General features: G+C 31.8%; 18 protein-coding genes, 1 non-coding gene and 5 pseudogenes across 21 annotated transcripts in view; 12 read left to right on the top strand and 12 right to left on the bottom strand.

Annotated features, from left to right (window-relative positions):
- LOC125837025 (probable pectate lyase 13) overlaps nt 1-6,593 on the bottom strand; it is a 7,238-nt gene extending 645 nt beyond the window's left edge. Inside the window, exons 1-4 of the mRNA XM_049516161.1 lie at nt 6,293-6,593; nt 4,874-5,588; nt 4,009-4,200; nt 2,968-3,176 (exon numbers count right to left, since the gene is read on the bottom strand). Of these exons, the coding sequence (XP_049372118.1) occupies nt 2,968-3,176; nt 4,009-4,200; nt 4,874-5,588; nt 6,293-6,423 (1,247 nt within the window). The 5' untranslated portion in view covers nt 6,424-6,593. The remainder of the gene's footprint in view (nt 1-2,967; nt 3,177-4,008; nt 4,201-4,873; nt 5,589-6,292) is intronic.
- Nucleotides 6,594-19,787: 13,194 nt separating this feature from the next.
- On the top strand, nt 19,788-24,200 carry LOC125837040 (SHUGOSHIN 2). 2 transcript variants are annotated; one of them, XM_049516175.1, is made up of 11 exons: nt 19,788-19,930; nt 20,468-20,668; nt 20,763-20,800; nt 20,937-21,045; nt 21,159-21,182; nt 21,269-21,337; nt 21,715-21,756; nt 21,835-21,931; nt 22,025-22,076; nt 22,183-22,525; nt 23,892-24,200. In XM_049516175.1, the coding sequence occupies exons 2-10, from the start codon at nt 20,525-20,527 to the stop codon at nt 22,472-22,474; spliced, it is 867 nt and encodes a 288-aa protein (XP_049372132.1). In that variant the 5' UTR covers nt 19,788-19,930; nt 20,468-20,524; the 3' UTR covers nt 22,475-22,525; nt 23,892-24,200. The 2 variants fall into 2 exon arrangements, with proteins under 2 accessions (XP_049372132.1, XP_049372133.1); XM_049516176.1 differs by lacking the exon at nt 21,715-21,756 and having other exon boundaries at nt 19,800-19,930.
- Nucleotides 24,201-35,125: 10,925 nt separating this feature from the next.
- LOC125837041 (uncharacterized) lies at nt 35,126-36,416 on the top strand. The gene is made up of 2 exons (XM_049516177.1): nt 35,126-35,257; nt 35,566-36,416. Exons 1-2 carry the CDS (start codon nt 35,204-35,206, stop codon nt 36,373-36,375), a joined length of 864 nt encoding a protein of 287 aa, XP_049372134.1. The 5' UTR covers nt 35,126-35,203; the 3' UTR covers nt 36,376-36,416.
- Nucleotides 36,417-49,991: 13,575 nt separating this feature from the next.
- LOC125837036 (uncharacterized) lies at nt 49,992-51,020 on the top strand. The gene has a single exon (XM_049516171.1). The coding sequence runs from the start codon at nt 49,994-49,996 to the stop codon at nt 51,014-51,016; it is 1,023 nt and encodes a 340-aa protein (XP_049372128.1). The 5' UTR covers nt 49,992-49,993; the 3' UTR covers nt 51,017-51,020.
- Nucleotides 51,021-53,780: 2,760 nt separating this feature from the next.
- Nucleotides 53,781-70,291, top strand: LOC125837012 (pullulanase 1, chloroplastic). The gene is made up of 28 exons (XM_049516145.1): nt 53,781-54,053; nt 54,815-54,950; nt 55,033-55,085; nt 55,209-55,317; nt 55,851-55,987; nt 56,130-56,329; nt 56,467-56,616; nt 56,969-57,029; nt 58,254-58,374; nt 58,740-58,830; nt 58,927-59,020; nt 59,172-59,267; nt 59,370-59,510; nt 61,468-61,518; nt 64,174-64,244; nt 64,456-64,548; nt 64,784-64,874; nt 65,008-65,079; nt 65,161-65,217; nt 66,438-66,506; nt 66,674-66,730; nt 66,894-66,968; nt 68,306-68,394; nt 68,599-68,676; nt 68,892-69,030; nt 69,279-69,388; nt 69,496-69,595; nt 69,864-70,291. Exons 1-28 carry the CDS (start codon nt 53,841-53,843, stop codon nt 69,963-69,965), a joined length of 2,856 nt encoding a protein of 951 aa, XP_049372102.1. The 5' UTR covers nt 53,781-53,840; the 3' UTR covers nt 69,966-70,291.
- On the bottom strand, nt 69,858-73,462 carry LOC125837034 (zinc finger protein ZAT5-like). Of its 2 annotated transcripts, none has more exons than XM_049516169.1 (2): nt 72,088-73,462; nt 69,858-69,996 (listed from the first exon to the last, which is right to left on the bottom strand). In XM_049516169.1, the coding sequence occupies exon 1, from the start codon at nt 73,197-73,199 to the stop codon at nt 72,099-72,101; it is 1,101 nt and encodes a 366-aa protein (XP_049372126.1). In that variant the 5' UTR covers nt 73,200-73,462; the 3' UTR covers nt 69,858-69,996; nt 72,088-72,098. The 2 variants fall into 2 exon arrangements, with proteins under 2 accessions (XP_049372126.1, XP_049372127.1); XM_049516170.1 differs by having other exon boundaries at nt 69,858-69,976.
- A 1,635-nt stretch (nt 73,463-75,097) lies between these two features.
- On the bottom strand, nt 75,098-78,182 carry LOC125837032 (monocopper oxidase-like protein SKU5). The gene is made up of 7 exons (XM_049516166.1): nt 78,107-78,182; nt 77,504-77,864; nt 76,414-76,782; nt 75,834-75,912; nt 75,536-75,713; nt 75,271-75,403; nt 75,098-75,146 (listed from the first exon to the last, which is right to left on the bottom strand). The coding sequence occupies exons 1-7, from the start codon at nt 78,180-78,182 to the stop codon at nt 75,104-75,106; spliced, it is 1,239 nt and encodes a 412-aa protein (XP_049372123.1). The 3' UTR covers nt 75,098-75,103.
- A 4,085-nt stretch (nt 78,183-82,267) lies between these two features.
- LOC125837055 (ras-related protein RABC2a-like) lies at nt 82,268-85,828 on the bottom strand. The gene is made up of 6 exons (XM_049516194.1): nt 85,594-85,828; nt 84,365-84,433; nt 84,090-84,155; nt 83,823-83,947; nt 83,319-83,447; nt 82,268-82,717 (listed from the first exon to the last, which is right to left on the bottom strand). The coding sequence occupies exons 1-6, from the start codon at nt 85,748-85,750 to the stop codon at nt 82,607-82,609; spliced, it is 657 nt and encodes a 218-aa protein (XP_049372151.1). The 5' UTR covers nt 85,751-85,828; the 3' UTR covers nt 82,268-82,606.
- Nucleotides 85,829-107,736: 21,908 nt separating this feature from the next.
- Nucleotides 107,737-113,006, top strand: LOC125837030 (NAC domain containing protein 52-like). Its single transcript, XM_049516164.1, has 5 exons — nt 107,737-108,118; nt 108,224-108,461; nt 109,915-110,192; nt 110,287-110,472; nt 112,362-113,006. The coding sequence occupies exons 2-5, from the start codon at nt 108,233-108,235 to the stop codon at nt 112,869-112,871; spliced, it is 1,203 nt and encodes a 400-aa protein (XP_049372121.1). The 5' UTR covers nt 107,737-108,118; nt 108,224-108,232; the 3' UTR covers nt 112,872-113,006.
- A 1,770-nt stretch (nt 113,007-114,776) lies between these two features.
- On the top strand, nt 114,777-119,036 carry LOC125837017 (NAC domain-containing protein 53-like). The gene is made up of 6 exons (XM_049516155.1): nt 114,777-115,107; nt 116,333-116,613; nt 116,972-117,160; nt 117,577-118,050; nt 118,138-118,246; nt 118,384-119,036. Exons 1-6 carry the CDS (start codon nt 114,939-114,941, stop codon nt 118,791-118,793), a joined length of 1,632 nt encoding a protein of 543 aa, XP_049372112.1. The 5' UTR covers nt 114,777-114,938; the 3' UTR covers nt 118,794-119,036.
- A 308-nt stretch (nt 119,037-119,344) lies between these two features.
- Nucleotides 119,345-125,450, bottom strand: LOC125837028 (malate dehydrogenase [NADP], chloroplastic-like). The gene is made up of 14 exons (XM_049516163.1): nt 125,102-125,450; nt 124,455-124,548; nt 123,979-124,065; nt 123,274-123,358; nt 122,479-122,660; nt 121,709-121,779; nt 121,539-121,629; nt 120,989-121,063; nt 120,543-120,644; nt 120,246-120,368; nt 119,964-120,032; nt 119,805-119,873; nt 119,640-119,693; nt 119,345-119,554 (listed from the first exon to the last, which is right to left on the bottom strand). Exons 1-14 carry the CDS (start codon nt 125,266-125,268, stop codon nt 119,501-119,503), a joined length of 1,323 nt encoding a protein of 440 aa, XP_049372120.1. The 5' UTR covers nt 125,269-125,450; the 3' UTR covers nt 119,345-119,500.
- Nucleotides 125,451-129,242: 3,792 nt separating this feature from the next.
- TRNAN-GUU (transfer RNA asparagine (anticodon GUU)) lies at nt 129,243-129,316 on the bottom strand. The gene has a single exon. It is a non-coding gene; the product is annotated as a tRNA-Asn (tRNA).
- A 10,773-nt stretch (nt 129,317-140,089) lies between these two features.
- LOC125837020 (vetispiradiene synthase 3-like) lies at nt 140,090-142,485 on the top strand. Its single transcript, XM_049516156.1, has 6 exons — nt 140,090-140,194; nt 140,281-140,557; nt 140,661-141,255; nt 141,330-141,468; nt 141,575-141,820; nt 142,064-142,485. The coding sequence occupies exons 1-6, from the start codon at nt 140,090-140,092 to the stop codon at nt 142,358-142,360; spliced, it is 1,659 nt and encodes a 552-aa protein (XP_049372113.1). The 3' UTR covers nt 142,361-142,485.
- An 894-nt stretch (nt 142,486-143,379) lies between these two features.
- LOC125837053 (premnaspirodiene oxygenase-like) lies at nt 143,380-144,964 on the bottom strand (annotated as a pseudogene).
- A 9,219-nt stretch (nt 144,965-154,183) lies between these two features.
- Nucleotides 154,184-157,647, top strand: LOC125836972 (uncharacterized). Its single transcript, XM_049516114.1, has 4 exons — nt 154,184-155,156; nt 155,273-156,737; nt 156,828-157,220; nt 157,281-157,647. Exons 1-4 carry the CDS (start codon nt 154,184-154,186, stop codon nt 157,645-157,647), a joined length of 3,198 nt encoding a protein of 1,065 aa, XP_049372071.1.
- A 15,574-nt stretch (nt 157,648-173,221) lies between these two features.
- LOC125837035 (vetispiradiene synthase 3-like) lies at nt 173,222-175,547 on the top strand (annotated as a pseudogene).
- Nucleotides 175,548-175,948: 401 nt separating this feature from the next.
- On the bottom strand, nt 175,949-180,637 carry LOC125837027 (cytochrome P450 71D7-like). Its single transcript, XM_049516162.1, has 4 exons — nt 180,271-180,637; nt 179,330-179,868; nt 179,073-179,167; nt 175,949-176,465 (listed from the first exon to the last, which is right to left on the bottom strand). Exons 1-4 carry the CDS (start codon nt 180,635-180,637, stop codon nt 175,949-175,951), a joined length of 1,518 nt encoding a protein of 505 aa, XP_049372119.1.
- A 9,461-nt stretch (nt 180,638-190,098) lies between these two features.
- On the top strand, nt 190,099-192,436 carry LOC125837021 (vetispiradiene synthase 3-like). Its single transcript, XM_049516157.1, has 6 exons — nt 190,099-190,203; nt 190,290-190,566; nt 190,670-191,264; nt 191,340-191,478; nt 191,585-191,830; nt 192,084-192,436. The coding sequence occupies exons 1-6, from the start codon at nt 190,099-190,101 to the stop codon at nt 192,378-192,380; spliced, it is 1,659 nt and encodes a 552-aa protein (XP_049372114.1). The 3' UTR covers nt 192,381-192,436.
- Nucleotides 192,437-192,761: 325 nt separating this feature from the next.
- Nucleotides 192,762-194,815, bottom strand: LOC125837026 (cytochrome P450 71D7-like; annotated as a pseudogene).
- A 10,318-nt stretch (nt 194,816-205,133) lies between these two features.
- On the top strand, nt 205,134-207,398 carry LOC125837019 (vetispiradiene synthase 3-like; annotated as a pseudogene).
- A 386-nt stretch (nt 207,399-207,784) lies between these two features.
- On the bottom strand, nt 207,785-209,960 carry LOC125837024 (cytochrome P450 71D7-like; annotated as a pseudogene).
- Nucleotides 209,961-212,356: 2,396 nt separating this feature from the next.
- Nucleotides 212,357-215,282, top strand: LOC125837016 (probable CoA ligase CCL5). Its single transcript, XM_049516154.1, has 5 exons — nt 212,357-213,391; nt 213,935-214,321; nt 214,548-214,615; nt 214,699-214,801; nt 215,157-215,282. The coding sequence occupies exons 1-5, from the start codon at nt 212,357-212,359 to the stop codon at nt 215,280-215,282; spliced, it is 1,719 nt and encodes a 572-aa protein (XP_049372111.1).
- A 4,274-nt stretch (nt 215,283-219,556) lies between these two features.
- LOC125836971 (vetispiradiene synthase 2-like) lies at nt 219,557-221,795 on the bottom strand. Its single transcript, XM_049516113.1, has 5 exons — nt 221,679-221,795; nt 221,100-221,376; nt 220,399-220,999; nt 220,178-220,316; nt 219,557-220,102 (listed from the first exon to the last, which is right to left on the bottom strand). Exons 1-5 carry the CDS (start codon nt 221,793-221,795, stop codon nt 219,557-219,559), a joined length of 1,680 nt encoding a protein of 559 aa, XP_049372070.1.
- Nucleotides 221,796-251,688: 29,893 nt separating this feature from the next.
- LOC125837023 (acyl-CoA-binding domain-containing protein 4) lies at nt 251,689-258,811 on the bottom strand. Its single transcript, XM_049516160.1, has 14 exons — nt 258,664-258,811; nt 255,990-256,117; nt 255,707-255,784; nt 255,488-255,568; nt 255,315-255,381; nt 255,168-255,229; nt 254,828-254,967; nt 254,634-254,760; nt 254,295-254,409; nt 254,084-254,172; nt 253,319-253,402; nt 252,605-252,925; nt 252,463-252,522; nt 251,689-252,128 (listed from the first exon to the last, which is right to left on the bottom strand). Exons 2-14 carry the CDS (start codon nt 256,083-256,085, stop codon nt 251,964-251,966), a joined length of 1,485 nt encoding a protein of 494 aa, XP_049372117.1. The 5' UTR covers nt 256,086-256,117; nt 258,664-258,811; the 3' UTR covers nt 251,689-251,963.
- Between the last annotated feature and the right edge of the window lie 253 nt (nt 258,812-259,064).

Raw genomic sequence — 259,064 nt, 5'->3', positions numbered from 1 at the left:
CTTCTCCACCTAAATACCGTGCTTAATTTGCATGATGCAAGATTCAAATATGTGACCTAAATCACGAGTCTCTCGATCATTGCCACTTGAACTAAGCTCCACCAATTTAAGAATAAATTCATAATTTCAAAAGCACAATATCTTTCGTATTAAATATTGAATAAATTTAAATTTTCAATTCCCCCACCCCTTTACTTTTTATTTTCTAATACCGTTCAATAATTTTGTTATACAAAGAGACTAAGAGAGACATATACCTAAAATGATGGCTTTTTTTTTTAAAAAAAAATTGCAATAAAAACTATAATAGTTTGTTGGAGAAAAACATGTGGGCAAATAGTAGATGTCCCATTATGGGTCTAATTTTTCTTGATAATGACACATTTAAAATTTATTTCAAGAAATATGAGAGGGTGAGTAATTTTTTGTTTATTCTTTTTTTTTTTTTGGTTTTTGTTTATTCAAATATATTAATTAAACGATTCTAATAGGTTAGAGAACGGAAAAGGTCTTTTTGATATGCCATTTTCTAAGAGTCTAATACATCCAAAAAAAGAAGGGGAAATTGTTTATTTACAAAAGAACATATTTATTTATATTGGTGCAAGTACAACAACAACATTCCTAACCTAATTTCATAAGTGAGGTTCGAAAAAAATAACGTACACAGATTTTATCAGCATTTGACTATAGATTTTGAATCAAATTTTAAAAAATTGTCTTAAAAAATATGTTTTCACATAGATTTTGCATGATACTTTAAAAAGTTGTCTTTAAAAAAAGTTCAAGTTTCAAAAATTGGTCCAGATCAACTTTTGGGACTTCCACAAATAAAATTTCACGATCAACACAACTTTAAATTTTAAAAATCATAACTTCAAAAATTAATGTTTATAGTTTTAAACATTAAAATCTATCACTAAACGAGAATTTTATCCCTTTCTTTATGAGGTAAAGAGACTGTTTTCAACGTACACAACGCAAGAGGTGTGAGTCTAACATGTACTAGTACTTGCATTTTTTCCACTAAATCTTTAATACCAAATTGAGCAACTAGGCCATATGGGCCCTACCTTTATCTTTAGTCCAATAGGCCCAATTAATATCAAGTGTGGGGTCCAAATTCTTTAATAAAAAAGTGCATTTTGGGCCCACTTTTTTGCATGGGCTGGAATGCATGAACCCAAAGAATCTAACTTCATATCTCTCACACACTCTTATTAAATAACCTCACCTGACCTAATCTTCCCTTTTTGCCCTTCACTAAATTTAATTATAATTATTAGTACTATACTATATAGATAGATACATATATAAAATATAAAGATTCTAGACTTGACCTCTTTATGTTGTTAGAAATTTGTTAGTATAATAGTGATTAATGACGTGATTGAGAATTATGAGATTTTAAGTTGAAGTAAAAATACTAAATAATTTTCATATCATCTGTCTAAGTCAAGATAGACAAAGTTACCAATGGGACATACTAAACACCTATAAATTTAATTGAGTTGAATGAAAATTGATTCGAAAACCACAATTAAAACGAACAAAAGAAAAATACTAGATTCATAACACTTTATTTATGTAAGGTTTGGTGACGTTAAAAGTGACTAGGTCCACGAGTTGATCAAATACAAGAAAAAATGGACCCCTTTCTTGAGCAGTGACATCTCCATCACCTTTTAAATTCTCAAATATTATGCATAATATAATATTACTAAAGGTAACTTTACTTATCAATAAATTATAATAGAGAGATAAATATTATAATTCTTAATAAAAGGTTTTCACAAGTTCAAGTCTTTTGAATGGAGTTTTCTTTTTTTTAACTAGAGATCTCATTTATATCTACTAAATAAAGATACTTAATATAAACTTCTTTATGTGATTTCAGATTTAATCGATTTCAATATGAGATAACTGAATACTAAATAGAAAAAATAAAGTAACGTTACTTAAATCTATGTGGACTCGACTATAGAAAAAGACAATTCAAAGAGTACATAAGGCTCTATTAAGATTCTCAATGTACGTATTCTCACGTGGATCCACGTATCATATATATCTTTCTACTTATTCTAACCTTTCTACTATCATATATATCTTTCTACTTATTTTAACCTTTCTACTAAACTAAAATAAATAAAATATACTTTCTCCGTTTCGATTTGTTTTTCAAAATTAATTTAACATGAATTTTTTTTAAAAAAAGAACTTTCAAAACTTTGTAATATAAACTAACATACGTAAAATGTATCAAAATATTTTAATCCTATGATCTAACATTGCATGTAAAAAGTTAAACCTAAAAAATTGTCAAAAGAAGAAACGCTTATTTTTTAAACGGATGAAAGAAAAAAGTAAAGCAAAAAAATTGAAACGGAGATAGTATATTCTTTAGCCTTTAACGAATCCACACTATCTTCTATTCGATCAACACCCTCACTGCGAAATAAGAAAGAAACAAGAAAATGTATTTTTCGAGATTTAAAAAATATAGTAAACAAAAAATTAAAACAAGAAATAGTGGGTTCCTTAATTTTATTCCACTATCGTCACACAATCATATAATCTAGTGATATTATTCCCTTTGGTCTTAGGTCTGCACAATAATAAAATACGTTAAGTGTCTAAATTTTATTTTCTTAATACAAAATTTAGATATTTAAAAAATTTGTCGATGTTAGATTTGTTCAGAGAATCACGATAAGATATCAGACAACTTTATCCTCTATAACTTAAACAAATAAGAAAAAATTACCTACCGTATTTTTTAGTGTTTACTTATATTAAGTCATAATCTCCTCTAATTTTTTTCATCTATTTCATTAACCGTTAGACCATTTAGTCTATTTTTTTCATGTAATTTCCAATTATCAAGTTTTAAGTATTTTAAAATTAAGAAATTATTTAGACACTAGGGGTAAAAATGTCAATATATTAGAAATGTTGGGTTGTGTGTACCTTGGGGCACCAAAAACACCGGCATTAAGTGTAAGTTGATCAATAATAGCAGCGGATTTGGGCTCCACGCTCGAGGCTTTCGCGTATTGGTTGCCAAGTCCTTCTTCACCTGATGGCACAAAAAATGCTCCATTTACCATTACGTCTCCATCTGTTCTCCAGTTCCACCCACTCCATTCCCCCTCGTCTGTCTCCACGCGCTTTGTCACCTATTAAACAGACGAAACATTCTTGTTAACAATATTTAAATCAAGTACTTACAACTAATTATGGTTAATTTTTTGCAATTTGCAAAACATTCTTGTTAAAATTAACTAAAAAGGAACTATATTATGTCTTGTGGTAACGATTCCTCTGACATTATGACTTTTATTGAAATAATGTTGTTCATGGATTGAATTTTGTTTGACTATTTACGATTTTATTGTGTGTGGTCGAGGTAGAAATAGACAACCAAATATTAAGGGAGTGTTCGACAATGATTATATTTTTTTACGTTTTTCAAAGTTAAACTTCAGAAAACTCGTTTGTGGCCATGAGAAGAAGATTTTATCACTCCTTTAGAGTCCAAATTACTCGCAAAAAGTCAAAAACAATTTCAACTTGTATTCGTTGTCAACCACAACGACAATTTTCAAATATCATTATAAATATTTTTTAAAAAAAATTCATAATAAAACATGGCTGAACGCCTCGGAATTTTTGAATGATGAGAGTATGAGGGTGTTTTTCTTATATAGGAATTTGGGAAATTGAAACTATGGTCCCTACAAACAATGTCAATATTTTCCCCAATAAACCATGCAGTAAAACAAAAAAGCATATGTTCTAGGGGAGGTCTTTTCTCAAGTTGAAAAAAAAGATATGAATGTGACATTTAAGCTTTATATAAAAAAATTTAAAAAAGAAAAAGATAAGCCCTATATAATTTGCGTGCATTTTGAATAATTTTATGAAATATCTATTCTTTTATAAATATATATATCGGATAACTCTGTCCAGTAAAATTTAAACAAACGAAAAAAAAAGAGTGAAAAATACCTCTTTTGCATTTGCATCGAGTGGGGCAGTATATCGGTTGCCTTGACTATTAATAGTAGGATTAGCACTTCCTCCAATTGCATACATTTGCCATTCAGTAAAATCATTATTGACAACATGTATATATCCTCTTCTACATCTTGGCATTCTTTGTACTAGCCCTACTCCAAAATGATTGAATGCTATTGTCACCTATTTTATTCACAAAATTACACATTAAAACCCGAAAATTTAATATGAGGACAAAAAACTATATTATATGAAATATCTTAATTTTATTCTAAGCTATAGAGCTCCAATATGAACCCTAATTGAAGTATAAAGAATGGTAAATTCAAATCATAGTCAAAAGCATATGGATAAATAAATTCAAAGGTGAGTAAAAAGTACGAATTTCGACTGTAATTGTCTTAAAAAAATCATTTTGATATGTATAAGCTACTTCTTCTGTTTGAAAAAAAATGACTAAATTTAATATATAGAGTTTAAGAAAAAATAAAGAAGATTTTTCAATTTTATGATCAGAAAGTAAATATACCAAACTTAAACATGTCAGGTGGAAAACTGAAATTAAAGTGTTGTAAAAAAAAAAAAAAAGAGGTCAGAAGATAGGTCATTCTTTTTGAAAGTTTAGAACCGAAATAACTCACAATCACTAAAATCCAGCATGGTTAAACTTCAAATTCTTAATTTGTCTTTAGATAAATCCGAACCTTTTTCCAGAAGTAATTTTGACACGTGAAGTTCACTCATTTTATTTTGAAACTTCATTACAAGAACATTATGAAGGTTCCGACATGCATCAATCGATATTTTTTTGAAAAGTTTGAACAACATTTACGGAGGTATTGAAAATTCATCTAACCTGCATTCCAGCATCAGGCAAGTACTTATCATCATGTCCCAGCAGCATCACTTCATCATGGTGACTGAAATAGCTATTAGAGATCGTTATACCAGTGGACCCCATAATAGCATCAATTAAGCCATCAGTACAATGCGATAAAGCACAATGATCAATCCATATATTCCGTGACGCAAATATCGAGATCCCGTCGCCGTCCGATCTACCCCGGTGGCCGACGTGCGTCGGCGTCGACCGTATATTAGTATTCCCCGACGGTAAACAATTGTAAATATGAATATTGTGTATAATCACATTGCTAATATACTGTAACGTTATACATCCGTTACCGGTGATGTGAACTTTCGCTCCCCGGCCGTCGATTGTTTTGTAACTGTTAACGATGAGTTCGTGTTTCAATTTTATGAACATATCGCCGGAGAAGATGATCCAGAGTGGTTCTTCCTGGATTACGGCGTACCGGAGTGTTCCCGGAGTTGGATTTACGGTGTCGAGATCGGAGGAATCGGAAACGACGTAGTATTTGCCGTTTTTACCTCCTATTGCGTTCTGGCCGAAGCCGATGGCGCAATCGGCTAAGCGCTGCCGGTTTTTCGACCAATTTGGATCGCAGCGCCAGCAATCGTCTATTGGATTTCCGGTTTCACATTGGGTAGTTATGGCATTCATGGTGGTGTTCCATAGTTGCCTCCTCGAAATCGATTCGTTCACCTTCCTGTAAACAAAGAAAAAATATATATTTAGCATATAATTGTACTAGCACTAACACATCGGATTTCATCAGAACAGTCAAATTTAGTACTAGAATCGATATGAATATGTGACAATTTTGAGCTCAACCAACATATGCCGTGTGGGGAGCAAGATGAGTCATACATTTGGCGAGCGCTGGTGAAGAATGCAAGCAAAATTGGAGCTCGGGTATAGAGAAGCTGATATTTGTGGTGATTTTTAACCTTGAAGACATTGTAGCAGGGAAGAATCAAAACTCAAGATGGAGTTATCGTTAATGTGGTAAGTACTCTTTCATTCTTAATCAGAAATTTCGAATTCAAGTTCTGATTGTTGAGCTATCTTTGGTACACTATGTTTTACCTCCAATGTGAGACTTCCTGATACAAAGTCGGATTAGTTTGTCCTAAAACGGACATCGAACACCTCAAGAGAAACCAAAAGAAAAGCTCAAATTGGATTTTGTGGATTTTCTTGTAGAAAAACAGAGATAGTCAAACAACAATAATATATTCAGTGTAATTCAACCGTGAGGTCAATAAGATGTACTTAGACCTTACTTCTACCTATGTGGAGTAGAAAAGTTATTTCTGATAGACTCTCGATTCAAGTAAAGACACAAAGATGCTTATATGAGCAAAAAATACTAAGAATATGAAGTAATGTTAAGCATAAAGCTAGAATCACCTTTGTACTTCTTGAACCACAGCTTCAGGGTAAGGATGTTGATGAGGAAGTGTGAGATTAAAGGAAACTATAATTTGTGGGAAAAAAGAGATTAACAAACAAAACAAGAGAATGCATATAACAGAAAACATCTTTGTAAGTATCACAAAAATTGATTGAATGAGTTTATATATTCTTTGTATTTGTTGTTCTGTTTCTTGTGTAAAAGGAACTCTCTCAATGGAGGGAAGAGATTTCTTGCTCTTGAAATATTTTAGAAAACATAAATGTTTTATATATAACAATATAGTTGAGCACTAGTAACAAAAAAAATTATAATAATAGTGTTTTTGGACTTTGTAGTAGTATATTTTTGTGTGTATATGCAAAGCCAAAACCCAATACCCACACAAGGAAAGTTTAGTTTTTTTGTGTGTGAGAAAAGAGAGGAAGAAACCTCTTGTTGTTTTTCTCTCTTTTTGCCGCCTTCTTTTGCCACTTCCATAAATATGTCCTTTTTAATCGGCTCAGTGTATGAGTAAACATTTAAATTTATATGAAATTAAACAAGTAGGTAAATATGTTTTGCGTGACATAATGCATAGGATGTCGCGTAGGTCACAAAATTATCATATAGGATGTTACGTAGGATGAATGAATCTATTCGTTTAATTTTATATAAGTTTAAGTGTCTACGTGTGGACATTCAAAATTAGATGGTATAAATGTAAGTCAAGGTCAAGTTAAATGAAATGTTTATGTACTATGTCGAATTATTTTATATTATATAATATTCATATACTCTGTTCTTCTGTCTTAATTTAAGTGTCTTATTTTATATTTTAATCAATTTTAAAAAGAGAGTGGTTTTTTATATTTAGTAAAGCTTTTTAATTTCTATATTTTAAGTAACTAGTTTATATGAGAACTATACATATTTTTTATTTAAGAAATTTAAGACCATTAGATTAAAAGTTTTTATTTTTTACTTAAATTAAGATGAAAATAATTCATACTTGCACTGTCCTAATTCATATTGACATGATTCTTTGAGAGTCGTAATTTGACTCTCGATATTTAAACTATGTCATATAAATTGAGATCGAAAAAAATTAGAAAGTGGCGTATCCAAAAATGTATCAGCAGCTTCTTGTGGGGACAGAAGAGTTGGGATTTTTCTACTTAAGGGGCCGGAGATTCTTTTATTGAAAGGGAGAAAGATATTTATTTTTTTCTCTTTTATTTTTTCATAATATTATATGCTAGTTTATGGTATTATTATTATATTCTGCAAAATCTTTTTACTTTCCAGATCTGGTAAAACCTTTTTTAAAACACGTAATTATGGTTAAAAAGGTTGTGATTTGTGAATGTTAAGATTTGTCCTAAACTAAATTAACTATGTAACCTTTTTAAGATCATAATGCCCTACCAAAAATAAAAACAAACCATAATTGCAATAATAAGATAGTAGGTCTCTTCCATTATTTTTTTTGAAGAAAATTATTTTCTATTTTTTAATTATATTACCAAAAATGAAAACAAGCCTTAATGTTTGTGCATATATTTCTCAACCTTACACATAAATCGTTAGACGGTCATTTAATATTTGTAATTACTTTAAAATATTTAGATCATAATCTAATATTTTCTCATAATTTCTCAGTTAGTCAAAAAAATTCAATCAGTATGATCTAAATTTAATCGGTAAAATTTACACCAATAAAAATTTCAATCGGTAATAATTAAACCTGATAAAATCCATCTTAGCAACATGCTTGTTAGAAAAAATCATTAAAATTAACATCTGAAAAACATGAATAATGATTTTAAAATTGTGCACTATTTATTTCCTACAAACACTACAATTATCGATGTTTCCATTATGAATAAGCAAAACAAGTCAAGTTCCCAAACAAAGCAAACATCATGAAATTAAAAACCTTTGAATTCTTATAAATACTTTAATTGCAAATATATTATATGATGTTATTGAATTAGATAAGTTTTATATAAATATTTTTTGTTTGGCTAAATCAATCTAAAAAATACTCTTAACATGATGTGATATTAATTATTTTAGGCTATACTCGTATGATTTTTTCAAATGACCTATATTAGTCCCTACTGACGAGTGACAACTTTCCGAATCTGTTTTGAAAAATAACCTCTTCCAAATTTCACAATTAAAGCTCCATAACAATGTTATGAAATTTCAGATGTAGAATTTTGAATTGCAAATATATGATGTTATTGAATTAGAAAAATATAATTAATTAAAAAAATTATTTCCCAAAAATATTTATATCCTCAAAATATCCAAATATGTTTGTTTTTTTCATGTATAAACATAATGATTTTTAGATAGGATTTCCTAGGACATTTTTCACAAGATTAGTTGACTGAATGTGGTAGGTGCAATGTCATAATTTTTTGGGTATCAAATTTTTAAAAATCAATCATGTTAATTATAATATAATATAAAAATCATCCCACCAATCTAATTATTGAGCAAAATATAATAGATCGAAGTGGTTATTATGTTAATTATATAATTATCATATAGTGAATTCCATGTCATTTATTTATCCCTTCCAAAATGGTTCATGTCATATTAGTACTTAGATTCTGGATGCCACATTAAAAATAAAAAAGTATTAAGTTGCATAAGCTCCAAATATTACTAGGTTAATAGCTGAGGAAAGCACACCAAACTAAAAAGTATATTTTATAGAAATTAAGTTAAGTTAAATAATTTGACAAAGATATAAGATTTTAGTGTGTGAGAGAGAGAGAGCATATTTCTTCTTTTTTTTTTAAAATATTCCTCCCGGTGTTCGGAGACTGTACTGGAGTTTTGGCAAAATTCAGATTGCACACTGTAGGATTCATTTGAGATGGCGCTTGCAACATGATTCTCTTCGTACCCAAGATCCAAACCTAAGACTTCTGGTTAAGAATGAAGCAGTTTCACCGCTGCACCACGGTATCTTTTAGTAGAGGTAGCATATTTCTATATATAGCATGACTTTAAACATTGCATCATCAAAATGGCATGTCTGCTCATTTACTATTACAAGAGATTTAATATATATATATATATATATATATAAATTATGTTGATCACTATGGATATTGATGAAAGAAGAAGGATTGATGTGGTAATCGACATGTCATTTTGATTAAAATGAAGAGGGAAAATTCGCGATACTTTTATAACATCAACGGGTTGTCACATATGATTAATAGTTCGTTAGGAGGTACATTAAAAATAAATATAGCATCTAATTTATAATTTGAAATTCGAATAACTAATATGTGTATAAGTTAAATTATATATTATTTTATGAAATAAAAGGTGGAATAATTGACATATAAATTCTCACACAACTAAAAAGGAGAAGAACAATTAGGAAAAAAAAGATTAAAAAATTGTAAATGAAGTTCAAATAATACAAACAAAATATTATAATAGTTAGATTTAGGAATTAGGAGTGGGGTTATAGGAAAATGAGTACACTAATTGTCCATGGACTTTAATTAGGTAAGTGGATCTATATCATTGCATTTTGAAACTTCAAAAACTAGTTCTAGGCTTAATTATTGGAATGCAAAATCTATTAATATGTATCTTTTTAAAGATTACCCACAACCAATTTAATTTGTTGGTCCAATAGTATACTATAAAAAAAAACGAACAAATCTTGTAGGATTTTCGAAAAAAATATATTCTTTCAAAAAATAAATCGATAATTAATCATTTACTTCTCACTTCGTGAATAGCGAGGACATTGTGGAATATCTAAAAGGGGGATTTTGTAATTGAAATATTTTCTCAAAGGTATTATATTCCATTAATTAAGTAATTAACTCCTCGTGGAGTAGTCTAATGATGCTTTCTTCAAAAATAAGTTAAAGATAATACTATAAAAAATAATTATATTGACGGGAAATATTGCAAATAAAATAAAATAAACTTTAATTGAGTCAAAAACACATCAATGTCATGAAGTTGAAACAAAGAATATAAACATTAATGATGAGTCAGTATTGTGTAATTCTCCACCGCCCTATTTTTGTTTCTATTGGAGTTATTACTTTTTCTAAAAGAAGATATATTTAAATATGAATTCTAAATTTTATATATTTATATAAATTTTGAGTAATTTTCATACACATTTCATATGAAATTATTGAATTCAGTTAAATTTATTAAATATAAGATACAATAGCCTATTTGGCTAAATTTATAAATTAATTAAACTAATTAGCTTATAATCATTTTTTGGTTTTATTCGTCAAATCAAAATCAGTCATAAGTTGATTACTCCAACTCATGATTTTATAGTTACAATTTTAATCCTATTATCTTTTGTAATCTTCAAAATACTCTTCATATAATATACTAACATTTAATATCTCTTTATTTTATTTCCATCCTTTGTTTTTCTTAATGTAAAATTATACGTTTAAATTTATATGTTTAGTAAATATCTTTAAAGATATTATTATAATAGAATAAGTATTTATTAAAATACTTTTACGTCACGACCCAAAAATGAATGTGATGACACTCGTTTTATCCCACCAAGACAAGTCAGCCTAAAACTTAGTCATATGCGGAAATTTTTATAATCAACTCAAAAATGCCCCCAAAATCTGGGTGTCACGTGTACAAACCTCTAATGTGTTATAACAAAATTGAAAAAAAAGATAAGTTTCAAATGATATTGTTTCTAGAATAGAACAAGATCATAATTAAGGAAAAAGAAGGTCCACTGAAATGAAAAGTAGCTACCTCACAAACCTCCACAAGAAGCCTCAGACAAGGAGAAGAGAAAATATCACAAAGGTCCGGGCTAGAAACCTACAAAAAAAATGTAGTAGCAAGGGGTGAGTACCAAACCACACGGTACTCAACAAGTAAACCTCTAGACACAAGCTAAGGGGATAGAATACGGGTACTCTTTACACCCCAACCGAACCTCCACAACTACAACCTGCATAAAACCAACTCAACCTAACAGTTCACAATTTACAAGCGCATATCTCAACAACAACATTCTAACAATCACATATTCTCAACAACAAGCTCAATATTCATCAATTACAACTTTCACAAAAAAGGCACTCACAAATATCAGCAACACACAAGATCAAGTTCATCAAATAGAGGTAATCAAATATCCAGTACTTTCCAACCACCAATAAAACACATAATCATCAAGAATGAAGGATGTCATGGGATGCAATGCAATATGACACCATGAAATGATATGCCTCAGAATACCAAGTACTCTCTTAACCGTATATACATGATACTCCTCGAAAATACATCGAGAGTTCATGACCCATGGGGGACTTGCGAGGTCCATATACCGACACGGGCGATCTCCACGTGCCTGTGCGGACGATCTCAACGCACTATCATAAATCAAACAAATTTTGCACGGACGATCTCTACGTGCCCAAATTATAATTTTAACATCTTATCATCCCCAGCAAGGACGATCTCCATGTGCCCAACTTATACTCAATCTCATGTCAATGCATGTGCACAATATGATTTCAATAAAAGGGATGATGCATCTCAATCAAATATCAATATGATATATAATTACCTCAACTATCACCAGTATACGGGTTCAATAAAGAACACAATCACACATAATAAATCAAGTCAATAATATATCAGCTAATGCCAATATGCTTTGGCATTCTCGGATTACAATTTGCATTCTATAGTAATAAACTTTCCCTTTACGACACTGGTACTCATACCAATGCCCGTCACAAACAATTCTCAACACATCACACACAAACAACTAATCACATTGCCTTTTATTACCCCTTTTTCATCATTAGAATTAATCAATGTGGACAAGTTAACCCATCACCCGTCTCATTACCCCCAAACACATATTACAAGAAAATACACGAATTTCATACACTTAACAAGGGTTTAGAAATCCACTTGCCTCAATTAATCAACAATTCACTCCGGGACTTGAGCCTTCCCTTTTCGTTGAGCTTCCAAACCAATGCAATCTATCCAAATACATAATCATGATAAGATTTCAAAACTAACAACATCCATATTACTATATATAGGTTTAGTCTAGACCCAAAAACTCACCCAATTCTATAATCAAGTTCTTAGTCTTGATCCCAACAAATATGTCAAGTTCATATTCTCAAATTTCAAGCCTAGGGTTAAGTTTTGATTTCCTCAAATGGCATAATTTAATGATATTCATATACTACAATACACCTAATATTTAATTAAGTATCTCAATATATTAAAACCCGGATTACAATATGCTAACCAAAAATAAAAATAGAAATCAACTTGTTACGGATGATACTAAGCAGAACCTAAGCTATCTAAAAAAATTGTTTCCACTCATTACTATCGCATCATTAATTTCCTCATCATTACTCATCATGAAACATCACTCCACTGCCATAAGTAAATACACCCAAAATCAAAGATAGTTTACATTACTATATCTCCAACATTCTGTAAATATTCGACTCTTCCAACCTATCAATTTAGTAATTATTTAAACTCTTACTCCTAAAACTAGTACATACGAATTAGAGATGAAGATTAGGCGAATTTTTGTTTTACCTGGAGCGACCCCTTGTTCAATTAAATTAAAAGAAATTATTTAATAAATATCTGTCAATTAAATAACCAAAGTTATCGAGTAATTCAAAATTCCCACACCAACTTCATCGACTAATAAAAATTACTCGGGGCAACTATCAAGATAGGTAACACGGTAATTTTATAAAATATCTAAAAATAACTTTCCGGGTCATTACATTTTATCAAACACACGAGTCATGACTAACTTATTATAAAGTTTAACAATTTCATGTAATTATATAATTATTTATTTATAAAATTATTTTAACCTCTTAAATATTTATCTATTATTTTTAATCAGCTAACTCGAACGGTCATTTAATAAGTCGTAGTCAAAAGACATTTTAGTTAATTGTAGCTATCAAGAAAATGAAAAACATGTGTAATGTTGGATTGTGAAAAATTATTAAAAGAGACTTTGACTATGACGTGGTGATTAATGCTATCCCAATATTTTGGCATTAAAATTAATTTATTCAAGGGGGGGAAAATGAAATAAACATCTTTATGCATGTATGAAAGAAAAAAAATAATAATCAAAGATTAAGTGCTTTACGTGATTTGCATTAAGTGGATTATTAGGACTTTTCGTGAAAGGAAAAGTATAACTTTGCTTCTAAAATCAAACAAGATGATTAATCTTTCATTATCTTCTTATTAATAATATATATGTTCAATGGTGGCTTGACTTGTTTTTGCTTGTTTTTCTTTTTTCCTTTCTTTTATGTTTCACGCACATAATTAATATTTTCTTTGTCTCAAATTATTTGTCGTGATCTCTAAAAATAGTTACCTTAAATTATTTTATCGTATTATAAGTTACAAAACTAAGTAATTGTTTTCTTTCCATATTACCCTAAGTAATAATTGTTCCTGATCAAGACTGGTAATAATTGTTCCTGGAGACTACATACACCTTAATTATGAAGAGAGGAGACATAGGTCGTGTAAATATTTAACGAAAAGAGAAAGGGTAAAATAGTTAAAAATCAATCCCAATTATAAAGATAGTTTAAAAGAGAAATATGATAAATAATTTAAGACAAAAGGTAGTAGCTTACTTAAGTTTTATTATTGGTTTTGGAATGCTTTTTTCGCTAAGTTGCAAAAGACATGCACTTTGTTATGTATACAAGCGTATCTTTGGCACAGATATAAATTATTTTTAAATATATATAGAGAGATAAAATATATATAATGTGTAGTATATGTATTATATAAAATAGATAGATACTGTTTGAAAATAATGCAAACAAATACGAATAGACACACCAAAGAAGAAAATACTCATAATTTCTATAGCTTCCATATCCAAATTCACTTAAAATAAAAATATGGATCATATCCAAATTCATATACAATAAAAATATGGATATGTAATATGATAGGCGGATTTAATTAAGATTTCAGAAGATAGATGCGATAAGTGAAATTAACAGTCAAATTTGACGGATTCAATCTTTATATTAATTCATTAAATCCTCCTCCACCTTACCAGTGGCGTAGGTACATGTACGTCGGAAAAAAATACCGCATATACAAGTAAAATAACATACGAAGTGATTAAAGAACATATTTTGGACATCCTTGACATAATAGGTTGTTATAGCCTAGTGGTTTAAGATGTCTTGAATGTGTGTTTAGACATCTTTAATGAGTCAGTGCTTGTGTGTTCAAATCTCACTTGGAACAATTTTTTTTCCTTTTTAAAAAGAACTTTTGTTGTTTAATTTTTGAACCCTCTTCGTAAAATTTCTGGCTCCGCCACTTCACCCTACCCCATCCCAACACATATATCAGTATATTTTAAAAGGTGTTTATAGGGCGAGTCATGAAACGCGTAGTATGTTGAATTACTTTGTAAAACAAACTTTTTGTTGTTATATAGCCAATTAAGGGTATGGGATCCATGTCAGCTAAGTATGGATTTTTTTTGTTTATAGAAAAAACATATATACATGTTACCACATGACTAAAGGAAAAAGTAAAATGTTTATTTTTGCAGCTTTTGTTATAAAGGAAGTACTATTGAAGAAAAATGCATAGTAAATCTTTAAAAAGTTTATATTCGATTCAATATTTATCCTCAAAACAACTCATGTTATGTCGAATTAAAGTTTAAATGTCTTTGCTATAATATGCTAAGGTGAAATTGCATGTGATGAATAAAGTTGTGCCTCTCTAATCTTAATTAGGGCCGGGGTTGTTTGATCATCAGGAATAATAAAATTATTTTAAGTATTTAATTGATCGTACATACTAATTAGGAAAATTGTGTTTTATTTGTGCAAAGTGAATCTACAGTAGCTGGTTACCGAGAGTCTTTACGAAGCGAATGAATTATCTTTGCCTTTATAATAAAGTGCAACTCTAATCGACTAACCGTCTAACTGTCATATTATATGATTTAAAATATAATATTTATGTTTTTCAACACTCATAATGATATATTTAAATGTTATATGTAGAATTAGAGAGCAGGACAATTAATTAGCACCCTTATACTCCATCCAATAGCTATTTTCAAAATTATAGCTTATACCATATTGAGTTGTATCATGTAACGGGGATTTGTGTCATGTCTATACAATTTTGTTTTTCTATTTCTCTGTGATGATATTTGTCGAAGCTGTGATATGCACGATCATCCTTAGAAACCTGTCAACCTAGAATTCGATTGATTCCAGATCAAGAAAAATCCAAAATTTTAAAATTATAACTTATAATATTTAGATTCTTAGCATTAGAGCCATTATATATTTTTTAAAAAAAAAAAAATTGGTTCATGTATACTACTATTTGTTGTAATTTTCATTAAAAAAAATTACGTATAAATTAAATTTATGATTCACTATTGAGAAAAGAATGATTCACTACTGAAAGTATTAAATTCAAACAAATTCGATAACACAAAAAATTATCCACTTCTAACTAGTTCAGCTTAATCTGTCCATCAATCCGCCCTTGGGGAAGACACCACAATATATTCCATTCAGTGTTAAACGAAAATTATCAGTAAATAAAAGAATCTGGACATGCAGTGCATGAAAATAAAGTATATTATAGTATTATAGTATGCAGTATATTAAAATTTCATCTTTTAGCATAATATATAATAGAGATTCTTTTTGTCATTGTGTTGCTTATAGGTCTAAGTTTGCAAATGATCCACGGTCATCCTTTTTGTCTGCCCAACCAGTTTTTTTTCATTATTTCATTATTAATAATTTAATTCTTTTTAAAAAAAAAAAAAAAATGAAGTAAAGGGCACTCTTTAAAAAAAAAAAACAATTTGTTCACGCGTTTTTGTCTTTTGGGTGACGGTGGGGGGTTGGGATGAGTTGTGAGTAATATTAGTCTGTAAAATTTCTTTTTTTTTTGTGTAATATGTTCGATATATTTTACATTGTACGTATCAATGACTTAACTAATTTGAATTTGTATATAAGGTTCATGCGCTTCTTATAATGAATTTCTTTGTTCATAAAATTCGAATATAAAAACTTTGATTAAGAATCGTGCGACCACAAATTATCACTATCCCATTACCTTCATTAATGGTGATTAGTCCATAATCTCTAAATATGAGATGTTTAACATATCTAGACCTCAATAGAATATGATATGAGATCAGATTTATTTGAAATTAAATTTTATTTGTATATTTAATTTATATTTCTTATATTGTATATTTTTTTCTTCTTCTCATAAACATGAAAATTTCAAAAGTTATGAAAATTATTAAAATTTCTTCAATTCTTATACGATCTTATCAAATGAGCATATCATATATAATTTATAAACAAGATATTGAAATATTCAAATACACCGTATGTCCGTATTGATCAAAACGCAAGAGTGGTTGAATGAAACGGTAGGTACAATGATTCATATTTTTTGGGATGTGATAATTAAATATTAGCAATATATAATCGAGAACGATCGTCATATAGAATAAAGAAGGAAATATAATATTTCATTGTAACCAATTTAATTATTTATATGGTATTAGGCAATTTCCATTATTAACTTAAAGTTTATACAATTTGTTTAGTCGTACCTAATTGGTTTGCCATTTTAAAATAATTAGAGGTTGGTTTATAATCGAGCCCCTGACCTAAATTTTTGATTAATTAAAACTAAATAAACCAACAAGCTAGAGCTACCTCCATGATAACTAAAGTGAATTAATCGAAAACGATTTATTTCAGAATAATATATTACTACTCATGTTATTTGCCAAGACTCGAAATATATCGGAATTGAGAATATTAACATGAGTAATTTTTTTATATGAAATACACAATTATCTATCCGTGAAAGATTTTCTACATTCAGTCAATCTACGCAGAGTGAATTGGTATCTAAGAAATGCCCGGAAAGATTAACGTCTAATGGGTGCACAATTGTTAGTTGAAGGGAATCTCAATGGTCCAATGACATGTAATCAAATCTAGTGGAATGTCGTAAAGCACAAATAGTACTTCTTCTCTCCAAACTTCGGTTATAGAATTTTCTTGCTAATTAGAGCTAGGTATGGGTCTTTCACACAAAGATGTAACGCCTAATTAGTCTATTTCAAATTGACTGAAAAATCTGAAGTAAAAGGCTTGATGACAAGTGATAAGGTGAAGAAAAGTGAAGTCAAGCCAATTTATAGGCATGGTAGTGTTGCTCTTTCATCATTTCATACACGACACTAATGACGGGCAATAATTAATTTAACTATTTATTCACTTCTCAAATGTCAACACTGCTAGTCAAAATATAATGAATAGTGGGCTCGTTCCTTTATGATTCTCCGCTTAAATCGAATTTGAGATCTCTGGTTAAGAATGAAAAATTACTTACCACTCAACTACGACCGTCGTTGGTTGTATTGCAGTCATACCATTAAATCAAAATGACTAGGCAACATATAATCAACAAATTGTAGCTCCACGTTGATAAAACTGGCTAAAAGTTAAATACTTCCCCTAAAACTTGCCAGCCCATGCCATTTCTACATATTCCAAATATATGGGCCTGAAATTGAGCAAAATGCACAAATAATCATTTAAGTGGTTTTTAATCTGAGGAAACAATACAAAAAGAGCAACTTTCACATATAAGCAAATATAAAAATTATATTTGTATGTTATAGTTATAGATTGCATAATTGCGCTTCATAGCAAATTTTATGTTTGCTATGGAGTTTTTGATTTGTATAATTCGCTAGATACATCCAATTTATATACAAATTGTTTAGTTTTGTATAAATTCATTTATACAATTGGACAATTTGTATATAAAACGTTTCAGTTTTTTCTATATGTGTATATATATACAGTCATGTTCGTCTTTAATTATGATGATTGTGTTTGTATATTAGATGTTATTTGTATATGTATACGTGTTTTTTGTTAGGCTTGTCCCTTGTATATGTACATATAGTTGTAATTTGTATATGCATGTGTTCTCTGTGTAAGTATATATGTTAAATCCATATGCAGATCTCTCTATCTCTCGCTTTATACAACACAAATTATACATTGTAATTTGTATAATATGTGTTTGTAGAAAGTGATAAAGAGAAAGACAAAAGAGAACTGGGCATGTAAAGATCCGTATTTGTATAATTATAAGTGTATAGGATGAAAATATATGTATTTGTATTTGTATATACATTTTTCTCTCGATTTATACAAACACAAACACATTTTATACATTTGTATATCAAATGGGTTTGTATACCGAATGAGTAATTGTATACCGAACCAGATGACAAAAAAAATGGGATATTTGTTGTGAATTACAAATAAAATAAACTATGGTTATAACCTTTAATTTGAATTCATAGTTTGTTATTTCATACAATTTTCCGATAAAAAAACACATTATTATTGGTGTTTATTACCCGTTGAAAAAAATATTTTTCCTGATCACATTTTTTGCTAGAAAAACATTATTTCGGATATATGTATCTGACGGACCAAATATATGTATCTCAAATACATGCAAGTCAAATTAGGTGTAATTTATTTCAAATATATTTTATTCAAAGCGTGATTCACATGGAATACACCGACAGTCTCGCTCGCCTCTCTTCCTTACTCGCCGACCTCTCTATCTCTCGTTTTTCTCCGTATATATCTATATTTTATAATGTATATGTGTTTCACAAATTTTATATATCTGTGTATCCAATATAAATTGCATGTATTTGTGTATCTGATATTAATTTTATCTCGTGTATTGGATATTAGTTTTATTAGTGTATTTGGTGTCAAATATTTCGTGTATTCATACATAAATACATGTATCTGGTATTAAAAAAATATGTGTATCAAGTATCAAAATTTACACTGATATATTCATCAATGTATATAGCGAAAAAAGACAAATATACCCCAAACTAGCGTAAATGGTATGCAGATACCCTCCGTCATACTTTTGGGATATTGGTGCCCCTACCGTCTAAAAACTAGAGCATATATACCCTTCACTCTAACGAAAGACTAAATAGGGACATTTGGCGCAATCTTATCCATCAATCTGATATTTAATAAATGTCGGGTCGGTGGATAAGATTATGACACGTGTATGTCCGTTAGTATCGATGGTATATATGCTCTAGTTTTTTGGATGACAGGCATACCAATGTCTCAAAAGTATGACGGAGGGTATATGCGTACCATTTACGATAATTTGGGGGATATATTTATTCTTTTTTCCATGTATATATATGTCTAGTGTCAAAATATAAACTATACGTTTATCAGTTGCGTCTAAGTATCATCGAGAGAAAAAAAAAGAAAAAAAGGGAGATAGGGAGCGGGGAGCAAAAAGAAGGGGTTGGGGGTTATTTTTAAAAATCAAATATGTAGCCAAATGGATCGTGAATAAGGACTCAAAGTTCGACTGACATTCGGCCCCAAATTTCAAATTGCATTTCGGCGGCGAAGTTTACAGCCAATCGACGGTGACGTTTACAGCCCTTGGCGGCGAGGTTCCGGCGAAATCGAGTTGTAAGTTCCTTCATCCTCTTCTCAATTTGACGAAAGCCCTAATTTGCATTCCTATTTTGTGCATTTTTTGTTTGAATTTTTATTGCTGATTATCTGAAAGTACGACGGAAAGATTGAGTAGAGAATATTAAGATTATAAGCAATGAAGTGACTATCATATGTTGTGAATTTCAGTACAGATTCCGTTTTTAGTTATAATTATTGATTTAATCTTAGTTGTTATATTGTCTGTTGCTAAAGAGTTGAATTTTACCGCTACTGCATTCTCACCTCTTGGCTAGGTATTGGGTGGTCTCTATTGCTCGTATTTATTCGTTAGCTGATGGTTTAGCCAATTTGGCCTTTAGTCAGGAGTCCCGCATTGAATGACATTTACACGTGCCTTTTAGCATTTCTTCGCGTGTTGCAGGAGATGTTGTTGGTGTCTCATTCCCTAGCTTAGTTTAGGACTAGTTACTTGATGTTTTAGTTCTCTTTTACGAAAAAAATAGTTGAATTTTATTTGTTAAACTAAAGGAAAATTTGTTTCGTGCCAAGAAATCAAGGTCTAGAGAAGGGGAAAATCTGGTGAATGAAACAAAAATAGGGAAAGCAATGGAGGCTAATACCAGGAATAGTCCAAGGAAAAAGCTTGCTGATATCAGTAACTTACCGTTGCGAAAGAGATTGTCTAGACAAGATAAGATTCCAGAACATATCCCAGCTGCTTCGAAAGAGTATCTAGAAAGGATCCAGAAGGTACACTTTGTGTTTGTTTAGTGGTTTATTGTGTTAAATATATGAACTTAGCTTTAGTTTAGCTTAATTTGCTTTATTGGAAATTTTGATCCAGGAAAATATGGCGTTGATGAAGATGTTAGCAGAAAGGAAGTATCCTTTAATTGCAGATGAATGACACTTACTTTCCAGTTGTCAAATAGTTTTGGGTCACTTTTGTACTTTATAATGGTACTGGTGCCTCTTTTCTTGCGATTTGTTGTCCGGTTCCTTGATTCTTTCTCTATAGCAAGATCATTGAAATAACTGGGGTAGAGATGCAGAAACTGAGAATTAATGTGCGGAAAATGCAACAACAAAATCAGCTGCTTGCTCAAGCAAACACTAAAATGCTTGCGGTTTGTTATCTCTTCCATTTCTGAGCCCGTCAAAGTTTTCATTTGTTATCTGAACATTTGATCTCCTTTCATGGTGCTAAAACTATTTTTTTTTCCCTTTTGTTTCCCGCCAGGAATTAAATTCAAATAAAGATAGGGTAAGCATCGGATGCTTTTATTTGATATTCTTTTGATGTTAGATTTCCCCATAAGCTTATCTAAATGGTATTTTGGCTGATATTAGGTCAAAACATTACAACATGAGCTTGGATGCATAAAGGGCGTACTTAATGTTAGAAAGTCTGAAGCAGAAGTGAGTACAGTTTAGAGATAGCCAAATTAGTTCTGCATAATTGTCTAATTATTGATTGTTGGCATCTCTAATATGTTAATCACACTATTTTGTTGTAGTTATTGTTTCTCTTGTCAGAATGCTTTGTCATGCTTTCTATTAGTATTTTGCCATGATGTCTTCACTTCCCTTTTATTTTTTTCAATCTGCTTTGATATGTTTTTCCTTGAGCCTAGGGTCTATTGGAAACAGTCTCTCTATCTCTCAAGGTAGAGGTAAGGTCTGTGTACACTCTACTATCCCCAGACTCCACTTGTGGGAATACACTGGGTATACTGTTGTTGTAGAAAACTGTCAATTCTTTCTGTTTGTCTGAGGAAGTTTTCTTGTTCAATTAGGAGCAACTGAGAACAAATATGTGCCAAGATCTGAATGATGAGGTACATAAGCCGATTTTGGTAATCTCATAATGTCGTAGAGTTGGTTTTAATATACTCTTTTGCTGTCAATATTCAAAGGTGAAACCCATGAAGTGTGAGGAGGCAGGAGATCTATCATTAAGAAAAGGAGACGCCGAGAAAGCCAGAAATCTCAAAAAGAGACCCCAGTCAAAGAGTGAGTGTAACCTCTTGGTGTGATATGGTATTTATTGTCAATAAGTACTTAGGGACTATTGTTTTTATATTATTCCCTATCTCTGATGCATAGGCATGAGCTCTTCTGAGCAAGTTCAATGTGAGGATAAGACGGCAAATAAAAGGTTAGGCTGTGCATGTTAACTTAGAGAGTATAGTTGTGGTTTATCTAAAGTTCTGATTCTAAACATTGATAAGAGAATTTTCCTAACAAATTTGTTGTCTTTACAGATCCTGCGTAAGGAGGCAGTCTGCTAGGTTTAAACCTGAGGCGTTGAAACTCAGTGAAGATTCTTTCGAGGTACAAGATAATTGTGCTGTGCATTCATCAACAAGTGATCCAGTGCAAGAAAATGGTTCGACATCCATATGCATGTCATCCGATGATGTACACCCTTCTTCGAGGTTTGAACCTATATCCTTCGGAAGAGCATCTCTAGGCAGGCCATCAAGGGAGGCAGCTAAGAGAGTTCAGTCGTACAAGGAAATTCCTGTGAATATAAAAATGCGAAGACCGCAATGAACAACCTGCACTTTATGTATACCTTTTTGATATTGGAGCAAGTGTTGAATGGTAAGATCCTCCGTTGTACTTTTTGTCAGGTTTAGGTTTATAATTTTTTGTTGAAATTTGTATGACTAATTCTATCTCTGCTCCTTCAAAGTTTTATTCCCCATCCACCAAAAATTGCATCACCTATGTGTTTCCGGAGTAAATGTTTTTTTTTTAATTTCTGCCTGTACAATCTTGATTAGATGCTTCTTTCATGGTGATTGATGATTTAATGCTTTTGGACTGATGACTGCATCCGGCGTACTTGCCACAGTAATCTAATGTCATTTATACTGTCCATATGTTGGTTCAATAGAGGGATTTGCTCTTCATTTTATTTGATTGTAGAGTACAGAAGATTTAGAATTCAACATAGGAAGGAAGTTGGAAGTTTCTTTGGTAAAAGGTGATAATTTTGTTGAAGTTAAATGCATATAGAGTTGTGTTGACCATGTCTGCTATATACATTCAGGTAGATTCAATCATTAGTGATAACCTAAGTGTATGAATTGTAGGTGCATGCTTGGCGGGGGGATGAGTTTGCAGAAGTAAATGCAAATAAAAATCAAGCAGATATATATTATATGAACGATTTAGTGTAATGATACCTTGACAAGAAGAATTTAAGAAAAGTTATTACAAATATGTTCTTCCTTATTCCATTTCATGTTACAGGTTTCAGTATTTGATTTCGAATTTCATTATTTTTACCACTGAACTGTTGTTTTGCATATTCTGGACTATAATCAATCACTGAAGATATATTGTTTTATGTAATTTCTATGTTCTATCATCCTATTTTTTCTAAATTTCAATGCATTTGCCTTGTAAAATTAGTTTCTTTGACTTTAAACTACCATGAAAATGATAAATCTTATCACATTTTTTTGTATGTGGTGAAAATAGATACTTAAATCAACACTAATTAAATGACATTTCATATTTTTCACCTTTCTGAAGTATCCAGACCCCATGCAGTCATTGATAAAAGTAGAAACAACAAAAGATGGTCGTACATGATATAGCATCGAGTTTTCATTAATAGTCATCCTTGCTCCATGCTTTGCAAAGCCATCGACCACTCCATTTGCATTCTCTGAATGTGTGCTTGGTGAATGGTGCCTCAGTTTATGCATCAAGTACCTGCTGTCATCAATTAAATGAGAGTAGCAATCGTTTCCTTGCTGCAACGTGTTAATGATTTCCTTAGAATCTGTTTCTATTGCAAGTGGAACAAGGTTATAAAACCTGATTTGTCCAACATGAAAGGCTCTTAGTTCTACAAGCATGTTGTGTTTGTATAATCAGTTACCATTGTTCCCAATTTATGTATCTGATTGAATTTTTGCTGTATCCATTCTGAAATTTACTGATTGTATTGACACAGAATCCCAGATATCTCGAGTATGTTCAGTCTGAATCCATTGGCATGATAGGAGCTTACCTCGTTGTCAAGGAGGACATGGTTAGTTGTTACTTTCACCATTGCTCAGAATTATTTGGTAAGCTTAGATCGCAACCTAGGGATTGTGTTTGCAACTTTGAAAGGAGCTAGCTCACTATCAGGACTGACAGATATAAGCAATTAGTGATATGTTATGTAGTTTTTCAAAAAACTAGAATTGTACCGCTTTGAACAGTCTCCCTCTTGACAAGAAGTTGGGTCTAGGAACACAAAATTCATCAGAGTATGTTGAGGTAATCTTAGGCTATTGTGCAGTTTTTCGTTTTAGTTGTGCAAGTGGTGTTTCGACTATTTTCTGAAAACGGTCTTTGGAGAAATTTTTGCATCACGTAAGATGCTTATGTTACACCCGACCCTTTCGGAATGAGACCCTTTTCTTAACTATGTGAATGCAGGATGTATCGTGCATTAGACTATCCCTTTTTTATGTGGTGAGCATTGTGATGCTATAGATCCACAAGTTCAAGTTGTGGGATGAGCCACTAATGTTTGCATCATAAGATGCTTACGATACACCTTTTTAGAATGAGGATGCAACCCCTTTTTGAACTTTATGAACGCGATGCGGTGAGTGATGTGATGCTATAGAATACATGTTGAGTTGTGGAATCAACCATTAATGTTTGCATCGAAGTATGATGCTTACACTACACCCTTTTAGAAAGAGGATGCAACCCGTTTTTGAACTCTGAACATGGGATACATTGTGTACCAAATTGTCATTTTTTGTACGGTGAGTGTTTTACACAAATTGTCATTTTTTGTACGGTGAGTGTTTTGATGCTATAAAACATCACAGCTCCGAGTTGTGATAAGATGCTTACATTACACCCTTACAAGGATGCAACCCTTTTTTGAACTTTTTAAACATGGAATGTATTGTGCATCAGACTATTGTCTTTGTGTGCGGTGAGTATCGACGCTAGTCTAACCCCACACAAATCTTCAAAAGTTTTATTTAAATTTAATAATAAAATATAAATAAACGAATCTAGACGAGTTTGTATCACACAATAAAATAATGCAAACCAATACCTTTATCAAAATCCTTAGGTGTATAATTCTTCCTCTTGCTGACTTAAATAAATAAATAATATTTTTTCTTTAACAATTTAAATATTTAGATAGAAAATTCATAATATTCAACATGTTATCAGAGTAGGCAAGTGTTCTTTATATTCATCGTAGATTTGAGTCTCACCGTTATTCATAAGTAAATATACTTAGATATGATTAGCTTAACAAAAAATATCGGATGAACTTTTAACTTAATTAAATTAAAAGTATTTTACTTTTTAAATAGTTTAAGTTCTTAGATGAAACGATATACATGATTCAAACTCTTTTCAATTCCAATTTTATGTTAATGTATCACTAATCTTTCATCTACTGAGTTGATAGCGACAAATTAAAACAATTTAGCAAATTAATTAGAAGTCAGGGTCAGATAAAGACCACTAATTATGGCCAATATGGGAGTATTTAAAAACGGTGATATAGAACCTTCGATTTTTTTAAAAGATCACAAATCATAAGACGAAACTTATTCTACCTGAGTGAAAGGTCTTTCGGAAATAATTTCCCCATCTTCATAAGCAGGGACGAGAAAGTGTTCATCCAAACCTCACAACAAGAAATTACATTGTAATATAGAGTAATCTTTTTATGTTTTTATGTGCATATCTATATTTCGAATCTCCTAACACAAGATTATAGATTGACTCCGTTGTTTAGTTGATTCAAAATTCACCTATTTTTAGTTTTCGAATCTTCTTAATAAAATTTTTGACTTTGTTAATAAGATAAGAATAAAATCTGCGTACATCGTATTCTTCCAAGATATGATTTATGAGATTACATTAAATATAATATATTTCTTGTTGTTGTAAATCATAAGACAAAATTGACACGCAAAAAATAGGAAGAAAAAAAAAAGAACTTCTACTATTATAGGAAAATAACAAAAATTTCACATGCAACTCACAAATGTGAAGTTGAAAAAGGAAGAGAAAGACTTTTTATTTCTTTTAATTTCCATGCCTTTATCATCCATCATTTTCTTATACAGTTCACTAAAACCGTGTTTTTGCACGAACTTTAAAAAAATTATAATTAGTGAAAGGTGACTTTTTATTTTCTTCCCATTTGTTCAATAAAAAAATGAAGATAAAATCTTTGTGATATGAAAAAAAAGTCTTATCCAAAAAACGGTGCATGGATTTGTTAATTTATAGTAACGTGAAAATAGACTGGATATCACTATGGATATTACGACCCTAAAAAAAATAAATGAATCGTAGTGGGTTTTGGACCAATGACATCGGTTGAAATACGTATGATTTAACGGATTTAAATTTAGAATTTAAAATTTATGAAAAATTATAAGACATCTCAAGTTAATATATAATAATAATTTATTTATAAATATTTAATGAATTTGTATTCAGAATTTGATCCTATGAGTTTCAATTAATCTTGACTCCGTCTTTGTGAACATTAATTATTTCAACTCGAGCTATATATGCCAAAAAGTTAAAATATGAATGTATACATTGAATTCGAATATACGTACAGACTTTAAATCCTAAATTTACTTTTGTACGTAATTGTGATTAATACAAGCAAAGTATTTTATTGCAATTTTTTTGACATTATTATTGGAAATTCATAAATTTCAACCAAAATTCAAAGTGGTGGAAAAGTTGTGGTTAATTAAGCTTCCCGCCATTAAAACGAGAAAATGAACATTAGTGAGTCAAGTGGTGTCTTGTCAAGAATTGACATTTAAAAGTATACGTGGTTTGATTGTGGAATAATGATAACAATTTTGAAATAAAATGTGAGTTATTATAATCTACATTTGATTATAAATATTAAGTAGTTTTGAATTGTTTTATCCTGTTATTTGTACTAAAATAATGAAATTAACTATATGATCTAAAACATAGGATAATTAATCACATGAAATATCTTTGTGTATTCCATCCCACCAACAAAGTGGAGGTGCACGTGCACCTGTTAACTTCAGAAAAATATAATAATAATAATAATAATATATATATATAACAATTCAAATTATCATGTTACATTAAATATTTGTGTTTCTCTTAATAAAATTTGACTTCTCATTTGATTTATCGTCACGGGAATTACTTTTTTGAACTTCTCCGTGACACTTGATTATTCCGAATTTGATTCTAACAAAGCTCACAAACTTTCATTATATGACAATAAAATAATTTCATGACTTTTAAAGGATAAATTATAAAAGGACAGAAAAACAGAATAAGGAGAGACATCCATTATGACCCATCATTAACGATAGAGTAATAAGTATTCCTTCTATTTTTATCTGAGGTTTTGAATTCAAATCATAAGTATGGAGAAATACCTTTAGTAAGGAGCAGTTTATTCTTAAAGTAAAACTTTTGGCGTAAATTCAAATTAATCAAACTTTAAAAAAGATATAAACAGACATCGATACGATACGAAAAACCAAAAAGAATAGTATTCATTATGACTCAACTGAAATGGCCGTTAGTGGTTAGAAAAGGCCATTGAAGTATTATTTTTTTAAGGTTGTCACACTTTGTGTAAATGGATTAGTTCTCATAAACACACTTACAATTTTAACATCATATGTTTTGTAATTATTTTGTCTCACCCACTAGTTTTTATCCCATCAATTATATATCCATTTATTTAATTGAAATTAAAATTAGTTCTACTATGGATAAAATGGATTTTAAAAATAGTAATTTATATTAAGTGGAGTTAGTTAGTATATGGTTAGTGGAAGGCAAACAAATTGTTAATTATATGATTAGGTTTAAGTACTACATCATTTTCCCTCCATCCCATTAATTGAATTTTTTAGGGTTTTGTCTCATGTTTTGTAAAATATTCATTATTAGAAACAAAGGCAAATTCAGGACTATATAGTTTATGGTTTTTTACAACGATCATAAATTAATATACACAATAATTGAATTTCTAATCAAATTATGTATAAATATTTTACTTCCGCCATTTCAAATTATTTGTCATGATTTTTTTTCACGATCCATGAAAAAACATTAATCGTTAGAAGGGGGATTAACTATTTAATTTTATCCTTCATTTGTATTTAATTTCAATAATCATAACATCACGATTGAAGCTGATCTTTTCCTCTTGTGCCAAGATCCTTGCGGAATCTTTCCATCATGATCGACTACATAAGTTTCATTCAATCAGTAAGAAAAGAAATATGAAATAAAGAGTTCAACTTTTCAGCCTCCTACAGGTCCCTTCACTCCCTCCGCCTTACACGGACTTAAAAGAGTATCTAAGGCGGATTAGTGGTTTGTTTTCAAAAAGAATTTTATTTACTGTAGCTTTTAGATAGCTTACTTCATGTAGTGGTTAATCTCAAATCTCTTTTCTTGATCGGGTGGGCCTATGTCACTAGAATAGGTGATGTTTGAAGTGGCGAAGGCCTAAGTAAAAAAAAAGCAGGCTAAGGTTACGAAGTCACTTACTTGAACTAGAAAACTAAAGGAAAGACAGGCTAAAGTTACTCAGAATTGATACGTTTGTAGTCTTCAAGAACTTCAACTATTAAGACTTAAGGGTAAAATGCAAAAAGAATTAATTTTGTCTTGAACTTCTAAAACGATAAATAATTTGAGATATTTAATTTTAGAGATAATTTGAGACAAAGGAAGTAACAAATTTCTTATTATATACCTAACATGCGTAAAATTATTGAATTCATGTGAATCCATAAATCGTACTTTACATTCATGAGTGATTAGGAGAAGGTCAGAGCCAATAGGAAGTTGACACGTATGAGGGGTTAATGCATAATATCAATTATTGTGCGTGAGAGATAATGTTGTATAATTGTGATACAATTTATGGAGGAAAAAGAAAAATTGTAAAAATCATGCTGGCTTAGTGTGCAACTTCACCTTCATGTGTTTTTTTTGGGTGCATTTTATTTAATTATCTTCTGTAGATTCATGAGAAAATGAGTGAAATTTGACTTTCAAGACACTCCAAAATTACTTATTATTCCATTGAAAATGCATGCCATTTAAATAAACTGAATTTGAAGTGATCATTTCCTCCCTAAAGGTCAATTGATTATGTGATCCTTTACCAAATTATTTTTAGTTTTATTTCCTTTTTATTTATGAGAATCGAAGAGATTTTCATTTTTATACATAAGATCAATTTAGGGAAGAGATAGTTTAATCTAGTTAAATTATTTTTGATTAAAATTATTAAATGACTTCTTAATGGATGTAAAAAGAATTCTAGAAGGAGTATTCTTACCCAATTAGTAGGTGTTTACATCGAAATAAATAATTTAATATTAGTAGTTAATCATACTTTGAATGATAAATGTGTATATATTTATATATATTTTTTATATTTATTAATTTGACATAAATATTAAGTGCGACAAAAGATGAGTCTTATGTAATTACTTGTAACATCTGTAAAACAAAGGTGAATAATTAATAGATACAAAGACTATATAATGGAGTACTTTATGTGTAGATATAATTTTGAGACTTATGTAAATGTGTTGTGAAATGTCAAACTCTATTATTGTTATTTTTTAGTTGGTTAAAAATATTTTTCAAAATATATATTTTGACAATTTTGATCTTTTAAATTTGTTAAAAGTGAACAATTTTGGTACGTTCATCATATATATTAATTGAACTCTAATTTGTCAAATCTAACAAAAACTATGGAGATATAAAAAAAAGATTTGTCGGTTACTCAAATTTGGAGGGTTGTGTAGTTTTTGTATTTTGTGCGATTTATTTTTTTTGTTGTCTAGTTTTGGCATTTTGTCTAGCTTTTTGGATTTGAAATATTTTTTAAGTATTGTTTATTATTTTTTAAAATATATAATTCTCATCAAATCTAACCATTATAATGTGTTTATATATTTGACAAAGACCAAAAGTATTAATATTAGATTAAATTAAAGGATCAAAATTGCAAAAATATATGTTTAAGTGAAAAATTTAAACCTAAAGGACCAACTTTGTTATTTGTATCAAATGTGCTAGTATTTTATTTAAAAGCGAAGCAAATATTTGAAATTTATTGATATCAAATTTATAACTTGAATAGTTATTGGGTTCATATAAAATCTATTAAATTCGTTCAAATTCACTTATAATATGATAGATACATGCCTCCACCTCTTATTTGTTCCAAGTCGTTGTGTAGTCTAAGAATTTATTTGGATGAGCTTATAATTTCTAACTTATAAGTCAAAAGTCATAATTAAATTTTTTTAGGGCTTATTTTGTCTTTTTGACTTAAAAATAAGTGTTTAAAGATATTTTTAAATTTTACCTAAATACTTAAAATAGATCAATCCAAACAAGTTAGTGAGCAACATATTTCACGTAATAGCTTATTAATAATAATAATAATAATAATAATAATAATAATAATAATAATAATAATAATAATAATAATAATATATAATCACACTTTATTCTCAATCTAGTTGCATAACAACCTTTTCACTTATAATCATATTTTGAAAATACATATTTTATTTTATAAGTCAAGTGAATGTATATTATTTTTTACACAAAAAAATGGTTTAGTTGAATAGATAATCCAGCTGGAAGTCATAAATCCCAGGGCCTAATGTCTTTATTATTTCCATAATGTATTAATGTCTTTTTCCACACGAGGGGCATATAATCCGTGCAATATTGAGTTAGTATATAGTTTAATTTTCAAAAAAAAAAAAAAAAATTAAAAAAATTTGAAGAAACCATTACATTTTTTATTTTGAATAAATAGTTCTCATCATTAATGAATTTTAAGAAATAGAAAATTATAAAATTACATGGTAATTAAATATAATAAAAATGTTAAATAAATATTCAAAGGTGCATAAAGACATTAAAATCGTATTGATTACAATATTTAAAGTATTGTAAAGATGATTTCAACAAATTAATATAACGGACATAAACTATTAAAAGGATTATATGCATATTCCCTTTTTTTAGAATTTAATAAAATAAACATTATTTTTTCGATTATTATTATTTCTAAAGTTCCACTTCTCCTTTTTCTAAAATCTCCTATGTTTACTTCAATCTTTTTTCAGGTTTGGCAAGGAAGATTACTACTAATACAATACCAATAAAGTTTACGACAACAAAGTGACAAACACTCTTTCATTCTTAATCAGATGTTTTGAAATTGAGTTGAATATTAAAGTCATTTTATTAGGAAACACTTTATTTTCAATATGAGATTTTTCGACTTGAAATCATATATAGTCGCATCCTAATGAAAATATCAAACATCGGATAATTAAAAAAAACTGTCAAGGTCTTTCAATAAAAAAAGAAACAAAAAGGATTAGAAATATCGCTAACATATTGAAAATGGTTTAAATATAATCTCGTTGCACTCATTGAATTACCATTAACATTGTTCGTGTTAAAATGTCCCTCCTTTCAGCTATTGGCCCTAATTTTCCTTTACGGTTAAAAATGTTCATTATATAAATGTGAGTTATCTTTAATCGTAAAGGATAATTATTGTCTAATAGATGAATGGATGAATATTTTTTAACTCAAAAATTAACATCTTATAAGAGAAAAGAGGACAAACTTAAGCCATTTTCACCTTCTCAAAAATAATAATAAATCCTATCATAAAGAAAAAAGACAAAAGTAGAACATTGGGGTCGGAAAATTTCAATTGGTTAACTATCTGAACTTTCACTTATTGGTGATGACTTGTTTCTCCACCTTATAATCTCCTTTCTTATTTCCCCTTTCTGTATCCCGACGAGATAGAATTGCTTGGATGGTAACCCCCCTCCCGCCCCACTTCCACCTTTTTTGCTCCTTTGGTGACTCAAAATTACAACCTTGTAATGCGAACTTTTTATTTTATTATTTTTTTAAAAAAAAATGAACACATGGGCCCACTCAGTATTTTAGATAAGATGAGCCAATAAGAATACACATGAATGGGTCCCACAAAATGGACCCACACGCCAACGCGTGGTGGAACAGAACCCAAGAAAAAAAAAACAAAATTGTGAAAGAAATTGAGTCAAAATAGAAGCCGTTATTTTTTTTTTTCTCCAAATACCTACTTTGTTCTCTAAAAGGTTTTCATGTTGTCCCTACCATTAATCCCTCCTCCCTATAAATAATATATCTTCCCTCCAAAATCTTAAAAAGTTTACTCATATTGAGTGTTTATATCGATTTAAATTATATACATATTAGAGATTGTTTAAGTTATATAGAGGGTTTCATTATGTACTTATAAAAAAGAGAGTCAAATTTATCATTCTGTTACGCTTTTGATTAAATTTTTGATTTAATATTACTTCTATCATTAGAAAAAGTCTCGTTTTGCACGATTCCTTCAATTGAAGAGGTAAATATGAATGGTTCCTTCATGTTAGAGAATTTGGATAAGTGAATTAAGCTCATATCAATTTTAAGCTGAAGCTATGTTAATGATAAAATCGTATATAATACGATTTGCTAGCGATGAGAGTATAAACAAGGTTAAAACAAGCAATTTTGGATTGTATAAGAAAAAGATTTGGACTTCCTCTATATTTTATTACTTCACCTTAGTTTAAATATCAAATATGAGTAAGTATCTTTTATTAAATTTAATCCTGAATTTCACCAAGAAGAAAAAGATAATATAAAAGCCTTATTGATTCCTTTTCTTTGTGAAAGGATTAAAGAATTAAAAAAAAAGGAAATTTAAATTATTTGAGGAGATTTAAGATTTTCCTAAGTTAAATTATTAATAATGTTATTAAGTAAATGAAATCTTTCAATAAAAAATTATAACATTACAAATAATGTGTTAATGAGGCAATCTTAAGATAACTTTTCATAAAAATTGACACACATATTCTCAAAAATTAATTTAAATACAATAATATAACATATTTTGTATAATTTCATAAGTGCAGTCTGAAGATGATAGAATATATGTAGATTTTACACTTATATTATGAGATAGATAAATTATTTTCGATAAATCATCGATTCATTTTAAACAGAGTTCTTAAATTAAAAGCTCGGATTAATTTCTAAAAATCTAAACACAAATGCAAGGCACCACCTTTTAAGAATTTTTGGCTTACAATGAAAAGAGTATACGAGGTCGCTTTCACAGTGCGGCAAAAAAAGAAAGTGAGAAAAATAATTCAAAATTAATAATTAGACATAACCTATGATTCCTAGTCCATACAATTTTATCTTTATTAGAGTCAAAAAGGTTAACCATAAACATATACTATCAAAGCAAAAAATGAAAAATATATAAAAAAAAAAATCTTTAGATGGAATGTGTGTGTCATTCCCATCATTACTCAACTTTATCTTTTATTTTGACCAAATAGTTTATTACATTAAATATTCCACAACTTTCAATATTCATCATTATATATGGTACAAATCAGAATTTTTTAATTTATGAATTTTAAATTATATATCTTTTTATTTATGATAATACATTATAATTATAAGATTTAAATCAAAACTATTAAATTTATAGCTAAAGAGGTGGCTCCGCAGTCCGTTCTGTCTTCGTAGAAACGCATAATTCGAATATCCAAAGATATGATTTAGTGGTCAAATAAAATGCGTTGAAAATCATGAAGTTTCAAGCTCAAGTTCAAGTAGAAGCAAAAAAAACAAACAAAAAAAAATTAGGTGACTCATACTTTATACTTACATGTTCAAAGGTTGCTCAATATCTATGCTGCTAAAAGATAACACATTCTGTTGAATTAATCGAGATATTCACAAGTTGATCCAGATACATCGATCATCAAAAATATGATTCACATACTCATAACAAAGGCGTTTTATTTTTATATTTTTTCTTATTTTGTCTAAGTCCACTGTCCACATGCACAAGTCCTATAGTCCTAATTTATGGACCCCTTAAATTTCTTATAAAAAGTGTGAACCTAGGGAAAAAAATGTATTGTGGATAAATCAACATTTTCAGACTAGCTTGGATCCATTATATATTATTATTCCACTTGTTTTGGTATAAGAGTCCAAAACAAATCTTTATTCAAGATTTGCAAGCTAAATCCTATATATATTTCTTTAATTTGTTAGGGAACTTTTTTGCTTGAATTTAAACTATATTATTTATATGTATTAATTACAAATTCTTAATCTATATTATAATTAAACAAGTCTTGATTATGCAAATGGTGTAATCTGGATCTTGTGAATGAGTTGTTATTCTAGATGATCTTGCCATGCTTTAAGTTGACTTGTATATTTAATTAAATAATTGTGTATTAATTGTGCCGACTAGCTTGTGTAACATTATATTTCAAACATTCCAAAAATTCACTAAAAAGCCAAAAAAAAGTTAAAATTACTACAATATATAAATAAAGTTCAATATTCAAATCCATCTAAGTTCAAACTTATCGATAATCTATCCAACGGATTTTTGGTCAGAAAATCCCTTACTAACGAGCCAGAGTCTGATGGAATGTCCTTTGAAAATTATTGATTTTCTAGTAGTAAAATTAATGGTTTATCATTTGATCAAAATATGTACTTAAAACACTAAATTACCATTTTTTTTTTCTTAAACAAGACTATGCAAAAAATAAAAAAAAACTTTTGAAACCCCATAAGATAGACAAAAAAATTTTTTGTCAAAAATGTGATACTGCTTTTAATTAATGTGTTCACTCATGTGTGTGTTTCTTTCTTCATTTATTTATTTTTTGCATAGGAAGGAGATTCATTGTAGCCCCCATTAGTCCCCAAATTGGATTCTTTAGTTCACATTCCCTCTTTACTTTTAAAAACAGTTAACAAATAAAAATAAAAAATGGCCCTCTTGTGTACTAAGAATCTTATAGTAACAAGTATAAGTAGCAAGATAATATTTGTGATTTATATCCACTATAACCCCTTTTTTCCTTCTCTTTTTCTTTTTTGGCCTTTTGTGTTTTTTCTCCACAAACATTTTGCCTCTCTTAGAGTGAGATAATAATAATAATAAAGATAAAGTAGCAATAGTACTACTATTACCACTATAGTAGCATCATAAAAAAAGCAAACTAAACTTAGTTTATATAAGTAAGTCTCAAAAACCCTCAACTTCTTTTTTATGTACCCTCTTTTGTTTTAACCTCTTTCAAGCCAAACACATTTACAAGAAAGAGAAAGAAAAAAATGGAAGATCAATGTAGCCCTCTTAGCTGGCCTTATAACTACTACCTAGAAGAGGTAATTTTTTAACTAACTTTCTTGTTTCTTGATTCTTTTAACTAACATTCTTAGTTTCTTGATTTTGTCAATAACTAACATTCTTGTTCCTGTTCATATTCATTGTTCATTGTTCAATTCCACCTTGCTCAGACTCTCCAAAAGTGATGTCGCATCAGTATTGGATCCTCCAAAATAATGTACTGTACTGTACTGCTTTTGAAGGATCTGACATGCATCTGTCACTATTTTTGAAGAGTTTTGAGCAATATAGCTTAAAACCCCTTAAAACAACCGTTTTTTTTATGTGGATTTGGAATTTTTGATAGGGGATAGAGGAATTGAAGCATTCATTGGTGTACACAACATTGGAATTGGAGAATACTGTGATTTCAGCCCATGAGGAACTTGCAAGAAAAGATGAGGAGATTTTGCAACTTAAGGATCTATTGACTAGAGTTATGAAAGAAAGAGATGAAGCACAAGGCAAATATCAAAGGATTGGAATGGAGAAAATTGTACTACAACAACAATTGCTCCAACAACAACAAGTACAAGTACAATTTCAATTTCAAAAACATAACCAAAATAATGTTGTTATAGAAAGTACACCTATTTCTAGTGGCACAACAATTAGTCATGATAATCAAGAACATGACCAAATTTTAAAAGGGGTAGTTGACTCTAACCACAACAACAACATTTGTGTACTTTCTAATTCCTCAGATTGTGATGAAAACAATGTTGTTTCACCACCATTATTAATCCAAGATTTAATCGAAAATGTTGTAATCAAGAAGCCATTGCCAGAGAAGGGGAAATTCTTGCAAGCTGTGATGGAAGCAGGGCCATTACTTCAAACACTTTTACTAGCAGGACCACTACCTCAATGGCAACATCCACCACCACAACTCAACTCAATCGACATTCCTCCGGTCACTATTACCTCCCCTACTCCGCGTTTGCTACATCAGGACTCTGCCCTGAGTAGTAGCACCGGGGGAATCTCCCCCGGTGCTAGAACATGTTTTGGGCAAAAAAGGGATGTTGTTGGTGCTGGTTTTAACATTGTTGAAGGCATTGATACTACTTCAAAGTATCAAAAAGTTGTTCACCAATCATCATTGACCAACATGTAGTGCTTTTCCTTCTTTTCCCACCTCTATAATTAGCTCACCTTAAGTAGTATAGTATTTTTTGTTTCCCTCTCTTCTGAAATTTACTGGCTCGACTAATTTAGATTCGAGCTGTGTAGGGCCTGTTACATGGAAAAGTAAGTGCTCCCATCAGGAGTTAAGTTACCTGAAGGTGGAGGAATTTCATCCATCTCGCCACAACCCTGGTTTGGTTAAGTTTAGATAGTAGGATATGCATTATCCATCCTTTTCATATGAAAAAGGAGGTAAAAATTACTAAGCATGAAAATGGATGGATATCATATGCATGCCATTTAATTCCATCCAATTAGGATCTTTGTAAAATTAGTTGGTTTGCCTTAGAAACTAAGCAATCCTCTTAATTATTAGCTAACCAAGATTTAGAGGATTTTGACAAAAGGTCTAATTATGAATGGCCTTTTACTTAGTTACATATTTGGGTTTTTTTTCAAGATCAATGTCTCACTATAAAAGTGTTGTATTCTTGATCATGACTTGGTGCTTTGTTTTTTAAGCCCTTTGATTTGGATGGAGAGAGGAGTTTGATCTTTTATTTTAATTATTTCCCTATGTAATATGAGTTATTGGGGATTTTTTAAAATTTTTTTTTTTACTATATGTATACTTTGCTATCTTTTTTCTCTTGGTCTAATTTTGCATAAAAATATTATGCAAGGTGTATCTTGAGAGATTATGATGTTGTAGACTTGTTTGTCATCATTGAGAAGATGATTTAGTTTAATGAAGGCTTTTGTTTTCCTTTTCTGCTTTTTTATGTCACATTCATTAATTTTCCAAGTTCTTTTGGATTATTATTATGATATACAATATTATAACTTAAAGAAGCAACAAGTAATTTAATTAAAAAGATTCCGAATGATTCTACTTTTCTATAAGGTGTACCTACCATACATGGTTTATGTCTGCCATTAAAATGACATCTATAGTTGAAGTAACTTTACTTTCACTTTCATACAAATATATAAAAAGGAAATTGAATTACTTTTATCTCATTGGCAAATTAAAAGAATCCTAGGTAAAAATATAAGAAATATCCATTTAAATTTCCCTCTTTTTTTTTTTTTCCATTCATTTTGGAGGGAAACTAACAAATAATTTTGTTACCAACATGGGTTGTGGTGCATTGGTGGGAGTGTTTCACCCTTAACCAAAGGTCTCAGGCTCGAGTCCTGGGTATGGAGAAAATCTTGTTGGGAGCGCCACCCTCAAATGGGCCCTGCAGAGCGCGATCCGGATTTAGTTGGAGCTCCCATGTCGATTCCGGACACCGGGTGGGAAACCAAAAAAAAAAATTGTTGCATGGACCAAAAGTAGAGTTAGTTGAACTAGTTTGTGAATATGGTAACAAAACCTTGAAATTTTTAATTATTGTGATGGTTACAACTTACATAAAGGTCATGCTTAATTTAAACCACCCAATTCAATGAAATTAGTCAATGGATAATGAAAAATCAAAGTAAAATTTTGATGTTGCTTTCATTGAAGCTGTTCATTCTCATGCTTAGCACATGATAATCTTCAATTTTATTGGTGATTGAGAAAGTTTTTTTGTCCTTTTTCCTTTTTCTTGTTCGTGTTTTGGGCCAAAGTAGAAGAACGTCAACTCTGCACCAATTCGATAAATACATTATACATATTTCGTAATAGTTATTTATTGCATAACAAATTTGAGTTAAGAACAAAAGCTCAAATCAAACTAAGATAAACTAAGGAATTAGGGATAATTTTATTCATAAGCTTCAAATTGATTACAAAACTGAATACAAAGAGATTGGAACCTTAACTAATATACAAGGATTTGAGTGAAATCAGTACAATAATAATGGGGTAAATTAAATATATAGTTAAAAAAGACTAAATCAGTACAATAATATTGCTGCTTTGAGAGGGCTTTGTACAGTTTGGTAGAAGTAGAAATGCTTGCTTTTTGCTTCTCTGCTTTATTCGAATGGCTTTTTCTCTTTTCTTCTCGGAGAAGACAAGTTTGTTTTTGCTCTATTTGTATTTGAGAGATTATTTGGTTTTGTTGTGTATAATGGTCATCTCAGTGTTCTTGGCTAAGTACCCTAAGAACACTCACAATCTTTATCATAGCTAACACATAAATCCTACATTATCTAACAAAATCAATCGAAAAGACCTGATATTTATCTCCGAATTGTTCGTTTGTTGAATATATAACGAGTATATTATTTTTGCTGGACAACATCCAGCCTTTATCTGTTGTGGGGTTCAGTGAAGAACAGGCCACAGAGCAAGTAAATGGGTTCAGTTTGCACATCATCATTCAATCAAATGAATAACACCATTTCTGAGATGAAGAAGATTGGAAATGGGTTAATTTGTTATGGGTTTTGTTTAATTTAGTGGGTTGGGTTCTGGTTCGGGTTAAAAAATAAATTGGATAATTTCAATTAAATCGGGTAATTTCAGTTGATTTGGGGGTTTCCATCCAAGGAAGGGTATATTTGTTAAGTTTATTGACGGCAGGGATAAAAATAACTTACTTTTAACGATAAAGGTAAAATCAACTAATAAAACAAAGTTAAGGGGTAATATTGACCCTTTTCCCTAAAATATATGCACAATAGAGTCAAGACTCAAATATGAATAGTGAAAAGATAGTTGGACCTTGTTTCAATGAGTGGAAAAATTTTATGGTGGGAGAGGCCCAAGTATGACTTGGTGTGTGAAGGATTATTTTTGAATTAAAAAATGTGTAGGTCCCATCTTTTCTATTCAATATTGTTATTTCTCTCTCCTGTCTTATTTAATTTTATGAATAAAAAAACTATGTGGGTCCTATTCTTTTATTTTACATTGTTATTTCTCTTTCTCATACATTTTACTCCACATCCGTTTACTTGTCCATTTCTTTTCTTTTCCCCTTTTTTAAAAAAGTTCTTCTTTAATTCTTCTTTCCTATAATATTTCAGATCAATTTTAACTTATTAATTTTATTTATTCATTTTTTTATAACATTCGTACATTTATCTTTTTTATATTTGATAATTATCACGTTGATTATTTAAAAAAAAATATATTCGAGAATACGAGAAAAAAAATATATAATATATTTTCCCTATTTGTGGCATTATGGTTGATAGTTTTTTTATATAACTGTTTACAATGAGTTATATTAAATAAATAATAATAGTACAAAATAAAATTCGTTTTAATAATTTTATTTCATAAAAATAAAATTCATTTTATTGTAAAATGTTTCAAATCAAGCTAAAAAAATAAAGAAAATTGAAAACCTATTTTTATTAATTTGGTACGGTTTATTAGTATAAAAATTGATGAAATAATTCAATTTGATAAAGTGAAAAATTGATCAATCATGCTTATATACATGTGCCAAATGAGGGATATTAATAGTTTAGTCGAATTACTATCTAGATTTTTATTTTGTAAACGAAGGTTTTGTTCTTCATTTTTTAATTTTCTCCACCATTTTTTCTTCTCATATTTTTATGTAATTTAAAAAATTAAAAAATGATATACTTGTTAATTATCAAATACGAAAAAAGTTAAATGTATGAATGATATAAAAAAAATGAATAAATAAAATTAATAAGTGAAAATTGATCTGAAATATTATAGGAAAGAAGAATTAAAGAAGAACTTTTTTAAAAAAGGAGAAAAGAAAAGAAATGGACAAGTAAACGGATTGTAATGACCCGTAAGGTCATTCTGAGAACTAGTCCTTTCTCTTTCACGAAATACCCTTTTCATAAATTTAAATAGAAATTTTAATTACTCTCTTTTAGTTACAATTATATAATTAATGGGATAATTTTTAAGTAATTTATTTAATTTGTGGTTAATGGGTCAAACCCGTGATTTAGTTAATATGTAAAAACTGAATTAAATTAAAGGGAGATTATTATTATTTTATCCCAATACAATTAGTTGCGGCTGAAACTATCGTGTGAGAGAACTCAACTTTGACGCCGACAGAATTGATAAAAAACTTCTCCAGGTAAAAAGCTTAATCAATCTTCAATATTACTTTTACATATACTAATTGATTGAGGGAGGAGAGAATTGATATTATTAATTTATAGTTGAATAGAGATTTGAAATTGGAAAAAAATGGGTTTCTGTGCAACAGGGGGTTATTGAATTGGGTATGTTAAATTGTTAAGTAATTATCTCTTGTAATAATTATAAAATAATGTAGATGTAGAAATTTATTATTATATGTTTGATTGAGGGTAATGGGATTACACCGGTTGCATAATTGTGAACGAGTACATTTTTGTCGTTTTCCCCTTCTTTTGCTATTGTTGATGTTATTAAAAAGTTGGAGACAAATTCCATGGTTGATGATCGAATAATTACTCTTAGGATTATAGGATAACGATTGGAAGAGCATGATGGGTGGTATTGGATTAATGACAAAAGATTTTACTTGTGCATAATATTCTATAGTTACGGGTCTAGATACATGATAGTTGGTATATATTCATCTTTCGTGGTTGAATTTTTATTATACAATATCATATCACGATTCAAGTTTTATATATATTGAGATAAGAAATTAAATATTAAGGACATTGTATCATATAAATATCATTAGAGTTGTGGAATTGGAGAATGGAAACTTAACCCTAGACTTGAAATTTGGAAGTATGAGGGTTGACATGATAATTGACATCAAAATTTAGGAACTTGATTTTAGGTTTATGTAAGTTTTTGGGTCTAGGCTAGACCTATAGTAATATGGTTGTTGTTAGTTTGAAAATTGATTGTGATTAATTATTTGAATAGATTGCACTGATTTGGAAGCCTAACGAAAAGGGAAGACTCAAGAGTCGGAGTAATTGTTCGATGATTCGAGGCAAGTGGATTTCTAAACCCTTGTTAAGTGTATGAAATTCATGTATTTCCTTGTAATATGTGTTTAGGGTAATGAGGCTTGGTGATGGATTTGTTGACACCCAATTTTGACCCTCCCCGATGTAAATTAATCATCGAGCTTCTTAAATTCCAAACGAGTTGAAATAATTGACTTTATAAAATTCAAAATATTTTTCAAGTCAGCTTAAAGTAATTTCGTCATTTTACAATTTTTTGAATAATATACTTGTTTTACATAATTATGTATATATCAATTAGTATATTTTATGAATATTTGAAAATAGTCTCAAAAAGATTTTGTTTTAATTAAATATTTGGTTAATCAATTTTGGTTATATAATGGTTTATATTTTAAATTATTAGTTTGTAACTAAGTTAATTATTTTATCTCGTTAAGATCAAGAAGCTCGTGAATTAATTATATTAATTCATCCTATTTAAACTCTAGTCGAATTTACTAAATTAACTCAAGTCGGCTAACTTCTTAATTTCCCTTGGCCATTATTGCAATTTATGTGGCCATTACAAATCTTACCAATTTTCTCTCCTCACCTTAAACCTTTTTTTTTTAGATCAATTTATGCCAAATTTTGGGCCCTCTTTCAGTAGCAGCGTTTCACCAGCCCAGTCTAATTCCCAGCCCACCTCAATTGTCCCTATCAGCATATCACAACAACAGTAACCTGACCCGGCCCACTCTTCTGTTCACAGAACAGAGAAAAGGATCAAAATGGTCCTTTATGTTTGAGTTAAGAATTAAAGTAGTCCTTCTCTTTTAACATGGAGCACTAATAGTCCTCCATGCTTCATGAATTGGTACATTTTTAGTATTCTTCCAAATATTTGTCTATTTTTTAACCCAACCTTTCCTTTGCACGTGACAAAGTCCCCCCCCCCCTCCCAAAAAAAAAAACTCAGTTTTTTTGTCCCTCTGTCGATTCATGGAAGCAACTATGTTGTTATGGAGCAACAATAAAATTTTGGGGGGGACTTTCTCACGTGCAAAAGAAAGACTCTATTAAAAAATAGACATATGTTTGGAAGAATACCAAAAGTGTACCAATTCTTGAAACATGGAGGACTATTAGTGCTCCATGTTAAAAGAGAAGGACTACTTTGATTCTTAACTCAAACATAAAGGACCATTTTGATCCTTTTCTCCACAGAACAAGACCAAGAAGCAACAATTCACAAGAGACAATCGCAACGTCAATTCCAAATAGACGGACGCAGCATCAATACATGTTAGAACGACAACAACGGCTCCAAACGACACCTTTTCCGTCAAGATACACAGCGTCAAATCCCGTTGTCGTCTTCCCCTGTGTCCCTCTCAAGTCGTACATCGCGAGCAGAGGAGCAGGGCATGCGTATGGCTCCCTTTCCTCTTCCGGAATGGGTCAAATTTCAAAGAAATGGTGTTTAGCCGGAAAGGTGAAAGGAATTTATGGGGTTTGAATTTCAAATGGCCCCTGGTCCTCACCCAAAAATCATCCGTTTTCCCTCCTAAAATCTGCCCCATTTTTGGTTTTAAATAGCCTTTGGTTCTTCATTGCAAAGGGGGATGATTTTTTTAGTTGAAAAATTTAGAGTCAGGAAAAGGGTGGTTTCATTTTCTTTAAAAATTTGGTCTTAGCCGGTTCTCTTCTTTTAATTCGAAGAAGCGAGAAGTCTTCTTGTTCAAAAGTTAGATCGAATTTCTTGGTTGGTGGTGCGAGCTTCGAATCTGGGTGGTGGAAGGGTCGCTGCTCGTCTGGTCGTTGTTGTCCAGTTCGCCGCACTTTAAAAGGTAAACCTCATCTTTCTCGTATCACTCATTTCCTAAGGCATAGACTGTTTACTGTTTGAAGGATACAAACCACATGAAATGTTGAAGTTTTGGAAGTAATCTTGGCTTGCTCTTGAGTTCAAATCGGTGGTGCATCATCGTTCGGTTTATCTGAACTTCCTAGTCCGCTTGGTTAGAAGTCTTACCGATTCTATGTGTTTCTAAGTTGCTTTTCCTTCAATTTTCTTATCATTTAGCTGTTAATCTTGTTGGTTGGCTGTAGCTTAGGGTGATTGTGTCTCTGAATTTAGAATGTCGTTTCTCTCAATCCAATGAACAGAGTTGTTTTTTTTATACATTTTTGGCTAGCATGTTGAGTGCTTTCTTCCTCTTATTTGGTATGGTGTTTGTTGTATCCATGTTCATTTAAGTAGTGTGTCTCGTATTCTAGTTACTTGCAGCTCCAAATCTCATTCATATTATTGTTAGTCATGCAGTCCCTAGTGCCTTGTATGTTGAGTCATTTCTTCTTAAGTCCGTCTTAACTCAATTAAGATAAGAGCTAAATTGATAAGTTGTTACAATACTTACTTGGGACAGCTTTGTTTTGTTTCGTTTACTCACAGTTCTAAAAGAGTTTTGATGTTTGTATTTCTTCCCCATTTTTTTTTATATACTGTGAAGCATGTTAAATTTTGAAGGGATAAGAGTTGCATGTCATTTGCAATGTCCTTTTTTTAGCTACTAGCATGATTTACCATTTTATTCATGCCATGGGGCATATGTGTTGTATTGCAGTAAGCCTGTAGGCCTGTTGCCAAGTCTTTTCATTTAAAAAAAAATGCATATCCACACTTCCTTCATTATTTGAGACCGCCAGGCAGTTAAAAAAGGGAATGCTAATACTTTCATTATATTATCTCATTCCCTCTTTTATAATAAAATGATTGTTCGACTATACAAGATTTTAATATATTAATTCGGTGTAATCCCTTTCTATGCTTTGGGTTACTTATTTGATTAAGTTGGTGCTAAAGTTCTTTAAATACGCTATTTTCTCAAGTCATTGGAAAAATTAAGTTCACTAACATGTTTTTCCCTTCTTTTTTTGTTGAATGTGAACCCCTCTCGAGTCCATGGGGACTCCGCTTCCTATCCTTGCATTTCGGGGATTTTGCTCCTCTTTATCGAGTCCAAATAGTCGGTGAACAGGTTACATGCATTACAGGCTGGAAGTTGAATTCTCATGTCCCGGAAACTCGAAAACAAGCTGAAATACAGCTTGTATACAGCTGTATACATGAATATATAGTCAAAAAATAACAATATACAGGGGAAAACGTGAGGACTACAGGCGGAAAAGGTGGAAATACAGAATTGAAACAAAATTACAAGTCCGGGAGTCTAAAAATTAGCGGTATACGTGGTGTATACCTCGAATATACACTTGGTGTATATCATGAGCAAGGAAGATGGGGCAGGGCCAAAAGCCCAATAAATTGTTATTATTTATTTTTGCAGATTTGAGAATTTGAGCCCAAGGCCCAAATTCAATTGTTTTCCCTTTGCTATTACTTATATGTTTATCATGTTGACTAACCACTTGTTTAATTATGGTTTAACTTAATTAAATTCCCGAAGATGGCCATTTCTTTATATATATATATATATATATATATATATATATTTATACATAAATTAAATATTTTATACTTAGCTCCATTTTTTATTTTTTTTTGTTTTTCTCATTAGTCTCGTCACTTTAAATTACTCCCCTTTAGGATGATCCCTCTTCAGTTTATTTCCCTTCAAAAAATAACGATTAATAATAATAATAATAATAATAATAATAATAAAGTAGTAGGATTTCTTATATTTATGTTCCATGCTTAGTTTTATTTTTAGTAGTCTCGTCAACACTTGAGGTTTTCCCTTTAAAAGTTTTCTTTTAGTTAGTCCCCTTGATGAAAAAATAATTAAAAAAATAATAAATAAATAAGTTCTTTTACTTAGTTAAAGTTTTTTCTTTTCAAAGGATTAGTTAATAATAAATGAATTCTTTTACTTAGGTTAAAATTTCAAAATTAGTCAATATCATTTTTGGTCAAATCGCCGGTCAACCGCGAGTTAGCGGGCATTCCGAGGGCCTAACACCTTCTCGGAATGTACATTGAACTTCGAACCCTTTTATTTTCAATTGATTTTATCTGTTTAAATCTTTTGAAAACCTTTAGTTTTTTCTTGATTTTTTACTAAAAATTAAGTGGCGACTCTAATATTTTGGAAATTCGATTTCTCTTAAACCATAAGTTTAATCGATTTTTTCGAAAACTCAGTCATTTTCCCTTTACATATATTCTTAAATAAAACAGGATTGACTTGTCCACATTGATTAATTCTAATGATAAAAAGGGGATAATAAAAGGCAATGTGATCAATTGTTTGTGTGATGTGTTGAGAATTGTTTGAAAGGCTTGTTGAACATTGTTGATGTTGTAGCCTGATTGTCTTGTTGTGAACTGTGCAATGTTATGAAAATGGTCATCTCCTCATTATTTGTGTGAACATGTCATTTGCATTGTTCTGAGACATGGTTGTGACAAGTGTTATGTGCATTGAGAAAGAATAAGAAAATAAAGAGGATGTGCCATTTCGAGGGACGTATCGCGCGCCGCGATGGATACTATATTTCGAGGGACGTGTCGCGCGCCGCGACGGATACTATATTTCGAGGGACGTATCGCGCGCCGCGATGGTTACTATTATCGAGGGTCGTATCGCGCGCCGCGATAGATGCATGGACAAATATGTCCCCCATGGGTCCCAGACTGAGAGACAGCGGGTGTGTATCATTAGGTCAGACATACATCATTATACTTGACATTGCATTTCATTGCATTGCACTTCTTTATTATTGGTGAACTTGATCTTGTGTGTTGCTGATCTTGTGAGTGCCTTCCTATGGAACTTGTGACTGATGAATATTGAGCTTGTTGTTGAAGATATGCAATTGTTAGAGTGTTGTTGTTGAGGATATGAAACTATTGTTGTTGTTGAGGATATGAAATTGTTAGAGTGTTGTGTTGAGCTATGTGCTTTGTAAACTGTGAACTGTTATGTTAGACTGGTACTAAGCAGGTTATAGTTGTGGAGGTGGTAATTGATGAACTTATTGTTGAGAATATATGATTGTTAGAATGTTGTTGTTGAGATATGTGCTTGTAAATTGTGAAATGTTAGGTTGGGTTGGTTTTTTTACAGATTGTAGTTGTGAAGGTTCGGTTGGGGTGTAAGGAGTACTTGTATTCTATCCCCTTAGCTCGTGTTTAGAGGTTTACTTGCTGAGTACCGTGTGGTTTGGTACTCACCCCTTGCTTCTACAAATTTTTGTAGGTTACGAGCCTGGATTTTTGTGGTACTTGTTATTCTCTTTTTTTTTCGAGGCTTCTGGGAGATTTGTGAGGTAGTTGTTTGTCTTCTCAGCGATCCTTCTTACTCCTGTTTATGATCTTGTTCTACTCTAGAAACAATGTCATATGAGACTTGTATTTTTCTTTTGATTCAATTGTAATACTTTAGAGGCTTGTACACGTGATAACCAGATTTTGGGGGTATATTTGAGTTTATTATAAAAATTTCCGCATTTAATTGTAATGGTTGAGTTTTAGGCTGACTTGTCTTGGTGGGTTAAGACGAGTGCCATCACGTCTATTTTTGGGTCGTGACACGGATGTGGAGTAAAATGTATGGGAAAGAAAAATAACAATGTAAAATAAAAGAATAGGATCCACATAATTTTTTTATTCATAAAATTAAATAAGACAGGAGAGAGAAACAACAATATTAAATAGAAAAGGTGAGATCTACACATTTTTTAATTCAAAAATAATCCTTCACACACCAAGTCATACTTGGGCCTCTCCCACCATAAAATTTTTCCAATGAGTGCATTATGGGTATCATTAGTCCATTTCTCTCACATTGGTGATTTACAATACCTTACTATCTAATTAATTGCCAAAAAGAATTTTTTTTTCTTTTTTCTTTTCCAATTAGGAATCTATTTTACTTTCCTAATTAAAAATATTTTCATACTTGGTAACTAGCAAAAATTACTAAAGAAGATACAATTCTTGATCTATTAGGTTAAATAAAATATTGCAAATAACTTATTCCTATATTTATTTCTTTTTGTTTCCATGTAAGTTTTTGTAGTTAAAATTCAGACTAATTTCACAATAGTCAATAACACCGTAGGTGTATTATTATCACACATAAAATATTATTTTCGGTCATCGAAAACCTTAAATATATGCATATACACACTAAAATTATAATTTCAAGTTGACTTCTTTTTTTTACATACTTAGTTTTATTAGTGCAATATTTTTAAAAGACATAAATTAGTCTAACTTCACATAGTAATATTGTAATTTAAATAATAAGAATTTAAGTTAGATGGCAGTTATATATTTACAATATATTACCTTTGATTATATCGTAAGAACTTTATTTATTAGTATGAAGATTTGAATAATTTAATTCAGAAATTCAAAATATTAATAAATATTTAACAAAGTAGAGTACTAGTATTTTAGGCTTGGATAATTAACAATTCACTCCTTGGTACTTCAAACCTTGCCCCTCCACTGTTTCTTTTTCTTGGGCTTCCTTATGTTTTGGACCTTCAAATCTTATATGAACTACATATACATATATACACATTTAATTACATAATTTTCCCTTTAATAAATGAGCTGATCTTTATTTTTAACTTTAAAAATTAAATGTGAAGTATAATTTTTGAAATATTATGATACAAAATTATAAACTTATGTCTTGCAAAAAAAATTACTTGACTTAAAAGGCAAAAATTAAAAATTTAACACAACATAGGGGCGGAAATGCAAGTGACTCATATACACCTCATAGATACATATATCACCATAGCATACTGAATATTTTGGGTGTGTTTCCCATGAAAAGAAAATGTTTTTCAGAAAAATAAATAAATTTCTTACTCTCTTTTTTTGCGTTTCATATGTACGTATATTATATTATATAAAATTGTTTGTGTATAATCTAAGACAAATCGTATAGGAGGTAGGGCCATACAGTGGTGGATCCAGGAATTAAGCTCAGGGGTTCGAAATTTAAAGAAGAAGCTCATGCGGTAATGTAAGTGCATGGTGAGCGTAGTAACTCCGACATGTTTTTTGTATAGGGTATCTCATTGGATGATAAAAGTTAACACCAAACTAATCGAAGTTATTGAGAACAAAGCTACGTTGATAAAAAAAATTAGTGGATCAGTTGTATTACATAAGTTAATTCCTAAAATACGTGAAAATTAAAGGATGAAAAAGGAAGTGAGACGGAGAAGAAAAATATTTACCTTAGCCCACTAAATTTATATTACCTTATCGTACTGCATTAAACATTTCTTCCTACTTTTACCCTGCTCCATTGAATATTCTTAAAATTTCTTGTACTTTTATACTTATATTTTGTAATGTTTTATTTTATTTTACATTTTAATTTTTTTAAAATTAGTATCCATTCAAACACATATTACTAGGAAAATTATCAAGATTCTCTAAAATGTGTAAGTATAGATTTACTAATATTATAATGCATATTCAGAAGATAAATAAATGGCATCGTCAATTTTTCAGTTCATGTAGTTTAATTTACTAGCTTAGTTATCACTTGTTGAAAAAAAAATGACGAGTAAATCAAATAAGTTTAGTTTCCATCTCTCTAAAATAGAATTGAAAAAATAGAAAAGAAGTTCCATGAATTCTATTAAATATATATTATTAAAAGGATATTGACGATTTTTAGTTTCTTCATTCAACTACATCTAATTTATCTTTATATATATAATTCATCATTTTTAAAGAGTTGTACATAAAATTATGTTGAAATAAAATGACAAATAGATATAAGAAGAATAAAAAAAAAATGTGTCTAATAAATTTAAACAAAAACAGATTAGAAAAAAAATGACATAAAAGAGAAAAAATAATGAAAAAGAGAAGATGATCCAAGCCCAAAAGTTGAGCCCAATTCCATGCATTAAAAAGGATAAAAAATAAGAGAAGATGAATTGTTGCGCATGAGATTCAAACCCATGACGTAAAAGCCACTGTTGAACCCCTTATCCATTGAGCCAAAGCTTCTCACTTGTTATTAAAAGGTTCATTTTAATATATGTACACATAAAATCATAATTTGATCCTATATATATAACGTAATTTTTCGATCGAGGGGGTTCGGGCGAACCCCCTAGACACAACCTAGATCCGCCCCTGGGGCCATAAGAATGTGGGGTGGATATAAAGTGTGTTGAAAGATAGACATAATACAATTAATATGAAATGCTCCTTGCATGTTTAGCTCCAATTTTTATTGGTTTTCTTGTTTTCGTAATGTAAGAAAAAGATCATCCTTAAAGTAAGTATATATAATCTCGAGAAATATTATGAGAGATGGAGATAAAAGATGAGGGGCAGAGATAAGGTGTATTAAAGACTAGGAGGACACAATCCTACAATCTTTTTGATCCAAACACATAATCCTAAATAGATGTATATGAACTCGAGACATAAAATTAGTAGATAATCAAACGTTGATTAATTTTCCTTACTTATATTCTTGTTATTATTATCGTATTATCATATTCTTCAATTTCATTGCAACTATCTCTTTTTCGTTATGTCAACATGATTGTTTTACTACGATATTTCCTTCCATACTTAATTTTATTATGATCTATCTAATTACCACATTCCTTTTAATTTCTAAACAAACTAATGCATTAAGATCCACTTTTCATTCCTTAATTTTCTCCAAACTACAAAAAAAAAATCCCTTAATCTCCATAATTACCTTCAATGATCAATTTCCCTCTAATTAACATTTTCCCCTTCCAATACAATATCAATGTCCGACGAAACCTCCACCACCGCCACCGCTCCCTCCGCCGTCACCACGGCTGCCGGCGACCAAGATACAGACTCCTCCACCACCCTAAACAAACCACACATCCGATGGTCCGATTCCTACACAAAAGCTCACGACGCAATCCAATCATTATCTTCCATCCTCCCTTCCGTCCCTCCTTCACTTTCTTCCTCCGAAACTCCGGCAGCCTGCCTCCTCCGTGACACCGAAACCGCCGCACAAATCTCTAAACTCCTCCGTCAACCCTATTCCGGCGCGGGCGACGACAATCTCTGCCGATGGCTTTACGATACATTCCAATCCAACGAACCCGAACTCCACCTCGTCGTCCTCCGATTCCTACCCGTAATCGCCGGTGTTTATCTCTCTAAAGTCAATCTCCATAAACCATTAGCCGGATTCGAAGCTGTTTTACTAGCATTATACGCACACGAAACCTCCAGTCGAAACTCCCAATCCATTACCGTCAACATCCCAGATCTATCACATTCCAGTATTTACCACGAAACAAACAAAGCAGCTAAAAACTCCGCTACAGAACTCAATCTCGCCGTAATTTCCCCAACCTTAGAACCATACGGAACCGTCAGATCAATGAAACGAGGTCGTATCGTTGGGGTAGCATTGGAGTTATATTACGCTAAAATCCCCCAAATTCCAGTTGAATCGAAACTAGAATTCTGCGAATTTTGCAGAATTTGGTCGTCGGGGCAAGTGGGGGAAGATAATGGTGATTTGAAAAGGAGGATTCATCTGCCATGGGAGCTGTTACAGCCAATTTTGAGGATTTTAGGGCATTGTTTAATGGGGCATAAAAAAGATGAGAAATTGTATGAAAGTGCAATTGGTGCAATTGGTTGTTTGTATGAAAGAGCTTTACATGATTTGAATACGAAAGCCATGTTAGCTACTGGTAGTCTTCTTCAGCTAGTGAAATTGGCGACGGAATGTGAAGATGTTGATTATACAGAGATTACAGAGACGAATACTATTACGCTTTGAATGGTGTATTTTGTTCATATTTTGCATGCAGCCAATGTGTGTGTACGTGTTTTTTTTTTTTGGAATCTTTTATTTGTAGTGGGAAAATTACGCTAAATGACAAACATCTAGAGTATAATTTTAATTTGTAGCTATGGTTTTTTGAAATTTTGTTCTTCGATTTCCTAATCGTATAAATACAGAATTTGTATAATTCAATTTCTGATTGTATAAATCTAGAATTTGTATATGCTTACCCTATCTATTTGTATACGATTTATGAAAAAATCATATATACAAACGGAGTACTGAAAAATTCTTAAATGTATGAATGCAAAATTTGTATATATTTATCTTGTTTGTGTATCCGCAAGCGAAATATACAAACAGACAAATGAAATATACAAATTGTAACCTCCAATTGTATATACTTACAAGCAAACAAAATATACAAACCGTAGCCTTCAATTGTATATACTTACCCTGTTTGTATATTTGCAAGTGAGATATTCAAATCACAACCTCCATAACAAACAAAATTATAGCTATGGAGCGCAATTAATGAAACTATAGCTATCGAGTCTTATTATGTCTATTATCTTTGCTATTTCTAAAATCCTCAATAGATTGTATTGTTCTATGTCGTTACACAATATCACGTATCCATAGTTTGAATGATAAACCTACAAAAAAAGTAAGATACGAGGTAGAACTACTATGAAAAGGTAAGACAAAATGAGAAGAAAATATTAAGGTAACAACACGATCGAGTTTTTAGCCAAAAACATCATTAAACTATACCTCAAACTTAAAATACATCCTTAAAGTATCATTCTTAACAGAAAACATTCTTCAAGTAAAGTGAACAATTTTCATCCTTCTATTAGATTTCGTCAAAAAATTAATGGATCCTACAAAAACATGTGCAGCTCACGTGACTATCAACAAAAGTTTTCCTGCATAATTTCATTACATGCTATAAGAAGTTCCTGAAAAAAAATATTAAAAATGTTAGACACTATTGCTTACTGAAACAAAAAAATGTTTGGAAGGTGTGAGGATACATGATCTGCTCTTTTTCTCATTTAGTAACGGAAAGAAGCTGAAGCTTAATTATCTTTACCTTTTTCATAGCCAAACTGTATTTAGATCAATAAATATTTGGGCCAATCTGATATAGAAGTGATCAAAATATTGATTATGTCTCGCATTTGAGTTTCATTCTACATTATTAGAAGAGGAAGTCTCCAACAAATGCCGCATCCAGCATATTCAATTGAGAAGAAACATATTTCAACTAATAATATTTTTAATATCAAATTACATGAAAAATAAATGGAAAAAAACTATCAATTTAAAAGATTTTGCATAATGCTAAATTCAATTACCGAAAAAGTTAACGATAGTATTTTTGGCGTATCTAAGAATAATAATTACGAAGGGATGACTTAATTTTTGTGGGATCTGTTAACTTTCTAATAAATTCAAGTAGAAGGTTGAAAATTGTTCACTTTTAAATACTTAAAGAATGTTTTCTGATAAGAATGATACTTTAAGTTTGGGGGTATAGTACTTGAAGGATGATTTTGGCCAAAAACTCCGACACGATCACACCAAATAAGTTATTACTGAGCTTTTCATCGTTACCTAACGATAAATTTAAACGATATGATACAATATAATTTACATAACAATCAAAACAAACATTTATTTAAACAAGGTGTAAGTGTCGTTTGAAAAGGAAATAAAGTTATAAAACAAAATTCTCGCGAGGAAAATATTGAAAAAAAATAATATATTAATCAATTTATTTGACAAAATTCAAATCCAAAGTTGAGTTTCTTAATTTTTTATGAGCTAAAAGAATGTTCTTCTATATATAAGCACAAAAAATATCTTATTTTTATCAAATGAGGGATAGATAAACTTGATTCCAATTCCATTTTTATTTAATAATCGAAGATTATCACAATATTAAAATATTATTTTGCACACCGTTATCAAAGAGGCAAAATTGACGTTCGACAAACAATATTTTATAGTATTGGATTTTTCCCTAAATAACTTGTCAGAAATTAACGGCCCAAATTAATTTGTGAAGATGCCCAAATTGATGTGAAAAGGGCACCCAGCTAGCCAAGTAAAATTTAGCCGTCGTTTAAAATATAATTAAGAAAGATGTATACCTTAATATTCCAATAAATAAATAAATATACAAAAATACTTTTAGCTAAAATATGAAAAACTCAAACACAATGTATTAGATTTTGAAATTTATACGAACGAAATTCAAGGACGTAATCATTGAGTTTTTAGTTATAAAATCACAAATCGATGATGTTATCTTGAATTTTTAATTATAGAATTCTAAGCACACATCAGTCCTTACAAGAAGTTTGCTTATTAAGCATTTGATTTAGAAATAGCTAATATAAAAGATTAAAACTATTCAGTATATATAACTAGATAGTTTGGTTCGCGAACTAAGTTATCTCACGATTATATTTTATAAACTGATTTATTTCATTTAAGATGTAGGATAAAATAATATTACCAAGTTAGATATAAAATGAGAATTGAGATATATCGATATTAAGTTCAAGCTAAATTTATATTTTATTTGATTAAAATTTAAAAATATAAATTTACACCTTAAATCAAAATTTAGACTTACCCCAAACATAAATAGTCCCTTTTTGGGGACCAAAATGGAACTATTTCCATAGTATTGGGTTGATAAAACCCCCAAAAATAACACAAAAAAAATCCCAATCTGAAAAGGGAGCGAACTCAACTACTACTGAGAACTGAACGGAGTCAGAAAATTTGAGTAACTGTAATTTAAATGTCTGCTTTACTTTCATCCACTCCATTTTCCGCCATTTTCGCACCTTCCGAGCTCACTCGCTTCCTTCTTCCAGCTCAATCGAGGCTTCAACTGAGTTCCTTGACTCGGTATCAATCCGGTTTCAAATCGGCAACTTCTCGTTCCTTAAATCTCCGGTGCTGCTCAACAATGCCGCTTCAGGACCAATCTGAAAACCCTTCGTGTTCTCAGGTTTTGCGACTTTTGGACATATTTTATTCTGCGTAAAATAATATATGAGTGTTTTATTAGCTATGTTGAATTGTATTATCAATATAATGTTTTAAACTTGAATCGAAAGGATATAATAGGGGAGTTAATAAACAAAATTGAGTGAGTTTCTGAGTTATAAAGCAAAGTTGAGATAATTGTTACTAATTGAGTGATTTTTGTGTTACAAAATAAAGTTGGGTGCGTTTCTGAGTTATAAAGCAAAATTGAGATAATTGTTACTGATTGAGTGATTTTTGTGTTACAAAATAAAGTTGAGTGAGTTTCTGAGTTATAAAACAAAATTGAGATAATTGTCATTAATTGAGCGATTTTTGTGTTACAAAATAAAGTTGAGTGACCTTCTGATATAAATTGTTAGTTGCATGATCGACTCTGAGAAATTAAATCTATAATAGTGATGATGAGTTTTGTGTGGGGACTATTATCATTACTCCCGTTCCCAATTTACGTGATAGTGTTTGACTGGGCACATAGTTTAAGCATGACATGAAGGCTTTTGAAATTCGTGGTTTAAAACAAGATATAGATATTTGTGCGGCTATAAATAATCCCATTAAGGTAAAATTATAATTTTTGAGTTAACTAAAATATAGAAATGTGTCATTCTTTTTGGAATTGAATGAAAAGAAAAGACTGTCGCATGAGTTGGGACGGAGGGAGTATTTTTTTTATATCTGAAACCACAAGCGTCCTTAGTGCTTAGTTTTTCATGGTTGCAGGATAGTCTTTTCTACAGCCGAGCATTTTGGGTTACCAAATCAATAATTGCTTGGAATGTGGGTGCTGGAGAGGGTGAATGTTACTTATATGCTAGTAGAAAGGCTGGATTATGTGTTGCTGATGATGGAATTCAAGGTGTGTACTCTAGGTGCATCTCGGGTACTCCGTTTGATGATGATAATCAGATCTGATCCTAAGCTTTTTCTATACATAACAGGCCATGATGTGAAAATCAAACTTGAACGGACAAATTATGGACTTCCACAGCAGGTGAGTCACTGAGTCCGTGATGGGATCTTTTAGTTGTTCGAAGGATTTCTTTTTCTGATTGATACAAAGATGGAGCAAATTTAGGTGTGTTCTTTTGTTTCCTTACATAATTTCCTGATTTAGGTAATTGAAAAATTTCCTCATATTCGAGATTATGCAGCATTTGAAGTCCCTGCAACTCTGGACTTCCAAAGTTTAGTCAAGTGCCAATTAGCTGTTGGCATCTTCAATTGTAAGTAGTTCCCCTGTTTTTGCCTTTCTATCACTTGAGGAAGTCTAAGACGGCACTTAGTAGGAACCACACCTCCACATTTCTCTTTACTTGAAAATGATACTTTTCCATCTAATGCATTATAGTGTATAGCTCTCCGTGCACCCTAGAGGTTCAGATTTTATTTGTAAAAGCATTTCTCAATCATGTACTTAAGAAAATGAATCATTCACATCTTTTGGTAGAAAGCATAGTTGATGAACTTGAGTTTCAGGTTCTGTAGTATGCTCATAATTCAGGGAAATCTAATTCATCTGGTGGTGATTATTGAAATATACTGCTATTCTATATTGTCAGTAGCAAACATAAACATTCGAGCAGTCCTTTGCTGCGTCAACACTTCGACGTTGTTCCTTCATTTGTTTGTCTTGATTTGAGACTTCAATACCTTTTTATTCTCTAGCTTATCTGATTCAACAGCCTCACTTTCTGTATTACACACTATGTGTAAGCATGTCTAATGTCTGGAAAAAATGGGTTTATGTTTTTTGTAGCTTATGGAAAATGTGCAAGTGCTACTGGATTGCAGTTACCTGGTATTCTCGATGAGTTATTCTCCTATACTGGGCCCCTTGGTGCTGTTTTTGCTACTGAAGCTGTCTCTCTCTACCTTTGGGCACCAACTGCTCAAGTGTGTTCTGTTCTTTTGTCTCATAGCTTTTCCTTCCAAGATAACGCTTTTGTTTGTAATGAATATTTTTTACTGACTAAAATTGAGGGATCAATGTGTTATTTCACTAATCTGCTGTTTCTGATTACGCCTACCAAACCAGGCAGTGCAAGCTCTCATTTATAAGAGTCCGTCAGAGGCTGACCCAGTAGAAATAGTTCAGCTCAAGGAGTTAGACGGTGTTTGGAGTGCTAAGGGGCCAAGGCATTGGGAGGGTTGCTACTATGTTTATGAAGTGTCTGTTTACCATCCTAGCACCTTGCGGATCGAGAAATGTGTGAGCAATGATCCATATGCGAGAGGGTATGTCGCTCTGTTTTCATCACTTGCTCTTAAAGAAATTGATTTTACTGATTGTAACTTGCTGCCTTCCGTAGTGCAATTATTACTGTGTCTAATATCTGTTCTCTACATTCATCTTGTTGCTTTTGCATGGGCAGTCTCTCTGCTGATGGCAAGCGGACATTATTAGTTAATCTTAATTCTGATGATGTAAAACCTGAAGGCTGGGATAATCTACAAGACGAGAAGCCAAATCTTCTTTCCTTTTCTGATGTCAGCATCTATGAGCTTCATGTTAGAGATTTCAGGTGATAAGTGATCTTGCTATGTTGAATTCTTATTGGAAACATCTTACTGAATATTTGTTAACAATTGTTCCTTGATGATACTAATGAGTTGTAACTGTATAATTATTGGTCAATATTCATTGAGATCCAGAAGCCCTGTGCATTGTATGTTCAAATTTTACTGCATCCCACCAGCATTACTTTTCTTTTTGCTCCTACAACATGGGTTTGACTATTTACTCATTTCCTTAGATTACATGTTTCAAGCAGTTCACTTTACAAGAGAAGACGCTTGTACTGCATATATAATCAAGATGCATTTTTAGCACTACTGTAAAACACTTATCTTTTCCTATGATTTTCACTTTGCCAGCGCCAATGACCCTACTGTGCCTCATGAATTTCAGGGCGGTTATCTCGCCTTCACGTCGCAGGTAGCTTTACTTTTCTATTTGATTTGTTTTATATGGGTGTATAGTTTTTGGGGCCAGAGTTCAAGCTTTTAATCAGTAGGAGTATTGAGCAATGGTATTTCATGTCTTCATTTGCTTCGTATCCTACTTAGTTTTGAGCTTTGTAGAAGGTAAACTTACACTGGACGACAACTCATAGGTGTACTAAGTGTGTTTATGGTATAAAATGCAATATGAAGTGACTGGAAAAAGACTGCTATGGTATTCTGCCTGATAACTTTGTAGTGTGTGATGGGTGATGCAACTAATGATGGACGGTGGCTGGAGAGGAATGTGATTTAGATTGGTACACCGATCTCATGGTGTGTTTGAGGTTTGAAGTGAGGACGCACACACGCACAGAAGCGCGCCCACGCACAGAGATACATTTCTCCAAAAGAAACGAATTCTCTCATTCTTGTTAATAACTTTCCTGTCGAATTTCCATGAGAAATGATTAAGTCCTCACTTTCACGGGAAAGCATATTAGCTTTCTCATTCTTTTATTGATCCCGAAGGTGTTAGTGAACGGGGTTCCCTAATATTATTATGAAGTTATCAGTAAGAAGTATTCAGAACTATTACTGTCTAATGTACTATTTGTGATAAGCCATTAATGACAATGTTACCCAATTCTAGCAAGAATTACAACAAAGGTTACTCCTTCACCAGAGACAACTAAATCTAAGGCAAAACCCGAAGAATCTGAACCTTGCAACCTGGGCTTGGTCATAAGTTGTTGTCAACACTTTTTAGGAAAGAAAACTTGGGGAGTTCTTTAAACCAACAGTACATATAAGTGTCTCATTTTAGGCTTTGTTACCTAGCTCATCACAAAAGTTCGGCCCAATTTGGTAGCCCATTGGTGCATTTTTTGAATTTTGACAACTAGTCTGGCATCAGTTTGCAAGTCAAACAAGTGTCACTCCTTCATTCTGTTCATTTATTTGTGCATTATGCTTTATAGCAGCACTTTTTTATCCCGTGTTGTTAGAGAGTATCCACCACCAGGTTTTAAGTGCTGTATTAGCTATCTGATTTTGTGTTAGTTATACAAGCTTTTGAATAATGGGTAATGGAAACATCTAAGCCAGCACCCACAGTTGACACAACGCATTAGAAAATTTTGTTGCACATAAGCGCTGAACTTAGGTGGCATTGAATATGTCCCATAAGCATGTGGCCCTGATCTCATTATGCTTGAAGGACTCAGCTGGTGTCCAACATTTGAAAAGATTATCAAGTGCTGGTATCACTCATGTCCATCTGCTGCCAACCTATCAATTTGCTGGTGTCGAAGATGAGAAACATAAATGGAAGTATACAGGTAAAGCTCTTTTATTTATTTTTTTCAGTTTGGAGAGGGGGTTCCCCATTAAAGATTTTAGTATTTCCCTTGTTCTCCTTTCTTTTCAGCACAAACTATAAATGGAGCTGAAGTTGGTAATTTGAAAATAACGCAATAAAAGACCAAAGCGAGGGATTTACTTCTCTCAAACCAGATTTGCTGTTTGTCACATGCTACCATGACAGAGTGGATAATTAGCTAAACATAGAAACATTTAGATTACTTTAGTGCCACGTCTGTTCTAGATTTTATGATGAGGTTGTTAATTGCCTTTTTGGGGTTTCCCTTGGAATCTCATCTCATTCATTTTTGTTTCCTGGTCTCTCATGTTATGTCTTTATCAGATATCGAGAAACTCAACTCTTTTCCACCAGATTCTGAGGAGCAGCAAGCTCTTATCACAGCCATCCAAGATGAAGATGGCTATAATTGGGGGTGAGATACTGTGCTTAGAGTTTCAACTTGTGTCTAAGCTGATTGTAGTTTCCTGGCCAGTGTGTGAAAATTGAATTGTTGGCTGCCTAAGAAAAGGTATAATCCTGTTCTCTGGGGAGTTCCAAAGGGAAGCTACGCTAGTAATGCAAATGGTCCTTGTCGTATCGTTGAGTTTCGGAAAATGGTGCAGGTAGATCCTCTTTTATCTAAAGATCCAACTTTGTTGTGCATTCTTATGTTTATACTAAATAAACCATCAACCTTTCTATTTATACTGAATAGACCATCGACCTATATTGTTCAATTCCTTGGTGCCACTCTAAGGCTTAATTGGTTTACAGGCACTTAATCGTATTGGTCTACGTGTTGTATTGGATGTTGTTTACAATCATTTACATGCAAGTGGTCCCTTTAGTGACTTCTCTGTTTTAGACAAGGTGACAAATTATTGTGTTCCACCTCATTAAACTTTATGGTTATAGCCTTATAATAAACTTGATCTCATTTTACGTATTTTGTATTGGGTTTGGTTTCAATAGATCGTTCCAGGTTACTTTCTAAGGAGAAATGCTGATGGTGGTATTGAAAATAGCACATGCGTAAACAATACCGCCAGTGAGCATTTCATGGTTGAGCGCTTAATTCTTGATGACCTGAAGTGCTGGGCAGTTCATTATAAGGTATGCTTCCCTCCACCCTCGAACGCAATTGCTACGATATGGGAATTGTAGAGCCTAAATTATTTTCTTCTGTTTTATGGTTTCTTCTTGTTTTATTTGGCTGAATATTCTGTTTAACGCTATGGCCTGCGTACTCATATTTTAGGGCATATTGAATGTATGTAGTTTATTAATAACCTCTACTTTGCTGTTTTAGTATTTTAATTTTTATAAGATCCATAATTGTTATGTTATCTTTCAAGATTGGCTTTTTAAAGATGAAGGAGATTGTCAAATGTAGTTGTTATCAAGGCTTTTTGAAATTAAAAGAGGACGGGATATGAATGTGGATTGATAGACCATAAGTTAGACAGCTTGATCTTCCAGCAAATGAAACCTCTGTAAGCTCCAGATCAATTTTATTTGTGGGAAGTCCGAAGCAAGGAACTCTTACATTGAATATCGTAATCCAACTGTAATGTTAAAAACTCTGAACTTCTTCGCCATTACAAGCATGAGAAATAGGAGCACCTTCAGATTTGTTTCTATAGGAGTTTATAATGATGAGAAGCTTTAGTTTTGAAGTCTGGCATTGAAATATTATACTGGATAGATGTCACGACTGATGGACTGAGTCTCCAAACCTGGTAACTCAACTTAGAGAATGTCTGACATGTGACTTCAGTTACTAATCTCGAGCATGCAAAAGTACTTGAAATGGAATTAAATTCAGAAACCGTGGAACCATAATCCCAGTAGAAACTGATGCTTTTAATGCTACCTATGAGTTCACGTACGACAGGAGGCTCTTAAAATGATATATTTTTCTGTGAAATGAAATGGGCTTCTGATAATGGATTGACTAAAGTATCTTATCTAGTCATTAATTAGCACAAGAAAACACTTGCTAGTGCTAAATGGAATAATGGTTCCTTGATTTTCTTGTGGTTGACTTAACTGCCTGTTAAGCAATATTTGTGTCATTTCCACTTTAATTGTTTAAACTATCAGAAACAACATGTATACCACCCCAAAGGCTCTGTTGAAGACCTAAACATATAAAAAGTGTCTCCATCTAACAGTTCAAACTTTTCAAAATGGCATCAGAGTGGAAAGAGCCTCAAAGGTCTTGAGTTCGAGTCTTAACGCTACCTAACAATAAACTATTTCACGCGGACATATGGAAGACCTAAAGTAAATCAATAAAAGTGTCCCCTCTCTAACAGTTTGATCTTTTAGATGGGGCAGTTCATAGATTTACCTAGATTTAACAGTCCCATAAACAGTTCTTATTGCTCAAATATCGCACCGAAACCATGCTTTATGTTCTTGATGTTGATGACTGAACATGGCAAATGCCTAAAACAGTTACTAAGTGATTTTCTCAAGAAATACAGAAATTAATATTTACTCAAACCAACTCATAACTAATAAAATCAGTTAACTTTTATCTTACTTAATTCCAGTGTTATCCAAGGCGAAAAGCGCAAAAAAGCTCTAAGGTCCGTGGGGGATTTAAGCACAAAACGTAAATAAAGCATGGGCTTTAATAAAAAAGGTGCAAAGGGAGAACAAAATACAAATGTATATTTTTAGTCCAAGACTAATAATTATAAACATGAATGACAAATATATGACCAAAGAAATTGAAAAAAAATCTATGATAAAGTGAAATATCAATTGTTTAGTGTCACTTCTTCATAAGAGGCTCGTTGGCAAGGAAAAGTTTGTCTTAGAACCTTGATGACAACACTGAAGCACACATAAAGCGAGGCGAAGCGAAGCGCTCAACATGTTTTGAGCCTCGCTTTAGGGCTTAAGCGCGCCTTTGATACACTGCTTAATTCACACAATTGATGTCACATATCCCATTTCGTGTTCTCTATGTGTGTACACGCTTATGCTTTTGTCCTTGAGTAAGAATTCCTATTCTTCTCTGAAAGAGAATATGTGTGTTAACCTTGTTCGTCTTCTGCAGATTGATGGATTTCGGTTTGACCTGATGGGTCACATAATGAAGCGTACAATGGTAAGTATTTAAAGCTTTTCCTTTTGTGGGTTGGAGAAAATTTGTCTTCATTTCGTCCGTTTAGGAAGTCAAAATGCTATGCAGTAGTTATTTCTTATTAGTTTTCCAGTTGTAGATGAAATTTTACAAGATAATGCTTCCTGTGGTTTTTGGTACAAGTTATATGCATGAGATTGAAAGATAAGTGAAGGCTAAAAAGTTGAGAAGCCAGTTCTCTATATTTTAGGCTGTTGCAAGTATCATACAGTCCTAGTAGTTACCAATGGATCTTCCTCTGAGAATTGGGATATCTCGTGTTGGCATACAGCTCATGGAGAAAAAGATCAAGATAAAATAAGCAGAGATTATTATCCCGTGGGGACCTAATATTTGAGTCCCAGTTCTAATTACTCCCTCTGTCCCAATTTGATAGGCCCATCTGACTTGACACGGAGATTTAGAAAACATTAAAATGATGAGTCCTGGCATATTTGCTTAGACACACGTTGGCCGTATATAACCCTTGGTGTTTTGGAAGAATAGCATAGAGGAAAAGATTGTGTTTCAAAGAGTAATAGTGGGTCCTATGAAAATGCAGTAAAATTTTATATTAACGACATGGATAATATATATATATATGTGTGTGTGTGTTTGTGGGATTACAGTGAGTATGTTGATGTTGATGATGTTAAATAATTAATGTTGTAAGTAATTTTCTAGGTCACTGTCTTGCATCTTTCAGGCGATCTGTGGTTTTATAGGCGGGAGATTATTGTTTTGCAGTGATCTTGTCTAACATAAGTAAGAGTGGATGGGCTTTTAAGCTGGTCAAACTGGCTTAAAAGCCTGTTTTTGACTTATTAGAGTGTTTGGCAATTATCAAAGTGACTTATTTTAAGTCAAAAATGACTTATTTTAAGCCAATAGCTAAAAGCTAGGGGGGGGAGCTTCTTTTTTTTTTAACTTAAAAGCCCTTTTATGTTGACCAAGTATATTACCTTTTTGCCCTTAATTCTTTTATACAATTTCTAAATTGCCCATATTGAATTATTATTATTATTATTATTATTATTATTATTATTATTATTATATTATTATTATTATTATTATTATATTATTATTATTATTATTATAATTATTATTATTATTATTATTATTATTATTATTTTTTTATATTATTATTATTATTATTATTATTATTATTATTTATTATTTTATTATTATTATTATTATTATTATTATTATTATTATTATTATTATTAATATTATTATTATTATTATTATTATTATTATTATTACTATTATATTATTATTATTATATTATTATTATTATATTATTATTATTATTATTTTATTATTATTATTATTATTAAATTATTATTATTATTATTATGTGTATTATTATTATAATAATTATTATTACTATTATATTACTATTATTATTATTATTATTATTATTATTATTATTATTATATTATTATTATTATTATTATTATGTTTATTATTATTATAATAATTATTATAATTATAATATAATAATATATTATTATATTATTATAATAATAAATATTATTATTATATATTACTATATTATTATTATTATTTTATTATTATTATTATATTATTATTATTATTATGTTTATTATTATTATAATAATATATTATATAATTATAAATATTATTATTATTTTTATATTATTATTATATTACTATTATATTATTATTATTATTATATTATTATTATTATTATATTATTATTATTATATTATTATATTATATTATATTATTATTATTATTTTATATTATTATTATTATTATATTATATTACTATTACTATTACTATTATTTTTTTATATTATTATTTTTAATATTTTATTATTATTATTATTATTATTATTTCTGAAATATGAATTTATATTCCTCTTATAAGGTGGTAAAGAAATATGTGAATGATAGAAAAATATTATTACTTATGGATGCAAAACATAAATTAATTTTGTTTTAAATTTTTTTTTTAAGTATAAAAACCTTAAATTAATGAACTTTTTATCATGTTAACAGCTTAAAGGGTATTTCAGACATTTTGATAAAAAAAAGTGTTTACCAGCACTTATTTGCCAAACACATCAACAACTTTTTTTTCAACTGCAGCACTTTTATCCAAACACATAACTACTTATTTTAAAAATAAGTTCCAGCACTTTAAAAAGTTACTTTTTTAAGTCAATCCAAACGGGCTCTAAGACAACCTGAGTGTATTGGGTTTAATTTTAGACAGGATTACAAGAGACTGTTTTCTTTAAAACTAAAAGAGGATATTCTTTTTTACTTCTTGTTTATGGTTTGATTTTTTAACCAAAATGTTTTACTTTATGCAGTTTTATGACTAACCAATTTCCAATTGACATCTTTATACGAAAATTATGATGTTGCATAACAATGTTGACATGCACAGGCTAACATGATTACTCGGGTTGTAGGCATGTCTACTTGCTGCCGATCGTCTGAGTAGGACAACACTTATTTGTGCATTTCAGTAGTTAGTAAAGCTATAAACAAGAGGATAGTAAATTATGCTCCTTGTGTATTCAAACTCTCGATTAATTGGTTCTTTAAAATTATTGTTGCTAAAAGCTAAGTGTGCTAACATTATGATCGCCGTGTCTTTGAATGTAGTTGAAGGCAAAGTCATTGCTGAATAGCTTGTCAACAGAAAAAAATGGTGTGGATGGATCAAGTATTTATATGTAAGGATTATTACCATCGATGATCAATCCTTATTATTAGATATGTAATGTTTTATAGTAGTCTTTTAGAGTCTATTAAATCTAAAAAAAGATGTCCTTATTGCATCTTCTATGCCTATGACTATTTACGTACTTTTAGTTGTTCTTGAACATTACATTGATTCTCTGTTTCCTTTTTATCAGTTGATTCTCAATGATATTTTCATTTCAGATATGGTGAAGGATGGGATTTCGGTGAAGTGGCAAACAACGGACGTGGAATAAATGCATCACAATTCAACCTTTTTGGAGCTGGAATTGGGAGGTGCTAATTCTGAGTTTATTCCGATTTGTCTGTCTAACAAAGATGATTTCCTATTCCTTGTGTGTCTGCATGTGAATTTCTCTTCTTATGAGACAATAATAAATTGCAAAGTGAAGCTCTAACAATAAAGAAGATGACATAATTCCAGCTACTGTGGGATACTGCTTTCAAGAGCTCTTAGGCTTAAATGGGAATATTTCCTTGTCCTCATTGTCTGTTCTTGATTCATTACTAGCTTCAATGATCGTATTCGGGATGCTTTACTGGGTGGATCACCTTTTGGTCATCCTCTACATCAAGGGTTTGTAACTGGCCTTTATTTGGAGGTAATGATAAACTTTTAGGCATTTGGAAATATAAAGTTGTGATAAATTCCTTCCATTTGTCTACATAATATGAATAATCATTGTATATACACATGAAGCACCGTCTCAATAACTTGTACATGCTGCTCTTCAGGCTAACGGTCATGAGCTTGGTGATAAAGCCAATGTAGAACGTATGCTTACTGTGTCGAAGGATCACATTCAGGTACTCAGCCCTACTCCAGTTGCATGGCAAAAATATTTCTTAAGTTCTTCTTTCTTCTCAAAGAGCATGTTTACTTTTCAGGTTGGCATGGCTGCAAACTTAAAGGATTTTGTGCTAACGAACTGTGATGGTCAAGAGGTATCCATAGATTCGATTGCTATTTACTTTGCATCATGTTCACATCACAATGACATTGCAACTGATTACAATTCAAGGCCGATTGCTACTTTCTTGCCTTGGGGCATCACATTCTGGATAACGTAATAAAATGTTTTTCTCTACTGTCTTCAGTCTGGTTTGCTTTAGAAGTAAGCAAGCAAAGACCAAGTTTTCCCACGTCTGTTAGACTTTCTTTCAAAAACCTTGACTAATAGAACAGTGAAATTAGAATAGGCTGAGAAAAGGGCTGAGAGAGAAGCTTAGGATATTACTTAAGTAAGGTTATAAGATACTAATTATTACTGTTCATTTCTGATGATAGTTACGATTGAAGTTATAAGATAATTATTACTATTCATTTCTAATCACCAAGGCAATTAAGAAAGTCGATACTCTTGTACCTATTGTTCCTTTGATAGGTTCATTAGCCAATAAGCCAAAGAAAACTTTTATAATGTATTAGGGCGTACTATTAAATAAGTAGGTTTGGTCCAATTTATCAAAATCTAATATTGTTGACCGATTTAATCATTTTTTTCATCTTATTAGCTTGATCTGCTATCCTTTTTGTCACATCCTTTTGATACCACAAAAACATATTAGAACTGATTTGGTTTGTTTGTGAGTCATACCAAGGGTTATATTTGTAGTTCTGTCAAAGCTGCATGCTTTTTGGTTTATGTTGACAGGCAGGGGCATAGAGTTTTTTTTTTCCATGTCCCAGATGCATTTTTCCCAGCCTTGATTCTACATTTGACTGCAAAGTTCATGAAATAATTTTGTCAATGACAACTTTACCATAAAGTGTGGTAAGTTTGCCCAGCTAAATAAATGCATGTATTAACTACTTCCTATGCCCCAAATAGATAATCATTTTTATCTTCCTAAGGGTCGATCTGACCATAAATCCAGGTGGAATTGCATTTGCATGCATCTTCTTTTGGAAATAAAACTTCAGAGTCTTAGAAAGTAGAAACTATGAAAAATACTACTAGCTGCAAAATGTTTTCAAGTGAAATATTCAAAAGATGCATTTATATTAAGACCGCCTTAACAGTTGATCCTAAACTCACCCTCACAGGCGTCCCTTTCTGATGTCGGATTTGCCCAAGGCAAGTTTCACAGAGGACCACATTTCTGAATGTACACATAACTTGACACTGGAGATATGTTGAATACTGTGTACTCTTCTTACCCAGGTGAAAGGATCTGAAGTGCTAATGCATGATGGGAAGCCAGTTGGATATGCTTCTTCTCCCGTTGAAACAGTAAGGAACTATATGTCTGTTGAATTTTATGATTGAACAACTTCATTTCAGTGAGAGCTATATTTACTGCATCATTAACGCTATCACAATCTTGTCAGACATTTTTCCCTGTTAATTCTACATGGAAATACAGTCCAAAACAATGTAATAGCTTTTGTTATATGCAGGTTAACTATGTGTCTGCTCATGACAATGAGACACTGTTCGACATCATTAGTCTTAAGGTTATTTTTTCTCTTGCAATATGCCACTTTTTTTTTCTTTTTTGATAACCAAGAAATACTTGAAGACCAATGCACACAGTCTGTAACTCGGTAATATGCAAGTATGCAACCTATACATCCATTGTTTCCGTTCCTGTATAATTTAGTTGCTTCACTTTGATAGACTCCAAACGACATTTCTGTGGAGGAGAGATGCAGGATGAACCACTTAGCGACAAGTGTAATAGCCCTTTCTCAGGTCAGATTCAGTTTGTTCCTTGGAAGAATTAACGTGCCTTATACTTAAACTTGTACCTACTTTCTATATGTTAATGTATATTTACGGGTATGCTGTTGCAAGTAAAATCTTGTTAAAGCTTCTTTGTTCTACGTTTACTTTTGGGTCATGTTGATAGGAAGATACTTGCTGAAGTAAAAAAGACAAGTTCTATAGAACAGTTTGAGACTAGCAAGATTATATGGGTGAGTGTTGGGCCTCCAAGGCATTACATGTCCACACAATGAGTGTCGTAGAAATACATATAACTAACTAGTATTTTTACCTATAATAAGATTAATCTGTTATATAAAATTAGAAATGATCACATATGACAGAATATACAAGTATCACAAATAGAGGATATGATGAGACATGGTCACCTGAGATGGTTTGGTCATGTCCCATGTAGACCTTCAAATGCACTAGCCTATTGGTGTGGCATTATGACAATTGAAAGTGTTAAAGAGGATTAGATAGATCTAATATCACATAGAACGGAAGTTGTACCATGACATCTACAATCTCTAGAAATCTATACAAACTTACGAAGAATTGAACATAATGGAAACTAATAGATCCAAATGTAGATATCAATTAGTTGGAATTAAAGTCTTAGTTGTATTGGTACACTTGCATTAAGTCTGGTGTTGAGCAGGATCTTTTTTAGTTTGCTTAGAGATATGCATGCCAGTGCAAGGACGCTACTGAGATAGAGGATCTCTAGTGTAAAAGAACCTAAATTGTCTTACATACAAATTATTGAGCATTGTAACGGAAAGGATCCAAATGGAGCTGAATGGATATAGAGGATTGATATAGCTGTTTTTATTAGTTTGGGATTAAGCCATTAGAGGTAATAGACTTGAACACATAATGTGGTCCAATCTTTTACATGAAAATGGACCACAAGTAGGCTAGAATCTAAACTGACTCTTCTGCTTGATCAGTTGTTAGGAATATCATAGCTAATGATATTATCTTAATGGCATAAATAATGTTGCTGTAACCCCTAAGCTGTAGATTCTATTTGTTTTGCCTTGTGTTGAGCCTCGGAAAGAGAATGTTATAGGTTTCCACAAAAAGAAAAAAGAAGTGAAGTTTTATTGTTTTTGAGTCATCTTTCAATTTGCTATAGAAAGATATGCAGGTATGATATGGTTGATGATAGGGTAACTAGACAGATTGAACTCAATGTTACTATTTTGATTTGCATGATAAATTTAGTAAAACACATACTTATCGTGCCAACTTTAAGTTAGTTTGATTGTGATATTTTTTCTTCATCTTGCAGTACTGATCTTGCTAACCTTTCACAGGGAATACCGTTTTTCCACGCTGGAGATGAAATGCTGCGCTCAAAATCGATAGACCGTGACTCCTACAACTCTGGTGATTGGTTCAACAGGTCCACCACCTCTCCCTGTTGCAAGTTACTTTCTTCAGTGACTGTGTTCTGATAATTTTGAATCTTAGATGACTTGTTTTTTACTGTTCATTTTCTGTTTTAGATAATGACGTCTTTTCTGGTCCTAAATCTTACTTTTCTTCTTTTACTTCTAGTTAATGCTTTCCTTTATAAAGTGGATGTTTGTATACTGTGATTTTTCAGGCTGGACTTTAGCTACAACTCTAACAACTGGGGTGTTGGCCTCCCTCCGAAAGAAAAGAATGAAAGAAACTGGCCACTGTTAGTGATTTCATTACTACCCATTACCTTTATATTTCCTCCATGAGAAAAAGAGAGAGTAGGGACTTTTCTCTTTGGGGCAGTAGGGTGGTTGGGTGGGGTGAGGTGCACGTGTTCTCTGGTTCTTTGGTGAAGTTCTGATACATACAATCAAGATGGTTTTCCTATTTGTAACCCGTCTAAAGTACTTCCATCTTTGAATTTTTTATTTTCAGAATCAAACCAAGATTAGCAGATCCATCCTACAAGCCTCAGAAGAGTCATATCCTTGCAGCTGTTGAAAACTTTTTGAATCTAATGCAAATACGATACTCCTCACCACTCTTCCGGTTAAAGACGGCCAATGCTATCCAGGTTAGAATTTAAATACATATCGATGAAGTCTAATGAAAATATTTTGACTACTTTTTCTTCAGTATTGTGCCGAGGGTCTACTCAAAACAGTCTCTCTATCTTCACAAGGTAGGGGTAAGGCTGCCTACACACCACCCTCCCCAGACCCTCATTTGTGGGATTACACTGGGTATGTTGTTGTTGTTGTTTCTTTAGTATTGTGCAATTACTTCTGTGTTTCAACGTCACAAATTGACATCTTTCACCAGGAAAGAGTACGATTTCATAATACTGGTCCTTCATGGATTCCTGGACTTATAGTAATGAGCATTGAAGATGGCCACCAGGGAGTTCCAGGGCTCTCTCAATTGGATCCAATGTGGGTAAATCTAATCCATCGTTAGGCTTCTGAACTGCTCCTTTTTTTCTGTTGATATATACCTGAACCATTAATTGAATGACGATATTTTTTTCTCATTTTACCAGTTATTCCTATATTGTTGTCATTATCAATCCTTGCCCAACTGATGTCTCATTTGCCAATCTTGCACTTAGAGCAAGATCTCTTCAGCTGCATCCAGTACAGGTATTTATTTGTTTTATGTTGCAATTCTTACATGCATATCCGAATATGACATACTATTTAATCTACTTCCGTAAAACACATGTTACAAGCCACTCTGCGGAGTTTATAAAGAGGGGGATTGTGTATGGAACTTAAACATCTTGGACATTGTTAGGTCGGATTTGGACCTTTACTGCAGTCTGCAGGTGTCTTAAGTATTAACACAATCTCATCTTCATGCATGACTAGCTACTGATATGATGTTCATTGTTCACTTTTGCATCTCCAGATGAACTCAACTGACGTTGTTAAGAACTCAACATATGATGCATCCTCGGGTTGCTTTAACGTGCCTGCCCGAACAACTTCTGTGTTTGTTGAGCCTCGGTAAAATTCCGTTTGCTCTTCATGAAAAGGGAAACCTGGATCGGTGAGTTATGCTCGTGCATTATCACTTTCACAGTTCAGCAACATTTACGCAAGGTACATGAACTGTAACTTGTTATGTTCAGTTCTAACAAAATGGCCCTGGAGAATCAATAAATAAATAAATACCACAAAAATAATCCCAGTTCTCTGTTTATTCAACAGGGAAGTTGCCAGAAAGATGATTTATGTTTTATTATTAAGTTGATAACAATCAGAGAGAATTAATATGTTAAATATTTGTGTAATACTAGTGTCTTAAATTCAAATATTTGTTATTCTAGTTGTTTAAGTTCTTAGTTTGTGTCAAATTTTAAGAGTCAACTTGTCAGATTTCCATGTCGGTCATTTTAGATAAGAGACTTTGGGTGTCGTTTGGAAGAGTGTAGAAGAATAGTACCTAGTAGATGATAATATATTCAGGTCTAATAAATTTTTCTTAGACGAAACATTTTTATTTTTATTTTTATTTGTCAATGATGACGGTGAGACGTGAATCTAGTATCTCTATTTGTTTTAATACTATATCGAATTGTGTGATTATTCATGTGTTATCAAATTAATGAAAGGATAAAGAAGGGGTAGGTTTAGGACATGAAGTGAACTTTGCCTGTCTCTTGCAACAACTTTCCTTACGTGCAATACACAAACCTAAATAATTCTTTCATGCAAGTTACTTGTCTTCCACAACCAAATCTCCACTTGGAATATGATATGCATGCCATTTCACAAATTACTTATTCCAATATTTTGAATCAAGAAAGGAAACTAAAAAGGGAGACTTGGCGTAATTGATAAAGTTGTTGTCATGTGATTAGAGGTTATGGGTTCGAGTTGTGTGAACAGCTTCTTGCAGAAATACTCCCTCCGTCCCTATTTACTTGTCCATATTTCCTCTTTTAGATGTCCCTATTTACTTGTCCATTTTGACAAATCAAGAAAGGATAAAAAAAAAAATTCCTATTATACCCTCATTTAAACTTCTTGAAAATTTAAACTTCCCCAACATTGATTAGTTATCTTGAATAAATTTATTTTGGAATCATAATTAATAAGGGCAAAATTGTAACTTCACTATGCTAATTATTGTTGTCTTAATATGTGTGTCATTTCTAAAGTGGACAACTAAATAGGGACGGAGGGAGTACATGGTAAGCTTAATACTTGATATTTGTGTTGGTGGGAGATAGTTGTTGGTATCTGGTGGAATAATCAAGGTACGCACAAGTTGACTCAAACACCATCGTACGTCATAAAAAGAACTAAATTGAAAATGGCTATAAATAATTAAATTGAATTACACATGCATGCATCTAAAAGGTCACTTGTTAAACAAAAGCTTCATTAGAAAGAAAATGGGAGGATCCTTTCTTTTTGTGTGTGTGTTGTCAATCTTGTGATAAGTGTATATAAGAAATTGCATGTGAGGATCCAAGATTTATAATAGAACTGTGAATACCACCAGGTGTTAATTTTATTTTAATAACATGACTTGTTAGGACTTTGCCTCCACTAAAAGACATTTGAAATTCTCATCACTATATTTATAAATAATATTGGTACGCTATATTATATTGTATATGTGGCTTACATGTCACACGTCTTCATCATAGTTCAATCAAATATTTTCACATAAAATGTAATGACGGGAATAAGAAAAAGGTGATGTACAATTCAAATTATAGACCTAACATAATTAAAAGGTCAATGCTAGCTAATCAACCAACTCTAATGGACCGCAGATCCTCAAAAGGATACGTATGCATGTTAATTAACAATAATAATATAGTCAGTGTAATTTTACAAATATGGAAAGAATAAGATATGCACAAACGTTAGCTCTATCTTTGTGGGGTAGAAATAATATTTCCGGTAGACCCTCAGTATGAATGTTGATTCATGTGACAAATTCATGTAGCATGAGAATTAACATGAAGCAAATAAAGCTGGCACCATAAAAAAAAATACTAAGTGACTTTTACTATAATACCCACTCAATTGATGTTAAAGAATAAAAATAATTTGTATTTAACAATGAGAGAAATATTTACTATATAGTTTATGGTTAAAAAGTAAAAAAAATAAACCTGCATTATTGTCAATAATGACAATCAACAAGTTGCCTTTGTGTTTGTTTTTGATCTTGTTGCTTTAAGGATACAACAGGATCATCTTGATGAACTGGAAGATTATTAAGGTCTAAAGACAACTCATGATCTCTTTGTTTCTTCATAATATTATTATTGTTACCAAATTCTTGATCTATAGAAGTTGCTGGACTTAAATTGCTCAAATGATAAGGTGAATTTACGTTAGTGCCCCCACGATGGCGTCTCATGTGACCACCTAATGCTTGTCCTGAGGCAAATTCTGCACCACAATATGAACATTCATGAATTCTAGGAGAAGAAGAAGAGTACTTGTTGTTGGAAGAATTTGGCAAGTTTTTGTTGATGTTGTTAGTATTCTTGTTTTTGTTGTACAATGTTGATGGTGAGTGTTGTAAATGATAATCATCTTCATCTGAGAAATCGAAATATGATTTCTTGTTAAACTCGGTGTTTAATGTCTTTGGCTTTTTATGACTTGCTCTGTGTCCACCTAGTGCTTGAAAAGACGAGAATGTACGATTGCATGTCTTGCATTCGTACACGTATATTCCTGCTTTTGTACCATCTATGGAGTTGGTGGATGTCTCAATGTACCTTTTACTATTGAATTTCGTTGGGTACAACCTTAAATCCTCGTTGAAAAAATCGACATTATTATTATTGATCAACCTACGAGGAGGGGGATGGTCATTGCGTCCTTTAGACAATAGGACAAGACACTTGGCGGTTTCCTCCTCCTCCTCGGTAAACGTGTTGATAAACACCTCAGACGAGGCTGCTGAAGACAGAGCTTCATTATTATTGTTGTTGTTGTTGTTGCTGATGTTGTTGTCGTTACATGCAATGCCTTCATCATTACAAGCAACATCATCTCTATTATCGTTATCAATATTGTTGATAATATTGTTATTGTTGTTGTTACTGCTATTTTCTATCGCGATATCACATGCGTTTAATGAATCATGTGATGTTGTGAGGGAGAAAGGGATATTTGGAGATTGAAGTCTAAGACGTTTGGTTCTTTTGCCCTTAACGATGTGGAAGAGGTCCTTAGAAGGACAAACTACCACTTCCTCAAGAGCCTCCATAATTTCCCTTTAACCAACATCAAATGTTTTACACATTAATTAACCCTAAAAACAAAAAGAAATATATGTGAAATGAAAGCAAATTTTTTTTTTTTTTGAAGGAATGAGAGAAAAGAAGGGAGAAAAAACACAAAAAGAGGAAGGTTTGATGGTAGAAGAGTTGATAATATGTAAATATAGTGAATGCGAGAAAAGTAGTCAATGGAGTGAGAAAAATTGCACCACTAGAAATTGATGTATATAGTAAGTGAGGTTAATTAGTATTTTATCTATCAATTATAGGGAGGTTTAAAAGAGTAGATAATTAATGATTAATGAGAGATAAATGGGGAGAATTGGATGGAGAGAACTCAAGGTAGGACAATGACCATTGTAATTCAAGATGTGTCCACAACTAAATTTCTTGATCACTTACGAAATGAACATAAGATAATGATCTTTTAGAAATTTACTAATTTTCGACAAGTATTTTTATATTCAAATAAGATTTTCCTATCAGAAAATAAAGTGTTGAAATTAATGACAAAAAATTGTCAAAATATTATTCCATCTGAAGTAAAAGGTAATTTCGAGTAGTGGATGATAGAGATTTAGCCTTTCAAAATCAAGTTCGAATTCATCAAAGTTTAAATGTTGAGCATATAAATTCATGTCTAGAAATTTTAAAATAATAATCATTTTAATGTTAAAAACCTTAAATATCAAACTTTCAAACTTTAAATTTTGAATTTTCTTGTCTGTTATAAAAATTCCATTAGTAGAAATTTTCATATATAAAAACTGAAAATCCATCTGTCACCCACAAAGGTTGGAGACTAATAAAAATTAATCGTCACGTAGCTTTGCTGGCTCATTTTTATATATAATTTTATAATAAGATAAGCAATAGTTGGATAATGAGTGTCAAATAATTAACATGAATTAGATGTGTAGTGAAGTATGGAAAGTCTTATATGTGTAACCACGTTTGTATTGCACATGACATATTGATATTACTCTAAAATATTCATCTTTTTTTCTTTTTTAAGAAAAATAATTATAATTAATTAAGGTGAAAACTAAGTCCTAAGACAAGTTCTAATCATGACTTTATTATATTCTTTGCATGTCTTACCATGATGGGTTGTGGTTTATGTGTTTGTATGTATGTATAGTTAGTGACTTAAAAATTAGGTGATATGTGATTAAAAAGTAATTGGATATATTTTTTCTGAGTTGAATGATTTTTTTGAGTGAAATTGCAAAAATACATGAACAAGAATTAGAAAAGTAATTCTGTTTAGATATTTCCAATAGTTCAGTAATCGTTTAAGTAATGAAATAGGAATACTAAAGCGCAATTTTTCCATTTTAACTTCAAATTTCTAAAATATTCTTAAAACAATAGAATTAAAATATTTGTACTATGATGCAAAACAAAACAAACAAAAAAATAGATAAAAAATCCGGTTGGAACGAAATTATGATTCATGTTCCCCATTCATATAAAATAAGGTCAGGAATTGATATGTTTATTAAATTCGTATAAATTGACAACACTCGAATGGACTACTTCCTCTTTAACCAAACGATACTCAATTAAACTAATATCCCAAAGATATAAGGAAGCAGATTTGGTAACCTAAGGAAGAAACTTTATAATCAAATATGACATATGAATGTAAAGTGTGTATACAAAAATCTTGGTTAAAATTGTAGTATTTGCTCAACCAATATATATTCTTATGGTTTTTAAACCCCAATTCTAATTAAATGGTACAACAATATAGATAACAACTTAGTATGTAAAGTATATAATAAGGATAATAAAAGGCAAAACAAAACATAAAATTAGAAGAAGAAAAAATACAAGAAAATAAACTGATTTGCATGTCATTATAAGCACCAAAACTTGAGCTCCCATCTCATATGATTAAAATCACAAAAATAGCCACAATAATATGAAACCTGTCAAAATAATTTAAAAAAACAACTCAAATTAAAGGAAATAAAAAATAAATGTGACAAATTAAATTAGAATAATAATTTTTAAAATTGTAAATATTTTTCAATAAATAAATAAATAAATCACCATTTTATTTTCGTAGTAGTTGTAGATGATGGTGCTGGAGGAGGCGGAGGTACTGGAGCAACGGGGCTTGGTACTGGCTCTGGCTTTGGACTTGGTGCTGGTGGTGGTGCTGGTGGAGGTGCCTGAACAATTCCTATAAATTTCGAAATCGAAAGTCAAATAAAATGACATTATATCTTCTGTACCAAAAAAAACTTTTTAAAAAATCTCTTTTTTTTTTTTTACATAAATAAATTTATTTAAAGAAGAAAAAAAAGTAACTAACCACAATAGAGTAGATTTTTAGGGGGAATGAGTTCTTTGGCTGGATTAGGATCAGAGTCATAAACTCTAATATAAAGTTCTTGTCCTAAGAACCAATTTTTCAATTTTTGTGACCTTAAATTCCACATCCCTGGATTGTCTAGATATACATATACAGCTGTCCATCCTTTTGGGTAAACCTATTTATATATATATAATAAAAAAAAATCATACAATTTTAGCATATAATATAAAGTTTCAGGGATTTGACTATAGGGTTTATCGAAAGAGAAAAATCAATAACATAATTAGTTAGTTACCTGAACAGTAGAACGAACAACTGGATCATGAAGATTATATGTAGATCGCGATTCAGGTTTCCAATTTCCAAAACCATACCTGAGATTTCAACAAATGAAATAACAAAATTATGATTACCAAACTTTATCTATTATAACAAAAAAAATGAAATAACAAATTTATCTTGTCATATTAAAGTAATAAAATGTTACCAATGGTAAATTACTCTAATGACAAAAACTTACCTATCAAGTAACTTTATTGTTATCGTGGATAAGTTACATAATTTTAATGTGTCAAAATATATATAGTTGTGATCATAAAAAATTCAAATACATTAATATGATTTAAAAAAATAGTTTTATGACTTTACTGCTATAGTGAAATTATAGTTCACGATCAAAGATTATTGTGGGATGATAATAAGTATGAGTACATCTTTAATCAAAAACCTCATGACCTTTGAAAACAAAGTCGCCTTCAATAGAGAACACTTCACCTCCCAAATAGTAAAACTTTTCAACACGAGTCTAAGTTAGTTAAGCCCAAAATGAATAAGCTACCGAACATTAGATAAATGAGTCATATATTTATACTTACCCAACAACAAAGAAGCCAAATCCATCCAAATGCCAAGAATCCATGACTTGTAACTCATTCTTAAATACAATTTCTAGCCAACCTTTGTGTTCTCCAGACACAACAAATGTTCCATAAACAACCTCCGGTAGGCTAACGTTAGCCGGAAATTTATCGAGCTCGTAAACTCCGGCGCCGTTAAGGTAATAATCAGCCAGTTTCAATGGTGTTTTTGGTGTTGCAAAAGACACATTGTTGATGGCATAATTTATCATACCATTCTTATAGTCCAATGAATTTTGGAGAAAAAAAGTTTGTGACAATGTCACATTGGATACATTAAATGTTCCTTGTGGATTAGGCCTTGCTGCACCTGTTGTCAATTTCCACCTGAAAAAATAAATTAATTAAAGTTTGACCTATCATGCAAAAATGGGGGAAAAAATCTAATATACCAAAAAGAAAAATAAATTGAACTTCGAAATCGAGGGTAAAATTCAAAAATAGTCATTTTCAGAACGTGTAATTGATAAATAGCTACATGTTCAAAAGTTGCTGAAAATAATCTTTGGTGAAACCAAACACTATTATGGATTTCAACTTTTAAAAATCTAAACTCTGTCATGTATCGAGGACACTATCATAGAGTTTCACCTCTTTTAAGTTCAGAATCAATGAAAATGTTGTGGATTTTAAAAATTGTGACAATATCCTAGATTTTTTCACTTGTTTAAGTTTGAAATCCACTATTGTATCTTGGTGTTTCCCATCAAAAGTGTCTACTTTTCAAAGAATTTTTTAAATATTGGCTATTTTTTAAAGTTGATCTTAAAAGTAGTTTTACCCAAGTGGATGGGATCATTTGCACTTTTACCTCTTATTTTGGTTGGTCTTTAATTTATGATTATCATAATCACAGGGTTATATTTTCGTATCATAATATCTCACAAGTTATATCTGAACATGACTTTAAGTTATGTCCACTAGGAATAAGTTTGATTCCAAAAAGGCAAAAATGAAAATCAGCTCATTTAAAGGACAAATTTTAAAGATCGACCCAAGGCAAAACGGGCAATTAATTGAATTGGATGTTGCAACTAAATGGGCCTACCTGATGGATCTAGCTTGACTGATAGAAAAGTTCACATCAAATGGATCAGGCCCATTTGGAATAGGCCCATTAGCAGGTTTGGTTGAGTTTTCATAGTGTAATACACCAATAACTTGAAGAGTTTTGAGTTGAGTTGAATTAACCATTTTTGCAGTTGCAACTATGTAATAATCAGCAGCATCTTGATCAGCTGTGACAAGAACAGAATATGATTGGCCCACGTGGACATCGAGAGAATTTAACGTGATTTGATTGGTGTACGAGCCTTCGGTTTCCACCAATAGCATGGTATGGTTTTCGATTCGAAAATTGAAACTCCATTCACTTCCCACGTTTGAAATCCTCAATCTATATGTTTTTCCTGAAAATCAATAATAAAAAATGTCAATATATATTTGTTTGTACAAAAATAAATTTGTGATTTCTTACTAGATGGTCATTGTGAGAAAACATTAGACCGCGATCTAAAAATTTATAGACGCCAGTCTAATGTTTTTTCAGTCCCAAGAGTTATATCTGCACAACTTTTAAAATAGGGACGACATTACGAGAATCTTTAAAATAAAAATAAAAAAGGAGGGGGGGGGGGATTGGGTTTATTACCTTGATTTATTGTGAAGGATTCATTGGATTTTGCTTTTGGATCTAAATATGAACCTTTCCCATTCATAAGCATCATGCTTGGAGTTTTATTGTAGCCTTCATGTGCCAACTTGTCTCCAATAACCTATTCATTTTTTTCAAAAATCTAAAATAATTTAGTTAAAGGAAATTTTAACTTTATTTATGCAAGGAAAAAAATAAATGTAAACAAATATAACTTTTTTGTTAGAAAGATGAAGCACGAAAATTTAGTATAACATAAATTATAGGATGACAACACTTTTGATCCCTAAGTTAATGATAAATTCAGCTTTGGTCCTTATGATATATGACTTGTCATAATTAACCGTCAATCTATTAAAATGTGTGTTTTAGATATCTTCATGTAGAAAATAAGTTATATTTGAATATTCGTAGAATTATATTATTATCAAATATGAAGTAACAATACAAAGGGATGGAACGTATGAATAAGATTATTTACCTTGAAGCTATTTTCATACCAATCACCGATGAGAAGATCGAAATCCCCTTCGGGCTCCGCGAATGGGGGTTGGATCGTGACCCGATTGTTAATTCGAATTGGGCCGAATGCTCCACCGGCCTTTTCGTAATGTAGGCTTGGGAAATAGAAGAAACTTCCAATTTGGTCTTTTAATTGAAAGTCGTAAGTCCAATTAGTATTGGGCCGGATCGCGCAATTGGTACCCGAAACACCGTCTTGCCACGAGTTATGCCTTTGTTGGATCCCATTCCTATAAGGCCCAATAAAGAAAAAGTTCCTTGTTATAGGGTGTATGTGGTACGAAGAAAAATATTTTCCACGAAAAAATATGTTGTAAAAGTATGTTTACATAATTTAGGTGAACACTATGGTATGGAAGTGGAGTTGATGGGGCCGGACGGGACAGGGAGGGGAAGGAGAAATTGGGGTGAGTTTGGAGGTAGGGTGGATTTGCAGGGGGAAGTGATCTTACACTATAACAAAAATAGCTTTTAGCAACAATAAATGTGCACATTAACAAAGAGCGCTAAATTTTTACCAATATCAGTTAATTGTCGTTGAATCTAATGTTGCTATAGGCTTTAGGGACATTTACAAAAGTGTTAATTACCACTAAACAATATATTTAACGATAAGTTAGCTCATAATGTTTTGACATTATTAAAAATATTCTTAGAATTTACCATGTAATAAGGACAGGATATTTATCCATATCATTGAACACATTGACATGAATATTATCATTGGTGGTTGCGTTCAGTAGAGGACCAGGAAATTTACCATTGATAGTTATCACCTGGAAAAAAAAAAGTCGGTGAGTTCTGAATGAGTATTTTTATTTTTTTGGCATATCTATATATAATTTGAGTGTAAAGTAACGAATTTGATTAACTTCCCCCTAGATCCACTTTTGCATTCACTAACATAAAAAAACATAGGTGGATGAGACATGAATAACGAGTTCACCAAAACCTAGTGACTTTGATTCAGATCGTGCAAATATTGTATCAAAAGAAAATATGTACTAAAGTTAATTGATGACCTCAATACCTAGCACTTGAAGTAAGTTACTCCTAAAATTATATCTATTGACTTCGCCCTAGATTCGTGTTTGCACTCACTAACATTAAAAAAAAATGAGGTGGATATAAAATTGAATAACGAGTTAAGCCAAATCTAGTGACTTGGATTCAGACATTGTATATTTGTCAAAAAATTCATGAATCATATATACAAAAGTTAAATTCATGATAATCTCAATTACTAGTACTTGAGACTATATCCTAGAATTTAGAAACTATAATCCAGACTCCGTCTCTACATTTAGAATCATTTACTAGCACTTAAGACCATATCCTAATTAAAATTTAAAAACTATAATCCTGACTCTGATTCTAACTTCAGAACTCATTCACTTACACTTGACACCGTGTCCTCAAATCCAAAAGCTATAGTCCTAACTTTGCCTTTAACTTTAGAATTCATTTACTATCATTTGAGGTCGTATCCTAGAATTCAGAAACTATAATCCTAACTTCGTCTCTAAATTCATAACTCATGAGATCGTATCCCAAACTTCAGAAACTATATATAGTCCCTCTAATTTTATAACTCATTTGCTAGCACTCGAGACCTTGTCCTAAAACCCAAAAACTATAATCTTCCTCCGCTTCTTAATTCAGAACCCATAAATTTAAATTCTAAATACGCCTCCGATAGAAAACAACTCTAAATAATAATAAAAAAAAAAAAAACTTGGAAGAGTTTTGAGATCATACTGGTTGATCCACAGATACTGGTTTGATATTATAATCTTCATCAACATGCCACTCAAGAAATATTTCTTCTCCATTAATAATAATAACTTGCATAGAAAAAAAACAAAATAAAACCAAGAAAAGAACTAGCCATATTGGTAATTCCCTCATTAATTCTCTCCTTAATAACTTATTAATCTCACTATAATGATGATTAATGAAGTTAAAGCTATGTTTTAGATAAGAAATTAGGCAAAATATGAAAATAATTAGATTCTTATAGTTTGTTTGTTTTCATAGCATTGTTTTTGTCTAAGAAAAATACAACTATACATTTGCTGGAGCCTGCTAATTATTTTAATTAGAGAGAGTCTTAAATAAGGTTAATTTAACTTATTTGTTATCGATAGGATATTAACTTTTGTGAATATTTTATTTTCTTAAGGGATTATTTAATTTAAAAATATTTAAACAAAAAAGACAAACTAGTAAATTACAAATGTTATAATACCATCCAATTTTTTCTCATTGTAATTCTCTCGTAATCGTCTATTCCACGTCTACGTGTACTCTCTACGTCTTAAAATATTAATCACGTTTCACTTTTGATAGACAAATTATTTTTAAAAAATTGATCGTATACGATACTTTTCGCAGTTTTTAAATATCTGATTTTAGTTTTATAATATTGAATTAATTTAATTTAATTTAACTTCAAAATTAATTAAATTGACTCTCAACAAGCGAAAACCTAAACGTGAGTGAAGCGTCAAAAACTGAATTGAAAAAATTAAATTAAAATAAAATGAAGAAGGTTAGAGTAGTTAATCTTCCACGGCCTTTTGGTACATCAATTTAGTTAAATTGGTAATGAATAAGTACTGTCACGTTAATCTACAAAATGTATTAAATTATAATTATCGATGTTACTTTAAAAATATTTACGTATGACATGTTAATTATCCAACTTTCAATTTATTACATCGTAAAATTAAGTTAGTAATTAAAACTAACTCAAATATGCCCATAGATCATTTCTAAATATTATCACGTGAATATTATGTAAAATGAATTGTTACTAATGTTACATCTTTTAGGGGCAAAAACTTGAGAAAAAACCCCAAAATATAGTAAAAGAGGCATCCTTTTGCTAGCTTTTCCAAACCTAGTTAATTATCCTTTTTGAATCGTCCATAATTTGTTTATTTATTAACTCAATTCTTTTCAACTCACTCGTTTAACACGCTTTCCTATCGTGCATCTCTTCTATCACATACCCGTGTACGATCCGCTTAACTAAGTCGAATTTGGAGGAACTTTATTACCAATTTAGATCCTAACTAATTCAAATTCACGTCAAAACACCCCACCAAAAGTCCCACTTTGGGAAAAGCACTCCACCAAAGAGGATTTTATTCGTGAGCTCAAATCATAAACCTTTAATTAATCCTGAAGAATCACTTACTATTCCACCAAAAAAGATTTTATTCGCGAGATCAAATCTTAAACCTTTAATTATAATAATGAAAAAGTACTTCCTACTCTATCAATAAAAAGAATTTTATTCCCGAGCTCAAATCATAAACCTGTAATTAATAATGGAGAAGTACTTACTACTCCGTACTTTTTTTCAATGTACAACTTTTTACAACCACCAACGCAAAAGGTGATGTGTACGTAGTCTTCCATCTGTACCTCAACCTTCACATCCTTATTTTTGATAAACTTTCGACTTATGTCTAGCATATCAAAGCAGGTAAGAGAGAAATCCAATAGAGAAAATACAATAACCGAAACAAAGGAAACAACAGGCGTAATAACAAATCGAAGAATAAGAAAGTAGGAGAAATATTACTTACAACAAAAAAAAAAATTGTTTTGATACAAAACTTGTACATCTCTCCACAAGATGATGATATATATATATATATATATATTGTACATGTTTATATTGAACAACTTTCTTTAAGCCACAAAATTCATTTGGTACAAGTCCTGTTACATCTCCCCATGAGATAAAAGAGGCTTTCTAGCACCATTCTTGTAAAAGATTTTAGCAAATGAAAAAAAATAAATCTTTACATCTAAGTACACGAACGTAAAGCGAAAAAAAGAACAGTACCTTCACTAGATTGAACGATGAGCTTGTCGTCTGACTGCACATCCTTGTAACGAGCATCACGCTCCGTTCAAGAGTTTTCCTCTGAACTTCAGTATAGTTTAGCACAAGTATATCAACTAGGAGCAACAGTTTCCGCTACGTTGAGACTTCTGCACTTCTTTCTGTTTCAAGATTGGTTTTTTCACTACTGCAGAACCTTTCTCCACTAGACTTGGTACATCTAGTATCTGTAAGGGAAATTTGAGCAGTTTTAGCAAACATCAAGTGTACGGAATCACACGCTGCAACAACTAGCTCACGAATTTGATGAAGCAGCCAGAAGAGATCACACAGAATAGTTCAAAGCTCGTCTCTCCTGGCCGCTTCATCAAGTCTTAAGATACTTTGAACTATATACTATCAGAGACGCATAATGCTTCGAAAGTGAAATATTTGGCATAAGAACCAAACTAACAAAAAGCATAGTATGGTGTTCGTAATATCTCATATTTCAAACTTTCAGCAATTAACACCAGCTCAGAAGGTATATAGCTGTACAAAGAGTTGTTTCCCTGCATGTCGAAATAACTAGATACAATTCTACATAATTGTAAGGGTTGAGAAAAGTTGAAAGGGTATTGTAGACGTGTGTATTTACGTCTGAAATCTTATTAAAATATTATTGTGTTTTGTTGTCTACGAACAATTAGGGAAATTTTTTTCACTATCCCCTTTTTGTTTACCTCTTCCTGTGTATTGGCAAACCAAATATCTATACACGTGGCTACAAGAAACTACGATCAACTATATCTTTAACCATAGTGGAGAAAAAGCGCCTTTGAGGAGTACCTTAAGTGTGAGATCTTTAAAACATAGCTGCACGTTTTCTCTTGTCCTAGCGCTACATTCGAGAAATAAACAATTGTGCTCCTTTGCAAATGCCAGGCCTTCTTCTCTAGTTACAGCTCTTTCACTATCCTGAAATAAGTTATGTCAGCAAAATGAGCAAATTCACCGTAATTGAGCTTGAGATGAGAATACTCGAGCATGATTGATGGGACGGAAATCATAAGACAATTAAAGTGGCTTTAGCAATGTTTTTCGTCAAAAGCAAAGTGTGAAACACTTCAACTTCAACAAAAAATGACTGATTTGTCTAAGTGAACTAGTGGAGCTGTAACATGCATTGATCAGGTTCACAGACCGTGACTCGAGAATATAATATTTCACTCTTTTAGTAATTTTTTGCCAAGTCGTAAATAGGACATTTTTTTCAAATACAAATGAACCACCAATTTTCACATTTTGTTTCTCATCCTAGGTGAATTCAAACAATAAAATGAATGGATTAACCCAACATTCGACGTCATCATGATACAAGGATAAGATACACTCGAGATTCGTGGAGTAAGACTTTATATCCTTCGCCCAAGTTTCAGATAAGTTTGTAAAGGTCTCTCGCCTTGTTACATCATACACTAAGATTAGAAAAGATCAATATTAGACAACGTTAAAAATAGCAACTAGCAGTTCACTCCGCAGCAATGACACAAATTAAGCTCATATCTATCAATCATAAACTAATTCAGAAGGCAAGAGCAGTTATCTCTGATGTCTTACCTAGAATTATTCCATGAGCCCCTCGATAATATGAGCTTGTTAATGCCCCAAACCTCTCTTGTCCAGCTGCACAGAGATAACGGATACTCAAAACCCTTACTTGAAATTGCATAAAAGGGGAAATTGGCGACTTTTACGAAGAATAAGTTGAGTAACATGAAATTTATGTCGGTGCATTTTTCCGAAGAAGGCACACGCCTACCAATACTGAACAGATTGTACTGTATACAATTTCCTATATAAAATAGCATAACAGCAAAATTATGTTTTATTACCTGTATCCCAAATTGTTAATTTCAACCTCTTGCCGCCAACAGTTAACATCCTGATTTTGAAGTCTACACCTATATTTGTATTAAGAAATTCAACAAATAAGCAAAAAGAGTGGCGATTAGAACTCATAAACTTAACATCCTAAATCCGTTTCTGCCTTGATTCTTTCCACGGAAAAAAGGTAGTCTTACTAGTCTATACTTCCACTCATCATAATCCTAATAAAGAAAGATATAAAAGGTAAAGAAATTAAGAGCATCACAAGTACAGCAAATACATATAATACTTATTCTATTTCCATAAACAAGCGCAATTCAATCAATTTCCAGAGATAATTGATCATTAGAATGTCAAATATTTCAAAACAAATCAAGTTTGCCAAAAGAACTACTCCCTTTGTCAAACAATTTATGTTTGACCGAAAATTTATATATTTGTAAACTACATAAAAAGTAGTATAAATCACAATAATTGATAATTCAAAATGTTCAAAAGATCTATGAAAAATTAACGATCAAAGACAGATTTGTTTGAATTTCGAAATTCGAAAAGTGTCACATAAAATAGGACGGGGAGTAATACAAGTCCCATTCCCCGATAAAGTAACCTGAAGAAAACCATAGTGGAAATCAGGTGCAGAGCTATAGCTAGCTCTGCCTATGGTTTGGCCAAACTGGTATGCTACCGCTTTGGCTCAAACTCTATATTTGTATTTAAAAATTCCACATAATAACATAGGTAACTTTATTAAGAACCAATAAACAACGTTTTTCTAAAATCTAGAATCCATTAACTCAAAATTCTAGTCAACTCAAAATCCTAGCTCTGCCTATGATTCAGAATCCATCAACTCAAAATCCTAGCTCCACGCCTCCGCCTATAATCCAAAATCTATCAACTCAAAATCCTAGCTCCGCCTATAATCCAAAATCCTAGCTCGACTTATAATCCAAAATCCATCAACTCAAAATCCTAATTCCGCCTATGACACGAAAAATGATTAAACTTCAAACTCAACCAACCAAACAACAACAACAAACCCAGTATTATCCCACAAGTGGGGTCCACAGAGCACAGTTTGTACGCAGACCTTACCTCTACCCCTACCTTGTTATTCCAATCAACTCAACCAAACAAAAAGCACAAACACAACATATATCTAACAAAGATCAAAACTTTAAGTGAAAACAACAACAAATTTATAAAAAGGGTGTTTGAATTTTTTACTTACCAACAGTTGGAGAAAGATCTTGAAAAAGATGATGTGAAATAAAAGTGAGAAGAAGACTACTTTTTCCAACCCCAGAATCTCCAACAAGCAGAATCTTGAATGAATAATCATAGCTACTACTAAATCCAATTTTGTGATTCTTCCTTGTACCCATCATCAAGAAAACCTTAAAAACACTAATTTTTAAGTACACATACTTGAACACTTGATAAAAAAAAATCTCTTTTTTTCCTAAAAATCTCACAGTCAAAGTTCGGTGAAAACAAGAAAGAAAAAACCCAAATTAAAAAAAATAAAAATGAACAGTGGGTATTGAAATTTTTTCAATTATTATAAAAAAAATTGAATTTTTGAAAAAGAAAAAGAAGAATGAAACAAAAAAAAAATTAGTGTTGGCGGGTGAAATAGTAGCAGAATATTTAGGAGGACAAATGTTGTCTATTCATAGAGACATTTGTCAGAACATTTGTACACGCGCCAGCACAAGGGAGAAGTTGATCTTATTTATGGGACCGAACGATTGATATTCGATTGATATTTTTAAATTTAATATTAAGTAATTAAAAGTAGATTTTTTTTTATTTTAATTTGTTTGTTTTAATTTTATTGTAAAATTAATTAGTCCATTAAGGGTCTGTTTGGAAAGTCACCTGGTAATTGGAATTGGTGTAATTACTAGGATAGTAATTACCGGCCTAGTAATTACACTGACATGTTTGGTTGCCACAGCGTAATTACAGTGTAATTACACATGTTCTGTTTGGATGCACAATTGCAATCATAAAATTATAATAAATTTTTAAAATAAAAATTAATTATTTAAAATTTAAACTAGACAAATAAGAAACTTTATAAATGACATTAAATTAAATATTTAAGATATATATTCTTTTTTGAAAATATATTAATTAATAAACATATTTTCTGTAACTAATATTATGAAAAAATAATTGATTTATATTTTTTCAAATTAATATATTTCAATTGAATTGATCGTAACAACTAAAAGTATGAAGTTTCTACGAACATCGTGAAATGCATGTTTGATAAAAAGAATAATATATAAATAAAATGTCATAAATTATTAAATGTTTGACAAAAATATAATTTATCAACTCTAATTAAAAAATGACGTGCAATGTAGATTCAATATTACTAAACAAATGAAACTGAAAATATAACATAAGTTATAAATTCAAAACAAAAATTTTAACATAATACTCTTATAACAAATTTCAACATAGCAATAAATACGATTTAGTTTTAGTTTTTCTTAATAAAGAAAACGTAAGTCTATAACTTACTTAACAATAAATTATATTGTAATTTAAAAATTAGAATATAATAAAATTATGCTAATGGAAAAATAAGCATGACATAAAGAAATAGATAATACGAAAAAATTACATAGAATCACGTAAGGTAAGGCTGAGAATAAGAAGAAAATGAAATATAATAATATAAAATAAAAATAAAAATTTACAATTTTTTAGAATAATAAAATTAAAAAAAGAACTTAAAATAATAGAAGTAAAAAAAATTAAAACAAAAAAAAAATAGAAATTAAAAAAATAAAATAAAAAGTAATCAGGTAGTAATTACACAATGTAATTACCAGCAATTTACAGCCTCTGCCTGTGAATTGTAGAGTGTAATTACCCGTGCCAATTACACCAATTACCTGTTGACCAAGTAATTACGTGTCGTTCCAAACAGGAGAAGACAGTGTAATTACACCAATTACACAAAATCCAATTATCAGGGTGTCCTTCCAAACAGGCCCTAAGAAAAAATGCTTCTTTCGTTTTTTTTTATAATTTTTAAATTTGAACTTTTCGTGTGTCATGTTTAAGAGTTAAGACAGTAAAATTAAATAATAATTTGATATAATTTACTTAACTTTAATTTGAAACTATAAAATTCAAAAGTCTTGTTATTTACTTTCTTAAATTTTTGTGTCAAATTAAAATCAGATAAATAAATTAAAATAACGTGTCACGACCCAAAAATGGACGTGATGGCACTCGTCTTATCCCACCAAGACAAGTCAGCCTAACACTCACCCATTACAATAAAATGCGGAAATTTCATAATTAACTTAAAAATACCCCCAAAATCTGGTTGTCACGTGCACAAGCCTCTAAAGTATTACAATTGAATCAAAAGGAAAATACAAGTCTCATATGACATTGTTTCTAGAGTAGAACAAGATCATAAACAGGAGTAAGAAGGATCGCTGAGAAGACAAACAGCTACCTCACAAATCTCCAGAAGCCTCGAAAAAGAAGAGAATAACAAATACCACAAAAATCCAGGCTCGTAACCTACAAAAATTTGTAGAAGCAAGGGGTGAGTACCAAACCACACGGTACTCAGCAAGTAAACCTCTAAACACGAGCTAAGGGGATAGAATACAAGTACTCCTTACACCCCAATCGAACCTTCACAAATACAATCTGTACAAAACCAGTCCAACCTAACAGTTCACAATTTACAAGCACATATCTCAACAACAACATTCTAACAATCATATATTCTTAACAACAAGCTCAATATTCATCAGTCATAAGTTCCATAGAAAGGCACTCACAAGATCAGCAACACACAAGATCAAGTTCACCAATAATAAAGAAGTGTAATGCAATGCCAAGTATAGTGATGCATGTCTGACTTAATGATACACACCCACTGTCTCTCAGTCCGGGACCCATGGGGGACATATCTGTCCATGCATCCATCGCGGCGCGCGATACGACCCTCGATAATAGTAACCATCGCGGCGTGCGATACGTCCCTCGAAATATAGTATCCATCGCGGCGCGCGATACGTCCCTCGAAATGGTACATCCTCTTTATTTTCTTATTCTTTCTCAATGCACATAACACTTGTCACAACCATGACTCAGAACAATGCAAATGACATGTTCGCACAAATAATGAAGAGATGACCATTTTCATAACATTGCATAATTCACAACAACACAATCAGGATACAACATCAACAATGATTCAACAAGCTTTTCAAACAATTCTCAACACATCACACAAACAATTGATCACATTGCCTTTTATTATCCCTTTCTCATCATTAGAATTAATCAATGTGGACAAGTCCACCCATCACCAAGCCTCATTACCCTAAACACATATTACAAGGAAATACATGAATTCCATACACTTAACAAGGGTTTAGAAATCCACTTGCCTTAATTAATTGAACAATCACTCTGGGTCTCGAGTCTTCCCATCTCGTTGAACTTCCAACTCAAAGCAATCTATTCAAATAAGTAACCACGATAAGATTCTGAATATATACTAACAACACTCATATTGCTATGTGTTTAGCCTGACCCAAAAATTCACCCAAGTTTATAATAAAATTTCTAAATCTTGATTCCAACCAATAGGTCAAATCTCATATTTCCTGAATTTCAAGTCTAGGGTTAAATCATAATTTCTCTAAACATAACAACCCTAATAGTTTTCATATAATATAATACACTCAATATTTAATAATAATAATAATAATAAATAATTAATTAAAATACATCCCAACGTCAAGTTACTATATCAGTAACTTAAGTCTAAGAAACTCAATTTGTAGATTGTGAATTCAATGTCAAAATACTTGTAATTATTAAATCATTAGTAAGTATAGGATCATCCAATCATTATCTAATGATTACATCCATATGGCAATGAAGGTATTTGTTCCTCCAAGTAAAATAAATACACATTAGAATAGGTATATCCATTCCCACTTGCAATTCAATTATACATACTTTCCACTTACGACCCCACTTTAATTCACAATAACAATGATATGTTCTTACCCATATATACAAATACAAAAAATTCAGGCAATGATGATGATTACATTACCTGAACAGAAGGTCACTTAATGTTCTCTTCGTCACCTTCGGTTACAGATTTTAGCCGCAACTGATTTTTTTTGCCCTTTCGTGCTCGACTAAAAATATAATATTAATTACCTTTAACTCTGATTTATTTAATTTTCTTACATGGGCTAAGTGGTATAGGATATTACTTATATTCTGGACTTGGCCCATTAATCACCCACTAATAAAACTTCATTATTTAATAAATACCACCAACTAAATAATCGAAATTATCGAATAGTATAAAATTCTCAAACCAACTTCACCAACAAGTCAAAAATAACTCGAGACAACTATCGAGAGGGGTAAAATGGTAATTTTGTGAAAATTTTCAAAAATGACCTTCCGGGTCATTACATAACGAGAGTGCTAAATGGTACCAAACTTTTTAGATTTTATATAATATAATAAAATTTCGATCAAGATTCGATTTTATAATTCAATAAAATAAGTTGCCCTCTATTTTTAAAATATATATATACATTTTGTTGTTATTTCTTGTTTGTCTTCTTTTGTTTGAAAGTTTTCCACGTTTCCGTGCATTCATATGCAATATTTTACGTATTAAAAAACATTTCCGTAATGGTAGTGTTTTTCCATATGATTTGACTAATCATGAAAGTTATAAATTTCCTTATAGATAAATGTAAATAATATTAAAAGAATAGTTGAAATTTAGTGTGTCCATATGGAGTAATGTTGAATTTCTTGTCATATTTCGAAATCTAAGTTATAAAATATTCTTGTAAATAGTAAATTTATTATCGTTTGAAACGTAAAATAAAAATATAATGTATGGACAACTAATTCCGACAATAAGGGGTGATAAAGATGAAAAATATAATAAACTCTTTTGCTGAAATTTTATTTATTTTGAAGATTTTTTTCTTAAAAAAAAGTAATTTGTATTTGATTAATCAATTCAAATGTTTGACACGGAGATTTATCAAAAATAATAAATCTACTTTTAAAGTAAGGATAATATTTATGTATATTTTATCCTCTTTCAAATTCAATTTTGTAAAACTACGTGTTTATATTATTGACGTTGTCACCTCAAATAGTACTTTTTAAAAAATTATAGACAAATATAAAAGCACAAATAAAGTCAAAAAAATTGAGGATGTCGATACTATAGATATAGTTAGCACTCCCTCCCTCTCATAATATTTGTCGCATGCTTTAGAAAAATATCAATTCAAAGGACTATTTAATTATTATTTTGTTGACTATTTTGCCATTATTTATATTTAAAGATATAATTTTTTTATTGAATATTTATTTTATTTATGTGTCAGAATCAAAATGTTTATAACTTTGAAAAACAATTATTGCATTAAGTGTAAAATGGCAATAGAATAAATAATTTTGTCTTAAGTTTTTTAAAATAGCAATTCATGTTTTAAAATAATTTTTTTAGCAAGGACCATAAATATTTCTACTATATTATAAAAGGCAGTTAACCTGCTCAAGCAAGCAGCTTGAGGGTGTTTTTGTAATTTTAATATTTTTAGCATTTTTCATTGGCTTGATTTGTACATCTGCTATCAAAATTAATTTGCTATTTTTAATTGTAAAGACAATTTTATCCTTTGTAGGTCAAGTCTATTTTTGTGATGAATCACTTTGTTGTCCGCATACATGATTGCCAAGTGTTGCTAGAATGGACTTTCTTCTCTAAATCAAATTAAAGTTAATTGAATAAAGATTTAACTTTAGTATTAGTTGAAATTTTCACTTAATTGTTTTAGTAAATTCAAATAAAAATCGCATTATATCATTTTGATGGTATTTTATTTGTCTTATTTTTTTTTTAAAAATGATCATATACTTAAAATTATATTTAAATTATCATAAAATACAATAACTAATAACTTAATATATCCACGTGTGTATTTAAATATATTATGTAAAAAGTACTATTTATCATAATAACTGACAATTTATATCATTTACAAAAAAAATATAAAAAAAATTGATCGATTCTCAAAATTCCATCATTGTTACATAAATTGCGACATAGGTTAACTGCCTATTATAACATAATTTATCTATGTTGACCTGCTGCTTGCTTGAGCAGGTTAATTGTCTTTTATAATATAGTAGAATAACATTTTATAATAACGTAAAAAGTAATATAAACTACAATAAATATTATTTGAAGTACTTAATTATATTAAAAAATTATTTAGCCTTTTAAATTACATAAGTGTCACATAAATTAAAACAAAAAAAAGTAATATATATTGGGCTCGTGCTAGCACGGACTCCTAATATCAAGTTTTAAGATAAGAGGTACAAGATCTCATTATGTTATCTCAATTAGAAACTAAGCCTAAGATCAATTATCATATTAGTTGCCAATTAAACCAAACCCAAGCTGTTGTTTATTCAGATGATCTCATTGAATATTTTTAGTTAACCAACAAAATTGTTAGTTGCCTCGTTGGTTGGGTGTGTGTGACTATATATATATATACTAGATATTGGGTGCCCGCACCAGCACGGGCTTTGCGTATATTTTTTTTGTCTCAATTTATGTAATACAAATGGAATTTGAAGAGTCAACTAAATTTTTTGTATGTGTTTTTTTTTAAAAATATTTTAAATTGTTAATTTATAGTGATTTATAGTACCTTTTATGACATTTTCAAATAATATATATTACTTCTTCTGTTCCATTTTACGCGACACAAGTGATTTTAGGAAAGTCGACTAAATTTCTTATATGATTCTCACATATTTTTAGTTGTTATTTTACTCTGATTCCTAGTACTTTTTACGTTAATTTCAAACAATATATGTTACTTTTTTTGTTTCGATATGGAATTAGAGAGTTAATCAAATTTTCTATATGGTTTTTAACTTCTTTTTTTTTTAAAAATAAATCTTAAATTGTTACTTTGTGATTTTAAGCTCTTTTTTTGGTAATAAATGCAATTGTCAAATATATAACAAATAAAAAAGAAGAAAAAAAAAAGTACTAAAGTTTTCAAATAATTATATTTCTATTAAAATGTTCAAATCTTTAAAAGTCCACTTATACGCACAAATTAATATAAGGAAGACAAAAGAATTTTTTAAAATATATTTGTGGAAGCTCTTTCTAACAATTGCATATATATATATATATATATATATATATATATATATATATATATATATATATATATATTTCATTTTTAAAATATGATCCCCTTCGTTTCGATTTATATGAACTTATTTTTATTTCATTTTAAAAAGATAATAACCTTTAAATTTTAATTCTTTTTGTATAGCATATTTAAGATCACAAAATTAAAAAATATTTTAATATATTTGATATATACCACAAAATTTAAATGTACATATAAATTTTAATTTTAATTGATTTCCACCAAATATTATACTTGATATATAATTATTAAGAGCTAAATGTAATTATAATTTATTTACTTTCACGTAAAAGAGATGTATCATTTTTGAACATATCCACTAGCTTAAGAGAAGAGTGAGACTCTAATTAATGGGGAGAGCGATTTTAAAAATTTAAATTTACAGAAAGAATAAATTAATTTGGAATTTCTTATGCAAATTATGTGGGTTATTAATATTTTGTATTGGTTGAGAGAGAGATTTTTTAAGTTCCTAATTATTGTAATTTATAGTATTTTTTATGTATATTTGAGGTTATTAGTTTTTTGTGATTTATAGTACTTTTTGCGCATCATTTTTAAATAATATATGTTATTCATGTTCTAATTCACGTTAATAATCATAAATATTTTCAGTTGTTAATTTATTGTGGATTCTAGAACTTTTGATGTCATTTTCAAATAATATATGATACTTATTTTATTTTAATTAGCCAACCAAATTTCCAATATGATTTAAAAATATTTTCGGTCGCTAATTATCATTCTAAATAAGTGAGAGTTATTTAGTCCGACGAAAACAATGAAAAATTCTATCATGTGACAATGATAGAATTTTAAGAATCAACTAAATCTTTTTAGAAAATTTAATTTCTTTCTACTATATTTTGTAGCTAAAATATAATAAATGAATTAATTAAATTTCAAAATGTTAAATTTTCAAGGAAGAAATAAAGTGGGAAAAAATAAAAAAGAAACTGTGAGGAACAAATAAAGAAGGAAATGAGAATTGTTAATGGGCAATTGGATAACAAAAAGAAAAATTGAAAAACGTGAAATAGGCAGAAACAAGGGCCCACATTTTTCGGCTTGAGGTAAAGCCAAAGGAAAAGATGGGTGGACTTTTAAGCTGACTTACGTGGCGATTTTTCATTGGACTTTTAAGTTGACCTACGTGGCGGTTTTTCATTGTTTTCGTCAGATATATATATATATATATATTATATTAGACTTGTACGATTAATCAATCAAGTTTCGAAAATTTACTTTATGAGAATTTTAAAATTTTGTAGGGAGGAACACTTGTCATGTGTGGTAAAAAAATCAAATAAATGTCTTGTCTTGTCACTCAATATGTCGAGTTACTTTAACATGGTTCTCTCACATGCCTTGGTAGATTCCACTTGTTCATTTTTGTCGATTTAGGGTACATTTAGTTCATCAGAAAATTGCCTAACTCTCAATTCGAAGTTTTTTTCCGAAAATTTCAATCTTATTGACTATAATAACAATCATGATTATAAACAACCTCATAACTATGTATAATAGGATAGTATACCTGCTCTCTCGCGATCCCTATGCCATTTTTGGTTAAAAATTCAAACAAATGTCTTGTTTTGTCACAGTAATCAAAATAATGGGGTCAATCATTAAGATGTTACCATGATTATAATATGTTTAATGGAAAATGGAGAACATATTAATAAAATCCTCTCCATCATTATTAGTGGAAAATTTCAAATTTATTGAAAGTTTTGTTGGCAATCTAATCAATAATATAATTGGCTGATATATTTGCATGGTCCATTTGGGGTGTCTATCAATTTGGATCCTAATAATAATAATTACACTTTAGCACTCCTGGTTTAATTATCAACCTGTTTTTTTCTAATTAAAAATATTAGGACTCTATGACTGCCACTTAAATGATAAATGAAATGCTAAATACCTAAACAATCTCTTAATTACAATGTTACCCTTTTGATACTTTGAGTTTTTAATAAATTTTGAATTTAGTCCTCGTGAATTATTGTGATATATGATTAAGCATATTTAACATTTAATTACTCGAAACATGTACTTATAATTCCTTTGCTTATGAATATTCATAAATTTACCATGATAATCAATCGTTTCATAACTTGATTACATGTGTTGCATTAAGTTTGAATTTTACTTCATATTTGATAGTAATAAAGTTCTAAAATAGTCTAATTATAACATGCTTAATTAGACTTTACGAGAACTAAAATCAAAATTTACCAATACTAAGGGACCAAATGTGCTATTAAAATTCATTCATTGTTAATCTAGCAATTATAATGTACTAATTCAAGGATTAAAATGTGTTTTATTTACTCTCTTTAAGAAAAAATTGTTTAATTCAAGAATCAAGAGTGTTCATTTTAGTTATTTCAGTCCATGTAAATTAATCCACAAATATATTTTATTTACCTTATATTTCATGATAAAAATGTTATAAATACTGATCCCTTCATAATGCACGTATATATTTCTTCTGCAGACAACAACAATGACAATCAAACGATTGTATTGCGAACGGTGAATATACTTCCTTCGTCCCAAAATACTTTATCGCTTTAATATGTAAAAAAAAAAAAGATGGGCAAATATAGTAAACTATTTCTAACTAAACTTTCATATTGAAGAACAACTTCTTTTTAGTAGTGTTAAGTAATAAATAAGTGTAACTTAATAAATAATATCTTATATTTATTATTTTTCTTAATGGACGTGAAATGAGCTAAATCGACACTTATTTTGAAACGAAAAAAGTATCTCAATATCAAAATACTAATCAAATATTATATTGCTAATGATGAATTTTATACTAATATTAATTTTAATACCTTATACTTCCGATCAAACGATTAACGATCCATTAATCATTTTCATTCCAATTGTTGATTCAAAGTTAAAAAGGTGGAATTTTACTTCAAATTTGAGGGTCCTATGTTCTTTTCTTTGACCTACTTTAATTTAAATTATCTTATTTGATTGATGTCACAATTGTCGTCCCTATATGGCCAACTACCTCCAGCCATTTATTGCCAAATAAATCACTACATTGACACAAATTTTAGTATCTTTAATCCAAATTAATTATAACCAATTATGATTCAACAGGATTTATTAGTGTCGTTTAAGTAACGGAATATAATACATAATGATAATGCCAAGTTACAAGATTATGGCATCTATTAATGGTAGGGATAGTTTATGAAGCGAGTTAAGATTTTGGATTTAAATTTTAGTTGATGATAAAACAAATCAATGATTTTTTTAATATCTATCCCTATTTTAATTTGATAACACAGTTATTCGATATTTATATTAATCAGAGGTATAGACGTACACCTCGTAAAAGTTAGTTGGGTTGATAATTTGATACCTATAATACATATTTTAATAGGAGGTAGCAAGTACCTCGTAAAATTAATAGCTTTTATCACAATTTTAGATGACAGTTTTTTTTTTTTTTTGGCAATAGTATCACCAATCTTCAAAGTCTACATCAACTAGTTTATTTGGATTGTTCAAACAAGATAGTTTGATTGAGAATTTCAACTTTATGAAACAAATAGCTATGAATTGATGGAGGGGTCCTAGTGAAAGGGTATGTGGAGGAAGATGAATTAGTTGTTAAAGAATTTGGAACATGATTTACGATACAAAACGTTAGAACTAAAACTTTGATACCATGAAAAAGATTATAAAACAATATTGATTGTGAAAATATAACTCTTTATATTTTTCAGGCTCCACACCAGAGAAGAGTCATTTCATATCAACAGTTATGATATCTCGAAAAGGATCGAAAGAACTTATATTCTCTTTCTTACCTCTATATGTGAGGCAATGACTTTATTATATAATCATATTTTCTCTATTTAAATTGAGATTGAACTCTACAATTCCTATCTTAGCAATATAACTAATCCTAGATTAATTAGGCGCTAAGTAAATGGAAGTAGTGAAATCAATTTGACATCAAGTTATCAACTTTTATAATCATGTATTTATGGCAAAATGAAACTGTAATCAATCAAAAGTGCAAGATTAATTGTGCACCTTGACACTAAGATAATAGTAAACATGTTACCAACACGGGTTGTGGTGCAGTGGTAGGACTGCTCCACCCTCAATCAGAGGTCTCGGGTTGGAACCCTGGGTATGGAGAAAAAAAATTTGGGAGCGTCATCCTTGAATGTAATCTATAGTGGGCGATCCAGATTTAGTCGATGCTCCAATATACTCCTGACACCCGATAGGAAATAAAAAATCATTTATCAACATATTTCAACTTAGCCGTAAGAAATTAAGAATTATTTTTAATCTATGAGATTATATGTGACATTTGGAGGACATTTCTTTAATTATCAGAACACTGAGATTTAATTAGAATCGTTTTTTTGCCTAGAGAAGTGAAAAATACTTCTAATGTAATGATGAAAAATGTTGAATTTTCACACTTTAGCTAACTTAAAAAGTCATCTTCAAATAATTAATTTGTCTAGCATTTAATGAAACTTTTTTAACATTGTAAAGTTTGTTTTATTCTTTAGGTAGTTTCATAGTAATATTTATCTAATCATGGTTAATGTTCCATCAAATGAACTTATTTAAATGTAACAAGCCAATTTTTTTTGAATTTTGTAACAGAAAAGTCACTCAACTGGTGAAAATAATGTATCAAAGTCATCATTTTTTTTTATCACACAAAATAAACTTTTAGCTCGAAAATGTACAAACGTAACATAAAATATTTAAAGTTAAAAGATAATTTTTTTAAAAATAAAATTTAATTATTTTAATCAATATAAAACGATCCGACCCGATATACCGCAACTGGCCCATTTGCAAACAATTGAACACTCACAGGCCCAGCCCACTTTTTGAGTCCATAAAATTTGGGCCTAATGAGAGCTTTTCTCGGGTTAAGGGCAAGCTTAATGGGTTCTAGTAAAAAGGGTCATTTTCAATTTTATCCCTGTTTTGTGTTGATCTTTAATTTATCATTCTCGTAATAAATAGAGTAAATTATTTGTGGGACATAAGATTATATTTTCATATCATAATATTCCATAAGTTATATTCAGGCATGACTTCAGTTTCTATTTAAAAGACAAAATTTAAAGACTAACACATTTGAAGAAACAAACGTGTAATTTTATGTAGCTTAAGTGAGTTAGAAAAAAAGTTATAAGTTTTTCCTTTTTTAGATTATCTGATATTTGAAACCTATTAACCCGATTCTTTAGATTTGTATGGTATAGTATTCATTGAAGTGTGAAAATGTTTCCTTAAGAATTTCATTCCATTCTCAAAAATCGAATCCAAAATCTTTTAAGAAAATTCATAGTAATTTACTCTATAATATGACTCACTTTTGGCACATCTTATCTTTCCTAAACAAATTGTTTAAACCCTAATAAAAAAATCCTAGATAAGTGTATGGAGTTTAGAGATCATTTTGTAGGGCGTACAAAAATAGTATAAAATAAATATATTTGTTATATATTAGAGTTAGTCAGGACCTTAATACGCACACCAATAATAATCAAATAAAATTATTTTCTTAGTCTATTTTAAGATGATGTTACTTGAGGGGCATGGCACCTCAATTTTGGACCAGTCAAAGGGTGGCAGTGTGGTGTGATTATTTAATGTGGCTCCACTAATTAATTAATTAAGTTCCACTTTGAGGGGCAAAATATTATTTTTATTTTTAAATAATAAAATCTAAAATATATACTACCTCTATTTGTTTGCTTGAGCAAGAAGAGAAGACGTGGACAAAAAAAAAGTTGTTTTTATCTAATATGCTCTTTACTTTATTGTTGACTAAACTTGTTGCCTAAAAAGTACCTATATATTTCTATTATGTTCATTCAAACCCTTTTTTATTTTCAAACCTTTTTTCCTTTTCCTCAACTTTCTCCTTTTCTACTTTTTCCTCCATATTTTATGTAAATATTCATGACCAAAGTGCTAACTTTGTCTTTTGGATGCAGTTGTAGAACTGCTCCATTTTTAATCTGAGGTTTCAGATTCAAATTTTAAGGAATGAAGAAAATTTTATTGAAAGCGTCGCTTCTAAATGAGTTCTGCAATGTGCAATCCGAATTTTGTCGGAGTTAGGTGGGAAATCAAACAAAAAAATCATGAAAAAAGAAAATTAAAAAGATTGGAGTATATATGAACGTTTATTATATTTAATTTTTGAGATAATTCTCAATTTAGGAACATTTAGTGCTAAAGTCAATGAAGATAGTTAATTTTTTATCTTATAGATTAAGGACGGATATTTTATTAGAGGTTTCTAGTCTATTTTTGTATGATTATTTTTTTGCACTAGCATTTGTTTACAACAATTAGTTATTATTTTTAGCAGATTACTAATTATAAATTAATATTCATGAATAATTTGATTGTGTGATATTTTTTACAAAATTAGATTTCTTTTCTTATAATGTTATACTTTTATTTATCAATAATATATATTTTTGGAGTATCTAGAATATAACGTTAATTTAGGCTTTGTTTGGTTTTTATTCTTTTTTGGTGCTTTTGATTTCTTCCTTTTTGTTGTTTTCCTTGTATTAGATTCTTTCTAACCTTTAAAAACTTGTTATTTTCATGGAAGATTTTTGCTAAGTGATGGGGATATTGTATTTTCGTGTTATCACCTTTCACTGAGAGCACTATTTTGGAAACTTGTCACACAATTTTTTTTATAAAAAAAATGAATTAATATTAGCCACTTGAAATTAAATACGTCTAGAAATTGAATTTCCTTTTTGAGATTTTAAGGATTTGGAATTATATTTTGTGTTTGACAAGTAACTTTTGTTGCTAATAAAATATTGAGTCCCCTAGTTATTTGTAGGTAAATAAAAACAAAAAAAATATTTATTTATTAGTTTAAATAGTGAAGTGATAAAAAGACATGGACTATAAGAGTCTATTATACGCAGGCTTACCCTACATTCTTGCAAGAAGTTATTTTCAAAGTTTGAAGACGTGACTTGGTGATCATATGACAATAACTTTACCAGTAACCGTTATATCAAAATTTCACTTTAAAATAGTGAAGTGAAAATGTAAAAAAAAAAAAGTATAATTACACTAATATTCCTATAACATCATTCAATTTTGGATCACTTCCTGTATTTTAATATCAAATACTTACGCCCCATTCCAAGTACTATGGAAATCTTATCCTTACCCCTAAACTATGTGTATTGAAATATAATTATCAAAAATAAATTAGAATTATATATTATCTATTTATTTATTTATTTATTTATTTAATAGGGGTGCTTAGTGCAATTAACTCCCAAGATTAAAAGAATCTTTAGGTGTATAATTTGGAGAGTTTTGATATTTGGTTCTGGCCAAGAAAGATTTAAATGATTGATATAATTAAACATGCAAATAAAATTAAATTAACGTGTTAAATATAAAACAAGTCAACTAATTGCAAGTTACGTATTTGTATTTTCATTCTCCTCTTCTAAAATCAGCTCAATTATCTTCTTAGCTTTTTTATATAAAATTTGGCTTTCTTACCATTTGTACAGTTTAAATGATTACAGTTTAAAAGACTTTTTAGATTGAACTTGTATTAAAATATGTCGTTATATTTGTATGGTCATATAACACTTTTGAAATTTGCATGTATCTCAACATAACACTTGTGTCACTAGTAAAACTTCTCATTAAAATAATAAAATGAGAAGTTTATAGTGTTGAAGAATCCTACTTTGGGCTCTTACACGATGAATGATCTCTTTATATGATTTGGATAATTTTCACCTCTTAAACGAATATAGGGATTGAATTAAGTTCAATGGCTAATTATGATCTTGTCCCCCTCTGCACCTCAACTACTCTTAAATTATCCACGATCCATCTTTTCGTCCTTAGAGGTATATATTTACGAAGATGGGTTACTGATTTCTTACAAGGTGAATATATATACGTATGTTCTATTTATATTATAGGAGCGATCCTTACATCTTAAATAGATTTTGTGATTTAGATAAATTTGGTATTCATTTTTTACCTAGAGTTAGATGTTTTCAAATGGGATAAGGGTCTGAAATATATCTGAATTTTGACTGAAATTGTTGTTACGATACCAAACTTTGGAAATGACCTTTTACCCCCTTGTACTATTAATAGTGTATTTTAAAGGTATATATGTGCCCACGTAGATATAAAAAATATTGCATAATTATAAATAGTAATGTGTCCACGTGGGCACATATACACCTTTAAAATACACTATTAAATAGTCCAGAGGGTAAAAAATACGGTATTAAAGTCTGGGGGTAATAGGTCCTCATTAAAGTTTGGTGTCGTAACAACAATTTCGGCTAAAGTTAAGATATTTTTCATATCCTTATCTCTTTTCAAATAAAATATTATATACTAATTAAAAAAAATCACCAAATAACGTCATATACAAGGAAATAACAAGGTTCTAAACTAAAAAGGACAAAAGTAAAATGAAATGAATAATATTTGTTAAAAATAATTAATAATTATAAATTTTATTCAACATGAAAGGCAAACAAAAAGCCGAAAAATATTTTTTCATCTTATCGTTCGATATTCATTTTAGGATTGATTTTTAAAAAGTACTATTAATCTTGTTTTAAGAAAAAAATAATATTTTTGGGAGTTTGGGATGTGTAACAATTAATGGAAGAAACACGAGGCATAAGAATGAGAGGTTTCTTAACGGATGGGCAAAAAGGGGTTTACTTTACTTGCACTTCTTTACTACTTGTATACTTTATTATTCTCTCACACACACACCAATGTCCTTCATTTTATTCATATTCACACTTTACTATATTATTGGTGGCGTAGCTGTGTTGATTCAAGAGTGATCACTCAAATATCTTACGTTAAAAATTATATTAAAATTTTGAATATTTTGAATATTATTTTTAATTTCATCAGCTTATACTATTACTTTCCTCATCTCAAATTATCTGTCGCAGTTTTTAAAAATAATGTCTGAATCATATGTAGTTTAGAAGCTTAAGGATAAGATTATTTTTTAATTTTATTTCTAATAGTAATTATTTTTAAAGATTATAAATACTTCAATAGAGTAAATATTTTATGAAGATAAATTTATCTTAATGTATAATAAGGTCATATGTAGTTTAGAAGCTTAAGGATAAGATTATTTTTTAATTTTATCTTTAGTAGTAATTATTCATAAAAATTATAAATACTTCAATAAATATTTTATGAAGATAAATTTATCTTAATGTATAATAAGGTCCTAATTAATATTTTTTTTATAAACGTATAAAAAAGAAAAAAATGATAGATAATTTAACATCGAGGGATTATCAATGATTGGGTTACATTGATTTTATTCCTTTCACCAAACATTTTAAAATTCACATCTTCATTTATTTATTAAAAATACTACTACTAAAGTTTTTGTATCTGTGGGTCCCTGTGTATTCTTGCAGAAGTCACTTTGACCAACAAATAAAAAACAATTGATCATGCAAATGTCACTTTCAGGAAAAATCCAAAAACTCTCTCTTAAATTATAAAGTTTATGTTTTGGTTATTTTTTAATTAAAAAAACTAATAAGGTATTGTTTGAGTGACAAGGAAATCATGAGTACAATAATCAATAATTTAGCGCCTAAAACTAGTAATCTTAATAATCTCATATAGTATATATATATATATATATATTGATTTTATACGATCCATCAAAGATTGTAATAGGATGTACATGATTTATTCATTTTTAACAAGAATTTTTAGGTTTAAGTTTAAGTATAAGAAAAATCACTACTCTCTTTTATACAAGCAAGCTTTCATTCATTTCTTTAATTAGATAATGTGATTTTGATATTAGTATTTTCATACAACGTTGACAATTAGTTATACAGACGCAAAAGGCTTATGCATGGTTGGTGGAAAACAATCATACGAAAGTTGGTTGTTATGCCTCACATCGTCCTTCTTGAACATCTCAGGAAAGGCGCGTCGTGTGCAAGACAAGTCATATGTTACATGCATTTTTTTTATTGATTTAGCTTGACCTAAGTATAACATACCAGAGAGATTTGCACAAAAATAATTTTTTTGAAAGAAACCATTAATTAAGCTTTAACTTAGTTAAATTTATTTATTTTGCGCAAATGGATTCATAACCAACATTAGGTAGTAAAATCTTGATAAACTATCAAAATCTCAAATTGATGGACACACCTTGTCTTGTAACATGAATCACTAGATATTTCTAACCAAATCTTAATAGATCATTATAATATGGCCACAAATCTTATTAGGTCTCAATTGATAGACAAAACTTGCCTTGCCATAAATCTTGGCTTCTTGAGGAATCACCATAATTTGTTTTTGTAGCCAAATTTTGATGAAGCGATAACGATAGACCTGATAAAGGACATACTAACATGAATGAATAAAGAAGAATGACTAACATACTTCTAGATCATTATGCTTTCGGAAAAAAATAAAACAAATGATACTTAAAGCAAATTACACATTAAAAAAAATCTTGTCTTTATATTGCAAAAATGGATTCGCAACCAACATTTGTAGCCACAAATCTTATTAGGTCTCAATTGATAGGCAAAACTTGTCATACCACAAATCCTGACTTCTAGAGGGATCACCATAATTTATATTTGCAGCCAACTTCTAATGAAGGACATACTAATAAGGATGTATAAAAGAAAATAACTGACATACTTTTAGATTATCATGCTTTCAAAAAAGTCAGATAAATGATAGTTAAAGGTAAATCACATATCGAAAAGAGAAAAAGGACTTGATAGATTGAAACATACTTTCTTATAATACATTAACATAATCTAGTAGACAAATTCATGAGTTCTATGGGGCAATAAACTATTTTTAAAAAAAAAGATTTTATCAATGTTAAATGTAAATTAAAAGTAGAAAAAAAAAAGTATAGTAGAAATGAATCATGATGCCAGCTGACTTAAAATGGACTATATGCACCAATTAATTGTGGCCGTATTTCTCACATGATTTTGAACTGAATTGGGCCCTCTAAACTATTTATTTTTAAAAAAATTATTTGAATTGTCTTCTTCTGGTAAATAGTTTTGTTTTTTTCTTTCTTTTTCTATTTGTTGAATAATACTTGGTTAACTTTTTAAAGCTTTAGAATAACTTGTCAAAATTTGACAAAACATGTCATTCCTTCAAAAGAAAAAAATAATTTTTTTTGGTAATTAGAAAATTTATTAATCACCAAAATAGTAGTTACAAGCTAAGCCAGCAACACTCTACTGGCTATCTCACTAAAGCAGTAAACAAAACAACATCATATTCTAAAAACTAGATTTATCGAGGAAGAGTAAAAGAAAAAGAAAGAAAGAAGAAAAAAATAATTGTCATAATGAAAGCCTGTATATACTCTGTGGAGTATTTATTAAATTAATGAAAGATAATATCAACCACAAAAAGAAAAAAAGTATAGTTGAAATGATTATTTTTATTATATACATTTTAATAACTTGCCATGCAAATCATATACAATCAATCAACTTTATCTAGGTGGGTAATGATTGAATTGTGTTGCTTCAAAAATCATACCTATAAAATTACAATAAATATCCTATGTAAATTTTATATGTAGGGTCTTGAAAAATAGAATATAAGAAGATTTTATCTTTATCTTTATTTTATCTTTTATGAGGAAGAAATTGACTTGAAAGAAAAGAGAAGAATTTGAAGCAACTTATAATTTTTTTTGTTATATAGTATAATATTTTCTGTTTAATTCTAAATAATTTTAAAACTTTGTCCCAATGTGTACTTTTTTTTTTTTTGAAAATTGATTGCCTAAACACCTCCCAATTTTCTACTTAATTTCTAGACCAAAGTTTTTTTTAGGGTTTAGTGACTAATGGTTGCAACGGGACTTCTTTAGAGAAAAAAGAACTTGCATTAGTTTGTTTTTTTGAAGGAGTTATTTTCTATTAGTATGTTATTATCAATTTTGGTGTATTTCATATGTTTGAAGGTCCTATTGATACAAAGTGATTTAGAAAGAGCCTTCTTTATCGATGATGATTGGTCATGATATCTATAGCTTTGATTTTTTTTAGCCAAATTCTGATTTTGTTTTGTTTATGCAGATCGTCGCGCCTAATTGACTTGACCCTTTTTCTACCCCATAAATTCTAACTTTGTTTTGTTTTGTACCATCGCTTGAATGAAGATACTCAATCCACATAGCCATGCATTAAGTGAATTAAATATTTATGAAGTTATATAACTTTTATGTTCCAACTCTAATAAATCATTCCTAATAACATAACTTTTTGTTAGAAAAAGAATCCATGGAAGGGAAAATAATAAGAGCTTGGTGCCATTCTCAAGAAACCTAGACAGTTTTAACACGCAAATACTTATACATAATTTTAATAATTAAAATAGGTGAAAATGCTTTTTAATTATAATTATATATAAAATGATACATGTCTATAAAAGATATTCCAAATGTATATGAAAGATCTGTTGGAATTTATGGGCTTTATATATATTGTGTAATTATTATAATACATAGGTATGTTATTAGTAATCATTGCTATCTTAAAAAGGTTGATTCAGAACAATAGTAAGGTTTAAAATTAAATGAATCTAAAGGATACTTCATAAAGTATGACGTCTTTTATATATTAGTTATGATGATTGTTAAATTAGAAATACATAAAATATGTGCATATATGTATAAATAGGGTTATGATCTCGAAATCACGTGATGTTTTTTTAGTTTTCTATCCTTGTAAATAACAATACTATTTGCATCTTTACTTGGAAGATCATTAATCTGTTTTCAATGAATTTAGAACGATTCTACTTTCAGTATTACTTTCTTGATGATTTGATATGACATATAAATGTTTTTAAAAAAATGACGTATTTCATCTTTTTAAGTTCTGGTTCTCTCTATATCGTATTTATTATAATTGTGCAATGGTAGATAAACATTTTACTTCCAAACCACACACAATTAATCTTTAAAACCTAAAAATCCCAACCAAACTCTTTTAACATATAGTAGGAAATAAAAAAGCTTAAACTGTCCCTCTCCCAACTAAAAAGGCTTTTGAAAAATGTCATTTTGTGAAACCACCTAGAGCCTTCTTCCAAAAGTAAACAAAAAAAAACAAAAATAGAAAAAGAAAAACAGACACAAAACAAAATAAAAAGTGAAGTTAACGTGAAGAACTTCACTTCTTTTATTTATTTCATTTCTTCTCATATATTTTATATTTACTTAATTAGTCATTTTTATGATAAAAATTAGTTAAACATAGAGTATGATAAGGTTAACATCGAGATTTATAGTTTAATAATTACTCGTATTTTATTTGTTTCAATTTATTTGACTTGATTCAGAATAAATTAATTAATATTTGATATAAATTCAAATATAATTTGTCTTCAATATATTTTGATTATAAGTGTTAACTAAGTGAGATGTTCTTTTGATTTTCCACAAGATATTTTATACTTTCTTTAGCACTCAACTAATCAAAATTTGTGTTGAAAAATATTACTTTAAACACAACTACATTGTATCTTTATTAGGAGAATGATAAGCAACAAAAATAGAATTCGGAGTGCTAGTTAAGAAATTTATTTTGAAAAAAGAGTATCTCAAGAACTACAAAAAAAGATTAAAAATGAAAATAAAAATACTTACAATCTAAATGATAATGGTTAACTAGACACGAAATTAAGTTATTTTTTTTAAAAAAAAACTTATAATATAAAACAAGTCATAAATATTAATCATCTCATTAATAGCATCAATCTAAAAGTTAAATTATTAGTCAATATAAAAAATGTTACTTTTTAATTTATTTTTTAATTACTATTTAGACAGTCAAATGATATTTTCTTTGATCATACTTTTTAAGTGTAACGTACATTTAAAACTTTAAATTATCACTTAATATAGAAAAATTGTTACTCCTTCCATTTCAATTTGTTTTTTTAGTTACTATCTAGACAATTAAAAGCTACATGCTTTGATCATAATGGTTAACTAGACACGGAAATTTTATTTTATTTTTTAAAAAAAACTTATAATATAAAACAAAGTCATAAATATTAATAATCCCATTAATAGCATCAATCTAATCCTTCCGTTCCAATCTATATGATATATAATGGTTAACTAGACACAATTTTTTTTTTTAAAAAATTTATAATATAAAACAAGTCATAAATATTAATCATCTCATTAATAGCATCAATCTAAAAAGTTAAATTATTAGTCAACCTAAAAAATATGACTCTCTTCATTTTAATTTGTTTTTTTCTTAATTACTATTTAGACAGTCAAATAATATTTTCTTTGATCATAACTTTTTAGTGTAACGTACATTTAAAACTTTAAATATCACTTAATATAGAAAAGTTATTACTCTCTCCATTTCAATTTGTTTTTTAATTACTATCTAGACAATCAAAAGCTACTTGCTTCGATCATAGCTTTTCAAATATTCTAAATTGTTAACTATTATGACTTATTATATATTTCAAGTATAACTTATAGTAATACTTTTTATATAGCTCCTAAATTTCTAATAATATTTTAAATTATTAACTATTATGACTTATATTACTTTTTATATAGTTTTAAAACATGTAAACTACATCCAAACTCACATCAAACATTAATTAATTCAATCTTTATACTCCTAATCAAATAAAATAAATTAAAAAATAATCTTTTTTTTTGTTATTGATTATAAAAAAAGAATGGATTATTATTTATATATATTTTTTAATTTTTCATTCAATATTTGATATTCATATTTAAGTATGATTAAATTTAAATTTACACTAAATTTTTTATATTAAAAATAAAATATTTCTAACAAAGACGACTTCATAGTCCATATTCAGTTACAATCTCATCCATATATTAAAAAAAAAGTAAAAAAAACAAAACAAAACAGCTAAGCATCTGGTCACACAATAAGTTGCCTATAAGTCATTTATCTTTGCTTTTTTGTGTTTAGCCCTCACCCCCCCCCCCCCCCCCCCCCTCCGCCCAAACTCCCCATTTCAATGGCTTTTTCTTGGATTTTCGATTTCCGTGTCAAGCAAGCATCCATTCCTATCTTCCCTTGCTTAACCGATGGGCAATAGCCCTTCTTAGCTTACTTCATTTCTTTTTCACTATTATCCAAGTTATCATCAACACCCCACCCCACGCCCCTCCCCACATCCCCACCCCACCCCACCCCACTCCTTCTTCTCCTTTTTAAAGCTTTGCTTCACTTCTAATCTTCTCAAACCTAACACCCTTTTCCCCCTTTTATACTTCTCTCTGTCTGTTTTGTATGTATCTGTTGTTTCTCTGGTGGGTTTCTTGAAAGGAATCCTGATTTTCATTTTCTTGGTTTTTTGGTGAGCTTTGGTTGTTTTCTTTATTCTATATGTATGATTTTTAGTTTTTTAAACAATAAACACTGTTTTTGGTTATGTTTTGATTTTTTTTTGAAAATTTTTTAGGCCCCGGAAATGGAGCAAGAGGGTGCACTTGTTCTAGCACCGGCGCCGGTGGGGCCGGTGACGCCGAGGAGAGCAGTGGCAGCTCCGGCGACGTCTTTAGCACCGGGATTCAGGTTTCATCCGACAGATGAGGAATTAGTGAGGTACTATTTAAGGAGGAAGGCTTGTGGGAAACCGTTTCGGATTGAGGCTGTTTCTGAAATTGATGTTTACAAATCTGAGCCATGGGACCTTAGAGGTTTGTTAATCTTTGTGAATTTTTATCATTGTTTATGTTAAACTTTTTTTTTGGGCAGCTGATATGAATTTTCATTTTTTTGTGATTATATCTGCAGGTTTGCATGTGGTTTTATTGTTTGATTTTTTTTGTTTATGTTATATGTTTTTTGATTTTGTGGATTTTTGATGAATTGTTTAGTTTTGTAAATTTTACTACATTTTATGATTTTATCACTTATCTGTGTGTTTTTGAGGGATGAGTTAATTTCAATTGATTGCAAAGAAATGGAGCTCAAGAGTTTTAAAAGTTTTTTTTTTTTTTTTTTTTTTGCAAAGTAAGAAAAATGTATCTTGAAGGTTGATTTTATCATATAGATTTGTTTAAGGGATGAGTGAATTTCAATTGATTGCGAAAAAGGAGCTCCGAGTTTTAAAGTTTTTTTTGGTTGCAAGTAAGAACAATGTATCTTTTAAGGTTGATTTACCATAAAGATTGATTTTTTAGTATATGGTTACAATCTTTGGAGTTTAAATGGAATTTTTTTTGCTAGTAAGAAAAATGTATTTGATTTATCATAAAAAATTGTTTAAGGGATGAGGGAATTTCAATTGATTGCGAAAAAGGAGCTCCTAGTTTTGAAGTTTTTTTTTTGGTTGTAAGTAAGAAAAATGTATCTTTTAAGGTTGATTTACCATAAAGATTGAATTTTTAGTACATGGTTACAAATATTTGGAGTTCTAATGGAATTTTTTTTGCAAGTAAGAAAAATGTATCTTTAAGGTTGATTTATCATAAAGATTTGTTTGAGGGATGTGTTGATTTCAATTGATTGGAAAAAATGGAGCTTGGAGTTCTAATGGATTTTTTTAATAAGAAAAACGCATCCTTAAGGTTGATTTACCATAAAGATAGATTTTTTAGCAAATGGATACAAATCTTTTTTTGAGTTCTAATGGAATTCTTTTTTGTAAGTAAGAAGAATGTATCTTTAAGGTTGATTTATTATAAAGATTTGTTTGAGGGATGTGTTTAATTTCAATTGATTGCAAAGAAAAATGAAGGTTGGAGTTTTAATGGATTTTTTTAAATATGAAAATTGTATCTTTAAGGTTGATTTGCCATAAAGATTGAGTTTTTAGTATATAGATACACGTCTTTCTTTTTCGTTGTTTTTAAAGAAGAAGGGTCAGAAGGAATTGGTGATACGTAATTTAAGGTCTTTTAGCACTCTAATAAGCTGATGTATGGACAAGGTTTATACTATTATCAGTTTAAAGACATCAGAGAAAATTCCAATGTTCATGCAAAACCCGGTGTAACGCTGGTACATAAGAAATGCATTTTTTCTTTGTCACTTTGTGCAGTTTTTGTTTGGATGTGTTATCAATTTCTTATGTGATAAGACACATTCTTCTCTTGAACTTTGTAGTCATTAATTTTGATGAATTAACTTTTGGTCTTTCTTGTACAGATTATTCATTTCTGAAGACCAGAGATTTAGAGTGGTATTTTTTCAGCCCTGTAGATAGGAAGTATGGGAATGGATCTAGACTTAATAGAGCCACTGGACAGGGCTACTGGAAAGCTACTGGAAAGGATCGTCCTGTTCGCCACAAGTCTGAGACCATTGGAATGAAGAAAACGCTTGTTTTCCATAATGGTCGAGCTCCTGATGGAAAGAGAACTAACTGGGTAATGCATGAGTACAGACTTGCCGATGAAGAATTGGAGGCAGCTGGAGTTGTGCAGGTGCGAATTTGATATTGGAAAATGTATGGATTGTAAACCTACTTCCGATTGAAGTTTTGAATTAATGGCGTTCTGTTTGTTTGTGAGGAAATAGGATGCCTTTGTACTCTGTCGAATCTTTCAAAAAAGTGGATTAGGGCCTCCTAATGGCGACAGATATGCACCATTTATCGAGGAGGAATGGAATGACGACACAACTCTCATGGTTCCTGGAGGAGAGACCGAGGATGACGTGGCCAATGGTGATGAAGCGCGAGTTGAGGGAAATGAGTTTGACCAGGTTCATATTCTTGTGATCTTCTATGTACATGATTTGTTGCATTAAATCCAAATATTGCCTATTTCTGCTCTTTGCGCCGCTACTATTAATCCGGATAAATACAACTTCCGCCCTTTTTGCCTCTGGTATTAATGTGGATAGATACCACTTACTATTACAAGAAAGTATGAATGCTATTGTCGTTACATGTAGATCGGTGTTTTAATTGCAAGAATATTTGTTGTTCTTTTAGGTTTTCTTCTTTCTCCTCGTACGGTTGCTTTTTGGAAACTCAAACCCTTTTGGCTTTTAATTGCGAGTCGTTACATGTAGAGGCAGTTTTTTTTTTTTTTTTTTTTCATTTGTCGTTTTCTCCAAGTATGATTATTCTTTAGAAACCTAAAGCCTTTAGTTTTTAATTGCAAGAACATCTGCCACGTTTTAATTTCTCTTGGTTCTCTTTGTATTACTGTTCTTCAGCAGCACTGGTTTCTGTTCGAACGCGGTTGGCTCTTCCTTGGAAACCTAAACCCTTTTAGCTTTTAATTGCAAGAACATCTACCACGTTTTAATTTCTCTTGATTGTCTTTGTATTACTGTTCTTCAGAAACCGTGGTTTCTGTTAGAACTCGGTAGTTTCTCCATTAGGTTATGTTCAGTATGGTGTCATAATTTTTTGTTGCTCCAAGTAGAGCGCGAAGAAAACTAGTGTTTCCGTGGTTTCATTTTAGCTCACTTTTGTCCGGTGAGAGGCACAAACTCAGTTTTCTATCTAATATCCTTTTGGATTGGCTCCCACATAATGGTGTATCAGGGATATCTCATTGGCACAGAGATCCTATATATGTCCTCAACTTTCTAGCAAGGGACTAATATTCAGTCTCTCCGCTTCTCTGTCTCCAAGTATAAGTTTGCCCTTTAAAGTCGAGCTTTCGTCAATCTACTGGCCTGACCATTTCATGCATTAAGCTAGACACCAAACCTAGATAAAGGCTTGAAGTGTTGTGGCCCGAGGTGGAGCAAACTGTGTAGGCGTAGGTCTAATCAGTCTAGAATTAGATGGATTGATTTCTCATTTTGTCGCATGTCATATAGTCAAAACTTCTTAATAAGAATAACTGAAACTGCAGATTTATCTCTTTCCAGATTATTTTTTCACAGGCAAGTGCAGTTATCACATAGGTAATAATATGTGTACTTACGGAGTAGAGCTAGCCAATTCCTAGTTTTCGATGCCCTACCTTAAGGAGAAGCTTTTACTGCCTCTTTGTCAAGGTTACACTAGATCTACCAATTGAGTCAGGAACGTTTGATACACTCGCTTACATTAGATTACTAGATAATAAATTATTTGTTGAGAACGTGTGATACACTGCCTTTTTTATGCTTTGTTTACTTTTCTCCCCCTCTTATTAGAGAACAATTTTAGTAGATGAATACCTTATTTGAAGCTCCCTTAGGTAGCCATTCCCTTTCCAGATAATCGTACGGGAGAATTTGGAAAGCTTGCATCAATTTTCATGACCTCATTCATTTTGTTTGAGTAGGCCAGATGAATAGCTAGGCTTCTAAATTACATTCATGATCCATTTATCTTTTAAATTGATCAAACGTTGCCACAAATCGTTTATATTTTCATCCTCAAGTGTTTTATCTGGACACTCATTACTAACCCCAGGAGACGAACTTCAACTTGCAAAACTAGAATGCATTAGTTTCCTAATATGGATGGAATTGTGCTTTGTTATTGCATTTATTCGTTAGAGCTCGTGTTAATTGACATAACATGCAAAACCGTGTGCAAGCATGTTGAATGTTTGTGATCTTATGCGTAACTTGATGCTTGGGTATGCTTTAGTATGTTCTTGGTAATTCTTTCCTTGGCGCTAACGGTTGGATGTTCAAAGCAGGATGTGCATGGGAAGGCTCCTTGCCAAAGTGAGAACCTGCTTGAGCCTCGACCTCTTTCGTTTGTTTGCAAGAGGGAAAGGTCTGAGGATCTCGAACTACTCTCTTTAGCTCAAAGCAAAAGATCGAAGCATGATGATCCTAGCTCTAGCCATGCAAATGGTTCTGAAGATTCAACCACTAGCCAACAGGATCCACCAACAAAGACGATGACGACAAATTACTCCCCTACTCTCTTAACATTCCCCTTATTAGATCCCCTTGAACCAAAAGAAGCTCAACCTTCTAACTCCCTTAATTTTGACTCTTCCAATCTTGAAAAATCTGTTCCTCCAGGTTACTTGAAGTTCATTAGCAATTTAGAGAATGAGATACTAAATGTCTCGATGGAAAGGGAGACTGCGAAGATTGAAGTGATGAGAGCTCAAGCTATGATCAACATTCTTCAATCACGTCTCGATCTCTTGAACAAGGAGAACGAGGACTTGAGGAGACTCGTTCGAGGAGGTTAGCTGGTAACAACAACTCCATGTAGTTCTAGTTTTGCAGCTGTTGGCCGAGCAGAGGGCTCCGTTGTATCGGAGTCCTCCATTCTTAAAACTGTTAGAGAAAAATGAAAATGGCTGGCTATGTAATAACTTTATTTACGTAGTTTTGCTATAAACTTGTACTTATGCACCCTTAGCCTATCGACATAAATGTTGTCTGTTTAACTAGTTTAAATAAAGTTGAGCGCCTTCAGTTGCAATATCTAGCTTAAATGGTATAGTATTTTCAGTTTCTAAATTTTTTTTTGAGTTTCTTCGGCAGAAATTTCACTTTCATTTTCACTCAAAGGTGTTTAGTTTATATGCACCTAAAATTTTTTCGAGTTTCTTGGAAAGAAATTTCACTTTCACTTTCAAAGTTTGAAAAACTATTTTTTTGTAAGGATTTTCCTATGTTTATTAATAAGCTAAGCAAAGTATTATGCACGTTAAGTAGTTTATTTCTGCAAGGTCACACAATAAGAGGTGTCAATAATCATATTGTTACGTGCATCAAGAAATTCGACTAAATATATATTATTACTATTATTATCAATTATGTTAAATATATGCAAAATTCAATATATATTTATAATAATTAACATTTAATCTTAATACATGTTAGAACAAGATAATAGAGAGAGCGAAAACTGGAGAAGCTGCAAGTTGTTTTTATTATTTTCACCTTAACATAAAATACACAGCAATCATGTATTTATAATTACAATATTCTAATGTAGAGATACAGTTTTTATTATTTTCACCTTAACATAAAATACACAGCAATCATGTATTTATAATTACAATATTCTAATGTAGAGATACAGTTATAAAAGGAGACTAAATATATTCTTGTGCCTAGCCTTTGTCCGTGAAACTCTTGTTAAAGTTGGACACTAATTGACGTGTCTCAATAATATATGATATAATTTTTCGATAAAAAATATGCATCGGACCAACCTTTGTCTAAGGCGGTTCCACCCATATTTCCTTGTGGACAAAGGAAGAGATACAAACTAAGTTGGGTTTGGCAATTGAAGCAAAGCAATTACGCAACACCAAGTATAAAGGTAGACATGAGCTTAATTAAAAATAAAATAAAATACGAAATATGGCTGACTTGGTCCAATATCCTACACTTTGGAATCAAATTTAAAGTCAACATAATTTTCAACTTCTCTCAAAATCTCATTTATTTCATCGATAAATAGAATGAATTTCACGATTTTTTATTCTTGTAAAATAAAAGAAGAGGGAGAATGGAATTAGCGAGATGTAGTGTTAGTTAGGTTAGTGTAGTGCTTCCCATAAAGAAGCTATCTAGAAAATAGATTAGATAGATGAACGATAATATCAGCAAATCAAACACGATAGAGAAGTCATACACAACCTTTGGATTATCGCAAGCACAACTTTGATAAAGCAAAAATAAATAAATCATATTATCAATTTACCTTTCTAAGCCGATGAACCCCAAAATTGCTCTCGATCCAACTCTTATTTTAATATATTAAATATAAAGATAATAAATTGTTCAAATTGAACAGAGAGATTTTCAAAAATAATCTTTCTACCTTGACATAAATAAAATTTGCTTGATAAAATTTAACTGAATATATTATTATTGTAATATATTGTTTAAAAATATTTGTAAGATAAGTATTATTTTTATATACTTTTGTTGCCCTTCTCATTTTTTTTTCTCCACATCTAATTATATATATATATATATATATATATATATTGTGTCTATACATCTTATCCTTACAAAATAAAAATATCTTATTTTATTTTCCTCAAAAACTTGTCAAAGGGGCAACCAAAATATTGACGTCATCAATATACTAATCGTCTTCCTTTAAATTAAAAAGTCATCAAAATTTTCGTTACAGTTCAAAAATGGCTTTTTTCCAAGTCCATTAAACCCTAAATCTCACATACCCCAAATTCCTAAATCCTAATCTCAATTTTCTTTTTCTCTGTGTTTAGTATAAGGTCTAGATAATTTTAATTATTTTTTGTGAATTTTTGAATTTTTTTTTAGTGTGGTTGATGGAATCGAGAGGATCATCGAAATTGTTGGCGCCGGGGTTCAGATTTCATCCGACGGATGAAGAATTGGTTAGATACTATCTCCGCCGGAAAATCTATGGAAGGACGTTTAAGTCTGATCTTATATCGGAGATCGATATTTACAAGGTTGAACCATGGGATCTTCCTGGTTAGTCTCTTTTAATTGAAGTTTTTATAGCTCATGATTGATGGAATTTTTTTGTTTTTTTAGTTGCTTTTTGGGTTAATTGATTGTTTATGTATAGATCTATTGATTTTGAGATTATGTAATGTTAATGGGTTGGTTAGTAGAGGGAAAGATTAAGAGTTTAGGGGTTTGGTTTTCCCCAAATTTGTTGGTTAGTTGCTAAGAATTTTGTAAGTTGTTAGAACTTCGAGCTTTGGTGAACAGAGTTAGCTGTGTCGGTGTGTATGTGAGGTATTCAGTGTAATTTGTTGAGTAAGGTGGCCTGTACACCACCACCACCGACATACCTGGTGAAATCCCACAAGTGGGGTCTGGGAGGTTTGAGGTTGCAGGTATGTGGTGTAATTTATCGAGTAAGGTGTCCCTGTACACCACCACCACCACCAACATACTTGTGTGATTCCACAAGTGAACTTTGGGGAGGATGGTTTGTATGAGATAGGGAGGCTGTTTTTGATGGACCTTCAGCTCAAAAGAAGGTATAGAGAGTGGCCCGGATACCATGGTTGTATAAAGAAAGGATTTTTGTAAGTAGTTGTATCCTCCCTTTTTCTTGGGGATTAATTGAAATCATATTGGTGAACATGGTTTATTGTGTTGGAGGTAGCAGCAGGTACCCGTGGCCTGTACACCTGTACACCACCACCAACACCAACATACGTGGTATAATCCCACATGTGGGTATGTGGTGTGTGGTTTGTAGGAGATAAGAGAGTTTCTGATGGACCTTTGGCTCAAAAGAATGGCCCTTACACCATGTCTATATAAAAGAAAGAATTTTGTGAGTTGTGGTATCCTCCTTTTTTCTTTGAGGATTAATTGAAATCATATTGGAACTTGGACTAGATGTGTGGTGAACGTGGTTTGTTGTGATGACTTGTTCTACTTGTTAATTGTAGTAACTTTTTTGCTTTCCTGATTAAAAAGAATGTATTTTTCCTTTTGTTCCATTTGGGTCACAGTATACTTCAATTCTTCATCCAGAACTGCATTGTGCAATCGTGTGTCTATATATATTCTGACTGCAGTAGCTATTTTATCATAGTTCTCTTATGTTGCTTCCCTGAAAGTTTTAAAACCAAAGCTTAGAGCTTCTTTCCATTTAGTTAAAATTGTATTGGTTGAGTTGATTGTCAGATACCTGTGAGTTATATTGTAAACTTAGTGTAATGTTATGGTTCCTTAGGCATGTCAAGGCTGAAGACAAGAGATTTGGAGTGGTACTTCTTTAGTGTTCTTGATAAGAAGTACGGTAATGGAGCAAGGACCAACCGAGCGACAGAAAAAGGCTACTGGAAGACAACCGGAAAGGATAGGGCTGTCCATCGTAATAAGTCTCAGGTTGTTGGGATGAAGAAGACTCTAGTTTATCACAATGGTCGTGCTCCAAAGGGTCAGAGAACTAATTGGGTGATGCATGAATACAGACTGATTGATGAGGCGTTAGATAACACTGGAATTCCTCAGGTACCTGATGGTTCTTGTTTTTTTTTCTATATTTTTATAAAGATTGTTTGTATATAATCATGTTTGTCTTTGGCGGATAGTGACTTTTTTTTCAATTTGTGTAAAATTTATAAGCATCTCACATCCTTATCCAGTTCCCTCAAAGCTGCTTCTGGAGGGAAATAGAAAAATGCTGAAGGTAAGTAGTCAGATGGACAGAGTGAATGCAAATTTTCTTTCTACTCCCTTGCCCTTGTTTGGGAGTGCTTGTGGGGTCGTTGCCGTTTTTCCTCTCTTGGGGGCGTATTTCCTGTAATTTGTTTACATAGTTTCATCACCTTCTCTTATTTTCTTCTCTTTTTCCTTTTTTGGCGAAAAGGATGCATTTGTTTTATGCAGAGTCTTCCAGAAGAGTGGTGCAGGGCCGAAGAATGGGGAACAGTATGGGGCACCTTTTATAGAGGAGGAATGGGAGGATGATGAGTTACAAGTTCTTCCGAAGGATGAGACTGCTGAGGATTTTGTATTTGGTGATGATATTTATTTAGATGCAAATGAACTTGACCAGGTATTGTCACAGATGAATATGTTATTTTTCCCTATGTTTTATGCATGTTTGGGTGATGCGGAAAGCCTGTTCTCTTTCTCTCTCCCCACTGTCTGTGTCTTTCTCATGAACTGCATAAACTGTTCTAGATTGACATTTTACATAGTCTTTGTAAGTATTATAATATGATAGAAGCTGACTCTCACTTTGCTGTATCGCTATATGTTAGTAATGGGTTGTAGCTTGTCATTGCGACCAGCAGGTGACTGTTACCCTAAAAACGGACATTTTGGACATGTCCAATTTAGTTGTATCTCTTATTTGACAAGGTGTACAGTCCTTGTTTGAAACTTAATCCTGGTGAAATTTTGTCGAATCCTACAATGAAAGTTTAACCTATATGTTCTGATTTCTGGTAATTCTTCTCTTGCACCCAGATTCTTGGGACCGACAAAGCTGTCGCTGGTGCTTCCCTTCCATTGGATTATTCTTATGGTGAAAATGGAAGTACGGAGGAGACAAATAACTCCTCTGATACTCAAAATTGGCTGCAGCAACCTGACGAGCTTAAACCAATTGATCTAGCTGTGCAACAGAATTTTAATGCTGAGCAAGTCAATCATGAATATATTGGTGAATCAAGCAAGAACATGAACTCTGAAGATGGGGATTACTTGCTTAATGAACCAATTGTAAATGGGACTGATGATCTCCAATTTAATGATGAAGCTTTCCTCGAAGCTAATGATCTTTCAAATCCTGTTCAGGTTGACAGCTCTGGTTTCGACATGTTTGAGGAATACCTTACTTACTTTGATGCAAATGATGACTTCCAGAATATGAGTTTTGATCCTTCAGTTTTCTTTGGAAATGATGATCAAATTTCTGATCAAGCACTGCTGCCTGAGAAGGTAACTTTATTTTCCAGCTTCACTCTCTCTTAGCTGTCCTAGTGGTTATGCTGAGGCTTACATATTATGTTTTCTATTATGTGGCAGGACGTTGGCGAGGTAACTCAGCAACCTATTGCACCCAATGAAGGGTTTGGTGAAGATAAGAATGGTTTTGAAGCGTCCTCTAAACTGGTACCAACTAAATTTGGATTAGGTAATGATGAGACTATTTTGACTTTTTTACCCATTGGATATTTTGTTATTTGGCTTTGCACCAGTATTAGTCTTAACTTTTCTGGAAATCGGGCTTCTTTTCCCTTAATATTTGTTATTTGCTTTTCAATATTGCAGATTATCAGCTTCCATTTATGAAGCAGGCAAGCCAGATGTTGGGCAATATTCATGCTCCTCCAGCATTTGCTTCAGAGTTCCCTACAAAAGATGCAATTCTCCGTCTGAACTCATTGTCTCGGTCAGCTAGTTCAGTTCAGGTCACTGCTGATCTAATTCAAATTAGAGACATGTCTACTGCTGGCAATGGGAAGAGATGGCCATTGGGCAAACATGTGTATTACAACATTATCCTATCTCTTGGCCTGTCACGGGGTAGTAGTGATGACTCTTCCATGGATTCATTTCATAGCATTCATCCAGCAAAGACTACTTCGACGATTTCCAGAGGCTGGTTCTGTTATCTATTTTTTTCGTTCCTAATGCTTTTGATGAGCCTCAGCATCGGAACCACTATCTGTGCCAGTTAAGGTTTCAGCACTATAGGAGGACTTGATCACCAAAGCTCAAGGTGGATGTTATCATACATACTCTGGTCTATTATTGCATCTCAATTAAAACTTTGATACTGCATCTGTAGAAGAATAGTCCCCCCCTCCTTTTTGTGCCTTTTTTGGGTGGTTAAGTTATATAGAAGTACAGTGTTGCAGTCTCTGATTGGATCATAATAAGATTCCAGCCTTGAAAGCTTTGAACATATTATTTATAGCTGTTTTTGAGGTTTTATTTGGAAGCATGAAGGGAAAAGGCCTGCTACATTCTACCCTCCCTAGACCTCACTCGTGAGATTATATTGGGTATGTTGTTGTGTTGGACTAAGCTGAAATCATTGAGTCATTCGACTTTACGTCCACTACTATATTTTTGTCTTATTCAAATTTCTAGTCTTAATTCTTCTATAAGTAGCCATAAGTGGTCCTGCTATATTTGATTGTACATAGGAGTCTGATGTATATAACCATATTCTGGACCACTCTAGTACGGAATGAACTTATAATCATGGAATCAACTCGATTAGAATAATACTGATACTTTTGTGTCTCATTTATTATCTCCCTTGTAAGACTGATTAATCAATGGTGCACAAATTACAAACAACACTTGCATTATCCTTTATCTATGCAAGTTCTTCAACATAATCTGTAAAAATACATTCTGCAAAATGGTTTGCTGTTTTTTACATCTCTCCGGGAAGCATTGTATCTCCGGGCAGATCACAGACCGCGATACCCTACAAAACGGAGAAAAAAAAAACCCGACTTTTAGTCCATTCCGAGACAAAGAAGAAACAATCTCATTGCTGTAAAAAAACTCACCTCTCCTGTAAGATGGGCAACACATCTTTTCTCCGCGAGCAACTCATCTTCTGACTGAAAATTTTAGTAACGTAGTGTTATTATGTCTCAACACGCCCTTTCAATCATATGTTTAGTTATGTGATCATCTCATCTAAAATCCGAAACAAGAGAGAGAAGGAGTACCTTTTTTATACGGTTCCAAAGGTAATCATCAAATATTACTTCTTTTACGAGTTCATAATCACCATCTCCCTGTAAACGATAAGTATTTTTGAGCTCATGATAGTATATACTTAGTATTCGATCAGATAAAATAGGAATTTAGGGAGAAAAAAAACTTACTTTTGACCTACAAGGCATACTGAAAACTATATCCTCTGCTATCCCATAAGGATTTCCATTTGTATATACCTACACATTTGTAGCAAAATTATACAACAAGAGATTCTGAAAACTAACATTGACATGTAAGTGGATATAAAAGACATTTAATTCCATGGTTCGCGCTTCAAATGAGTTGGTCTATGAGTTCGATAGCAAATTCAGAACAGATAAACGTCAAATCATGGTTGTGCCTCTAATTAAGCTCATTTCTTATAGAACGAAGAGTTAGATGAAACTTACTCCAGTAGAAAACCAATCTCCTTCAGGTGTAGGAGTGACAAGAGACCTTATTGCATCGACTATCGACACAGCAGTTGATGCAGCTGAAGATCTTCCCCATTTCTGAATAAGTACACCACCTCTCTGCAAAATTAACTTAGTTACGACATTGTAATTGATGATTGAGTTGGTGCAGCAGGTGTGGTATCCGAAAGGGATGCCAGGTGGCGGGGGATATATACGCCTCCTGGTACCTTCTTAGTTGATCTCGTAGTACGTGTGCTTGCCAAAAAACAACATTGAAATTGATATTTTTACCTTTTGGACTTTTACAGTGAACTCTTCCTCTAACCATTTAGTGTCTTTGATCACCTCTTTGACTGGCAATCCATTAATTTTAGCATTTAAAAAGTCCGGAACCTGATCGCAAATAGATTAACCATGATGTTAGTAATGTAAATACGACACTTGAGCTTAACTTAACCCTGAAAGCTAGGTCATAAGAGAAGGATTTGCCCGAGTCCATATAAGCAGATCACCCATCCATTCCCCAATCAATATGGGGCTCTAACTCAGTCTAACACCCCCTTCACGTTCGAGCATGGATCGGGAGCCCAAACAGGGAGAGACCTAGCTTTGATACCATGTAAGGATATGACACTTGAGCCTAACTCAACTCCAAAAGCTAGCTCACGTGTGGAGGATTGCCCAAGTCCATATAAATAAACCAACAGTCCAATCTCCGGCCGATGAAACATAATTACCTGAGTGGTTGAGTGATTGCCCCAAATGGTAACATTAGATACTTTGTCATAAAAGACTCCAGCTTTTAGAGCTAGCTGCACAAAACCATGAGATATTGTCTTAATAACTTCTTTGTTCATCATGAAAAGGGGGGGTTTAATTTCACACATGGTCGCTGAAATTTACCTACTTTATCTATATTGCTTGGACTCTTTAAAAATGTCGCGGTGCATGTCAAATCCTAAAGTAGTGCATTTTCAAAGGATCCAAGATGTTCGCGACAACATTTTTGGAGAGTCCAAGCAACATAGCCTACCATAGCAATGAAGTCATGATTTTTTATTTCGTGACTTCACTGTTACATTGGATAAAATTCAGTTACTTCAACGCGAGAAAAAATAGTTCTGTGATTTTACTGTAATAGTAGGCATAATTTAGTGTTTTTTTCTGTCATAGAGGTAACATTCAGATATTATCAGAAGTAGTTTTGCGACTTTACTGTTATGTTGGATAAGTTAAACGACTATACGCGAAATGAATCATGGAACGAGAGATTAGACTGTTATATACCTGACATTTGGCTCTATTTTCATCTAACCTCGTCAAGGCATGAAAGTTCTTTGCTGGTATATTTGGAGCATTTTTCAAACAAATCAATGCACTTGAAAAGGAACAGAAAAAAATACATTAGCAAATTAACAGAATGAAAATAGGAAAAAACAGATGAGACAGTTCATTACTTGGTATTGCAAGGGTTTCCCACAACTATCACTTTGACATTTCGCGATGCAACGGCATTGAGAGCTTTCCCCTGTAATCATTTGACAAACAACGCAAAATATTGATTCGAATTTTTTATCCTTTTGGCCTTCAAAAACCATAGAGCTTTAGAGAAAATGATAAAAAATAGTCGCTTATGTTTGAGTCGAGGGTGTATTGAAAACGACTTCTCTACCCCACAAAGGTAGGGGTAAGGTTTGCATACGTCCTACCCTCCTTAGACTCCACTTGTGGAACTATACTGAGTATGTTGTCGTTGTTGTTATGTTTGAGATTTTAGTCATATGATGGTAGTTATATTTCACAGGATTGACTCGTGAGAAGCACGTGAGCTGTTTAAACTGAAGAAACAATCAGGACGGAGGTTTAAAACTCATTTCCTCGATTTGTACCTTAAGAAAAACCAGGCCAGCAGTAAAAATAAACTAGACAGCACTGAAAGCAGACAGCGTAACTAAAACAAAACCAAGTAAATTGGGGGAAATGAATTGGAAGAACTTCGTCTTGTTGTCTTTTAACAGTATAAACGATTCACGTGCTTCTCAGGAGCCAATTCGAATAAATGTAACGATCATCATGTGTTTCAAACCTAACGAAAGCCAACACTGCTCAGTTCTTTTCAAACATGAAGGATTAAAGCTGTTAATTTAGACCAACCTCCAACCATAAAGGACTAATTTTTGTCATTTTCCCGAAAACTCTATATCTTAGGAGAACAAGAAGAAGAAACCTGTTCAGCGAAGATTTGACCGTTTATATCCAATAAGCCAGCTCGTTCCATACCGGGACCTCGAGGCTTTGCACCAATGAGAAGTGCCCATTCTGCATCCTGGAACACCTCATACGGATCAATACCTATATTCACCTCCCTAAGCAAAGGATACAAAGAGTCCTCTAGTTCCATAGCAACTCCTGCATATAAACATGTGATTATAGTAGACCCTCGACTCAAGTAAATCAAATCAAAGCAGGGTTGAAAATAATCAAACGAGACTTGATAACGACTATGAATATAAGTGAAAGCAAGTCCAGAATCAGAACATTACAAAGGTCATTAACACCTAATGGCAGACCACATACATGTGTATGTATCCAAGGCTATGTTGCTCGGGTATAGGTGCAAATCTAGAGGTCGAATCTGATATCAGATAAATTTTAGGATTGGGAAGTACGTACGAGTACATTTTTTTGTTGTTGAAAAATAATTTCTATTGTCAACAATGTAAATATGTAATCTAACTAATCAAGTTAAATGATCAATGAACTTTGTAGTAAAAAGTTTTTAGATTACTTGTTACAATTCAATTTCATTGACGGAAGCTGAGATAGCTGTAGATACAACACGGGTGCGATGACATTGTTTGGAAAATCCAAGCAACATAGCTCCTAGGCGACGAACAAGTAAAGTCACCAGTTAAAGAAGGATAAGCTAATAAGGTCTTATTGACATGGACTAGAACCATATATACATAGAGAGACAGAGATTCTGAAGAGAGACTAAGGTCGATAGAAAACGGGGACATACCTTCAAGAGCTTGGATTGACCGCTCAGACCCCAATAACCTTAATGCAATAGGTTGATCTGGCCCAAAAACCTCACCAGATGCAAGCTGAGATATCAAAACAAATGATGTAAAGAACAAGTAAAACGCAAGAGTTAATGGTCAAAAACACACTTGAACTATCGTTTTTCGTGAGTATCATACCCAAACCATCATTGTACGTTCCTTTTTTCCCCCTGAACTATCACTATCTATGTATTAAAACACAACTCAACTATCACCAACGTTCAGGTAGGAAAAGGCAACGTTTGATAGTTGAGGTGTGTTTTAATACTTAGATAGTAATAGTTCAGGTAGGAAAAAGGAACAACTGATACATGGGGTGGGAAGCTCGCAAAAAAATGATACTTCAGGTGTGTGTTTGACCATAATGCTCGATAGCAATTGTCAAATAATTGGTTCATGCTATAATAATATCATTCAGTAGAAGCATTGTCTTTCGAGGGCCAAGCCATAACATATGTAATTCTTCAAGAGAGGAACCGAATAGAGCGGTCACATTTTGCAGATATGCTGGTGAATGGGGGTAGTTACAACATTATGATAGATCCTGTAGACTCTCATAATCAGGAAACATGACTTAATAACTGCTTACACAAATAGTACTATCCATATTTTGTTTCCATGAATGTTTCTAAATTACGATAAAATTATGAATGTCTTCTTACTTTGAAAAGAAGATGATTAGCAATCATCCCAGCAGCACCAGACACAGAAACAGTTATCATTTTCTTCCACGAAGACGTCTCTTCTTCCTGGTAACCGAAAGAAAAAAAAGAGTGATTAATGCCAAATATAAATTGAAATGTACGACGAGAGGGAGTTGCTTGGATGGTAAGCACCCCTCACTTCCAACCCGAAGATTGCGAGTTCGAGTCACCAAGGGAGCAAAAGGGGTGGGAGCTCCTAGGGGGTTAAAAATAAAATAAAAAATAAATTGAAATGTACTCAAGAAATTTGTTACTATAACATTAATTTCAAACCGCATTGAACCATATGCTCTAGATTGATTACATGAGGGTATCTAAGTGAAAGTGATCAATAATTTATAATCCGTAACTCATAAATTCAAAATCCTAGCTCCGCCTTTGGACTTAACAATCTCATATTATATCAAATTCAGAGTATCTATGGAAGAACTTACAGCCTTGAGATCATAAGTAAGACAGAAAACTCCATAGCACTCTGATTTCTTCTTTGGATCATCAGTCTGCCCTACAGTCGGCGCTTGTGCTTCCCTGCAACATCAATCAAGATGAACATAAATCAGACCATTAAAATCGAAAACACAATTGCAAAGCAAATTTTACACTCCTTCATCCCAATTCATGTCGTGATTTGACTGGACACGAAGTTTAAGAAAGAAATACAATCAAATCATAGACATTTGTGCGTAAAACTAGAAGTTCAAAGTTTAGTTATGAAAACATGACATTCTTTTCAAGACATAGTAAAATGAAAAGTACGTCGTATAAATTGGGACAAAGGAAATAACATAAATCAAGAAAGTAACAACATACTTAGAAGTAACAGAGATCAATCAGATCATTAAAATCAAAAACACAATTGCAAGGCAAATATTATAATCCCTCACCCCAATTCATGTCACAATTTGACTGGACACAAAGTTTAAGAAACAAAAAACAAACAAATCATAGACAATTGTGCGTAAAACGAAAAGTTCAAAGTTTAGTTATTTCTAATTGAGAAAAAACATGACATTCTTTTCGAGACATAGTAAAATGAAGAGTACAGTCATATAAATTGAGACAGAGAAAGTAAACAACATACTTAGAAGTAACAGAGCAACATATTTGAGAAGTTCTCGATAAAGGCTTAAAGCTTAATCGACGTTGATGAGAGATCTTAGTTGACACATAAGAAAGTTGTGATGAATAAAAACTGGCTTTTTTAGTCAATGAAGAAGAAGAAGAAGGAATAAACTCTGCTACAGCCATTGCAGCAGAGATTAAAAAAACAACTAGAAGTGTACAAATCACAAGTGAAATGAGCAAAAAAGGTGAGATTTTTTTCTTATTTTCAAGAAGAAGAAGAAAATGGAGTTTGTGGTTTTGGAGGGACAATATTTTGGATCAAAGTGTTGATTTTGAAATATTAGTATAAGGCCATAGTGTATGACACTTGTCAAATAATATCCTTATCCATTTACCTTGGCTTTATATTACTTGTCTATTAGTCCCTCTTATGTTCCGATTGAAATTTCGAGATTCAAGCTCATAAATTTTGATAGTGTAAAAAGTTTGAGTTTTTTTTTTCCAAAAAGAAATTTGTATATTTTGAAATTATATAAAAAGTAGGGATAAGGCATAAGTATTCCCTAGACTATCACTGAAATCTCAGAAACACACTTTAATTAAACTAAGATCCTATTATCCTCAAACTCATTTTTAAAAAAAATTTGTACACCTTTTTGGCTTACGTGGCATCCAAATATCTCCCACGCACCTCAACTGGAGTCATGGAGTGTGTCACGTAAACCAAAAGGTGTATAAAATTACATAAAAATGAGTTCGGGAGTAATAGGACCTTAGTTTAGTTAAAATATGTCTCTGAGATTTCGGTCATAGTCTAGGGGGTATTTGTGCTTTATCCCTAAAAAGTATTATAGCCCACGACGATTAACAACCTAAAATATTTAAAAATGCATAGAAAGAAATTTCGATCAAAGAAAAACTTGATTGACTCTTAAAATTATAATTGTGTCGCGTAAATTAGGACATAGGGAGAAAGATACACGATTTGAACTTTATGTGTTTGAAATATTACTATACTTCCTACAATTTGAGTTATTTGATTCGGAATTTAATATAGTCAAACTTCTTTATAATGACATTATTTGTTTGGATATATTTTTTTAATTATCGTAGAGAACATATAATATAATGTCACATAGAAAATCAATTCCAAAAAAACAAAAACAAAAAAACTGTTATAGTAAAGTGTTGGAAAAATTCTACTATATTTAATAATTCAATTAGTATTGTATATAGTGTCTAAGCTAAATTTACACGATTCAATGGAACCCATATATAATACTCCCTCTGTCCCTTTTTAGTTGTCCGCTTTAGAAATGACACACAGATTAAGGTAACAATGATTAGCACAGTGAAGTTACAATTTTACCCTTATGACAACTTTTCACTTCAAAATTACAACCACTTCTTTGAATTCAAGTGAAATAAATTGGAGAGAAACAACATACACTTTTACAATTTTCAAGAAGTGTAAATAAGGGTATAATAGGAAAAAATTTGTTGTCCTTTCTTGATTTATCAAAATGAACAACTAAATAGGAACAACTAAAAAAGGAAATATGGACAACTAAATAGGGACGGAGGGAGTACTATACATCCATTTCTGATTATGTACACTCCCTTTTGTAAGGTATAATTGTTTTGGTTACAATATTTTATAAAATATAAATATATATACATATTATTTTATATATAGAAAGTACGGTAGCTTTAACAAATCTTTAAGTAAAATGTGTGTCAAAATACTATATATCGTCATTCGAGATGACTCAGTTGGTTTGGAGGGTGGTTATCCATATGGATGATCCAGAATCGATCCCCCTCAATGCCTTCTGAGTCGAACCTATCTCATACTTAGTGGCGGAGCCACATACACTTGAGAGGTGTCGACCGACACCCCTTCGTCGAAAATTACACTGTGTACCTAGATATGATTTTTTTCGATGTATATATATTACATGTTGACACTCCTTGACTTCTATGCAATTTTGCTTCTTTATATTTTGACACCCCTTGATCAAAATTTTGGCTCCGCCACTGCTCATACTCCTTGTGGTTTACATCCTCTTTCCGTTTGTAGGCTATTACACAATAGAGATTTACCTAGTGCGCACAAAGTGCTTAGTCGAAGTACAAAGATTTTAGCGACTGTGAGTTATCCTGAGGTTCAAAAATAAAAATAAAAGTACTACATATCTACATTAAAATGGAATCGAATTAAGTGAAGGACCACAAATTGTTGTTCTTTTATTCTGTTTTTGGAAGAAGCAGAATTGAAGAATGAAATGTCCTTAGACTAGAAGATAAAAATGTTTTAATTTGGAATAAAACCAGTGCATAAGACAGAAGGACAGAACTATTTAAAAGATTCTGGAAAAATTGACATCAAAATAGAGTACACTATATTAGAATTTTAATTAAAAGAAAATATGCATATATGTACTACAAAATTTAAATGGAAATAATAATAACATAATATATATATATATATATATATATATATATATATATATATATATATACTCCAACTTTGAAAATGCATATGTATACACCTCAATCCATCCTCACCATGTCTCATGGAAATCTGATGATGACATATAGATTTTGGAGGTGTCTGGACGATCATTTTATAAGTTGAAGTGTTTAACTAATAGTGAAGACATATTGAAGTGTTTAGACGTGGATCCTCAGGGGTCGTTTGGTTTGAAAATGAGTTATGATGGGATAAGTTATGTTGGGATAAGTTATGTTGGGATTAGTTATGATGGGATAAGTTGTGTTGGGATTATTTTTTATTGAGTGTTTGGTTTGTTGTATTCAAAATAATAAATTTTAAGAACAATTTATTTGTTTACAAAAATGCCCTTCATTAATGTAAAAAGTGATATAACAAAAGGGTTGAAAGAGACATTTTTGTCATTTACCTATTTTATCCCGGGATAAGTTATCCCGGGATTACTATACCACCCAAGGAGAGGGATAACTTATCCCGGTACTAATTATTAATCCCGGGATAAGTTATCCCGAACTTGCCAACCAAACAACAAAATAAGCGGTACTATAATTTAATCCCGGGACTATTTGTTATTATACCTCACACCAAACGAGCCCTCAAAGTTAAAGTGCTTAATTATCTCTTGAATATCAGATTAAAATGTTAATCTATCATTTTCAGTGTGAGGCATTATAAAACAACGAAAAATAATATAACCTATCCAAACATTATATTTATACATATAATATATTATGAAATTATATGTAACAATCATGTGGCTACTTGGTGTCATTTCTAGTTACAACTATGTGGACTTGGGGACTTGCACTTCATGGTGGACTAGAACTATTTAGTCATGTTGGTATTGTATTTAGTCATCCTAAAGATTGATAGAGTTTCTTTTTCAAATATGATCCAACCAACACATTTAATTTGATCCACTCGTTTATTAAATTAATCTATGTTTGTTGGAAAAAAAGAATATGCGATTTTGTTTCTTATTTATGATCTGATCTGAATAAATACATCCGATCTTTTGTTTTGATTCTTGTTTAAAAAGAATAAGCAAGAAGCACATTGAATTGTGTTTTGACAGATTTCTTTTAGAAGCTCGTGCACCATACTATAATAACATGTAATAACATCTAGTACATGTTTCAGTTAACATTGAGATACCATTTATTTAATAAAATAAGTACTGTAATTGGAATTAAATGTGACAATTTCCTTTATCTTGATGATCAAAACATGTTACATGCCATAATTAAGTGAAACAAGGCATGTTAAATGTTTGGTAAAAAATAATTGGAGTAGTATTTTGTTATGTATATGGTAATGTTTCCTCAAATAGTACCACCAACAGACGTGGAGAAGCGGATGTGGTTGTTTTTTATGTTAATCAGAGGTCTCGGGTTTGAGCCTTGGATATAGAAAAAGCCTTAGCAGGGAGTGATTCCCCCGCCCTACATGGCGCAAATTCAGAATAGTCAGAACTGCGGGTATTGAACATCGAGTGGAAAACCTGGATATAGAAAAATCCTTAGTAGGGAGTGATTCCCCCCCGAATGGTGCCCTACGTGGCGCGAATTCCGAATAGTCAAGCTCTAATGTAGGTACAAAACACCAGGAGGAAAACCAAAAAAAAATAAAATGAAAAAGGAAACGCTAGAAGGAGGGCTTGAACCTCCGACCTTGTGGTTAACAGCCACACGCTCTAACCAACTGAGCTATTCCAGCTTCTTGTTTATAAACATTAAAATTTTATATTTGAATCATATGTCAAGTGAAATAATATTTTTTACCTGCATATCTTCATTTTTTTCCTCAAGTAAATTTAGCTTTCAAAAACTACTACTAAACTATTATTTTAAAGAAAAAAAATAAATTCAATCAGCTTCAACAATATCCAAGTATATATTATCCAAGGGTGTTGTTGACACCCAATTTTGACCCTCATTTCTTCTAATTTATTGTTTTCGAGCTTCTAAATTAATAATGTAGCAAATCATTTTTCTTCATATACTATTCTTACTACAACGACTATTTATCATTACTTTTGTTACCATTATGTCATAATTCTATACTTACTACTAAAATTGTATGTAAAATTATATTACCACTTTTTACACCCCTTTTGTTAAACATATCGATTGTCGTCATCCTATTTCAGTTTCTTACTTTTTAAATTAGTCACAAGTTAATATCTTCCTAATTCATTAGCAAAATTTATAATATTAGTATTTTTATTTTTTCTACATACTAATTATATGTTATATTAGTTATTAAATTAGAAGCTCGAAAGAATTCATGATTTAAAGAATGAACGACCCGAAAACTATTTCAGCTAATTGGGCAACAAAATTTGATTCATTTTGAGACCCAAAAATTATTCAGCCTTCCGAACTACTAAATTTATCCAAAAAAGACCCAAAAACACAGCAGCCCAACTATCCTTATTTTTCAAATTTATCCAAATCTCTTTATGTTTCAATCTCCTGTACTCTTTTCCCTTAGCAGCCGCACATGATCATGTCTCCTCTTTCATTTTTTTTGGAAAAGTAGCGTATTTTGTCAACAATAAGCAGAGGGTAGGTACTCTATCTTCACGCCAATGTCATCTCAATCATGTGGCTCTTGTAAATCTTATCCTAAGGGCTTCAAACGTTTGGATTTGAAGGTTTGTTTTTTTTGACAAATATAAAAATTCAAACTCCTGCTCATAAACTGTGTTTTTCTCCCTATAAATACTTGTACAAGAAGTTATCAGCTACTCGTCTACCCTAAAAGCTATCACACCTAGTTTTAAAATTTTGTTCTTCATTTTGTTGCTGCGATTTTGAATTTGAATGGACTTAACCTCGTCTTCGTATTCGAGCATAGATCTTCGACCGAAAACGCCCCCAGTAAATAGGTCAGTAACGTTTATTCTCTTAAAAAATTTTCCATTCCACGAGATATGGATGAATTTGTATTTCAGTACTGTTGTGTTTTGGGATTATGATAAGTAAATATACGTCATGACCTGAGTTGATCACTGATTCTAATTGTCGTGGTGTGATAATTGCTTTGTTAAAATCAAATGTTTGGGCTCTGTTTTATTTCAGAAATTATGTTTCCAAGGACTCATTTTTCTTGGTATTAAACTCTTTCTCCTTTGTTTTACGAAAAAGAAAAAGAGAAAAAATTGTTTTGAGTTTAGACTAATGAATTTAATGTTATTAAAATTAATTAAATCTTGTTAAGAGTAAGGGATATTGTTGTGAAGTTATATTTTACAAGTATGTAGATATGCATTAAACGTCGCATTCACACCTCCTAGTTGGAGTCTCGCAGCTATGTTGGTCTCTTAGAAATGAATCCAACGCCACTTTCCCTTATCTAATCTTGCATTTTTGTATATGTTTTTTTTGCTATGACTAACATCCTTTTTAATGTGTTTTAGTTTTCTTTGATAGTATTTCCTCTTTTTATATAGGGATAAGGGTTTGAAAAATACCCCAACTTTGGTCGAATTTGCTGTTGTGATACTAAACTTTCATGAAGACCTATTACCTCCCTAGACTATTTAATACCGTATTTTAAACATATATATTTGCCCACGTGGACATAAAAAATAATGCAAAATTATAAATAGTAATGTGTCCACGTGGACACACATATACTTTTAAAATACACTATTAAATAGTTCAGGGGGTAAAAAATACGGTATTAAATAGTCTAGGGATGTAATAGGTCCTTATGAAAGTTTAGTATCGCAACAACAAATTCGACCAAAGTTGGGGTATTTTTCAGACCCTTATCCCTTTTATATAAGATAGTTTAGGTGTAAACTATATTGAGACATAGACCATTTAGCCCCCCAGATCCTTTAAGAATAAGTTTCAATATTGTTTAGAGTAGCGTAAAATATCAATTTTTCTTAGTTAATCATAATTGAGAATATTTCAGGTTTCAACTTTCCACGAAAATGGAAGGAAGAGAAATTTATTTTTTGCAAATTATTTGCGTTAACAAATATTTTTAGGTTATAATTTTTGCTATCATGGCAACTTCTAAATGGCAGAATTTGGCGTCAAAAGAAAGGGTGTTTGATAGACTATAAAAGAGAAGTCTTTGAGCTTGTAATGTACAAATTTTGGTGTCAAAATGTTGTTTCTTGATAGCTGAAAAAGTGCACATCTTTGAGTATAAAAGCGCATATTTGTAGCAAAAAAAAAGATATTTTTAAAGGGTTTTAAAAATGCAGACATACAGCCTTTCTAAATAGCAAAAATGCAGATTTTTGGTGTGTAAAATACGACTTTCATTAAGAGTTCAAAGTGCAAATTTTTTTGTACAAAACATAGATTGTTAAAATAAAAATATAGTTTTTTTTTAAGCCCTAATGTACCGATTTTTTTTTTTAAGTTTTACGAACAAGTTTCCAATGATAGGGATACTTTTTTTTAGCAAATAATGGTTGTTAAAGCTGCTGAAACTTTAATCACATTGTTCTTTAGAATTTTTTGTTAAACTAACATTAAAAAAAAAAAATGTACTTTCCCTAAAAATGTACTTTCTATATATTCCTTTACGCTCATTTGAATCATAAAAAAAACGACTAGATTTCCTTTCAATAAAAATACTAATTTGGCAACCTTTTAAAAAGTTGGAATGAAATCTTTTTTTTTTATAAATTTTATACTTAAAAGTTTTTTTTTTTTCTAATCTTAGACATTGTCAGTCTATCTCAATGTTAATCTGCACTTAGTTCTAATTTATGATATACTTTTCTCTGAAAATTATTTAATTAACCTAAGTTAGACCGGTAACCGTCTTTAACGGATCTTAAAGGATGCTTAACCCCTTCCCTTTAGGATAACTAGAACTCTTACATAAAATTTCATATTTAGTAGACCTTAAAATGAAGTTAACTTTAGATAATAACTTAATCATTTTAGGTGCTCTAATTCACTGTAATTAATTAGGTGGTGACTTCTTAAGTTAGTTAATAATTTGGAAATCACCAATATGTTGAACACATTTTGACCTTGAGTTAAAATGGGGTATAACAGGTGTGACCTGATAAGTATCAACTGAGCTATCCCGACTATTTTCAATTCAGATTGGTACATGTGACATGAGGATTTATAATTTTCTACATTATCAACTCCATTCTCGATTGAAATCGCTATCATGAGGATTTTCTGTAACGACCTGTTCCCGTCGTTATAGAAAATTCAACGGGGGAAATTTGAGGCTGGAAAACTTTTTCGTAGTATTTAGATTTTTCCAACCTTGTCCAGATTTAGACGGAGTCATCGAGGTGAAGGTAAATCTAGTAACAATCGGGTGAAGTATTTATGATTTTGATTGCATGAGTGGTTAGATAACTCGTTAAGGAATCCATACGACTTTACGACATTGAATTTAGGCGAGTAGAATTCTCGGAATCGATCTTGGCGTAAAGGGTTTTTTTCTGAGCATCGTTGGTTAGAGGTAGGGATTTTGAAATTCTTGAATTAGCTCTCTGTCTCGAGAATACAGCCTTGGCGCTGGGTTTTGCCACTGTGGCGGGCTCGACGCGAATTAAAGTCGTTAATAAACCCCTAAACGACCTCATTATGCACTTTTCATTTTTTAGAGCTAAGGAACGAACCCTAGGCGACTCCTACTCATTTTTCACCATTCTTGAGACTAAAGGTAAGTTTTTCGCTCTCCGGATCCATTTTCGATCCATAGAACGTAGTAGAATGGGTGAATATTGATGAGGGAGGGTTTTGTTATAGATTCTATGGTGGAAACAACCCTAATTTGGATAATTGGGATCATGGGTATGATCTAAGGTTCATAGATTTGTTAGTAATTCGGGTAATTAGTGATTGTTTATTGATTCCCGTATTATATTTATTGTTTGTAGACCAAGAACAAGCGGAACGAATCCGAAAAAGGAAGGATCAAGTTTCTTAGGGTTTCAAGCTTGTTTCGAGGTAGGTGATGGTTGTGATTCTATGATTGTGTGATGTATGTTTGTTTTTGCATCATTATGATACTTGTATATGCATGAATGTTGCAATGTTGATCACACTTGTTGTAGAAGAGATAGAGGAATGATGATTGCCATGAAATCATGACTTAAATGTATGATCTTGATGATATACTTGTGATTGTGATTGTGGTGTGTTGAATGGATCTGTTGCCACGTTCCGACATAACTAGGATCGGTTGCCACGTTCCGGCATAAAAATGGGATCGGTTGCCACATTCCGGCATAAATATGGGATTGGTTGCCACATTCTGGCATGCTAACTGTTTGGGTTTGGGTTCCATGAGAGGACCAATGATTTGATATATAATGTGAAGTTGTTCGTTGTTCGTAAATGTTGATAATATTGTATATGTTGATATATATGCATGTGATTATAATGTTGTCTTGACTTTCTTATGTTGCACTAATGGGATAGCCGCGTGATCTTACCAGTACACTGTTGTTGTGTACTGATACTGCACTTGCTCTTATTTTTGTTGAGTACAGGGCATCTTCAAGCGGCTATTGACAGACCTCGCTTAGAAGATCAGTGATCGTCGCTTCAAATTCAAGGGTGAGCCAATTCTTCCGGGCTGCCATGGGATTCTCTTTCGTCTATGTCCACCATTTCCGGACTTAGACATTTGTTTTAGCTAGTTGATTAGTTCATTAGTTGGGGTTGTATCTCTTTCTTGTTTAGACTTGGTTCATTGTTAGAATGTTTTGGTACATTGACTTTCAAATTATAGGTTATTTCTTCCGCATTGTTTAGTTTGTTGTTAGACAAGAAAGAATGACGATTTACCTTTCGAAACCTACTAGTACTAACTACTATATTTAAAAAAAATAATCAATCAACTTCAATATCCAAATTACGCCTAGTAGCATCAAGGGCATGACCTTATTAAGTATCAATTTTTTTCTCTTAATTCTTTATTAAGTATCAATTTTTTTCTCTTAATTCTTTATTAAGTATCAAAATTATTAATTCTTTATTCAAAATTAATCTTTATTAGTCAATCGTTGATTCTTCCTTCTCACTACCAGCTTCAAATAGCCGGACATAAAAGAACGAAGAAAATAGGAGAAAAGAATAATGAATGTGTTCATGTCAATACTTCCTTTTGTATTAATCTATGAATATTTTTGAACTGACATAGGAAACAACTATTTTTGAATGATATATATATTTCGAATTATAATACTAAATTTTATATAACTAATTCATGTACTATTAATATTCTTGTGTGACTCCAGTCAACAACCAAACGACCCCTCATATTGAATGTGGTAACATAACTTTTGTAACATCTTATTTTCTTGATATTCATCAATTGAAGGATATATTTTCTCAATTTTTGTCATAGTCATTGAAGATGCTATCTAAAATAGTCATGCACTGTTTTACTTGCTCGTATTATTGACGTTATATATAAATACAATCACGATGGATACAGTCATCTTGGAAAAAAATCTTAAAATCTTTCTATTTCCCTACTTGTGGACTCCATTCATGAATTACAAATTGCCAATTGTTCCTTGTCTTGTTTTATTTGTTTGTTTATATGTTGTTTAAAGTTGTTATTGCGCAGAGTATAGGACCTCTTTTAAAACCTTGTAAGAAATAATATATTACAAGTTCTTTTTAATTTTATGCCATTTCTTATATATTGTTCATTTTAAATTGAAGGATTAGAAGAATTTCCTCGAAATCTGTTTTTTAGTTTAAGTTTTATGCATCGATACAGTCAAATCCTATGTAGGTAATTGCATGTAATCCTTTGATAAATACTAATTCACAATCTGATAGAAATCGTAACTATCTAACATGTTATATATTTTAAATTCACGAGTAATAAAAAAGGAACAATTCTTAGTGAAATAATAAGAAACCATTTTACGGGCAATATCATAAAAGTATTCGTGTATTATAATCTAAATATAAATATTGTGGGGAGGTGGGGATAGGGAGTGTCAGGTGGTGAGGATGCATGGGGGGGGGGGGCTACTAGTTTGAGGTGAAGATGTACTGATTGTTGGGTGGGGGGGCTACTAAGTTGTTGTGAAGATGTACTGATGGGTTGGAGTGTGAGAAGGAGCACGTCAATCAATGTTGAATATCAGTTAAGAAACTTATTTTTTCAATTTTGACCGCTGAAAAAGTCATTTTTCTCATTTCTAAAAAAACTTATTTTCTTAAAAAAAATAATTTACGAAATATTTTTTTTGACCAACCGACTAGAAAAATGAAAAAGTGATCCCTTATGTTTTTCATAGGTTCAAAATGATCTATTAAATGTAGTTTTCAAACATTTTTTGTTCTTTTAGATTGTCAAAACCAATTCTTCTTGAAGCATGGTGCCGACAATTAATACTAAATAATTAACAAAATAACTATATAAAATATCTAATTTATGAAGAGATCACGAGTTCGCGTATTTCATAAATCTTCCCAATAAATTCGCCCCTGCATATTTACACACATCAATGTTTTTGTGGTGCTACCTTCATCGATGGGCACCACCGGACTAGTAAACTCATTCCACCAGATTTAACCACCTAGTGACGGAGGTAGAAGCCCGACTATCTGAGTTCGGTCAAATTGATTAACTTCTGCTCACGTAGTGCATCTGTGTTGAAAAAATCAATATTAATTTATACATAATAACTTTAAAATCCAATTATTAGCACTTAAACAGAACCCACAAAATCGAGGTCACATGTCAATTTTCCTTCTGATCATAATTCCTTATTCTAGGTCAAAGTTTCAGAATCGATTTTCTAATTACTAATTTTCTTTTAAGAAAATAGATATTTCTTCATGAATGGTTATTTCTGAAATTCAATCACAAATTTAACACTTGAAGTTGATTAAAGGTCTTCAATTCGTCAAGCAATAAAACATTTAAAATGTGCATATCATGATCATAAGGAGTATATATTTTATAATAATATCTAAACCACTAAAATTTAATTTGTATGTCTCGACAAATTAATAGTTGTTGTGAGGGTAGGTATAATTCAGAAAATGATTGAGAATTGAGATGAAAGGCTAGAAATTCAGTACTATATTTTGGTAAGGAGGGCCCTTCTATCTAGTCGCTTGATTTAACTTGTTTGAACATATATTTTACTAGAAAAATAAAATAAAATAAAATTATGAGAGTAAAAAATTCATCTTAAAAAACAAACATAAAAATCAATATTATGTATAACCAAATAATATTTGTTTTTTTTTTTAAAAGAAGGTATTTTCCCCTTCTTTTTTGTACATTTTAAAATCGCTAAATATGAAACACTTAAAGTTGATACAATTCTTTATTTAGACATTTGCGTGATCCGAAAATCTAGCTTCCTTGTCCATGTTTTGATAATCATCAATCATCATCATTCGTCCTAGTCAATAATAAAATTCATTAATTATTACTTGAGCGATTTGGTCGAATAAAGTCTTCTACTAATTTATTTGTACAATTATTTTTTTCGAAAATTCTTCTCTAATAATAGAAGGTAAGAAGTTACCGTCAGACATTGTGGATGAAATTGTCTCTCCTTTAATTAGGTGTGAAATGTCCCTTATGAAATCTTTGTTTTTTTACCCTATCATAATGTAATTTTTGTTTTTTTTTAAAAATATTTTCGAAAATATTTTGAAAATCGAAGAGAATCTCTTATTAAAGAAAAAGGCCATAAAACTATTTTTTTTTAATCAATGACCTACATTGTGAGCCATATGGTGATGAAAAAATCAACATTAATTTGTACACAATAACTTTAAAATCCAATTATTAGCACTTAAAAAAAATAATCGTTCTAAAAGTTCAGAACCCATAAAATCGAGGTCACAAGTCAATTTTCCTTCTGATCGTAATTCCTTATTCTAGGTCAAAGTTTAAGAATCGATTTTTTAATTACTAATTTTCTTTTAAGAAGATAGATATTTCTTCATAAATCGTTATCTCTGAAATTCAATTACAAATTTAACAGTTAATCTTGATAAAAGGTCTTCAATTCGTCAAGCAATAAAACATTTAAAATGTGCATATCATGATCATAAGGAGTATATATTTTATAATAATATCTAAACCACTAAAATTTAATTTGTATGTCTCGACAAATTAATAGTTGTTGTGAGGATAGGTATAATTCAGAAAATGATTGAGAATTGAGATGAAAGGCTAGAAATTCAGTACTATATTTTGGTAAGGAGGGCCCTTCTATCTAGTCGCTTGATTTAACTCGGTGTGTTTGAACATATATTTTACTAGAAAAATAAAATAAAATAAAATTATGAGAGTAAAAAATTCATCTTAAAAAACAAACATAAAAATCAATATTATGTATAACCAAATAATATTTGTTTTTTTTTAAAAAAAGAAGGTATTTTCCCCTTCTCTTTTGTACATTTTAAAATGGCTGAATATGAAACACTTAAAGTTGATACACTTCTTTATTTAGACACTTGCGCGATCCGAAAATCTAGCTTCCTTGTCCATGTTTTGATAATCATCAATCATCATCATTCGTCCTAGTCAATAATAAAATTCATTAATTATTACTTGAGCGATTTGGTCGATTAAAGTCTTCTACTAATTTATTCATACAATTATTTTTTTTGAAATTTTATTTCTAATAATAGAAAGTAAGAAGTTACCGTCAGACATTGTGGATGAAATTGTCTCTCCTTTAATCAGGTGTGAAATGTCCCTTATGAAATCTTTGTTTTTTACCCTATCATAATGTAAGTTTTGTTTTTTTTGTAAAAAATAAAATATTTTTGAAAATGTTTTGAAAATCGAAGAGAATCTCTTATTAAAGAAAAAGGCCATAAAACTATTTAAAAATAAAATAAATGACCTACATTGTGAGCCATAAGGTGAGAGACGCAACCAATTTTTTGATATTCTTAAAATCATATTCCCTTTGTAACATTTTATATGTACTGAAAATATAATTTATGAAATAAAGAAAAAAAATTTGAATTTTATCATTTTAAAATTTTCGATCTTAAATTTTCATAAGAAATAAACTTAGAATGAATATATATCGCTAAATGTTAAAAATATGTGAATAAATTACATTTTGATTTGATTTTTCAACACAAAAAAAAACTTTTGAAAATTCTCCAATAATACAAGGATAAAAGAACACCGACAGTCAGTGGCGGAGCCAGAATTTTCAATAAGGGGGTTCAAAATCTAAAAAAATAGACTCACGAAGTAGCCGAAGGGGGTTCGACATCTACTATATATACCTAAAAAATTATTTTAACCATGTATAAACCATATAATTTTCCACTGAAGGGTCGGATGACCCCCTCATAATAATAGGGTGGCTCCGCCACTGCCGACAGTACTTTCATATTTTTGTAACCTTTTCCTAGTTGCCTCACTTGATTTTATACAAGGACATATTTGTAAAATTAGATTCAGAACTCCGCACTAACACGGATTTAATATATATTACTCCCTTCGTCTCATTTTATGTGACACTTTTTAGATTTCGAGATTCAAACAAGTCTATCTTTGATCGTAAGTTTTTCATAGATTTTTTAAAACATTTTGAATTGTCAATTATTGTGACTTTTAATACTTTTTACGTAATTTACAAATATATAAATTTTATTTCAAAAAAATTGAAGATTCCATACACAAATTTTCGATCAATCTTAAACTATTTGACTCTCGAAAAACGAAAAATGTCATATAAATTGAGGCAGAGGAAGTACACGATTTGGAAAGTATATTAGATTTTTAATATAATTTTTAGATATTCTAAGTTACTACTTATTGTACGTAATTGTTACTACTGTCACTATTTATAATATTTTTTTATGTAATTTTTAAATACTTAAAAGACTAACATGATAAAACATATAAATTAAAATAAAAAAAACCACATAAAAATTACTATACTAAAAGACATGTTGATTTGATGCCTGCTTTGATACTTAAAATTGCCTTTGTGATGACAAGTAAGCATGACGATGAAACAGAGAGGTGAAGCACCTCAACTGTCTCTTCTTATATAAATAGAATAAATATTCTTTTATTTTTCATATTATGATAATCGATATCTATTAATGTAAGTGGATGTAACCTCTATGATGTAAAAATTTACACTAAAGATGCATAAAAGTAAGAATCGAAGAATCCAATCCTATAACTGAGAATCAAATCGAATATCAAAATTTTTTAAAAATCAAATTGAAATGTCGAATTTGTTTAGTTAGATTCAAATTTTCATTTTTTCAATGTTTATGTCTACCCCTAAGAAAATTATATCAAAATATCATTTACTCTACACTTTTAATATGCATGTAATTTATTCATCCAATTGGAAATGTAGTACTTTTCAACAATTGCTTTTATGTGCATTTTTTGTTATGTGCCTCTTACCACTATAAATAGTTGTCCATTGCTTACCATTTATGTCATCAACTTGAAAGTTTCTTTCATTCTTCCTTAGTATAATCAAAATCACTCTTATTCTTTGTTGCAAAAATGACCTTGGCTATAGTTGAAGAAGAGAAGATAATTCGCCCTGTGGCCAACTTCTCTCCAAGTCTATGGGGTGATCGTTTCCTTTCCTTCTCCATTGATAATCGCGTAAGTATTTTATTCATAGTTCCTATTAAATTCTTTTTGTTTTAATTAGACGAAAAATATGTTGTTTGATATGAATATATTTATAGGTTGCACAAAAGTATGCTCAAGAGATTGAAGCATTGAAGGAAGAAACAAGGAGTATGTTGTTAGCTATTACTGGAAGGAAATTGGTTGAGAAATTGAATTTTATTGATGTTATTGAACGTCTTGGCATCGCGTACCACTATGAGAAAGAAATCGATGACATTTTGTATCAAATTTACAATGAAAATTCAAAATTTGAGGGTGATGAGTATAATGATTTATGCATTTGTGCTCTTCAATTTCGATTGCTAAGGCAACATGGTTACAACATCTGTCTTAGTAAGTACTAAAACTTCATGAATAATGTTGTGTACTTGTGTAATATTACTATTCTTTTGCTATAAGGGTAATAATATTTGTGCTATTCCTCGTAAATTATCAGAAATTTTCAACAAATTTCAAGATGGGAATGGAAATTTCAAGGAGTCGTTTGCTAGTGATGTTTTAGGATTATTGAGTTTATACGAAGCTTCACATGTAAGGACACATGGTGAAGATATCTTAGAAGATGCACTTGTTTTCTCCACTACTCATCTTGAGTCCGCGACGCCACATTTGAACTCTCCTCTTAAAGAGCAAGTAACACATGCCCTTGAGCAATCTTTGCACAAGGGCATTCCTCGAGTAGAGACTCGATTCTTCATATCCTCAATCTATGAGAAGGATGAATCAAAGAACGACGCGTTACTTAGATTTGCCAAATTGGATTTCAACTTGCTCCAAATGCTTCACAAACAAGAACTTGCTGAAGTATCAAGGTGGTGGAAGGAATTGGATTTTGTGACAACGCTTCCATATGCTAGAGATAGAGTAGTTGAATGTTATTTTTGGACATTAGGAGTGTATTTTGAGCCTCAATATTCTCAAGCTCGCGTCATGCTTGCTAAGACCATATCCATCATTTCTATTGTTGACGATACCTTTGATTCTTATGGTATAGTTAAAGAACTTAACACATACACAGACGCCATACAAAGGTATGAACTTCATAAATTTACTTCCTCGTTATATAAAAAAACATAAATTTACTTTAGATTCGTCAACTTTGCAGATGGGATATAAGTGAAATTGATCGTCTTCCTGATTACATGAAGATCAGTTATAAAGCTCTTCTTGATCTTTACAAAGATTATGAAAATGAATTGTCTAACGATGGAAGATCTCATGTTGTCTATCATGCAAAAGAAAGAGTACGCGATCAAATTACATATTTTTTAACCCTTCAAACTTGCATTGAAGCAATGTATATTCAAATTACTATATATTTTCTAACACTTATTTTTTCTGGTATTGTAGATGAAAGAAATAGTGAGGAACTATAACGTCGAGGCTAAATGGTTTATTGAAGGATATATGCCTCCTGTTTCTGAGTACCTAAGCAATGCTTTAGCAACTAGTACTTATTACTTGCTCACAACAACATCATATTTGGGAATGAAATCTGCTACTGAGAATGATTCCGAATGGTTGTCAAGGAACCCTAAAATTCTTAAAGCTAATGCAACATTATGTCGCGTTATTGATGACATAGCCACATACGAGGTACATATAAATTGACACAGAGTTTAAAAAAGTAAAGAAGTGTTTTGAATTTTTGTGGTTACAAACTAAAGATATGCAGAATGTACCAAATTAAAAACGTTCTTAATTCAATCTTGTACTGGCATGAAACATGTCATGTGGAAAGTTGAAATTAAAGGGATATGATATTTGAGTAAACATCAACGTGTTGCAATATTGAAGCAATATATAAAATTTAACCGCTAATTCTATTTGCATTTCCAGGTTGAGAAAAGTAGGGGACAAATTGCAACAGGAATTGAGTGTTACAGGAGAGATTATGGTGTATCAACTGAAGAAGCAATGGTTAAATTTCGCGAAATGGCTGAGATAGCATGGAAGGATGTTAACGAAGGAATTCTTAGGCCGAATCATGTATCCATGGAGTTTTTAACGCGTATTCTCAATCTTGTTCGTCTTATTGATGTTATTTACAAACACAACGAAGATGGATACACACATCCGGAGAAGGTCTTAAAACCTCACATTGTTGCCCTACTTGTGGACTCCATCGAAATTTGATGAGCTACCATATGTTGTTATTTTTATCTTGTTGAATAAAGTTGTTAGGGAGCTTCTTTAGAAGTTGTTTTGTGCACTTCTTAACTAGGACTTCAACTAAACCCTTTGTAAGATGATGCATATCTATTTTACTATTTATATAGGACTTTCTACATTTCAATTTGTTTGTCTTATTTTTCTTTTTAATCCGTTTAGAAAAGAATATCTCTTTCACTTTTTGACAACTCTTTAATTCCAACTTTTCACATGGCACGTTCAAGACCACAAGATTAACGTTTTGATACATTCTACACATATTTAGTTTAAGACCAGAAGATTCAATCTTGAATTACTTTTTCAAACTTCGTATAGAACTTTTGAATCTTGTGATCTTAATAAAACTAAAGATATCTAAAAAAAAGTACCAAAATGTCATTATTCTTGTGGTCTTAAACATGTCATGTGAAAAGTTAAAGTTATAGATTTTTCAGAAAAGGAAAAAAAAAAACTTTTTTAAACAGACTAAAAAGTGAAGAAAGACGGACAAATGGGAGTGGTATTAATTCTCTCTAATTGACTACTAAGAGTATTCTATTGATGGAGTGTTTACTGACAGAAAGAATGAGTAAATTATTTGAAAAAGACTAGATAGGATGGTTAGTAATGAACAATGAAATGACTGTTTTGATAATATACTTACATCATACACCTCCCTAGAGTAAGTTTAGACTATTGTAAAGCTAACATAAATTTGGATCGCGCATTGTGAGGCCCATTTAGGGGTGACGCTCCCAATAAGATTTTCTTCATATTCAGGGCTCGAACCCGAGACTTCTGGTTATAAATTAAGAATGAAACAGTCCCACCACTGCAGTATCCAAATATTCGTGTCTATAAGGTACTATTAGAATGGAACAATATAATTTGTTTTTATTTCCTCTTATTTATTGCAAAATGAAAAGACATTTATTGAACAGACTAGCTAGCCCTGAGGGCTAACTGTCGCGATACATTCTTATTTGATAAAAAGATAAATGCACTTAAGGTTGATAAGGAGTCACAATCAAGTAGAGGTCATTTTTTCTACTGGCAGTTATCCCATCCGATTCAAATCTCTCTGGCTTAAAGCTTTCCAATTCAGTCAAGTCCAGTAGGGAGTTTCCAATTGAAGTGATAAAGCGATTGAGCCAATGGCAAATAAATATTAGCTAAACCAAATGATATCCCAGGACAAACCCTCCTCCCACTACCAAAGGGAAGAAATTCAAAATTATTACCACTAAAGTCCACAGAGCTTAAAGCTTTCCGCGTCATCCCAATATTTTGGATCTCTTCCCAATGCCCAAACATTAATCAAAACTTTAGTCTTCACAGGAATAGTGTAGCCGTTTATGTCCGTCTCTTCCCTACATTCTCTTGGGACCGAAAGTGGAATTGGTGGATGGAGTCTTAGAGTTTCTTTAACGACTAACTTTAGGTATTTCAACTCCTTGACATCATATTTATCAAACTTCACTCCACCAAGACCATGAGGAAACTTGTATGAAGGGAAAATGTCAGCCATATCAAAGCCTTGATCTGCTAATCTTAACACTTCTCTAATTAGTTTTATAAATATGTCTTGCTCTGTTAGTAATTGACCAAATGCTGATCTACATATCATGGAGCTTGCAAACCAAATCATCATTTCTGTAAAATAACTGGCTCTCCAGAAGATGAAGATGATCGTATAGAGTCGATGAGATGAACAACCTCATCATGTCTAATCGAACTGAATGACCGGACATTCTTTGCATTCAACAGTTCCATGACACAAATTTTACGCATTTGTCTCCAGTAGTCACCTGTTAATTAAGTGTAAAAATTTATCAGGTGTCATATGCAAAACCTAACAAAGCAAATCTTGTATTATGTCATGTAAGACGTGTGTGTCTACTTACTCAACTTTATACAAGTTTAAGTACGTCTACTTGATCACACCCAACATTGGAGGGCATAGATACCAATTGATGTCAAGTTAAAGAGCACGTTTATGTATTCTGTCCAATTAATAACCTACTTATAAAAAATTCAAGTTAATTTACATTCTCCCCGTAAGCAAGTACTCCTTTAAGGATTATATTGTGAATGTCATATATTATATATATAGATAGAGAGAGAGAGAGAGAAGGATCCTCAAAGGGGAAAGATACTTCTGTCCTTCAAGAAAAAAGTAAAACTCAAATATATTAGGGCGAATGCGCCTAATTAACACTCACCATAAGGGCTAAAGGCGATGTCACGACTATCATAAGTGATAATATCCGTGACCAAGAGTTTAGGCCTAGATGCAAAAGCGAGGTCATGAGTTTTTAGTACATTTTTAGCCATCTCAGAAGAAGTAACAACAACAACACAAACTTCACCAAGTTGAAGGTGCATTAGAGGACCATATTTTTTGGCCAAATCTCTAAGGACATGATGTGGATATCCACCAACAATGTGATGCATGCTTCCTATAAAAGGAAGTTTCCATGGACCTGGAGGTAATTTTTTAGTTGTTTGGCTATTGGAGTTTTTCCATTTTCTTAGCAAAAAGAGGAAAGATAGAAAAAGGAAAATGTAAACTAGACTAAAGATTTGCATTTTGGGAGTGTGTTTGGTGATTCTTAACTCAAAGTTCTATATTTATAGTGGTGACAAAGATCATATTGTTTCATAATGTATTATACTTCTTTGTATTGTGTTTGATTGTATCGTATTATATTATTTTAATAAATATAATAATTGCGTATATTATATCGCTCTCCATCATCATACAATGTCATATCACATCAACAGTTTGAAGGATAAACCTACAAGAAAAGTAGGTTACGTGATAGAGTTACTTTAGAAAGGTAGATTAAAGGATATAATAGAGTTATTAATTAATTAAATAATAAGTAAAGATAAAATGAGAAATAAAAAAATTAAGGTAACGATGCAATCACACCAAATCGATCGTTGCACACAATGGAACTTTTAGCGATAAATACAATAAAATTTAAGTAATAATTTTTTACTTAAACATTAGTTATCACACTAAAAAATATATTGTATTTAAACTAACCATACAAGTGATTTATGAAATCATTTCACTATTAGTGATTTATTTTTTCAACACTTGCTAATTTGTTTCCACAAAAAACTTTAATGCAGGTACTGAACACCGGGTGGAAAACCTGGATATAGAAAAATCCTTTAGTAAGGAGTGATTCCCCCCGAATGGTACCCTACGTAGTGCGAATTTCGAATAGTCAGACTCTAATGTGGGTACAAAACACCGGGAGGAAAACCAAAAAAAATTGTTGAAAAAGAAAACGCTAGAAAAAAAGGCTTGAACCTCCAACCTCGTAGTTAACAGCCACAAACTCTAACCAACTGAGCTATTCCAGCTTCTTGTTTACAAATATTGAAGTTTTCTATTTAAATCTATATCAAGTGAAATAATATTTTTCACTTGCATAAGTTCATTTTTTTCCTCAAGTAAAATTTATGTTCAAATGAAAATTTAACTTTCAAAAACTACTACTAAACTACTATTTTTAAAAATAAATAAATTCAATCAGCTTCAACAATATCCAAGTATATATTATCCAAACGTGAGTGTGACCTGATAAGTATCAATTGAGCTATCCCAACTATTTCCAATCAAGATTGGAATAGGTGACACGAGGATTTTCAGTTCTCTACTTTATCAACTCCAATCTCGATTGAAATCGCTAACATAAGGATTTCCAGTCGTAAATTTTTTCTCCTATGCAAGGCTATTGATTATTTATTTAAAATTAATCTTTATCAGTCAATCACTGATTCTTTCTTCTCAGTGCTTTTCAATAGTCCGACATGAAAAAATGACTATTTATCTTTCAAAACCTACTACTAAATTACTATATTAAAAAAAATTCAATCAACTTCAACATCCAATTGTATTATCCAAATGCTTAGCATTTAAGGGTGTGACTTGTTAAGTATCAACTGCGTTATCCCGGTTAGGGGTGTACAAAATCGAACCAAACCGCAAATCAAGTCAAATCGGAAAAAAAACCCAACTAGTGGTTTGGTATTGAAAAAAAAAAACCTGACTATATTTGGATTGGTTTGGTTTTAACTTAAAAAAACCAACCCGAGATCAAACCAACCCGACATTATATATGTAATTTTAAAATTTTATTTAATACATAAAAATATTTACTTTGATATAATTTTAAAATATTTCTTATACTATTTCATAGTTTTTTATTTTTTAATAGATTATTTCAAGTTTAAAACTTAGAATTCGAAATGGTCCAATAAAGATTAGATGTTGATAGTTATAATAAAACTTAAATCAAAATCAAATTAATACTAATGCAAAAAAGAAAATCAATTCAATACTAAGAATGACAATAATATTGAATATTTGTTCTTTAGTTTTACATTGATTTAGACTATTAAAATATATAATCTAATTTTAATTTTCCTTAAATATTTAGTAATGTAACTAATACTTATTAAACTTATTTTAGCATGATTTAGTACTTTTAAATTATGATCATTTTCATTATGACTTTGCAATATTTATTTTATATGATGATTTCATTATTATTTTTTTATTGAATATTCTAGTGTTATCAGTACTCATCTCATATTTTGTGTTATTTTCTTAAGAAACACCTTAGATAATTGTATTTTGGTTGGACTAAAGAAATATTTGGAGCACAAGTTAATTATCTGTTTGTATGCAAACTTCATCGAAAAAATCCGAGGTTTATTAGTTTGGTTTGATTTATAAATTTAAAAATTTGACACAATGGTTTGGTTTGGTATTGGAAAAACCCGAACCAACCCGAGGTTGAAAAACCCGAAAAAATCCAAATTTTATTAGTTTGGTCTGGTTTATAAATTAATTTTTTTAACACAAATGGTTTGGTTTGATATTTGAAAATTAAATTTTTTTACACAATCTTCTGTAAAATTATTAATTCTTTATTTAAAATTATTCTTTATTAGTCAATCGTTAATTCTTCCTTCTCACTACCAGCTTCAAATAGTCCGACATAAAAGAACGAAGAAAATAGGAGAAAAGAATAACGAAGTAGATTGAATCAATAATAAATCTTAAGTTCAAGTGTCGGTAAAGACAAACATACCAGAATTATCCCGTTAAACTTATTGTAACGATCCTCTTAGTCGTTTTATGTATTTTAATCATTATTTTTATATTAGCCCTTTTTAGTAACTTTTCTAAATAATTTATGACTTACAAGAATTAGTGGAATGATTTTCAGATTTAATAAAAAATTATTTTGTTGCTAATAATAATAGAAAAAGAAACTAAATAAATAAATAAATAAAAAAAGAAAAAAAGAAATAAAAGAGGTAAATATTGCTGGCTGTTGTGAACAACAGCAGTTCGCTCGCGCAGCTGAGAAAAAGAAATAGAAAGGGTTGGAATACTCACCTGCGCCGTTGATAAGAACATTCAGGTGAGAATTGTATCTCCAAATCTAGTGATTTCACAATTAAAGGCTTAGGCGAGAGAACAAACATATTGCATTGACGTTAACGAAGTAATATGATAGTGGGATGGCAGGAAATTGTTGTTGCTGTGTATATTATTAGATAGGATTCAATTTTTAATAGTTAAATATTGGTTAATAATGAATGGCAAGACCTTAGTCTAATGATTAGGTAATAATGGCCTAAATGATTGGAAGGAATATTGGTGGTGAGTTGATGATTTCATGTTGTAACTTCCAGCGAATGAATTGAGGATTCACAAACTTTATTCGTCTTTGATATTTTGTTCTTTATCCATATACTTATTATATTATAATTCAAGTTTTGCTATATTGAAATAAGTAATTAAATATAATGGTAGAAAATTTTATGAATACCATTAGGTTGATGATATATGGAGAATTTGGAACTTAACCCTAGACTTGAAATTTGGAGAAAATTGAAGAGTTGACATGTTATTGGCATCAAGATTAGGAATTTGATTATAGACACTACTAGAAAACATGCCTGTAGCAACGCATATTTAGCAACAACTAAATATGCGTTGCAATAGACAGTAATTCGCAACGGTTATAACCTTTGCAATAGACAAATGGACCTAATGAAACACTTTAAGAAGTAAATCGTTGCATTATTGCGACAATCGTTGCCATAGTATCTTTTATTGCAACGATTCCTACAAACTGTCGCCTTAGGTACTCTATGGCAACGGTTCCGCCAAACTCTTTCCCTCAATTATTTCCCTCCACTAATTTCACTACACCCGCCAAAAGAGTTTTTTTTTTTTTAAATATTAATTGTAAAAATAAAATAAAAGGTAAAGTATCACTAGGTTAATTTGTTTCTTCAGACTTTTCATCCTCGTAGGTATCGACTTTCTCCTTTCTCTCTGAAGAACAAAAGTAGCATTTTCCTTTAATCCTTCTTCTTTGATTTTCCTTGTAGGAATCTGCAGCTTTTGGGTCTTCTTCTTAGTGGGTTTTACGTTTCTGCAGCTACAGGTATGTTGTATTCCATCTTCTTCAAAGTTAGAAATTTATTAGAAGGGTTCTTGAAAAAGATTTGAAAATAGACAAATGGGTTTCTGTGAAGTAGATGTTCTTTGCTAGAGTTTATGTTTATAATGTAATGTTATTGTGCATTAGAGTGTGTATCTCAATTTTGGTGAAGATTGAGAAATCTCTGCAAAAATGTTTAGATGGAAATTCTCGGTTTAGGAAGAGTTAATGTTATGAAAGATGAGTTTCGATTCTTCATTCTACATGATAATTCTTATCTATCGAAAAACCTCAAGTTTTTGAATAGGACAAACGATTTCTAAGAATAAACTGAGCTGAAATATTTTTCAACTCTAAAAGTCATTGAAATCGAACATTAAGGGATTTTGTTTCTCTCTTTTGAGTACAATTTTCAAGCTCTAAGTTTATACTTTCTTCCTTCTTGTCTAAAATTTTTAGTGGACAAGCTACAAGTTGGTCATCAAGCTCAGCTCACTGCTTAAAAAGAGGTAATGTTCCTGTTTCTCTTATTTTATTTTGATGTATATCTGTGTGTATGTTAGATATTTTACGTTTACTTTTCTCTGTTCGTTATTGCTTATTCATTTTTTAGTTAAATCATTCCATATGACTGTGTTTTTCAGATTTAAGGTCTGTATTGTAAGTTTAGAATGTTGGAAAAACTTTCACTTTATGCTTTATTGTAAAAAATATTTCATGATCAATTTTCTCTGTTATGAGTTAAGAGCTTCAAAAACCAGATCATTCATGTTACTTTCTGCCTCAGTGAACTCCATCTCGTCCATTCATTCCCTAGTGTACCAATGCAAGAAAGCTTTTCTTCTGAACATAGTTGTACTGTAGTGGTGGTGTGTATTCTTCTTGAAATGAAAACAGAAGTCCGAGGTCGTAGCTTTTTTAATGATTGTCATTAGTGTTACCAGGTGCTTTTAACTAGCATTACTGGTTCATGAATACATTGAGCAGACCTAGCGTCTAGTTGATCATAGAATAAGGTTTTGATTATGAAACCAACCTCTTTATTCTTTGAGCACCGAATAAAACTTTAGGTATTGAGTAGTTCTTTGTTTTCTCCTTTAATATTCTTTTTGTGATAAATATTGTATTTTCTGTTTTAAGATCATTTTTGCTTTTGGAATACATTGAGTAGATCCTTGGTGTAGTTGAGCACAAAATAAGGCTTTGAGTGTTAATTCAACCTCTCTAAGGCTGCTCCTAGATTTAGATATGCATGTCTACATTTAACCATACATCCAAGTTCTCTAAGGCTGCCCCTTGTCTTTTCTTATAAATTTGAAGTTTTACGATTGAGCTGCTTAGTTTCTTGAGTGAGGTTAGTGACTTTGGTTTTGTTGTCCTTTTATGCTTTTCTTTTACCTTTAAATTTATTTAGAAGTCTTTAATTAGAGACACAACACCCTCAACTTGTTAACTCAAATTTGCCTAGTTAGCTTAGTTATGCTTATCTTTAATTTAAAAGGTTATAACTAGTAAAGTTTTCATGTAGTGAGCCATTCACTACTTAAAAAGAGGTAATATTCCCTTGTCTCTTAATTTTGTAGCTAGTTTCTTTTTAGTCTATTCTCATTTCCATTGATGTGTGTGTGAATCTTGGTTTTTACTCTTCTTTTTGTGTTGTTTATAATCATTTCCAGGTGATTCTTTCCCCATATATGTGCTCTCTAAATATTGTACATGTATAGTAAGTTTAGAGTGTTGGATAAGATTGTCACGCCCCGAGCCTACACCCTGGACGTGGCCGGCACTCGAAGACCATTTCTGGTCCCCAAGCGAACCCTCATCCTGGCTGACTCCAAGCGGAATACTAACTTAAGCATACAAGAGCTTAAAACTGAATAAGAGTTTATAAACTCAACTTTATAAATCTTTAACTCAAAAGAAAACTCTGTATAATAGAATATATATACAACTCGCCATAAAAGGCAACTTTAGTCTTCAAAACATTTAACAAAATAAATGAAGAGACTTCTGAAACTCTATTGTCTATCTATGAAGCCTCTAACTGATAAAGATGGAAGTCGGGACAAGACCCATGACCTCCTAACAACTGATACAACTGAAAGGTAAATGAAATCCTCCGGAAGCAAAGAGGCTTGTCATAGTTAACTGGAACTCCCGGATGTATCAACGAATCTCCTGTTGATGATCCTGAATACCTGTGTCTGCATCATAAAAAGATGCAGGCCAAATGGCTCAGTACGTGGAATGTACGAGTGTGTAAGCTAGAAAGCTAAACAACACAGGCTAGAAGAAAAACTGGAATAAATTGAATAACTTACCTCTTTTCAAACTTTCTCAACTCAAGGAATACCCAAAACTACTCAAACTTACTCAACTCAGAAGATAGATACTGGACTCAGAGACAGATACTCAACTCAAAGATAGATACTCAACTCAAGATAGATACTCAACTCAAGGATATATACTTAACTCAAGATATATACTTAACTCAAAGATACTTAACTCAAGGATACTCGACTCTTGAATAACTGAACTCAACCTGACTGACTTCTTTCAATATAAGGCAATTTAAAACAAGTGCGATATAAAGAAAGACTGTTTAAAACATGCTATAAACTCTGAGTGTATACAAGGATACAATAAGCCTGAGATGTATATAGAAATACAATTGAACTGATGTATATAAAATACAATAATTTCTGTGTATGAAAATACAATAACTGCTGTGGGAGTTTCTCTAACCGACAACCATCACATAAGAGCTATAGTGATGATACAGCGATCGACCTCACGCTGCCAGAGCATCTTATACCCGGCCAAAGGTATAAGACCTGAACTGCCTAATGGATCCACTAGTCTAATCTGAAAAGGATTCATCTAAAAAGTATGATCCTTTTCTACCCATGGTGGCTAACATGGTTCTATGGGGGCTGTGGGTTCTTTGAACGCTCCCCCAATTCGGTGCTCGATACTACTCCCAAAAATGTACTGGCTCTTATGTTTTTAAAACATATTTATTCCTGCTGATATGAGATAATTACTCAAAAACTAGCCCGAAGGCTCTTTGGAAATCTCAATTTCCAACCTTGTTTAGATGTAAAGACATTTCTTTAAAACTCCTTTGGGAATACATAGTTCCCTAATAACTTTGAGAAATGAACTCAACTTTAAACTCTTGACTCTTTACTCTTTACTTGACTTGAAACTCTTTACTTTACTTGAACTCTTGGCTTGATGTGAAACTCTTAACTTAACATGAAATTCTTAACTTTGACTTGACTTGAAACTCTTGACTCAGAACTCTTCATTCTTTACTTAACTTGAGCCTTAAAATGAAGTTAAAACGATCAATGAAGACTCTTGGAAAACCTTAAAGACTTGTTTTGACTTACCTACTTCTAAGCTTGACTTCACTTGACTTGGAAACTAACTTCACTTGATTTTGAAACTAACTTCACTTGACTTGTAGTTTTACTTGACTTTTGGAAGTACCTTGGAGTGTTGGAAACAACTAGGAAACATAGGTATAATACCTAGGAACATGTATAAAAAAAGAAATGGTGAATGAAAGGGAAGGATTGGTGTCCTTGGCACTAGGAGAGGTGCAACAGCCCAGCCCCTTTTTCCCCAAAAATCCGACTTTTTCCCCTTGTTTCTTTCCAATTCTAAACCCTCTCAACCTCAAGGTTTCAGCAGCAACACTTAGAATCATAAAGACCCTTATTATACAATAGATTCAACTCAAAAATCACAGCCAGAAATCTGTACTAAATCAGCAAGAACTTCAACACAACACCACTACAACTTCAACAACCAATAAATCTTCTCTTGGAATTAAAAACGAGTTGGTGTGTAGGGGTATGAACCAACCAACACTAAGGATCATAAAATCCCTCAATATACAATAGGTCACAACTCAAATACACAGCCCAATCCTGTCCCACAACCAACAATAACTTCAACAACACAACTAACAACATCAACAACAACTAACAACTTCAACAACTTCAACAACAAATCCAATCTCTTCTCAAATCATAAAAACGAGCTTGGTATGTGGGGGGAAAGGATAAACCCACACTAAAGACTCACATACCTGATTAGGGATCACCCCCGACGAAAATCCACGACGATCCTTAGCTTCTTCTTCTCTTTCTCCTCTTCTTTTCCTCTTCTTTCTCTCTTATCTTCCAAGCCCTAACTCTCACTCTTACTCTCACTTTTTAAAATGGGACAAAAATGATCCAAACATCAGTCTAACACCTCAATATAACCCAAAGAAATGATTAGGGAAAAGACCAAAATACCCTTAAAATTTTCGGACTAAACAAACTGCACTGTGCGACTGTGCGACTGTGCCAACAGCCCAACTTCCAACGGGCATAAGTCACTCATACGAACTCGGAATCAAGAAAACTCGGTGGCGTTGGAAAGATCATTCCAAGGGCTTTCCAGACATAACTGGAAATTCACCTAAATCATTTTGAGCTAGGAGTTACAACTGCTCAAAGTTGACCAAAAACTCCTTTTTTTCCATAGCCAAATTTTCCAGATTCTTTCCAAAATGACTATTTCCAATTCAACTCTTCTTGGAACTCAATGTGCTACACCTAGGGACCTTAACTTAACACTCAATAAATTTTTATTCCTCGGTAAAATCCCACTCCACATGAAGGATGGCTCGAGTCTTAGTTCGAAAATTCTCTGGGGTGTTACAAAGATTTCCCTTTTATGTGACTTTCCTATTACTCTTTTTTTCTGATTCATGTTCTATTTTGTGACCATTGCTGATTCTAGAACTGATTGAGTAGATATTGGGTCTGGTTGAGCTACACATAAGGTTTTGAACATTAACTCAGCCTCTCAAGGGGGAGTCTTGCAATAGTGTGCTGCTTAGTTTCTTGAGTGAGGTTGTTGTCTTTGACAAAATAATATGAAATTTTGTATTTTTTATATGAAATCCATTACATCTTTTAAGTGTTTAGATTTTTCAAAATCGTTTCACTTTACTGTCGTGTCTTATTATCTTAAGATTGAGTTTTTAGATTTTAAATCTTTTACATCATTTCTGTTTTAACTAATTGAAATTCTAGGTAAAATAGGTATTGTTAAGTAGATAGCTGATTATGTATAACAAATAGTTCAAGGAAGAAAGACATTTCATTTATGTTGTTAAATAAAATAAGATAGAGCCACTGATCAAAATCTGTTGAATGTAAGTTTTTAAGGGAACCAAATCTGTTGGTGTGCTATTCAGAATCTTCTCTTTTATTTCTTATCTTGGTAATTTGATTTTGGTGTCGTATAGGATATTCAATATTAAATGGATAGTGAAGATAAAAGTTGGATGGGTCTCCGGAGATCCACCAATGAGTATATCAGTGGTGTGAATAACTTTCTTGATACAGCTTTTGAACGAGCTTCCAAAGGAGATGAAATATTGTGTCCTTGCAAAAAGTGTGCTAATTGTAAGTGGCATCATCGAAATGTGGTAGAGGATCACTTGGTTGTTTATGGGTTTGTGCAAGGGTACACCAAATGGATTTTTCATGGGGAAAGTTTTTCCTCGAGAAATCATCCAGATCATAATAATAAGGAAGGTTCCAACATGCGTGACAATATTGACGGCCTACTTCATGATACTTTTAGAGATGTTGCAGGGGACTTGAGGCTTGAGGGAGTGAGAGAGGGGCTATCCGAAGATGCAAAGAAATTTTTTAAATTGCTGGAGGAAGGTAAACAAGAGTTATATCATGGGTGTGAGAATTTCTCTAAGCTGAATTTCACCATTCGATTATTCTTGTTCAAATGCATTCATGGTTTGAGTAATGTGGCCTTTGGAGACTTGCTAGACCTGTTAAGAGAGGCATTTCCATTTGCTCATATACTTGAATCGTTCCACAAAGCAAAAAATGTGATTAAAGATTTGGGTCTTGATTATGAAAAAATACATGCATGTCCTAATGATTGCATGTTATTTTGGAAGGAAAATGAAAAGGAAAATAATTGCTCTGTTTGTGGCTCGTCTAGATGGAAGACTGTTAATGATCCCTTGACTAATGAAAGCTCCAAAATTCCTGCAAAGGTTTTAAGGTACCTTCCCTTAAAACCTAGGCTTCAGAGAATATTCATGTGTCCTGAAACAGCTGCAAATATGAAATGGCATGATACTGAACGACCCAAAGATGGCAACATAAGGCATGCGGCTGACGGGGAAGCTTGGAAGAATTTTGATTCCTTGCACGAAGATTTTGCTAGAGATCCTCGTAATGTTAGATTGGGTCTTTCAAGTGATGGTTTCAACCCATGAGTATTTCCCATAGCACATGGCCTGTTATGTTAATGAATTATAATTTATCACCGTGGATTTGCATGAAATCGGAGTATATGATATTATCTATGATCATTCCAGGTCCATCGTCTCCAGGAAAGGATATTGATGTCTACCTTCAACCACTAATTGCAGAATTGAAAGAATTGTGGGAAACTGGGATGGAAACATATGATGCTGATTCTAACCAAACTTTTCAATTGCGTGCAGCCTTATTGTGGACAATTAGTGATTTTCCAGCCTATGCAATGCTTTCTGGTTGGAGCACAAAAGGAAGAAAGGCATGCCCAACTTGTAATCATGGGACATGCTCTCAATATCTCAAGCATAGTCGTAAGATGTGTTACATGGGTCATCGGGCATTTTTACCTCCTGATCATCCATTTCGAAGAGATAAGAAATCATTTGATGGTAAAGAAGATCACAGATCTGCACCTACTCCCTTATCAGGCACAGAAGTATTAGAAGAGTTGCGTGAATTCAATAATGTTTTCGGAAAGGGCCAAAAAAGGAAGCGTCGTGATAGTGAGGGTCCATGGAAAAAAAGATCCATCTTTTTTGAATTGCCATACTGGGAACATAACAAACTGAGGCACAATCTTGATGTGATGCACATTGAAAAAAATATTTGTGACAGTTTGCTCGGGACTTTGTTGGATGTAACTGGAAAGTCAAAAGACCATGTAAATTCTCGATATGACTTGCAAGAAATGGGGATAAGAAAGGAGCTTCAACCAGTACAAGATGATAATAGAAGAGTTCATTTGGCTAAAGCCTGTTTCTCCATGAAACCAGCAGAAAAGAAGTTATTTTGCACTGTTCTTAAAAATGCCAAATTACCAAAAGGTTGTGTTTCAAATATATCAAGATGTGTGGAAGTGGATGAGATGAAAATATCAGGTTACAAGAGCCATGATGCTCATTTCATAATGCATTACTTGCTCCAAATTGTTGTTAGAAAAGTGTTACCCAAAAAAGTTTCTATGGCTTTGATTCGGTTGGAGAACTTCTTTAAAGTCATAAGTAGCAAGGTGATAAGGCGAGCAGATCTTGATACAATGCAGTCTAAGATCTATGAGATTATATGTGACTTTGAAAAGATTTTCCCTCCATCTTTTTTTGATATAATGGTACATTTGCCCATCCATTTAGTAAATGAAATTAAGCTTGGGGGTCCGATACATCTTCGTTGGATGTATTCCACTGAAAGAAACCTATGTTTCTTCAAGGGGCTTGTTCGTAATCGATTTCATCTAGAAGCATCAATACTAGAGGGATTCGTGGCACTAGAGCGCGTGAATTTATGTTCTAGATACCTACATGCTGGGGTGAAAACAAAATTTAGTCGATACCAATTAGAGGATGAGCAGGGAACTGAAACAGAGGGAGGTAATTTGTCACCTATATTCCCTAAATTTGGCCATCCGATTGGAAGGGAGAAAAAAAGCAAGGGCAATAATTTTCACATGGATCTCCAGTTATGTGTTGATATACATCGATATGTATTGCTTAATACCGGAGATGAAAAAATGGAGACCTTTATCATGTAAGATCTGTCACTTTTATTATAAACTTCAATATTTTTTATATGATAAGAACTTTGAAACATGCTAATTTGAAACATGCTTGCTTGTAGGGAACATAAGATTGTAATTGACAATCATAGTAGATCAAATGCATGGATTAGAGCACAAAATCATAGTCAAGAATTTGGCAACTGGTTTAAGGAGAAAGTGAAATCTGTTGAAGTGCCTGAACATTTACGACAACTCGCTAAAGGGCCTAATACTGCGGCAAAAAGATATACAGCATATTTCATCAATGGATATCGATTTCATACAATGAAACGAGATAGTCAAGGTAAGACCCAGAACTATGGAGTGACTTTATCAGCAACAACTGATAGTTTTGCTAGTGCTAGAGACCAAAACCCCATTGATGGAGAAGTTGTCTATTATAGAGTTATTCAAGATATCATAGAGATTGATTATTGGGGTTGCTTTAGTGTTGTGTTGTTTAAATGTGATTGGTTTCGTAATGAAGTAGATGAATATGGATTAACTTGAGTATACTTCAACAAATTATGCAGTACTGAAGATCCATTTGTACTGGCATCTCAAGTGCATCAAGTTTTCTATGTAGAGGATCCAATTGAGAAAGATGTTTATTATGCAAGGACCAAAGTTCATGTTGATTTATTTGATTTAGAAGAAGAGAATTGCCCTAATATTGGAGAAATATTTTTTGGGGAGCCAGACAATGACATTGGACCATCAAATGGGATACCTGATGCTGATGTTGATCTCAGATGGTCAAGAGAAGATGTACCTGGTGATGTCATTGATATGCCAACTCATGATCAACATTCAGAATATATGGAAGAAGATATGGACACATCAGAAGAAGATGAGGACTTTGATGATGTCGATTGGGATTGGATGGTGGCTGATGATTGACGAAGGGATTTTTCTTATATATCTCTATTGCATTTCTTATATGTACTATTGGTTTGAAAGTCAATTGAAAGAATGTTGATTTTGCCTATTTTATTATTATTGTGTACTTCTGTCTTTTTGGGTTATCTAAATATTATTAGAGATTGCTTTAGTGCTTCATTTATTGAAACGAGCTGAGTGATTTTTCTTTAGAAAGCCTATGTGAATCAGGTAGCAAGAAGTGGTGATAATTCTGATTTCTGCTTCACGCTTTCTCCTTTTTACTAGTTCGTCTTATTGTGACTGTAATCTTCTTTTCACTGATTCTGCTTTATCTTCTTGATTCTGTTGGGATGTATAACTCTTTATCTTTATATCTCTATTTTTACAGCAGGCAATACTTGGTAGTCATGAAACAACGAGAGTCTTCAAGAATAAGGAATAAAGAAACAAGAGCAACTGTTCCAGCTGGAACACTCACATCTTTGGCGAATCAAAAGAAGTTGTTGCTAGCTAAAGAAGAAAGGATCTACTGATCGAAAAGCGACAGCGTCTAACAGATGTAATAGAAGAACAAGATGTGCTAGAATCACACAATCCAGAGGTAGGAGTTCGTATACAACTGACTCAACTAACAATGTAGTGCAACCCGTAGAAGAACAACTTCAATTGAATTCTACTGCTCATAAAGTAAATGAACAATGTGAAGAACAAGGCAAGAACATCCATATTTTATTTATAATATTACTTTTCTTTTTTAATTATAAAATCAAATTACAATACTACTTTGGAAGGGTTATCTTTATTTGTGTATTATTGTAGACTCTTCCACTAAAAAAAGACAAAAGGTCAAACAAAGATGTTAGCTGTACATGGAAGGCATGATCGTAAACTGATTGTACTAAATAAAGCTGGTCAGCCAGTTGGTCCTAGTAATGATGTCGTGATAGAGTTGAGCAGCTTCCTCGGTACACTTGCTAGGAATGCGACCCTTTGTCCTCTTGATATAGAAAATTGGAAGTTGCTTGACACAAAACAGGATTTGTGGGATTATACCAAGGTTTGAAGTTTTCAATTCTCTGTTAAGTTAAATATATTTAACATTTATTGCACTAACTCAATGTCGAAATTTTCAGGAGAAATATGATATTCCAGAAATCGAAAATAGATGGACTTTAAAAACAATTCAAGAAGCTTGGAGAGGCGTAAGTTTGATTTGAAAACACACCACTTTGATGCCTACGCTAATGATCAAATTCGGATGGAAAAAAAGCCTGATGATGTTCCAACATCTCAATTTAAGGAACTTCTTAAATATTGGAACTCAGAAAAATTTCAGGTAAGTCTTACTAGTTGTTAATACGAAATAAGAGTTATTTGACTCATCGATCTTAGGAAAAGATAAAAAAATTTCCTTCATTTTAGTGTTTCGTGGGTCCAACTTCTTTACAATTTTATTTTAGATTAATTAAAGAAAGTTACTGATTTTACTTCTATATTGTGATTGATTCTAGTTTATCACTCCCTAATTAACTGTGGCAGTCATAGTACTTGCTTAAATATGGTAATTGAACCTTTATCCCACTGTTAAATTGATACTTTTGAGTATATATATTTTTCTTAAACGATTGTTTTCTTTCCATCCTTGCTACTTGGTTTAATTATATGACAGCTTTGATAGTGGTTCAATTATGGTAAGTTGGGATTTATATTATCATTTTCCCTTCTGTCCTTGTTGGATCTGAGAACAACCTGTAATACATGTTTCTTGGTCAATTTTATTCCTTATGGATTGAGTTACTTCTCTTTTAGTAAGAGAATATTGTGATTAGCTGATTTGGTAGTTATTTTTCTCTTCATTTCCAAAATATTTTAAGCTATATAAAGAGCTCTTTTCTTCTGTAACTGATCACTGGCAGTGTCTCTTCTTTCTGGGAGACCACTGAGCTCTCATCTTTTTTACGGATCACTAGTCACTGGAAAAAAGCTTTCCTCTTCTATAAAAATCACTTGATCATTGTGGAACTTCTCTTCTATTTGTAGAAAATGTCAAAAGCCAACAGTGAGAATCGAAAAAGTTGAAGAATCCACATACTGTTGGCAAGAAAAGCTTTGCTTTACTTCGCAATGATTTGGTATGAGCTCCTGCGTAGCATTGAATAAAAACATGTCGCATTTTAAAGAAGATGTTTGATATCCACTTTTAATGTGTACAGGAAAAAGAGAGGGAAACTAATGATACTCCATCACCTAAGGAATTTTTTGTGGTTACAAGAAAAAGAAAGCCCAATCGATCATACAAGGATACAGATGAAGATACAGCTAGTAAAATTGTGAGATTTCTATCTAATTTTTATTTTGTTTGATTTGAATTTGTTTTTTCATATTTACTCTTTATATGTGTACTTGAATTCTCTTGTTTTTTAATAATAAAACTGCATTATAGGCTGAGATGGAGAATATTGAAATGCAACAAAATGAAGATGGTAATGAGACAATTGATGCATTTGCTTCTGTCATGGGATCAGAACATCCAGGACGTTTGAGATTATATGGAAGAGGGGTTACAAAAACTACTTTGAAAGGGAAAGTGGGAAATTTTGAAGCCTCATCAAATGCAACAAATGACCTTGTAAAAAGATGGAAGACAAAATGCTGAGAATGGAGGAAAAAATTGAGGAACAGAAGGAACAATTTGACCAACAAAAGACCATGATGAGACAAGAAATTGTAGAAGATGTCATAACAAAACTTCAACGTTCAGGCCTACATTACTTGATGTTTCGTCAACACGAGAAACAATATTCGGCCAATCCATCGTTCAACTACCAGTAGCAACAATCAAGGTCAGAATCATCCTCCTTCTTCTTCATTTTCTTCTACTACTGCTTTTGCAGTTTTCTGTTTGGTTCATCTTCATTTATGGCTATTATGTTAATCTGCTTCTACTTCTTTTTCTTGTGCTACTACACTTGCAATCTTCTTGTATTATTGTTGGTGCAACTGCGATCATCTTTTTATTTTTATCGAAGTTGATATTATCGAGATTAGTGTTACTGTTGTTTGCATAGTTTAGGAGTATTGAACTAAACTTAAAACATCAATTGATTAAGAAGGTTTTAAAAGGTGTGCTCCAGATCTGAGTTGATTTTAGGTGTTGTTGGTTTCTAGTAAAAATATACTGACCCTATTTGTTGGTTTTTCCCTTTTGGTTCATCGTTTGTTTCTGATGTATAGTGACCGACTTTGTTCTTATTGTATTGCCTCTTCATGTAGCCCCTATTTGTTGTGTCTCTTGTGTTTAACTGTTCTATTTTGATCAACAAATATCATGTTTATGACTGTAATCTTTCTAGTTCTGATTCTGAGGATTGTAATTTCTGATTTATCGGAATTTAATGTCTTCCGTCCTTTGGTGGGTAGAGCTTGAAAACTGTGGTAATGGATTGAGTTGTCTTGTTCAAGTGCAATGCTTGTAATGTAGTCAGCTAACTGATTTGTTCTCACTTGGTTGTTCCCTCTCAGCTTCTTCACATGGTGCTAATTCTTCTAAGTGTTTACTGGCTGTTAAACTGTCCTCATCCGTGTACACTGTTATAGCTATATTTTTCAAGTTGTTTCTATAGGTTTGGCTCCTCCTCATGAACAGTTAGAGCTTCTCTATGTTAGTACTATCACTTAGAGTCTTGGTTTCCTGTGAGTTATTTTCATCATGGCCCCTTTTATCTTTAATCTACTCGTTGTTCTTGAACAATACGTTTGTCCTCCTTTGGTAAGTCCACATTATTGTAATTCTCTGCTCCCTTCTAAACTACAATATCAGTAACTTTGCATTTTTTTTTTTAAAAAAGTGATGTGGTAGTATAGGTTATGTCCAGAAAGAGTAAAAATTAGGAGTTGTGCGTCTTCTTTTCCCTTTTCATTTTTTAACTTCCTATTTCCTAATTGTTTACCCCTTTGAAATTGTAGGTGAACAAAATGAGCAAAGCGGGGATGAAAGCAGTGAAGACGTTACTTAAAGAGAATTCGTTTATCTATATATCTACAAACATTCTAGCACTATTTTTCTTTTTGGCCTAATTTTTGTGAACTTAAATGAATGCCAACTCTTGAACATTATAGGACTATTTTTATGTTTGGGCTTAATTTTTGTGAACCTCATCATGTATGTTAACTCTTGAATTGTAAATCAAGATCATGTGTTTTTATCTTTGATATATGGATGCTACTAGTTGAAGTACATATTGATTTAATATTTTCTATCATTGTATTATAGTTTATTTCAAAAATAAAGAATATACACAGTGCCTACAATAGCCTACAATAACCATTAAAAAAGCCTATTGCAATAGCTTAATAACACTGTTGCAATAGTTTAGCAGAACCGTTGTAATAGCTTAGATCGAGTTGTACAGTAAAGTTGTTGCGATATATCGTTTGCAATGGTTCGAAGCCGTTGCAGCAACCATAGAATAGTGTCGACCTAGACTAAAGAATAACTGTTGCTATACATAGTGTATTGCAACGGTTACAACTGTTGCCATAAAATCGTTACCATAGACATATCGCAACAGGCTTATATGCAACACACCATCTTCCGTTGCCATAATGCAATTGCAACAGTCTTTGAGTCTATGACAATGAATTTTATTCTGTTGCAACAGACCTATTTTCTAGTAGTGAGATTTGAGTGAATTTTTGGGTCTAGTCTAGACAGAAAGTAATGTGGGTGCTTTTAGTTTCAAAATCTTATTGTGATTATTAATGTGAATAGATTGCTTTGAGTTGGAAGTTCAACAAAAAGGGAAGGCTCAAGTCCCAGAGTAAATTCTGGATTGATTGAGACAAATGGATTTCTAAACCCTTGTTAAGTGTATGGAATTCATGTATTTCCTTGTAATATGTGTTTGGGGATAATGAGACTTGGTGATGGGTTGACTTGTTCACATTGATTAATTCTAATGATGAAAAATAGGTAATAAAAGACAATGTGATTAATTGTTTATGTGTGATTGTGTTCTTTATTGAACCCGTATACTTGTGATAGCTGAGGTGATTACATATCATATTGATATTTGATTGAGATCATCATCCCCTTTATTTGAAAGTATATTGTGCACATGCATTGACATAAGATTGAGTATAAGTTGGGCACGTGGAGATCGTCCGTGCTGGGATGGTGAGATGTTAAGATTATAATTTGGGCACGTGGAGATCGTCTGTGCGAAATTTATTTGATTTATGATAGTGCGTTGAGATCGTCCGCACAGACACGTGGAGATCGTCCGTGTCGGTATATGGACCTCGCGAGTCCCCCATGGGTCATGAACTCTCAATGTATTTCCGAGGAGTATCATGCATATACGGTTGAGAGAGTACTTGGTGTTCTGAGGCATATCATTTCATGGTGTCATAGTGCATTGCATCCCATGACATCATTCATTCTTAATGATTATGTGTTTTATTAGTGGTTGGAAAGTACTTGATGTTTGATTACCTGTATTTGATGAACTTGATCTTGTGTGTTGTTTATATTTGTGAGTGCCTTTTCGTTAAGGTTGTGATTGATGAATATTGAGTTTGTTGTTCAGGATATGTAATTTGTTAAAGTGATTGTTATTGAACTGGGTGATATGTAAACTGTGAACTGTTAGGTTGGATGGTTTTATGTAGGTTGTAGTTGTGGAGGTTCGGTGGGGGTGTAAGGAGTACCCGTATTCTATTCCCTTAGTTTATGTTTAGAGGTGTACTTGTTGAGTACCGTGTGGTTTGGTACTCACCCCTTGCTTCTACAATTTCTTGTAGGTTACGAGCTTGGATTTTTTGATACTTTCCATTTTCTTATTTTTCGAGGCTTCTTGGAGATTTGTGAGGTAGCTGTTTGTCATCTCAGCGGACCTTCTTACTCCTATTTATGATATTGTTCTATTTTAGAGACAACATCATTTGAGACTTACGTTTTCTTTCAATCTATGGTAATACTTTAGAGGTTTGTACACATGACAACCAGATTTTAGGGGTATTTTTGAGTAAATTTCCGCATTTTATTGAAATGGGTGAGTGTTAGGCTGACTTGTCTTGGTGGGAGAAGACGAGTGCCATCACGTCCATTTTTTGGATCGTGACTGTTTTATTTAGAAATATATTTTTTGACTGGTTTAGAGTCGCCACTTAATTTTTAAGAAAAATCAAGAAAACTATTGTTTTCAAAAGACTAAAACAGTAAATCTATTGAAAACTATTAAGGGGGTTCGAGATTCCTATTAACATTCTAAGAAGGTTTTTAAGGCACCTAGAATATCCGCTAATGCGGTTATCCGATAATTAATTTATTTGGCTAAAGTAGTTTAACTTAATTTGAATTGAACAATTTTTACAGTTAGAATTTGTTTTTTAAAAAAAGGGAAAAGGGAAATATTGACCTATTATTTAAGCGAAATATTTTGTAAAAATACTTATTTATTTATTTATTAAGTCAAGTAAGAGATGAATAATTTGGTTAAGTAATTAATTCAAAATGGGTGTCTTTTGGGGATTTGAATTTTTAAAACATTAAGATCAAGCGGCAAATATTAACGAGCACACAAACAAAATAAAGTAAAGAGGGAAAGAGACTCGAGCCCAAGTTTGGTTTTCTGTCTGTCTGGACCAATACTTGGGCCCATTTCATTTTGGGCCAAAGGCCCAATTCTTGCCACCTGCCCAATATTAAAAGAAATAATTTCCTTTGGGCCTTTGGCCCAAATTTTCACCTGTCCTAAGAACTAATGCAATAATAATAAATAATGACAAAGGGGCTTAGGCCCAATAATAACAAAATACAATTTTTGTATAAAGAGTGGGCCTTTGGCCCAATCTTTTCAATTCTCCTCCGCTTTCGCATTCTTCCAACTTCAAGACCTGTTCGTCGATTTTTTATAGCCGGTTGACTCGATAAAGAAATTTGAGCCTTTATGGCTCTCGCGAAATGCGGAGAAGTAAAATGAAGTCCATGGTGAACTCGGATAGATTTCACATGCAAAATGAAATAGCGGAAGGGAGTTAGTGTATAATTCAATCAACATAGATGCAGGGAGGATAAATTAATTCACTGGAAAAGGCACACTAACTCGAGAATGTATAAATTAACACATAATCTCATTTGAGAGAATCATGCAGTGGCACATGGGCAACAATAATTTTAAAAGAAAAATAAAGAGAACACAATAGACACTTAAATAAATATGCTGACTTAACACACCTACGAGATGACAAAGAGGGAGAAACAAAGATAAACCTTGTTCATTACAGTACACTTTAGTGATTAGAGGAATATAGGAACAATATACATATTTGTCCAAAACATAAGAACTAACAAAGCATAAATTATAATATCTCCAGCATGGAATAGCATAGCAGAGAAAAGTGATAACTAAAGAGGTTATAAACAACACATAAAAATAAGAATTGGTCAACATATATCTTATGCTTCCAAAATTTTCCTAAGGGGGCTAGTTGGAACTAAACCTTAACAGGGGAATACATAATAGCAAAATATATAGCAAATATAAACACAAATAGGCAAAAAGAAGAAATAATATCCTTACAGGATGGGTCTATCAAACAGTAACTCCAAAACATGGCAAATAGTAAAGCTAAACAATCATATTTTGGCCGAAATATACCATTAAACTGAAAACTAGACTTTCAGGACAAACAAATAGCCATGAATACCAACATGCTGGTTTGAGATGCCAAAACCAAACAAATATAACAAGACGGGGAGAGCTGCCGCGACTAGATCTCAAACAGTACGTAATATAACATCCAATTTCCATTTTAGACAGTTTGAGAAATCATCTTTCATTTTAAGAAGAAATAGCTCATACCATCAACGTTAACAAAATGAGCGCCCATTCTAACGTCTTAAGCCATTGAAAATAAAGAAATATAGGTTCGGACGTCCAAAATCAACATACCCGACAGAGACAAAGAAATAAACTCGGGACATATGAATCCATTTATATTGAAATTGCTTAAAGAAGTCATATTATAGCAAACCATCCCGAACTCAACGACAAGTACTAGCAAACCAAACAACTCATATCTATAGATGTCACGCTGGAAACAAAAAAAACGATAAGGATAACATTACAAATGAGAGAGCATTACCTTCTTTGGAGCAGCGAGACTGAGGCCAGAGCGAGCAAGGAAGTGACTTCACCAGCACTAGAATGTGAATCTAAGAACTCCAACGAACAAAGGGGAAGCAAGCAAGAACAGGAAGTCTTTCTGTGATTTTAGGAACTAATACTAGCTAATTCTCTATATTCTTTCTAACTCAAAAAAAATAAAAAATAATTCCCCCCTTTCTACTGAAGATCTCTGTGAATCTTTATAGCCAAAACCTTTTAAGCGGGAATTGAAGAATGAAAAATTGTTTGAGTTTTTCAAAAAAAAAAAACGTTGAGATCAGTCCAAAATGTGACAGGGAGAGATCAACAAAATCGTCCTTTTTCTCCATAGTTGCAGCGATTTTTGGTCAACAAAAAAAATAGAAAATTTCAGCTTTTCAAGAAGGAGCTTTAAATGTGCAAGGGAGAGAGGAAAAACTTAGCTGAAAATGGTGAAACCAATCTGAATTGGGATGAAAACAAATTGAAACTTTGCCTAAGAAAGGAAAAAGGAGAGATGTTATGAGTCTTAATGATAGAATAAGGATGAAAACCTAATAATGGGCTGAACTTACTTCTGATATTTGTAATGAAGAGGGCTGATGGGTTTTGGGCCTTATTTGGTTGTACGTATGGAGTTGGATCTTTGGTGTGAGAGGAATTGGGCTGCTGGAAGTTTGCTGAAAATGCAAAATGCAAGTCTAAAGTTTGGTCATTTAAGATGGGTCAAGGGTGAAAACAACTTAAATTGATGAGAATTAAATTAAGTTTTTGCCATATGATTTAAATTATAGCCAATTGGAGATTAGAGATGTAGTCAAATTGAATTAATTGGGATGAGTTCGGCTAGCAATTTAAATAAGACAAATTAACCTAATTAATTTATGAGCTTTTTAATCTTAACGAAATAAAATAATTAACTTAACCATAAACTAATCGATTTACCTATAAACTTATTAATCCAAAATTAAAACCACAATTCAAACTAGAACTAAATTAATAAAATATTTATTTTTAACAAAGTAAAAATCTGTTGTTATGATTTTTCAAACATTTATAAAATGTACTAATTACATATATAATTATATGAAATATGTTTATCATTCGAAATACTATAAAAACCGACTGAAATTACTTTAAAATAAACTTGAAACTATTTGAATTTTACAAAGCTAATTATTCTAAATCGTTTGAAAATTAAGAAGCTCAAAAACTAGTTATTATCGGGGAGGGTCAAAATTGGGTGTCAACAGTGACACTTATACTACTAAAGGTAACAAATATCCTATAACATTAATCGATGTATTGCACATAAACTAATTCGAACACTACAGTAGCATGCCATCAAAGTAGACTCTACAAAGCATTAAAGGTTGAAATGTACGTAATTAAGAATTTTAGGGCATGCACGTTACCTACTTGCACAAACAATTATTATTTGTTTTGACAATTATAGTAAAGAGTTAGGTAAACATTCTTTTCTACATACGATATCCCACAATTATCTAAAAAAAAAACAAATTAATGTGTTCATGTCAATACTTCCTTTTGTATTAATCTATGAATTTTTTTGAACTGGCATAGGAAACAACTATTTTTGAATGATATATATATTTCGAATTATAATACTAAATTTTATATAACTAATTCATGTATTATTAATATTCTTGTGTGACTCCAGTCAACAACCAAACGATCCCTAATATTGAATGTGGTAATATTACTCTTGTAACATCTTATTTTCTTGATATTCATCAATTGAAGGAGATATTTTCTCAATTTTTGTCATAGTTATTGAAGACGCTATCTAAAACAGTCATGTACTATTTTAATTGCTCGTATTATTGACGTTATATATAAACACAATCATGATGGATACAGTCATCTCGGAAAAAAATCTTAAAATCTCACTATTTCCCTACTTGTGGACTCCATTGAATTACAAATTGCCAATTGTTCCTTATCTTGTTTAATTTGTTTGTTTATAGGTTGTTTAAAGTTGCTATTGCGCAGAATATAGGGCCTCTTTTAAAACCTTGTAAGAAATACTATATTACAAGTTCTTTTTAATTTTATGTCATTTCTTATATATTGTTCATTTTAAATTGAAGGATTAGAAGAATTTCCTCGAAATCTGTTTTTTAGTTTAAGTTTTATGCATCAATACAATCAAATCCTATGTAGGTAATTGCATGTAATCCTTTGATAAATACTAATTCACAATCTGATAGAAATCGTAACTATCTAACATGTTATATATTTTAAATTCACGAGTAATAAAAAAGGAACAATTCTTAGTGAAATAATAAGAAACCATTTTACGGGCAATATCATAAAAGTATTCGTATATTATAATCTAAATATAAATATTGTGGGGAGGTGGGGATAGGGAGTGTCAGGTGGTGAGGATGCATCGGGGGGGGGGGGTTACTAAGTTGAGGTGAAGATGTACTGATTGTGGGGTGGGGGTGGGGGGGCTACTAAGTTGTTGTGAAGATGTACTGATGGGTTGGAGTGTGAGAAGGAGCACGTCAATCAATGTTGAATATCAGTTAAGAAACTTATTTTTTCAATTTTGACTGCTGAAAAAGTCATTTTTCTCATTTCTAAAAAAACTTATTTTTTTAGAAAAAAATAATTTACGAAATATTTTTTTGACCAACCGACTAGAAAAATGAAAAAGTGATCCCTTATGTTTTTCATAGGTTCAAAATGATCTATTAAATGTAGTTTTCAAACATTTTTTGTTCTTTTAGATTGTCAAAACCAATTCTTCTTGAAGCATGGTGCCGACAATTAATACTAAATAATTAACAATATAACTATATAAAATATCTAATTTATGAAGAGATCACGAGTTCGCGTATTTCATAAATCTTCCCAATAAATTCGCCCCTGCATATATACACACATCAATGTTTTTGTGGTGCTACCTTCATCGATGGGCACTACCGGACCAGTAAACTCATTCCACCAGATTTAACCACCTAGTGACGGAGGTAGAAGCCCGACTATCTGAGTTCGGTCAAATTGATTAACTTCTGCTCACGTAGTGCATCTGTGTTGAAAAAATCAATATTAATTTATACATAATAACTTTAAAATCCAATTATTAGCACTTAAACAGAACCCACAAAATCAAGGTCACATGTCAATTTTCCTTCTGATCGTAATTCCTTATTCTAGGTCAAAGTTTCAGAATCAATTTTCTAATTACTAATTTTCTTTTAAGAAAATAAATATTTCTTCATGAATGGTTATTTCTGAAATTCAATCACAAATTTAACACTTGAACTTGATTAAAGGTCTTCAATTCGTCAAGCAATAAAACATTTAAAATGTGCATATCATGATCATAAGGAGTATATATTTTATAATAATATCTAAACCACTAAAATTTAATTTGTATGTCTAGACAAATTAATAGTTGTTGTGAGGGTAGGTATAATTCAGAAAATGATTGAGAATTGATATGAAAGGCTAGAAATTCAGTACTATATTTTGGTAAGGAGGGCCCTTCTATCTAGTCGTTTGATTTAACTTGTTTGAACATATATTTTACTAGAAAAATAAAATAAAATAAAATTATGAGAGTAAAAAATTCATCTTAAAAAACAAACATAAAAATCAATATTATGTATAACCAAATAATATTTGTTTTTTTTTAAAAAAAGAAGGTATTTTCCCCTTCTTTTTTGTACAATTTAAAATGGCTGAATATGAAACACTTAAAGTTGATACAATTCTTTATTTAGACATTTGCGTGATCCGAAAATCTAGCTTCCTTGTCCATGTTTTGATAATCATCATCATTCGTCCTAGTCAATAATAAAATTCATTAATTATTACTTGAGCGATTTGGTCGAATAAAGTCTTCTACTAATTTATTCATACAATTTTTTTTTTTGAAAATTCTTTTCTAATAATAGAAGGTAAGAAGTTACCCAGACAGTGTGGATGAAATTATCTCTCCTTTAATCAGGTGTGAAATGTCCCTTATGAAATCTTTGTTTTTTTTTACCCTATCATAATGTAATTTTTGTTTTTTTTTAAAAAAAAAATTTCGAAAATATTTTGAAAATCGAAGAGAATCTCTTATTAAAGAAAAAGGTCATAAAACTATTTTTTTAAATAAATGACCTACATTGTGAGCCATATGGTGAGAGACGCAACCAATTTTTTGATATTCTTAAAATCATATTCCCTTTGTAACATTTTATATGTACTGAACATAGAATTTATGAAATAAAGAAAAATAATTTGAATTTTATCATTTTAAAATTTTCGATCTTAAATTTTCATAAGAAATAAACTTAGAATGAATATATATCGCTAAATGTTAAACATATGTGAATAAATTACATTTTGGTTTGATTTTTCAACACAAAAAAAACTTTTGAAAATTCTCCAATAATACAAGGATAAAAGAACACCGACAGTCAGTGGCGGAGCCAGAATTTTCAATAAGGGGTTCAAAATCTAAAAAAATAGACACACGAAGTAGCTGAAGGGGGTTTGACATCTACTACATATACCTAAAAAATTATTTTAACCATGTATAAACCATATAATTTTCCGCCGAAGGGGGTCGGATGACCCCCTCATAATAATAGGGTGGCTCCGCCACTGCCGACAGTACTTCCATATTTTTGTAACCTTTTCCTAGTTGCCTCACTTGACTTCATACAAGGACATATTTGTAAAATTAGATTCAGAACTCCGCGCTAACACGGATTCAATATATATTATTCCCTTCGTCTCATTTTATGTGACACTTTTTAGATTTCGAGATTCAAACAAGTCTATCTTTGATCGTAAGTTTTTCATAGATTTTTTTAACATTTTGAATTGTCAATTATTGTGACTTATAGTACTTTTTACGTAATTTACAAATATATTAATTTTATTTCAAAAAAATTGAAGATTCCATACACAAATTTTCGATCAATCTTAAACTGTTTGACTCTCGAAAAATGAAAAATGTCATATAAATTGAGGCGGAGGAAGTACACAATTTGGAAAGTATATTAGATTTTTAATATAATTTTTAGATATTCTAAGTTACTACTTATTGTACGTAATTGTTACTATTGTCACTATTTATAATATTTTTTATGTAATTTTTAAATACTTAAGAGACTAAGATAATAAAACAAACAAATTAAAATAAAAAAAAACCACATAAAAATTACTATACTAAAGACATGTTGATTTGATGCCTGCTTTGATACTTAAAATTGCCTTTGTGATGACAAGTAAGCATGACGATGAAACAGAGAGGTGAAGCACCTCAACTGTCTCTTCTTATATAAGAGAATAAATATTCTTTTATTTTTTATAGTATGATAATCGATATCTATTAATGTAAGTGGATGTAACCTCTATGATGTAAAAATTTACACTAAAGATGCATAAAACTTAAAACTCAAAACTCAAGCAATTATAGAAAAGTAACCTAGGTTGTTGTGCTCGAAGCAACATTTAAAAAAAAAATTACAATGGAAGAGACACAGCCTACTTATTTTTTAATCAAATGTATTAATTATTTCATTATATATCTGAGAGTTGGATATTTGTTAGGAATACAAAAAAAAACGAAACAATGAGTGGAGAAGGTCAACTCTGAAAACTTGGAATATAATATACTTTTACAAATAAATTATTTTATACTCTTTTTTTAATACAAAGAAAATGGACAAGGTCAACTCTGAAAACTTGGAATATAATAATTACAAAAAAGACTCGTATATAATCACTGCCTCATTTTCTCACTTTTTTTTCTTTATTTCTAGTCTAGTATGATAATAATTCACTTCCTGAAGCAAAAATAATAATAATAATAATAATAATAATGATCATGTTATGCAGCAATATAAATAATTGAGGCAAACATGATACAGTTGAGGAAAACATATACCATCTGATCTTATTATAAAAAAGTTAATGAAGCAATATTAATTATAACTTAAATAATGCAGCCACACAACAGCAAGTCCATAATTATCTATTAGTACTAAAAGTAAGAATCGAAGAATCCAATCCTATAACTTCGAATCGAATCGAATATCAAAATTTTTAAAAAATCAAATTGAAATGTCGAATTTGTTTAGTTAGATTCAAATTTTCATATTTTCAATATTTATGTCTACCCCTAAGAAAATTATATCAAAATATCATTTACTCTACACTTTTAATATGCATGTAATTTATTCAAATTTACGTTTTAATGAATATTATATTTTTTATATTTAAGGTTGTGGATCGTCCACGTTTACGCTATATTTATCGGGAGGTTAATATGGCAATATGCTAACAAGCTTATGAATATAAATATGACAAAAAATAGGGAAAAAATTATATAAAAAAAAATATTGAGCTAGACTAACAAGTACCTAATTATTTATTTCTAAAATTACAAAATTTATATTTGAAATAATTTGCTTGTAAATATTTTTTTGGGTAACCTATTAATATTTAAAAATTCTTTACACCAAAAATTTAATTTGATTTACCTTCCTAAGTTTTTCCACGAATAGTCATCTTTCAAGACTGAATCCATGACAAAGACCTAATTAATTATTAGGTAAACTAAATGAACTCCATCCAAAATGAATTAGTATACTGACTATATTAAATTGGTAATGTGTATAATATATCAAAATAATTTTTAAATTTTGTATTATTGAGTTAAAATTAATGAATAATTAAATATATAAGAAAGAGACGAGGCATAAGAGTACATTATCAGTGTCAAACTATGTGAGGGTGCTATTACTCACTTTTGACTTATTTTTTGCATATTATTTACACCTCTAAATTATGCAAGCATCCTACTATCCTTAAATTTAATCGTCATGATTACACTGTTTTTTTATTTAAATTTGTGTCTGTTATGATGATGTTATTGAACAGTTGGGTCAACTTTAATTTTGCACTATTTTTTGTATTTTTGAAGCTACATCACTCATTATGAATTAGTAAAATTATTCTTCATATTTTGTACAGGTTTACTTCATTAAATTTATGAAATTGTTATACTTGTAAAGTTGATATTTTATACATATTTAATTTCTTTTCTTGATATGTTAAAAGTGATAAGTAAAATTAAAGAAAAAAAAACTATTTTTAGACAAGTAGAAGTGAACGGAGAAAGTATTGAATATAAAATAAATATCATTTTTTTAAACGAACTAAAAAGGAAATATTAGTAGTATATCTTTTATCTTCTATTTTTTTTAATTAGATATAAATTGACTCTATCATTATCCATTCATCCAATTGGAAATGTAGTACTTTTCAACAATTGCTTTTATGTGCATTTTTTGTTATGTGCCTCTTACCACTATAAATAGTTGTCCATTGCTTACCATTTATGTCATCAACTTGAAAGTTTCTTTCATTCTTCCTTAGTATAATCAAAATCACTCTTATTCTTTGTTGCAACAATGACCTTGGCTATAGTTGAAGAAGAGAAGATAATTCGCCCCGTGGCCAACTTCTCTCCAAGTCTATGGGGTGATCATTTCCTTTCCTTCTCCATTGACAATCGCGTAAGTATTTTATTCATAGTTCCTATTAAATTCTTTTTGTTTTAATTAGACGAAAAATATGTTGTTTGATATGAATATATTTATAGGTTGCACAAAAGTATGCTCAAGAGATTGAAGCATTGAAGGAAGAAACAAGGAGTATGTTGTTAGCTATTACCGGAAGGAAATTGGTTGAGAAATTGAATTTTATTGATGTTATTGAACGTCTTGGCATCGCGTACCACTATGAGAAAGAAATCGATGAGATTTTTTTATCGAATTTACAATGAAAATTCAAAATTTGAGGGTGATGAGTATAATGATTTATGCATTTGTGCTCTTCAATTTCGATTGCTAAGGCAACATGGTTACAATATCTCTCTTAGTAAGTACTAAAACTTCACGAATAATGTTGTATAGTTATGTAATATTACTATTCATTTGCTAGAAGGGTAATAATATTTGTGCTATTCCTTGTAAATTATCAGAAATTTTCAACAAATTTCAAGATGGGAATGGAAAATTCAAGGAGTCGTGTGGTGATGATGATGATGTTTTAGGATTATTGAGTTTATACGAAGCTTCACATGTAAGGACACATGGTGAAGATTTCTTAGAAGATGCACTTGTTTTCTCCACTACTCATCTTGAGTCCGCGACTCCACATTTGAACTCTCCTCTTAAAGAGCAAGTAACACATGCCCTTGAGCAATCTTTGCACAAGGGCATTCCTCGAGTAGAGACTCGATTCTTCATATCCTCAATCTATGAGAAGGATGAATCAAAGAACGATGCGTTACTTAGATTTGCCAAATTGGATTTCAACTTGCTCCAAATGCTTCACAAACAAGAACTTGCTGAAGTATCAAGTTGGTGGAAGGAATTGGATTTTGTGACAACGCTTCCATATGCTAGAGATAGAGTAGTTGAATGTTATTTTTGGACATTAGGAGTGTATTTTGAGCCTCAATATTCTCAAGCTCGCGTCATGCTTGCTAAGACCATATCCATCATTTCTATTGTTGACGATACCTTTGATTCTTATGGTATAGTTAAAGAACTTAACACATACACAGACGCCATACAAAGGTATGAACTTCATAAATTTACTTCCTCGTTATATAAAAAAACATAAATTTACTTTAGATTCGTCAACTTTGCAGATGGGATATAAGTGAAATTGATCGTCTTCCTGATTACATGAAGATCAGTTATAAAGCTCTTCTTGATCTTTACAAAGATTATGAAAATGAATTGTCTAACGATGGAAGATCTCATGTTGTCTATCATGCAAAAGAAAGAGTACGCGTATTTTTTAACCCTTCAAACTTGCATTGAAGCAATGTATATTCAAATTACTATATATTTTCTAACACTTATTTTTTCTGGTATTGTAGATGAAAGAAATAGTGAGGAACTATAACGTCGAGGCTAAATGGTTTATTGAAGGATATATGCCTCCTGTTTCTGAGTACTTAAGCAATGCTTTAGCAACTAGTACTTATTACTTGCTCACAACAACATCATATTTGGGAATGAAATCTGCTACTGAGCATGATTTCGAATGGTTGTCAAGGAACCCTAAAATTCTTAAAGCTAATGCAACATTATGTCGCGTTATTGATGACATAGCCACATACGAGGTATATATAAATTGACACAGAGTTTAAAAAAGTAAAGAAGTGTTTTGAATTTTTGTGGTTACAAACTAAAGATATGCAGAATGTACCAAATTAAAAACGTTCTTAATTCAATCTTGTACTGGCATGAAACATGTCATGTGGAAAGTTGAAATTAAAGGGATATGATATTTGAGTAAACATCAACGTGTTGCAATATTGAAGCAATATATAAAATTTAACCGCTAATTCTATTTGCATTTCCAGGTTGAGAAAAGTAGGGGACAAATTGCAACAGGAATTGAGTGTTACAGGAGAGATTATGGTGTATCAACTGAAGAAGCAATGGTTAAATTTCGCGAAATGGCTGAGATAGCATGGAAGGATGTTAACGAAGGAATTCTTAGGCCGAATCATGTATCCATGGAGTTTTTAACGCGTATTATCAATCTTGTTCGTCTTATTGACGTTACATACAAACACAATGAAGATGGATACACATATCCAGAGAAGGTCTTAAAACCTCACATTGTTGCCCTACTTGTGGACTCCATCAAAGTTTGATGAGCTACCAATTGTTGAGAAAGTTGTACTAGATATGTTGTTATTTTTATCTTGTTGAAAAAGACTAGATATAGGATGGTTAGTAATGAATAATGAAATGACTGTTTTGATAATATACTTATATCATACACCTCCCTAGAGTAAGTTTAGACTATTGTAAAGGTAACCTAAATCTGGATCGCATATTGTGAGGCCCATTTAGGGGTGACGCCCTCAATTTTTTTTTCATATTCAGGGCTCGAACCCGAGACCTCTGGTTATAAATTAAGAATGAAACAGTCTCATCACTGCAATACCCAAATATTCATGTCTATAAGGTACTATTATAATGGAACAATATAAGATGTTTTATTTGCTCTTATTTATTGCTAAATGAAAAGACATTTATTGAACAGACTAGCTAGCCCTGAGGGCTAACTATCGCGACACATTCTTATTTGATAAAAGATAAATGCACTTAAGGTTGATAAGGAGTCGCAATCAAGTAAAGGTCATTTTTTCTACTGGCAGTTATTCCATCCGATTCAGTCAAGTCCAAGTCTCTTGGCTCCATTCCAGTAGGGAGTTTCCAATCGAAGTGATAAAGCGATTGAGCCAATGGCAAATAAATATTAGCTAAACCAAATGATATCCCAGGACAAACCCTCCTCCCACTACCAAAGGGAAGAAATTCAAAATTATTACCACTAAAGTCCACAGGACACTGTTCAAATCTCTCTGGCTTAAAGCTTTCTGCATCATCCCAATATTTTGGATCTCTTCCCAATGCCCAAACATTAATCAAAACTTTAGTCTTCATAGGAATAGTGTAGCCGTTTATGTCCGTCTCTTCCCTACATTCTCTTGGGACCAAAAGTGGAATTGGTGGATGGAGTCTTTGAGTTTCTTTAACGACTAACTTTAGGTATTTCAACTCCTCGACATCATATTTATCAAACTTTACTTTATCTCTAAAGGCTTCTCGCACTTCTTCTGTAACATTCGACAATTTAAAAATGAATATGAAGAAGCTTGAAATTTGGAAATAGTCATTTTTGGAAAAATTTAAAAATCTGGAAAATTTGGCTAAGTGTGGAAATCAGTGAGTTTTTGGCCAACTTTGAGCAGTCATAACTCCTAGATCAGGATGATTTAGGAGTAGTTCCAGTTATGGTTTCGAAGCTTGTGGAACGATCTTTCCAACGCCACTGAGTTTGCTCGATTCCGAGTTCGTATGAGCGAGTTATGATCTTTGAAAGTTGGGCAGTTGGCAGGGATTCCGTTCCGGAAATTTAAGGGCATTTTGGTCTTTTCACAAATAATTTCTTTTGAGCTTATATTGTTGTATTAGGCTGATATTTGGATCATTTTGTCCCATTTTGAAAGAGAAAGAGTTAGGGTTCAAGAGAAGAAGAAGAGAAGAAGGAGAAGAAGAAGAGAAGAAAGAGGAGATCAACAAGATTTGTCAAGATCATTGTGGATTTTCGTCGGGGGTGATCCCTATCAAGGTATGTGAGTCTTTAGTGTGGGTTTATCCTTTCCCCCCACATACCAAGCTCGTTTTTATGATTTGAGAAGAGATTGGATTTGTTGTTGAAGTTGTTAGTTGTTGTTGATGTTGTTAGTTGTGTTGTTGAAGTTATTGTTGGTTGTGGGACAGGATTGGGCTGTGTATTTGAGTTGTGACCTATTGTATATTGAGGGATTTTATGATCCTTAGTGTTGGTTGGTTCATACCCCCACACACCAACTCGTTTTTAATTCCAAGAGAAGATTTATTGGTTGTTGAAGTTGTAGTGGTGTTGTGTTGAAGTTCTTGCTGATTTAGTACAGATTTCTGGCTGTGATTTTTGAGTTGAATCTATTGTATAATAAGGGTCTTTATGATTCTAAGTGTTGCTGCTGAAACCTTGAGGTTGAGAGGGTTTAGAATTGGAAAGAAACAAGGGGAAAAAGTCGGATTTTTGGGGAAAAAGGGGCTGGGCTGTTGCACCTCTCCTAGTGCCAAGGACACCAATCCTTCCCTTTCATTCACCATTTCTTTTTTTATACATGTTCCTAGGTATTATACCTATGTTTCCTAGTTGTTTCCAACACTCCAAGGTACTTCCAAAAGTCAAGTAAAACTACAAGTCAAGTGAAGTTAGTTTCCAAGTCAAGTGAAGTTAGTTTCCAATTCAAGTGAAGTTAGTTTCCAAGTCAAGTGAAGTCAAGCTTAGAAGTAAGTAAGTCAAAGCAAGTCTTTAAGGTTTTCCAAGAGTCTTCATTGAGCGTTTTAACTTCATTCTAAGGCTCAAGTTCCAAGTTAAGTATTGAGTTTCAAGTCAAGTCAAAAATTAAGAGTTTCATGTTAAGTTAAGAGTTTCACATCAAGCCAAGAGTTCAAGTAAAGTAAAGAGTTTAAAGTTGAGTTCTTTTCTCAAAGTTATTAGGGAACTATGTATTCCCAAAGAAGTTTTAAAGAAATGTTTTTACATTTAAACAAGGTTGGAAACTGAGATTTCCAAAAAGCCTTCGGGCTAGTTTTTGAGTAATTATCTCATATCAGCAGGAAGAAATATGTTTTAAAAACATAAGAGCCAGTACATTTTTGGGAGTAGTATCGAGCACCGAATTGGGGGAGCGTTCAAAGAACCCACAGCCCCCATAGAACCATGTTAGCCACCATGGGTAGAAAAGGATCATACTTTTTAGATGAATCCTTTTCAGATTAGACTAGTGGATCCATTAGGCAGTTCAGGTCTTATACCTTTGGCCGGGTATAAGATGCTCTGGCAGCGTGAGGTCGATCGCTGTATCATCACTATAGCTCTTATGTGATGGTTGTCGGTTAGAGAAACTCCCACAGCAGTTATTGTATTTTTCATACACAGAGATTATTGTATTTTTTATATACATCAGTTCATTGTATTTTTATACACATTTCAGGCTTATTGTATCCTTGTATACACACAGAGTTCATAGCATGTTTTAAGCAATCTTTCTTTATATCGCACTTGTTTTAAATTGCCTTATATTGAAAGAAGTCAGTCAGGTTGAGTTAAGTTGAGCCAGGTAAGCTATTCAGTTTCTTCCAGTTTTCCTTCTAGCCTTTGTTGCTTAGTTTTCCAGCTTGCATACTCGTACATTCCATGTACTGATGCCAGTTGGCCTGCATCGTTTGATGATGCAGATTCAGGTACCCCGGATCAGCATCCTGCACGTCGTTGATCCAGCTGAGCACTCCAGAGTCAGTAGTGAGCCTCCTTGCATTCCGGAGGACTCAATTATTTTGTGTTCTTAGTTTTTGTTTTATTAGGATGTTGCGGGGTCTGTCCCAACATCCATCTCAGTATTTTAGAGGCTTCATAGACAGACAGTCAGTCAGTTAGTTTTGAGTCTCTCATCTATATATATATGTAAATATTCTATTTTGAGATTCGAGTTGCCTTTATGGCCATATTTTATAAGTTAAGTTGTTTTGTAATATTGCATTGCATTGAGTTATTCTGTTGAGGTTTCCGCTGAGTTAAGAAAGCCAGGCCAAGGGTTCGCTTGGGGCTAGAAATGGTCTCCGGGTGCCGGTCCCGCCCAGGGTGTAGGCTCGGGGCGTGACATCTTCTTGAGCTTTGGCGAATATACTTGGATTTTTCATCATTTCAGCCATAGCCCATATAGTTGTTGTTGATGTAGTTTCCGTTCCACCAGTAAGCATGTCCTGCAATTAAAAATAGTTGAGTCATGACTTTTGAGAATTTTAAAACAAAGCTGAATGACTTTCTAACAGAACTACCCTTAGATGAGTGACCATCTCAGATATTATCTCCAAACTTTTTACAAATGGTTTTGAGTAAGAACAAACATAATATTCAATACTTACAATAATAATAGCTTTGATATTGTGGTTGTTGATTGGAAATTGAAGACTTTTATCCTTCATAAGTCTTAGTAGGACATCAATTAGGTCTTCACCACCTCCTAATCCATCATCACTAGTCTTGTGATTTGCAAAAATTTTCTCTTGCTCATTGATGACATCTTCAACAATTGAATCTACTTTTTGGTGGACATCTAGAGTTTTTTGCTTCACTCCACCAAGACCATGAAGAAACTTGTATGAAGGGAAAATGTCAGCCATATCAAAGCCTTGATCTGCTAATCTTAACACTTCTCTAATTAGTTTTATAAATATGTCTTGCTCTTTTAGTAATTGACCAAATGCTGATCTACATATCATGGAGCTTGCAAACCAAATCATCATTTCTGTAAAATTAAATGGCTCTCCAAAAGATGAAGATGATCGTATAGAGTCGATGAGATGAACAACCTCATCATGTCTAATCGAACTGAATGACCGGACATTCTTTGCATTCAATAGTTCCATGGCACAAATTTTACGCATTTGTCTCCAGTAGTCACCTGTTAATTAAGTGTAAAAATTACCAGGTGTCATATGCAAAACCTAACAAAGCAAATCTTGTATTATGTCATGTAAAACGAGTGTGTCTACTTACTCAACTTTAAACAAGTTTTAGTGTCTACTTGATCACACCCAACATTGGAGGGCATAGATACCAGTTGATGTCAAGTTAAAGAGCACGTTTATGTATTCTGTCCAATTAACAATCTACTTATAAAAAAAATAAAGTTAATTTACATTCTCCCCATAAGCAAGTACTCCTTTAAGGATTCCATTGTGAATGTCATATATTATATATATATATACATAGAAGGATCCTCAAAGGGGAAATATACTTCTGCCCTTTGAGAAAAAAGTAAAACTCAAATATATTAGGGTAAACGCGCCTAATTAACACTCACCATAGGGGCTAAAGGCAATGTCACGACTATCATAAGTGCTAATATCCGTGACCAAGAGTTTAGGCCTAGATGCAAAAGCGAGGTCATGAGTTTTTAGTACATTTTTAGCCATCTCAGAAGAAGTAACAACAACAACACAAACTTCACCAAGTTGAAGGTGCATTAGAGGACCATATTTTTTGGCCAAATCTCTAAGGACATGATGTGGATATCCACCAACAATGTGATGCATGCTTCCTATAAAAGGAAGTTTCCATGGACCTGGAGGTAATTTTTTAGTTGTTTGGCTATTGGAGTTTTTCCATTTTCTTAGCAAAAAGAGGAAAGATAAAAAAAGGAAAATGTAAACTAGACTAAAGATTTGCATTTTGGGAGTGTGTTTGGTGATTCTTAACTCAAAGTTCTATATTTATAGTGGTGACAACATCACATCGTTAGATATTGTTTCATAATGTATTATACTTCTTTGTATTGTGTTTGATTGTATCGTATTATATTATTTTAATATATATAATATTTGTGTAGATTATATCGCTCTCCATCATCATACAATGTCAGATCACATCAACAGTTTGAAGGATAAACCTACAAGAAAAGTAGGTTACGTGATAGAGTTACTTTAGAAAGGTAGATTAAAGGATACAATAGAGTTATTAATTAATTAAATAATAAGTAAAGATAAAATGAGAAATAAAAAAATTAAGGTAACGATGCAATCACACCAAATTTATGTTCAAATGAAAATTTAGCTTTCAAAAACTACTACTAAACTACTATTTTTAAAAATAAATAAATTCAATTAGCTTCAACAATATCCAAGTATATATTATCCAAACGCGAGTGTGACCTGATAAGTATCAATTGAGCTATCTCGACTATTTCCAATCAAGATTGGAATAGGTGACACGAGGATTTATAGTTCTCTACTTTATCAATTCCAATCTCGATTGAAATCACTAACATGAGGATTTCCAGTCCTAAATTTTTTCTCCTCTGCAAGGCTATTGATTATTTATTTAAAATTAATATTTATCAGTCAATCCTTGATTCTTTATTCTCAGTGCTTTTCAATAGTCCGACATGAAAAAATGACTATTTATCTTTCAAAACCTACTACTAAATTACTATATTAAAAAAAATTCAATCAACTTCAACAACCAATTGTATTATAACAAATATCTTATAACATTAATCGATATATTGCACATAAACTAATTCGAACACTACAGTAGCATGCCATCAAAGTAGACTCTACAAAGCATTAGAGGTTGAAATGTACGTAATTAAGAATTTTAGGGCATGCACGTTACCTACTTGCACAAACAATTATTATTTGTTTTGACAATTATAGTAAAGAGTTAGGTAAACATTCTTTTCTACATACGATATCCCACAATTATCCAAAAAAAAAACAAATTAATGTGTTCATGTCAATACTTCCTTGTGTATTAATCTATGAATTTTTTTGAACTGACATAGGAAACAACTATTTTTGAATGATATATATATTTCGAATTATAATACTAAATTTTATATAACTAATTCATGTATTATTAATATTTTTGTGTGACTCCAGTCAACAACCAAACGACCCTTAATATTGAATGTGGTAATATTACTCTTGTAACATCTTATTTTCTTGATATTCATCAATTGAAGGAGATATTTTCTCAATTTTTGTCATAGTTATTGAAGACGCTATCTAAAACAGTCATGTACTGATTTACTTGCTCGTATTATTGATGTTATATATAAACACAATCACGATGGATACACTCATCTTGAAAAAAAATCTTAAAATCTCACTATTTCCCTACTTGTGGACTCCATTGAATTACAAATTGCCAGTTAAAATCTCAGGTGGTGAGGATGCGTGTTGGGGGGGGGGGGGGGGGGGGGGCTACTAAGTTGATGTGAAGAGAGAAGGAGCACGTCAATCAATGTTGAATATCATTTTCAGACTCTGACCGCTGAAAAAGTTATTTTCCTTATTTTTTTAGAAAAAGTATTTTACGCAATATTTTTTTGACCAACCGACTAGAAAAATGAAAAAATTGATCCCATATGTTTTTCATAGGTTCAAAATGATCTATTAAATGCAGTTTTCAAACAATTTTTGTTCTTTTAGATTGTCAAAACCAATTCTTCTTGAAGCATGGTGCCAACAATTAATACTAAATAATTAACAAGTATATAAATAGCTAATTTATGAAGGGATCATGAGTCACGTATTTCATAAATCTTCCCAATAAATTCGCCCCTACATATATACACACATCAATATTTTTGTCACTACAAAAAAAAGTTCAATTTATGGCAGTTAACTTGAGGGAGTTCTTAAAAACTCCATTATTAATACATTTTGTAGCGTTTTTTCTAACTCCCACAATATAAATCATTTTGTGATAGTTTTATTAAGGGGGTTAGAGAATTTCATAAGTTAGAAAAGTTTATGTCGATTATCGAACCCCCAAAATTTATTTTGTTACTATATATATATAAAAGAATTAATATTGAAAGTTAATTTCATTATATATACACACATTCTCCTTCTTCATTTCAATTGGATTGTAATCTTTGATTCTTTATTTTTTAATCTATTAAGATAAACTTAAATATTTTTTCTACTTTTTATATCCAATTTCACTTCAATGTTTTATCTTATATATAGTAGTACTACAATTTGTATTAAGATATCTTATAAAGTCATATTCATTAATATTTATTTTTGCTTAAATTTTAATTTTATTTAAGCTTTTGTAATACTAAAGTCAAATTAATTAATTAGTTACTTATTAATAATCATTAAAAAGAAAAAGTTTGTTCTGTGCATAAAAAATAAATAATAATATTTTTCCCTCCAAAATATTAAAAATAGCCTTAAACCAAAATTTCCCACTAATTCCCTTAAAATTTTCAAAACAACCAAATAACTACCCCCACTTCCCACGTAAAACTCCCACACACAAATCCCATATCATTTTCCACCTAAACTTTTTACTTTTCCTTCACCCTCTCCTCTTTCCCTTTACCTCTAATTTTTTTTCTTACTTCATTTTCTGGCAATCTTTTGGGTGAGTATAAATTTTAATTTTTTGCTAAATAATTTGTTCTCCTGTAGGTTATGCACAATGGAATAGATGGTAAATAATTTTTTGAATATAAATATTGATCTTAATTTTAAATGTAAATATTGATCTTAGTATTATTTAATTTGTAGACATTTTGTATTTTACAAGTTGTTAAACCTAACACATTAATGCCTTTACATATTTCAGGTTTTGTTAAGACTTTCATCACATTGTAAAGTTATTTATAAGGGACCTTCAATTAATTTCAGGTAAGTCTCAATTTTATTTTTGTTTATTTAAATATCATGTAATAGTTTTATTCTTGATTGGATTTGACTAGTGCAAATTAAAGGATAATTTTGCACATGAGATTGTGATCAATATAAGTATAACTTAAAAATATGTATTTTCCTATTCCGTACACCTAGCTTTTGTTTCCGTAGAAATAATGAAATCGTTATTATTCACATAAGTGTGTAGGAGAGAACATCAAAATAAATTTCTCTCATCCATAATTTTTTTTTTTCAAACCAAAGCTTTATATAAATTTGCTTTGGGGATGAAATGAACTTTCATTAATTTTTTTAGGACATACAAAAATATGTATATGTATCAATATATGTTTATCTAATTACGTATATATTTTTTTGTTTCAGATTGATCCGGGGATAGAGCTTACTTCACCTTGGATAAGAGATTGACTAGCAACAACCTAAATCATCAAACAAATGCTATAGAATTTTTTATATTTAGTTGTTGTGAATGTTTTATCATTTAAAATGTAATGTTGAAGTTATTATACACAAGTTTGTATTACTTTTATTTGACATGAGTTTGAACTTGTGAAGCTTATAAATATAAATTTGTTTAGTGAAATTTTATTTGCATTAAGTGTGTTATTCAATAAGATTATTTATATTATTTTTAAGGCTTAATGTAAATCGAATTTCATTTTTATTATTATGATAATAATAATTTTATAAAACTCCACAAATCAAATTATGTAAATATTGATCTTATATAACAAAAAATTTAAATCTACAAAAATAAAAAATTTAAAATATTGAGATGATATTGTGAAGGTTCTAAATCGTCACAAATTGATACTATAAAACCTCCACAAATTTATTAGTCATTTTGTGGGGGGCGTCGTGGAGGTTTACTAAAACCGCTTCAAATATGCTCGTGGCAAGAGTAATTGTAGTGTTTTAAAAAACCGCCACAATTTAATTTGTGGGGTCCCAAAAATGCCACAAATTGACAAAATAACCCCCATAAATTGAGCATTTTTTTGTACCTTCATCGATGGGCACCACCGGACCAGTAAATTCATTCCACTAGATTTAACCACCTAGTGACGGAGGTAGAATCCCAACTATCTGAGTTCGGTCAAATTGATTAACTTCTACTCATGTAGTGCATCAATGTTGAAAAAATCAATATTAATTTATACACAATAACTTTAAAATCTAATTATTAATACTTAAAAAAATAATCGTTCTAAAAGTTCAGAACCCATAAAATCGAGGTCACATGTCAATTTTCCTTCTAATCATAATTCCTTATTCTAGGTCAAAGTTTCAGAATCGATTTTCTAATTACTAATTTTCTTTTAAGAAGATAGATATTTCTTCATGAATCGTTATCCTGAAATTCAATTATAAATTTAACACTTGAACTTGATAAAAGGTCTTCAATTCGTCAAGCAATAAAACATTTAAAATGTGCATATCATGATCATAAGGAGTATATATTTTATAATAATATCTAAACCACTAAAATTTAATTTGTATGTCTCGACAAATTAATAGTTGTAGTGAGGATAGGTATAATTCAGAAAATGATTGAGAATTGAGATGAAAGGCTAGAAATTCAGTACTATATTTTGGTAAGGAGGGCCTTTCTATCTAGTCGCTTGATTTAATTCGGTGCGTTTGAACATATATTTTACTAGAAAAGTAAAATAAAATAAAATTGTGAAAGTAAAAAATTCATCTTAAAAAACAAACATAAAAATCAATATTATGTATAACCAAATAATATTTGTTTTTTAAAAAAATAAATAAGATATTTTCCCCTTCTTTTTTGTACATTTTAAAATGGCTGATTATGAAACACTTAAAGTTGATACAATTCTTTATTTAGACACTTGCGCGATCCGAAAATCTAGCTTCCTTGTCCATGTTTTGATAATCATCATCATTCGTCCTAGTCAATAATAAAATTCATTAATTATTACTTAAGTGATTTGGTCGAATAAAGTCTTCTACTAATTTATTCATACGATTATTTTTTTTGAAAATTCTTTTCTCATAATAGAAGGTAAGAAATTGTCGTCAGACATTGTGGATGAAATTGTCTCTCCTTTAATTAGGTGTGAAATGTCCTTATGAAGTCTTTGTTTTTTTACCCTATCATAATGTAAGTTTTGTTTTTTTTTAAAAAAATATTTTTGAAAATGTTTTGAAATCGAAGAGAATCTCTTATTAAAGAAAAAGGCCATAAAACTAATTATTTTTTTTTAAAAAAATGACCTACATTGTGAGCCATAAGGTGAGAGACGCAGCCAATTTTTTTATATTCTTAAAATCATATTCCCTTTGTAACATTTTATATGTACTGAAAATAAAATTTATGAAATAAAGAAAAATAATTTGAATTTTATCATTTTATAATTTTCGATCTTAAATTTTCATAAGAAATAAACTTAGAATGAATATATATATCACTAAATGTTAAAAATATGTGAATAAATTACATTTTGATTTGATTTTCAACACAAAAAAAAACGTTTGAAAATTCTCCAATAACACCAGGATAAAAGAACACCGACAATACTTTTATATTTTTGTAACCTTTTCCTAGTTGCCTCACTTGACTTTATACAAGGACATATTTGTAAAATTAGATTCATAACTCCACGCTAACACAAATTCAATATATATTACTCCCTTCGTCTTATTTTATGTGACACTTTTTAGAATCTAAGATTCAAACAAGTCTATCTTTGATCGTAAGTTTTTCATAGATTTTCTTAAACATTTTGAATTATCAATTATTGTGACTTATAGTAGCACTTTTTATGTAGTTTACAAATATATAAATTTTATTTCGAAAAATTTGAAGATTCCATACACAAATTTCCGATCAATCTTAAATTGTTTGACTCTCGAAAAATGAAAAATGTCATATAAATTAAGGCAGAGGAAGTACACGATTTGAAAAATTTATTAGATTTTTAATATAATTTTTAGATATTCTAAGTTACTACTTATTGTACGTAATTGTTACTACTGTCACTATTTATAATATTTTTTATGTAATTTTTAAATACTTAAAAGACTAAGATAATAAGACAAATAAATTAAAATAAAAAAAACACATAAAATTTACTAAACTTTGATTTGATGTCTGCTTTGATACTTAAAATTGCCTTTGTGATGACAAGTAAGCATGAACGATGAAACAGAGAGGTGAAGCACCTCAACTGTCTCTTCTTATATAAGAGAATAAATATTCTTTTATTTTTCATATTATGATAATCGATATCTATTATTGTAAGTGGATGTAACCTCTATGATGTAAAAATTTACACTAAAAATGCATAAAACTCAAGCAATTATATAAGTAACCTAGGTCGGTATGATGAATTGTGGTAAAAGATTTAAAGAATTGAGGAACGTAATGATTGAGGGTAAGATAAAACAAATAATGATTGAAAGGTTAGGCTGTTGTAATAATTAGGGAAGTATATATGGTTGTAATTGGATAATGAATTAGAAGGACGATATGACAACTTGTGTATATGAAAATGGTGGGGATAAATTGTTGTGGGTTTGTCTGGGTAATGACAGTAACATATATAATTGAGGAATAATTATGGTATAGTATTGGTCAAGAATTGAAAGTTAATGATTATAATATGTGGTGTACGAAATTGTTACGTATTTGAGAAGAATGGATATATACATACTACAATGATTAGATAAATATTGGTTGGTTGTTTTTGTTGTATTAAAAATTGTATGGAAAACGTGGTTAGTCATTCATGTGAGTTCTTGGCATTATTGTACGACTTCTTAATGACCAATTAATGATTGACAATTGAGTTAGTTATTACCATCATATATATAGTAATAGCTTGAAGTTGGCAACATACTCCAGTGAAGTGTAGTTTACACAATTGAATAGGTCAGGTTATTACTTATGGCATAGGTGTTAAGAGTTAGCATCGTTAAAGTTATGCCAATTGGAGGAATTAAGACTTATCCTTAGGTTTGAACTTTAGGAAATTGATTATAGAATTAGGTGAGTTTTTGGGTCTAGGCTTAGACATAGAATAATATAAGTGTTTATAGACTCGTTAACTTACAAATTATGCATATATACTTAATAGTTTGGAAAGGTTCGGAGTCATTGAGGAAAGGAAAAGTATTGGAGAAGTAGCTTGCTTGACTTCGGTCTGAAATCTTGAGACCGTGAAATTTATAATCTTGAATCCTCTCTATCGAAGTGATGCCTTGAATAAAGAAGGCTTGATGAAATATTGTTAATGAATTGAAAAGTGGTGATAATAAATGATAAATTAATGATATTATTGGATCTGAATGTCACGTTCCGACATGGTATAATTGGATCGGAGTGTCACGTTTCGACACGGTATTATTGGATCGGAGTGTCACGTTCCGACAGAGTATAATTGGATCGGAGTGTCACGTTCCGACATGGTATTATTGGATCGGAGTGTCACGTTCCAACATGGCATAATTGGATCGGAGTGTCACGTTCCGACACGGTAACATTAAAGGAAAAAGATATTGAATTAACTTAATGTACTCAATCTCAAATAACTCAATTCCCAAATTAGTTTGGTTTGGAGGCATGAGTCCTCATGTGTGATCTTGATATTGTTGACTGATTACGTACTTACTTTAGAGTTGTTGACACTGGTTCATATGTTTGTTGCTTGCCACCTGCTAAGTGTCATATATAGTTGATTTTATACTATTATTCATTACATATTAGTTTCTATTTTGGGTTGGCAGATAATATCTACTCAGTACATGTTGCCCTGTACTGAGCCCTATTTGTGTTTTTCTTTGTTTTCTTTTTGTGGAGTGCAACGAGTGTATCAGTGACTTCGACTCGCCCTCAGCTCTAGCGAGTCTCCAACACATCAGGTTCCAGGGTGAGCTATTCATTCCAGCTCATGACATGATGTCCTTAGTTTTCGGACATAAACTATTTTATTCATTTATTTTGGTGTCTTGAATACTCTTAGACTTAGTATTTGAAAGACTAGATGTCCTTGATGTGATAACTTTCAGATTTTGAGGATAATAAGTGTTAGACTTTAGATGTTTATTTGATTGGTTACTTTAATAAGTTTTGAGCTTCCGCATTATTGTTATTGTTATTCGTGGTTAAATTATTGATATATATTGGGGTTTGGACTCCTTGGTTCGCCCACTTAGGAGGTTAAGTGTGAGTGCCATTCACATATTTTATACTTTTTTTTTTTAATACAAAGAAAATGGACAAGGTCAACTCTGAAAACTTGGAATATAATAATTACAAAAAAGACTCGTATATAATCACTGCCTCATTTTCTCACTTTTTTTTCTTTATTTCTAGTCTAGTATGATAATTATTCACTTCCTGAAGTGTTAAAGAATGACAAAAGTCCCACATCGGTGGTTAATGAGATGGGTGGACTCCTTATAAGGCTTGGGCAGTCCTCCTCCCTTTGAGCTAGCTTTTGGGGTGTGAGTTAGGCCCAAGACCTAATTTAACATGGTATCAGAGCAGGGCCCGTCTCACCCGATGCTGGGGCCCCCAAAATCAAAAATTGCCCACGCACCAGATGCTAAGCACTGGGCGTGGACTCCTTATAAGGCTTGGACAGTCCTCCTCCCTTTGAGCTAGCTTTTGGGGTGTGAGTTAGGCCCAAGACCTAATTTAACATGAAGCAAAAATAATAATAATAATAATAATAATGATCATGTTATGCAGCAATATAAATAATTGAGGCAAACATGATACAATTGAGGAAAACATATACCATCTGATCTTATTATAAGAAAGTTAATGAAGCAATATTATTTATAACTTAAATAATGCAGCCACACAATTTAAGGTTGTGGATCGTCCACGTTTACGCTATATTTATCGGGAGGTTAATATGGCAATATGCTAACAAACTTATGAAAATAAATATGACAAAAAATAGCGAAAAAATTATATGTATAAAAAAAGATTGAGCTAGACTAACAAGTACCTAATTACTTATTTCTAAAATTACAAAAATTATATTTGAAATAATTTGTTTGTAAATATTTTTCGGGTAACCTATTAAGATTTAAAAATTCTTTACACCGAAAATTTAATTTGATTTACCTTTCTAAATTTTTCCACGAATTTAATATTTAAAACTATTTTTAGACTACTAGAAGTGAACGGAGAAAGTATTGAATATATAACAAATATCATTTTTTTAAACGAACTAAAAAGGAAATATTAGTAGTATATCTTTTATCTTCTATTTTTTTTAATTAGACATAAATTGACTCTATCATTATCCATTCATCCAATTGGAAATGTAGTACTTTTCAACAATTGCTTTTATGTGCATTTTTTGTTATGTGCCTCTTACCACTATAAATAGTTGTCCATTGCTTACCATTTATGTCATCAACTTGAAAGTTTCTTTCATTCTTCCTTAGTATAATCAAAATCACTCTTATTCTTTGTTGCAAAAATGACCTTGGCTATAGTTGAAGAAGAGAAGATAATTCGCCCTGTGGCCAACTTCTCTCCAAGTCTATGGGGTGATCGTTTCCTTTCCTTCTCCATTGATAATCGCGTAAGTATTTTATTCATAGTTCCTATTAAATTCTTTTTGTTTTAATTAGACGAAAAATATGTTGTTTGATATGAATATATTTATAGGTTGCACAAAAGTATGCTCAAGAGATTGAAGCATTGAAGGAAGAAACAAGGAGTATGTTGTTAGCTATTACTGGAAGGAAATTGGTTGAGAAATTGAATTTTATTGATGTTATTGAACGTCTTGGCATCGCGTACCACTATGAGAAAGAAATCGATGACATTTTGTATCAAATTTACAATGAAAATTCAAAATTTGAGGGTGATGAGTATAATGATTTATGCATTTGTGCTCTTCAATTTCGATTGCTAAGGCAACATGGTTACAACATCTGTCTTAGTAAGTACTAAAACTTCATGAATAATGTTGTGTACTTGTGTAATATTACTATTCTTTTGCTATAAGGGTAATAATATTTGTGCTATTCCTCGTAAATTATCAGAAATTTTCAACAAATTTCAAGATGGGAATGGAAATTTCAAGGAGTCGTTTGCTAGTGATGTTTTAGGATTATTGAGTTTATACGAAGCTTCACATGTAAGGACACATGGTGAAGATATCTTAGAAGATGCACTTGTTTTCTCCACTACTCATCTTGAGTCCGCGACGCCACATTTGAACTCTCCTCTTAAAGAGCAAGTAACACATGCCCTTGAGCAATCTTTGCACAAGGGCATTCCTCGAGTAGAGACTCGATTCTTCATATCCTCAATCTATGAGAAGGATGAATCAAAGAACGACGCGTTACTTAGATTTGCCAAATTGGATTTCAACTTGCTCCAAATGCTTCACAAACAAGAACTTGCTGAAGTATCAAGGTGGTGGAAGGAATTGGATTTTGTGACAACGCTTCCATATGCTAGAGATAGAGTAGTTGAATGTTATTTTTGGACATTAGGAGTGTATTTTGAGCCTCAATATTCTCAAGCTCGCGTCATGCTTGCTAAGACCATATCCATCATTTCTATTGTTGACGATACCTTTGATTCTTATGGTATAGTTAAAGAACTTAACACATACACAGACGCCATACAAAGGTATGAACTTCATAAATTTACTTCCTCGTTATATAAAAAAAACATAAATTTACTTTAGATTCGTCAACTTTGCAGATGGGATATAAGTGAAATTGATCATCTTCCTGATTACATGAAGATCAGTTATAAAGCTCTTCTTGATCTTTACAAAGATTATGAAAATGAATTGTCTAACGATGGAAGATCTCATGTTGTCTATCATGCAAAAGAAAGAGTACGCGATCAAATTACATTTTTTTTAACCCTTTAAACTTGCATTGAAGCAATGTATATTCAAATTACTATATGTTTTCTAACACTTATTTTTTCTGGTGTTGTAGATGAAAGAAATAGTGAGGAGCTATAACGTCGAGGCTAAATGGTTTATTGAAGGATATATGCCTCCTGTTTCTGAGTACTTAAGCAATGCTTTAGCAACTAGTACTTATTACTTGCTCACAACAACATCATATTTGGGAATGAAATCTGCTACTGAGCATGATTTCGAATGGTTGTCAAGGAACCCTAAAATTCTTAAAGCTAATGCAACATTATGTCGCGTTATTGATGACATAGCCACATACGAGGTATATATAAATTGACACAGAGTTTAAAAAAGTAAAGAAGTGTTTTGCATTTTTGTGGTTACAAACTAAAGATATGCAAAATGTACCAAATTAAAAATGTTCTTAATTCAATCTTGTACTGGCCTGAAACATGTCATGTGGAAAGTTGAAATTAAAGGGATATGATATTTGAGCAAACATCAACGTGTTGCAATGTCTATATATTGAAGCAATATATAAAATTTAACCCCTTATAATCTATTTGCATTTCCAGGTTGAGAAAAGTAGGGGACAAATTGCAACAGGAATTGAGTGTTACAGGAGAGATTATGGTGTATCAACTGAAGAAGCAATGATTAAATTTCGCGAAATGGCTGAGATAGCATGGAAGGATGTTAACGAAGGAATTCTTAGGCCGAATCATGTATCCATGGAGTTTTTAACGCGTATTCTCAATCTTGGTCGTCTAATTGACGTTACATACAAGCACAATGAAGATGGATACACACATCCGGAGAAGGTCTTAAAACCTCACATTGTTGCCCTACTTGTGGACTCCATCAAAGTTTGATGAGCTACCAATTGTTGAGAAAGTTGTACTAGATATGTTGTTATTTTTATCTTGTTGAAAAAGACTAGATATAGGATGGTTAGTAATGAATAATGAAATGACTGTTTTGATAATATACTTATATCATACACCTCCCTAGAGTAAGTTTAGACTATTGTAAAGCTAACCTAAATCTGGATCGGTGAGGCCCATTTAGGGGTGACACTCTCAATTTTTTTTTTTTCATATTCAGGGCTCAAACCCGAGACCTCTAATTATAAATTAAGAATGAAACAGTCTCATCACTGCAATACCCAAATATTCGTGTCTATAAGGTAATATTATAATGGAACAATATAAGATGTTTTATTTGCTCTTATTTATTGCTAAATGAAAAGACATTTATTTATAAGGAGTCACAATCAAGTATAGGTCATTTTTTCTACTGGCAGTTATTCCATCCGATTCAGTCAAGTCCAAGTCTCTTGGCTCCATTCCAGTAGGGAGTTTCCAATCGAAGTGATAAAGCGATTGAGCCAATGGCAAATAAATATTAGGTAAACCAAATGATATCCCAGGACAAACCCTCCTCCCACTACCAAAGGGAAGAAATTCAAAATTATTACCATTAAAGTCCACAGGACACTGTTCAAATCTCTCTGGCTTAAAGCTTTCCGCGTCATCTCTCCCAATGCCCAAACATTAATCAAAACTTTAGTCTTCACAGGAATAGTGTAGCCGTTTATGTCCGTCTCTTCCCTACATTCTCTTGGGACCGAAAGTGGAATTGGTGGATGGAGTCTTAGACTTTCTTTAACGACTAACTTTAGGTATTTCAACTCCTCGACATCATATTTATCAAACTTTACTTTATCTCTAAAGGATTCTCGCACTTCTTCTTGAGCTTTGGCGAATATACTTGGATTTTTCATCATTTCAGCCATAGCCCATATAGTTGTTGTTGATGTAGTTTCCGTTCCACCAGTAAACATGTCCTGCAATTAAAAATAGTTGAGTCATGACTTTTGAGAATTTTAAAACAAAGCTGAATGACTTTCTAACAGAACTACCCTTAGATGAGTGACCATCTCAGATATTATCTCCAAACTTTTTACAAATGGTTTTGAGTAAGAACAAACATAATATTCAATACTTACAATAATAATAGCTTTGATATTGTGGTTGTTGATTGGAAATTGAAGACTTTATCCTTCATAAGTCTTAGTAGGACATCAATTAGGTCTTCACCACCTCCTAATCCATCATCACTAGTCTTGTGATTTGCAAAAATTTTCTTGTGCTCATTGATGACATCTTCAACAATTGAATCTACTTTATGGTGGACATCTAGATTTTTTTGCTTCACTCCACGAAGACCATGAAGAAACTTGTATGAAGGGAAAATGTCAGACATATCAAAGCCTTGATCTGCTAATCTTAACACTTCTCTAATTAGTTTTATAAATATGTCTTGATCTTTTAGTAATTGACCAAATGCTGATCTACATATCATGGAGCTTGCAAACCAAATCATCATTTCTGTAAAATTAAATGGTTCTCCAGAAGATGAAGATGATCGTATAGAGTCGATGAGATGAACAACCTCATCATGTCTAATAGAACTGAATAACCGGACATTCTTTGCATTCAACAGTTCCATGACACAAATTTTACACATTTGTCTCCAGTAGTCACCTGTTAATTAAGTGTAGAAATTATCAGGTGTCATATGCGAAACCTAACAAAGCAAATCTTATATTATGTCATGTAAGACGCGTGTGTCTACTTACTCAACTTTAAACAAGTTTAAGTGTCTACTTGATCACACCCAACATTGGAGGGCATAGATACCAGTTGATGTCAAGTTAAAGAGCACGTTTATGTATTTTGTCCAATTAATAACCTACTTATAAAAAAATCAAGTTAATTTACATTCTCCCCATAAGCAAGTACTCCTTTAAGGATTATATTGTGAATGTCATATATTATATATATATAGAAGGATCCTCAAAGGGGAAATATACTTCTTCCTTTGAGAAAAAAGTAAAACTCAAATATATTAGGGTAAACGCGCCTAATTAACACTCACCATAGGGGCTAAAGGCGATGTCACGACTATCATAAGTGATAATATCCGTGACCAAGTGTTTAGGCCTAGATCCAAAAGCGAGGTCATGAGTTTTTAGTGCATTTTTAGCCATCTCAGAAGAAGTAACAACAACAACACAAACTTCACCAAGTTGAAGGTGCATTAGAGGACCATATTGTTTGGCCAAATCTCTAAGGACATGATGTGGATATCCACCAACAATGTGATGCATGCTTCCTATAAAAGGAAGTTTCCATGGACCTGGAGGTAATTTTTTAGTTGTTTGGCTATTGGGGTTTTTCCATTTTCTTAGCAAAAAGAGGAAAGATTGAAAAAGGAAAATGTAAACTAGACTAAAGATTTGCATTTTGGGAGTGTGTTTGGTGATTCTTAACTCAAAGTTCTATATTTATAGTGGTGACAAAGATCATATTGTTTCATAATGTATTATACGGCTTTGTATTGTGTTTGATTGTATCATATTATATTATTTTAATAAATATAATAATTATGTAGATTATATCGCTCTCCATCATCATACAATGTCATATCACATCAACAGTTTGAAGGATAAACCTACAAGAAAAGTAGGTTACGTGATAGAGTTACTTTAGAAAGGTAGATTAAAGGATACAATAGAGTTATTAATTAATTAAATAATAAGTAAATATAAAATGACAAATAAAAAAATTAAGGTAACGATGCAATCACACCAAATCGATCGTTGCACACAATGGAACTTTTAGCGATAAATACAATAAATTTAAGTAATAATTTTTTACTTAAACATCAGTTATCACGCTAAAAAATATATTGTATTTAAACTAACCATACAAGTGATTTATGAAATCATTTCACTATTAGTGATTTATTTTTTCAACACTTGCTAATTTGTTTCCACAAAAAACTTTAATGCAGGTACTGAACACTAGGTGGAAAACCTGGATATAGAAAAATCCTTAGTAAGGAGTGATTCCCCCCGAATGGTACCCTACGTGGCGCGAATTTCGAATAGTCAGGCTCTAATGTGGGTACAAAACACCGGGAGGAAAACCCAAAATATTGTTGAAAAAGAAAACGCTAGAAAAAAAGGCTTGAACCTCCAACCTTGTAGTTAACAGCCACAAGCTCTAACCAACTGAGCTATTCCTGTCACGCCCCGAGCCTACACCCTGGGCGGGACCGGCACTCGGAGACTATTGCTGGCCCCAAGCGAACCCTTGGCCTGACTCTCTTAACTCAGCGGAAACCTGACTTAACAGAATAACTTAATGCAATGAAAGGTTATAAAACAACCAACTGATGCATAACATGCCAAAAGGCAGCTCGAGTCTCAAAATAGAATATTTACATATATATATAGATGAGAGACTCAATACTAACTGACTGACTGTCTATGAAGCCTCTAAAATACTTAGATGGATGTTGGGACAGACTCCGCAACATCCTACTATAACAAAACTAAGTACACAAAATAATTGAGTCCTCCGGAAAGCAAGGAGGCTCACCACTGACTCTGAATTGCTCAGCTGGATCAACGACGTGCAGGATGCTGATCTGGGGTACCTGTGTCTGCATCGTCATAAGATGCAGGCCAACTGGCATCAGTACATTGAATGTACGAGTATGCGAGCTGGAAAGCTAAACCACAACTTAAGCTTGAAAAGAGTACAAGAGAACACTTACCTTGACTCTGTTCAACTCATGAATAACTGAACTCAATATATAAAGCAATAAGACACATGCAATATATAAAGCTTGTAAAACTCTTAAAACATGACGTAAAAATCATATTTATAATATCATGAAAATACCATGATTCCTCTCAAGGTCTACTTGTGCAATGTATGAATGAAGTCCCATACCCCCATCCATACTAAGCAGAACCCTCGAGGAACCATGCTCTTTCTACTGTGGGAGCTTCTCTAACCGACAAACCACCACTATGAATATGAGTGGTGATACAACGTTTTACCTCACGTTGCCCAAGGACCATCATATACCTTGTCGTGATATAGGAAGCTAATGATACAACGTTTTACCTCACGTTTCTTGAGGACCATCCTATACCTGGTCTTGATATAGGAAGCTAACTTTACTAAGTGGATCCACTAGCTTAACTTTCGTGATCATCTAAAAAGTATGACCCGATAACTCCCATGTTGGCTACATGGTTCTTATGGAGAGTTGAGTTTAATATGAACTCGCGTCCCCAAATCGGTGCTCGATACTACTCCCAAAATTCTTTTAACTCATAAGTGTTTTAAACACATCTTTCTTTAAATGAGATAATTACTCAAAATCTAGCCCAAAGGCTCACTTGGAAAACGATGTTCCTTTTTCTTGAAAACTAGCCCTAAGGCTCTTTTGGAATCATAGTTCCTTTCTTACTCAAATGTAAAAACATTTAGAAACTTCTTTGGGAATACATAGTTCCCTAATAACTTTTGAGAAATGAACTCAACTTACACTCTTGACTTAACTTGAGTCTTGAGACTCTTTACTTAGCTTGAAACTCTAAGCTCTTTGCTTGACTTGAAACTTGAGTCTAAAAATGAAGTTAAAACGTTCAATGAAGACTCTTGAAAAGCTTGGAGGACTTGCTTGAACTTACTTCTTAACATGGCTTGACTTGACTCTAACTTCTCTTTAACTTGATACTAACTTGCCTTGAATTGAACTATGGATTCAAGGTATATGATCACACGTATTTGGATGAGTTCGGGATGTTTAGAAACACTTTGGGGTGTTGGAAACAACTAGGGAACATAGGTATAACACCTAGGAACATGCATGAGAAAACATGGAAAGAAAGAGGGAACATGGTGTCCTTGGCGCTCTGCAAGGCGCGGAGCGCCAGCCCTTGAAGGTCAGAAGCCCCCTGCTGGCGCTCTGAGTGGCGCGCCGCCCCAAGGGCTGGACCTCAGAGTCCCCTTTGGGGCGCGCTGGCAGGCGCGACACACCAATCCCTTCCCCAGAAAACTCGACTTTTCTCCCCTTTTCTTCAACTCTAAACCATCCTTACTTCAATGGATCTAACCCCAAACACTAAGGATCATCAATCCCTCAACATACCATAGATTACAACTCAAATACACAACCCAATCATGTCTCACAACCAACAATAACTTCAACAACACAACTAACAACATCAACAACAACCAACAACTTCAACAACTTCAACAACAATTCCAATCTTTTCTCAAATCATAAAATGAGCTTGGTGTGTGGGGGAAAGGATCAACCCACAGAAGGAACTCACATACCTTGAAAGGGATCACCCCCGACGAAAATCCACGTTGATCTTTGACGGAAACTTGTTAATCTCTTCTTTCTCCTCTTCTTCTTCTCCTTCTTCTCTTCTTCTTCTCAAGCCCTAGCTTTTACTCTTTTAAAAATGGGACAAAATGATCCAAAGATCAGCCCTATACAACAATATAATCCCAAAAGACTTGGCTAGGGAAAAGACTAAAATGCCCTTAATTTTCCGGACGGATTCCCTGCCAACTGCCCAACTTTCAATGGCCATAACTCGCTCATACGAACTCGGAATCGAGAAAACTCGGTGGCGTTTGAAAGATCATTCCACAAGCTTCACAACCATAGCTGGAACTACTCCTAACTCATCCTGAGCTAGGAGTTACAACTGCTCAAAGTTGGCCAAAACTCACTTATTTCCACACTTGGCCAAATTCCAGATTTTCAAATCCTTTCCAAAAATGAAAATTTTCAAATTCCAAGCCTCTTCTTAGCTATTTCAAATTGTCGGATGTTACAATTCCATCTTCTTGTTTACAAATATTAAAGTTTTATATTTAAATCTATATCAAGAGAAATAATATTTTTCACTTGCATAAGTTCATTTTTTTTCCTCAAGTAAAATTTATGTTCAAATGAAAACTTAACTTTCAAAAACTACTACTAAACTACTATTTTTAAAAATAAATAAATTCAATCAGCTTCAACAATATCCAAGTATATATTATCCAAACGTGAGTGTGACCTGATAAGTATCAATTGAGCTATCCCAACTATTTCCAATCAAGATTGGAATAGGTGACACGAGGATTTACAGTTCTCTACTTTATCAACTCCAATCTCGATTGAAATCGCTAACATGAGGATTTCCAGTCCTAAATTTTTTCTCCTATGCAAGGCTATTGATTATTTATTTAAAATTAATATTTATCAGTCAATCCTTGATTCTTTCTTCTCAGTGCTTTTCAATAGTCCGACATGAAAAAATGACTATTTATCTTTCAAAACCTACTACTAAATTACTATATTAAAAAAAATTCAATCAACTTCAACATCCAATTATATTATAACAAATATCTTATAACATTAATCGATATATTGCACATAAACTAATTCGAACACTACAGTAGCATGCCATCAAAGTAGACTCTACAAAGCATTAGAGGTTGAAATGTACGTAATTAAGAATTTTAGGGCATGCACGTTACCTACTTGCACAAACAATTATTATTTGTTTTGACAATTATAGTAAAGAGTTAGGTAAACATTCTTTTCTACATACGATATCCCACAATTATCCAAAAAAAAAACAAATTAATGTGTTCATGTCAATACTTCCTTTTGTATTAATCTATGAATTTTTTTGAACTGACATAGGAAACAACTATTTTTGAATGATATATATATTTCAAATTATAATACTAAATTTTATATAATTAATTCATGTATTATTAATATTCTTGTGTGACTCCAGTCAACAACCAAACGACCCTTAATATTGAATGTGGTAATATTACTCTTGTAACATCTTATTTTCTTGATATTCATCAATTGAAGGAGATATTTTCTCAATTTTTGTCATAGTTATTGAAGACGCTATCTAAAACAGTCATGTACTGAATTACTTGCTCGTATTATTGACGTTATATATAAACACAATCACGATGGATACACTCATCTTGAAAAAAATTCTTAAAATCTCACTATTTCCCTACTTGTGGACTCCATTGAATTACAAATTGCTAGTTAAAATCTCAGGTGGTGAGGATGCGTGTGGGGTGTGGGGGGGGGGATTAACGATGGATACACTCATCTTGAAAAAAAATCTTAAAATCTCACTATTTCCCTACTTGTGGACTCCATTGAATTACAAATTGCCAGTTAAAATCTCAGGTGGTGAGGATGCGTGTGTGTGGGGGGGTGGCAATCACGATGGATACACTCATCTTGAAAAAATATCTTAAAATCTCACTATTTCCCTACTTGTGGACTCCATTGAATTACAAATTGCCAGTTAAAATCTCAGGTGGTGAGGATGCGTGTGGGGTCGGGGGGGCAATCATGATGGATACACTCATCTTGAAAAAAAAATCTTAAAATCTCACTATTTCCCTACCTGTGGACTCCATTGAATTACAAATTGCCAGTTAAAATCTCAGGTGGTGAGGATGCGTGTGTGTGTGTGTGTGTGGGGGGGGGGGGGGGGGGGGTACTAAGTTGATGTGAAGATAGAAGGAGCACGTCAATCAATGTTGAATATTATTTTTCGACTCTGACCGCTGAAAAAGTTATTTTTCTTATTTTTTTAGAAAAAATATTTTACGCAATATTTTTTTGACCAACCGACTAGAAAAATGAAAAAATGATCCCTTATGTTTTTCATAGGTTCAAAATGATCTATTAAATGTAGTTTTCAACAATTTTTGTTCTTTTAGATTGTCAAAACCAATTCTTCTTGAAGCATGGTGCCAACAATTAATACTAAATAATTAACAAGTATATAGAATATCTAATTTATGAAGGGATCATGAGTTCACGTATTTCATAAATCTTTCCAACAAATTCGCCCCTACATATATACACACATCAATATTTTTGTGTTGCTACCTTCATCGATGGGCACCACCGGACCAGTAAACTCATTCCACCAGATTTAACCACCTAGTGACGGAGGTAGAATCCCAACTATCTGAGTTCGGTCAAATTGATTAACTTCTGCTCATGTAGTGCATCTATGTTGAAAAAATCAATATTAATTTATGCACAATAACTTTAAAATCTAATTATTAATACTTAAAAAAATAATCGTTCTAAAAGTTCAGAACCCATAAAATCGAGGTCACATGTCAATTTTCCTTCTAATCATAATTCCTTATTCTAGGTCAAAGTTTCAGAATTGATTTTCTAATTACTAATTTTCTTTTAAGAAGATAGATATTTCTTCATGAATTGTTATCTCTGAAATTCAATTATAAATTTAACACTTGAACTTGATAGAAGGTCTTCAATTCGTCAAGCAATAAAACATTTAAAATGTGCATATCATGATCATAAGGAGTATATATTTTATAATAATATCTAAACCACTAAAATTTAATTTGTATGTCTCGACAAATTAATAGTTGTAGTGAGGATAGGTATAATAATTCAGAAAATGATTGAGAATTGAGATGAAAGGCTAGAAATTCAGTACTATATTTTGGTAAGGAGGGCCCTTCTATCTAGTCGCTTGATTTAACTCGGTGCATTTGAACATATATTTTACTAGAAAAGTAAAATAAAATAAAATTGTGAGAGTAAAAAATTCATCTTAAAAACAAACATAAAAATCAATAGTATGTATAACCAAATAATATTTGTTTTTTAAAAAAATAAATAAGATATTTTCCCCTTCTTTTTTGTACATTTTAAAATGGATGATTATGAAACACTTAAAGTTGATACAATTCTTTATTTAGACACTTGCGCAATCTGAAAATCTAGCTTCCTTGTCCATGTTTTGATAATAATCATCATTCGTCCTAGTCAATAATAAAATTCATTAATTATTACTTGAGCGATTTGATCGAATATATATTACTCCCTTCAACAAAAAAAAACGTTTGAAAATTCTCCAATAACACAAGGATAAAAGAACACCGACAGTACTTTTATATTTTTGTAACCTTTTCCTAGTTGCCTCACTTGACTTTATACAAGGACATATTTGTAAAATTAGATTCAGAACTCCACGCTAGCACGGATTCAATATATATTACTCCCTTCATCTCATTTTATGTTACACTTTTTAGATTTCGAGATTCAAACAAGGTTATCTTTGATCGTAAGTTTTTCAAAGATTTTTTTAAATATATTGAATTATCAATTATTGTGACTTATAGTAGTACTTTTTATGTAGTTTACAAATATATAAATTTTATTTCAAAAAAATTGAAGATTCCATACACAAATTTCCGATCAATCTTAAATTGTTTGACTCTCGAAAAATGAAAAATGTCATATAAATTAAGGCAGAGGAAGTACACGATTTGAAAGTTTTATTAGATTTTTAATATAATTTTTAGATATTCTAAGTTACTACTTATTGTAATTGTTACTACTGTCACTATTTATAATATTTTTATGTAATTTTTAAATACTTAAAAGACTAAGATAATAAGACAAATAAATGAAAATTAAAAAACCACATAAAAATTACTTAACTACATACATGTTGATTTGATGCCTGCTTTGATACTTAAAATTGCCTTTGTGATGACAAGTAAGCATGAACTTAAGAGAGGTGAAGCACCTCAACTGTCTCTCTTCTTATATAAGAGAATAAATATTCTTTTATTTTTCATATTATGATAATTGATATCGATTATTGTAAGTGGATGTAACCTCTATGATGTAAAAATTTACACTAAAGATGCATAAAACTTAAAACTCAAGCAATTATATAAGTAACCTAGGCCTGTATGATGAATTGTGGAAAAACGTTAAAGAATTGAAAGGTGCAAAGTTGAGGAACGTAATGATTGAGGGTAAGATAAAACAAATAATGATTGAAAGGTTAGGTTGTTGTAATAATTAGGGAAGTATATATGGGTGTAATTGGATAATGAATTAGAAGGACGATATGATAACTTGTGTATATGAAAATGGTGGGGATAAATTGTTGTGGGTTTGTCTGGGTAATGACAGTAACATAATTGAGGAATAATTATGGCATAGTATTGGGATTATAATATGTGGTGTAGGAAAGTTATTTGAGAAGAATGGATACTACAGTGATTAGATAAATATTGGTTGGTTGTTTAATTTTGTTAGTGTTGATGTATTAAAAATTGTATTGAAAACGTGGTTAGTCATTCATGTGAGTTGTTGGCATTATTGTACGACTTCATAATGACCAATTAATGATTGACAATTGAGTTAGTTATTACCATCATATAGTAATAGATTGAAGTTGGCAACATACTCCAGTGAAGTGTAGTTTACACAATTGAATAGGTCAGGTTATTACTTATGGCATAGGTGTTAAGAGTTAGCATCGTTAAAGTTATGCCAATCGGAGGAATTAAGACTTACCCTTAGGTTTGAACTTTAGGAAATTGATTATAGAATTAGGTGAGTTTTTGGGTCTAGGCTTAGACATAGAATAATATAAGTGTTTATACTCGTTAACTTACAAATTATCCATATATACTTGATAGATTGAAAAGGTTCGGAGGCATTGAGGAAAGGAAAAATATTGAAGAAGTAGCTTGCTTGACTTCGATTCTTCGGTGGAGGTAGGTTATGGTTTCTTCTATTTGATAGATAGACTCTTAATAGTGATTGATATGCATTGAATGATATTGTGAAGTTATCTATGTACTTGATTGTGTGATTGTGTAGCTTGGTTGTGTGGTTTGTGATTGGTCTGAAATCCTGTGACCGTGAAATTTATAATCTTGAATCCTCCTCTCTATCGAAGTGATGCCTTGAATAAAGAAGGCTTGATGAAATATTGTTAATGAATTGAAAAGTGGTGATAATAAATGATAAATTAATGATATTATTGGATCGAGTGTCACGTTTCGACACGGTATAATTGGATCGGAGTGTCACATTCTGACACAGTATTATTAGATCGAAGTGTCACGTTCCGACACAATATAATTGGCTCGGAGTGTCACGTTCCGACACGGTATTATTGGATCGGAGTGTCACGTTCCGACATGGTATAATTGGATCGGAGTGTCACGTTCCGACACAGTAACATTAAAGGAAAAAGATATTGAATTAACTTAATGTACTCAATCTCAAAGAACTCAATTCCCAAATTAGTTTGGTTTGGTGGCATGAGTTCTCATGTGTGATCTTGATATTGTTGATTGATTACGTACTTACTTTAGTTTTGTTGACACTGGTTCATGTGTTTGTTTCTTGCCACCTGCTAAGTGTCATAGTTGATTTTATACTATTATTCATTACATATTAGTTTCTATTTTGGGTTGGCCGATGATATCTACTCAGTACATGTTTCCCTGTACTGAGCCCTACTTGTGTTTTTCTTTGTTTTCTTTTTGTGGAGTGCAGCGAGTGTATTAATGACCTCAACTCGCCCTCAGCTCTAGCCAGTCTCCAGCACATCAGGTTCCAGGGTGAGCTATTCATTCCAGCTCGTGTTGGATTCTCTTGGTCATGGCATGATGTCCTTAATTTTCGGACATAAACTATTTTATTCATTTATTTTGGTGTCTTTAATACTCTTAGACTTAGTATTTGAAAGACTAGATGTCCTTGATGTGATGACTTTCAGATTTTGGGGATAATAAGTGTTAGACTTTAGAGGTTTATTTGATTGGTTACTTTAATAAGTTTTGAGCTTCCGCATTATTGTTGTTATTCGTAGTTGAATTATTGATATATGTTGGGGTTTGGATTCCTTGGTTCGCCCACTTAGAAGGTTAGGTGTGGGTGTCATTCACGACTCATTTTGGGTCGTGACATATTTTATACTCTTTTTTAATACAAAGAAAATGGACAAGGTCAACTCTGAAAACTTGGAATATAATAATTACAAAAAAGACTCGTATATAATCACTGCCTCATTTTCTCACTTTTTTTTCTTTATTTCTAGTCTAGTATGATAATAATTCACTTCCTGAAGCAAAAATAATAATAATAATAATAATAATAATGATCATGTTATGCAGAAATATAAATAATTGAGGCAAACATGATACAATTGAGGAAAACATATACCATCTGATCTTATAATAAAAAAGTTAATGAAGCAATATTAATTATAACTTAAATAATGCAGCCACACAATTTAAGGTTGTGGATCGTCCCCGCTTACGCTATATTTATCGGGAGGTTAATATGGCAATATGCTAACAAATTTATGAAAATAAATATGTCAAAAAATAGCGAAAAAATTATATATATAAAAAAAGATTGAGCTAGACTAACAAGTACCTAATTATTTATTTCTAAAATTACAAAATTTATATTTGAAATAATTTGTTTGTAAATATTTTTCGGGTAACCTATTAAGATTGAAAAATTCTTTACACCGAAAATTTAATTTGATTTACCTTTCTAAATTTTCCACGAATTTAATATTTAAAACTATTTTTAGACAACTAAAAGTGAACGGAGAAAGTATTGAATATAAAACAAATATCATTTTTTAAACGAACTAAAAAGGAAATATCATTAGTATATCTATTATCTTCTATTCTTTTATTAGATGTAAATTGACTCTATCATTGACCATTCATCCAATTGGAAATGTAGTACTTTTCTACAATTGCTTTATATGCATTTTTTGGTTATGTGCCTCTTACCACTATAAATAGTCGTCTCTTGCTTACAATTTATGTCATCAACTTGAAAGTTTCTTTCATTCTTCCTTAGTATAATCAAAATCACTCTTATTATTTGTTTCAACCATGGCCTTACCTATAGTTGAAGAAGAGAAGATAATTCGCCTCGTGGCCAACTTCACTCCAAGTCTATGGGGTGATCGTTTCCATTCCTTCTCCATTGACAATCGCGTAAGTATTTTATTCATAGTTCCTTAATTTTTAGTTCTCTTTGTTTTTATTAGACGAAAAATATGTTGTTTGATATGAATATATTTATAGGTTGCACAAAAGTATGCTCAAGAGATTGAAGCATTGAAGGAAGAAACAAGGAGTATGTTGTCAGCTATTACCTGAAAGAAATTGGTTGAGAAATTGAATTTTATTGATTTTATTGATGTTATTGAACGTCTTGGCATCGCGTACCACTATGAGAAAGAAATCGATGAGATTTTTTTATCGAATTTACAATGAAAATTCAAAATTTGAGGGTGATGAGTATAATGATTTATGCATTTGTGCTCTTCAATTTCGATTGCTAAGGCAACATGGTTACAATATCTCTCTTAGTAAGTACTAAAACTTCACGAATAATGTTGTATAGTTATGTAATATTACTATTCATTTGCTAGAAGGGTAATAATATTTGTGCTATTCCTTGTAAATTATCAGAAATTTTCAACAAATTTCAAGATGGGAATGGAAAATTCAAGGAGTCGCGTGCTAGTGATGATGATGATTTAGAATTATTGAGTTTATTCGAAGCGTCACATGTAAGGACACATGGTGAAGATTTCTTAGAAGATGCACTTGTTTTCTCCACTACTCATCTTGAATCCGCGACTCCACATTTGAACTCTCCTCTTAAAGAGCAAGTAACACATGCCCTTGAGCAATCTTTGCACAAGGGCATTCCTCGAGTAGAGACTCGATTCTTCATATCCTCAATCTATGAGAAGGATGAATCAAAGAACGATGCGTTACTTAGATTTGCCAAATTGGATTTCAACTTGCTCCAAATGCTTCACAAACAAGAACTTGCTGAAGTATCAAGTTGGTGGAAGGAATTGGATTTTGTGACAACGCTTCCATATGCTAGAGACAGAGTAGTTGAATGTTATTTTTGGGCATTAGGAGTGTATTTTGAGCCTCAATATTCTCAAGCTCGCGTCATGCTTGCTAAGACCATATCCATCATTTCTATTGTTGACGATACCTTTGATTCTTATGGTATCGTTAAAGAACTTAACACATACACAGATGCCATACAAAGGTATGAACTTCATAAATTTACTTCCTTGTTATATAAAAAAACATAAATTTACTTTAGATTCATCAACTTTCCAGATGGGATATAAGTGAAATTGATCATCTTCCTGATTAGATGAAAATCAGTTATAAAGCTCTTCTTGATCTTTACAAAGATTATGAAAATGAATTGTCTAACGATGGAAGATCTCATGTTGTCTATCATGCAAAAGAAAGAGTACGCGATCAAATTACATTTTTTCTTAACCCCTTAAACTTGAAGCAATGTATATTCAAATAACTATTTTCTAACACTTATGTTTTTTGGTGTTGTAGATGAAAGAAATAGTGAGGAACTATAATGTCGAGGCTAAATGGTTTATTGAAGGATATATGCCTCCTATTTCTGAGTATCTAAGCAATGCTTTAGCAACTAGTACTTATTACTTGCTCACAACAACATCATATTTGGGAATGAAATCTGCTACTGAGCATGATTTCGAATGGTTGTCAAGGAACCCTAAAATTCTTAAAGCTAATGCAACATTATGTCGCGTTATTGATGACATAGCCACATACGAGGTATATATAAATTGACATAAAGTGTTTTGAATTTTTGTGGTTACAAACTAAAGATATGCAGAATGTACCAAATTAAAAACGTTCTTAATTCAATCTTGTACTGGCCTGAAACATGTCATGTGGAAAGTTGAAATCAAAGGGATATGATATTTGAGCAAACATCAACGTGTTGCAATATTGAAGCAATATATAAAATTTAACCGCTAATTCTATTTGCATTTCCAGGTTGAGAAAAGTAGGGGACAAATTGCAACAGGAATTGAGTGTTACAGGAGAGATTATGGTGTATCAACTGAAGAAGCAATGATTAAATTTCGCGAAATGGCTGAGATAGCATGGAAGGATGTTAACGAAGGAATTCTTAGGCCGAATCATGTATCCATGGAGTTTTTAACGCGTATTCTCAATCTTGGTCGTCTAATTGACGTTACATACAAGCACAATGAAGATGGATACACACATCCGTAGAAGGTCTTAAAACCTCACATTGTTGCCCTACTTGTGGACTCCATCAAAGTTTGATGAGCTACCAATTGTTGAGAAAGTTGTACTAGATATGTTTGTTATTTTTATCTTGTTGAAAAAGACTAGATATAGGATAGTTAGTAATGAATAATGAAATGACTGTTTTGATTGTATACTTATATCATACACCTCCCTAGAGTAAGTTTAGACTATTGTAAAGCTAACCTAAATCTGGATCGCGTATTGTGAGGCCCATTTAGGGGTGATGCTCTCAAAAAAAAATTTCATATTCAAGGCTCGAACCCGAGACCTCTGGTTATAAATTAAGAATGAAACAATCTCATCACTGCAATACCCAAATATTCGTGTCTATAAGGTACTATTATAATGGAACAATATAAGATGTTTTATTTGCTCTTATTTATTGCTAAATGAAAAGACATTTATTGATAAGGAGTCGCAATCAAGTAAAGGTCGTTTTTTCTACTGGCAGTTATTCCATCCGATTCAGTCAAGTCCAAGTCTCTTGGCTCCATTCCAGTAGGGAGTTTCCAATCGAAGTGATAAAGCAATTGAGCCAATGGCAAATAAATATTAGCTAAACCAAATGATATCCCAGGACAAACCCTCCTCCCACTACCAAAGGGAAGAAATTCAAAATTATTACCATTAAAGTCCACAAGACACTGTTCAAATCTCTCTGGCTTAAAGCTTTCCGTGTCATCCCAATATTTTGGATCTCTTCCCAATGCCCAAACATTAATCTAAACTTTAGTCTTCACAGGAATAGTGTAGCCGTTTATGTCCGTCTCTTCCCTACATTCTCTTGGGACCAAAAGTGGAATTGGTGGATGGAGTCTTAGAGTTTCTTTAACGACTAACTTTAGGTATTTCAACTCCTCGACATCATATTTATCAAACTTTACTTTATCTCTAAAGGCTTCTCGCACTTCTTCTTGAGCTTTGGCGAATATACTTGGATTTTTCATCATTTCAGCCATAGCCCATATAGTTGTTGTTGATGTAGTTTCCGTTCCACCAGTAAACATGTCCTGCAATTAAAAATAGTTGAGTCATGACTTTTGAGAATTTTAAAACAAAGCTGAATGACTTTCTAACAGAACTACCCTTAGATGAGTACGAGTGACCATCTCAGTTATTATCTCCAAACTTTTTACAAATGGTTTTGAGTAAGAACAAACATAATATTCAATACTTACAATAATAATAGCTTTGATATTGTGGTTGTTGATGGGAAATTGAAGACTTTTATCCTTCATAAGTCTTAGTAGGACATCAATTAGGTCTTCACCACCTCCCAATGCATCATCACTAATCTTGTGATTTGCAAAATTCTTCTTGTGCTCATTGATGACATCCTCAACAATTGAATCTACTTTATATTGTACATCTAGAATTTTTTTCTTCACTCCACCAAGACCATGAAGAAACTTGTAGGAAGGGAAAATGTCAGCCATATCAAAGCCTTGATCTGCTAATCTTAACACTTCTCTAATTAGTTTTATAAATATGTCTTGATCTTTTAGTAATTGACCAAATGCTGATCTACATATCATGGAGCTTGCAAACCAAATCATCCTTTCAGTAAAATTAACTGGCTCTCCAGAAGATGAAGATGATCGTATAGAGTCGATAAGATGAACAACCTCATCATGTCTAATCGAACTGAATGACCGGACATTCTTTGCATTCAACAGTTCCATGACACAAATTTTACGCATTTGTCTCCAGTAGTCCCCTGTTAATTAAGTGTAAAAATTATCAGGTGTCATATGCAAAACCTAACAAAGCAAATCTCGAATGTCGATAAATAATGTACAATTAAGAGAAATACATCAAAAGAGACAATATAACAATGTAACAGGACAATTCGTGTGAGATGTAATCGAACTGATTTGTACTATGTCATGTAAGACACGTGTGTTTACTTGTTCAACTTTATACAAGTTTAAGTGTCTTGATCACGCCCAACATTAGAGGGCATAGGTACCAGCTAATGCCAAGTTAAAGACCACGTTTATGTATTATTTCCAATTAATAACCTACTTAATGAGAAATTCAAGTTACTTTACATTCTCCCCCTAAGCAAGTACTCATTTAAGGATTATATTGTGAATGTCATATATAGAGAGAGAGAAGGAAGGACCCTCAAAAGGGAAAGATACTTTTGTCCTTCAAGAAAAAAGTAAAACTCAAATATATTAGGGCGAACGCGCCTAATTAACACTCACCATAAGGGCTAAAGACGATGTCACGACTATCATAAGTGATAATATCCGTGACCAAGAGTTTAGGCCTAGATGCAAAAGCGAGGTCATGAGTTTTTAGTACTTGTTTAGCCATCTCAGAAGAAGTAACAACAACAACACAAACTTCACCAAGTTGAAGGTGCATTAGAGGACCATGTTTTTTTGCCAAATCTCTAAGGACATGATGTGGATATCCACCAACAATGTGATGCATGCTTCCTATTAAAGGAAGTTTCCATGGACCTGGAGGTAATTTTTTAGTTGTTTGGCTATTGGAGTTTTTCCATTTTCTTAGCAAAAAGAGGAAAGATAGAAAAAGCAAAATGTAAACTAGACTAAAGATTTGCATTTTGGGAGTGTGTTTGGTGATTCGTAACTCAAAGTTCTATATTTATAGTGGTGACAAGATCACATCGTTAGATATTGTTTCATAATGTATTATACTGCTTTGTATTGTGTTTGATTGTATTGTATAATATTATTTTAATAAATACAATATTTGAGTAGATTATATCGCTCTCCATAAAATCGTCATACAATAATGTCAAATCACATCAACAGTTTATAAACCTACGAGAAAAATAAGTTACGTGATAGAGTTACAGTAGAAAGGTAGATTAAATGATACAATAGAATTATTAATTAAATAATAAGTAAAGACGAAATGAGAAGAAAAAAATTAAGATAACGATGCAATCACACCAAATCGATCGTTACACAATGAAACTTTTTGTCATTATGAATTTAACGATAAATACAATAAAATTTAAGTAATAATCTTCTATTTAAACATCACTCATCACACCAAAAAAATATTGTAATTAAACTAACAATACGTATTAGTGATTTATGAAATCATTTCACTATTAGTGATTTATTTTTTCAACCCTTGCTAATTTGTATCCACAAAAAACTTTGAAAATTCTCTAATAACAGAAGGAAATTAAAACTCTGACAATTCAGCTTCTAATCTTTTCCAGTTGCCTTACTTGACCTTATACAAAAACGTGTTTGTAAGACACTCTTAAGATAAAAAAATTTCACTTCTTAAGTAAAAATATTTATTAAGGATTAAAGAGAACACATTTGTCATACATTAAGGACCATTTTGAGTTGAGCATATTTCATAGGGCTTGTCTAGTGCGGTTTGCAGGTTATTACACAGTGAGGGTTTACCCGGTGCACATAAAATGCTCACCCGAATGATAGAGACTATGGCAAAGGTTGTAGCGATTGCGGATTATCCTGAGGTTTCAAAAAAAAAAACATTTTGGTCATTTTCTCATTTTTTTTTTTTGCTTACTAATTCAATCAAAATATATGTAGAATAACAATTAAATAATTTTCAGTGAAAAAATTAATAGTAATTATTTAGTAGTGTCTTTTCATAAGTCTTTCATGTATTGCATTTATTCGTCGGGATAGATACAATAGCTATATGGATCCCTTCCGTGTCGAGCCAGAATTTTTTATAATAATTGATAAATTTTTATAATAAACCTGATAACATAACCTGGAAAATAAAATTAAAGAGTATTTTACAAATATATGTTAATTCTTGTATGTAAGTCAAGCGAGGCAACTTTTCCTTTTGTTATTAGAGAATTTTCAAAGTTTTTTGTGGAAACATATTCCCTTGTGTAGAAAAATCAAATCACTCCACAATTACAAAATGTAATTTATTCACATATATTTGAATTGATTACCTATTTTAAACATTTATCTACGTATTCATTCAAATTTTTTTATTTTTTTTTTAATTTTATGACTTTTTTTTATAAGAGATCTTTATTTTTACATATAAGAGATCTTCATTTTTACACCTAAGGAATCTGAAAAGATTATATACCTGAGAAGTCATGGCATCACAGTATATGTTTGGTAATTGGTAGGGAGAAAAAAATATTATTATTTTTTGATTGGTCTAAATATTTTGAAAAATATTTTCTCAAGAAAATAAATTTCTTAAACATAAAAAAATAAAAATTACGTCTATGAAAGAGTAAAAAAATAGGTTTCATAAATAACATTTCACACTGATTGTCTTCCTCCCTTATTTTCTCTTGTTTGAATGTGTCATAGAGAGGAATTGATATAAGAGTTTAATTTATATACAATAAAAAGAATTTGTACACTATTAATATAATTAACCGGTTTTAACATATTATTGATTATTTTTCGAAATTACTATCAGGTTTGATATAGAAAACGAATAATCTGATTAGTTAAACTTCTTTACACTGTTCATGCACAAAATAAAGATTCTTGGTATATACCTTATATTAGTATATTACATATATATACAATAACATAATGTCATGTCACTCACATTACAAAGCAATATTTTCTCCGTTTCACTTTGTTTGTTTTACTTTTTAATTTAAGCTGTTTTCAAATAACGTATCTTTTCTTTTTAGAATTTTTTTATTTTTAATTTTTAACACAATTTACGTACTTTAATTTTAAAATCACAAAATTTGATTAATTTTATTTTCTACTTTTTTTAATTTTGTATCGAATCAAAATGAGACAAATAAATATTCGATTGCTCCTAAGAATAATGACTTGGTCCCCTAGTTTTTGCCGACTAAAGCTTAGCTGACAGAGTCACATAAAAATTAAAATAAACAATTAATCGATGATTTCAATCTTTAAACATAGTGTTCAAAACCTTATTTATTTAGATTCAATATTTTGCTTAAACTAACACACACAAAAACAAAATAGACATAATTTTTCCTAAACATGTCAAGTGAAGGAGAATTAATATCCACAGGCGAAGATGAGCAATCCTCTTATCATGAACCATCGTTCGATCGAAAAAACGGCTACGATTCCGAGACGGGAATTTACCATTCAGTCCTCCAACTTAATGAACAACACAAAATGTCCAATGACTATTCTAACCTTGACACAGCCAAATTTGTATTGTCACAATTTCCATCCCCTGCACAATCAATGTCACAAATTGCACTAATTGACTCTTCTACTAACCAAAAAATAACCTACACACAACTCAACAGGTCCATTTTATCACTTGCAACGGGTTTATATCGCGCGCTAGGTGTGCGAAAAGGCGATGTAATTTTCGTGCTATCGTCAAATTCAATAATATACCCAACTATTTGTCTAGCTATACTTTCAATAGGTGCAATTTTATCCCCTGCAAATCCACTCAACACTGAATCAGAAATTCACAAACAAGTACGTCTATCGCGCGCGAAATTAGCCATTGCTGCACCTGAAGAAGTTCATAAATTAGTCCACACAGGCGTACCTACGCTCCTCACAACACGATCCAACGATGAAAATTCGATTTCAGTACAAGAGTTGATTGAAAATTGTGACCCTTTAGAGTTACCTAAACAACGTCCAATGCCTTTGGACACAGCAGCAATACTATACTCTTCAGGAACTACTGGTATTAGCAAAGGTGTCGTAATAACACATGCAAATTTTGTTGCGATTATGAAACTTCTTAAGTACTATGTTGAGGCAACGTCGTCTCAGGACGACGTTTTCCTCTGTTTTGTACCGATGTTTCATGTTTACGGTCTAGCATTTTTCGGGCTCGGGTTATTTTGTTCGGGTGTAACAACAGTTTTGATGCAAAAATTTGATTTGCAAGGTATGTTGGAAGCAATTCAGACACATAAAATTAGTCACATTCCAGCAGTTCCACCAGTGATTCTTGGACTAGTTAAGTATAATAAAGGTAGTTACTATGATTTATCATCATTGCGAAGCGTTACCTCGGGGGCCGCACCGCTAAGCAAAGAGGTATTGTTGAATTATACGATCACGTATTTAAAGTTGTTAGAGAGAATACACTTTTTACAACTAAGTTATATTTGATCACAAGAGTTGACGTTTAAGCCTAGTAATCTTTTTATGAGTCAAATATGTGGAAAAGTAGTTAATCCTAAACTTCTTGATTGCTCTGATACCAAGTTGAATTGTGTTGACTGTTTTATTTGATAGCTCAAGGTGTTAGCGAGGACATACTTTCTAGCCCTAAATTATATCATGTCTTAGCAAAGGGCAGAGATAGGGTCGCTTTGCTGAATTATTTTATTCTCGTGAATTCATGCCACTAGATAGAGTGTTTAGCAGCTTTTTGTCAAAAAACAAATCCTCAATTGGTTGACTATCTAAACTTCACCTTGTTGGTGAATTTTTTTACGATAGACTATAAGGTCACAATTGATTTTTTATGTACAAATTGTAGAGGTTGAATTCCCTTTGACATCGTCTTGTGTTTATTTTTTGCTCTATTTTGAATCTATTAAGTGAAAATTCTGATTCAACCACTGCTTTGAACAGGTAGCTGATGCGTTTCGAGAGAAGTTCCCTTGGGTGGAACTCAAGCAAGGCTATGGCCTAACCGAGACAACAGGTGCAGCAACATTTTTTGTGAACTACGAAGAGGCAAAAGCCCGTCCATCCTCGGTAGGAGTGTTGTTTCCGGGCTTCTCCGCGAAGGTAATTAATCATGAAACAGGGGAGGCGTCGCCGCCATTTAAAGAAGGTGAATTGTGGTTGAAAGGTCCAGGAATTATGAAAGAGTATTTTGGAAATGAAGAAGCAACTAGTGCAACAATCACTAAAGATGGATGGCTCAAAACTGGTGATCTTTGTTATTTTGATGACAAAGGGTATTTATACATTATTGATAGAATAAAGGAACTCATCAAACATAATGGTTATCAGGTATACCTAACACGTACATGACGTCAGAGTCAGATTCATAATTTGAAGTTTACTATATATACATATCCAGTGGATTTCTTAACAAATATACAACGTTTGGACTAAAGTTACCTCCACCCTTACACGTACCCCGTTTAGCTTAGCTAAAAGAATAGTTGACAAGTATCAAAACGTTTATACATTAAAATTTGATTTTATAAATAAACAGATATATATGTAAATACAGGTAGCTCCAGCAGAACTTGAAGCAATATTATTGAGTCACCATGAGATACTTGATGCAGCCGTTGTCCCGTGAGTCATTTTTCATTAACGGTGTAAAAAATATTTATACTGAAGATGTATAGTACTTAAACGAATAAATTATTATTATGCAGACTAGAAGATGAGGAGGCAGGACAAATACCACTGGCATATGTTGTAAGAGCAGCCAATTCTGGTCTTACACAAGACCAAGTCATTCAATTTGTTTCTAGTCAGGTTCGAGTTCAGAACTCTACCATATTTCATGATTTAATTATTTATTGATTAGATATTTTATTATTTATACCTTTTTAGTTTGAATACATATATGAGTGTGTGTTTGAACCTATTTACCTTTAAAACGATACAATTGAATTTGAACATGTGATTTAAGGACATATAGACAACATCCGCCCCTAGGGATAGATGTATCTTGGTTCGTTGCGTTCAACTAAATCCAATATTTTTACATTTAGTAAAAATATATGTGAAATTAAAATTACGAAAAATTATTAAATTTTAAAGTATAATGCATTCAATTATAAGGATTAAAGATTAAATTTAAATTTTAAAATTCGACGTTTTCGTGCAGGTAGCGCCATACAAGAAAGTAAGAAGGGTTAATTTCATCAATGCCATACCAAGATCAGCAGCAGGGAAAATTTTGAGGAAGGAATTGGTGCTTCAAAGCAATATGTCAATTTTGTCAAAATTATAAGCCGGTTTAAACACATATTTCGATTAAATGGACGCACCGATAGTGTGAAAGATATTTAAATCATTCGTGTAATTTTACATGTTGTAACAGGTCATTTGTCATTTTACGGTTATGCTACGAATAAGCCAATAGGATCTTTCACATATCAAAATGACACAACATGCTTAGTTTAGTAACATGTTAATGAAAAATGTGTCACATGTACAAGTGACATGTTCCAGCCAATCAAATGTCTCCATGCCAACTTCGATCTAATTGGTTGTAAAAAAAATTTCTTTTTCTCATCACAACTCTTTCATTCCACAATTACAAATAGGAATCTCATAATTCAGAAATGACATCAAAATTCTAATAAGAAATTAGAGAGAGCTCGTAGATTAAATAATATATAGTGTTATTTTTTATTTGTTGGTACTAATTAGGATAGATTATGAAAAATTCTCTTATTTGTATTGTATTTATGTTTTCCCCAAAACTAAATAGTACCAAATTATAAATAAGTCCAACATTCAAATCCTAGCAATACAAAAGCCATCGACTTTGCTTTCTTTGACGGCTTCACAACTCTTTGGGCTACATTTAAAGTTGTATGAAATCGGCTTAAACACACAACAAAAGGAAACATCGGCCTTTAGAAATTTGATTAGAAAGTATTGATTTCTTCTTTTGTTGGTGATTTATCATCTTTGAAACTTCGATTTGAATGATATAACTTCTCTTCTTCTATATTGTTAAGATTGAATATTGGGCTTATTTATAAGTTGGTTCTATTTATTTCTGAGAAAAACATAAATACGCTAAGAGAAATTTTCATAATCTACGCTACTTGGTACTATCCAACAAAAAATAACACTATATATTATTTTTCTTTAAAGTATTTCACTTAGAATTAAGACAACACGCCCCTCTCCTTTTTGGTGATCTATATAATATATAATAGATTTTGATATTTCTTTAATTTTTTCAGTTGAAAGTCATCGCTAAAAGGTTATACCCTTTGATGTTAGGGGGTTAGACTTGACCCCTGTCATGTCAATTTCTCTTGAAAAGCATCAAAAATTCGATATCCAATTCAAACTGTAGCAATTATAGAATTAAATTCAAAAATACAGTATTCAAATCAAAACTATTGTAATTTAAGTAAAATTTGCTTTTTTGACACTAATTATAAATATATGTTAATTATAAAAAAGATTTGAAACCTCCATCGAGATACACACCTGAAAGAAAGAATGAGGAGAGGAGCAATGTCACAAAATGAAAGGTAGATGGAAGGAATTCTTACTTCTTTAAAATGTAAGAATTCCATATGAAGACTTAAAAATGAAACTTATCTAGTTTAAATTTTGAATTCAACTCCGAGTGGAGGTAAAAAAATTTGAGGAAGGATATAGGTGCTTCAAAGCAACCTGCCAATTTCTGTTAAAATTTTAAGTTCACTTCCCATTTTAATTTGTCCTTAGAAACACATATACTAGTTATTACTTATTAGCATCAACAAAATAGACGAAGCGATAGTGTGAAAGATATTTATGCTATTAGTGTAATTTTACCTATTATAACAGGCCATTTGTCATGTTTTACAAGTTATGTTATGAAACGCCATTTATTGCCTTAAAGTGACCGAATAGCATAAAATATGCTTTCACTATCGGTACATATTAGTCAAACTCACAACTCAAACTTGTATTAGTAACTAGATAGTGTTGCTCGTGCTATGCACGGGCCCAATAATATAAATAGTATATTCTGGGGCTAATAACCAAATTTTTGAAGCGATTGTTTGCGTAGATAAAGGAATAAGTTTTTTTATCACAAACATGTACTTTCTTTGACACTATTTAAGGCATAATAAGACTACCCACATACAACATTTTTGAAATATTTTATGTTGTCAATTATCATGATTTATAGTATTTTTACGATAGATTCACTTCAAGAATCAGTGGAATTTTTTGTATTTTTTTTCAAAGCATATTTTATGTTGTCAATTATTATGATTTGTAGTATTTTTACGCAATTTTTAAATATAAAAAAATAAGACAAATAAATTAAAATGGACCCAATATATGTTATTTTTGTTGTCTCAATTTATGTGACACAAATGAAATTTGGAGAGTCATCCAAATTTTCATATTTTTTTTAAAAATGTTTGAAGTTATTAATTATTGTGATTTATTATATTTTTATGTAACTTTGAAATAATGTACATTACTGGTCACTTTGTCCTAATTTATGTGATAATGGATAAAATTACAAAATTAACCCTTTTAAAATGTCTTTCAGATATTTTAAGTTGTTAATTATTATTATTTGGTAATATTAAAATGATATGTGTTATTTTTTCTGTCCCAATATATGTGAGCCTGATAGAATTCTGAGAGTCAACCTATGTTATTATATAGCTTTTAAATATTTTAAATTGGTAATTATTGTAATTTTTAATGTTTTTTAAGTCATTTGTAAATGGTATATGTTGCTTCCTTGATTGGGACTTTTCCATTTGTGAGATATATATATATATATATATATATATATATATATATATATATATATATATATATATATATCGTGCTATGCACGGGCCCAATAATATAAATGGTATGTTTTGGGGCTAATAACCGAGTTTTTGAAGCGATTGTTTGCGTGGATAAAGGAATAAGTTTTTTTTATCACAAGCCTGTACTTTCTTTGACGCTATTTAAGGCATAATAAGACTACACACATGCAACATTTTTGAAATATTGTATGTTGTCAATTATCATGATTTATATTATTTTTACGATAGATTCACTTCAAGAATTAGTGGATTTTTTTGTATTTTTTTCAAAACATATTTTATGTTGTCAATTATCATGATTTATAGTATTTTTACGCAATTTTTAAATATATATAAAAAACAAGACAAATAAATTAAAATGGACCCAATATATGTTATTTTTGTTGTCTCAATTTATGTGACACAAATCAAAATTTGGAGAGTCATCCAAATTTTCATATATATTTTTTAAAATGTTTGAAGTTATTAATTACTGTGATTTATAATATTTTTATGTAACTTTGAAATAATGTACATTACTGGTCACTTTGTCCTAATTTATGTGATAATGGATAAAATTACAAAATTAACCCTTTTAAAATGTCTTTCAGATATTTTAAGTTGTTAATTATTATTATTTACAATACTTTTTTGGTAATATTAAAATGATATGTGTTATTTTTTCTGTCCCAATATATGTGAGTCTGATAGAATTCTGAGAGTCAACCTATTTTATTATATAGCTTTTAAATATTTTAAAGTTTTTTAAGTCATTTGTAAATGATATATGTTGCTTCCTTGATTGGGACTTTTCCATTTGAGATATATATATATATATATATATATATATATACATCTACTATATAATAAATATAATATATAATATTCAAGATTGGGAAAGTCCCAATCTTGAATATTATATATTATACTTGGGCCTAAACTCTCTTTTATAATATAGTAGAATAGAATAAAACTATTGAAAATCTTCTCCAGTATTGTCCCTTTCCCTACTCCCAATTCTTTTTTTTAAAATAAAAAAGGAAATCATAAAACTACACAATCTTATTGGATTTAAACAAAGGGAGGGATTACTAACACCTTGTTTGGATGGTTGTTACTTGTTGTTGTATTGTTAGTTTAAATACAATGTTTGTTTTGATTGTTACTTCAATTCTATTATCATATCGTTTAAATCCATCGTTATGTAACGACGAAAACACTCATTCTATGTAACGACCGATTTGGTGTGATCGCGTTGTTACCTTAATATTTTCTTCTCATTTTATCTTTATTTATTATTTAATAATCATATTTCATCTTTCATCCTATCTTTTCATAATAGATCTACCCCTTAAGCTACTTTTCTTGTAGATTTGTTACTCAAATTATGAAACGGCAGAGAACAATACAATTTATCCAAACATTGTATTCATTAAAACAATACAATATGATACAATACAATACAATACGATACAATACAACACAACACAACACAATACAATACAATACAATACAATACAATACAATACAATACAATACAACACAATACAACACAATACAATACAATACAATATGAAACAATGCGTACAATCATCCAAACAAAGTGTAAAACATACGATTTAAAATGTGAAATGATAAATGAAACAAAAGGCAAAAAAGTACTTGCAATATTATTTCTTACAAGATTCTTTAAGGAGGTCCTAAATATAGAAGTCCTCTGGCTCTCAAGAATAGTTTACATTGCAATGGAGTTCACAAGCAGAGCAATAATGTGAGGTTTTATGACTTTCTCCGGATGTGTGTATCCATCTTGATTGTGCTTGTATGTCACGTCAATGATACGAACAAGATTGAGAATACGAGTTAAAATTTCTGTAGAGACAGGACGAACTGGCCAAAGCATTCCTTCATTAGCATCCTTCCATGCTGTCTCTCCCATTTCTTGAAATTTATTCATTGCCACTTCTGTTGATACACCATAATCTCTCATGTAACACTCGATTCCCGTTGCAATTTGTCCCCTGTCTTTCTCAATCTCGTATGTTGCTATGTCATCAGTAACGCGACAGAATGTTGCATTAGCTTCAAGAATTTTAGGATTCGTTGACAACCACTCGAAATCTTGCTCTGTAGCTGACTTCATGCCTAGATATGCCGCTGTTGTGACCAAATAATAAGTGCTAGTTACTAAAGCATTGCTTAAGTACTCGGAAACAGAAGGCATATGTCCTTCAATAAACCATTTGGCCTCGACGTTATAGCTTCTCACTAGCTCTTTCATCTGTGAACACAAAACATATGAAAGTTAGAAATGGAAATATGTAATTAATTCGATATTTAGGTAACTCAAACGTACTCTTTCTTTCGCGTGATAGACAACATGAGATCTTCCATCACTAGACAATTCCTTTTCGTAATCATCAAAAAGATCAAGAAGAACTTTATAGCTGATTTTCATGTAATCAGGGAGACGATCAATTTCGTTGATATCCCATCTATATGATAACAAAGAAATTATGAATTAATTATACATAATAAAAGAGTGTAAAAATATAATGAGCAAGAGCCATCTTATACCTTTGTATGGCATCAGTGTATTTTTCAAGTTCTTTAACTGTACCATACGCATCAAAAGTGTCGTCAACAATTGAAGTAACAGCAAGAGTCTTGGTAAGAATAACGCGAGCTTGAGAATATTGAGGCTCAAAATACACCCCTAATGCCCAAAAATAACATTCAACTACTCTGTCTCTAGCATATGGAAGCGTCGTCACAAAATCCAAATCCTTCCACCACCTTGATACTTCAGCAAGTTCTTGTTTGTGAAGCATTTGGAGCAAGTTGAAATCCAATTTGGCAAATTTAAGTAACGCATCGTTCTTTGATTCCTCTTTCTCATAGATTGAGCATATGAAGAATCGAGTCTCTACTCGAGGAATGCCCTTGTGCAAAGATTGCTCAAGGGCATGTGTTACTTGCTCTTTAAGAGGAGAGTTCAAATGTGGAGTCGCGGACTCAAGATGAGTAGTGGAGAAAACAAGTGCATCTTCTAAGATATCTTCACCATGTGTCCTTACATGTGAAGCTTCGTATAAACTCAATAATCCTAAAACATCATCATCACTAGCACGCGACTCCTTGAATTTTCCATTCCCATCTTGAAATTTGCTGAAAAAATCTGTTTTTTTTTTTCAAAGGAAGAACACACGCGATTAGGCTTCATGCAAACATACAACGATTATAAACAACATCAAACGCGTACTCCATAATGGACTTACCAGGAGATATGTTGTAACCGTGTTGCCTTAGCAATCGAAATTGAAGTGCAAAAGTGGATAAATCACTATAGTCATCACCCTCAAAGTTTGCATTTTCAGTGTAAATTCGATCCAATATCTCATCGATTTCTTTCTCAAAGTGGTATGCTATGCCAAGACGTTGAACAACGTCAATCAAATTCAACGTCTCAGCCAATTTCCTTCCATTAATAGCTAACAACATACTCCTTGTTTCTTCCTTCAATGCTTCAATCTCTTGAGCATATTTTTGTGCAACCTATAAATGTGCCCAAAAAAATTAATCAAATTACATTTTCCGACATATAAACACACAATAAAGATCGAAAACATAATAGATCATCAGACGGAGCCAATTTTAGGAGTTTGGGGGTTCTAAATCAATTTGTTTGGGGCTTCACAAGTTAATAAACATAAAAATAAAAAATAAAAAATTCTAATACAAATATAGGGTCTACGAAAAAGCTAGTGGGTTCGTCCGAACTCATGAACCCCCACCTAGCTCCGCCTCTGATCATGTATATATGTAACACGAAACTATATATATATATATATACGTACATGATTGTCGATGGAGAAAGAAAGGAAACGATCGCCCCATAGACTAGGAGAGAAGTTGGCCACGGGGCGAACAATCTCTTCTTCTTCTTCTTCAATATGGTTCACAAATGCAGCCATTGCTAATAATGAGAGTTTTGTTGTTGTTGTTTTTTGCTATTTTGAGGAATAACTCAATGCAAGCTGAAAACTGATGACTTAAATGGAAGAAAAGGCACAAGTATTTATAGCCATCTTTTTCTATAACCAAACCAAACGAAATGAAAAAATAACCGTCGGTTTGGTTGGTTTTTTCGGTATGAAAGTAATAAATTTATTGAGGCTTACGCATCTTGATAGACACAGACCTAGCACATGAACAATCACCGGAAAACTAATATGGATTCAATTATCATTACTACGAACAAAGTGATTCAGTTAAGAATAAGGGTGAATATCTGATGTGAGGTATGGTAGGTAAAGACTAAAATAATGGATTTCATTAGACTTGCACTTGGGATTTAAATAGTTGGCCTAAAATTTTATTGTTGGGCGTAAGAAAATGATAAACTTAAAGAATTAAGTTAATTAAAATTTAACAACATATTTATATTTTACTTATGAATAATATATAAATAATTTTAAATTTTATATATAAAATTTCTCGGTTCGGTTTGATTACTTTTATGATTTTTTTTAGTAAAATCAAAACCAAATCAATTAGTATTGATTTTCAAAAATTTAAAAATTGAACCACACCAAATGTCAATTTTTTAAAATAGCTTGATTCGAATTACAATTCAATTTGATTTTTTAATCATAACTATGAATAACCTGATTAGAGTTGCCCTACTTTGACAATAATTAGCTAGAATCCACTAGGGCAGCACATATTTTGATTTCTTTAATTAATTAATTTCCTCCTAGTATTAATGTCTTCTATTAATTTTTTATCATTTTTTTTTTTAACTTTCTTACTTTCATTTTTTTTAAGATGATTGTGGGACAGCCCCAAAAGAATGTTACGACCAATTTGTCCATAGAGGCGGATAGCTAGAGTTTTAATTACATATTTGACAGAATTTATAGCTTAATTTGGTTTAAATTATATATTTAACACTAAGAAATCATTTTTGTTTGCAGTAAGATTTTCCTCTCTTTTTTTCAAAATAGGCGGTATGAAATATTCTCTTCCTTTTTTCTTTTCAAAAAATTTGTAGAGTATGCATATTCTTTTTTTTTTTGTTTTCCACCCGATGTCCGGAGCCCACATTGGACCTCTGACTAAATTTGGGTCGCGCTCTGCAGGGCCCATTCGAGGGTGACGCTCCCAACAAGATTTTCTCCATACCCTGAGTATGCATATTCTCTTCAAAATGTGTAGTACTTTTTAAGTGAGAAAATTGTATATAATAGCAAACTATTAATTCAAATTAAATGTTATAAATATACTTTGATTTAATTGTACCCTATAGCAAACTATTGCTATTTCGCCACTGTCCCTGGTGGAATCTCGCTCGCCACTCTCGTTTGGTGGCAGTCTCGCTCGCCTCTCTCGCTTTTATACAAACACAAATGTATAAAATGTGTTTGTGTTTGTATAAAGCGAGAGGAAATTGTATAAATACATATATTTTCGTTTCCCTCTCTCCCCTCTCCCAGATATCAATCGCCACTCTCCCAAATCTCACTCGCCACCCTCGCCTCTCTCGCTTATACAAACATAAACGAAATTTATAAATTGCACTTCTGTTTGTATAAAGTGAGAGAAAATTGTATATACACATGCAAATACATATATATTCATCCTATACACTTATAATTATACAATACAAATATTTCCCTGCCCAGTTTTCTTTTGCCTTTCTCTCTTTCTCGTTTTATACATACATAGATTATACAATTGATCGTTTGTATATGTCACGCCCCGAGCCTATACCCTGGACGTGACTGGCACTCGAAGACCATCACTGGCCCCCAAGCGAACCCTTGGCCTGGCTTTCTTAACTCAGCGGAATAACTCAATGCAATGCAAGGTTTTAAAACAACCTGACTGAAATAAAATCTGGCCACAAAGGCAACTCAAGTCTCAAAATAAAATATTTACATATATACATAGATGAGAGACTCCAAACCAACTGACTGACTGTCTATGAAGCCTCTAAAATACGGAGAGGGATGCTGGGACAGGCCCCACGACATCCTCATAAAACAAAACTTGAGAGAACAAAATAACCGAGTCCTCCGGAATGCAAAGAGGCTCACCACTGACTCTGAAGTACTCAACTGGATCAACGGCGAACCGGATGCTGGCCCTGGGTACCTGTGTCTGCATCATAATAAGATGCAGGCCAACTGGCATCAGTACATTGAATGTACGAGTATGCAAGCTGGAAAGCTAAACCACAACCAAGTTTGAAAAGAGTACAAAGGAACTCTTACCTTGGCTCTGTACAACTCATGAATAACTGAACTCAATATATAAAGCAATAAGATACATGCAATATATAAAGCTTGTGAAACAGTGTAAACAATTTAGCTTTGCTAAAGATAAAACAATAACAAACTCAACTTTACTTATATAAAAGTAATATAACTTTAGTGGGAGTCTCTTTCACCAACAATCACCACTATGAGCCCTAGTGGTGATACAATGTTTTACCTCACGTTGCCCGAGGACCATTCTATACCTTGCTATCGATATAGGAAGCTAATAATACAACGTTTTACCTCACGTTGCCTGAGGACCATCCTATATTTTGCCATCGATATAGGAAGCTAATGATACAACGTTTTACCTCACGTTGCCTGAGGACCATCCTATACCTTTGCCGTGATATAGGAAGCTAACTTTACCAAGTGGATCCACTAGCTTAACTTTACGGATTCATCTAAAAAGTATGACCCGTTAACTCCCATGTTGGCTACATGGCTCTTATGGAGAGTTGAGTTTATAGGAACTCGCGTCTTCAATTCGGTGTTCAAGACTACTCCCAAAAATACTTAGCTCATAAGTGTTTTAAACACATCTTTCTTTATTTGAGATAATTACTCAAAACTTAGCCCAAAGGCTCTCTTGGAAATCGATGTTCCTTTCTTACTCAAATGTAAAAACATTTAAAAACCTCTTTGGGAAATACATAATTCCCTAATAACTTTCGAGAAATGAACTCGACTTTATGCTCTTGACTCAACTTGAAACTCTTACTTGACTTAACTTGAAACTTGACTTAACTCTTTACTTGACTTGAAACTCTTGGGCCTTAAATAATGAAGTTAAACATTCAATAAAGACTCATGACTTAACTTTAAAACTTGCTTGACTCCCTTCTTGAACTTATAGACTCACCCCTTAACTTCACTTGACTTGGAAACTAACTTTCCTTGAATCGGAATTATGAATTCAAGGTGTTTGATCACATGATATGGATGAGTTCTTGATGTTTAGACATGCCTTGGAGTGTCGAAAATAACTATAAAACATAGGTACAATACCTAGGAACATGCATGAGAGAGTGGGGAAAGAATGGGAAAACTTGGCGCTCTGAGAGGCACGGAGCGCCAAGCCAAAAACTTCAGAGATGGCCTGCTGGCGCTCTGAGTGGCACGCCGCCCCAAGGGGGAAAGTTTAGAGTCCCTCTTGGGGCGCGCTGACAGGCGCGACGCCCCACCCTTTTTCCTCGAAAACTTGACTTTTCTCCTTAGTTTTCTCCAACTCTAAACCTTCTACACCTCAAAGTTTCCATCCCCAAACACTTAAAACTATAAACCTCTCAATATAACATAGATTCAACTCATAAACACCACCGGAAACACACACCAAACCAACAAGAACTACAACACAAGACAACTACAACTTCAACAATTCCAACCAACAACAAAACCAATCTTTTCTCAAATCATAAAAATGAGCTTGGTGTATGGGGGAAAGGATCAACCCACACAAAGAACTCACATACCTAATAGGGATCAACCCACACAAAGAACTCACATACCTAATAGGGATCACCCCCAACGATATCCACGACGAAAACTTGCTTCTTCTTCTTCTTCTTTCTCTCCTCTTCTTTTCTTCTTCACTCTCAAACCCTTACTTTCACTCCTTAAACATGAGGAAAACTGATCACAAATAAGTCTTACACCTTAATATATATCCAAAGACAAGGCTAGGGAAAAGACCAAAATACCCTTACAATTTTCCGGACCGATTTCCTGCCAACTGCCCAACTTTCAAAGGGCATAACTCGCTCATACGAACTCGGAAACGAGTAAACTTTATGGCGTTGGAAAGATCATTCCACGTACTTTGCAAACATAACTGGAACAATACCTATATCATTATGAGCTAGGAGTTATAACTGTTCAAAGTTGGCCAAAAACTCATTATTTTCCATACTTAGCCAAATTTTTCAGATTTGAATTTATTTTTTTTCACATTTTTCCAAAAATGGCTATTTCCAATTTCAAGTTTTTTCAAAGTTATTTCAAATTGTCGGATGTTACAGTATACAACTGCTTCTGTTTGTATAAAGCAAGAGAAAAATGTATATACACATGCAAATATATATATATATATATATATATATATATATATATTTGTCCTATACATTTATAATTATACAATACAAATATTTCTCTGCCCAGTTTTCTTTTGCCGTTCTCTTTTTCTCGTTTTATACATACACAGATCATGCAATTGATCTTTTGTATACAACTGCTTTCTTTTGTATATGTATAGCGAATTATACAACTGCCTTCTTTGTATATGTATAGTGAATTATACAACTGTTTTTTTTTGTATATGTATATCGAATTATACATATATATGTTTGCTATGGAGCGCAATTATGCAAATTTTGCTATAGCATACAAATATGAATTTTGTGTTTGCTATATGTGAAAGTTGCTCTTTTTAAGTTAGGTCAAATCAACTATTTTAAAGTTGGGTCAAATCAACTATTTATTATAGTTTAGTGTAATACAAATACAGTGTAATATCAACTCACGGATCTCTTTTTAATTTTTAATTTACAATATACTAATTTTTTTTTTTACTTTTTAACTCATTTGAATGGTCAATTTATTATTATACAATTTATAGTGTAGTCTAATACAAACAATATATTTAAATGCAACATGACAGATTAAATGCATATCAACATGTATTTAAAAAGATCTATTATTATATTAATAACAAGACCGTAAATTACATTCATCTTAAAAACATAAACAATATATTTAAAATCGAGTAGGGAATTGTGCCTTTGTGTGACCCATTTCCTTGCAAACACTACATTTTCTAGTCATGCGAGCAGGAGCTATATCCATATCATTCTTAAGTCGGCTTCTTACTTGCACACCAGATGTCTGCATAAATTCAGTATTTGCAATTAAATAAAATGGAATTGGATGCCGATACACTTCATCACCCACAGGGTAAATGTCTCAATGTATGTTTGTTTGTAATATTTTGTACCGTAAAATTTGCTTACATATGACTTTGGCTTGATTCCACTATGTCCACAAAATTTACTGGCATGTGAGCATGATATATGATAGTTTCTCCATTTTCAACAAGAACATGTCTTACCCTTTGCAGTAACCTTGTGGACATCTCCACCTTTACCATCATGAGCAAAAGTAAGAATTTCAAATACTCTATCACCAATATTGTAAGGCATTATACTATTTGAGTTGTGTTGTTGTTTTTTGCTCTTTTAAGGAATAAAATAATGTTACTCTTAATGCAAGCTAAAATCTAATGACTTAAATGGAAGAAAAGGCACAAGTATTTATAGTCATCTTTTTCTATAACTGTCACGAACTCAAAATGAGTCGTGAATGGCACCTACACTTAACCTCCTAAGTGGGCGAACCAAGAAATCCAAACCCCAACATATATCAATAACTCAACTACGAATAACAACAACAATAATGTGGAAACTCAAAACTTATTAAAGTAACCAATCAAATAAACCTCTAAAGTCTAACACTTATTATCCCCAAAATTTGAAAGTCATCACATCAAGGACATCTAGTTTTCAAATACTAAGTTCAAGAGTATTAAAGACACCAAAATAAATGAATAAAATAATTTATGTCTGAAAACTAAGGACACCATGCCATGACCAAGAGAATCCAACACGAGCTGGAATGAATAGATCACCCTGGAACTTGATGTGCTAGACACTGGCTAGAGCTGAGGGCGAGTCAAAGTCATTGATACACTCGTTGCACTCCACAAAAAGAAAACAAAGATAAACACAAGTAGGGCTCAGTACAGGGTAACATGTACTGAGTAGATATCATCGGCCAACCCAAAATAGAAACTAATATGTAATAAATAATAGTATAAAATCAACTATGACACTTAGCAGATGGCAAGCAACAAACACATGAACCAGTGTCAACAATACTAAAGTAAGTACATAATCAGTCAACAATATCAAGATCACACATGAGGACTCATGCCTCCAAACCAAACTAATTTGGGAATTGCATTCTTTGAGATTGAGTACATTAAGTTAATTCAATATTTTTTTCCTTTAATGTTACTGTGTCGGAACGTGACACTCCGATCCAATTATACCATGTCGGAACATAACACTCCGATCCAATAATATCGTGTCGGAACGTGACACTCCGATCCAATTATATTGTGTCAAAACGTGACACTCCGATCTAATAATATCGTGTCGGAACTTGACAGTCCGATCCAATAATATCATTTATTATCACCACGTTTCAATTCATTAACAATATTTCATCAATACTTCTTTATTCAAGGCATCACTTCGATAGAGAGGGTTCAAGATTATAAATTTCACGGTCTCAGGATTTCAGGCCAATCGCAAACCACACAACCAAGCTACACAATCACACAATCAAGTACATAGAAAACTTCACAATATCATCCAATGCATATCAATCATTATTAAGAGTCTATCTATCAAATAGAATAAACCATAATCTACCTCCACCGAAGAACCAAAGTCAAGCAGGCTACTTCTCCAATACTTTTCCTTTCCTCAATGCCTCCGAACCTTTCCAATCTATCAAGTATATATGCATAATTTGTAAGTTAACGAGTCTATAAACATGTCACGACCTGAGCCTACACCCTGGACGTGGCTGGCACTCGAGAATCATTATTGGTCCCCAAGTGAACCCTCATCCTCGCTGACTACAAGCGGAAAACTGATTCAAGCATACAAAGCTTAAAAACTTAATAAAATCAATAACTCAAATACAAAGCTTTAACTCAAAAGAAAACTCTGAATAAAAATAAGATATTCAGCTCGCCATAAAATAGGCAACTTAAGTCTTTAAAACATTTAATAAAATAAATGAATAATACAGACTTCTCAACTATACTGACTATCTATGAAGCCTCTAACTGATAAAGATAGAAGTCGGGACAAGACCCACGACATCCTGACTAAACTGAAAAGTAAATGAAATCCTCCAGAAATAATGAGCTCACCATAGCTAACTCGAACTCCCGGATGTGTCAACGAATCTCCTGTTCATGATCCTGAATACATGTGTCTGCATCATGAGAAGATGCAGGCCAAATGGCTCAGTACGTGGAATGTACGAGCATGTAAGAGGAATTCTAAAGCATAAACATAAGCTTGAAACTTAATAAAAAGGAAACATACTTTCCTCTTCTCAAACTTACTCAACTCAAGGAATACTCAAGGATATTCAAAACTACTCAAACTTATTCAACTCAGAAGTATTCAAGGATAAGATACTCGACTTCAAAGATATGATACTCGACTCAAAGATATGATACTCGACTTGAAATACTCAACTCATGAATACTTAACTGAATTCATTTCATTATAAAGCAGTTTAAAACAAGTGCAATATAAAGAAAAGGAAAATTGTTTAAAACATGATGTTAACTCATAATCATAATATCATAAAAGACATATCATGCTCCCTCTCAAAGTCTACTTGTGCAATGCATGAATGAAGTCACATGCCCCCATTTATACTAAGCAGAACCCCTTAAGGAACCATGCAAATACTGTTGTGGGAGTTTCTCTAACCGACAACCATCACTATGAGCCTAAGTGGTGATACAGCGTCACCACAACACATTGTATCTATAGCTACGAAATCTAAGCTATGAAAGTAAAAAGTGTAGCAATAACCTAGTAATAGCCACAAAATTTTGAACTTCATAGCTATCTACAAATTCGTAAAATTTCTTAGCCACAAAATTTTTATAACAAAGCTAATTCTTTATTTTTGCTACAATTGCTAATGATTGTGGCAAAAATTGGATGAATAGCTACAATTTTATTGCTATAATAAACTTTTTGTAGCTAATCATAAATTTTTGACACGTTATATAAATTATTATAGCAATAGTAATATTTTAGCTACCATAAACTATTTGAAATAAAATATTGTAGCTAAATAAATATTTTTTCTTCAAATTCTAAAATTTGTGGCAATAATTAAATGATATAGCCACGTATTTTCTGCTATCATAAAATTGTGTAGCTAATTATTCATTTTTGCCACGAGTTGAAACTTATTGTAGTAATAATAATCCTTTAGACACAATAAAATATTTGAAACAAAATATAGTAGCTAAGTAAATAATTTTGCTTCAAGTTATAAAATATTTGTAGGAATTGTTAAATAATGTAGCCACGGATTATTTGCTGTGATAAAATTTCATAGTTAATTATTAAATTTTGTAACGTGTTGAAATTTATTGTAGTAATACTAACCTTTTAGTTATAAAGAGATTGTTTAAAACAAAATGTTGTAGCTAAATAAATATTTGTGCTTTGAGTACTAAAACATTATATTGTAGAAATATAGTTGGCTGAAAACCTATATTTATTTATCATGATGAATTAAATAGCCATAAATTTATTATTGTGATTAATTTCATAGCTAATACTTTTTTTACCACGAGTTGGAATGTGTTATAATGATATTGATCTATTCTAGAGGTGTTAATTGTTTGAATTGATTTACTTTTATAGACCTACTTGTAAATTTCAAATATACTTTTAATAAATACATACTTATATCTAATTAATTTTGATTAAATAATTTCACCATAATAATATGTTTACTGATCTAGTGTTATTGGAGGTGTTAATTGTTCGACTCAAGTCTACTATACAATATAGTTTACAAATCTTAAATACGACTTAAATTAATAAATAAGTCGTTATATTTACTTCAATTAACTAATTAGATCAAATTCTAGCAAACTTCTACGAGTCTAATTCAAACTTCATCCTGACTAAATATATTTATAAATATTATTTTGATTCATACCTGATTTATTGAGACAATTATCTTTAATTATTAATTTTATATAATTAGAGGTGTTCATCATTTGACTCAATTACTTATATATAGTTTAAATAAATAAATACATTATTATATAATTAGTGTATAAAAATAAAAGAACCAATTAATTTTTAAAAAAAATACAAAAAAGAAGAAGAAGGCAATCTTCAAAAATTATTGATTTGTATAATTACTTGCAGCCTCAAATTTACCAATCTTGTATTTTATATATTATGAAACATATTATTTTTAATATTAATTTCACCTTTTTAAATGTATAATCAATTTTAAGAAAAATTAAGAGTCATAAATATATTTATATATTTAATTATTTTGGTATTTTATTACTATTTTAAAATAAGTGTTTAAGATATATATTTTTTATATAAGCACTTATTATTATTTTTAAAAAGTATTTATGCAATTTTTAATAATTGTAGAGATATTATGTATATGACCTTTATTATTCTTAATAAGTAATTATATTAATTTTGTATATAAAAAAAAATTGATTTTTCGTAAGTACTCATATATATAGAGAGAGAGAAAAAAATATATTGCAATTGTTATTGTACATCTACTGTCGATAAATTTGTAATAATAATTTTAACGAAAAAGGGTCAAAAATATTTCTAAATTATGTAAAATTGATTTAAAATGTCGATAATTGATATTTTTGTCTAAAAATACCCCTAGCGTCAATGGTATGACCCAACAATGTCCCTATCGCTAATAATTTGATCTAAAAGTGTCTCTATTATTACCTAATGGGTCAAATAAAAAATAAAATGTTTCTTTTCTTTTTAAACACAATTTATTTTCTAATAAATATATTACTTTTAAAGAATCCTATATTTTTAAATCACTTTAAATAATAATTAAGTAGGAAATGATCTTTTCTCCTTCTTAATCTCATTTTATCAATTAAAATATTTCAACTACATATATCTTTTTAACTAAGTATATAGGTCATATACATAAGAACATAGTAACCTCATTAGTAAAATTCATTTCGATAATGATAAAAGAAAATCTAATAAAAATGGAGATTATTTTTATTTCTTAATCTTTTAGAATTGAAGTAGGATAAATATTTCCTAATGAAAAATTATTATTATTTGGAAAATAATGTGTTTAAAAAAATAAAATAATATATTTATATGAAAAAGAACATTATTGACCAATTAAGTAATAATAGAGAAATTTGTGGATCAAACTATAAACGACGAGGACATTTTTAGACCAAATTAATAAATGAGGACATTTTTATTCAATTTTTTATAGTTCAAGAACACTATTTTCCGTAATTTTAATAACAAAAACACTTTATAGCTACACAACCATAAAATAATGATGAGTTAATAATTGCATCAGTACTAAATTTAAAATGTATATTTGATTAAAATGAAATTTGTAGCTAATTTTTGTGATAACACATGCAAAAGATTTTGAGACGGAATTTCCGTCAGTAACATTATTATTCATATTAATTTTTTATAATTTTTTTATATTATGTCATACTAAGTATTGAAAGAAAATTAAATTATAAGGATTTAAAACTCTTCCATATTTAGATTCAAACCCAAAATTCCCCCCCAAAATGAAAAATTGTAAAAGTCAAAATTCCCCCCAATTTTTTTTAAGCCTAATTAGAATATTAATAACCTACTCCCTTTTCACTATCGCCTCCCCTCACTGTTCATTTACCTTACTTTCTTGCTCAACTTAAAAATTTTATGTAATATTTTTTTAATTTATACTTATTTTGGAATTTTAATAAATTGTGTCTTATGAATGAATTTTCAGATTTCAAAGTTTGATCAATGGAGTTTCAAGGAGCCATAATTTGCTGACTACAACAACAAAGTGTTGTGATTATATTGGGATGAAGATCCTTTTAAGAAGTTTAAAAAGTTTGTAGGTTTGTTTACTTTTACTGTTGCTTTGCATTTTTCCTTGATTTTATCTATTAAAATTGTAGTAAAAGAATTATCTAGACATATTTGTTTCTCCTTAGAATATAAATTCTATATATATATATATATATATAGTTGGTTCTTATTCTTGGTGCTAAAATCCGTTTTTATTATTTACAGGTATGTTAATGAAATTAAAGCATATCAATGACAAATCAAGATGATGTTGATCAAATTAAGGCGCAATTGAAGACCGTGGAAGAAGTGATAAGGAAAGACTATGATGCTTTAGATTCAACAAGATGATCTCTTAAAAGAATTGTATATTGTAGCTATTTTCAAAATTGTAATACACAATTATTGATAACTTGAGAAATATTTTGAAATAGATTTGTATCTACATTATGCAACTCTTGTGACTAAAAAAGCTTGCAAAAATTCTTAAATAGTAATGAAATTATAGAATGCGTGTGTGTATAAATATATATCACATAATAAGAGCAGATCTATAAATTTTCACTTTCCGTAGCAAGTGAATTTTTCGCTATAATTCAATATATTTCATGGCTAAAGATATGAATTGTTAGCTACAATACAAAAATTTCTATGGCAAATACTTTATGTCATAGCCATGAATTTTATTATTCGTAACTATACACGAGTATTATTGCTACGAGACTAAGCTATAGAAATAGCTATAAAATTTAAGTTTACATGGCAAACAAACTAAATATTTTGCTACAGTGGAATACCTTTGTGGCAACATTGATGTAGATAGTTACAAATATTGTATGTTGTGGCAAAAAAATAAAATTACTTGCTATAAATATATTTTTTGTGGCAATTTTTTTTACCAGCATAACTACAACACAAAAAATCTGTAGCAATAGATGTTTGTTCTTAGCCATGGACCATGTAAAGTTTGTAGCTAACTTTTAGCCACGCTACATCTTGTCACGAATACTACGGAAAATAATATCATAGCTAAAGTGTGTAGCCACGAAAAATTTCATATTTAGCTATGGTGAATTTTGTAGCAATATATGCTTTTTTTTGTAGTGCGTCTTGCCCACGCTGCCAGAACTGTCATATACTTTGCCGTCATATAGAACGCTTAACTTAGTGGATCCACTAGCTTAACTTATGTGATCATCTAAAAAGTATGACCCATTAATACCCATGATGGCTACATGGTTTTTAGAGACTTGAGTTAATATGAACTCGCATCCCCATATCGGTGCTCAATACTACTCCCAAAAATATACTTAGCTCATATGTTTTAAAAAAAAAACAAACTTCTTTTTTTGGTTTGAGATAATTACTCAAAACTTAGCTTAAAAGCTCTCTTGGAATCGATGTTCCCTTTCTTGCTCAAAACTCTTTTGGAAATCTCAGTTTTCTCTCATCTTAAATGTGAAAGCATTTACTCTTGGAAATACTTAGTTCCCATATATCATTTTAAAGAAAATGAACTTTACTCTTACTCTTTACTCAACTTCAAAGCTTAAGTCTTAAAACAAAGTTTAAACTCAATACTTGGAACTCAAGAACTTCAATGGTAATACTCGTTGCAAGAATACTCAACTCAAAGGGTTCATGCGAAATTATGAGCATGAACTACTCAACTCAATGACTCAAAGATACTTCTCATCTCAAGACTGTTTGACTTATAAGGTTCATGCGGAATTATGGGCATGAACGATTCAACTCAAAGACTTCATGGGTAACATGTAATAGTCCCATGATTAGAACTATAATCTCAAATGGGTTAGAAACTCAATACTTAAGACTTGGGACATGAAGATATTACTCCTCTCATATATACTCAACTTCTGGAGTTCATGCGAAATTTATGGGCATGAACGACTTGACTTGTAGGTCTACATAACATTTTGGAGCTCATATATACAACTCTTCTCTTTCTCTTACTTACTTCCTCAAAACTTAACTCAAATCTATAATGGATCTCAAAGGATTCACAATTGAACTCTAGTTTTAACTCTCACTTGAATGTGAATTATGAATTCAAGAGTTATGGTTCATGCTATGAAAGATCTCAATAACAATATAGCTATTCAATAATTAGGAATAGAACTTTTAAAAGGAACATGAATTCAGGAACTCAAAATCAACTTATCTCAAGAACACTCAAATCTAGGGAAAGTATCCTAGATTACTCTTTTACTGATATGAAAGTAGATGTAGGGCGTGAGGACGAACTAGTCCAACAGTATGATAGCCTTACATACTAGAAGAACAAGATTCTTGAAGATTCTTGAAGAATCTTTAAGAATCTTGAAGAATAACTTGATTAGAAGCCTTGAAATCCTAGCTTGAAGGTAAACAATAAAGAAAACCTTTCTTGAGATTCTTGAATTAGTTTCTTGAAATCTCTATGGCCAAGAATTATGATTTTCATTAGTGAAGATGAAAATCTGATTGTTTTGACCCTTTTATTAGTCAAGAAATTCTTTTATGGTTTTCTTGAAGGTAAAAAGACAAAAACGACTCTTTTTAATATTTTTCCGTCGGCTAATTCGTAACAGCACTGTATAGGTTACTAAAATAGTCATAACTTTTTACTCAGAAATTGGATTGACGCGAAATTGGTGGCGTTGGAAAGTAGATTCAAATACCTTTAATTGGATAGGTTATCGCTCACGTAACTCTTTATATTCTAAGAGATATGGTCGTTTGAAGTTGACCCAAGTAGAATCTTACATCAAAACTTAATCAAACTTCAAGAGCACATATCAAGAACTCATCAAGAACTTAAATCTTTAAATTTCAAGAACGAAAGTACGCTGAATAAATCACGATTGGCATGTGGGTAAAAGAACCCAACACTATGGAAGCTTACATACCTCTTAGGGATGGCGAAAATCCGCAACTAAACTCAAGAACGTCGACGAACGCCTTCATCCTTTCCTCTTTTCTCCTCTTCTCTCTTCTTTTCTCTTCTTGAACTCTCAACTAAATGTCACGAACCAAATTGAGTCATGAGTGGCACCCACACTTAACCTCCTAGGTGGGCGGACCAAGGAATCTAAACCCCAACATATACCAATAATTCAACTACGAATAACAACAATAACGCGGAAGCTCCAAAATTTATTAAAGTAACCAATCAAATAAACATCTAAAGTCTATTACATATTATCCCCAAAATCTGAAAGTCATCACATCAAGGACATCTAATCTCTAAATACTAAGTCTAAGAGTATCAAAGACACCGAAATAAATGAAATAAAGTAATTTGTGTCCGAAAACTATGGATATCAGGTCATGACCGAGAGAATCCAACACAAGCTCGAATGAATAGCTCACCCTTGAACCTGATATGCTGAGACTGGCTAGAGCTGAGGGCGAGTCAAAGTTGTTGGTACACTCGCTGCACTTCATAAAAGGAAAACAAAGAAAAATACAAGTAGGGCTCAGTACGGGGCAACATGTAATAAGTAGGTATCATCGGTCAACCCAAAGTAGAAACTAATATACAATGAATAATAGTATAAAGTCAACTATAGCACTTAGCATGTGATAAGAAACAACAACATGAACAAGTGACAATTGAAGCAAGTACGTAATCAATCACAATATCAAGCACACACACGAGGACTCATGCCTCCACATCACACTCGTTTGGGAAATGCGTTCATTGAGATTGAGTACATTAAGTTAATTCAATATCGTTTTCCTTTAATGTTACCGTGTAGGAACGTGACACTCCGATCCAATTATACCGTGTCGGAACGTGACACTCCGATCCAATAATATCGTGTCGAAACGTGACACTCCGATCCAAAAATATCGTGTCGGAACGTGACACTCCGATCCAAAAATACTGTGTCGGAACGTGACACTCCGATCCAAAAATATCGTGTCGTAACGTGACACTCCGATCCAATAATATTATTAATTTATCATTTATTATCACCACTTTTCAATTCATTAATAATATTACATCAAGCTTTCTTTATTCAAGGCATCACTTCGATAGAGAGGTTTTCAGATTATAAATCTCACGGTCTCAGGATTTTAGACCAATCACAGACCATGCACACAACCAAGCCACACAATCACACAATCAAGTACATAGAGAACTTCACAGTATCATTCAATGCATATCAATCGCTATTAAGAGTTTATCTATTAAATAGAATAAATCATAACCTACCTCCACCGAAGAACCGAAATCAAGCAAGCTACCTCTCCAATGCTTATCCTGTCCTCAATGTCTCCGAACCTTTCCCATCTATCAAGTATATATTCATAATTTGTAAGTTAACGAGTCTACAAACACTCATATTAATATGTCTAGTCTAGACCCGAAAACTCACCTAATATTTAATTACCTATCTCAATATGTTAAACTTAAATCCTAACAAGATACTAAAATTACGTACAGTCTCCAGGCCTTTACTTTCGTGTAACTCTATTCAATCTATATAATATAAATATATAAATGTAATAACTTAGTTCACTGCAAAGCATTAATTAGTCATTAAGAGGTCATACAATAATTCCCAACTTAACCCACGTGAATGCCTAACAAGTTTTCAACCCAATTCTTTAATAAAATTACAATAACCAAAAACAGCCAGACCTATATTATCTAATCACTGAACAATCCGTGTAATCTCAATTCTTCTCAAATCAACAAATACTAACAATTTCCTACACCTTATATTATTTTATAATCATTAGGTTTCAACTCTTGGCCAATAACTATGCCCTAAATGTCCATTATCATTTGTTAACAATAAATTAAGAGGAATCCTATTCGGCCCTCATATCTGCAACAAATGGTACTTAAATTCGTTCTGAACCGTCGTATAACAACAATAAAATTAATATGAACAAGATTTGGGGTATTTGGACGAAAACTCTTACCCGTAGGACTTGCAACCGCCACGTCCAATTTTTCTTTTTTCACAACCTTGCGTCTCTTCAAATTTCTTTTTCTAAAACTGAGTATTATTATCCTAATTATTATATGACTAATTATAAAAGTGGTAAAAATGACCCACTGTTAATTTTAATGTTATCGTCTTTCACCACCAACTAAAATAATTATTAAAACTACCCCACTAAATTCATAATTGTAGTTACGAATAGTCCAAAAATACTCATTTAGAATCTATCGGAAATTATTTTGATGAAATAAGAAGCTCTAGTAATCAAAACGACCAAATGGGTCGTTACATTAGATACCAATTTACCCATCGTTCATCCTCGAACAATCAAAAGAAGGCGAGGGTAAGAAAGGTTACCTGAATCGATAAAAAAAAATGTGGATATCTTTCAGGCATATCAGCCTCACTCTCCCATACAATGCCTTAAATGGGGCCATCTCAATACTCGAATGATAACTATTGTTGTATGTAAACTCAACTAACAACAAAAGCTATTCCCAATAACCACCATATTTAATCGTACACACATCCGCAACATGTTCTCAAGGACCTTGACACAACAATTAGGTGGAATGTTTTTCACATAATCATGATAAAATCCTGAATCAATATTGTCCACAATCAGAAGTGAACCTGAACCAACCAACACACACTCATAATACACAAACCATCATAGATCTTATCAATATTTCCTTCTCACAACATAACCTTTTCACAAGCTTAAGTTAAAAAAATTTGATCTTTAGACATAAAATACTCATTAAGGGAGAATCAAACTTAGCTAACTCAAAGAAGGAAATGATCAAGTACCCACCATCGAGTGATAAACCCAAGCATATAGAACCTCTAACACCACGGTCGAAATGCTAGACTAGTAGCTATTATAGACAAACCTTAAGAATAACAAAACTAGACCCAATGGTCCTCACATTCAATCACACATAGCCAAAACATGATACCGATGATAAGATAACTCTTAAGTCTATTGAACAATTGTAAATTTTCATGGAAGCTCTTCTAAATTCTCATAAGCAGGGTTGTGCGTGTAGAATCACTAGTGTAACATCCGACAATTTGAAATAGCTTTGAAGATGCTTAGGATTGGAAATTTTCATTTTTTTGGAAAGAATTTTAAAGTTTTGGAAATTTTCGGCTAAGTATGGAAAAGGTGAATTTTTGGCCAACTTTGATCAGTCGTAACTTCTAGCTCATGATGAGTTAGAAGTATTTTCCAGTTATGGTTGCATAGCCCTCGGAACGATCTTTCCAACGCCACCGAGTTTGCTCAATTCCGAGTCCGTATGAGCGAGTTATGACCTTTGAAAGTTGGGCAGTTGACAAGGAAATCCGTCCGGGAATCATTAAGGGCATTTTGGTCTTTTCCCTAGCCTTTTATTTTGGTTATATAAATGTGTTAGGCTGATCATTTTGATCAGTTTTACCATTTTAAAAAGAAGTGAGAGTGAGGGTTTTGAGAGAAGAAGAAGAGAAGAAGAGAAGAAGAGGAGATCAAGCAAGGAGATCATCGTGGATTTTCGTCGGGGGTGATCCCTATCAAGGTATGTGAGCTTTTAGTGTTGGGTGATCCTTTCCCCCACACACCTAACCCCTTTTATTCATTAAGAAAGGATTGGCTTTGTTGTTAAAGTTGTGAGTTGTTGTGGTTGAAGTTGTTAAAGTTGTTAGTGTTGTTGTTGAAATTATAGTTGGTATTGTTGTTGAGATTCTTGATGATTTGGGACTTGTTTCCGGTTGGGGTTTTGAGTTGAATTCTATTGAATGTTGAGGGATTTTATGTTTCTAAGTGATTGGGGCTAGAACCTTTGAAGTTAAGAGGGTTTAGAGTTGGAAAAATGAAGGAGAAAAGTCGGGCTTCTTACATGAAACAAGTCCGTGTCGCGGACTTGTTCCCTCTGTGAACAAAATCTGCTCCGCGTCGCGGACAGGACGCGGACTCCACTGTTTTCAGAATTTATTCTCAAAAATTTTCTTAAGTTTGGTTGTTCCAAATCATTCCTAAATCATTCCTAAACATCATGAGGTCCTTCCAAACACCAATCAAGTCCTTGAATCCATAATTCAATTCAAGTGAAGTTAGTTTCCGATTCAAGTGAAGTCAAGCTTAGAAATTAAGTAAGTCCAAGCAAGTCTTTAAAGCTTTTCAAGAGTCTTCATTGAACGTTTTAACTTCATTCTAAGGCTCAAGTTCCTAGTTAACTAAAGAGTTTCAAGTTTCAAGTTTAGTAAAGAGCAAAGAGTATATAGAGTTTCAAGCTAAGTAAAGAGTATCGAGTTTCGAGTTAAGTCAAGAATCAAGAGTTGAGTTCATTTCTCAAAAAGTAATTAGGGAACTAAGCATTTCCCAAGGAAGTTATAAGTGTTTTCACATCTAAGTTGAGAGGAAACAGAGATTTTCAAAAGAGTTTTGAGAAGTTTGAGTACTATCTCTTTTAAAAAGAAAAGATGAGTTTTTCAAAAGAGTTTCTAAAATATGATTAGATATGACAAATCGAGTATGTCATCAATGTTTAAACAGTATGGTCTCTAGATATACCATCAATGTTTAAGCAGTATGAATATCCCGAGTCATCAATGATCATATTAAAAATATGGTTTTGATTTGTTCTTTTTAGAAAGAGTTTTCAAGTGCTAAGTTTTGAGTAATTATCTCAACTAAAGAAAGATGTGTTTAAAACACTTATGAGCTAAAGTATTTTTGGGAGTAGTCTTGAGCACCGAGTTGGGGACACGAGTTCATATTAACTCAACTCTCCATAAGAACCATGTAGCCAAACATGGGATTCCTCGGATCATACTTTTTAGATGATCACGAAAGTTAAGCTAGTGGATCCATTAAGCAAAAGTTAAAGTAAGGTCCTATATCGATGGCAAGGTATAGGATGGTCCTTGGGCAACGTGAGGTAAAACGTTGTATCACCACTTCGTTTCATAGTGGTGGTTATCGGTTAGAGAAACTCCCACAACAGTAAAAAGAGCTTGGTTCCTCGATAAGTTCTGCTTAGTATGGATGGAGGTATGGGACTTCATTCATGCATTGCACAAGTAGACTTTGAGAGGAAGCATGGTATTTTCATGATATTATAAATATGATTTTTACGTCATGTTTTAATAGTTTCAAAGGCTTTATATATTGCATGTGTCTCATTGCTTTATATTAAGTTCAGTTATTCTTGAGTTGTACAGAGCCAAGGTAAGTTCTCTTTTGTATCCCTTTTCAAGCTTAAGTTGTTTTTAGCGGTCCAGCTCGCATACTCGTACATTCCATGTACTGATGCCAGTTGGCCTGCATCGTTTTATGATGCAGACGCAGGTACCCAGGATCAGCATTCTGCACGCCGTTGATCCAGTTGAGCACTCTAGAGTCGGTGGTGAGCCTCATTGCCTCCAGAGGGCTCAGTTATTTTGTTCTCTTAGTTTTGTTTATCAGGGTGTTATGGGGTCTGTCCCAACATCCATCTAAGTATTTTAGAGGCTTCATAGACAGTCAGTCAGTTAGTTTTGAGTCTCTTATCTATGTATATATGTAAGTATTCTATTTTGAGACTCGAGTTGCCTTTTTGGCCAGATATGTATCATTTAGGTTGTTTATGTCTCTGCATAGCATTGAGTTATTCCGCTGAGTTAAGAAAGCCAGGCCAAGGGTTTGCTTGGGGCCAGCAATGGTCTCCGAGTGCCGGTCCCGCCCAGGGTGTAGGCTCGGGGCGTGACAACTAGTATACTTCAACTATCCCAAACAACACCAAATCTTCCATAACTGGAATGGACAAGTCTAACTAAGGATGCCACCCTACCAGGAGGACAATCTCAGAATCGGTACACCCGATCCACTACTAGGGACTCACCCATAGAAGCAAAAACACACACGGACGTAGAAAGTGAATCATACTCTAACCCACGCCCAGAATGAAGTAGGTGGTCACATAAGAATGTACATAACGAAGGTCGAATAACTCTAGATACTCCTTCCATTGTTCCCATATCAAACATTTTCATTCATTTGACTCTATCTCTTTGATTTTCTAGCTACCCATAATCACCAATTTAGTCCTTATTATAATTGCACACATACTTGGTTTATCGAACCCCACATCCACTGAAGTCAACACTCTTAATACTAACAAAACATCATAACCACATTGATCATCTACATTACTCCCTAACCATCATTAGTATCAAAGTATTCTTATCAAATACATGTTCAAACTATGGCTATCTCTCTTTCTATTTAAGCATTTCATGACAAATACGAGTCCCAAGCAAGTCTAATAGCACTAATTTCAAATTTAATAGTACCTATCATCGAGATAAACTATTAAATCACACCCAAAGTCAACTTCACACCACTTCCACATACCATGCTTTAGCTACCATTCTAAACTGTCACATACTGATTGCCAACACTTAGGGAAATTCTTGGTCACTCAAATTATTCTGTACACTATAAACTCATAACCTCTATTCACCATCAAATGTCTATGTAATACATCATAACATTCTATGTAGTCCCATCAATAGAGTAGTATTAATCCAACTCTAAATTCTTAATAACCATGTAGAATTATATCTCATCTTGTACATCATTCTTAAGTCATCTATCATAATTTGAGCAATTTAACCCCACGTAAAACTCTAAATTTTCTATACCTCACTATTTGTCACCCAAATCAAAACTCAATCTTTATAAAAGTCAATGATAAACTCCTAGTAAATTTGTACCGAACCAGTTCACATCTCACAATCATATCTAAACTCATAGGTAAAAATCAATACAACCTTCAACTACACTCCAAGGGTTTATACGAGAGGTCTTATTCCTTCACTTTTCTCAAATTCTTCCCATGGTGCAAAATTCTAAATATCTCTACCCTTCAATATATCAGACTCTTGTTTCCCTAGCTCGCTTACCGATCTTATCCTTTTACCAACAACCCATGACGTTTTACTTCACACTCTAAATCAAAACTCTGACGGAAACCCTTTCTTAGATCCTCTAACAATCAAAAGTAACAAACTTTATGGTCCAAAACATGCATAAGTTTTTTTTTTCACATGCTCAATATCGATGCAATCAATCATTTCTTATCTTACCAATTCATACCTTGACAAAACATACCACCAGAAATGCGGACTTATAACGAAAAATTTGAATTGTAAATCCAATTGTGCAACCCAATGCCCTTATCTATCTATATTTGCTTATACTTTGAAGACTTTTATAAATTCCTGTATCTTAGCTTATCATTGATCGCCTATCCATCGACCTTACCATATCTTTCACTAAAAATCCAACCATACCCATTACTAAATTCAACGCTACAACAGAACTTATCATCACACTCGAGCTAAAAGTCTGTACACTCATTTCTTAAGTTTATCCAATAGGTTTCAACCATTCTGATGAACCTGTGACACTAGTACCATAAAAGAGCAAAACGGATGAAATTACACATCTCTGAACCCAATTCTCAATCCCATTGAAGATACCTTTTAAGTCCTTGCAACCGGAGAAAATATTCTTACTCTCGCCTCTTTTCGAAGGCTATACTCATCCCACTAATTTTATTTCATTTTCATTATTACTCTAGCTCCTTTAAATTCTATTCGAGCGGTGCCCCAACATCTCTCAAATTTTTTCATATAACCACGTTACTCACTAAATAGTAGAAAATGCAATCTTAGATACTCACAAGTCATTATTACCATACAAAATTTATTTAACCAACAATATGTATTCTATATTTGCATCTCAATCCCAATCTATCACTAACTCGTATTACCATTATGCTCAGTAAGCCCTTGTTATCACCACGAAGTCAACCTTTTCATTGACATGACACATCAACCTAGTTATATCAATCAAATCCAAAGGGCTAACCCAAATTTTATGCACACTTTCTTACTAATATCTTCAATTGCAGTCACCCAAGTATACTTACTGACTTTCTTTATCCATAAGTTTGTCATTCCGGTATCAATTTACTCCTTTGGAGCTTAAGATAAAATCACTAGTCCTAGAACCCTCAAGATAGACTTCACTACCTAATGCATTAATACCATACCAAATATCCACCACTAAAAACTTCCTTAAAACAATGCTTAACCCAAGCATCCGTAGTAACAAACTAGTTGGTTTCTCAAACGGGAATGTAACACTGAATCTCATTATCTGAACATGTCATACAACTGATAACTATTTTAGTAGTTAGTATTTCCACTTGACAATCAATGTATTCATTTCCATATAACACTAGAACCACATTGTGAAACTATGTTAGATCCATCACTAGAACACATCATACTTATCGAGAAGATCGTACCCAAATAGCCCACACATTTTTACCCATTGAATAGCTGCAAAACATTACCAAATTTGTTCTATCTTTTGCCCAAACAATTTGCATTCTTTCTTAGATCAGGTCGATAACAAAAGTAACACACTTCATAACTCTAATCAAGTAAGCATCAGTACTATTCTAATAGTCGTATCATGACCCTTTTTGGTATACACTCAATCTATAAAGTCGTAGTAAAGATCCTAACCTCAATTGGCACAACCTAATTTCATCACTCGCTAAACAACCCATACATGTTATGAAAACTTTACTAACTTTATTTTATAATGTAATGATGTTCATTTTCTAGTTGTCCCTTACGAAATTACTTGCATATTGTCACATATCTAGATAAAGTACAAAATTTGACCTTACAGGTTGCAACACATATCTTTCGTTTCTCTATATTCAAAAAACCATCTCTCCTCCTATCGCTCAAACTTTGGGTGTATAATTGGATGAAGAAGCTAGACAATGCTGCCTTAAGTCATAGGTAGTGCCTATACTAATCGGCATTCAACATGATACTATCACCACATTTTGCATCTCCTCGGAACTAGTATGTCACAAACTCAACACTAAGCCTCTCCACTATACTCATTTTATGAAGCAACTAAAAACAATCAACTATGAAAGCATAAGCATCTTCATAATCAATATCCATGAACAATTCAACTTTATGAGCTTAATAAAAAAAACATGTTGATCACTAGTCATTACAGGCCTTGTAGTTAATCGAGAAAATATACATATTTCCAAGGACACATTTTTTATTCTTTCTAGTATTGCTATTTCGACTTCTAATATTCTAGTACTAACCATATAGGAAATAGAGTGAAGAAGTTCAGATACCAATTTGTATCACCTAGATACCAATTGGATTCAAGTAGTAGCACGAAAGAAAGAAGAAAAGAAGTTTTCCTAAAGTCCTATAGCCTCTCGAAGAAAAGTAAAGGCGTCCCCATATCGTTCCGCAAGACTCTACAAGACTTGTCCTTGTGTGATGAGATCACCGAACCTAACGCTCTGATACCAAGTTTGTCACGACCCAAATTGAGTCATGAGTGGCACCCACACTTAACCTCCTAAGTGGGCGGACCAAGGAATCTAAACCCCAACATATATCAATAATTCAACTACGAATAACAACAATAACACGGAAGCTCCAAAATTTATTAAAGTAACCAATCAAATAAACATCTAAAGTCTATTACATATTATCCCCAAAATCTGAAAGTCATCACATCAAGGACATCTAATCTCTAAATACTAAGTCTAAGAGTATCAAAGACACCGAAATAAATGAAATAAAGTAATTTGTGTCCGAAAACTATGGACATCAGGTCATGACCGAGAGAATCCAACACAAGCTCAAATGAATAGCTCACCCTTGAACCTGATATGCTGAGACTGGCTAGAGCTGAGGGCGAGTCAAAGTTGTTGGTACACTCGCTGCACTCCATAAAAGGAAAACAAAGAAAAATACAAGTAGGGCTCAGTACGGGGTAACATGTACTGAGTAGGTATCATCGGCCAACCCAAAGTAGAAACTAATATACAATGAATAATAGTATAAAGTCAACTATAGCACTTAGCATGTGATAAGAAACAACAACATGAACAAGTGACAATTGAAGCAAGTACGTAATCAATCACAATATCAAGCACACACACGAGGACTCATGCCTCCACATCACACTCGTTTGGGAAATGCGTTCATTGAGATTGAGTACATTAAGTTAATTCACTATCGTTTTCCTTTAATGTTACCGTGTAGGAACGTGACACTCCGATCCAATTATACCGTGTCGAAACGTGACACTCCGATCCAATAATATCATGTCGAAACGTGACACTCCGATCCAAAAATACCGTGTCGGAACGTGACACTCCGATCCAAAAATATCGTGTCGGAACGTGACACTCCGATCCAATAATATTATTAAGTTATCATTTATTATCACCACTTTTCAATTCATTAATAATATTACATCAAGCCTTCTTTATTCAAGGCATCACTTCGATAGAGAGGTTTTCAAATTATAAATCTCACAGTCTCAGGATTTTAGACCAATCACAGACCATGCACACAACCAAGCCACACAATCACACAATCACACAATCAAGTACATAGAGAACTTCACAGTATCATTCAATGCATATCAATCGCTATTAAGAGTTTATCTATTAAATAGAATAAATCATAACCTACCTCCACCGAAGAACCGAAATCAAGCAAGCTACCTCTCCAATGCTTATCCTGTCCTCAATGTCTCCGAACCTTTCCCATCTATCAAGTATATATTCATAATTTGTAAGTTAACGAGTCTACAAACACTCATATTAATATGTCTAGTCTAGACCCGAAAACTCACCTAATATTTAATTACCTATCTCAATATGTTAAACTTAAATCCTAACAAGATACTAAAATTACGTACAGTCTCCAGGCCTTTACTTTCGTGTAACTCTATTCAATCTATATAATATAAATATATAAATGTAATAACTTAGTTCACTGCAAAGCATTAATTAGTCATTAAGAGGTCATACAATAATTCCCAACTTAACCCACGTGAATGCCTAACAAGTTTTCAATCCAATTCTTTAATAAAATTACAATAACCAAAAACAGCCAGACCTATATTAACTAATCACTGAACAATCCGTGTAATCTCAATTCTTCTCAAATCAACAAATACTAACAATTTCCTACACCTTATATTATTTTATAATCATTAGGTTTCAACTCTTGGCCAATAACTATGCCCTAAATGTCCATTATCATTTGTTAACAATAAATTAAGAGGAATCCTATTCGGCCCTCATATCTGCAACAAATGGTACTTAAATTCGTTCTGAACCGTCGTATAACAACAATAAAATTAATATGAACAAGATTTGGGGTATTTGGACGAAAACTCTTACCCGTAGGACTTGCAACCGCCACGTCCAATTTTTCTTTTTTCACAACCTTGCGTCTCTTCAAATTTCTTTTTCTAAAACTGAGTATTATTATCCTAATTATTATATGACTAATTATAAAAGTGGTAAAAATGACCCACTGTTAATTTTAATGTTATCCTCTTTCACCACCAACTAAAATAATTATTAAAACTACCCCACTAAATTCATAATTGTAGTTACGAATAGTCCAAAATACTCATTTAGAATCTATCGGAAATTATTTTGATGAAATAAGAAGCTCTAGTAATCAAAACGACCAAATGGGTCGTTACATTAAAACCCTAGGCGTATATTAGGATTATAATACTAAACCTAATCAGATTAGACCCCTAAAATATTACTAAAAATGAATCAAATCTGATTTGGTAAGGAAAAGACCAAAATACCCCTTACTATTTTCGGCTAACTTTCCTTAACTGGACAGCCTAACTTCAAAACGTCATATCTCACTCATCCAACCTCGAAACTTAGAAAACTCGGCAGCATTGGAAAGATAATTCAAAGGTTTTTCCTACGGTATCTTGTAGCACATCTAACTCATCATGTGGTAGGAGTTATGATCATTTCAAGTTGACCCAAAACTCATAACTTAAGCATAACTTGCAAAATTTCAGATTTTGCTATTTCCAATTTAATTCTTTTTGGAACTCAAGGTGCTACATCTGGTGACCTTAACACTTAAAGAAATTTTTAATTTCTTGGTAAAATTTCACTCACTACGAAGAACGGTTCGAGTCTTAGTTCAAAATTTTCTCTGGGGTGTTACAAAACACTTATATTATTCTATGTCTAAGCCTAGACCCAAAAACTCACCTAATTCTATAATTAATTTCCTAAAGTTCAAATCTAAGGGTAAGTCTTAATTCCTCCAATTGGCATAACTTTAACGATGCTAACTCTTAACACCTATGCCATAAGTAATAACCTGACCTATTCAATTGTGTAAACTACACTTCACTAGAGTATGTTGCCAACTTCAATCTATTACTATATATATGATGGTAATAACTAACTCAATTGTCAATCATTAATTGGTCATTAAGAAGTCGTACAATAATGCCAAGAACTCACATGAATGACTAACCACGTTTTCCATACAATTTTTAATACAACAAAAACAACCAACCAATATTTATCTAATCACTGTAGTATGTATATATCCATTCTTCTCAAATACATAACAATTTCCTACACCACATATTATAATCATTAACTTTCAATTCTTGACCAATACTATGCCATAATTATTCCTCAATTATGTTACTGCCATTACCCAGACAAACCCACAACAATTTATCCCCACCATTTTCATATACACAAGTTGGCATATCGTCTTTCTAATTCATTATCCAATTACACCCATATATACTTCCCTACTTACTACAGCAACCTAACCTTTCAATCATTATTTGTTTCTATAATTGGTTGAGTTTTAAGTTTTATCGTTTTCCCCTTGTTTAAAAACATGTTTCTCCTGTAGCTGCCCTACAAATTTAAAGTTGATGCCCTACAAATTTGGATACATAATTTAAATATGCACATAACCCCAAAATTTGAGGGGCCTCATTTTTTAAAAATACAATAGGTTATACATATTTTTTTTTTAAAATATCGCGTATAATTGTAAAAAATATATTTCATAAAAGAGCAAGGAAGTAATAGAAGTTTGACAAATTATGAGTACTATGTCTCAAGAAAGATTAAATAATTGGCTATAATAAACTTCATAAAAAATATATATTTGAATTTAAGGCCTCCATTCGGATTTTGCTTTAGGCCACCGATTTATTAGAGCTGCCCCTGAATTTGCATATATGTAAGAGAAAAGACATAAAGTGGCACCTGAAATTATTCCGAATTTTCAAAAAGACACTTAAACTATGCAAGCGTCCTATTACCCCCTAAACAATCTTGAACTGATATTATTACATAATTTTTTGTCCACATGGCATGGAGAGTGTATGCACTCTCTTAAAGAGCATGAACAAACTAAAAAAACGAATATAATTATATTTTTACAAGTATTTTGCTATAAAATATATTTTCTTGTTTTTCTTATTATTTTAACTTTTTCTCTTTTTATTTTTGTCTTTTTCTTTCTTCCTTCTTCTTCAAAAATTCATTGTCATCTTTATTGTAGCTTCTCACTTTCAATGTCACTTTTTACCACAACTCTACCTCCCTTTTTTACTACTATTAGTTTAACTCTCTTCAATTTTAAAATTATATCTAAATATTTTATTACATTTCGAACAATTTGATAAACCCATTAGATTTCAAGATGATTAGTAGGTATTATTTAGTTTTTTTATCCAAATTTCAATCAAACCTTTTCAATTTTCGGAGAATCCTGATTCTTTCAAAATTATCATTTCTAGTTTTGAAGTTATATGAAAATAAGATAAATTGATTGATGATACCTTCAAAATTTTGATTTTTCTTACAAAAATAATTAGTTTTGTTATTTATAACTCAACAAAGTCTAGAAAATAGTATAATTTTGAAAAGAAAGGAATTTGACTGAAGAAGAAGAAAAAAGAAAGAAAAATGGAGGGGCTCAACTTGACGTGGGGTGGGATGAGGTGAGGGTGGGAGGTGAAGAAGAAGAAAGAAAGAAAGAAAATGGAGGGAGGGGTAGCTTGAAAGTAGGGATGGAAGATGAAGTAGAATTTAAAATGAAATTAAAATTAAAGTAATAAAATTAAAATAAGTCAAAAAGTAAGAGAGAGAAATAAAGAAAAACTTAAAATGAAAAAAATATTATATTTCAAATTAAATTAGCACGTGTCACACAATGATTGGTGTGTGATAACACTTGTCATTTAAAATCTGGATTTAATCAAAAAATGATGTAATAATATATCTTCGAAATTGTTTAGGGAGGTAATAGGACGCTCGCATAGTTAAGGTGTTTTTTGAAAAATTCGGGATAACTTCAGGTGTCACTTTATGTCTTTTTTCTATGTGTAAAGTATTTTTATTTATTTATTTGATTTGATGTCTTGTATTAGTATTATTAAAGTTTGATTAAATTAGAGTCGTGTTGCATAGGGTTTATTCGGAAAAAACACTTCCTATCAAAAAAAAAAAGATTATACTCAAAGTTTAAAGTCGAAACCTCTAGTTAAAAGAGATCGATCAGTCTTATCTGCATCATATTTTTAATATGGTGTTCTTCAATATCCATGAATTGTTGTTTTCATATATGCGATTATGGATTTTTTGACTTTTTTAAAAAAAAATTGACAAATCATTGTGTGCTTGAATGGATTAGAAAACATGTTTCTTCCACGTAAGAAAACTTTTAAAAAGAATATTTGTAATCACAATAATTCTCTTTTCCATGATCTTTCTTCTTCACCCCACTCCATTCACACTTGAAAGTATATAAAGAAAATCGACAAATCGCATCAAATCGATAATTTTTTCTAGATTTTAGTGACTTGGATTGGTATTAAAAAGAAGAAAACGTTTATCATAAGTTCAGAACTGGTTTAGTTTTGTTTTAACTAAAAAGAAGTCAAATCGAATCAAACTAATTCGATATTACATAACTGGTTTAATTTTGTTGTAACTAAATTCACTTTTGAATAGTAAAGGTGTGTAGTACATCATCGTGATAGTTTTAGTGTGTAAATGACTTTTCGATACAAGTTCCATGGGGAATTTATGTCTTTTTCCTAAATATAACTTTGTAGCAGCTCCAGCTCGCAACCACAGGGGCTTTGCTATTCAAAGGGATAGAAGTAAGAAAATGTTGGAAGAGATGGCCTTGAGCCTGTTCTGGGTTATATTAATTAATAATTAGATTGTGCCAAGTCACTGAACTTAGAGTAGGAAATTCTAGTGAAAGCTTCATCCTAAGAAGACTGAAGAAGAGCAAGAACATCGGGGCAAAAGAAAGTGAAAGAAGTAGAATCAAGTCATTCATCTGAAAAAAGCTTTTTGCTTTATTTAAAACTTCTCAAACTAGAAAGAGAAGCCTTTTTCAGCATGCTTTCAGGTTCGCAACTATACTCGTCTCTTACTTTCCCAGTGGAAAGCTAGATAGAACTTTGACTAGAGCAAAAACCCGGAGCTTGACTTTAACTGTAGTGCAATTTATCTCCTAAAAAATATAAATATGAAGGAAAAAATAGTATCGTTCAGTCACTATTTGTTATTTTTGTTACTAGTTGCTTTTGTTACCATCTATCATCATTTGTAACTTTATTATGTTTTTTTCTAAACTGTTTTTGTCTTAGAATCAAGGGTTTATCAGAAACAATCTCTCTACTTCATCTCGGAATCAAAGATAAAATGTGCATACACTCTACCCTTCTTAAACTCCACTAAAACTACACGAATATGATATTGTTGTTGTTGTTGGGGCAAGTAATATGAAAAGGAGCCAACCATTTGAATTTTTATTTCTTTCCCAATTTAAGAGTAAAGATATTTTTTGCACTGTCCATTTTATATTTTTGATTCAAATCAGTATGACTAATCTTCATAACTAAATAAAATTAGATTAATTTAATATTTTAAATTTTAAAATACTGAACAAGGTAAAACACAAATGAATGAGGTAACTATGACATTCAAAAACAATCAATTTGCTACAATGAAATATTGCAATTACAAAATGCAAGTGTCATAAACATAATATAATAAAAGAAAGCAAGTAAAAAAGAATGATATGGTTTTTTCAACAAAAAATCAAAAGTTGCACATCCTCTTACAAAATAGCATTACAAGTGCACCAAAATACTGGAAAACTTCTTCTTTTGCAAGTATTACAGCAATGGGGGAAAGAACTGAGGTTCCAAATATGTAACTTGGTTCAAATAATTATCCAGTAATCCACTTCCAAGCCCCGCCCGAGCCCTGTTTCTGGACAGATGAAACACGCTCCATGTCGCGTTCGAATTCAGACTTCTCCTTTCGTAGAGCTTGAACTTCCTCCTCTATGGACTGCATAGACTCTAGCATCTTTTTTAGCTCTGCTATTTGTGCCTGAAGATACCATGAAAAAGTCACAAACAAAACCACGAACGCCTTTTAATATTGGTCGGATTGAAATGAGAGGAACAACTAAACCATAAATTGATCATATTGCTCTTATATAGGATGTGCTTGGTGATACTATAACCTTATGATTATGTTTTGCTGGCTATCAACCTACCACAGCCCTCATCCTTTATTCTTGAGACCAGCTATACGAAACTTACATAGGTGAGTTGACCCCCAACTGGTTTTGAATCGCGACATAATTTATTGATTGCTATAAATATAGGGTAGGATGGGGGAATTAGAACTTAAGCTCAAAAAAAGTGTCAGAAGTAATAACCTCCAGTTTAGCACATCTTGATCTCTCAGATATAAGTTGACCTTGAACCGACTGAAGCTCCTGTAATGAAGTGATGAACGTTAATAATTGACGATTACCTAATCATCAATTTCTATCGACCATATTACTCTTCTGAGAGTACCTTAGACAAGTCGGAGTGAGTATTATTGACATCTTCAATTTTATTCCTGAGATCAACATTTTCTGCTCTGACATCTGCAAGTGATGACTCCAACACCTTTTTCTGCTCTCCCAGAGCACTAATTTCGGCCAAAAGATTTTGCTGGGTGCTATCAACGTGAACTTCCTTAAAACTGGTATCTTCTCTCTCGGATAAGTCTAACTTTTCTGGTTTAGTTAAGGCATATGCAGCTCTAACAGAAGCAGCTGCTGCTTCGGCTGCTGGTGACTGAAGTATCTTGGGATGTAATACATGCCTTGGTTTAGGCCTCATAACATATACCTATACGAAATGGAATGCAGTAATTTAGGAAAGAAGGCCTCATAGGCCGTCGTACAAAAAATTTAATATAAAGGCAGTAGGAGGTTGTACAGAAAGGTATCAAGGGAAGGCAAATTCCCAGACAACCTAATCGCCAGACATAAACTAGCTAGTGGACCAAAATGCAACTATGATGGCGGGACTATATGTAATGAAAATATGATGGGAGGGTTACTTTCCTTCTTTCCCTCTCGAATGATAATTTATATGAGAAAATGGATTGAATTTGGAACTTATCAACATATTGAGAATCGATAGAATACATGATCCAATGCCTCAGCAATCCATTTATCTATCACCCCAAAAGAAACTAAGGTAGTCGTGGAAAAGCGAATATAGGATTTTAGAAGATACCTCATTATTGTACTTCCCGTTGTATCCACCAAAAGCAACCAAAAAATTCTCACCATCAAGTGATGCTGAAGAGACACTCAGTCCCTGTTTCAAATGTCATATCAGATAGAATTGTAAGCAAGCCTAAAGATCAATAAAGGAAATGAAATTCACAACCTCAAATAAGTTTATGAATACTGGGAAATCATATTGACATAGGCAATGGCTACTACATGAACATATTTAACAGGGTTATACTAAGCTAATGAAGTTTACAGAATTTTTTTCTATTTGATGAGTTTTACCAGAATTAAGCAGATGCTTCCTCAGAATATACGAGCAATTCTAGATGAATGCACTACAACCATATTCGTTTAAATGCTTTTAACTATATCATTTTGTCATCCCATCTGGCAAACTAAAACTGTGGTGCCAGCGGGTTTTGCTAATCATTTAACAAACTTCCATTCACACCAACCTAATTTTCATATGCTTGAAAACATTAGAAATCAAGAAGCTGAACAATGAAGAGCAAAACACAAGCATACCAGCATACAAATGCTAAGAACTCAAGAATCAAAGTCTATCTCAGTAATGAAAAATAGCTAAAGTTGATGAGCTTCTGTACAACTCAGCAAGTTTTGCATGTTAAATAATTGGATCAAAGATAGAATAATAGAAGTTTTAGAGAATCCAACGGGATGTCAGTCCATAAGATACCACTGCACTTCCTAAAAATATGGGATATCAAATTTCCTGGAAGAAAGATAGTAAGCAGAATATAACCTCACTCGCGAGTGGATCTCTCCCCTTTACAGTTGCTAATACTGACACTACAAGCTTCGACATATTTAACATAAGAGTTTCTGGCACACCTGTAGAAAGAATAACAATTAAACATAGAAATAGACAAACAAACAAAATAAAAAGGATTGTGCATCATGAACAAGAATGCCAGAGGGTGTGATAGAAGAGGCTGCTGAAATGTTTCACTTACCGCTTTTGTTATCTCCACCACCTACAATATACCAGTTGTCACCTATAGTAACACCAGCATGACCAGCTCTTGGACTAACCAAATCCCCCTGAAGTTGTGGTTGAGACCATTCCATCTGCCAACCAAGAAAAGAGAATTTCTAAATTTTACAATCCAACTGACTATAATTGTTAATACTTTATTGTACTTCTTTGAAGATCATTCACAGAGAAAAATGGTTGCATTGTTGCGGATACTAGACATTATTACTATCACAACTCCATCTGATCTAAAATGTGATATCAAACGATTTTTATTAGTAGTATGCCTTAAAATAAAACCCAAACAGGTAAAATATACCGTTTCCAAGTCAAGGACATGAAGATCGTTGAAAAAAATTGAATGAGAACATCCACCCAGAATCAGAAGGTAGCGATCGGCATGGAGTGCAGCAGTATGATCGAACCTGGGAGCTGGGGACGTCTGCCTATCAAAGCACAATGAATTAATGCAAATGCATAATTAGTGAAAAATAAATTTGGTCAGATACTTACGTGGTCTCAACAGTACTCCAAGTCATTGTCTCTAGATCAAGAACACTAATATCATTTAGCAGACGCCTATGCTGGTCTTCTCCACCAAACATTATGAGTTTAGATCCAAAAAGGGTGACAGATTGCCCACCTCGAGCTACCTGGAAGACATAATAGACAAGAAGCAACATTATAGCTCTCAAATAGAAAGAAGCAACATAATGGCCATCAGTAGTAGTTGAGAGCGAGACACGTGAAGTCCAATAAACTAAACACTAACAGGAGCATTTGAGTTCAAGAATTGCCCAACAAAAGAGGCTATGAATGGGAAAGAGTGAAATCTAAGAGGAGGATTAATTACCGGAAGTTTTCCAAAGGTCTCTATAGCACCACATTCATATGATTGAAGATCAATGAACCGCACTGCACAAGATACATTGAGAAGATTTAAAGTTAATATAAATGAGCATCGGCCACCAGTTTTTAAGGGCTCTAAAGGATTACAAACCTGTTACTGTGTCAGAAACATCCTTTGAGTGACCAGCAAGAAATAGAAGTTTATTTTCCCACAAGGTCTGCCAACAATGTCAAAGAGAAGAGCCAGAACACGTGAAACAGAAAACACATCAGTGGATTATTTGCTAGAACAAGTGAAATGAAAAGAGCTGACTCAATTCTCACCATATTGTGGCCAGAGGTAGCTGGAAGAACTCCAGAGTTCAACTTTATGGTTGACCATGTCAACCTTTTTAGATCAAAGACCTGTGGAAGTGGAATTGGTTGAAGAAGGAAAGAAAGAAAAGAACATAATTGTACATGAAATAAAAAAACTGTTCTAACACCAGCACAAAACTAGGAACAGTCTAACAAGAAAAAGTGATCGAAAGAATGACCAACTACCTGAATGTCAGACAGGTATCGTCCATTACGACTTCCACCGATGATATATAATTTCCCATCAACTGTGACAGCTGCATGCTACAGTGCAACAAAAAAGTGGCATAAGTAGTAATATCCAAAATATAATCAGAATGTGATAAAGAAAAAGAATCAGAATAGGCATGAATGCACTGCTTTAAAGCTTCAATGGGAAGCAACAAAAAAGCCAAGAATGGCATAACCAACAAAAGATCTTGCACAATGTAATCATGTAGGTTAATATAAAATATAGAAGTAGGGGAACCTTGTAGCGAGCAGCTGGTGTCGGACCAGAGACAGACAGAGGAACCCATTGGTCATAGGTTAAACCCAAATACCAATTTTGACCATCAGATCCCATAGCAGTTTAATTTTGAGCTCAAGCAGCCTTGTCTGTTGGAAAGCACCAGAGAAATCAGTTGCAGGTATAACAGAGCACATAACATTAGACATTACGCATCATGAAATGGAAATATAGCACCAGAATTTGATGATAGATTGATTCATCCAGTTCCTGTTAGAAAGATTTTGGGGTAAAGGGTCGGTTATGATCTAAGGTATGAAGCACACCGGCAAGCTGCTTTTACCGGGAGCAGAGCCAACCCTTTGCTTGAGGGGGGCAGCTTATAGGAAATCCCGCTAACCAGTTACCCATCATCTTTATAACCAATAATGGAACTGAAAATTGGATTTTATTTTAATGAACAATACTTGATAAATTATTTTTTAGATTTATTTTTTTTTTTGATAACCGAGAAATCCGTATGTGACCCACCCTTTGGACCAATCACAGCCTTATAAACTCGGTGGATAATGGGTCCGCCCCTCTACCCTTGTCCACTTAAATACCGAGCTTCGCTTTGTAAGGTGTGGGGCTTGAATCTGTGACCTAAGCCACAAATCCTCCACCTTTTGTCACTCGAGCTAGGAGTTGGGGGAAATTAGTTTTTTAGTATTTTTTTTATTTATTTAGATTTTGTTAGCTCTATAGTTTAGAAAGAGGCTACAAATCTTTTTTTTTTTGTGAGCTTAACTGATCTATCCTTGTAAAGCTTGCATCTTCTTGATGCCTTTAAATGAATCTACTAACTTCATCAAAAAAAAAAAAAAAAATGTTGTTCAGAATGGTAAGATTTAATATACAGAGGCACAAACATTGCGCCAACTTACACAAAGATCAGTTCCTTTACATCAGTGTAGGAAACTGAGAAAATCTATCTGCTGTACAACAGCTTCCATTGAATACTCAATATTAAACACAATCTTTTCACATTAAGACTGGCACCAAATACATGACAATGCTGTAAAAACAAGAACTGAAATCATTTGCATGGTTCTCTATTTGAAATGAGAACGTTCATCAATAGCTTAAATTTAAAAAAATGATGATTTCCATATCAACCCAGTTGAGAAAATGATCAGACTGATCAAATTATACGAATACAACAAATTTCATGTACAAATCGCACTGCTTTCAGTGGCAATTAATCCCATCATAGGTCTTTATACTATAAACCTTATACATATGTGTGAATCTAAACTAACAATTACATACAAGCAGATCACTATTTCAAAAGCTTCTCAATTATCCTGTAAACTCTACAATTAAGTAATCTCTCACTTCGCTTATTTCATATTATAAATGGCACTGGTAAATAGATAATTACCACAAATGCTACTTTTTTTAGAAGATGTCCGAGTAAAAAGAAGGTGCCACCAAAACCTAAAGGCAAGTTCTACAGAGCGGTGGTTAGACCATGTTGTATGGAACGGATTATTGGCTAGTCAGAAACTCCCACGTTCAGAAGGTGAAAGTTGCGAAGATGAGGATGCTGAAATGGATTTGTGGGCATACTAGGAGAGACAAGATTAGGAATTAAGATATCCGAAATAAGGTGGGAGGGGTCTCAATAGAAGACAAAATGCAGGAATCGAGGCTAAGATGGTTTAGGCATGTGTATAGAAAATGCACGGATGCCCCATTGTGGAGGTGTGAGAGGTTGGTTATAGATGGTTTCCAAGAGAGGCAGAGGTAGGTCGAAGAAGTATAGATAAGAGGTGATTAGACATGACATGATGCAGCTTCAGCTTAGCAAGGACATGACTTTAGATAGGAGGTTATGGAGGACACATATAAGGCTAGGAGGTTAGTTAGTTACTTGAGCATTGTCTAACTTATTCGTCTTTACTATTAGTCGTATTGCTCTTGTAGTTTCTTTATCCTTTGAGTTCGGTTACTATTTGTAACTTTTTACACTTTGATTATCATTATATCTTCGTATGACTACTGTTTTTACACTTTGATTATCATTATATCATCGTATGACTTTAAGATAGTGGTAAGGCCTACGCACACTTTACTCTCCCCATACCCTTCTTTGTGGGATTACACTTAGGTATTTTATGGTGGTTGTTGCTACTTTTTTTCAGAAAAAAAAAGGGGTTAACACCTAGAAATGCTGATTTGCATATCAACCCAGTTGACAAAATCATCAGACTAATCAAATTATACGAATACAGCAAATTTTCACGTATAAATCACACTGCTTTTCAGTGGAATTAATCTCATCATAGGCATTTATACTCTAAAACCTATATACATGTGTGTGTGAATCTCAACTAACAATTAGATACAAGCAGATCACTACTTCACAAACTTCTCAGTTATCCTGTAAACTCTACAATTGAGTAATCTCTCACTTCGCTCATTTCCCATCAAAAATTGCATCGATAAATAGACAAAGTTACCAAAAATGCTAGTACACCGAGAATGCTGATTTGCACATCAACACAGTTGAGAAAAATCATCAGACTGGTAAGAATTATAGGAATACAGCAAATTTCACGTATAAATCAAATGGATTTCAGTGACAATTCAGCATAATTGGATACAAATCTGCAAAGAAATGATTGAATTAAACAATGAAATTGAAACTTACAGGAAATGGGGATTCGGATCTGTAACTGAACTGAGATCGGACGGCAGAAATTCGTCCGATCTCCGGCGAACAATGTGACCAACTTAACGGAAAATAGCTAACAAGGTTCGTCGGTGAACTCGTCCTAATGAGATCTTGAGAGCGTCTCCATTTCCTTTTTATTTGGTGTCTTTAATTAAATTAAAAAATTAATAAAAGAATTTTAATTAAAAAAATCTAATTTACAGAAGTATTTTTTTTTTAAATCATCAATTTATTTTTAAAGTAATTTTTTCAATATTTGGCAAATAAATGAGGAATTTTCGCATATAGCCACTCAAGGGCGACTCAAACCCGTTGGTGGCCTAAGGCCAAAATCAAACTAGTGGCCTTAAAAAAAAAAAAAAAAAAATATATATATA

Source organism: Solanum verrucosum, unplaced genomic scaffold (assembly GCF_900185275.1).
Source record: "Solanum verrucosum unplaced genomic scaffold, falcon-dt-bn FXZP01000165.1, whole genome shotgun sequence".
NCBI lineage: Eukaryota > Viridiplantae > Streptophyta > Magnoliopsida > Solanales > Solanaceae > Solanum > Solanum verrucosum.
This window is presented reverse-complemented; position numbering and strand designations above follow the sequence as displayed.

Coding starts and splice junctions, on each gene's coding strand:
- LOC125837040 (XM_049516175.1), top strand. CDS start 20,525: ATGGAGGCTAATACCAGGAATAGTCCAAGGAAAAAGCTTGCTGATATC. Junction 21,757..21,834: donor GCCAAGATCTGAATGATGAG/GTACATAAGCCG, acceptor CAATATTCAAAG/GTGAAACCCATGAAGTGTGA. Junction 21,932..22,024: donor AAAGAGACCCCAGTCAAAGA/GTGAGTGTAACC, acceptor TCTGATGCATAG/GCATGAGCTCTTCTGAGCAA.
- LOC125837041 (XM_049516177.1), top strand. CDS start 35,204: ATGGAAGATCAATGTAGCCCTCTTAGCTGGCCTTATAACTACTACCTA. Junction 35,258..35,565: donor ATAACTACTACCTAGAAGAG/GTAATTTTTTAA, acceptor AATTTTTGATAG/GGGATAGAGGAATTGAAGCA.
- LOC125837036 (XM_049516171.1), top strand. CDS start 49,994: ATGTCCGACGAAACCTCCACCACCGCCACCGCTCCCTCCGCCGTCACC.
- LOC125837012 (XM_049516145.1), top strand. CDS start 53,841: ATGTCTGCTTTACTTTCATCCACTCCATTTTCCGCCATTTTCGCACCT. Junction 55,086..55,208: donor ATTATGGACTTCCACAGCAG/GTGAGTCACTGA, acceptor TTCCTGATTTAG/GTAATTGAAAAATTTCCTCA. Junction 56,617..56,968: donor CTTCATGTTAGAGATTTCAG/GTGATAAGTGAT, acceptor TCACTTTGCCAG/CGCCAATGACCCTACTGTGC.
- LOC125837034 (XM_049516169.1), bottom strand. CDS start 73,199: ATGGAGGCTCTTGAGGAAGTGGTAGTTTGTCCTTCTAAGGACCTCTTC.
- LOC125837032 (XM_049516166.1), bottom strand. CDS start 78,182: ATGATGCTTATGAATGGGAAAGGTTCATATTTAGATCCAAAAGCAAAA. Junction 77,865..78,106: donor ATCCTTCACAATAAATCAAG/GTAATAAACCCA, acceptor ATTGATTTTCAG/GAAAAACATATAGATTGAGG. Junction 75,147..75,270: donor ACTACTACGAAAATAAAATG/GTGATTTATTTA, acceptor TTATTTTGACAG/GTTTCATATTATTGTGGCTA.
- LOC125837055 (XM_049516194.1), bottom strand. CDS start 85,750: ATGATGGGTACAAGGAAGAATCACAAAATTGGATTTAGTAGTAGCTAT. Junction 84,156..84,364: donor ATTAACAATTTGGGATACAG/GTAATAAAACAT, acceptor ATCTCTGTGCAG/CTGGACAAGAGAGGTTTGGG. Junction 82,718..83,318: donor TTAAAGATCTCACACTTAAG/GTACTCCTCAAA, acceptor TTTCCCTTACAG/ATACTAGATGTACCAAGTCT.
- LOC125837030 (XM_049516164.1), top strand. CDS start 108,233: ATGGAGCAAGAGGGTGCACTTGTTCTAGCACCGGCGCCGGTGGGGCCG. Junction 110,193..110,286: donor AGGCAGCTGGAGTTGTGCAG/GTGCGAATTTGA, acceptor GTGAGGAAATAG/GATGCCTTTGTACTCTGTCG. Junction 110,473..112,361: donor AGGGAAATGAGTTTGACCAG/GTTCATATTCTT, acceptor TGTTCAAAGCAG/GATGTGCATGGGAAGGCTCC.
- LOC125837017 (XM_049516155.1), top strand. CDS start 114,939: ATGGAATCGAGAGGATCATCGAAATTGTTGGCGCCGGGGTTCAGATTT. Junction 116,614..116,971: donor ATAACACTGGAATTCCTCAG/GTACCTGATGGT, acceptor TTTGGCGAAAAG/GATGCATTTGTTTTATGCAG. Junction 117,161..117,576: donor ATGCAAATGAACTTGACCAG/GTATTGTCACAG, acceptor TCTTGCACCCAG/ATTCTTGGGACCGACAAAGC.
- LOC125837028 (XM_049516163.1), bottom strand. CDS start 125,268: ATGGCTGTAGCAGAGTTTATTCCTTCTTCTTCTTCTTCATTGACTAAA. Junction 122,661..123,273: donor GTCAATCCAAGCTCTTGAAG/GTATGTCCCCGT, acceptor GTTTATATGCAG/GAGTTGCTATGGAACTAGAG. Junction 119,555..119,639: donor TTGCCCATCTTACAGGAGAG/GTGAGTTTTTTT, acceptor TCCGTTTTGTAG/GGTATCGCGGTCTGTGATCT.
- LOC125837020 (XM_049516156.1), top strand. CDS start 140,090: ATGACCTTGGCTATAGTTGAAGAAGAGAAGATAATTCGCCCTGTGGCC. Junction 140,558..140,660: donor TGGTTACAACATCTGTCTTA/GTAAGTACTAAA, acceptor GTAAATTATCAG/AAATTTTCAACAAATTTCAA. Junction 141,821..142,063: donor ATGACATAGCCACATACGAG/GTACATATAAAT, acceptor TTGCATTTCCAG/GTTGAGAAAAGTAGGGGACA.
- LOC125836972 (XM_049516114.1), top strand. CDS start 154,184: ATGGATAGTGAAGATAAAAGTTGGATGGGTCTCCGGAGATCCACCAAT. Junction 156,738..156,827: donor AAAATGGAGACCTTTATCAT/GTAAGATCTGTC, acceptor GCTTGCTTGTAG/GGAACATAAGATTGTAATTG. Junction 157,221..157,280: donor GTGTTGTTTAAATGTGATTG/GTTTCGTAATGA, acceptor CAAATTATGCAG/TACTGAAGATCCATTTGTAC.
- LOC125837027 (XM_049516162.1), bottom strand. CDS start 180,637: ATGCAAATCTTTAGTCTAGTTTACATTTTCCTTTTTTTATCTTTCCTC. Junction 179,168..179,329: donor ATATCAAAGCTATTATTATT/GTAAGTATTGAA, acceptor TTTTAATTGCAG/GACATGCTTACTGGTGGAAC. Junction 176,466..179,072: donor AGTATATTCGCCAAAGCTCA/AGAAGATGTCAC, acceptor GTCGAATGTTAC/AGAAGAAGTGCGAGAAGCCT.
- LOC125837021 (XM_049516157.1), top strand. CDS start 190,099: ATGACCTTGGCTATAGTTGAAGAAGAGAAGATAATTCGCCCTGTGGCC. Junction 190,567..190,669: donor TGGTTACAACATCTGTCTTA/GTAAGTACTAAA, acceptor GTAAATTATCAG/AAATTTTCAACAAATTTCAA. Junction 191,479..191,584: donor TCTATCATGCAAAAGAAAGA/GTACGCGATCAA, acceptor CTGGTGTTGTAG/ATGAAAGAAATAGTGAGGAG.
- LOC125837016 (XM_049516154.1), top strand. CDS start 212,357: ATGTCAAGTGAAGGAGAATTAATATCCACAGGCGAAGATGAGCAATCC. Junction 213,392..213,934: donor CCGCACCGCTAAGCAAAGAG/GTATTGTTGAAT, acceptor TGCTTTGAACAG/GTAGCTGATGCGTTTCGAGA. Junction 214,616..214,698: donor CTTGATGCAGCCGTTGTCCC/GTGAGTCATTTT, acceptor ATTATTATGCAG/ACTAGAAGATGAGGAGGCAG.
- LOC125836971 (XM_049516113.1), bottom strand. CDS start 221,795: ATGGCTGCATTTGTGAACCATATTGAAGAAGAAGAAGAAGAGATTGTT. Junction 221,000..221,099: donor CGGTTACAACATATCTCCTG/GTAAGTCCATTA, acceptor AAAAAAAAACAG/ATTTTTTCAGCAAATTTCAA. Junction 220,317..220,398: donor TACACTGATGCCATACAAAG/GTATAAGATGGC, acceptor GTTATCATATAG/ATGGGATATCAACGAAATTG.
- LOC125837023 (XM_049516160.1), bottom strand. CDS start 256,085: ATGGGATCTGATGGTCAAAATTGGTATTTGGGTTTAACCTATGACCAA. Junction 255,785..255,989: donor CACCAGCTGCTCGCTACAAG/GTTCCCCTACTT, acceptor GTTGCACTGTAG/CATGCAGCTGTCACAGTTGA. Junction 255,382..255,487: donor CTACCTCTGGCCACAATATG/GTGAGAATTGAG, acceptor CATTGTTGGCAG/ACCTTGTGGGAAAATAAACT.